General features: G+C 38.7%; 2 protein-coding genes across 8 annotated transcripts; one reads left to right on the forward strand and one right to left on the reverse strand.

Annotated features, from left to right (window-relative positions):
* Positions 1-9,405: 9,405 nt before the first annotated feature.
* Positions 9,406-157,986, reverse strand: arnt2 (aryl-hydrocarbon receptor nuclear translocator 2). Of its 7 annotated transcripts, none has more exons than XM_036586036.1 (20): positions 157,714-157,986; positions 140,388-140,496; positions 132,955-133,002; positions 131,143-131,187; positions 123,713-123,926; positions 120,308-120,521; positions 103,968-104,070; positions 98,507-98,572; positions 85,007-85,092; positions 73,990-74,066; positions 70,016-70,150; positions 68,071-68,145; positions 61,391-61,542; positions 40,020-40,095; positions 34,222-34,345; positions 31,518-31,617; positions 27,929-28,070; positions 23,141-23,306; positions 12,705-12,850; positions 9,406-9,888 (listed from the first exon to the last, which is right to left on the reverse strand). In XM_036586036.1, exons 1-20 carry the CDS (start codon positions 157,742-157,744, stop codon positions 9,790-9,792), a joined length of 2,208 nt encoding a protein of 735 aa, XP_036441929.1. In that variant the 5' UTR covers positions 157,745-157,986; the 3' UTR covers positions 9,406-9,789. The 7 variants fall into 7 exon arrangements, with proteins under 7 accessions (XP_036441929.1, XP_036441928.1, XP_036441927.1 ...); XM_036586035.1 differs by having other exon boundaries at positions 23,141-23,309; XM_036586034.1 differs by having other exon boundaries at positions 34,222-34,348.
* A 14,687-nt stretch (positions 157,987-172,673) lies between these two features.
* LOC118819152 (cortexin domain-containing 1) lies at positions 172,674-203,264 on the forward strand. The gene is made up of 3 exons (XM_036586826.1): positions 172,674-172,832; positions 200,929-201,171; positions 202,613-203,264. The coding sequence occupies exon 2, from the start codon at positions 200,983-200,985 to the stop codon at positions 201,160-201,162; it is 180 nt and encodes a 59-aa protein (XP_036442719.1). The 5' UTR covers positions 172,674-172,832; positions 200,929-200,982; the 3' UTR covers positions 201,163-201,171; positions 202,613-203,264.
* The last annotated feature ends 4,398 nt before the right edge of the window (positions 203,265-207,662 follow it).

Here is a 207,662-nt window from a genome sequence, read left to right on the forward strand (position 1 = left end):
TATTTTTTCCATATAGGTTAATAAATTGACCTTGTTTGAGGCAAGTATGTGATGATTTAGGCACATAGTTACACACACACACACACACTCACTTTCTAAGCCGCTTATCCTCCTGGGTCGCGGGGGGCGGAGCCTATCCCAACGATCACTGGATGGAAGGCAGGATACACCCTGGACAGGTCGCCAGTCCATCACAGGGCAGACAGACAGACGTATACATTCACACACACACTCACTGTGGGAGGAAACCCACACAGACACGGGGAGAACATGCAAACTCCATACAGAAAGTGTTCAATTGTCTGGCCAGGAATCAAACCCAGACCCTTCTTGCTGTGAGGCGACATCACTACCCATGGTGTGGAGTTAGCACAATGCTAATTGAAGTACAGAAGCCTGCATTACCTGTTAGCTGCATTAGCCTCATAGCTTCAGTGCAAACCTAAAGAAGCTAACTTTAGATACCAAATATGTTTTGGCTGATCAGTCAGTAATGGGTAACTGTAAATTTGACTTTTCACTGAACAACCACTTTAAAGAACAGTCTGTTTGCAGCACTGCAGAGTTTAGCAAATGTCAGCTGCAACTTCGAGGAGCTTAATTCAAGACCTCATCAACCTGAGGAGGAATGCAGCACCGCCTTATAAATGAAGTTAAGAGTGCGCTCACAAACTTGATTCCATTGACCTTTGGTAACGCACAGCGCAAGTCACTCCTCTCTGATGGAACAGATGAATGAGATTGTTGATACTGCATGAACATGCAATTATTATAGGCTCTGTCGTGTGCTGTGGCTGTGTACAGTAACCACAGCCAGAGAGAAAAAAGAATTGCGTGCCACTGACTGGTTTGCATGCAGGGCCATCATATGGAAAACAGGTTACACAACCGTTTCAAACCAGTAGTCTAGCAAGAAGCTAGTGATTTTTTCTTTGCCCTCACCATCCGAGGCCCAGCTACAAAGAGCATGAAAAAGAACATGAAAAAAAATCCCTGTAAGAAACACATATATATATAAATTTTTTAGTTCTTCCATTGATGAGAATCAGCCAATGTGGACGTGAGGAGGCTGAAGCTGAGCAAGCAGAACACCCATTACGCTCTCACAACCTGCAGAAAATGTCTCTGGCCCAGCAGGAACCTGAGACAAAGCCCAGGAGCTTAAACGCTATTTGTGAGGAATTCAGATTCACCTGAATTCAGGGGGAAAACGTGCATAATGTTAGCAGTGCTATGAGCTCAGGCAGGTGTGTTAGGCCAACAGGGAAATGAAATACTTATGCACTTCTTTCTTTCTGTGCAGAACAACTCTCAGCACATCTTTTTACATGGCCTTGCCTCATCTCTTTGAGGCAACAGTTCGACCAAATATCAAATTTGAAGATTTAACAACGTTTCCCCCTCTTACCCCAAATGAAGTCCATCAGCCAAGACATGTCTGCTTTCTGAAGTTTGTTTCTTTAGTTTTGTGCTGGAGCTACAATAGCTAAGTAATGCTTATAGCTGCTAGAGTAACACTTTATTTGAAGGCGACCTACATAAGGAAGTCATATCACATGCATAAGCCCTGCATAACGTATTTATAAAGCAACACCTTAGCATTCATTAACAGTTTATTACAGTAATCGCAAGATACCATCAATTGAAGTGAATGGCATTGTGTTGACATAAGAGTTTTGTACTTTAACTCATGTATAACTCTGAAGGTTGTCTACATAACACATTCACTTATAACATCTTACATAAACACTTCAGAACATGTTCATGAATGTTTAAATCAACATTCATAAAGCATACATATTTTGCATGATATTAATATTACTACTATGTCATTTTCCTGAGATACTTTTTTCAAAATAAAAGTCCTTTATTTTGAAAAATGTATCAGTAAAATGACATAGTAGTCCATATTAATATCCCGTAAAATGTATGTTTTGTGAATGTTGATTTAAACATTCATGAACATGTTATGAAGTGTTTATGTAAGATGTTATAAACATGTTATGTAGACACTTTTCAAGGAAAGTGTTACGGATATAAAAGTCTTATCTAGATCTTCTAAGTTCTTTTACTTTAGAACAATGCTTCATAATATTGTTATAAATGAAACAACTTCCATCATTCAAGGACCCTTATGTCAATACAATGTCATTTACTTCATAGAACATCTTATGTCGGTAACACTTTCTTTGAAGGGTGTCTACATAACACATTCATATCACCTTACATAAACACTTCATAACATGTTCATGAATGCTTAAATCAACATTCATAAACTATACATGTTTTACATGATATTAATATGGACTACTATGTCATTTTACCGAAAGATGTTTTTCAAAATAAAAGTCCTCATTTTATTTATTATTTTCAGTGAAACTCCTCGTTTCTGGACTGTCAGCATAAAATCACCTGGCTTTATCCCTTTGGACAGAAAGTGTTTTGACACTTTTTGCCTAGACTTTCAACTCTCAAGCATTTGTATTTTGCAATATGCTATTCTTTCTGCTTTTTACACTAATTATTCATATATAAAATGTACTGTTCATTCAACACTCTATACATTATTGTGGAAAATGTTACCTAAACTAAGTTTAACTTTCTTGGGGTAAATGCTAACACTGTTATCCCAGTTACTTTGGAGGTTTTATTTTTAGTGATGTTCTTCCTCACTTACGGTTTTGGAGAAGGCACAAGTATAACTGTGCATTAGTTATCCTGTGTAACTGAGGTTAAATGTGACAAGCACTGTTATCACAAGGAATGATTCCTTTTTTGGCATTACGTCAAAGTACAATCGAGTGGTGCCTCTTTGACTTTCCTCACTCAGGGTGCTGATAATTTTGTAAGAAATGTCCTTTATAAATTTGCCTTGCTTTGCCTTCACCATAAAAGTGATGGAAGTCACTTTATCCTCACTAAAGTGCATGTTACATGAATGGGTGGATCTTGAATGGAATGGATAAGTATTATAGACCTGTCCCACCACCACACAGAGTTTGAGACTTTAAGATGATTGACTGTTCATAGCATATTTATGAGTAATTCACTGTCCATATAGTAAAGTGACATGCAGGACAACATTCATAAGTGATTCATAGCATTTTAAGAAGCTGTTAATATACCATATAGTAAAGTGACATGCAAAGCAGCATTCGTAAATGATTCGTAACATTTTTAAGAGATGTTTACAGACCATGTGTATAAATAGTGATAGTGATTTACAATTAAATATCTACAATTATGTTCCCTACCTTTGCAGCAAGACCCAATGACTGTGAAAAGGAGTCAATAAACACCACAAGTAGGAAGGTCCTTTTTTTATTGGCAAGACCTCTGTTCAGAACAGGCACTTAAACATGCTGCTCAAACTCAAATCAGGAAACTACAAACTCTTCTGAACATGGAACTGCAAAATAGGCAAAAATAAAATAATCCGCCTTTACAGTAAAATAAAGCTCTGCTGATCGTTAAACACTGGAGTTAATACAGCCTATATCTGCTAATTTACCGTTTAACCCTGCAGGCCTGCAGGCTTCTGGTCACAGCAGGACAGTCAACAGTCTTGCCCAGCTAACTAGTAAGTTAGCTAACAAAAAAGCGAAGGGAAAAATTAAGACAAACATCGGTAATTTGGATACGAATGGACTTATATGAATTCATTATCACTCCAGTTGGTTTCCCGATATATTTAATCTGTAACGAGAAACTATCAAATACTGAAAAGTCGCGAGGCTGAAATCAGCTTCTCGTTCGCCAGCTTGTTTTTCGAATTTACCCGTTCCACCTTAAATGCTGCAGCAGTTACATTCTGGCACCTCAGGCGCCATTTAAGGTGGAACGGGTAAATTCGAACAAGAAGCTGGCGAACGAGAAGCGACTTCAGCCTCGTAAAAAACGAACTTTGAGAGACATTTTACAAGAATTACTTTACTTTTTACAAGATTATTTCACTTTTCGGCAAAGTTTCGTGGTAGAGATGCGAGACACGCGGCTATAGCTGAGCTAAAGGTTAAAGCAGAGCAAAGTAAGTCTTTCGTTTATATACTTTTAGCCCATACTACCACATTAGCACATACTGAGACATATTACAGCCAGGATAGTAAAATGATTTTTGCTGACACTTCGCCGACCCCTGGACCACGTCACTAGTCAAACGGTAGCGAGAGTGGACCTTGCATTTGGGACTAGCTTGTTTAACGTATCACTCCGCATCGCACTGCTGTGCGTCATAAGTAATGCTCGTTTAGGCCCACTAACTACTTCAACTCTACAGGCACGGCCACAAAACAGTAAGCTAAGTTAAATCGGCATCAGTTATTTAAGTTAGAAAAAAAGAATGTTGTTATCAAGAGCCGCATAAGGTCTATTAATCTTTGGGGTTCAAATGAATCATGTAACTTAGCTAATTAGGTGACGTTAACATTAGCCTGATGCATTTTAATAGCTAATGTAAGGTAGCGTTAGCCTGCTAGCTAGTTAGCAAAGTTTCTTGGCTACAGTTACTGATTATAAGCAAAGTAGCTAATTTAACTGCTATATTGCTAGTTATATATCATACCTCTGCTATGGCAGTCTGTCTAGCCCACTAACATAACGTTCATGCGCTTCCAGTCTAAATAGGCTTATCCTGTACGTGTAGAGCTCCACACATCTGACTGCTCCTGTTTGATCTTTGTATAGCCAGAACAGGACAGACAGCCAGCAGCAGTGCCAGTATCATGATATCTTCAGACTCTTGCAGTAACTTGTGCCGTTTTGTTTATTTTCTTCATATTTTTGTTTTGTTTTTTAGAGAATTTAGAAATAATTTCAGTCTAAGAAGAGCAAGAAGAGCAACGTGAAGGCAATACCCCTTAAGTAATGGCCACATGAGATGGTGTGTTTTATTTTTCGTTTTAGAAAACAGTTGAAGATTTTATTGAACACATCTGTATTTTGCAGTTCCATGTTCAGAAGAGTTTGTAGTTTCCTGATTTGAGTTTGAGCAGCATGTTTAAGTGCCTGTTCTGAACAGAGGTCTTGCCAATAAAAAAAGGACCTTCCTACTTGTGGTGTTTATTGACTCCTTTTCACAGTCATTGGGTCTTGCTGCAAAGGTAGGGAACATAATTGTAGATATTTAATTGTAAATCACTATCACTATTTATACACATGGTCTGTAAACATCTCTTAAAAATGTTACGAATCATTTACGAATGCTGCTTTGCATGTCACTTTACTATATGGTATATTAACAGCTTCTTAAAATGCTATGAATCACTTATGAATGTTGTCCTGCATGTCACTTTACTATATGGACAGTGAATTACTCATAAATATGCTATGAACAGTCAATCAAGTCTCAAACTCTCTGTGGTGGTGGGACAGGTCTATAATACTTATCCAATCCATTCAAGATCCATCCATTCATGTAACATGCACTTTAGTGAGGACAACGTGACTTCCATCACTTTTATGGTGAAGGCAAAGCAAGGCAAATTTATAAAGGACATTTCTTACAAAATTATCAGCACACTGAGTGAGGAAAGTCAAAGAGGCACCACTCGATTGTACTTTGACGTAATGCCAAAAAAGGAATCATTCCTTGTGATAACAGTGCTTGTCACATTTAACCTCAGTTACACAGGATAACTAATGCACAGTTATACTTGTGCCTTCTCCTAAACCGTAAGTGAGGAAAAACCTCACTAAAAATAAAACCTCCAAAGTAATTGGGATAACAGTGTTAGCATTTACCCCAAGAAAGTTAAACTTAGTTTAGGTAACATTTTCCACAATAATGTATAGAGTGTTGAATGAACAGTACATTTTATATATGAATAATTAGTGTAAAAAGCAGAAAGAATAGCATATTGCAAAATACAAATGCTTGAGAAAAAAAAAAGTTGAAAGTCTAGGCAAAAAGTGTCAAAACACATTCTATCCAAAGGGATAAAGGGATTTTCACTGAAAATAATAAATAAAATGAGGACTTTTATTATGAAAAACATCTTTCGGTAAAATGACGTAGTCCATATTAATATCATGTAAAACATGTATAGTTTATTAATGTTGATTTAAGCATTCATCAACATGTTATGAAGTGTTTATGTAAGGTGATATGAATGTGTTATGTAGACACCCTTCAAAGAAAGTGTTACCCTTATGTCTTCATGTGGTTACTAGCATAAGCTGGTCATAAATACTCAAATATTGCTCAAAAAATATGTTATTTAGTGCTTATGAATGTGTTATGTAGTGCCTATGTAGGTAGCCTTCAAGTGAAGTGTTTCTGCTGCTAGTTTAGCACTGTGCAAACTGCATGCTCAAAATAGGACAAATTCTGGAGACCTAGTCAGACTTCATGAAGGCTGTGGCCGCTGTCAGTTGGGCCACACACTTTTGTCCATTTTTATACATAACTATATGTCATATAGCATCAGAACCACAGTGTTACTCTCACAACAAAACCTCCGACCTCCAAAATGGTAGCTTTACAGGAGAAGGAAAAAACTTCTTTGATTCTTAATGCAGGGTCAATGGAAAAAGATTTTCTTATTGTCCTTGTTTTCTATCAGCAGTCCATGGTTGCTTGGCAAAAGCACACACTTAAAACAGGGTTCTTTAATAAAGGCAATGGTTCTATCTAGAACCATGAGTTCTATATAGAAACATTTCATGCTTATATTGTTCTTTGCATTGTGAAATGGTTCTTCAGACTGATGGATGATGTGTTGTGTATGGCTCTATATAGAAGCCTTTTGAAAAGAGTTCTATATATCACCAAAAAGCGTTCTTGTATTGTTATGATGTTAAGATTGTAATAACAGAAGAACCCTGTTTGGTGCTATATATGTCCAAGTGTTTATGGACATCTTACACAAGCAGAAACTCAACAGTCTGTTTAACCCTATTACCTCTTGATCTGTGGGTGCTGTTATATTGGAGTGGCATTACAGATTAGCAACTCTGAGGAAGTGGAGCTCTTTAGAAACTCAGACTTTCCGAGTGGGAATTCTGAGTTTGAGGAATGTCCAAGTGGATTTTTTCCTACTTGGAACTCGGAAATTTCCCTGTTCCCACTCAGTCATGAACGTAGCAATAGAACACCAGTTACTTGTGATAGAATCTCAGTAAAGCAAGGCCTCAAGAGGCTTATTGCTTTATTAGCCAATGCTTTACGCACCCCTGGCAGAAAAAAATCACATGGAAATAAACACAAGGTTTTTAGACATCTCACAATATTTTTCACTCACCTATGTGGGGAAAAACGTGAGAAAAAACGTGAGAAAAACGCGACCACGTGAAAATGTGCAATCATGTGACAAGAAGCCTGATCATGTGGAATTTCAAGGCATGACATCACACGATGTTCCTAGACAGCTCACATGTGGAAAAATATATGGCAGTTTTGTGAGGGATGCAGCTCTTTCATGTGCTTTGTTGTCACACATTCTGATATCAAGCAGCGCAGCACACTGAATGACTGAATAAACCAAAAAAACAGTGTTTTTCAGAAATCTTCAAAACCACAAAATATATCTCTATCCTGATTGAATCAGATGTGCCAAAAACTCAGATCTGAGCTGCCGGTTTAAACAAAGCCTATATTAAAACCTCCTGACAACAAGAAACCACCGTGATTGGTCAAACAGTCGTGGTGTAGAGAAGCGGAGCAGACCCTCCCACAGCCCTCCTCACTGCTTCCTTCTTCTTATTCCACCTCCATCATGCTGTTATTGTAAATCTCTGGGGAGACAGGACCCCGTCATTCGTTTAGCGCGAGAGCGAGAGGAAACATGTCATTTTGTCTTTGATCCATTGGTCGGGGTCGCTTACTCGCTGTTATTAAATAAAGGATCTAAGAAAAAGACTCTGATAAAAGAGGAAAAACGAAACGAACACATTTGATTGAAAGCCACATATTCAATGAGAGTTTATTGTCACAAGCACAATTCTGTCGCCATAAAGTTACACAAAAATAATGGAACACATTTACACAATTTATACAGGTCTAAACTCATTGTACAATTAACAGGCTAACTAAATACCGAGAGTTAAATACGTACTCACATTGCACACGATGGTATTAAACCTACACGAGAACGCATGTAGCGGTGTTTGTGAAAAGAAAAGATCATGATCCGACATAAAAATCACATTATTTACATAAAAACATCCATGATTTAGCAAAAAAGGGTCTTCTTTTTTCATCCGTTTCAAGTCTTTCCCATCAGTCCTTCATGTCGATACACAGTTTAATCGTGTAAAAGATCTAGACCGTAAAAGTCCATGTCGTTAGTCGAAAAAGTAAGTCACAAAGAATTGCTGCAGCCACGAAGACTACGATACGTACACTGCGATGCTCTACACATTTTCCTGCTGCGAGGCTGGTGACCGTAGCTTTTTATGAAGAGCACTTGAAGCCTGAATGTTCAGCGACTTTTGTTTAAATCAAGGAAAAGGAAAGGGAAATAAAAAAAGCCTCTAAATGTAACACTTTGTTTATATATCCACCTACGACTAGTATTAGTTCAGCTAATATCATGGACATCACTACATAGACTATATTCTCCACAGTAAGCGTAATGCTGCATCGTGTTATGCTGGTGCAATGTTCAGTTTTCTCGGCACGTTCTGTCAGACAGATGCCATTTGGCAATGTAAAATGGTGTACGAGGGAAGAAAAAAACACTGAATGATAAAAAAAGTCTCTTCTTGTTATGGAAAAGACGCTGAAAATACTTATCTTACATGATAACATGTCAAAACCAGAACACCTGCGTCATTTCATATCATATGCTCTCAAAGGATACTTACCCATCTGTGCAAAACCAGTCTTGACAAGAGGACTGTTTGGATATGTGTGCACAGCACTGTGCAGAAGTCAGGGGCCATCCTTCATTTCTTAAATTTACAGTCAAAACAAGCTGTTAAGTACAAGTTCAGGACAGCAGATTAGATAGAAAATACTCCATTTGCGTAAGGAAGGGGAAAGTCCAAAGAAAAATTAAAAGACTAAAAGCCACAGAGAAATGGGGCTCCTAACAACCACCTGGAAGACCTGGTAGACACCAAAATTGTCCCCGTCAGATAAACAGCACTGAAAACATCCACAGATGTTTCTGTCTATCCTTCTACTGTGAGACGACAACTCAGCGCTATGAATCTGAAAGGATGTGTAGCTGTCAAGAAGCCTCACTGAGAAAAGGAGACGGACACATCAAACAAAGAAGCTGAACAATGGACTGACCACCCCAGTGTCCAGACCTCAACATCACTGAATGTGTTTGATTACTTCAGAAAATGATCAACCAACTTCTAAGACTGAACTTTGGAGGTGTGTCTGCAGATTTCTTTGAGAAACTGAAAGTGAGTCACCTGAAAAGAATGGAAGCTGGAATAAAGGTGAAGAGTGGACACAATAAATACTGAAAAATCTGATATTATATTTAGTTGTTGAGGCTTCTGTGTAATTTTCTGTTAAATATGCATTTTTTTATTTTCCCTAATGCTGAAAAATGAACTTGTACTTGACTGGAAATTAAGCAAATGAGCAGGGGTCTCAGCCTTTTGCACTGTATGTATGGGTGTGTATCAGATAGACAGTCAAATGGTCCAGAACGTGGACTGTGTGTGCAATGGCATCCAAACATCGTAACAACTTGTGCAGTAACATTTTCTCATTTATGCAAAACTGTTCATGTGCGTGAGTGCGACTGATGATGATGATGATGATAATGATGACGATACTGCAGTCATGGAAAGAGAAAAAAAAAACAACCCTGAAAAAAGTTCAATCCACAGTTACTCGGAAAATGGAGGGAACATGCCCAGGTCAGCAAAATCTTCTATGTTGTAGTTGGCCGCTCCCTGGGTGGGGTCACCAGCCATGGGCAGCATATCCTGCAACAAAATGAGAAGATTTTTAAACAAGGTCACTTAAAGGGGGAATTCTGTTTTAATTTTCTATATAATTAAATTGTTAAGATGTAAACAGAGTCATTCGGAGTGGTTTGGTGTGAAATGCTCTGTTCTAGAGAAACTTGCCGAGTCAGAATTGTTCACAGTGGTGGTGATAGGAACCAGACATCTGAAGAGTTTAATGCTTATAAAAGAACTTTCCTCACAGAAAGTTATTACTTGAAACCTTTGTTTCCCAGTGCTGTTCCTGAAGTACCCATTGCTCATTTCAGTGTTTTCATGCTCCCAGCACACCTGATCCAACTACTCAGCTCATTAACAATCCCTTACTGAGCTGAAGTGGGTGTGCTAGAGCAGGGAAAACAGACTGAAATATGAAAGACAGGGGTACTGCAAGGCTAGGTGGTAATGAATTCTCTAAATGGTTATGAATACGCTGTGTGAAGTCTGAGACTTTGTTTTACAATAGTTTTAAATAAAAGTTTTGGCCTTAAATGTATTTTAAAATCTCTTCATGGTGGAGAGAAATGTTGTAATGCAAAATAGACCCCAAATATAGCATTTTTTCCACTTTTACCACTATTTTACATTTACAATTATCATCAAGATTCCATATAAAACTCAGAAGACACGTGTAGGTTCACTAGATAGTAAATAAATTGTCTATATTTGTGTTGTTGTCATGGTGTCCCCTGGTTCCTATCACCACCACTGTAAAGACATGAGTCAGTAAGTTTCTCTACAATAAACCACTTATATCAAACCACTCTGAATAATGCAGAGATTTGAAAAATTGGTGGAATTCCACTTTAAAACTGCTTACAATTTTAACCCTTATAAGTCGTAGCGAATAACAAGCCATGTTGCAGTTTTATATATATCGTTTATCACTCGTGGCTCATTGAGACAAGTGTGGAAAGTGCAGATTCTAAACTTTCAATCCATACCACATTAGTGTTTGTAGGCAGAAGAGGAGATATTTTAACAGAAAAAAGTCAAAAGTGAGGATTCAGACCAGTTTATAAAGAATGTAAATTGAATGCATTTATTATGTTTGCATATTATTTTGTGTTTTCCATATCATTGTAAAAAAATGTTCCTTCTCATGCACAAAACATTGTAGATGTAGACTAACCTAGTTTTATTTATTTACGATATATGAGTAATATTTCCTATTATACAATTAGTAATAAGAACCATATTTAGCAACTGAAGTAAATGCAAAATATTTTTATAGTGCAAAACAGTTAAAAACATAACTGTACGATATGTAGTTAAACCTGTATCTGTACATGTTAGCACGCAGCAGCTTCTCTGGCTCGCCAAAATGGTGTTGAATGTTTTTTTCACTTTTGAATTTCACAAGTCATTTGTCTCATCTATGTGTCCTGTTCACTTGAACTTACATCTCCGGGTGCTGGAGTGTATCAAATATAACAGTCATTCACACCATCAGCAGCAGTTAAGCCGCAGATTTCTCAGCTTTGTTAAAGTAAAAGACTGCGAGACTCCGCCGCTGCGGGATGACAACTGGCCGACAGAGGTGCACCGCAGGCAGGGCTAGTGGACACACAGACCTGGGAAGCGGGCTGATACGCTAAAGGCTAAACCAAGAAAGGCAGAGACCGGCAGTTCCTTCCAGGCTGCTTTGTGGTATCAGTATCCCCATCACAACACGATACTGCGTTTAAGTGCCAGTATCGAGGCGGTATTGGTATCGATGCAACCCTACATAAGAGTAAAACCTGTTACATATGTTACATGTGCTACAATGAGAAAACCACACCAGGGCATTCAGGGTTTACATTATGTGAGCAATGAAGTAGAAAATAAATGGTCAGAATGGGCTTCACCTTGAAAAGCCTCAGAGTGGTTGGACAGGCTTTGGAGTATGTTTAGGTAATGTAGCAGTGTATGATGTACTGGATAGTGAAGGACAGTAAATTTAGGAGCTAATAGTGGTCCAAGTGGAGGTCCTCTGTGTGGGAGGTCGCTGAAGCAAAAACAAGTTCTGTTTATCTGATCTTTCCTTTCCTTCTGTCCCTCATGTGTTTGAGATGAAGCTCCAAAAACAACACAACTCATTTTTAACATCCTGCACTTACAGCTGAACTGAACTGGACAGTTGGCTGATTGAACCCACATGTATTTAACACTAAAATAATCCTGAGATGCTGTTTTTGTACATTTTTTGGACAAAATATCCTAAAGCACTGAAAAACAAGGCTAACCTACAAGACAAACAAAATGCCGCTGACTCCATGTTTCAGTTTTTAAAAATCATTTGTTTTTGGTTCCTGAGGTTAAGATTAGATTTACGGTTAGGCTTAGAAAAGTCTTATTAATTATGCATATATAGATACTTACATGCATATAATACACATGGGGCATATTATTATTACATATAGGTACTTACACATATAATACATATGGGGTACATCATAATTACATATTTATACATATATATGGGGCATATTGGGAATATTATTATCATAAATATATAGTTACAAATCTATAATACATAAGGGCCATATTATTATTACATCTGTGTTTACTTTATATGTGTTATTAAATATAGATGTCTACATGCATTTAATATATATGGACCATATTATTATTACATAAAGGTACTTAAATGATTTGCACATCATTGTATTCTGTTTTTATTTACATTTTGCACAGCGCCCCAACTTGTTTGAACAGGGCTGTATACGGGACATAGGTGTGTCCCTACATCCTGATAAGGTATAAAATGTGTGTGTGTGTGTGTGTGTGTGTGTGTGCATGTATGTTATTACCTGGAACACCTCGGACTGGCTGGGCTGAGTGTGTGTATGCTGTTCTCCAGTTTGCTGGCTGTGATGCTGGCTCTGCCACTGGGACCACACTTCAGACGGACGACCCTGGAACTGACCACCACTCTGACTGCCCTCACCCGACACATCTGCAGAACACACACACAAGATCCAGGGTCAGATGCATCCAAAACCACATTTACACAGAAACTTTGTGAAAACGCTTTCCTTGATTTTGCTGTAACTGCTATTTAATCATCTTCTACCCCGTCCATCAGCGGAAAGGGACCACCGTAGGACCATCACTGACCAGAAATGATCTGGATGGAGGTCTATTGTCAGCACAGCCGTGACTCTAACATGGTAACGTGTGAGGTGCTGGTACGAGCATATTCAGCACAGCGGTCATTGAAGTGGTGAAAAACTGTGCAGTAACAGAAAAGCTACAGTCTGTAAGCCTACAAACCTATATGGGAGGAGCTTCTGATAAAGTGGCCAGTGAATGTAGGCACAACTGAATGTATTCTGCCCATGTGTTATTTATGAAACCAGCACACAAACCTAAATGGGCAGTTTATGAGCTGTCTGCTTGGACAAAATGCAAAATGCACTCTCTTCTTCATCCATATGCATTTGAGGGAGGGTCGCGCAAAAAGTGGAGATATTACACATGCAGTGGATGACATATTCTGCTGGGCACAAGCTTCAATCATGAGCTGAAAGACTGTTTATCATTAGAATAACACTGTTAAAACTCTCATGATCAGATGTACAGTGCTCAAAAGTAGATTTGGGACAATTCTAGCGTCTTAGCTGAGCAATAGAACTACTAAGCAATAGCAAGCTAGAAAACATTTACTTCAAAATAACCACTGGGGCACTAATCCATGGCTACAGTATAAACCAGAGATCTCATTACCGTTCTGAAAGACAGAGGAAGTTAGAAAAGTAAAATATGAATACTGAGTTGAATTAATCTGACAAAGAAACATTGCCTCTTGGTGATAAAATGTCTGTGAGAAAGATTACAGATGACAAAATCAAGAGAGAAACATGCAGCTGTGGACAGAGACTGGACATGTTTCAGACCTGCTACGCTCTGACCATCCAAAACAGAACACCCAACAAGCCTGGCTGAGCATCAGTTGTGGAAACTGCACTCCGTGCCCAGAAGACTTCAAGCTGTCATCCAAAAGAAGAGGTATACAGCAAAATGCTGATTTAAACAAAACACTAACCTACATAAACCAAAAGTCACGTTTTAGTACTTTTACTTACCTTAGTTCAGTTTTCAGTTTATTACTGGGGCCATTTTTTTTTTGCTAAGTTTTTGCTAAGTTTTGCTAAGTAAATGTAGTTGTTATGCAGTCCTGTTTTTGATATAACGGTGGAAATATGAAGAGGCCAGGCTCCTCATAAACCGGATCTGATACCACCAGCAGTAGGAAGGCAAAGCCAAACAGAAGCTTCCTCTGAGTCATGTGAAGCAAAGCCACCGCAACCTTACGAACTGCTGCTAATGCAACGTCAACAGCACTTGGAAGAAGACAATAACCACCAATTCTGTTACGTCAGCTAACAGACGCATGTGCTGGCTAGTACTGCGCTGAGTGATGGGGGAGAGGGAGGGCCATCCAGAGAAAGTGAGGCCAATTGTGCCCTCTTGCACATTGGGCCACAGATGGCTGCAGCATTACCAGGGATCGAACTCATGATCTCCCGATGACAAGGTCAATGCTCAGATGACTGTAGCACTCAGGGCCCCCCATCGATCACAATTTTGACTGTCAGTTAATATTTTGTCAAAAATAGACGAGATGGGGGGTGAGGTCACGGGACGCAAGCCTCAGAAACACACTGGGCCCTCAGGGCTGAGACTGAATTCAAGTGTTTCCAGTAGCCTATCCGCTTAATTTCATGGGAAATATGTAAATCGCGAGAGTTCCTTTCCTCTGTACTCGTCAACACTGAAGATGTTTTTCCTCGAGCTGACAGAATCGTTTATGCGTGCACATCATTTTCAGCCTCATGTTCGGGCGCCCGAGGCTGCAGAGAGCGCGCGAGAGAGAGTGACTGATGGATGCCAGGCTTGGGTGGGGTTGGTGTTTGTGAGCCTGCAGGCCACTTCCCATGTTCTGCATTGATGAGGGAGTGATGTAAGGTCTCCTTCTTCATTTCCTTACTGCAGTAGCTGAGGGTTCCCCGCTAAGAGACATGATGGGCTTCTATTATCTCTCTCTCTCTCTCTCTCTCTCTCTCTCTCTATACATAGTTCTCTCTCACCCTCACTCATTCACGCTCTATTTGTTTTTCTCTTTCTCTCTTTCTCTGCTTTCCTTTTTTCTCTTTGTCTATCTGCATTTGTTTTACCCTTTTCTCTCTCTCTGCTTTTCTTCTCTCTCTCTTTCAGTTTCTCTCTCTCTCTCCACATATTCATCATCACTCATGTTCAGTCCCTCTCTCAATTTCTTTTTTCTTTTCTGTCACCCTCAGTCGCTTTCTCTGTTTCTCTCTTCCCTTGCCTTCCCTCACTCTTTCGATCTCTCTCTCTCTTTTGCTCTAGCACTCACTCTGTCTCACTCTTTTTTTCCCCACATGCTGTTTTTCTCTCTCACCTTTACTTGCTGTTTTTTTTGGATTTCTCTCTCAATTTATCTCACCTTTCTCTCTCTCTCTCATCTCACCTTTTAGTCTTTCTCTCTCTCTCTCTCTCTCTCTCTCTCACTCTCTCTCAATTTATCTCACCTTTTTGTCTCTCTCTCGCAATTTATCTCTCTGTTTCTCTATTTTCCTTCCTCCTCTCTCTTTCACCCTCACCCACTCTCTCGTTTTGTCTTTCTCTCTCTCTCACGCTCTCTCTCTCTCTCTCTCTGAATATGCTGATGCACCTCTTTGTAAATCTCTCCCTCATTTTTCCTTTTTGTCTTTTCAGTGGCTCGCTCTCCTGACTCACTCTTCCCTCCTCCATCTGCTTCAATCATCTATCTTCATCCTTCATTTCCGCTCGCAGGGATGAGCGTGAGAGAGAGCAAGAGATAGAGAGAGAGAGAGAGAGAGGGAGAGCAAGAGAGAGAGAGAAAATCACCTATACTGCCACTTTGTCTGTCCGCTCAGTCAAACAGCAGGTTTCTCAGAGTGTCTGAAAGTGCAGATGGCCTTCTGAAAGAGTGTTCGTCCACACACAGTGAGAGTTCATCAGAATACACACACACACACACACACACACACACACACACACATACACACACGCACGTACACACACACACACACACGCACACGTTTTGAAAAGATCAGTACTTTCACTACTATGGAGACACTCAACACTCACCGTCTTAATGCTGTGATCATCTGATCACAGGATGACTCACTCTGATAATGATTCTTTCGGAAATGACTCAGAACCATGAAATTTCACTACAAATCGATTTGATTCAGCTCTATTCTTTTTCAATGCACAAATGTGACTGGAGGAACTATTTACACAACAGACAACACACCAAACTGCATAGGCCGGAGGTCATTTATTCAAAAAAGGGTGTAAATCTCTGATCTCACAATGATTAAATTCAATTATGATTCAATTTATTGTGAAAACTCAAACTGAACTGTGATTCAAATAGTCTTTTGGTAATGTTTGGTACAAAATGTTTGCTAACATTGTTATTATTATTATTATTATTAGTAGTAGTAGTAGTAGCAGCAGTAGTAGTAGTAGTAATAAAGTTATTATTTAAATATACTCAATTAACAAATGTGACTGCAGGAACTGTTTACATGGTGGAATATACACAATAAAAACAACTTTGTTTTTTATTTATCACTTTTACATTTGAAAATACCCCAAGAATTTGATTTCAACCAAAACAATTAGAATAAATCCTTAACTTCAATAACTTCATTAGGGTAGGGGCATACATCTTGATGATGATTCTTTAGGAAAAGATTGAACGGGGAACTTTTATCACGAGTCTTTTGATAATATTTCGTACAAATGTATTGTTATTGTTGTTAAATTTCTAATATCATTTGTTATTAATTTATTATTTAAAAATACCCTGAATGCACAAATGTGACTGGAGGAACTGTTTACATGATGGTGAAATACGGACAAAGAACAGCCTTTAAATACTAAAATTAAATTTTGGAGAATTTTGTTTTGGTTCAAAAATACTTCAGTGAATGCTGTAATGGACTCTAACATCCCATAATCAATGCAGTTCAATCACCACCTTCACATCCTTCACATCCATCATGATGCTCTGACGCATGTAAACGGCCCTGTACACTCTCGTACAAAACAAATGAAATACTTAATGGTAATGTTAGAACGTGGGAAGGCGAGTCGGCACCAAACTCACCGGAGGGCAAAAAATAAGCAAATTTCGAGCAAAGCAAATGAACATCTCAGCTGAGCTGAACAAAAGCGCCTGCTTTAATCCCATCACTGAGAGAGGAGACGCTCTACATTTCTATTTCAGCTCTGCTTCACTCACACGTTCAGTTCCGATTCACTGCGAGCAGGGCGAGAGCAAATGTTCCATTTCGCTTTATGACAAACACATTAAAAGAAAATTATCCGGACATGGCTGGCAAAAATGGGCTCATTTTCAAGCAGGCCTTCAGGGGGCTTTCGCAGAGGCAGATATGCAGCACACTCCAAATCTAAGTGGAATGTTAATACCAGCCTTTTTGAAAGTAAATTACTTATTAAACAGACATGCTAATCATAGGCTGGAGGTGGACGGCTTTCTGCCACAGGCAACAGTGAAAGTTGAGAGGAAAACACACACAAAAAAAAGCAGAACAGCCATCTAAACTTGATGCTGCAGCTTCGCTAGTAACCTCACTCTAGGATGGGCAATATGATGGCATTAGGGCTGGACAATATGACAATATATTCTGTTATCATGACAAATATGGTTTTCTGAACATATTGTGGATATTGTCCATACTTGTAGAACACTGATAAACTGTTTCATTATAAAAAGACCAATATTAGCCCTGTTTAACTGGGTTTAGTGTAACACAGTAGGCAAAACCCTGAAGAAAAATCTTAGTACTCCTGCTTTTTTTCAAAATTATTTTTTTTCCTCTGTTCCAACAGATTAGATGTATGAAAAAATCAATATTATGACATATCATATGTCATATACATTTCTTCAAGTATCGCAATATTATATTTTTGACATATCGCCCACCTCTAGAGAACATGTTTTTGTTATTGTGATGAATTGCATCACAATATGGTTTTGAGTATATCATGAATATGGCCAGTACTTCCCGAACACTAAATAACTGCATGGATCATAAACAATATAGATTTAGACCATATTATAAAGGCTGTGGAGTGAATGCAGAAAACTGCATAGTAATAGGTAGCTGATTGGATGCCAGCCCTTTATGACATCATCATATTTTACTAACTTATTTTTCTAGTTGTTTAACTGATTGTAAAATAAACCAAATCACATTCACAAAATTTGCTCCCCTTACCCTGATCAGCCTTGACATGTTAGATGTCTGAAATTTACTTTAGTTTTGCACTGGAGCTCAGAGGCTAACGTGGCTAACAAATAATGGAAGTCTATTATATAAACCGAGTGTTTTCCCATTCCACCTTAAATCGATAATGGGAAAATTTCACCAAGAAGCTGAAGCACCTGAATATAGCATAAAAGCTATAAATGCTGCACAATTTAAGGTTGGAAAATTCTAACAGGAAGCTGGTGAAAAAGAAGCTTTATTGAAAGTTGAAAGGCATGAAAAGGGATGAGGAGGCTGCTCTGTTTCTGCTTGAAAGGTGGGCAACATTAACTTATTTTTGCTATTTCACAAGACCAATAGGTCAGTATTGTTCTGTACTATTTGCTAATGTTTGTGAGAGCAACTAGTTAGCTTCATAGCAGCTATTATAGGGACAGTTTTCTAACTCACAACCTAGCTAATATTAGCTACATTTCTTGCTGTGTTGTTGCTCGCTGTAATGTTATATCATGGTATTTGTCCGTACAAAGTTTGCAAAGGGTTTTATGGCCACAAAGATCTAAAACACAAGTTTGCCACCCCAGTGTCATTCACCATGGCAATGTGTGTCCATGAATTTAGGGGTGGAGCTTCTGAAGGAGCACTAATGGGAGGGGTGTGATTTTGCTGTTGTTGGGTTCAAATATTAACAATCGTTCTCCAGAATCGTATATGGCACCTTTAAAAATTTAGAGCTTAAATATTTACAATTCATTAAAATGTAAACAGTCATAGTGGTTTGGTGCGAAATGCTCTATTCTAGTGACACTTATTGAGTCAGAATTGTTCACAGTGGTGGTGATAGGAACCAGATGTCCACCTCTAAAAGATCCCTCACAGAAAGTTATTATACTGCCTGAGGTTTTGAGAAGGGTTTGGCCTGAAACATACTTTTTAAAATACATTAAGTGTGAAAACAGTCTAAATATATACACACATACAGAATATACACATTAGTATACACCTGTGTTGCACCTATCCATTATACAGTGCTTGTACAGTGCTAAAAGTTATGTAATAAAAGCTACGACTGTATATATCATAGCTTTTATTTCATAATTCATATTACTGTAGAAAAACTGTTTACTGGAGTGGTGCAACACTGGTGTATACTAATGTCCACATTGTGTATATGTGTATATATTTAGAGTCTAATGTGTGTGTGTGTATATATATATATATATATATATATATATATATATATAGTACTACAAGGGAGCTATGCACCTAAGATTTTCACTCACCTTTGCACCTGTGTAAATGTGATGTAACAATAAATATGATTTGATTTAATTTGAAAAGGTACATTACCCAAAGAAAACTCATTTTTTCAGATTGATCACTATTTTACCATCAACATTACATATAAAACTCAGAAGACACGTGTAGGTTCACTGGTGGTTTCGACAGTAAATAAAACGGCTATATTTGTGTTGTGGTCATGGCGATCCTTGGTTCCTATCACCACCACTGTAAGGAAATCTGTCTATTCAATCAACTATTTCACACCAAACCACTCGGAATGACACCTCAACAATTACATTATGCAAACTTGTGAAAAATCTGTGGAATTCCTTTTAAAATTGAAGAAAGCCTTTTTAAAATGTGACACTACTGTTTTGTTTATTGCAACTCGCTCACAAACCTCAGGAACACTAAGTGATACAAGTAACGTCTTCAAGTGTCATTTTTTGCCAAACGGGACCTATTCTTAGCTTAATTAATGCTTCTCCATAACAACATTCTCAGCCCTGCCACTTGTAAGCTGTTCACTATGTTGTGGCTCTGGGCAAGGAATTTGGAAAAGCTGCATAATTGCATCTGAATTGTGCTTGGCCGCTACGCTGCATCATGGTGGGGAAATTCCTCTGCCTTTGCAGCGTGTGAAAACGTATGGGAACCAGATTTCCTCACAGTTACAGAGGCCCTGCACACAACGCACTTATTAGAACTTACTGCAGGCTGTCAAACATCATATACAGCAGCAGGACATCATAAGAGCCAACTTCAAGACTGAATGTGCGCACATATGCATATTTATAGATCTGCTATTAGTGGATTAAACAGCCTCTGTTTCACTGCTATCTCTTTTGGTGTTTTTGATGGAGTGTTTTTAGTATATCTGCAGATGTGTGTATATTTATAGATGGTCTATTTGCTTTGTGTGCATTAAACAGGATCATGTTCAGCTATTCATATATGGTCGTTTTTTTTAAATCTTCACTTCACTTGAGGGGAAAAGATCTCATGCACGTCATAAAGAGTCTTTATATTTAGAACGTGTTCCGGTTTATGTTTCAGCATCATTGCGCTGCAATCTGGAGTTGTTAAGGGAACATCGTATAAAATATGTGCACGAATTCTTTAATTATTATTAATATACTTGCATCATTCCACTTCAAATGACTTTGACTCAATATATGCAGGTGCATGAGAACTGATTGCCAGATATGCTGAAAAATTAGAAAAGTACATGCAAAGTGAATGTGAAGCTTAATGGTTGCTATGGTATTTCAGGTGGTTGCTAAGGTGATGAGACCAGTTGCTATGGTATTCCAGGTGGTTGCTAAGGTGTGGATAAGGGGTTGTTACAGTATCCCAGGTGGTTGCTATGGTGTTTGTAGGTGGTTTCTAAGGCATCTTAAGTAGTTGCTAGGATGTTGGTAGGTGGTTAGTAGAGTGGTATCCCAGGTGGTTGCTTTGGTGTTGGTAGGTGGTTGCTATGGCATCCCAGGCAGTTGCTAGGGTGTTGGTAGAGTGGTATCCCAGGTGGTTGCTATGGTGTTGGTAGGTGGTGTGTAGGGTGGTATCCCAGGTGGTTGCTATGGTGTTGGTAGGTGGTTGCTATGGTATCCCAGGTGGACGCTAGGGTGTTGCTAGGTCATTGCCATGGTATTATTCAATCAGTTATTACAATGTTCAATGAAGTACGCATTAATTTTCTGTCCAAATCCAAAAAAGCTTAGTGTGCAGTTTGTATCGTCTGTGTTCCACTATGGTATAAATAAGTTTTCCAGACACATTTGTGTATTCAGCACATTTTTAAAAAATTACAGTGAACCTTAATTTCATTAAGCATTTAGTGCCTATTTTAAACAAATTATTAAAATCTCCATCTCACTATGTTCACAGATCTGTTCTAGAGAAACTTACCACCTCAGAATTGTTCACAGCGGTGGTGATAGGAACCAGACATCTGGCCACTAAAAGCTACCTTACACAAAATAAATATGAATATGCTGCCCGATGTGTGAGATGTTGTTTTCAATTGTTTTGTGAGGTTTTGGCATAAAATATATTTCTAAAATCCATTAGCCTTTGTGAGGCAAAATAGTTCCCAAACATTTTTTTCTCATTTTTAACTATTTTACCATGATCAACATTCCATATAAAAACTCAGAAGACACGACTAGGTTCACTGGTTGTTTTGGATAGTAAATAAAATGGCTACATTTGTGTTGTAGTCAAGGTGACCCCTGGTTCCTATCACCACCACTGTAACGAAATCAGAGTCTGTAAGTTTCTCCACAATGAACTATTTCACATCTGACCCCTCTGAATGACTTTGTTCACATCTCAATATTTCGATTAGATGGACATTTTGAAAATTGGGTTGATTTCCCCTTTAAAGATTCAGAAGCTTTAAGACTTTAAAGCACAGAACCTAAATTTCACGCATTGCTCAGATGATACGGAAAGTGTGTTCACAGCTCGGGCTCGTAAATCAGTGTGTGTGTGACAGACAGTTTGATTAGTGCTGAGAAACACCTGAGCAGACTCGTGAGAGATTTCATCTCCCAGCAGCACCGTAATCCTTAATCCTCTTCTCCACACATCTGCTAACCCCACACTCAGCACAAAGCACCGGACCATATGTGGACAAACTATTGCTTTAAGAATCCTGTGTTAAACTCTATGAAGGCCCTACATGGTAAGATGACAAAAAAACTGAAAATGCGCTCCTCAGGTTGAGTTTATTTATTGTTTCTGCCTGTGTAACATGCCAACAACAGCTGAAAAAATATTTCAAGCATCACTTACAATTTCAGCCAAAAAGAAAATTTCTCCCTCACATTTTTTTCCATTACCATATGAAAAAACATTACTGACTAACACTTCACATGCTACACCAGCTTTGACCACAAGGGGCAGCTTTTCTTTTCCCTTATCCTTCGGGCACCAGATGAAAAAAATTACTTAGCATTGTAATGCTAAATGTTAGCCAGTTAGCTCCCTAGCCTTTTTTTCATGACGGATGGGGGGGGGCCCTGCTGGTCAAATCTGGTGTAACAGGCTAAGCTTTAGCTTAAAGAAGCTCTTTTACTCTAAAATCTTGTTGCATTACTCTAATAACATTTTGTTTTACCCAATACCAACCATAATGCATCTATATTGGCATGATGAACAGATGAAATGGAACTGTGTGCAGGTAGAGAAAAACCTAGGACTATTTGGGGAAAATATCTAATTATGATTGTTCTGACAAATATTAGGTATTGTGATTTAATTATTATTGTTTTCTATAAATTGAGCTCCAGGCCTTTTTTCCGCCAAGAAGAACAACACACTACATTTTTTCAGCTTGAACGCTGAACCTGGTGTGCCAGACTGACAGTTCAAGAGCTCTGTGTTATCAGGTGAAATTTCCTTATTTAAAACTTTAAGACAATGTTGAATAACACTGAGTGAGATCTTATTAAAATTGCAGCTCTTGCTTGAATTTGCACTCTTTCAAGTTGCGATTTTGATATTAAAACAGTTAATCGTTCAGCCCTAGAACATCCGAAAGCTACTGACTTTCATTGCTGCATTTAGCTGATTAATTCTCATTAATGCAGATCCAATAAGCAGTAAGATAGTATTAGTGTTAAACTGTCCACAGAGTAATTCCAAATCAGATAAAGGCAGGGTCTTACCGAAAGCAGTGCTGCGATTGGCCAGGTTGGAGTAGGCGTTCCCACTTGGAGAGGAGGTGGCGGGGCTGGACAGAGGGCTGTATGAGGACGGGTCAGCCTGGTAACTGTGACTGGAGCCGATGCCGAAGGGGGACGACTGGGCTTTACTGGACTGGGCCGGGAGCTGCTGCTGTGGGTCAAAAGATATGGATATAAGCGTTTATCATTGAATTCAGGTGTTCATTCAGTGACATTGCCATGGGTGTATAAAATCAAGCACCTAGCCATGCAGTCTGCCTTTACAAACATTTGTGAAAGAATGTGTTGTTCTAAAGAGCTCTCAGAATTTGAGCATGGTGCTGTAAAAAGATGCCACCATTGCAACAAGTCAGTTTGTGGAATTTCTTCCCTCCTAGATATTCCACCATCAGCTGTGAGTGGTATTATTGAAAAGTGGAAGCATTTAGGAACCACAACAACTCAGCCATGAAGTGTCAGACCAAGTAAAGTTACAGAGCGGGTCACCGAGTGCTGAGGAGCATAGTGCATAAAAGTCACCAACACTCTGCTGACTCAGTAACTGCAGAGTTCCAAACCTTCTCTGGCATCAACATGGTTTCCAAGTGTCGTATATAGTGGTGCAAAGCTCACCGCCACTGGACTCTGGAGCAGTGAAAACGTATTCTGTGATGAATCGCGCTTCTCTATCTGGCAGTCTGATTGATGAGTCTGGGTTTGACGAATGCCAGGAGAACATTACTTGCCTGACTGCATTGTGCCAGCTTTCAAGTTTGGTGGAGGAAGGATAATGCTATGGGGTTGTTTTTCAGAGGTTGGCCTAGGACCCTTAGTTCCAGTAAAGAGAAATCCTAATGCTTCAGCAAACCAAGAAATTGTGTGCTTCCACCTTTGTGGGAACAGTTTGGGGAAGATCTTTTTCTGTTCCAGCATGACTGAGCCCCAGTGCACAAAGCAAGGTCCATAAACGCATGGCTGGGTGAGTCTGGTGTGGAAGAACTTGACTGGCCTGCACAGAGCTCTGACCTCAACCCTATCGAACACCTCTGGGACGAACTAGAATGGAGATTGCGAGCCAGGACCCCTCATTCAGCGTCAGTGTCTGACCTCACAAATTCTGGATAAATGGGCAAAAATTCCCACAGACACTCTCCAAAATCTTGTACAAAGCTTCCCAGAAGAGTGGAAGCTGTTCTAACAGCAAAAGGGGACCAACTATATGTTAATGCCAATGGATTTAGAATGGGATGACATAAAAGCTTCTGTAGGTGTAATGTATAGGTGTCTCAATACTTTTGTCCATCTAGTGTATTTAACTGTAAAGGCTGAAACAAATAATAAAAACCAACACAAACTAAAATATTTTGTAGTAATCACATCAAAAAAGCAATCAATTTCTTGCCTTCAGTGACCTGTGGTTAGGAATACAGTAATCAGCTAATTAACGGCTAGAGGCTATGCAGCAACGATCTACCAGAAGTTTCCAACTGTTCTGTTATTTTCCATAAACGGGACCTGACGTAACACATGGTGCAAATACTGCTCACAACACCAGAGCGCAGGTAAACACTGCGTGACTAACAGGGGACTAAAGCATGTGGATGGAATCTGTCAGCATCACTCGGCAGGTCAGCCCAGTATAATACATTAGGTTCAAGAACAAAAATGTGAAACAGGATCTCCACACAGCTGAGTTCATTCAAGGCACACAGGCCCTCAAAGCCAGCACACTCACCACACGCAAGCTTCTCTAACCCCGGCAACCCGCTCAAACAGTCCAATCAGCTGTCGCCTGCTGCCCACGCGTGTCTGGATCCAATACCGCCGGCACGCAGGGCAATTAACATAACGCTCCGTTAGACACTGATTAGACTAACGGAGGCGGAGTGTGGAAGCGCAGTGGGACCAGCGGCACCTCATATTTACACTACAGTGTACAATCACTGAATTATTTATTCATTTTTGTTATTTAATACACCCTAACTTATTTAACTTATTTGTTTATTTAAATATTTTTAAAACAGAACCCAACAGGTATTTTCAGATGCTTTTTTTCAACATTTTAAGTATTTTAAGTGAACAAAATGTTGACGGAGGAAGGAGACACTGTAAAACACTTAGTGGACGATTTATTAGACACTCAACAAGAAACAGTAGTGTTGAAAATCTCTCACTGACGCTCAGTGCAGACAATCAGAGCTTTATTTTTATTGGGCAGGTAACAACATACCTGATATTGCCTTCTTTTGCTTCCCTTTTTTTTGTTTTTTTGGATTTTTTCCCAATTTTCTCCCCAATTTAGTTATATCCAATTCCAAGGACTCCCCCTAATCACACGACACCACTAGTGCTAGGAGGGCGAAGGCTAGCACAGGCTTCCTCCGAGTCCTGTGAAGCGCAACTGCGTCTTTTTAAAATGATGCTAACACAACGTCATTGGACAGCTGAACGCGCTTGGAGGAAAGCGCCAAATGACAGACGCCTGCACTGACTGGCAGTGTGCTGAGTGATGGGGGAGACAGGGGACCATCCTACCCACCCAGAGAGCAAGGCCAGTTGTGCTCTCTTGGACTCCCAGCCATGGACGGTATGATGAGCCTTTGCTTCCATTCTTCACTAAACAAAACCTTACATTAAGTGCATGTAAATAATGTAATATATAATCCGATAACTGCAGAAAATCAGATTTTGTCAGTAAGCCGATCAACATGATCTTGAGTAATCAGATAATGTGAAACTCCAGGTCTACATGAATCACGCAGTAATTAGATTTCTGCTTTGCAACCAGCCAATAAACTCACAGAAGAAGACGTGACGTAAACGTAACGGAAAACTTGAACTTCACGCTGCGGCTTAAAAAAAAACACGCCACTTTATCTGAAAATATGAACACACATCATCTAGAAGATGAAGAATATTTAAATCCTTTAATTTCATGTTTGGTTTTAGTGTCACTCCAAAAGTGTTTTGCTGCGTCTCGTGGTAAAGCTGCTTGCTTATTTCCGGTACCGTCGTCTGTTCTCACGCATGCGCAGACTGAGAAATCCGAAAGAAATCAGAGTAAGAGTTTACATGCACTGAGAAATCTGATTACTGAGCTAAAATCCAGCTCTCTTTATCAGATTTCTTAATCATATTTCTAGATCGGAGTATGGTGTTTACATGACCATTTGAATAATCAGATAACTGCAGAAATCCAGAAAGATTACTGATTGACACTTATTGTTTTTATATTATTTATTTATTATTTTTTTTTTTTTACATAATTTGAAAATACCAGCTAACCATCAGATAAATGGACCAGTAGAAATTGTCCAAAATTATTTAAAACACACTGTATGTCCAAAATTATTCAGACACCCCTTCTAATGTGTGACTTCAGTTCTGGTGTAATTTAGCCAATCTCACTACTTGTAGATAATCATCTGTAGCATGTCATCCAAAATGTCAGGCAAAGCTGTGTGTGACCGATCCACTTTGCACAGTTTGTAGGTCTTACCCCACAGAATGCCTCTAGGTTGGAACTAACTGTGGTATAATGCAGAATTTTGCAGCCCCCTTCTGCCCCATCTATTAATAGAAAAGGACCACCAAGAGACCACTGCTGACCGGATATTTGCATGATGCTAAGAAACTGACACATGCTTTTGTTTTCTCACGACTTGAGGACTGTAACTTGCTGTTAACTGGGTTGCCTTAGCAGGTGATTGATAAGCTGCAGCTCGTTCAGAACACCGCAGCCAGAGTGTTAACAGGAACATGCAAGAGAGAACACATCACACATCATTTTCACACCGGCTTCCAGGAGAGATTTTAAAAGGCCTGCATTCTACGTCCTTCTTTTATTATTTCCCTTGAGGTCCACTTAAAACATTTGTCTCATTTTTACATGACCAATTTCCAACTGATGTATGTAAATGAGCTCTGCTCTGACTGGCTGTCCTTTATCGGTCATCATTTAAAACAGCAGTCCAGGCTAAAACACTGCTTAGAACGTCAGTGTGGATGAGTGGTGCTAAACTGTTGTAGGCTGAACTGGTGGATATATGTAAGTAAAGAGTTGGTTCTCGTGACATCACAGAAACAAATTTAAAACAGGCTGTTTTACCATATACTGACTGTATGGACTGGGTAGCGAATGGGAGGTTTTGAAACTTTAACAATGCTTACATAATTTTACCTCAAACTTTATTTAAAAAAATGAGGGATTTTTTTCCATGATATGGACACTTTGAAGCACTGCTTCTGAATTTAAATGCACCCAAAACATGGACTGATCTACCAGTTGACATTAGACAGTCTACATCTGTACATCACTTTAAGAAGCAAATAAAGACACATTTTCACAAACTTTTTACCTTTTTTGTTTTACCTTATTTGTGTTACGACTATTATTGCTAATTTTCTTTTATTATAGCTATTTTTTTATTATTGATTAATTAATTTATTTATTTATTTTTATTATTATCTATTTTTGATTACCTTTTTACCTTCAATTATTGTTGATTTCTTGTGTTTTTATTATTAATTTTATTCATGTTTTTATTTTACCATATGCTTGCTAGTTTAAACTGCGTTATATATACGAAGGGTGCTTTACAAATAAACTTATTATTATTATTTTTCTTAGCAGTAGTATTTGGGGTGGTGGTCCATTCTCAGCACAGCTTGTTACTGTGTGTAGTGCTAGCATGAGTGTCAGTGTTGTTTGAATCTGCTTGAAAAGGGGGGTTTTGAGTAAATTAGAGAACTGGCTGAACATTCGCGTCACCCAGAGGGAAAGGTTCTCACCTGGCCAGAGAAGGGCGGCCTGCTGCCTGTCCAGGACACCTGGCCCGGGTTGAGCTGTCGAGAGATTTGGGCCAGGTTCTGACCCGCTGAGCCGGCCGAGGACTGGATATCATTCACCCCAGGAACATGGATGACCGATGAGCTGAAAACAAACACATTCAGAATCAGAAACTTTCTATCTGCCAAGTACAAAACATACTAGGAATGGTCAACATTAAGTCCATAAAAATATATAAAATATCAGATGAACTCTCAGAGCCTTCGAGACCTTCAGAGAAGGCCTAACGATTTCTGAGAACTAAAGATGTCTGTAATATTTAAGAACATTTTACAATATTATTTTTACTCAATACAATCATTATGCTTTTCTAAACTCTGCAGGCAATAATATTTTCATTGTTGTTTGGTTGGAAACAAGGGTTAAATTCTTGATTTATCAAGATATTTTCTCTGTGGTGTCTTGACACATACAGCCACGAGAGCTCTCCCATTGATTAGGACTTCATGAGCTGAAATTAAGGCCTTATATGCCAGATTAACAAGCACAATAATTACGAACTGACAGAGGAATCAACCAATCAGGTTTTTTTCAATGGGTGGGACCCATTTAGTGAGGAAAAATACATCTAGATACATCACTGACTGAATGAATCATAGCCTAACCAGGTTTCAGTTGGTTGTTAGGAATGAAAACAGTATAAGCAGCAGCTCTATGACACACTGCTTTACTGAAACAGTGACTGTAAAACTGATATAAGGTCAAATTGATGTTAATGTCTGTTAAAAGCTTTAAATAAAACATACACGTCTTATTAGCAGCTACCAATGTCTGTGTTCAATTTAAAACAGTCAAACAAATGTGCACCATCGTTAGCTCAGCGCTGACATATCATCAGAAATTCCATGAGGGTGCTAGCAGAAATCAGCATTATCAAGCAGTTGTTTTTCTCTTGTTTATGAAATTTATGGCCAAACATTAAAATATGATACACAGGGTGAGCCAAAAGACAGGAAGCACATAATTATCTCAGACACTTAACTGACCTCATCATCATTAGGTATTACTCCAGTTAAAACAGGTAGCATAAATGTCCCACCAATTTAAAACATGCTAAGAAAGTGCCTTCAAGTTGTTTCTGACTCCTGGTGACCATATGGATGGTGGTTTTCCAGAATATCCTGTCATCTGTTTGGGTCTTCAGGCTTCTGAATGGCTGGTGTCGGTCCATCTTGTAGCTGGTCATCCTCTTTCTCTTCTACCTTCAACTCTTCCAAGCATAATGATCTTTTCCAATGAACTGGTTCTTCTCAGAACATGTCCAAGATCAAAGAGCTTTAGTTAGCTGGGCTACGTCAGAGGAGAGGCTTGATTTGCTTGAGGGTCTTTGATTTGTTTTCTTTGTAAGATACTTAATTGACCTCATTATTATCATTAGTTATTAGATCAGTGGTGGAACATATATGTCCCACTGGTCTAAATGGTACATAGTAAAGATCCTATTAGTCTAAATTAGACTTTTATAGTGTTTTAATATCTACAAAGTGTTTATAAAATACATCATATAAAATACAGTAAAAAGTAACATACAAGTAACATAAAAGATGTTGTGTGCTATTTATTTCCTGTTATATTTTTAGTATTGAAGCGCACAGTGAAGTGTACATAAAAGATTCAAGTCCATTCATTACATGGTGTGTGTTTAGACAGAATCTACACAGTGAAAGCCCCGGTGAACCCTACACGCAGTGGTGGTTTGGGGTCCGTATGAACTCTGCAGGGGTGAATTTATCTATGGGGATTTTTTGCCGTGCATCTGTTTCTTTGTGGAGGCTCAACACAAGGAATTCTTCATGTGGTTAGTTTAATGTAGGGATTAATTATAGAAGCTGTATGTAGTGAATGGAATGCGCTAGAATAATAAAATGTATAATCCGCACATTTACAGCCAAGACAGAACAAACAACTGGAGCGCACACGAGTTTGAACGGACAAAGAATTCGGTCTGGAAAGTGTTAGAGCAGACAGGACATTCCACATGCACTCACACACACTCACACACACATACACACGTTTGTTTTCATGCAATGTGAGGACATGGGTTATACATACTACCCATGAGTATTACATGCATGCAAGTATGAAATAATAATGGCCCATATGTTTTAAATACACATATCTGATATATGCATGTGTGTGTGTGTGCGTATATATATATAAGGAACACATATGGGATTGTTAAAGTATTTTATACTTTAAATTCTTCAAGGTAGCCACCTGACAGCTTTGCACACTTTTGGCATTCTCTCAGTCATCTTCATGAGTTAATCACCTGCAATGGTTTTCAATCAACAGGTGTGCCTTGTTGTATGGCGGTAGGGTTGGTACACAGTTCTATACAGTAAATAGCCCTATATGACTACTTTTCTAATCCATATTAAGGCAAGAACCTCTCAGCTAAGTAAACAGAAACGACAGTCCATCATTACTTTAAGACATGAAGGTCAGTCAATCCAGAAAACTGCAAGAACTTTGAATGTATCCTCAAGTGCAGTCACGAAACCATCAAATGCTATCAGGAAACTGGCTCTCATGAGGACTGCCCCAGGAAAGGAAGACCAAGAGTTACCTCTGCTGCAGAGGATAAGTTCATTAGAGTTACCAGCCTCAGAAACCGCAAATTAACAGCACCTCAGATTAAAGTGCACATAAATGCTTCACAGAGTTCAAGCAGCAGACACAGCTCAACATCAGCTGTTCAGAGAAGACTGTGTGAATCAGGCCTTTATGGTCGAATTGCTGCAAAGAAGCCACTACTGAGGAAAAACAACAAGAAGAATAGACTTGCTTGGGCCAAGAAACACAAGGAGTGGACCTTAGACCAGTGAAAATCTGATAAGTCAAAATTTGCAATTTTTGTTTCCACCCACCATGTTTTTGTGAGATGCAGAAAAGGTGAGCAAATGGTTTCTACATGTATGGTTCCCACCGTGAAGTATGGCGGAGGAGGTGTGATGGTGTGGGCGTGCTTTGCTGGTGATACTGTTGGTGATTTATTCAAAATTCAAGGCACACTTAATGGCTACCAGAGCATTCTGCCATCCCATCTGGTTTGCACTTGCACTTTGGACCATCATTTGTTTTTCAAAAGGACACTGACCCCAAACAAACCTCTAGGCTAAGTAGGGGCTATTTGACCAAGAAGGAGAGTGATGGAGTGCTGCGTCAGATGACCTGGTCTCCACCATCACCCCACCTAACTGAGATGGTTTGGGATGAGTTGGATCAAAAAATGAAGGAAAAGCAGCCAAAAAGTGCTCAGCACTTCTGGGAACTCCTTCAAGACTGCTGGAAAACCATTCCAGATGACCACCTCATAACGCCAATTGAGAGAATGGCAAGAGTGTGCAAAGCAGTCATCAAAGCAACTTTGAGGAATTTATAGTAAATTTATATATATATATATATATATATATATATATATATATATATATATATGAGCAATGGTTATAATATGGAATATGTGTCCATGCATATGCATGTAGCAATTTTTCTAATAATTTTTTACAGAGTCAGGAAAAACATGCCCACCTGAAACTCTTGCCTGAATGCCCGGGTTGGAAAGGACTGCCTTGGGAATACAGCTGCTGACCTCCAGCCGTGGAGGAGGGCACCATCATCTTCTTATCAGCTACACGAACACAGGAACAGAGTGAAGATATGAACCTACAACCTCACGCCTTACAATACACACCTTAAATGCCAGCTTATCAGCACTACAGAAAGGAACACCGATCATGGCTCATAAGCGAGCTAATGCATCACAGCCCAAGCAGCACAATCAAATCCAATCTGTATCAGCAGCACAGATATATCATAAAGCACCGAGCGGACAGAGCCGGGTAGCAGTGGAACAGAGCACAGGGATAAAAGATAAACCAGGGCTCATTTTAAAGGGGAAGTAATAAGACCACTGAGGCTTTTGTTGCAGACTGACTGGTGTTTATCAGTATCAGCAGAGACTGAGTTTGCCACGTAAGAGCGAGAACCAAATCTCAGCAGAAGAAACACAGTGGGGAAAAGATTTATAGTGATAATTTGGTACATAGTATAAGCTTCTATAGGCAGCTGCATTAGCCTTGTAGCTGCAGTGCAAAGCTAAAGAAGAAAACTTCAGGCACCATGTCTTGGTTGATGGACTATGTTTGAGGTAAGGGGATGAACACTGTAAATTCTTACACTACATGACTTTTACCCCGATTTTAGCCCTGACTCTCAGTCTGGCTGAGTCTGTGCTGGTCAGCCCTAGTCTTCAGATTTTTGGGTCAGTAGGAGTCGACAGTTGGGGAATAGAGTCGTGTGTGAGGGGTGCAGACTCAGACTTTTGGCCTCCCGATCGCGTTTCAGACCAGTTGGAGTTTATCAAACGTTTAATTTTTTCGACCCGACTCTGAGCTTAATCTAGTGTAAACTGGTCAATGACTCAATCTGAATAGATTCCTGCAACAGCAAATAAAAACTGAGAGCACGGAAGAAGAAAATGTAGTAAGTAAACAAAGAAAAATGGAGAAAAGTCTTTCACGTGTGGAACGAAGTTTTTCAATGAGCTGAGTTTAAGGAATGAGCACAATCGAGTTTATGTACATTTAAAACTCTAAAAAATACCAAACTGATCACATTTTTAAAGCCATGAGCCTCATTTAAACATGTTTACCTGCTGCTTCTTTACCATGTCAGTGCAAACGGCAGAGAAAACAGCAGCAGCAGCTCCACGTTTGTTTATTTGCGTCTCCTAGTAACGGGGGGGTTCAGCAACAGCTTAAATGTCGACTAGTGTGTGATCCCTAATCGTTTAGTGTGTGATCCCAAATATTTTAGTCACCTATAAAATCTGCAAAAAACAGTCTGAAAGTGTGAGATACCCAGTCTTTTTATAATCTGTTAGAACTTTAAAAGTCATGCAGTGAACCCAAGGCTTTAGTTGAACCATCCCTTTAAAACTACTGCAGAAAGTTTGATTACACTGTAGGCTGCATACTTTCCAGCTACATTATATAAGAGCTGAGTGTTGCTGCCAAGTCACCTTGCTGTTCCTGATGGTACAGGATGCTACAATGAGCTCTGAGGCCATCGCTAGAGTCACTGTAAAACCCATTTAAAGTCTACAAAGCCTTATTGACAGCTGTGAACACAGGCTGGGGAGTTTTCGGAGTCAGAGAGAGAATCATCACTGAGATTTTACTGCTCAGAGGGGACAGGAGGAGAGTGCCAAATCTTCCAGAAAGCATCTTCCGTAACTGCTGAAATACAATCTAGGGGATCATTTGTAATATAGAAATGGTGGATAATATGGCAACAATATAAAATTGCTTGAAGACATTTTCATTTTCATGATACAAAATATGCATCACAATATTTGTTTCTTTTTCTGAGGTTGGATGACTTAAATTGGACAAGCTACCATCAGAACCACACTGCTGCATTTATAAAAATGGCCATAAAATTCATGAGCACAAATTATGTTATACATTTAACGCATCTGCTGCAATAAAACACTTAGGAAGAAATACAGGAACAACAGGAGGAACAAATAACCAATAAAGAAATGAATAAAATAAGATAATGGGCTCTGTTTTTCTTCCACAATCCAAAAATGTGCAGTCAGGCATTGGACACATTAACTTATGCTCACTTTGAAAATCAGTAGAACATGTCACTTAACTGGGGATGCCAAAATTTTGCATACAAATGTATATGTGCATTTTACCCATACATCATCCACCCTCATGTGCTGGTGAAAAACTGAGGGTCATTAAAAGTAGCTACTGATATCTGCTGCTTTGGTCCTAGATGGACAAGTGAGATGAAATCATGGGAGAAAAAATCTGTATGTGTTGTATGTGAACAGATCAGAGAATATCTATAAATGATATAAATACAGTTAAAGTTACCTTAGTTTGCTTAGTAGATGAGCCAGTGTGGACTGGGTTTTTATGCATGCTGATCGTGCTGTTCAGTATGTTTTGTTTTAAGAACATTAATTTAAGTGATATTACTGTATTGTCAAATCAGTTAGTTTAGACAAGAATTCAGTATAAAACCTTTGATTTTCTGTCAGCTGTTGTCACACAAAAGACATTTTCAATGTTGTACTGATAGAAATGACCGTGTGTTCACACAGTGATGTCAAGAGACAGACGAATATTAACATATTAAAAACATAGCGTCATATTTCCCACCCCCGACACTTCTGCAATGTGGATCAGTGTTGGTGGAAGGTGAGTCTGTTACGTACTGCTGGAGATGCCTGTGTACATGTCACTGAAGCGCGGGTCTCTCTCCTGAGAGAAAAGCGTCTCCGTTTTGTCGATGGTCTTGCTGGCCTCGTGGACGCCGGCCGGCACGCTGCCCACTGGCACCTGCTGTTACACACAGGACAAGCACAAACACCAACAACAGCCGGTTTAAAGCAGCATATTCTGTCCATTTTTAGCCCTTACATATTTTTGGGTCAAATTTGCCCCCACACTGACAGTAAAACCACCCTCAATTTTGACCCACATGAATTACACGTTCACCAAAGAGGATCAAACAGTGAAACAGTACAATTCTGAACCCTCAAATCTTATTTTTTTCCAGGAAAACTCAGAAGTAGATACTTTTTTAGAGAAAACAGTTTTTGTAATGTTTTACATCACTCGCTTACTGCCATTTTCCCTTTCTCTGACAAACATCCACCCTCCCAAAACACTACAGGCCTACATAACCCAAGACCGACAATAACAAGTACAACTGTATTCATACGTTTCATGAACACACTTTAACTTGAAAAACCTGTAACTACACACTTAAAAAGGTTTTTCCTGGGTTCTTTAAAGAAAATGGTTCTATAAAGGACCATGAACACTCAAAGAACCCTTTGCATGCTTAAATGATTCTTTGCATTGTGAAATGGTTCTTCAGATTGATGTAGAATGTGCTGTAGATGGTTCTAAATAGCACCAAAAAGGGCCCTGCTATTGTTACAATGTGAGTCTTGTTACAATAGAAGAACCCTTTTTTGGTGCTATATAGAACCATTTTCTTTACTAAAGACCCCTTGAAGAACCATCTTTTTAAGAATGTACAGCAGGTGCATAAAATAATGGCAACACTACATGAAATACAAAATAGAAACATCTACCATAAAAGTGAACTTTGTAGGTTTGCAGACTGTAGCCCATTTGTTGTTGCACAAGTTCTCAGCCCACCCACCTCATTTATTGACAGGGAACACTACAGTACCACCGCTGTTGTCCGGATATTATTTGGGTGGTGGTCCATTCTCGGCACAGCAGTGACACGGACATGGTAGTGTGTGTGCTGCTGGGGTTTTTACACATGTCACTGCTAGGCTGATAACAGTCCACAAACCAAAAACATCCAGCCAACAGTGGCACTGTGGTAAGAAACTGACCACCACTGAAGGTTCAGCTGATGAAACTGTGCATGAAAAGAGATCAGCTATTGTCAAAAATAACTCAGTCCATATGAACAGTATGTAAAGATCACAGATAACAGTATGTCATAAAATGTCAGAAAACAAAGAAGCAAGTCTTTTATTTAACTCCTTAAATGGCCAGCACCCACCAGCAGGCCCAGGTTTTATCACATACTTCTATAACCTAAGAACAGCTCAACCAGTTTGCATTGAAGTCCCTGTAGTTACTAAATAATAAACCTTGGTATGTAATAAGCCTGAGGTTTTAAGGGGTTAACTCAACACGGTTTGAGGCAAGTATGATTTAGGCACAATGCTGATTGGTGGTGTTTAAGCTTATTCACTTTAGCCTAGCGTCAGGGCAAAGTTAGCTTTACATGGTGAAACTTTTATAGAACTTAAGTTGCTTAAAACTTTGAAACTAAATTGCAATCGAGTTGCATAATGTTAAGCATCCTGCAACTCATTTGAAACTCAGCTGCAACAGTTGGAAGCGTCTCAACTTTGTGAAGCACATTTTCATCAACAGCCCATCAAAACGTTGATATTGAGGATATTTTGGAATCCAAAGAGCAGACCTACACTATATTGCCAAAAGTATTCGCTCGTCTGCCTTCTCACGCATATGAACTTGAGTGACATCCCATTCTTAATCCATAGGGTTTAATATGATGTCGGCCCATCCTTTGCAGCTATAACAGCTTCAACTCTTCTGGGAAGGCTTTCCACAAGGTTTAGGAGAGTGTTTATGGGAATTTTTGACCATTCTTCCAGAAGCACATTTGTGAGGTCAGACACTGATGTTGGACGAGAAGGCCTGGCTCGCAGTCTCCGCTCTAATTCACCCAAAGGTGTTCTATCGGGTTAAGGTCAGGACTCTGTGCAGGCCAATCAAGTTCTTCCACACCAAACTCACTCATCCATGTCTTTATGGACCTTGCTTTGTGCACTGGTGCGCAGTCATGTTGGAACAGGAAGGGGCCATCCCCAAACTGTTCCCACAAAGTTGGGAGCATGAAATTGTCCAAAATCTCTTGGTCTGCTGAAGCATTAAGAGTTCCTTTCACTGGAACTAAGGGGCCGAGCCCAACTCCTGAAAAACAACCCCACACCATAATCCCCCCTCCACCAAACTTTATACTTGGCACAATGCAGTCAGACAAGTACCGTTCTCCTGGCAACCGCCAAACCCAGACTCGTCCATCGGACTGCCAGAAGGAGAAGTGTGATTCGTCATTCTAGAGAACACGTCTCCACTGCTCTAGAGTCCAGTGGCAGCGCTTTACACCACTGCATTCGACGCTTTGCATTGCGCTTGGTAATGTAAGGCTTGGATGCAGCTGCTCGGCCATGGAAACCCATTCCATTAAGCTCTCTACACTGTTCTTGAGCTAATCTGAAGGCCACGTGAAGTTTGGAGGTCTGTAGCGACTGACTCTGCAGAAAGTTGGAGACCTCTGCGCACTATGAGCCTCAGCATCCGCTGACCCCGCTCTGTCATTTTATGTGGCCTACCACTTTGTGGCTGAGTTGCTGTCATTCCTAATTGCTTCCACTTTGTTATAATATCACTGACAGTCGACTGTGGAATATTTAGTAGCGAGGAAATTTCATGACTAGACTGTTGCACAGGTGGCATCCTATCACGGTACCACGCTGGAATTCACTGAGCTCCTGAGAGCGACCCATTCTTACACAAATGTTTGTAGAAGCAGTCTGTATGCCTAGGTGCTTGGTTTTATACACCAGTGGCCATGGAAGTGATTGGAACACCTGAATTCAATGATTTGGATGGGTGAGTGAATACTTTTGGCAATATAGCGTAGGTGCACCTGTAGTGCTTTTAGGACATGATGAGTGAGACATTAAGTACAGGTGTAATGCCCAATTAAACATTCATTTTTAAAAGCTTAGCTTATGCAGAACAGATTTAAAAGTCATGTCTATACTAAAGAACACTAGACAGACAGATAAAAGACAATAAAGTAACATGACAACTAGTAAAATCGTACAGAGATGCTGCAACTATGTAAATAACACCTCAAGGATGGTGTATCAGAAAAAAAATGAGCTGCTAATTTAGCTGGCAAGTGTAATAATCGAATGTATTGCGTGCAACTTTTCAATTGTGCAACTGGCAAGTTGCATGAAAATTATGTTGCATGCAACTCACAACATGCATGAAAGGTTTACTGTGCCAAGGCAGCCCAAGACTATACAGGCAAACATCCGAAACTTCACTAAACATGTCTTGGCTGGAGTGAGGGGATGCTTTTAGATTCCTTTTGGAACTATCTCTTTAAAGGCCTTATTCATCTGAATTAGGAACAGATGCTGAACATTCAGTTTAGTAAACACTGCAACTGCTAACAGACCATCCACCTGGTACGTGTTGCCTATCTAAAGCAGACTCACCAAGCTATGCAACAACAACCCTAATTTAACAGCAATGAAGTAATTATAAATATGTATTACCACTAAGGAGTGAGAAAAAGTATGCAACGAAGAGAGGAAGAAGTGGATAGGTGCCGGGGGCTGCGTTCCACATGAGAGCAGATTACCACCACACACGGCTATGCCTGACTTCACGGCACAGCTATGCCCTAATTCCAGTACATGGAGCCAGAGAGAGCTAGCTGAGATACAGCCTGAGGGTGTGTTTCAAATTAGACTGCATCCTCCATAGCGTGTGCAGGTTATGCAACTTTAGAGGGATACTCTGAACATGCAGAAAAGCAAATCCTGCAAGTGGGTGGCTTGTGCTGAGAGGGCTGCAAACTAAAATAGTTCTCTATATTATGGAATGGCTTTCATATTGTAACACAGTACTGTTTTATTAGGGGTTAAATTAGGCCAGAGCAAATAGAGCTGAGCTCTAGTACTATAATTTGATGGAAATGAAGATAAAAGGTATATGATTTGCATTTTATATCCTAAAACAGTGAGTGTTACAAAAGCTTTTAATTGCCTATTTGAGTTATTAAACTGTGCTGGTCTGGTTGCACCATTTGACCTATTTGGTTGAGCCACCTGACTTTTCAGACTAATTTCAAATGAAACAGGCATCTACTTAGACACCCAAAGTAACTTTTTTCCTTGAACGTGAGTTTATACTTAAACATTATTATAACAATTACACATTTTCATAGTTCTCCTGAGGTCAGACCACCTGGCATGGTAAAATGAACTGTTAACTAATCATGACTCAAAATTTGTGAAAAGGCTACTGTCCGTGGCATTGTACCATGAAGGTCATTTAGGGTCTTCTTTGTGATGCAATACCTTGGCCCCTCTTTTGTTAAACTATGTTAAAATAAAAGTTTGTTTCTGGTTGTGCTGCCTGACATTTGAGGAAGTAAGAGCTTGCAGAGAAAAATTTTGCAGTGAGAGTAGAACTTTTTAAGCTGTTTTTACAACGTGGTTTTTATTTTAAAGTTTCCAAACATAAAATCATGCCAAATTATTTTATTTTGAATTTTATGTAACTTAATTACCTTTTTTTAAATGTTTACTTTATCAACATACATGGTTGGACAGTTGCACCACCTGACATTCTTAGAATTTTGAAGGCAAAAAGAAACTAAAATGAATTTTACATGGATGCGCTGAAAAATTGCTTCGAATATTGCTAAATAATCTGATATTTGTCATGTATTTATTACATTTTTTTTGGGAAAATAATGGACAGAAAAATTGCACATTATGTCAATCACCCAAATCCAGACTTCCAATACAGACTTCATGAAATCCATTGCAAATTATATCCAGGGTAAGAATCCAGTGTAAAATTTAACCACATTTTCAAGTACGCCTTGTGAAAATGAAATGATGTTTCTAGCTTTAAACTGGTATTAGCATTAGTAGAAATTGCATGTGCCAAACTGAGATAAACTGGATCAGGACATCTTTATAACTGTATTTTTGATGATATGGGCTACCACAGTGGTCACCCACCCTGGTCCTGGAGATCTACCTTCCTGTAGATCCACATTCTGCCACACTTTCTCTGGCTAATTAACCTCTTTAGATGTCAAAGATTGGCTGGATCAAATGCATTACCATTAGGTAAGTGGAGGGGGGTCTTAGATGCTGTAGGAAAAGATGCTGTAGTAAAGTAGATCTTCAGTAACAGGGCTGGTAACCACTGGGCTACTGGTTTGAATAATCAGCTGTTCTGGAACTAGTAGCAATGCAAATTATAGCAGACAGTAGGGCAATATAAGACTGTGATATGCAAATGAACCCTCTAACCAATCACAATATTTTTACTGGGTGATGTGAGCACCCTGACCAATCACAGCTTCAGCAGAGTTTCGGTGGGAGTTTTGATGAATCATCAATGATATTCTTGCAGTCCAGCAAAGCTGAATTATTTTAGTGGAAATAATACAAGCAGATCTTTTATCATCACAATATTGGTTGACCAGTGTGTTTTGATACAGTGCCAGACATATCACGCACAACATGATCACAACACTACTATTTTAGCCATATCATGCAGTGGAAAGGGAATACTAGTCTTCTATATTATATAGCAATTCAGAATATACAGAAGTGAAATATGCATGAACTTGGTATGTTTATAGATTGTGTGTATGTGTGTGTAGACACACCTGTGACAGATCATATGCTGTCAGTCCGTCCCTCTGATGAACCTCCAATTCGGCTTGCTGCTGCTGCTGGAGCTGCCTGCAGGAAACCCACAAGACAAACAGAAAAAACTTCAACAGAGCACTATTAACTAACAAAAAAAAGCTGCTCTACAACAGAAGTCAGCAGGATTGTCAGAGCTTTCAATGCACTCAGCATGATTAATATACATATTTGTATCATCTTGATGATGTGAGTTTCTGTGACTAACACACTGGTATGGGTTGCAATGACAGAATAGATCAAATAACATTAAATACAAACAGCAAGAGAGTGGTGGGAGTGTAGTCCAATGAGCTATGTCTAATCTTAGAGCAGTGGTGTGCTCCTGTAAGTGGTGTGCTCACACCTAGTGATTTAACCACTCTGCTATAAAGCCAATTATAACAAAAACTATGTTGTCCTTAACTATTCCGTAATAATACTTTAACCATGATGATAATTCTCAATTCCAGTGTTGTATGTAAAATAAGAGAGGCAGAAAAGGTTACTGTTCCAATAAGCTGCATCATCATAAGGCCTATATAGAACAGAACAACACTGATTACTGTGCAAAAGGCACCTAAGACCATTATTTAGAATGATTTTTCTAGGAAATAAGTGTGTTTTTGCTTGCAAAATTATCATATATCCTTAGAATGCAAATGAACATAAATACAGCAAAAAGTATCAAGATTTTTTTCTTTCAATACAGTAGTTGATACATTGTGAGCTAGTTTAACCCCTTACATGGCCTTCCGGGCCCAAAGTTTTATTACACACTTCTATAACTGAAGAATAGCTCAACCAGTTTGCACTGAAGTCCTTGTAGTTACTGAGTTATAAGCATGTAATAAGCACTCTTCATTTAGCTTAATAAAGTACTGATTAGCCAAACCAGGTCTTAAATGAAACAAATCATTTTCAAGGAATATTTTGGTGTAACACCGCTGCTGTCAAGTTTACAGCTGTCCATTATTTTGCCTCAGAATTTTTTCCTTCCCTGTGGCTGACTGGATATCGTTCATGAACTCTTACGAATAATCGAATATCAAAATCATTTGCAATGCACATCCACTGTCGATATTGTGCAGCCCTGCTCACAAGCACATCAGTAGCAGCCTCCAAGAGGCACCAAAACCTCCAGACTGAGGTGCTAAGACTCTTTTCGGACTAATTCTGAGCACCATCGCAGGAAGAAGAGTGAGTGGTCGAACACTCCACATGAGGAGAGACACTATCTCTAACCATCACTGACCCCACAAGCGTGTTATCCTCCAATCCTCAGCCTGCACGGCCACATGATGAGCCAGGGGCCGAATCGGCTCAGATGGGATTCTGCACAATTCCCTGCTAACAGAACTTATTGGATTTCCATTCAGCAAACTTGACCCGATCAAGACACCCACTCTTGCTCATCAAAGCTCACAGTGTAGAGCCAGAACTGTGACATCCAAACAGTACCACACCGTGCTGGTGCCAAAGCTGTCAAAAGCAAGATTTCACCATGTGCAAAAACATTACCTGCTCTTTGGACTTAGCACTGACAATAACAGAAGCATGTTGTAGTTGAATATTAATTCAAATGAAGTCATATAGATGCAGTGTTTCATGTAAACACCATATGTTACAAGGTCAAAACCCTTAGAAGCTGCAGTTGTTGCTAAAAGCATGTGTGAAAGGATGTTGATCATTTCTGACTTATTAAAGCAAGTGGAGAAATATGCAGGAGAGGAGACATTTTAATATGATCTGACTTTGAAGAATTATCGTTGTGTGTGCAGTCTTGTTTTGCAGAAGCAAAAACATTCCTTACATTTTTTGCCATACTTTTGTTTTCACTTTTTGACACTGAAATAAGCCTTCAGGAGTGCAGATCTGAACCAATAAAGATTGTAATCGAATGTAAATGTAACGTAGCAACATTCACTAATAATGATAAATGGTACTTTAGACTTGATAATTCTGTCATAAACCAATTCACAGCACTGAACACCGGGAAATAACTTCTATCAGGGCTGCAGCTGTAGAATCATAGCAATGGCGCACAATCAGCTGGGCTTCGGGTTGGAACTGTGGACCAAAATGTGTTAACTGCATTTAAAAAAACTACCTTTAATAATTTATATCATTAAATTTCAGTGCTCATTGAAATAACTAGTTACAATTAAATGCTACCTGAACACACTAGTGAACTGACCTGATAAAAGATTAAAACTGTATTATTACTATTTTTAAGTAAGCACTTTAAAAATAAAGATGGTTCTTGTGCAATGCCACAGAAGGACCACTTTTGGTTCCCTAAAGAACCTTTTGATAGTGGTTCTTTAGAAAACCAATCAGAAGAACCTTTTCAAAGCTTAAAAATTTTGTAGTAATGCAAAAGTAATGGAAATGTTCAAGAAAGGAATCGGTAACCTTTACATCACGTGAAGGTTCTTTAAACCTTTAAAAAGTTCTTCAGCCTCAGGAATATTTTTTCAAACAAAGTTATTTACAGCAATAAAAGTGGTTCTTCTAAGGCAGGGATGCCAAATCTTGGTCTTGGAGATCCACCAACGTTAAGATTGTAATAGGCTTATAAGCTAGCAGGGGAAAAGAGAGTGGAAGGAAAAACCAGTCTCTTGGGGTTAACTTTTAGCCATTAGCCTAGCATGAAGGCCAGCAGCTTCAGGCAATGCCATGGTCTCAGCTTACAAGTCAAGAGGTTCCGCAGCTGCTCAGCTAAAAGTGATTGTGTGAACAGCTTGTAATCTTTACTAAATTCCAGCAGCTTCTGACGCTCATAGTTAAAAGCTTGAGGGTACGAGATGCACACATGAGAGAAAAGACTTTCAGAAAACAGCATTCAGGTCCATTTCTATGAGGCTGAAATCAGCTTTTTATTAGCCAGCTTCTTTTTCAAATTTCTCGTTCGACCTTAAATTTTGCATATTTAAGGTGGAACAGGAAAATTGAAACAAGAAGCTGGCTAATAAAAAAACTGATGTCAGCTTCGCACCTTTTTTGCCAGCCTCAGAGACGTTGTGGGCTTAATGTGTTAGGGTTATAAAAAATATTGACATTGGTCTATATATTGTTCATTTCTGTTATTTTCCCAAAAAAAAAAACAATGAGATTCACTTCAGTTGTTAAAAATTGTTCTTATTAAAAGTGAAGGAACATCCATAATAATAAATCACGGTCAATCATTGTTAAGCATCCAAAATGGTTTGTATTAGGAAAAAAAGGCATAAATACACTATAAAGTGATATATACCAAAACCGTCAATAAACAGTTCATTATAATGTGATATAACTTTTTGCCTATACCACCCACTACTACCTTGAGGCTGATGCAAAAACTCAGTTTCTAGCATTCTATATACTCTTTTCCATTAATAACGTGATTTCTGAATGCTGTTGTTGCTTTTATCTGTATGTGATGATCGACATACAGATGGAGACTGAGACTGATGTTTGAGATTTTTCATCAATTTGTGTGACAAACTACCTTTCTGAACAAAATCTGTGTGAATAGAAATAAAAGCCACATATCAGTCATGTTTTATCATTTCTCTGATTAAACAAAACAGCAAGCACTTATTGATCCAAATATTATTCTGATAAGCTGACATACTCGCTCCATTAAAAAAAGACATTGCATCCAACAACAAGGGAAGGTTTTATACAGTGATATAAAAACACGGCAGCTCTCAGTTCCAGTTATGTATGCAGAAATTGATAAATTATTTTACTTTTGCCAACAGTGATGTGGATCCAGCATACACTGACTTAAAAGAGTGGGTTCTTAATTTTGGAGCTGGTACCGATCCGTCAGGGCCGTGTGGTTGAGAGTATGTACGTGTAGTTGTTTACTGAACAACAGGAGCTCAACAGATTCTAAGTCTTTCCACACGAGCAAAAAAGAGATGGTAAGGATCCAAGAGAAGAATGCAGATCATATTGAGGCTGTTAGCCACAAGTGATTTATGATGTCTAGAGTTATTGTTGTCGTTTTACTATATATTTGGTTCACATTACATTATAATTTAAATCCATTGTTATGTAATTCATTATGTAACTGCTGGTCTGAGACACACAAATTTGTAGTTATTTTGAGTTATTACTGTGCTTTTGCTACCCTTTTGTAATTACTACATAGTTGTAAATGTATTATATTTACATTCTGTAGCTTTACATTCTGTATTGACAGGTTTGAGTCAACACTTCCGTTTTTTGTTTGTTCTGATGTAAAAAGAAAAAAAATGCATTGCATTACTTAAAGTACATTTACAACAAGCCCAAGTCTGCACTTTGAACTTTTGTCACAGCACTTTATGCACAGCAACAAATGCAAATCATCATTATAAATCTATTTACAAACACAAACATGGTGTGTACTGAACTTTTCACACAATTTCTCCATGAGAAAAATGAATTCCTATTAAAACTACTGCATGCTTTCATCATCACCAGCAATAACTCTGAACTCACAGGGTTAATATAGTTAACTACCTCTCTAAATGAGGTTTATGCTCTTGATTAAGGGTCATAAATTACCAGGCATTCACTTGTTCCCACACTAATTTACCCCATAAGAGTGCACAGCTACTTTTAGTCCTCCACATCTGTTAGCTGTAAGGCTGAGTGATAATTATGTAACAGCAAACAATACAATGGCAGGATTCTTACTGACATCAGCCACATTCATCAGCTCAGTCACACGCATACAAGCTTCCCACGCTGACACCTGTCCCATCCTACTGCACGTCACAGTTTTCGTGCCTCGTGCTTACTCACTTCCCTCTTTTATTTATTTAATCATTCTTGATTAGTGCTGTAACCGCTACTTGCCGGACATATCTGGCCCAAAACAGACAATCACAAAACTGATTTCTCGCTCACTGAGGTTAGCAGTGACACACTCCATTTTCCATTTATTTACATGCATGTACTTAAAGGTCCCATATTCCACATTTTTGCCTGCTGCACCATTTAAGGTGGAGCGGGAAAATCTGAAGAAGAAGCTATCGAACGAGAAGCTGACATCAGCCTCATAAAAAATCAAATGTTGAGAGATGTTTTACAAGACACTATTTCACTTTTGGAAAAGTTGCCTGCCAGAGATGCGAGAAAAGTGGCTATAGCTGAGCTAAAGCTCAAAGAAAAGCAAAGTCTGAGTTTTTGTTTATATTATATTTGTCTACACTAGCACATTAGCACATACTGAGACACACTTACAGCCAAGATGGTAAATTGGACATAAAATGTTGTGGCTCTCAAGGTGACTTGATTTTTGCTATAAGGACAAAACGGCTCTTCTTAACATTTGGATTGCTGACCGCTGGGTTAGATGAATAAAAGCAATAATTCCCATCATTTCCATCAAAAAAAATTTAAAGCTTCTGAATGTACTCTTACTTTAAGACTGGTGTATGTAAATAAGCTCTGTTCTAATTGGCTGGCCTGTATTGTGCCTCATTCAAAGAGCTTTCCAACCTGAAACACCCCTTACAACTTCAACATGAAGCCTAACGGAGCCTAACTGCTGTAGCAAGCGGCTGTAACATTACAATACAGCACTAAAATGGCTGTATTAAAAAATATCAAAAAATCTGTTGGAGTCGGCGACCGCCACTGTTTTTTATTCATTTTTAATAAACACTTTGCTTTGTTTCTTAAATTATAAATTCAGTAAATAAACTGTAATTGTGGGTAACACTTTATTTGGATAGTCCACTTCAGATGCTTTGTAATTTACTTTCAAGTTACATTCAACTAAATATCCACTAACTTGACCATAATTGTCTGTAAACCTGTTCTAATCCTAACCCTGACCTTAACCTCAACCCCAAATCTAAACCCAACCCTAACCCTGTTCCAAATCCTAACCCAAACCCAACAGTTTCAACAGATAGTTTGTTAACAACTTGAACATCTGTAGATAATCTATAGGAGACTATTAGGATAGTCCACTATAGTGAGACCTAATTGTGTGTTACATTGCGCAGAAGTGTGCTCGCTGTAGTACAGGGGTGCCCAATACGTCGATCACAATTGACCAGACGATCGCACAGTGCATGTTAGTAGATCGCTCCTCATTCAAACAGGCTAAAAAAGTCGTCCAGACTAACTTACACAGACCAACTGACACCATTCAGTGCAAATCATCAGAATTAGGTGACTGTGATTTTTCAGCCGTTTGCCCTGTAATGCTGAATAACAATATAGGCCACTGAAGTTTTTTAAAAAGATTCAAAGCTTTTAAAAAAGAATGAGGCCAGCTTTTTTTAAAGGTAGATCAGGATGACCTGTCCACTGGAAAAGTAGATCTCAAGCCACAAAAGTATGGGCACCCCTGCTGTAGAAGATAACTTGTTTGCTATCTTACTTTTCACTTATAAAATCAACAAAAATGGTTCTTTAAGGATTCTTAAAAAAAATATGGGTTAAGTTAAAGACCTTTTTAGCCTTACTACATTATCTTTTTGCTTGGAGTGATAGGCTAATAGCACCTGTGTCATTGTTTCATTAGGTTAACTGGACAAAGAGTTCAGGATTCTGCTTTGAGGATCAGAGCCAGATCAGCAGTGAGGAAAGCATTCGTCCCGGTTTTCTCCACAACTCCAGCTGTCTAAAAAGGATAAATCACTCACACGTGGCCTGACCGCGCCGAGTTTGACTCAAACAGCTGGCGGTAGCCGCAGCAACGGAGGTGGCTCAAAGGGAAGAGAGTTCATCTGAGGTGAATCTGGTTTGGAGTGCGACTCCCGGTATGAGACAAAACAGAAGCAGTAATATTCATCTGTGCTGAGTTTGGGGTTTATACCCCAGTCAGAAGGCCCTGTGAACCATTAAGAGTCTATTAACCCTCAGAGGTTCAGAGTTATTACTGTCATTTTGCTGTACATTCATACTACACAATTAAATAAATATCATTTACGTAGTTCTGTGATAATCACATTTTGATTCAATTTACATTCTCTTTTGAAAGGTTCAAGGTTCATGTTTTGATGACAAAAGCAAGGGAGAAATGTAAAGAATGCAAAATAAAGCAAATTCAAATCATAGAATCTACTTGAAAAACACACCACTGATGTAGACAACACCAGGAACATCAGCACCGTTAGTCCTGAACAAAGCTGTTGCAGAGAACACTGGACAGTGCTGTGGAAGAACTGTGGATAAATCAACCAGCAGTAAATTAACAAAAGCTTGGTGGAGCTCCAGTTCTCCTCAAGTGCATCCACTGTAGCAAGAATCCACAAGTGGTATGAACCAGAGCGAGAGGCTACAATCAAACATTGGGAACACTGACTGCATATATGATATACAGTATTGTGCAAAGTTTTAGGCACCAAAGCACATTGTTTAAAAAATGCATTTTGGAAAGAAGTGTTTTTCACCATATATACCAACAAAATACAGGCAAATAAGCATAAATGCAGTATAATACAGTCTTGCATAATTTTTCAATATGGGCGGTCTACCAACTCTAAAGAAAAACAGTGATTGTATGAAGTAAACATGTCCCTGGTTGTGCTTATGCTGAACATTTCCATTTCAAACTAGTGACAGATGAACATGCATGGAGACTCTGTACCAGTCTGACACTCTGGATCAAACTACAAGTGCAAGACTAAAGTCTTTAAATCAGACAAGTGATGAACTGAAAAACTGAAGTGCTTCCAAAACGCCAAAATGTCAAGTGGTGGTTCAAAATTGCCCCCTGGTCACCATGTACATCAACAGAATAAATGCAAATAAGCATAAAAAATAACAAGTTCTTGTTTTCAAAATCAGTACTGGATCTTGAAGAACAAAGTTTCTCAGGTGCTTAAAATTTTTGAACAGCACTGCATGCAATATAGATACATATCTACACTCACTCGTTGGAACATGCAGCCGCTGCTGCTCTCACTGGACGTTGGTGATGAAAATTGGACACTGTGTTCACTCACATGGAAATCACAATTTTCATGTTCATGTTCTGCATTCACACAATAAAACCAACGTTACTGAATTAGGTAAATACATTCTAATGATGCTTACTTTCTCAGTATCATCTCAGCATTACCTCAATTTTATCAACTCTAATTGCCACTCTCCCTGTCTCTGAACAAGACACAGCTGGTTATAATTAAAATGATGGAAAGTTCTAAAAAAAGTTCCAAAATCTCTATGATTAAAATGTAAATCTTAAATGGCTGTTTCTGGATGGAAATTGTGAATGGTCTGTTCAGGAGAGGTTCTCTTCTTCAGTATGGAGATCTTTATCCATCAGTTTCATATAAGTGAGAGTAGATATTAGATTTCTTGTCAGGTTTGTGATGCTTCCTGCACTCACACTGCTCAAATCAATAATCAGAGTCATGCAGTCAGCTGTCTCGGGTACAGCTGTATGAAAAAATCAAATTACAATTACAATTGATTTTCTGAGTAAAACATGTAAACTGACCAGGGCGCCCAAACTTTCACATGCAAAACTTTTGTAGCTTGTACACATGCAAATTAAGAACAGGTACAGATAATCTATATAGAACCCATATGTCAAACACTAGGCCTGAGTGCCAGATCAGGCCTACGACACAATCATATCCAGCCTGCAAAATTATTTTAATTTTCTACTAAACCCTTGAAAGTTTTATCACACACTTCTATAACCAAAGAACAGCTCAGCCAGCGCTGTCCCTACAGTTACTGAATAACAAGCCTTAGTATGTAAAAAGCCTGGGATTTTACAGGGTTAATGCTAGCCTGTTTCACAATGCCCTGCACTACAATCCCCATGATGCACTGCAACGTAACATGCGCTCCCACCCGCCCCTCCCAACAATAATCTATGGGACTGAGGTTACACCTCAATTCTACCACACCAGTCATATCACCAAACACACTAGCTGCATTTCAGCTATAAAGACTTATAAAGCTCAGAAATTGATCCCAAGAATGAATGAACTTGCAGCAAAGAGATGCCAGGTGTCTGGATCAAACACATAAGCAGGTTTAAATGCTCCTGGGGATTTTTTTTTAATATTTCAAGTGTTTATGTTGTAATATTTCAAGGCTTGCTACAAGGTTTTGCTGTTGACAGTTTATCATACTTTCAATAAACATCCAGTTCAGGTTAAAGCAAAGTGCTGTTTAAAAATGAAATAAAAACATAGGCCTACTGTGGCCCATGGATTTGTTCAGACTCTTTAACAAAGGTCCTTATATTGGTTGAGTTTGACGCTGTCGATGCAGAAGCAATTTAGGTCTTAAATGCACTGCATGCAATTAATATTGTTTGCTTAGAGAAATGTCACGTCTCCGCCCCCTCTGGGGAGACTCAACTTGGACTCTCCCAGACTCCGCCCACTGTCCTCCTCTCCCACACGCCTGCAGCTTATTGTAAGGATGCTAAGACTGCTACAGATACCCCTGTGTTTTCTCTCAGTGTGTCCCAATTCAGGGGATGCACGTGAGCCTATGCAGTCTTCAAAGGACATGCCTTCATAGACCGTGTCCTTTGAAGGCTGCATAGACTCGTAAAGGCTAAAGCGAAATGAGGCTCTCTGCCCTACGGCTGATTTCCTGTTTGTGTCACAGCACTGCTGTTCCCGCCCTTACCGCTGCGTCACGAAAGGCCGCTCCTGTCAAGGTCTTTTAAATTTATTTAAAGAGCTACAAACTTTGATTTTATTTATTTATTTATTTTTCATTTATTAGAGCTGACGATGCTTCACCACTGATGAGATTCTGCTTTTTTTAACATTTGTATCATTTGCTATTCGACTCAGTTTAAACCCAATACCTACATTTAAAAGTGTCTCCTCAGCTGCCGTTCGCTCCTCTGCTGATGCTGCCATGTTCTTGAATCCTCGCCGGCACGCAATCAACCTCGGGATATGTTGGCTGGCGAAGGATCCACCCGTTGGATCCTTCGTTGCCATGGAAAAGAAGGACACATTTCTCGGCCGCATATTAAGGAGCCTTCCAAATGGGACAGACTAGTTGTGCCGCTGTGACGCAATCAGCCTTCAGATGCAGCCTCCAAAGGATGCAGCCCCTGAACTGGGACACAGCTATTGCGTTTTTGAGAAGTCTCTGTGTTCAATACCTGAATTCTGAGCCTGTTTCTTGTGTTTGGTTTTCACTGGTTTTAACCCCTGCTACTCTCTTTGTTTTGTCTGATTATAGATCTACATCTTTTCCTGCCTGTCTGTGTGTTGACCCCTGCCTGCTACGACAATGAGTGTCAGAAAGCCCCTAATAAAGTCACTTTGCACTTCCAACCTGCCTCAGCCTACATTACACGAAACATAACGCAAATAATGTAATTCTCATTAAGTCAGTAACTGTAATGCAAAGTTTATCTTCCATCCTCCATGCATTTTTAATTAATACATTTTTTTAAGCCATGAAAAGACAAACAAAATATCATGGCAAAGGTAGAGATGAGCTCTCCCTCTGCCTCGAGGTTGAAAGTATTTGTTGTGATCTGCTCTGTGAGATCTCCTCAGCTCTAATGTCCTGCTGATGAAAGGTGAGGGTGATATTGGTTTATCTAGCAGGAGAAGAATACAGCACTGTATTCAGACTCAGAGTATCCCTTACAAATAGGAAGAGAAGAGAGGTGTGATCCTCACTGCTGTCCCCGTCTCACCTCCAGAACATTCTGCAAGCTCATTTCTTAAAGGTCTTCAGGGAAAGTTTAAGAAAAATGGTATTTCAACACGGACTTGCATAATTTTTCAATATGGGCGGTCTACTGACTCTAAAGAAAAACAGTGGTTTTGTGAAGTAAACCTGTAGCTGGTTGTGCTTATGCTGAACATTTCTTTTTCAAACCAGTGACAGACAAACATATACAAAACGCATGGAAACCCTCTGTGCCAGTCTGACACTCTGGATCAAACTACAAGTGCAATTAGTATTGGACCCAGGATCTTTAAATAAGGCAAGTGAAATATTCAAACCAGTGGAAAACTGAAGAGCTTCCAAAACCCCAAAATGTCAAGTGGTGACATACATGAACCCAAACATAAACCTCTTACACATCAACAATATATACAATATATATATGTATTATTATATAATATATATATTATATGTATGCAAGTCTGCATATATATATATATATATGTGTATACAAAAATATAAATTATATATTATATATCTCAATAGCAATATACAAGATGTTTGTAATAATATGTCGGATGTGTATACACTATATATCTTAACCTCATTATCCAAAAGAAATGCTTTGCTCCTTCAGTTTTAAACAAATGCAACACAGAGCTCTCTCTCTCTCTCTCTCTCTCTCTCTCACACACACACACACACACACACACACACACACACACACTTGCATGTACCAGAAGGAAGTGAAGTAGAACACTGAGAGCACGCTGGGTCACCTGGACCAGCACTTGAATTACATGGACAGCACCCAACATTCTGAACCGCACATGAACCTCAGGAGGAGAAACAGAGGAAGAAAAAAGAAAAAGAGAGAGAGGGAGTGAGCAAAAACAATCCACACATCCAAGTTTCCACAGGAAACTTTCCCTGCGTCCACTCCCGAGCAACTCACTGTGATCTCTGCATATGAATAATGACCACGAGAACACAGCATCACTTTCATCTCAGCACGGGAGAATAACAGCCCATAATAATGCACTGCCTGTGTGTGTGTGTAAATTTGTGTGGGAATGGACAGCAGCTCTAAAGGTAGAGGATAATGAGTGACAGGGTGCTGGACAGAAAACATCATAAGGTGCGACTGTGTACTATATGGCAGAGAGAGTATTAGGTTGCTATGGAAACGTACAGGAGCAATAAAGTAGAGAGAGACGGAGAAAGAGAGAGAGAGAGAGAGAGAGAGAGAGAGAGAGAGAGAGAGAGAGCAGGAAAGACAGGGAGAGAGACAGAGAGGAGGAGAGAGAGGGAGCGAGAGAGAGAAACAGAAAGACAGAGAGAGACAGAGAGAGTGAGGAAATGAGAAAAAGTAAGAGTAGGAGAGAGAGAGAGAGAGAGAGAGAGAGAGAGGGAGACGAAAAAGAAAAAGAAAGCGGGAGCGAGAGGGAGTGAGAGAGGGATAGAAGGGAGAGAGTGAAAGAGAGAGAGAGAGAGGAAGACGAAAAGGGTAAGAGGAAAAGAAAGGGAGAGAGAGAGAAAGAGAGAGAGAGATAGACAGAGACAGAGGAAGAGGAAGAGAGAGAAAAAGGAATAGAAAGAGGAAGAGGAAGAGAGAGAGAGAGAGAGAGAGAGAGAGAGAGAGCATATACAGCATATACAGATATTAGGTCTTCATTTAAACTGTGTTGACAGATAAAGGTGATTTCATTTAACGTGACATTCAGAATTAACATTTTCTCATCCTTTATATAACTGAAAAAAACAATGATGTCATTTTCTTATGTGCAAAAGTAAGTACACCCCCACAATTATCACTACTCCAAATGTGTCAAATTGAAACCAGGCGCACCTGATTAGGTGCTAATGATCAGAACACCATTAGAGAACATATTCAAGGAACCTGTCTTATTTAGACCTCAGATATCTGCTCTGGTTCGCTCTTTGTTACTGGAGTGTGTGGTATCTTTGTGGCTAGACCAAAGAGCTCTCTGAGACCTTCAGAAAGAATGTTAGAGATGCCTAGGATTCTGAGAAGGGGTTTAAGAAGTGTCTCCAAAATATTGGAAATCAATCATTCCATTATCACTATCATCTTCAAGTGGTGAAGATTCAAAACCACTACCAACATGTCCAGGTCAGGCCGCCCTCGGCAAATTTAACCCAGGACCAGCGCACAGTGACACCCTCCACCCCCAATTAAAAATACATCATTTGTTTATTAATTAGTATAATTACAATTACAATGATAATAATATTGTAACATTGTAATTATAATAATCAATATGCTTATTATGTGTGTTAATTCTTATGTTATTTCATTTTCATTGTTGTTTTCATTGTTCATTGCCACTGTTCTGATGCTTTAGCAATACTGTACACAGTCATGCTAATAAAGCTATTCTGAATTGAACTGAATTGAGAAAGAGAGATAGTGAAAGAGAGAGAGAGAGACAGAGAGCGAGAGCAGGACAGTGTGCTGATGATGACTGATGGTGTGCGGGTCTTGGTGCCATGCTGAGAGTGAGTAAGCGGGTCACAGCGTGACGCAGCAGTGTCAGTGAGGCGGACGCTCAGCCTGGACCGCAGCTCCATCTCTCTCTCAGTCTGACACCACCTCACTGTTGTTTAGCACACTGTTGCTTTTATGCTGCACACACAGTGTGTAACCCGTCAGCAAATGTCTATTTCCCTCCTCTGCCTCAGCAACACCCACAGCCATAGCCTCATCCACCCCGTTACCTCAACACCATCCACCCCGGCTGCACTCGCCTCCTTCTGAGCAGATCAAAGTGAAGTATAAAGCTTTTCTACACTCCCCTCTTACCAATGAAAAATCCTTCCATGTAATATAAAGTAGGACAAATGTCAAACGTGATTATATTTGCAGAGCAAATTTAAGCCCCAATAAAACACAATGAACAGACTAGCTTTGAAAACATTATGCCGATCACATGCATGCTGCAAATTCCAAGCAACAGATATGCAATCGCACTGTCTGGTTGGCGCCTGCTATCTAGACATTTGTCTCCGCGCTGCCAGCTACAAGACTGCGAAGATCATCTGTCTTATTTCGTCTGCCGGCGTCTGACTGGGACTGCACACTGCAGTGATTAATGACAGCGAATAATAATAATCAGCACTATTACTGTCTATTCCTCAGCCTGTGCTGCTCTTAAAGGAGCAGTTCAGCAAATTTACACAACTTTCCTTGCCACTTAGCCCAACACACACTCAATCAGACATGACATGTTTGGCATCTGAGGTTTTATATGCCAAACAGCGTCAAATTGTTAAAAGGAGTCCACCAGGCTTTGAAAATTTCTGCATAATTAAATGGTTGAGATGTAAACAGAGCTGTTTATTGTGACACGCTCTGTTCCTTGCCGAGACAGTCACTCACAGTGGTGGTGACAGGAATTAGACATCTGAGTTTAATGCCTCTAATAGCTTCCTCAAAGAAAGAAGTTACTGTTTACATCTCAACTATGCATTATGATTTAGAAAGAAATTTTGAAAATTTGGTGGAATTCCCCTTTAAGCAATCTCAAACAGACTTGCTTGCATGGTTTCTTACACTTTATGATATATTATTAACTATACACCCATTTGGGAGTCCAAAACCACAAAAGCAAGCCTATTTGAAATTAATAAAAGGGGAATTCCACCAAAATATACAAAATTTCAAACCTGAAAAATCACACAGTAGTAGTCATAAGTAGAAGCCTGAATTTTGTCTGCACTTCTGTTCATGTTTTAAGTGTGTCTTACAGTGTCAGAAACCACATAAGAAAGTCTTTTACAGATTACCAAACACTAGAGGCAAGCGTGTGAGGATTTAGGTGTGCAGTTAGCACAATGCTAATTGGTGTACATATATTAGCCATATTAGGCCTGAAGCTCCAAAGCAAAAGAATCAAACTTCAGACATAAACACATCTTGGATGCATTGAGGGGTAAGCTTTTCCACTCCCTGGCTGTCTGCCAGTGTAACAGTGCTGACAGGGAAGCACTAGGCCTGTGGCTCAGGGCCAAACTCCCACAGAGGATAAACTTTTTATTTAGTGAATATTTTCAACCCTGACTGTCAGCCCGTAACGCCAGCCTTCATGTTTCCCCATCAGCAGACAGTAAACACGAGGCAGTTGAGCGCAAATAGCATAAAACACTATGTATTTTTTCCCCTTGACTGCAGCCAGGAATAATACTGTTAGTGTCAGTTAACCTGAATGACTCATCACAACATGGACAGTGTTACAGGAATGAGAGCAAACAAGCAAATAGAAAATGCATTTGCGAGACCCTAAACCTGCGTAACCCAAGAGTAAATTACAGCATTTTACAAGGCTGTTAAATCAGATGTCTTCACCACAGAACAACACGGTAGACTTTCTAGGCTTGTGTCTATTCAGGGAATGTTTACAGGAATGACAAAGCCAACGCCAGTGCTTCGGGAGATCTACAACCTCAGGGTGATGAAGCACATGGGCAAAATAACAGCTGTCCCCTCTCATCCTGGACATCACCTCCTCTATCCACTTTCCACTGTTAAAGATTCAGGGCCATCAAAACCAGCACAGCCAGACATGCTAACAGCTTTTTCCCCAGAGCTGTAGCTCATTAACCACAGTGGACACCATCAAACCTCCTTGCTGTGTTCAATAACTCCTCTGTAACAAAATGCTTATTTGCACAGCTGTACAGATGTAATTTTTTGCAAATTTTGCATATAATTCAGCAATGTTCTGTATATAATAGTTTTTTATACTATGGCCCAATCCCATTTCACCCCTGCCCTTACCACTTAGTGAAATGTTAGACACACTCCAAATGGAATGTTAAGAGGAAAAAAAGAAAAATGGCAAAGATGGCTGCGAAACCCACAAATGTGAGTATTTTCTCTGTTAAAAAATTTGATAACCATTGTATTATTAGTAGTAGCTAATGTCTCAGTAGCTAGCTAACTTTTCCCATTCCACCTTAAATGGTGCAGAACTTATATTCTGGCACTTCAGGCGTCAGAACTGCTGCACCATTCAAGGTGGAATGGGAAAATTTTAACAAGAAGCTGGCGAATAGCTGACATCAGCTTCATATCGCTGAAGAATTAGGGGTGGGGGGTGATAATAAATAATTGCACCCACCTTTGAAGGGATATGATGCCCTAAATGTAACTAAAGCCCAGCAGTGAGGCTGCTGAACTTTACCCTCCTCTGCTATCACTGCAGACTGGCAGGGTCGCCTACAGAGCAGCACTAGTAGCCTGTTAATGAAGTAACGTTCTTCTTTATTTGAGGGTCCCATTTTGTAGGGGAAGATTTCAACCACTACCCCTTGTAACACAGTCCCAAGGGGCAAGATAACACTCAAACACAAGGGGTAGGGGTAAAGAAAAGAAATGGGATTGGGCCTATATGTGTACTCAGACCTGCGTACTCACACTTCTCTTTAGCTCCTCTCCATGGCACTTTATTATCTTTTATTCTTTATTCTTTATTTTATTTATTGCATATTTATTTTATTTTTCCCTTAGTTAAATATTTGTTAACAGTCTGCAAACTTGTCTAATCTGTTACACATCATATATGTGTGTTACATGTCATATATGTGTGAGACACCATCAAATACATAAATGAATGAATACATAAGTTCCCCCTTTACTCCAAGTGTAGTTGATCACGTTCAGTATCTGAAGTTTGTTGCTTTAATTTTGGCAGCAAAGCAAATGTAACTATATTGTAGAGTTAAACAGTGTCAGAAACTACATAAGCGAGTCTGTTAGAGATTACTTACCAACTCCACACGGTTTGAGGTGAGTGTGTAATGACTTAGGCATACAGTTACCGCTAATGCTAACTGGTGGGGTATAAGCTTCCATTACTTGTCAGCTGCATTAGCCTCGTCACTCCAGTGTAAACCTAAATAAGTAAACTTCAGACATCAAACATGCCTCGGCTGAGTGACTCCATTTTGAGTAAGGAGGGAAACTGTAAATTTGATTTCTCACCAACCTATCGCTTTAAGTAGGTGGGTGGTATAGTGTGGTGTATCTGAGGGAATGACAGTCATGCTCTCATTCCGCAGACCTCAGTGTGGGTTCGGAAGTTTGGGATTGCTGCTGAGATTCTGGGATAACACTGGAGCGCTCTCACCCTGTGATATTCATAGACACTCACACTGACACACACACACACACAAACACAAACACAGTGGAATACACAACCCAGCAGCAAGTGCTCAACAGGAATGTCATCACACAGTCCACTTCACTCCAAGGTCAATCAAACCACACAGACACAAACAAACTACACTAGATACACAACCCCACACTCACAGTCAGCCTTTAAAGAAAGTCATGTGTTCTGCTGATTTAAGTAGCCAAAACACACGTAGAGAAAGTAGCTAAAATAAAAAGTCCCACATGTATTATGAGAATAAAACCTAACTTCACAGAAAAAAGATGTTCCTAACTTGGAATGGAAGATAAATGAAAAACGATTTTATTCCCATTAACTTTGGACCATTTCTGTTTATCGTGAGACAAAAGGTAAATGGAGTTTTCAAATTATGCAAAAGTATAAATAAAACAAAATGAAGAAGGTTTAACCACGACAGTGACAATATGTAAATATTTCCATGTAATAATAATGTCCCATATGTATTATACAAACGTAGTAATATCCCTATACATTATGAATGCAAGAAACTATACGTAACACCCCATGCATATTATACATGTATCTATATGTAATAATATGTTCCATATGTATTATATATGTAAGCATCTATATGCAATCTGTTCCTATATATTTTACATGTAACTATATGTAATATGTCCCTTTATATTTTACATGTATGTATCTTTATGCAATAATGTGTTCCATATGTATTATATATGTAAGCATCTATATGCAATATGTGCCTATATATTATACATGTAACTATATGTAATATGTCCCCTTTGTACAAGTAAGCATATATGTAACAATGGCCCATGTGCACATGTAAGTATCTATGTGTAATATGCTCTATATGTAACTGTACCTATATGTAATAATGTCCCACATGTACTATATATGCAAGTAACTACATGTAAAAAGAATTTTCAAGTCAATCATAAACCGAACCCAAAGTTAACCATAAACCGAACCCTAATCTTAACTTCAGCAACCAAAAAGAAATAATGTTGCTCTTTCAGTTGCATAAAAAATTTAAACATGATGTTTTTACCAAGTCAGGAGCATTCTGTTGGCCCTGCAAGTTAGAATTGTTTCTCTCTGGTCAGAACATCTCGTTTCTCATGAGGGACAGTCCTGCTATGAAAAACTGTTCTTACAGCACAGAACAGAACAGTTTAAGTAAAAGCTGAAAAGGACACAAACTCTTATTTCACACTGACAGACACAAACTCATTACAGCCAAGAGTCTGCATCAGGACACAGAAATCTCTCCACGTTCTAAAAAGTGGGGAAGTTTATTTTGGACCTGCTGTTGGTGTTCATGAAGCCTCAGAGGAAACACTGTGGGACTATTAGAGAGGGTCGGACTTTAAAGAGCCGCTCGCAGGGTCATTTCTGCTGACCGCATCACTGTCAGTAACACAGGGGCAAAGTGGCTGAGAAAAGATGGGACACCCCTGGCTGGGTCACAATTACTCATACTGCTTCCTTTTCGCCTAAACACTAAGGGTACTGCAGAGAGCCTCCAGCGGTGCTGATGAGTTCTTCTTAAGTGCATTTACAACAACATGTTCAACAGTAGTTTGATTTAAGCTAAAGCATAGTTCCAGCTAAAGAAGCAATGATACCGGAATTGTGGCCGATGCCGATACCCAATATTTTTCATGCACACACCTGCCGAAGTGGGACAAGATGTACCTGCATTACAGAAAAATGTGACATTTACACTTAAAGGGTTACAAATATGGTAAAATGTGTAAAAAGCAGATATTTTAGCACAGTAGCTGAGCATCCATTAAACATTCTGCTCTTATAGAGTGCAATAAATACATAATCAACTAAGATTATTTAAGCAATATCAATTTGTTTCTGATATCATTGTGCATCCCTAATTTTTACAGCCCTAATGGTCACTGCTGGCTGGATTACATTCACTCCATGTATCCAATTTCTCCGGCACTACCTCATTACTGCTGGGCCTCTATTTCCTCTCAACCGACCTCCTCCCACTGAGAGAATAACAAGAAAGAAAAGGAAGTACACACCTCCTCAAGACCCTCACACACAGATAGACGAGAGAGAGAGAGAGTGAAAGAATATACAAATATTTCACAGCACAAACAGGCACAAAAACTCGCAATAATTCAAGCATACTGCACATATATAACACAAACTGCCAAAAAATTTGAGACAGTAAATGAATTGTAAACAGAAACAGAAAGTGTTTTTGTTAATCCCCTTTAACCTGCATTTAAGTGCAAAAACAGCATAATTTGTGGTTTACGTTATTAACTTTATTGATTTTGTAAATACATGCTTATGCTGAAATTGATGCCTACAACACATTCCAAAAAAGTTAGGAGAGGGGGCAATTTAAGACTTTTAAATTTTTCAAAAACCAAGTGATGAAGTCATGCTTGAATATAAAAGGACCATCTAAAAAAGGCCTAGTCCTTTATGAGCAAAAATGGGTCAAAGCTAATCAGTTTAAGACACGTTCCTCAAAGAGCCACTGAAAGGATTTTAGGTATATCACTCTCTACGAGGCATAGTATCACTAGAAATTAAAGAATCATGCAATCAAATAAGCAATCAAAACTGAACGCCAGTGACCTTCGATCCCTCAGATGAGCCTGCTTTAAAAACCAACCTGCTTCTGTGATGCTTCTGAAATGCACTGATGTGCAGTGGAAACGTGCACTGTGCTCTGATGAGTCAACCTTTTAGACTGTTTATGGAAATAATATACGCTGTGTCCTCCGAGGCATCATTAAGATTAGTGTCAATATGACAAAATTCCATTTTCAAAACTGGATTAACTGAAGTGCTGTTAAAAGGAGAGGTGATATAACATGGTAGTAAACATATACCTGTCTATATGTTTTTGGGATGTTAGGCATCAAATTTGGAGCATTTGTAGATACACTCTCAGGAATTCCAGGGAGCACATGCGCACACACCCCTATAGCTAAAATGAACCATGGGTTATATAAAGTGTTCTCTGGGGAAGGCAGTGAGTGAGTGTAGTGGGGAAGTGGGTCACAAGAACACTCTGAATGGGACACATCCACTCTACTGCTGTATATTTTTTTGCAGTAAAGATCTGGGGCTATACATGTTTTTATCGCCCATGTGGGAAGCATATCACAAAGGCCTGTGATAACAGAGCAGCCAAAATTTATAAAAGAAATAAAAGTCCAGCTCAATTTACAAAAATTCTCTAAAAACAATGTCTAACTACTCAAACCAAACTGAGTGATTAATCTCAAATAGACTTGCTTATCTGGTTTCTGACACTGTATGACACACTGTTATCTTAAAGGGAAACCATCAGGGCCTTTAAGGCCTTGAGAGAATTGATTCATCATGCTTTTTGTGCTGATGCTGTAGTTATCTAATTTCAGAAGGGTTAAAATCTTTAAAAAGTCCAAAAGTCTTCTCCATGGTATCTAGGTAGATGTAGTTAAGTGAGCTCTTCAATTGGTTAGGACATCAAGAGCTGAACTGAAGGCCTTACACATTAGATTAACTGTCAACATCATTAGGAAGGGAATCAACCAAACAGCCAGCCAGCCCACTGATAAAATTAGATTTTTTGGCACCACTAATCAGTTGTCATCATGTGATTCATTGTATTTCACATGCCATTGCAATATCCAACAGCTTTACTGCAGATCACATTTTTGTCCATATCATGCAGCTACTGCCGCACCCATCCAGAGAGGCTCCAGAGGGACCAAAACAAACACGGTCTGCCCCGAATGGCCCGGCTAGAGGGGAAATGAGGGAGAGCATTTATCCCACTCTTTCCTCTCAGCTAGCAACACCTCAGCCAAGCTCAGATAAATATTATTGAACATTATGCAGCCACTTCCACTCTGAGGCCTCAGCTCCTGCATGCAGAGCGCACTGGGCTGCTGTTTTCTCCAGCTACAGTCCACTGGCGTTAATTACAGTGAGCTTCCAGAAATAACGGTCATGCAGGATGAAGATGTTTGTAGAAAGTCACAGCGTGAAACGGCTGCATTATTTAGATCAGAAGATACAGTTTCAAAACAAGGAAACATGGAGGGAAGACATTAGAGCAAATCTGCAGGGTAATCAAGAGTACTCCACACAGGAGAGAGAGAGTGAAGAGAGAGAGAGAGAGAGAGAGAGAGAGAGAGAGAGAGAGAGAGAGAGAGAGAGAGAGAAACAGAAAGAGAGGAAGAGAGAGACAGAATGAGATAAAGTGAGAGAGAATATGAGAAAGAGAAAAGAGCTTGCAAGATAGAATGAGACAGAATGCAGAATGAGGGACAGAGAGAGAGCAATATTGAAGAGAGCGAGAGAGTGGGGAGCCTGTGAGAGAATTAGATTAAAAGAATGACAGAGGACAGAGACAGACTGAAGAGAAAGAATATGACAGAAAACGAGATCGAGAAAAGAGTGCATGAGATAGAATGAGACAGAATGAGAGTGAGAGAGAAAGACAGAGAGACGAAGAGATAGAGAGAGAGAGAGAGAGAGAGAGAGAGGGAGAGAGAGAGCAGAAGAGTGAATTTGTAGAGGAAAAAGAAAGCAGTTTTGCGTACTTGACGTTGGTGTTGGTGCAGATGATGTACTCGATCTCGTCTGAGTACGGGTTCTGGAAGGTAAAGCTGCTGGTTCTGATCAACATCCATTCTCGGTTCTTCATCCGGAAGCGATACATCACTGACAGCACCTGACCCTTCAGCTTCACCACCTGAGGACCCACACAACATACAGCAGTTAACGCTTAGATATCTAGAACCATTATGTCACTTTTCCACATAATTACTTATTTCATGATTACACTGCTAGTTACATAATGGGTTATATTTGGCTGATCTACATTCTGTATCCACAGGTTTGGATCTTTAACCGCGAACATCTGAATCCTTCTGGCACGTTACAGCATGTGCTAATGTGCTGATATAGGCTAACAAATCTAATATAAACGAAAACACAGACTTACTTTGCTCGGCTTTAAGCTTTGGCTCAGCTATAGCCGCTTTTCTCACATCTCCGGCAGGAAACTTTTCCTCAAAAGTGGAACAGTTTCTTGTAAAACGTCTCTCAATGTTTAATTTTTTTACGAGGTTGAAGTCAGCTTCTCATTCACGAGCCTCTTGTTTGAATTTTCCCGTTTAGCCTTAAATGGTGCAGCAGTTACATTCTGGCTCTCAGGCATCATTTAAGGTGTAACGGGAAAATTCGAACAAGAAGCTGGCGAATTTGTCTCCAAATTATCAATGTTCGTCTTAAATCTCTCTCTTTGCCTTTTTGTTCGCTACTGGCTAGGCAAGACTGTTGTCTATGTTGCTATGGTGACCAGCAATATGCACACCAAGCTTCAGGGTTAAAGGGTGAATTAGCAGTTCTACATTAACCCCAGAGTTTAAGACTGTTTATTATTAAAACTGTCAGCAGAGGTTTATTTTCCTGCAAAGGAGGATTATTTTATTTTTACCTAAATATCTGACTCTGCTGTGGAGCTGCAACAGGGCAGCCCCATGTTGCCTAGGGAAACAGAACCTTTACACTACTATATTGGATGTGTAAATAAAGTAACTGATAAACAAAATAAAGACAAACAAAAATTCTGTACAATGTGTGTTTAATTACCACACATTTCACCTTATAGCTCTGGGCAAATAAACAACTGCTTATATAGCTTATAGCAAGAAATGGCCCTGAATGTAATGACCACAATCTGGCTTCATCTCACTCTTACGTAAAATCTGTTTTTATTTCCTTGCTCTATATTGTGTGACCCTCTTCGGTGACCCTACAATAAACTAAAATAACTAGCCCAGCTAACCGAGCCAAGAGCCTGCATTTAAGTTTACAGACTATTTAACATCTGCATTCTTTCCATACTGAAACCTCAACTGTCAATCAAATGGCTTATGTTTCCCATCTGAGCCCCCAAAATCGCTTAAAATAAAAAGAGGATGGAAGTGATTTTCCATCCACAGAAGAACGAGGGAGAAAGAGAGAACCAGCTTCTCTTCATCAAAACAAAGCTCGTCTATATCTCAATGAATGGCTTCCTTACACAAACTGAACAGGGCACCACACCTCGGGGGAAAAAGGGCCTGTGAAAATGTGGAAAAAGCGCAGTGTTCACCATCCATAGACAGGAGAGAGGGAAATTAAGTGTTATTCCTGGCGAAAAAGAGGACATCTTTTTTTTTGTCATGGGGAGTTCTTTTCCCAGGAAAGGATGCAGGAATGGGCATGATTATTCCAACATATAGATTTCAATTTACTGGACCGATATGACAAATGTCACAAATACTGCTAATAAGTTAATAAATAAAAATCCATATCCAATGCAAATGAGGCATGATGAGTTTCATGGGTGCGTGCCCAGTGGCCCGAGCCACTAGGGGGCCCCGGTGAGCAATCATGCCAAAATCTAAACAGCTATCTTGACTCACGGTGGGAACTTTAGTAGCGACACAGCCAAAAAATGAACTAATCTCAACCTTGTCTTTGCGTTACGGTTGATCATAATCCTAACGCTCTCCATGTCATTCCTGAACATCCACTTCATTTCCTCCACCAATCACTGCTTAGCAATCATTCACCACCTGTCATTACTGCCGTTTTTTATCAGCTAGCGTATCCCTGAACATACTTCGAATATGAAGCTCCGGATATGCAATCTGATCTGTAAAAGCGACCTGAAACCCCAATGAAGTAGAGGATGTCCATTTCCGAAGCCAAACAAACGAAATATGTGAAGGGGTTTGCGAATAGACATCCTCAAGGAAGGAATAAAACAACACCAAAAAAGGAAAAAATGTATTTCGGCTGAAAGGAAATTAGAGCTGTGGTTTAGGTAACGGCACAAAAATGTGTCATCACACAGACACACACACATCATCTAAACAGCTTATCGTTCAGGGTCACGGTGGGATGCTGGAGCCTATCCCAGCTGTCATTGGGCGGAAGGCAAGATACACCCTGGACAGGCTGCCAGTCCATCGCAGGGCTCATCACACAGAATGTATTTCAAAACAAGTTTTATTATTCAAAAACAGCTGAGAGAAATTGGGAGGGGTGCTCAATCCTGGTCCTGAAGATCTACCACCCTGCAACTCCAACCCTAATCTAAAGTACCTGATCCAGGTAACGAAGGCCACAAGTATTTGGATCCAAACCAGAATTGGGCGTCCCTGGAGTATGCTAACAGAGCTAGTAGAGTAGAGCTAAAGAGCTAATGAGCTAAAATTACAGCTAACATGGGATGCTGATGGAGACTCATGGTCTTCTACAGGTGTTTTTCTCCTTTTTAGTGGTCAATATCTAATGAGCCAACTGTTTTTTTCAGGGGCATCTGAATGTGCTGGATCTGACTTCTCCAGAATGGAAGATCTCCAGGAACAGAACTGGGCACGCTAACAGAGCCCCAGATGTGCTAATTAACTAAAATTACAGCTAACATGGGATGCTGATGGAGACTCTTGGTCTTCTACAGGTGTTTTTCTCCTTTTTGTTGGACAATATCCAAAGTGCCAACTGTTTTTGGACCTGATGTTAACATCAGTCTAGTCTATTTAGCAAAAAACGCCGTCACATGTCTGCTTCAGTCAACAACATGTCCTTGGAAGCACGCCTGTGTTACCTCAAGTTTCGCAAAAGCAAAGTATAACCCGACACACCAACTCTCAAAAACAGGTAAAACTTTCACATGCTATTCAAACATTAAATTGGTATGTCGCTGAACTGTTGGTCTGCATATTTACTCTGTTTTCCCGCGAGAGAACACAACGAATAGAGGAACAGTGATTTCATTATTTGAATACTGGCACCTCAAATGTTACCTAACCAAGGACTTAAGTACCTGTGCACACCCCTAACAAATGCTGCTGGTCAAAAAACTTTGATATTGGAACAGCAAAAACTGGTAAAATGTGCATCCCTAAAGGCTGGCCATATCCGAGAGAAAGAAGCAGCCTCGCTTCCCTCCAAAAACAGATCAAACAGAATTGGAAGAGCGCTCTTGAAAATTAAGGGAACATTGAAGTTTTGATGGAGTTCAAGGTCCTCGATCTTTATCTCTGTAATCCTTTCTTTTTCTGCTGAGAATGAAAGAGTGGCTCCCTTAATAACCTTTCTGTAACAGGGCCAATCAGCGAGGAGCTGCTGAGGGCTTCCAGTGGAGATCTTCAAATGATTTATGGCCGTCCTGTCGAAAGAGGATGACATCTACTGTAAGAGATGCTGGGACTTGGCGTCAAACTCCGAGCCAAGAAAAACATGTCATCTCATCTTCATTAATTGTCTGCTCATGTGTTAGTTGGTGTCATGCAGCAGGTACAGGGACTGGAGCAGGTGTACGTGCCTAGCGAAGGCAAGTGTGCATGTGTAGTCTCACGTTTCGAAGCGGTTCACTCATCACAAGGCATTTCTGGACATCAGCCATAAAGGTCTTTATCAGTAGTCAACAGGCAAGCACCGGGGAGGATAAAAAAGATAGAACGGCTGCACAAATCTCTCTGTATCTTACTCGTGGATGCCTTGCTAAGCAAGGGGCTTGAGCATGTATAGGACAGGGCATGTTCCTATTATACTAGAGGGCAGAAAACTGCCCTGATCAAATCGTGAAAATCGCAGTCGCCTCACCATGACGGAGGATGAATGCAAATATGAGATCTGAACATCAAATCTGTGAGCAGGGATCAGTGCAAATCCGAGAGGAGAAGCGGAAAAACTAGAGAGAGACATCCCCTACACAGTAAGACAGAAAGAGAGAGGCAAAAAGGAGAAGCCAAAGAATTAATAAAGATAGAGGGACTAAAGCAAAATTGACAGAAAAAAACAGAAGTGTGACAAAGCTTGAAGGTTTAATTAGCACCTAGAGAGAGAGAAAGGAAGAGAGATAACAAGGGAGATATAAAAAAGAAAGAAGAACCGGGAGTTTCTTTGTTTTCAATCACGATCAGACCGGGCTTCCATAACGACAAAGCGGCGTTTCGCACTCGCCACATGCTGATCCCCCAAAGTTAGCTGGCCATGAGCCTCTCACACTTATTGATCTGCATCTCACTGCTGCTGTTCACTCCCTCTTTCAGACACTAATGAGCTTCAGCTACACAGACGACAGTGCAGAAGCCAAGTCCACTGCTACCTGATGTACTCCAGCGGAGAGAGATCAGATGCAAGGGGAGGAGGGATGGGGGCTGCGGCTTTCATGGTTTTTGAGAACAACTCAACTGACAGTGGATATCTAAATACTGGTATCAGTAGAAATGCACTGAACCCATCGAGGCCTGTGCCAGTAAGAGAGTCCTCTTATTCAGGTAGCTGTGTGGAAAATAACCACAGTGAACGGTTAAATCAAGTATGGAAAGCTGCTTTGCTTTGATTTGATTTTAGGTTATTTTACATGCAGAGCAAAACCATCTAGAGGGGAAAAGTTCCTTAACAAACTTTAAGTTGGCTTGACAAAGACAGCTCTGCTATCCCAGGTGGTTGCTAAGGTGTTGTTAGACCGTTGCTATAATATCCTAGGTGCATGCTAGGTGTTTGCTATGGTATTCCAAGTAATTGCTAAGGTGTTGCTGGGCTGTTGCTATGGTATTCCAGGTGGTTGCTAAGGTTGCAAAGGTGTTGTTATGGTATCCCAGGTGGTTGCAAAGGTGTTGCTAGGCTGCTGCTACGGTATTCCAGGTGGTTGCTAAGGTGTCGTGAAGGTTTTGTTATGGCATCCCAGGTGGTTGCTAAGGTATCACTAAGCCATTGCTATGGTTTCCCAGGTGATTGTTAAGGTGCTGCTAGGCCATTGCTATGGTATTCCAGGTAGTTGCTGAGGTGTTGGTATGCCATTGCTATGGTATTCCAGGTGGTTGCTAAGGTGTTGGTATGCCTTTGCTATGGTATTCCAGGTGGTTGCTAAGGTGTTGCGAAGGTGTTGTTATGGTATCCCTCATGCGTGTTAAGGTGTCATTAGGCTATTGCTATGGTATCCCAGGTGATTGCTAAGGTGTTGCTAGGCCATTGCTTTAGTGTCCCAGGTGGTTGCTAAGATGATGCTAGACTGTTGTTACGATATCCTAGGTGCCACGGACGGGTGTGGCATCACCAGGGATCAAACTCAGGATGACAGCACTGACAGCAGTTGTGCCATTCTTGTTGTCAAGTGTCAGTAATCTGTTCAACGTGTTTACATGCATTTGAGTAATCAGATAATGGGCAAACTCTGGGTCTAGATGAGTCAGGCAGTAATCAGATTTCTGCTTTGCAACCAGCCGGTAAAGGCAAAGGAAAGGTGTGACATGAATGTCATGTAAAACTTAAACTTCATGCCGAGGCTTTTTTTTAAATATCGCACCACTTTACTTGAGTATATAAATGTACATCATCTAGAAGATGAATATTTAAAAGCATGCATTTGGTTTCATCGTTGCTTTAAAAGTGTCTTGTTGTCATCTTGTGGGTGTTCTGTTAAACGCTGCTTGCTTATTTCTGGTACCGCAGTCTGTTTCCGCACATGCACAGAAAAATACGAAAGAAATCAGAGTAAGAGTTTACATGCTTTGAGAAATCTGACCAGTGAGCTAAAATCCAGCTCTCTTATTCGTATTTCTTAATCAGATTTCTAGACCTTACTCTAATCTAAGAAATTGAAGTATAAGCATTTGAATAATCACATAACTGCAGAAATCTGATTATGATCACATTATTAAGTTCACTTAACTGCATTCACTGAGAGGAACCGAGACTCAAAAGTAAAAAAGGTCTCCAAACACACTGGTATTGTAGGTATTTGTAGCAAGGGTGCTATGATGCAAAATCTGATGCTGTATTAAGAAATTTCAGACTGTGTGAGCAGTTTTGCAATAGCCAGCAACACCATGAAAAGGTTTTGTGGCCTTTTAAGAAGAACACACAGTCTGACTCCATTCTTCCGTAGTTGCCCTGACACTTTTCTGCCTGTGGTCATTTCCACAACACTGAGTGAAAGTGTGCAAGATCAGTAAAAAGCAACAGCAAACGCACCCTACATTTGTGTACTTATATACAGTGTGATTCATGCTTCCAAAATTACAGACTGTGCATCGTGAGATGATGCTGATATGGAGGTTTATGTCAGTTTCCTCCCTTTCAATGATGACTCAAGTACGAACAGCTCCCCTTGTGGAGAATTTTCCATCTGCTAAATGTGAGTGTGAGTTAAAAGCCACGCTAATGAGATGTTTCACATCTGAGGAAGTGTGTGAGTGGGAAGCTCCTTCTGTACCTGCTGGAAGCTTTCTCTCAGGTGGCTCTGATCCTCAGGATGGCAGAACTCCAGAATGTCTTTACCAAGCAGGTCCTACAGGAAACCACACAAGCCGTAAATCATACAGTAAACCATATGGAGAGACTGGCAGGGGACTGAATGTCTTCAGGCAGTTAGGAGCAGCATAATGCAGGTGGTGGACAGTAATACAATAGAAACAAGTAAGACAAGCACAGCATTTGAAAACAAACACATTACTGAGATGCTGGTTTTCCAGATATAACCACTAAATATACACAATAATTTTTGCAGGAAACTGACTGTATTCAGCTTAAACGTGTTTTAACTTTTCGTAAAAAGAAGAAAATGAATTGGATAAAAAGTTTTACACAGAATGAAATATTTGCAGCTTTCTGTAGTTAAACCTGAGACATCAATATGAAAAGTATAAACATAAGCACAAAGTTTTATCCAAAGGTTTGAACATCCTTGGTCAAATGACAACTTTTGTTGAACTTCTAAATGAAAATGAATGAACACATCCTCTACAGAGAACATACTATCTAATGCATAATATCTGCTATGTTTACATATTAAAAAAAATACAACAAAATATTGAATGTGCTATAACTTTTGCACAGGCCACGGTTTATGTTTTATTTATGTTAAATTCAGTAAATAAACAGTGATTGTGAATTAAAATGTGCAGAGGTGTGTTCACTGTGGAGGACATCTTTTTCCCTCAGAAAATCAACAAGATGTCATTTGACCAGGCCAAACTTTTGCACTCAACTGTAAAAGTAAGTATAATTCTTAATATAACATATTCAAAAAGCGTGCCTGTACATTTTTTAGACATATACTAGGTTTATAACAACTGTTTATTTGGACATCTTAGAGGCTTTGAGCACTGTTATCAAAGCTTTTTCTTGGAGGCTAACTGTTAATATATCAGCTATTAGCCTGAGAAAAATATTAAAGTCATCTGCAAGTAAAAGTAGACTCTGGCACAAGAATAATGCAATATCCTGAAGGTCAGAGCGGATCTGATGCCCAAAAGATCAAGATGACATTTGCTACAGTTTTTAACCAGAGTGCATTTCATTAAAACTGTTTGACAGAAAGTAATACAAAACGCCTGAGCCACGATACAGTTCATTAACTGATGAACTAGATTTTGAAAGGAAGTCAAAACATTTCCTAAATTAGAGCACACTCTAGGCAATGGAGCTCTGTGTTCCAATCAAGCGCACGGCCAGGAGGTTATCAGCCTCTGCCTGGAAATTTACAAATTTACCAGCCAATAATGAAAGCTTATACATCAGCATTTAGCATTGAGCATCCTGTAAGACACGCTGTTATTTATGAAAATGGGTAAAAGGACGGCCAAAATTCAGGCTTCATGACAGCTGGTAGCCATACGACATACTTTTTTGTACTTGTTTGTAGAGTCATATGCAAACATTTTGGTGACCCTGGTTACTGTTCATTTATTTTTTGGGGTAAAAATAAAACATAATACTGTAGATTAAAATGTGCAGAAGTGTGTTCTCTGTCAAGGATGTGTTCACTTACTTACACTCAGAAAATCAACAACACATGTAATGTGATAAGGGGTGTGTAAACTTTTGCATACGTCTGAAGATAATTGTGTTATACGGTGTCAATAACCACATTAGTAAGTCTATCACAGATTACATAACAACTCAACATGGTTTGTGGCATCAGTTTGCACAATGCTAACTGGTGGGGCATAAGCTTGTATTACTTGTTAGCTGCATTAGCCTCAGATTCAGTGTTAAAACTGAAGAAGGAAAAGATACCAAAAATGTCTTGGCGGATCGACTACATCTGCAGTAAGGAGGGTTATTATTCTTTCAATTTTTGTTATTATTCTACGTTACATAACTACCGCTTTAAGGCTTCATGTGCTTTGTGCAGTGCAGTAATGAGGTCAGCCCACCTGGGGTTGGTAGCCAATCACGTTGATGCAGCGGGGGTCCACAAAGGTGATGATGCCGTCCGAGTTGTGGCGGGACAGGAATTCTGTCGGAACGGAGAGCCCGTTCATGTCCATTGAAACTGGAGAGCTGGTCACCTGAGAGAGAGACCAAAAATGCTTCTTAACTTCACATGGTTTTAAAAAAAATTTCAATATATCACTGTTGTTGGTATAAAACCCTGTATCTCCATTCATATCTCTCCATATTTTTCAGTTTTTGACATAATTTGAATGTGCCTGTTACCCTTTACATTATGTTAATATTTCATGATGAATGGCCCAAAAAATGGCCCAGAATTACATGGAAAAAATTCTGGTTCCACTGACTTACTTTAAAAGTAAAGTATGTTTTTTTCTTCTACTGTAAAGTTACCAATTTGGAAATACGAGGTTTTGCTCTGATAACAGCGATATAAAGGGCCTGAATTTGGGTTCGCAATTCAATTCTATCAAAACAGATATTAGTAATTATCAAATAATTAGCAGCCACATGTTAAAATGTAAAGCCTAATAAACGAGGTTTATAATAATAATAAGCTTGCAGTTTCAGAGATCGACTACTGAGGTTCTTTTCTTCAAATAAAGAATAAGAGAACATTAAAAAAAAAATTGTATGTGATTTTCACAAATTTTCACAATTCATGTCATGAAATATTATATAATATTATATTTTCCTTTTTCGGATAATTTACATTAACTAGAACACGTGCATACACAGCAACACATGCTATAATGTAATAAATAACAACAATTGACAAACTTTACGCAAATGAGCCGAACACATTGCTGGTAAAATAATGGAAATTATTTGTGTGTTAGCTTAAACAGCACATGCTACTAAAATTTTGAAAACATATGAACAAAACATCAAATAAAAATACAAACTACACCCAAAAACAAAATCACAGTCTTCACTATGCACAGATTATTAGTTTTAAATAACTGTTAGCAGTTGCAATTAAACAATCCCAAAATCTAGGAACAATGCAGCCCCCTCAGCACCCCCACTTGTCAATACCACCAAAAATACTGTTTCCAGTGTGAATCTGAATATGAGAAACCTATGCGTCATTTACACTGACTGGGGTTAATCATAACTGGTCCAGTGGAAATGGCTGAAGCTAAAGAGATGAAGGGGTGAAAGGAGACGGTCCAGTCCATGTTCATTCATTAGCTTAATTTGTGAGGACGGATTCTCTCTCTCATACACAGAGACAGAGGCATGTGACCCCAACAGTCCATCATGTCTTTTTTGCCATCTTGCATGCTTTTCTGAGGTCTTGCACAACTTCCACCACACCACCCGCCTTGCACCGTCCTTCAAAAGGGGACACCTAATCTTGCTCTGATTAGGCTGACATGTAGCTTTTCAAAATATTTTAACAAAAGTCCCTGTTTTCTTTGTCAGTTTGCAAAAACATGACATATTAAAGGCTACTCAATACAGGCAAATGGATTCTAAATCAGATTCATTCATAAATCTGTTTTTGACTTGCAAACAAAAGCATTGATGTTTATTGTTTCGTTGGAAACCATCTGCTTCATCTCTAGTATACCTTTTCTTAATTATCTGGGAATTTTCCAGTGCTGAACCAAATGCACTTTGACAAATATTGGAAAGCACCATCCAGGGATAAAATGTAAGTGCTTTTTTTGGGGGGAGAGGAAAATATGAATCAGATGTAATGACAACCGGGTCATTTCTGTGGCAGTCTGTGTGCAGGTCAGTGTGGGACAATCTTTCAGTTTCTAATCTTGTTTTCAGCCTCTTTCTGCAGGCCCCCTAGTGGCCATTTCGGTAGCAGACTGGACATGGACTCAATATATTTTTGATTAATATAATGAAATAACATATTGTGCCTGTAACTCCATTATCATATGAATTAGGACACAAAAACAGCCGTGCTGAGATAAAGCAGCAGCTTACTTTATGTCAAACAATCCTGAACAGCTGACGCAATAAAACAATTTTAGAAATGTTGACTTGCTCACCTACAAAAAATCCAGTTCAGTTCTGGTTTTGTAAATCATACAAATTTCCAGGGAAAAAAAATGTAAGAATCTGAGGATGTGAACCAAAGAGGTGACCGTGGCTGAATAACGTGCCCTTTTTACGGTGAGCTCGAACACATTCTGGGTGATGAGCCCAGCTGTCAGTCAAGGAAGCTTCATGATGGCTCCTGTGATGCCGGTGAAGATGAAACTGAAAACTCCGGGAGCGACTGGCGTTCGTTGGCAGTCATGATTATTTACCTCTGGATGAGCCACGTGAAGCAACATGAAGCACTGCTCTTTTGTGCATGCAGGTCAGACTAGTGTCACATATGGGTCACATTTAAAACATATTTTGAACAGCCAAACAAATGAAATGAATTTGGCTAGAAAATCAGATTTGGGCCACTTTTACCTGCTGTGTGAACATAGCCTCAGTTCAATTGAAGGAGCTTCAAAATAGGTGTAAATGGCATTTTATGGCAACAGTGAAAAGGATCAGGCTGATATCTAGCTTTTTAAAATGTAAATTGAAATGATCATGTTTTCTTTGTTGGTTTGTTTATTTAGCTTATTCAAGCCTAAGCAGTTTTATGTAGAGGAGAATAATATCACACATGTAAATATTAGTGACAGTGCTAGCTTGGGAAGAGCCTCTCATTTTCTCCCCTTGCTGTGACGTCAGCACTTAAACCTTTCAGGTGATTAAACCACCTTTGGACTAAGGGTGGGCAATATGATGATATTTTATCATTATCATGAAATATGATGTCACAGTATGCTTTCCTGAGCATATTGTATATATTGTCAGTACTTAAAGGACATTGACTAACTATATGTTTCATTACAAAGTAAGCATAATTAGGCCTGTTGGATTTAGTGCAGAGCAGTTTGTAAAACACAGAATAAAAATCATTGCAGTTTAAGGTTTATTATTATTAATGTAACAATGATTATTGTTATTATTAGTATTATTATTATAGCACTTTTATATGCAGCACTACATATTCTATTTGGTCTATTTTGTATTCTGTTCCAACTTAAAAGTGAAATATTTTGATGCATATCTGATGTGTATCTTTAAGTATCGAGATATTTCTGTCATATCGCCCACCCCTACTTGGACCAAAAGTTTAATATGTGCTTTTAAAAGTAGTTTGAAAAAGAAAAGCATCAAATTATTCTTTAGGCAAAACCAGCTCCTTACACCAAGGAAGATGCTTTGATGAATGTGAAGCTGAGTGCTGAAGCTAAATATACCCAAAGCATTAGAACAGAGCTGCTTTATGATCACTAACCTCTAAACCACTAGACCACTAAACCTAAAGTATTTTCTTAACCCCTTAAAGGTCCAAGGGCTGCCGGTGGGTCTGGACTTCCACTCCTCACTCCAGAATAACTCAGGCAGTTCACAACGACTTCCACATAGTTACTGAATAATAATCCCTAGGATGCAATAAGTCTGAGAATTTACGGGATTAATTCATTAAAAACGAACAGCCATATGGGAAAAGTATTAGGAAATGTTTTCTGCTAACAAAATTTTGCAGACATTTTGCAGATATATCTTATATTTAACTGAAAAGTAACAGCAAATTAGAAAAGAGGGGAAGGTGACTCTTAGGGCAGCAACTACTAAATATTCTTGAATAAATGAATAATCTATGATGAAAATAAAAGATGTTTCACTTTCATAACCACATAAGAAAAAAAATCTCTTTGTTGTATTATGATTATTATTATCATCATCATTCAGCCTGATAAACAAATGATCGTTCCCCCACAGAAGTGCATAGGTTTATAAATGTGATAAATGGTCAGTTATACAAATGACTTTTCCTTTTATTTAATATTTTAGTCATCAAATTTATCAAACACTATCGAATATTTGTTGCAGCCCTAGTGTCCCTTCGCTGATCAGTGTACACTGTGTCTGTACATACCTGCAGTCGCCCAATTGCCACCAGGCAGTATTTGCTGGTTTGACCGGCTTCTGTGTCCTCTTCAGGAATCGTCATGCCTGAAAAACAAACCATTTCAGAAACATTATCTCACGAACGCCTCATTTACGCCCTTCACACACTAGATACGCTGTCTCAGGTAGAAGATCCGGGTAATGATAAGCATATGGCGAGTTTTCATGCTGCTGTACGAAATTTCTCAATCGCACGCTTGCTCAAGCATTGTCTTGCCAAAATTGCCATTACTGCAGATGCTTAGCACAAAACAAGCAAATGGATTCTAAATCAGTTTCACTCCAGAATCTGTTTCTGACTTTCAATGAAAAGGATCAATGGTCGTTGTTTCGGCGAAAACCATCTGCTGCATCTCCGACCTACGTTTTCTTAATTATCCAGGAATTTTACATAACAGACCACACTTCTATGAAAACCTGGACAATGCAATAAGTGCATAAGTACATATCTGTCAACATGTTGATATATGTGTGTATATATATATATATATATATATATATATATATATATGTACATATATTCATATATCAGCATACAGTAGAACAAAATATGAACATATAGTTGCTGTCAGAACAAAATATCTCCATATTTGTCGTTTTCATGATGAATGGACCAAAAGAAACAACCCAAAAGTACTTGGAAAAAAGTCTGGTTCCATTGACTTACATTAAAAGTAGAGTATGTTTTTCCTTCTCCTGTAAAGTTATCATTTTGGAGATATGAGGTTTTGTTCCGATGGCAGCAATATACTTGTAGAGAATTACAAATGCAGTTCAATGAATAAAATATAGTTATTTTATTTTTATTTTAGTGCTCACTGCATAAACTTCCTGCTCTTCTGGAGTACAATAAATATATAATTAAATAGCATTTTTTTCAAACAGATATCTGACAATGTCAATATGATTTCCATACCCATATGTATATCAGTATTCCAATGTGTGCATTAAGCTCGGATGATAATGAATAAATTAGGCAAACAATTATTAAGAATTAATAATAAGAATAAGAACATTATCACCTGTTCCTACTTTCAATTGTTTTTGTGATGTCAAATTTGGTTCCTAAGCACCACATATGAGCATTATATAGTCTTCTCACATAGCCTGGATTTTCCAAATAATCATTACCAAAGGATTACCAACTGTGCCACCTGCAATTATTACTTAAAGCTACACTAAGTTTTGGAGACCTCTCTGGTGGAAATGTGTAATTGCGTACAACATGGAACAACATTTTGTAACATGGGTTGTGCTTCTGACTCCCTCTCCAAATGGATGAATGTGATGATTGAAAGAGAATTTAAAAAGAAATCAGTTAAAACTTGGCGAATGACACGTCTTGTGAGGATGTGAGTGAATTATTTACTACTGTCATCACATCCTCATCAATATAAAGTTGATCTTGCACTTGAGACCTAACCATCGAGCGGGACCTTCTGTTTGAGCCTGTGTGTGTGTGATGTTAATATGTAGAAGATGGTGTGAAAAACTCAATGCCTCTGACTTTTAAATGATTATTTCAGGGTTTACAAGGTGACTCACAGTAGCACACACTCACTATATTTTAGCCTGTTTATATTCTCCTCACTTAGTTATGATTCTTTCAGTTTTAGCAAATAAATCTTACATAGTGCAGCTTTAATAATTTATAATAGTAACTATAGTCTGCATGGACTGTTAACATCCAGTGGTTCTCCAGTTGGAAAAGAAAATAGCAGTGCATTGACACCTTTCTTCTGGACAAGCTCATCCATTTTACATCAGAGCAGAACAGATACGCAGAGCAGATATGCAGATGCATGTTCCTCAGCATTTTTAGCAGACTAAAACGCCTCCAGCCATCACCTTTTTTTTTTTTTATCATAAGCACACATTTTACTAAAGAAGAGGCACTGATTTGCTAAAAGAGGTACTGGATGGGAACTACAAAAATACTTCCTCGAGGACAGGTTTGGAAATGGTTAAACGAACACTTTATGTTTATTAATGCTATCTGTATATAATCTAATTATCTATTTAATCTAATTATTGTTTTTCTAAGCAAACACTGTAAAAAAGTATTTTCACAGTCAAAGTGTAAAGTACTATAAAGTTAATGGTCAATATCCATTTTTGTAATGTATGTAAATAAACCATATATACTGAATTTTAACACTGCTGTTGTTAATTTACAGAAATAGAATGTAAATTCACAAAAACAAATGATCACCTTTATTTATTTATAGCCATTTTTCCTTATTTTAACAGCTGTTACTATTATTATGATGGTAAAATACTGTTTGTTAGAATTACAGTATCTCTAAAAATGAAAGAAAAAAATAATAAAATAAAAAAAATAATAAACAATTTAAAGCATTTCTAAGAAATTAAATGACTATAATTTTACAGATTTTTACCATCATTGAGAAAACATACTTTTACTATTAATTTATGGGTTTTGTCTGGCAGCCCTTTTTTCCGTTTTGTTTCACTTTTTTTGTAAGACAGTGAAGACTTACTGCCTCATTATGTAGCTTTTAAAATAAAACTTTCTCAGGTGTGTAAAACTTTCGCACAGTACTGTACAGGTGGAGTTCATTAGTTGATGTTCAATTTTTATCGCCTTTAATTAAGCGCTATTCTATTGTATTCATTTTTGGGTTAACCATAGATTAGAATGACTGTACAAAGGTGAAGCTTATAAAATACACTGTGGCACATGGAAGGACGACTTATTTACATTATTGCGACATCCAATATACTTGTTTACCATCCTAAGGCTATTGTGCACTCCTCCTAAACACTTATATTGCTGCACTGACGCTCACACACAGTTTTGGCAAAACTTGGGCACTTTCTGCAAAAAGACACAGATGATGACAGCTTTATGACACCAAAACAAACATGATGTAAAAGCTGTAATGGCTGGATGTTTTTTAAACATAGAACCTCATTAAGAAAGGCCTGTAGCACAGCATTTCTCAATATCTGCATTACTGCTATGAGAAGTACATCTTGTCAGCTTCAGAAAGCTTGGCAGCATGTTTTTAAAGACAGGAGGGAAACTCCTTTGTGTGAAAACTTCAGCGCGTCACGAAGTTACTGTAAGTCATAAGATGCTGCTGTGCATGTAAATAGGACTATAAATGAACTTGATCTGTAAACTCTTGGTTCAGTTCAGTTTCTAATACTAAGAATGTAGTTGTGCTGCTGCGTGAATGTAAGACCATCTACTGAAACAGAATCAGGGTACTGTCTGTTCCAGTGTGCGTCCATGTCAAAGCGGCAGAATCACAGGATGTAATTTTTAATCTTGTTTTAATTAGACTGATAGATCTGAGGTGAAACACAGTCCCTGTTCCAAAGGGCATGATTATAACACACTCGGTAATGAGCGGTCGATGAACTGCACAGAAGAACCCTCCAGACACTGTGTCAATCTACACATCTCACCTCCCCAGCTCAGACCAGCACTGAGTTTGATGATGAGACTGTTAAGAACCTTTAGTGGCATTTTTGCTGTACTACAGGGGTGTAATGATACTCATTTTTCAGGAGACGTTTTGTATTGTGCAGTTTGCACCATGATATGATTTTCAGAGGCACCTCATGGACCCAGCCTGTAACTAACTACCTGACTAACTGACCAAATGACTAACTGACTTACTAACTAACCAAATGACTAACTGTCTAACTGACGAATGACTGACTGACCGAATGACTAACTAACCAACTGACTGACTGACTTACTCACTGACCGACAGGCTGACTGCCTGACTGACTTACTAACTAAATGACTCACTAATTGACCACCCAACTAACTAACCAAAATCATTAATTAACTGAATGACTCACTGGCTCACTTACTGACTGAATAACTGACTGACTAACAAACTAACTATTGACTGACTGACTCCCTAACTGACTAACTAACTGGCCGGCTGATTAAACTAAATAACTAAGTAACTGACTCACTGACTAACTGACTCACTGACTGACTGATTGCCTAACTACCTATCTCACTGACTGGCTAAGTAACTGACTTACTTACTGACTAACTAACTGATTGACTGACTGACTGACTCATTTACTAACTAACTAACTGACTCACTGACTGAATAACTGACTCACTTACTGATTGACTGACAGACTCAGTAACTGACTGACTTACTAACTAACTAGTTGCTCTGCTTACTGACTGGCTCACTAACTAAGTAGCTGACTTGTTTACTGACTGACTCACTCACTCATGTTTAGCAGGCTGAAGATTCTCCACAAGGGGGAGCTATTAGCTATCAAGCAGCTTATAATGCTTCAGAGGTACTGAAGAGCGGTGCTTTGCATCAAAGACACTCCTGTGCTGTATTATGTTGAGGTATCATGTCATGGTGCAAAAAGTACAAAAGTATGTTTTTTTTTTTTACATTCTTTAGTCTAACTGCTACAAAATTTCATTCTTAAAGTTACACGAAACCTACATACGCTTTTCATGGCAACAGACATAAACCTACATAAACTATTAAAAGGCTTATTTTAATAAATGTTGGTTGTCATAAAGGCTCTTTAGATGTTCATGTCATATCCTCATCTCAGAAAGTGTTATGATGCTTGTTGGAAGAAGTCTTTACAAATGCTTATGTAGGTTTATGTCAGCTGTCATGAAAAGCCTATGTAGGTGTATAGTCTTACCATAGTGTTACCATGAATTTGAATCCTGCCAAGGTGTAAATAGTTACACTAATAGTTACACTAATATTATTGAATGTTTTAGTGGAGTAGTAATTAGAGTGTATGTTGTACTGCATGCCTTGTATTAGAAAAATGCCAGCCTATCAATATGCATATTGAGACACTAAACTACCTTTAGTGAATTAACAAATTTATTTGATAGTTAGTTACTAAATAATATAAACTTTTGTTTTACTTTATTTTGTATCATCAGGTCCGAGTCTACATTTCTGCTTTTTCTGTTCATTTTGATTTTAAATAATGACAAAAACATGACAAAAATGTAAAGGATGAGATTCTGCTTATTTTTGAGAAATAACTGATTCAATATTAGGTTTTTCTTATCGCTGGCCATAATAGAGTTCTAAGAGCTGAAAAAGACTAGGCAGTGCAAAAGAATGTTATGGCAGATTGAAAGAGAATTTCTGGGCTAAACATGATGGTAAAGATGTTTCAAAAACAGTGTTGTAATGTTAAAATGACTGGAGTAAAGAAAGAAAAAAACATCAAAAACAAAGTATTGGCAAATGCAAGACTCGTCAGTATGACCAGAGGCGCTCGACAAGCTGCAGCTGGCCGCATGATACTTGCAAAACATTTGGCATAGTGGACAGACAGATGACACACATAAAAACACTTGCCGATTTGTGCGCTGTCCAATGTGAGAAAGCGTCCGTTTTCTTGTTTTGGTGGCTATACATAAAGACGCCAGAACCGCCCGGTCAAATAACAGCCATAAAGAGAAACATCAAATGTGTATTTATTCCTAGTTGGCCTCAGATGTTTTGCAGGGTTGAATAGCAATGAGCTTCAGCACCATCTGCACCGGACCAACTGTCTCCACAGCTCAATGAGGCCTAACCTGGGCTTAAGTGTATCTCAATGGGCTTACGGTGAGTTTTAAGCTACAGTTACTGTGACGTACAGCAAGTCTATCGCTAATCATTAGTGATCATTAGTCACTTCTCAAATTATCCTGACTGACATTCAAAGATTTCAAACTTCCAATGTCCAAACTGTCTCTGGAGCCAAACCATCACCAGGTGGAAATCGAGCATGATGTGCTACTTACGCAGCCCTTTACCGTTAACCTTTAGAAGCAGAGAGCTATGCTATTTAGAGTTTTGCTATTCCCTTCAAATGAACTACCCAGTTGATTTACATTTTATATCGAAAGGTTCGAGTCTGCACTGACTTTTTTTTAATGTCAAACAATGAAAAAAAGTAAAAAGTAAAAACATAAACAATGTTTTTTTTTTCTTTTATCTGTAAAACATGTCTGTACACAACAATAACCTTTCACCAAATTTAAATCATAATAAATTATACAACAGGGAGTCACAATTATTGTTGAGATAGAGGGGTGGGGCGAAATGTTTTTCAGAGGCACACTCCAAAGGGAGTGTCATAAAAAAAAAGAAAAAACGGCAAGATGGCTGCGCAAGCGACCAAAGAAACCCACAAATGTGAGTATTTTACACATTAAAAATTACGATAATCATCATATTATACTAGTTTAATGTAATTTCAATGTATTTTGGTCCTTTTCTTCATAACAAGCATAAAATCGCTAGTAGTATGCTGATGTCTTGGTAGCTAGCTAGCTAAATTTGAAGAAGCTGGTGAATAGCTGACTTCGGCTTCATATGACTGAAGAATTAGCGATAACAAATCCCCCCTTGAAAGCATATGATTCCCTAAATGTAACTAAAGCCCAGCAGTGAGGTTGATGAACTTCACCCTCCTCTGCTATCACTGCAGACTGGCAGGGTCACCTACAGAGCAGTGCTAGTAGTCTGTTAAAGAAGTAATGTTCTTTTTTATTTGAGGGTTGTTCCATTTTGTAGGGATACGATTTCAACCACTGCTGAGTTACAAGGGGCAAGGTAAAAATTTGAAATGAGATTGAGCCTTTGACTGGGCTGGGAGCTGGAACACTTTTCCTGTGGTAGCGAAGTTTGAATGGGCTGAAAGCTGGGACACTTTTTACCACAGTACTCGGGTTTGACTGGGCCGTGAGCTATGACACTTTTCATGGAAGTATCAGAGTTTGACTGGACCATGAGCCACGACACTTTTCATTGCAGTAGCCAAGACCTGGGCACTTTGCACTGAGACAGTGGAGTCTGGCTAGGCCGTGAGCCTGGCACTTTGCACCATGAGAGCAGAGTCTGAGTAGGCCATGAGCTGGGCGCTCTGCACCCTGACAGCGGTATCTGACTAGGCCGTGAGCAGGTCACTTTGTACCACGACAGGGGAATCTGACTGGGCCATGAGCTAGAACACCTTTTATTGTGGTACAGAGATTGACTGGGCTGTAAGTGTGGTGGTTGAGTTTGACTGGGCTGCGACCTTGACACTTTGCACCGTGACAGCGAAGTCTGACTGGGCCATAAGCCGGGGGCTGTGAACTGTGACAGTAGAATCTGACTGGGCCATAAGCTGAGTCTGAGGGGGCTTTGAGCTAGGCATCATTCATGAAGGCTGGAGTTCCTCTCCCTGCCAGCTTAGGAACTGTGTGTGTGTGTGTGTTCTGATTGGTCTGTCAAGGCATGTTTGGTGTCTTAAGTTGGCTTCATTAGTTTTGCACTAGAGCTATGATCCTAAAGTAGCTTTTAAGAAGTGGAAGCTTACACTCAAACATTTATCCATGTAAAAATTGCAGGTCTAAATCATAACAGTGTTACTGTATGGGCTTCCAATGAGTTTAACACAGTATGTCATTGAAAAACTACTGTTAGTGTATTTAGCAAAGAGCAATCATTAGTCACTAAACTACACTGTAAACTATTTTGACCAGCAAGCACTAATTTTGAAACTCCGACGCCTGAGCCATGTCTGGACTCAAATTCCTCCTACAAAATTAAACTGGAAACTGAGTGTCCATCTAAACTGCCTCATACCATTAAGAAAGGAGGTCAAGATTGGGGACAGATCAGGAAAAATGTGTCCACCCCTCAGAACATTTAGTTCCAGCAGTCATCATAAGGTTATGACAGTGTGTCGGAAGAATGTGCTATTTTTAGGTTCAATCATAGACAGGAAAAGTAACATGTGTGATCAATCTAAAGAAGCACACACATGCACGTGGCTGACCCAGCACAGACACAAAACAGTGGACTTCATTACACTGACTTGGAGCTGACTTTAGTTGCTCAATTCTCAATTCTCTACACAGCCCCCCTCCCTCCACACACCTGCTGCAGTGCTGATGGGAATTCCAGGCCAGTGCGGGCCCTAAAACATCTCAATGAACTCTGAGATATGGGAGTCATCCGAGGCTATGACCTGCCCTACTGCCCCAGCCATTCCAACTAAATTTAATGGTAAATTCTTTATTCACATGACACATGAGCGAGATCACTTGTCCATTAACAGAAATGCACACAAAGGGCCTGACGTACGCCTGATGCTGCCGCAATACGTGCTTGTGCATCTGAAATTAACGTCCAGCTTACTAAGGCTAAAACTGAAACTCATGCAAAAAGCAATGCATAAAAGTCTATTAGCATATGGTTAATAATTAGGGAAAACAACTAATTGTGATTTATCAGACCAATTTTGTGACTGTGATTTAAATTCTGACCAGTTTTATATACGTTTTTCTGCCTTGAGGTTTGAATGCTGAATGTCGCGTTGTGCTGGTTAGTTGTGGATGTAATGTCACAGGCCATATTTGCTTGTGATTGGTCTAGCTCATCTACAAGCTCTATGTTATTAGCTTAAACTCCCTCACTTAAGATTTGGACAACGTTGTTGATAATGTTAGCTATAATAATAGTTGCAGATCTTGTGTTATGAAAATTGCACTCTTACAAAATGCAATTTCGATATAAAAATCATTCTATACGGGTGCAATTAGTCTGAAACTCATTAGACTCAAAAAAACATTTTGGAGGTCTCAAGTGGTGCAATCGTCTAATCATTAGGCTACTAATGTCAAGAGTTCGATCCTCGGTGATGCCACAGCCACCCATGGAGAGAGATTTATTTAATTAGAAATTGAACTACTTGTTTATTGGAATGTTTTTGAGATGTTTACTACATGCTATAGCTGCGCTATGAACTACCTGCTACCCGGTGCCAAAGATGGTAGGCAGCGCAGCACGGCACATCTCTTCTGGTGTGCCTTTAGCTGGCTGCAGTAGAATTTCTATGCTTGCACTAAACATATTACAACCTCTGACCAAAATATAAGATGCTGGGTCTACATCACCCTCTGGTGGAGTACAGTGTTCATACTCATAAATGTAGAGCACATGGTTATTCAATATGGGATCCTAAGTGATTAGAGAGAAGTAGGAGTGGGCATTATACAGTATACTGGTTGAAATTGTACAATGAGTTTTAACCGCTATACCAGTATGCCACAAATATCTGCAGATAATGTGACATATAAGCAATGCAAAATACTCTGATATTATCCCATTTAGCTGAGTGGCCAAAGTCATGGATGTTTCAGTCAAGTTTTAAATAAAAATGAAAACACAGCAGATCCTCAGTCACCTTCTGAAGTATACTCCATTGTACCTGAAGTAGTCCACTTTATTTTCTAAGCAGAACACATAAAGGAATTGCCGGTCGTCTTTAGGGGTGAGCTTTAGCATGGAACAGAGCCACCAGAGCGACCGCATCACTTCTGAAGTTGGCGTCTTAAACGAATTTCCTGTTCCATCTTAAAGGCGCAGCAGTTACATGCAGATACCTGTATAAGACCCAGAATATTACTTCTGCTCCACTTAAGGTGGGAAGAAAAATTCAAAGAAAAAGCTGGCAAATAAGAAGACGTAGAAATTACAGCACAAAACAACATTTAGCACCTTTGAAGCCAGTCCTCTGGCACTAGGGGAAGGAGTACTAACATACGCTTTTTTACTATATTGCACAATAAAAATATTTACTTTGGTTGGTAAAAATGGTTCTTCTTAAAGAGTGAAGCAACATCCCATTATGTTTAAGCATGATCATGCCGGAAATAGCCATTTTTAGATGGTAAATAGTGGCCATGAAGGGATGCACATGGACAGCAACAATGCTTAAAGAGGCCTTCAAGCTATCATCGATTGGAATTAACAAGCCCAAAGTGTGCCAAGAAAACACTCCCCACACCATTACACCACCTCCACCAGCCTGGACTGTTGACACAAGGCAGGCTGGGTCCATGGATATATGCTGCGTGCCTCAAGACTAATCTGACCAGGTTACATTTTTCCAGTCTTCAACTGTCCAGTTTTAGTGAGTCTGTGCCCACTGCAGCCTCAGCTTTCTGTTCTTGGCTGACAGAAGTGAAACCCAACATGGTCTGCTGTTGTAGCCCATCCGCCTCGAGGTTAAATGTGTTGAGCATTCCCAGATGCTTTTCTGCTCACCACAAGTGTACACAGTGTTTATCTGCCTTTCTGTCAGTTTGAACCCGTCTGGTCATTCTCATCAACAAGGCATTTCCATCTGCAGAACTGCTTCTCACTGGATTTTCCTCTATTGCACCATTTTGAGTAAACTCCCAGGAGATCAGCAGTTATAGAAATATTCAAACCAGCTTGTCTGGCACCAACAATCATACCAAGGTCAAAATCACTGAGATCACATTTTTTCCCAGTTCTAATGGTTGATGTGAACATTAACTGAAGCTGCTGAATCTGCATGGTTTTATGCAAAGTTTTTTATGCAATACTGCCACATGACTGGCTGATTAGATAATTGCATGAATGCGTAGGTGTACATTTTGTTCTAATAAAGTGCTCAGTAAGCGTACATACCAAAATCAAAAAACCTGAATTAATCTGTGATATACTTTTTTTTGGGTATACCAGCAATTACTAGAGGTAACCTCATTTGCACATCAAAATGTACTTATTTTCTCTTCATTTACATTCATGTAACTTTCATATTCACTTTCATATTCAAATATTCAAACATTCTGACTAATACTTAGTTGAAAATGCAGCCACTGCTTCTCTCAGTGGAAGCTGGTGATGAAATTGGCAACTGTGTTTAATCCGAGGAAATCAGGTGTTTGTCATGCTCAGGTTGGTACTGAAATATTGGAAGTAATAAACACATTCTGATAAGCTTATTTTGTCCACTCATGTAGCTATAACAAAATGCATTGCTTTTATTTATTGAACAAAATCATTCTTCAGGGTCAAATTTGTGGAAATATATGTGATTAATCACAATTAATTCCGCAAAATAATGTGATTAATCATGATTATTTTAATCGTTTCACAGGCTTCAGTATACTGATAACTGGGAGGCGGAGCTGCTGTAAATACCTGCTGGTGGCCAAGCCTTGATGTAGCCAGTGCAGTGCACCACCGCATACTGCGCTTCTCCTTCTTTAGACGGACCCAGACCATTCCTAAAGGAGCAAAACACACACACAAACACATGTTAGACACCTTTTAGGTCACAGAAGGATTACCCTTTCCCAAAATCCATTTTGAAATCGAGTGTGCGCTTCAAACAGCCTCAGAAGAGAGAAACGCGTCTTCAGACGTTTTCCCCCTAAAGCATTTTATCTTTCAGAGAAACACCGTTCCACAGCAAGCTCTCAATCCATCCTCCCCGCTTCATTCCACAGCCCGATACGAGTGAAAACAGACAGCGAGTCATCTGTCAAGCCAATACATCATATTTATGTAAATGCAGAAAAGTGGAAAAAAGTGCTCCAACTCATCCACTGGGCCACAAAAACTCACAGAAACGGTGGATTAAAGTTATAATGTTTGGTGCCGGTTGTGAAGTTGTAATATTTGGGGGAGGGGGAGAGTATAAGTCTGCATTAGAAGCGTTTAAAGCTGTTTAAAGCACGACACGATGTTTCAAATTCCTCACCGTGAAGCTGCGGAAGCTCCGTCTCAAGCAATTTAAAGTGACAGTTCAGTGAAAAATCCAATTGACAGTTCTCACCTTACGTCATCAGTCGATCAGTCAGGACATGTTTGGTGTCTGAAGTTTGCTTCTTTAGTTTTGCAGTAGAGCTACAAAGCTAATGTAGCTAGAATGAAGCTTAAGGACACCGATTAGCATTGTGTTAACTGAATGACTAAATCATCACACATACTATATGGACAATATGGACACATATAGTATTAGGACACACCTCAATCATTGCATTCAGGTGTTTCATTCAGTCCCATTGCCACAGGTGTATAAAATCAAGCACCTAGCCATGCAGTCTGCTTTTACAAACACTTGTGAAAGAATGGGTCACTGAATTCAAGCATGGTACTGTAATAGGATGCCACTGTTGCAACAAATCAGTTCACGAAATTTCTTTCCTCCTAGATATTCCACGATCAACTGTGAGTGATATTATTGAAAAGTGGAAGCGTTTAGGAATGACAGCAACTCAGACCACGTAAAGTTACAGAGCAGGTCGCCGACTGCTGAGGAGTATAGTGTTTAAAAGTTGCCAACAGTCTGCTGACTCAATAACTGCAGAGTTCAAACCTCCTCTGGCATCAAAATCAGTACAAAAACTGTGTGCTGGGAGCTTCATGGCATGGGTTTCCCTTACTGAGCAGCTGCATGGAAGCCTTCCATCACCAAGCAGAATGCCAAGCGTCAGATAGAGTGTTGTAAAGCTCACCACCACTGGACTCTGGAGCAGTGGACACATGTTCTATGGAGTGATGAATCACACTTCTTTATTTTATGTCTGGTGGAGGAGGGATAATGCTATGGGGTTGTTTTTCAGGGGTTGGCCTAGACCCCTTAGTTCCAGTGAAGGGAAATGGTGACACTTCAACATAAGACATTTTGGACAGTTGTATGCTTCCAACTTTGTAGGAACAGTTTGGGGAAGAACCTTTTCTGTTCCAGCATGACTGAGCCCCAGTGCACAAAGCAGGGTCCATAAAGGCCTGGCTGGGTGAGTTTGGTGTGGAAGAACTTGACTGGCCCTCACAGAACCCTGACTTCAACCCCATCAAACACCTTTGGGATGAACTGGAATGGAGATTGTGAGCCAGGCCCTCTCGTCCAATATCAGATCAGAGTCTGACCTCACAAATGCTCTTCTGGATGAATGGGCAAAAATTCCCACAGACACTCTCCAAAATCTTGTAGAAACTTTCCAGAAGAGTGGAAGCTGTTATAGCTGCAAAGAGGACCAACTCCATATTTATGCCTATGGATTTAGAATGGGATGTCATGAAAGCTCCTGCAGGTGTAATGTGTAGGTGTCCCATTATGTTTGTCCACATAGTGTATGTTAAACAACATCATGTTGTTCAGTAATGTCTAACAGGCTTGCTTTTGTGGTTTCTGAATGGCAATAAGATTCAGGCGTAAAGGTCACTATGCAGTGAAATGTGATTTGTCAGCATTTTGAAGCTTTAGTGGAATGACCAATATAACATTTCCTTCCCTTGATCTATATCTGTTCCTTGAAGTAGACCATGCGTTTCATTGCCTTCCTCATTTCTCATCGTGCCGTGCGTTCCAGTAGAAACCATCCGTAAGTTTTGTCTATGTTTGCAGATATCAGTGTGTCATACAGTGTCAGAAACCACATAAGCAACTCTGTCAGAGATTACTGTTTGAGGCAAATATTTGATGACTCAGGCAAGCAATACTGATTTTTTAGATTATTTTTCTTTGTATTTACCCTGTATTTCTGTATTTTCATATTTGATATATATTCTTATTTACATACAGTACATTTAGTATTACTGGTTAAATACGTTGGCATCTTCACCAGATCTTTCACTGTCATGAAATTTTAGCAGAAGTTTAACTACCACATAAATAATAACTTTTGGTTTGTTTTATGCCTCTAATAAAGTATATGTTTCATTTACTTTGCACACTGTACAAGCATAAGATATGTATGTGCATACAAACAATCATTCAGAGCAGCAGTTCTCAACTTTCTTTTACTCTAAGGCCCTCTCTCTATATTGCTGCCGTCGGAAGAAAACCTTGTATCTCCAAAATGTTAACTTTACAGGAGAAGGAAAAAACCTACTTTACTTTTAATGTAAGTCAATGGAATCAGACTTTTTTCCAAGTAATTTTGGGCTGTTTCTTTTGGTCCATTCTTCATGAAATTTACAAACAATGTAAAGAGCAACAGGTATTTTCAAACTGTGTCAAAAACTGAAAAATGACAAAAATGGAGATACAAGGTTTTCTTCCGACAGCAGCGATATAGTGGTCACTGCCACTCCTGCCTCTAACTTGGTCATTAATTTCATTCAATGGACGAGCCATGTCTTACCAGAACCTTGTCCATTTTGCTGGCTTTCTCTGCAACTAGCCATAATGCTGCAGTTTGGTCAAGCTGGTCAACCAGCTTGGTCATGCTATTTATAGTGGTTGACCAGCTTGGTCAAGGCTATCATGCTGGTCAACCAGCTTGATTATGCTGGGCATGCTTGTTGACCAGCTTGGTCAAGTTAAATATGCTGGTCTATAAGCTTGGAAAGCTAAATATGCTGGTCAACCAGCCTGGTCAAGCTAGAAATGCTGATCAACCAACTTGATCAAGCTAGAAATGCTTGTCGACCAACTTGGTCAAGCTAGTCATGCTGGTTGACCAGTTTGGTTATGCTGGTCATGCTGGTCTAAAAGCTTGGTAAAGCTAGTCATGCTGGTCAACCAGCTTGGTTATGCTGGTCATGCTAGTCTAAAAGCTTGGTTATGCTGATCACGCTGGTCAAACAGCTTGGTTATGCTGGTCAACCAGCCTGGTTAAGCTAGTCATGCTTGTTGACCAGCTTGGTTATGCTTGTCATCGTGGTCTAAAAGCTTGGTCAAGCTAGTTATGCTGGTTGACCAGCTTGGTTATGCTGGTCTAAAAGCTTGGTCAAGCTAATCATGCTGGTCTATAAGCTTGGCCAAGCTGTAAATGCTGGGCGACCAGCTTGGTCAAGCTAAAAACGCTGGTTGACCAACTTGGTCAAGCTAGTCATGCCAGTCTACCAGCTTGGTCAAGCTAAAAATGCTGGTTGACCAACTTGGTCAAGCTAGTCATGCCGGTCTAAAAGCTTGGTCAAGCTAGTCATGCTTGTTGACCAGCTTGGTTTTGCTGGTCTACTAGCTCGGTCAAGCTAAAAATGCTGTTTGACCACCTTAGTTACGCAGGTCATGCCAGTCTAAAAGCTTGGTCAAGCTAGTCATGCTGGTCGACCAGCTTGGTTGACTAGCTTGGTTATGCTGGTCATGCTGGTCTACAGGCTTGGTCAAGCTAATCATGCTGGTCTATAATCTTGTTCAAGCTAGAAATACTAACTGACCTGCCTAGTTAAGCTCCTCATGCTAGTCAACCAACTTGATTATGCTGGTCATGCTGGTTGACCAGCTTGGTCAAGCTAGAAATTCTGGTTGACTAACTCGGTCAAGCTGTACACCTTCAGCAGGAAGGTAACTCATTAACGGAATCGTAATTTTTTGGCACTTTCAATTACATTTTAGTGACATCTACCATTATTAAACAAAATATGGTAGAATTACTTATTAGGGATATTTCTGAAAATGTTTCTGCAGCCCCCACAGCGCCCACAGTGTGAGAACTGCTAGCATATAGATACATGGAATCATGTGGAGTAAATCAAGCAAAACTTACATGCCTCAGGGTCTGAATAGATACAAAGAAACACAACTCACTGCCCTCTAAACGTCTAATAGCACCAAATTAAATGACGTGACAGTGAATCCTATTTCTGCTTCCTTTTTATACATGATTTTGTCTAGGATGCAGCCGATTCACATTAGGCTTGTTGCAACACACTATAATTGTGAAAACTAATAAGTGCAATCATCTCAAATAACTGTGATCAAGTAATTGTGTTATAACTGTGACAGGCCTACCTCTTAGCTGCAGTGCAAAACTAACTTCAGACACCAAACAGGACTATATTTGGGTTAAAAGAGGTGGAAACTGTGTAAATTAGATATTTTTTGCTGCACTATCGCTTTAATTTGTTTCTCACAGCATAACATCCATTATTTATCAATTATTCATTATTCAATTATTCATATTTTCATAGCAGGTCTGCTGATATATATCTAAACTGACATAACATCCATACAAGCAAAATTCAATTTACATTTCATTTAGGCTCTAAAAGCATCCTGATAATAGCTTTAAGCTACAGCATGGTCAGTGGAGCCCCACTATTAAAAAGCTTTTCCTGGTTCAGGCCTCGTGTTAATTTGTGTGAAGAAAACCAGCTGACAAGGAACATCTGACCCAGATGAAGCTGCATTCCTGAGTAGACATGGTCTTCAAAAAACAGTCCAGTTTGTGTGACATATGGGGCGGTTGAACATGAGAGGTTAAAAGGGCAAATTCAGAGAAGACAAAAACGAAACCCCTGCTGCTCAGTTCTCAGCAACATCTTTCCAGGAAAGCACTTATAGAAAAGCAGAAATGAGCCAAACAATCCATTTAAAGGAGCATTTCAGCGTTTCTCAACGTAATCCTCTATCTGCTGCATCGATAGCATGCGGGCTCGTACCACAAACCATCATTTTGATGCTTTTCCCGGTACTCAGATAAGCGCAGAAAACCCTTGATGCAAAACATACTTATAACAGAGGGCACAGGGCTGATGCTGCATTCCATCAGCGAAACGCACAATGTGAGTTTCTGTAGAACACTTCATAGATTCTTCACACAGTATCTGAAAATTAAGCTGCAAATATGTATAATTGGTTCTCTCAGAGATGGACTAGTCTTTCAGAGGGAGGAACTTGCAGTAATTCATTACCAGTGTAGTGGTGCAGGTGGAGTTTCCACCAGCTCCTGCCTGATCACCATGGATACTACAAAGAAAAAGTGATTATAATTACTTTTTATTGTGCTGGTCAAGTGCTTTAAAGCTGGATAAGACCTCCTAAGAACAAGTTTTGTTAGAGTGTAATATATGTAGCTTTGAATTAACATTTCAAAAAGCCATAACATTAAAACCACCTCCTTGTTTCTACACTCATTACCCATTTAAACAGCTCCACTGACCATATAGGAGCACTTTGTAGTTCTACAGTTACAGACTGTAGTCCATCTGTTTCTCTGCATACTTTGTTAGCCCCCTTTCACCTTGTTTTCTTTGTCCACTCACTGTCCACTCTATTAGATACTCCTTCCTTGTTGGTCCACCTTGTAGATGTAAAGTCAGAGACGACAGCCCATCTGCTGCTGCACAGTTTGTGATGGTCACAGGATGCTGTTAGCTGGACAGTTTTGGTTCTCAGTCCAGTAGTGACACTGAGGTGTTTGAAGACACCAGCAGCACTGCTGTGTCTGATCCACTCACACCAGCGCAACACACACTAACACGCCACCATCATGTCAGTGTCACTGCAGTACTGAGAATGATCCACCACCCAAATAATACCTGGTGGTCGTGGCCATTGAGGAACAAGTAACAAAGTATGCAGAAAAACAGATGGACTACAGTCTGTAACTGTAGAACTACATAGTGCTCCTATATGGTCAGTGGAGCTGATAAAATGGACAATAAGTGTAGATACAAGAAGGTGGCTTTAATGTTATGAGCAGTCAATATGATGTGGTAGCCAATAGAATCTATGTACTGTCATAAACAGATTTTTTTATATGAATAGTTTGAACACCCCTGTTATATTACATGTTGTGTTGATTTTCTAAGAAAAAATAAGTTCAACAGCTCAACAAGACTCTTAACACTCTGACTATTCTGTATACAAGTGTATGTAAAAGTTTGGGCATCTAAACTTATGGTTGATTGCCAGAATTTAACATGCTGGGGGAAATAAATAATAAAATGTGGCCTAATGCAAAAGTTATGGCACATTTTATACTGTATAAAATATGTTTAATTCAGCAAATAAATATCAATTGTGCACTAAAATGTGCAGAAAATGTCATATTCAAGTGTGTTCCCTGTACAGCCCATGTGTCAAACACAAGGCCCACCACACAATCCTATTCGGCCTGCAAAAGTATTTTAATTTTCTATTAATATTAGCTCGTTTCACAATGTGCCAGCATGCACTGCAAGGTAATGTGCTCCAACTCTCTTACCCCAACAACAGTCTATAAGACCTCAATTCTACACAGTTCTGCGAATGCATTTCAAAAAAAAATTTAAAATGCATTTCAGCTGCAGTTCAACCAATACAAACACTTAACCTTAGCTCAGCAGCTCAGAAACTGAGCCCAATTCTTAATGAACTTGCAGCAAAGAAAGGATGTCAGGTGTCTAGTTCAAGCAGATAGTTAGATTTAAAAGACAGTGCACCTAAAGACATTTACGTTTTGAATATTTCAAGTGTCCATGTAATATTTCAAGGTCTACTACAAGTGTCTGTATTTTACTGTTGGAGTTCTTGCATATTTTAAATAAACAATGGACAGTTGAGGTTACAGCACAACATTTATTAAAAATTAAAAAAATATATATTATTTTTTTTTTTTTTCTCTGTCCCACAAATTTGATGAGATTTTTAATGTTGCCCTTTTACTGGTTGAGCTAACTTATTTTCCATATGACTAAGTATACTAATGGCCTTTAAATGTAAACTATATCTGACCCATCTAGTTTACATTTCATCCCACTATAAGAAATGCCGAAGAGAAAATATTGTATACTGGAATGAAAAAACAATGGAACACAGTGTCACTGATGCAAAGAATCATTTTTTCCTTGTGTCTGTGGTCATTTCCATGACCTAAACCTTCACTTTAGCCACACTTAAGTGGTGCTTCACATGTAAACAAGACAAGCATGGTTTAACAATCACTTAGTTGATGCCTTATTTGAATACCTGAATAAGTAAACAGTGAGGAGTTTAGACATCCATATATTCTAATAACCTCCATCCTGTTGCTGTTAACCATCTACCACTATAGTGTGAAGGTACTGAACTCATTACCCACCATGTTCAAGGTATACAACTGTCACTGGGGCAGTACCCCTCTTGTCACTGCGGTGCTATCCTCAAAGTTACATCTCAGTACCTTTAATCAGGGAACATAATTATATCATAATCCATTGAAATGATATTTTCTAAGCTGTACTGACTCCACACACCCCGTCTCATCTCCAGGCTTTTTATTTTATTGTTCTGTTTTAAAACATCAGGTCATGAAAAGGTACAAATATGTTGTACTGTTGTACCTTTGAGGGCACATTTACATTGTTTGTAACTTGAAGAACGAGTACAGTACATTGATTTAGAAGAGTTTAAAATTCTATGTCATTACTGTCAGAACTAAACCTCTAACCTGCAAAATGCTAACTTTCACAGGGAAGAAAAAACACAGTTATAAGCATAGAATAATAAATTTAAAACCAATATATAAGCATTTACTAACAGCTTAGGCCAGTAATTACAAGATAGTATAACATGTTTTATGAAGTAAATGACGCTGTATCGACACCAAGGCCTGCGGGGATGGCCAGTCACTCCATTTATAACACTGTTATGAAGGATGGTTTCAAAGTATTGGAGCAGAGGTCTAGTTAAGAACCCATTTCTCCTTAGTTACTGTTGCCAACCAACCATATAATCAAAGATGTACATGGCAGTTCTGTGAAGATTTGCTCATTATATCAGACAGAAATAGAACAACTGAATGTCAGGATCAAGGCCGTTACGCACCAAACATGATTTATTCAGACGACAGTAAATTAATTGCATTTTTTCGGACAAGACTTTATAGTATTCGCCCTCTGTTCGGTTTTTATAAACTTTTGCCAGCGACACGAATGAACTGACCAATCACGGTCGCCTCTGCTGACAAACAAGACGACAGAGCAGGTGTGTTCCAGCAAACAGACCTTTTTCACAAAGGATCAGAATCTCCGAAAGCAGCTCAAACTGGACTCAAACTGGACAACAGACAGTAGCACAGCGTCACCATCTGCTGATTCTGCTTGGAGCAAAGAATCAAATCTTTTTTGCACTTAAAGGGAACCCTGTCTGTTAAGACATCTAGACCCCAAAATGGCGTACATGTCCAACACTGTTGTAATATATTGTATAAACCAATCAAAATACTTTATTTATTGATAAAAATCGACAAAATCCTTTTACTAGTTCATACCTATAAATGGTGGTTCTTCAAGGGTTCTTTAGTAAAGAAAATGGTTCTATAGAACCATAAATACTCAAAGAACCCTTTGAATTATGAAAAAGTTCTTCAGATTGATGGAGAATGTGCTGTAAACAGTTCTATGCAGCACCAAAAGGGTTCCGCTACTGCAGCAAGCCTGACATTGTAACAACATAAGAACGCTTTTTGGTGCTAAACAGAACCCCTTTCAAGAAGGTTCTAGATATATATAGAACCATCTACAGCACATTCTCCATCAATCTGAAGAACCATTTCACAATGCCAAGAACCCTTTAATTATGCAAAGGGTTCTCTGAGTGTTCATGGTTCTATACAGAATTATTTATTTACTGAAGAACCCTTGAAGAACCACCATTTTTATGCTGCACCATAGGATTCTTATATTGTTAAGATGTAGGTGTGTTGCAATAGCAGAACGCTTTTTGGTGCTATATAGAACCTTTTTCAAAAAGGTTCTACATAGAACAACCTGCAGCACATTCTCCATCAATGTGAAGAACTGTTTCATGATGCCAAGAACCCTTTGATCATACAAAGGGTTCATTGTATGAATAGTTCTATACAGAACCATTTCCTTTACTAAAGAACCCTTGAAGAACAAACATTTTTAAGCGTGTAAGCTGCCATTTTTGTTGCCTCATCAAATGGTTGCTCTCTCTCTCGTCCACTGCAAGGAACAGTGAGCTGAATCTCTCATTGCACTTGACTGTATCATTCAGCCATTCCAACTTTAACTAGAGCGTGACGTTCCTCAAGAGAAGAGCGTGTTTAGAGTTGTGATGAAATAAAATCACATCCCAATATTATGCATTTTCAAGACATTTTTCACAATTCACTCTGTGTGTAACAGCTTTGAATCTACACAAAACACAGAATGAAATAAAAAAAGAATATCAGTGATGCTATGATTAAGGAACATACTGTGTTTTTCATATTCTTGTGGTCATCAAGCTTCTGTATGTCTTGCCTGTGGTCACAGAGGGTGGAAATCACATCCAAGACCAGATAAACTAAAAAAAATATTAGCACTGGGTGTGGTAATGTAATTATGCTTATTTCAATTATGACCTTAATCAGATTAGGATAATCAGGCCAGTCATTTACACAACTGCATGATCATTATCATCATAATCAGATTAATATCAGTCAGCGTGGGTTATTATAACAGTGCAAATGTGTTAGCTTTGGCTGCAAAACAATTTTCATCTGAAGTCCATGGTGTGGGAAAGAGGTATAATACACTGAAAAAGTGCTGCATTGGATTTCTACATGAATAAAATATATCAGAACTATATAAACTATACTATATATAAATAAAACAATGTCCTTCAGTTGACTCGCTTTTGGCAATAATCATGTTAAAGTAGCATATTTCATTAACATGAAAATATTGTACGGATTTGCATCATTTGCACTGTAAAGAAACACAGATATACGGTTGTATGCAAAAGTTTGGGCGCCCCAGCTCAAATAGCATACTTCCCAAATGCAAAGAAGTTTCTCTCCAGAGAACAGACATTTTAATGCATAATTACTGTTTGTTTGCTGAATTTAATATATTGGGGAAAAAAACATAATCTGTGGCCTGTGCAAAAGTTATAGCACCTGTTATATCTTGTATTTTATAATTTTCTGTCAAACTCAGCCAATTGTGCACTAAAATTTGCATGAAAATTCCACATTTAAAGGTGTCATAGAATGGAAAACCGTATTTACATTGGCACTGTTGTATAAGGAGAGTTCAGTACATGGAACTCACACACCGTGAACCTCAAACACTGGTGTCTCCTCCTTCAAATATAAGTCATGCATTTGTAAAAGAGGATGGTAAAATGGGCCAACTCCAAAATCAAAGTCTTATGTAACAGTCTTGACTCATAAATATTTACTCCCCCAAAATTTACATACACATGCCCATGTTGTAGCCCAGCAGGAAACAATGGCAAAGGAGCAACAGCAATAAAAATGGCAAACTAAATGCAGAAATTGTATCATTCCAGGCTGTGAAGGGATATCAGCACTTTTTATCCCCTTCCCAAAATACCGAACTGCCAAAAGGATGATGTTAATCTATAAATGAGGCTGAAGTTGGCTTCCTGTTCGCCAGCTTCTACACTGAATGTTCCATTCCACCTTAAATGCTACAGCTTATTCAAGTGCCAGAGTGTAAATGCGGCACCATTTAAGGTGGAACGGAAAATCTGCGAAACAAGCTGGCGAATAGGAAGCGAACTTCAGCTCCCACATCTTTAACAGGATACCGGACAGCTTTAATACAGAGTTGTTAGTTTGCATGTTTCACGCTGGGCAGTCTCTCAGAGCTTGGACAATATCAAGCAGCTTCACTCAGCGTTTGGCATTGAAGAGACTGAAAAGACTGAAGAGATTAGAGGGGCAGTTCCACCTTTACTAGCATCACAACCCCGACAGCAGCCTGTAAGCAGCCATGCTGTGTGATTTTATCCACTTTTTGACGGTTGAAGCAGATTATCTTAAACTAGAGGTTCTCAGTGAGATAACAGCTTTGATTTACTTTGTGTTGCTGTCAAGATTGAAAGCAAGTAGCTACCACAGGTAACATTAGTTACTAGCAAGCTGTAAGTAACTAGCATAGTTAAGTAAACAGCATGACAACCAAGCTAATTTACACAAATGTTTATTTTATTTTCCTGCCTGTGTCCATTTCGACATGTTGCAGATTATTCATGAGCACCCCAAAAAAGGGAAAACAGCTTGTTTCATTCTAGGGCCAAATCATAGGGCTGTAAATGGGTGCGTAAAACCACATCAGGGCATTTTTTACCCTGACCAAAGTCACCTTCTATGTAGACATCAGAGAACAATTTACAATACTGAATAAATGCACTCTATGGCATCTTTAAGTGCCACACTTTTTCACTTAGAAAACCAACAAAACGTGCCATTTGTCTGGGGACATTCAAACTTTTGCATGCAGCTGTGTATGTATAAAGATATAAATGAAAGCAGGTTCTGAGTCTGTGTGAAGTAGTGACAGCACATACTGTTCCAAACCTCCTGCTGACTTTCTGCTTCATGCAATATGTGGTCAGTATGCTCAACTGAAACACATAATTTATGAGAATCCATAAGCGAGGTCCACCTGGCTCCTCTATTTCAAAGAGAAGCAGCATGTCTGATCAGGACTGATTAAAACATAGACCTGCATACATATTTAATGCAAAACATGCATTCTTTTCAAATTATTAGGCAACATAAGCAGGCCTGCCACAATTATTACGTAATGGCCTGATTGCAACAGCAGACTGCAATTATTTTCCACAGTTGTTAGCGCTCATAAACATATGTCTACATCAGAGAGAGAGATTGATGTGGCATGTAAACATTGTTAAAGATTTAAAATGTACCATTCACTCCTCAGTCCATATATGGAAACCAAGCAGCCCATTTAGAATTCCCTGTTTTTGTAATGTCACGAAAACCATCACTTATATGTATATCTGCATATTCAGTTTACAGCAGTTTAGCCCCGCCGATTCACGCTGAAGTTATATGGAATGTTGTTTCAGTCTGGACTGCTTTCTGAATGAAGGTAGAATACAGGGCAGCCAATCAGAACAGAGATTATCTGCACACAATCAGTCGTTTGCAAAAGTTTGGGCGCCCCTGGTCAAATTATATGTTTTGTTGAGTTTTTTTAAGTGAAATTAAGTTTCCCTCCAGAGAACACGCATATATACATGCCCATTATAATGCACAGTTACTGTTTATTTGCTGAATTTAACATATTGGGGGGGGGGCAAAATCTGTGGCCTGTGCAAAAGTTATGGCGCATTTTAATCTTAAATCTTGTGTTTTATAATGTTCAGCAATATGTTAAAATCATCAAATAAATAGAAACCATGCACTAAAATTTGCATAAAAATTCCATCATTAAAGGTGCCATAGAACAGAATGAATTCACATTAGCACAGTTGAATAAGGAGAGTTCAGCACATGGAACTGACACACATCCTCTACAGAGAACACACTTCTACACATTGTAACATTGCACAATTGATGTTTATTTGCTGACCTTAATATACTGGGGGAAAAAAACATAAAATATGGCCTGTGCAAAAGTTATGGCACCTTATATATTTTTTTTTTCCAATATGCAAACAGAAATTGTGCACTACAATTTGCAGAAAAATGGCACATGTAAGTTCCCTGTAGAGGATGTGTTAACTTATTGTCTCTTAGAAAGTCTTAAAGACACAATTCAAAGGGATAAAGAGAAATGGGAAAAATTAATTATGGCTATTTTTGACACACAAATGTTTTAAGTGGAGCTCAGGGGAAAAATATTGGGCCTTGAATTGCAATACAGACGAGTTTTTTCCCTGTTTGCTGTGTGCATCCTGACCAATCGTAGCCCTGGAGGGGAGGTTTTTGGTGTTTTGATTAAACAAGGCTTCATATAATCCAGCATAAAAAGTTGTTGTTCTTTTTAACATGCTCTTAAAACATCACAAGGTGCATAAGACGGTAACAATAGGTAGCAAAATGACAGCAGTTTTTGAGTTTTGTCCATGTTATGTGGCCCTAATCAAAAGCCAAGCATTTTACTTACATAAACATACACATGCATACAATTACAATTATCATCACACTTTAACATGTGAGAATGACGAACAGAGGCAAAGAAACAGAAAGCAAGAAACACAGGAGGTGTGCAGATTCTTACCTGTATCTCTTCCTCATGTTGGCCAGGCGGTTGAGTGAGATGTGATCCAGCGGAGCACTGCCGCACCTAAAGACAACAGAAAACATCAACATCATCGATTTTAACTCAAATATCAAAACCCAAACAAACATCCTACGTTCATCTCCTCTTCACTCGCTCGATCCACACCACAAACATCCCCAGCGCCGAGGGACTGATGTGATTGATTACAGCTTAAAATCAGTTTCAACTGTGATGGAGTATATCAGAAACTTGGCTTCTAAAACTCGACCCCAGTGTCAGCACATTAGAGAGCTCAGCCCACTATCAAATGTGAAATTAATGGCTTTAAGTGTCACAGTGAAGTCATCCAAATGGACTCCAGCAATACTAGCAATCACCAAAATGTCATATCCACTCAGCAGTGGTGCAAAAGCGAGATAGCAATGTCAATAAGTGTTACAGCGGACCTACTCTTAACTGTTAAACGACCGATGTCATGGAAACGTTTATCATTTTTTGGATAAAATAGTGTGACGTAGTACGTAAGCATTGTTACAGTTTCAAATTTTACCATTCGCTCCTCAGTCCATATGGCTCATATATGGAAACTAAGCAGCTTGTTTGGAATTCACTGAATTCGCTGTGAATTGTTTCTGCTCCTCTATGGAATGTCCTTGAGCCACACATTTAGACTGATATGACCATAGACTACAGATTAAAAGAGATACAACACAGAAAAAGTGCTAAAAGAAAGAAAACGACTTACTTTTAGTAAGCTTTACTTTTGTGCTTCTTAAAGCTGCAAATGGCTCATTTTCTTACATTTCAATAGCCCAACGTGACTGGCAGTCACAACAGATGCAATTTATTGGTGATTAACTATACTATCAATAATTGGCCAAAGCCTATCTGATACTTGGTACTGGGTTTGTTGCATCTCTAAATAGAAGTCTATTGATTTTCGTTAATTTTTACATTTTTTTACACTATATGGCCAAAAGTAGGTGGACACCTGACCATCACACCTGTAAGAGCTTGTTGTCCCATTCCAAACCCATGGGAATTAATATAGAGTTGCCACCTTTTGCATCTATAACAGCTTCCACTCTTGTGGCAAGCTTTCCACAAGATTTTTGGATTTTGTCTGTGGGAGTTTGTGGCCATTCAGTCAAAAGAGCATTTGATGTTGAATGAGAGGGCCTGGCTCGCAATTGACATTCCATTTTCATCCCAAAGGTGTTCAGTGGGGTTGAGGTCAGGGCTCTGTGCAGGTCACTGGAGCTCCTCTACACCAAACTTATCAAACCATGTCTTTATGGAGCTCGCTTTGTGCACAGGTGCATGGTCATGCTGGAACAGAAAAGGGTCTTCCTCAAACTGCTGCCACAAAGAGGGAGGCAAATAATTGTCTAAAATGTATTTATATGCTGTAGCATTAACATCACCCTTCACTGGAGCTAAGAGTCCTGAAAAACAGCCCCAGCCCATTATCCTTCCTCCACCAAACTTTACTGTTGGTGCTCTGGCAATGTTTTCCTGGCATCCACCAAACCCAGATTCATCCATCAGATTGCCAACCAGAGAAATCTGATTAATCACTCCAGAGAACACATTTCCACTGCTGAGTCTAACAGTGGTGTACTTTACACCACTCCAGCCGACGCTTGGCATTGCGCATAGTAATCTTAGGCTTGTGTGCAGCTGCTCAGCCATGGAAACCAATTTAATGAAGCTTCAACGCACAGTTCTTGTGCTGATGTTGTTTCCAGAGGCAGCTGTTGCAACAGAGGATAGGGGATTTGTATTCACTAAGCACTAGGGGTGGGATAAAATACGGTGATATTCGGGGCCCACTTCGACCTTTACAGCATTGTAGGAACCCAGAGGAGGACGTAAAAGGTATAACCAGTATTACTAAGTCTATCGCTGGGTTTATTTGCAGGAACTTTTACATATATAGTGTAGTTGAAAATGAAGGTGTTCTACCTTTAGACATTTCAACCCCAGAACTGTTCTGCTTTCTAGCAGTTTATGGCTATTTTACATTGGAATGATGACACACACAGTCAGTGTTTGTGTGTTAAAGAAGTATGAAGCTAAGCTATGCGTTTTGTTGCACATTGTTTCATGATGGTTGTCAAGTTCTGTGAAAATGACACCAAATAAATACCTAATCTCTGCTATTTTCTGATTTCGGAGTATTTTATTTTCTTCGGTTACACAGGTATCGTGTTGCATCATAGAGGACTGTCTTGCAATATAGTGTGTCACAGAATCCCAGTATCGTGATGTCATCATGATCATGGGCAACGTATCATGATAATATCGTATCGTGAGATGCCCTGGGATTTCCACCCCTACTTAGCACGCGGTGGCCCTGCTGATGTTTATACACCTGTTAGCAATGAGTGTGGCTAAAACTCATGTCCACATACTTTAGGCCACATAGTGTACATTTGCCTTGTAGGTCCAGAGCAAAACTAAAGAAATAAACTCTGGATACCAACTACATTCAGGATAAATAAGGAAAAACTGTCAAAATTTGATTTTCAGTTAACTGCTCCATCAAGATGGTACAGAGCAAAGTGTTTGAACCCGAGAAGAGGTACACATGAGGTTAATTGAAGCCGCAGGGGCGTAATTTCCCCCCACCAGAATCACTTCCATTGCATTTGGCGAGGCAGTTACTTTTTCCCCCATGAGCGAAGCCAGAGAGGTTGCTCAGCGCTCAGTAATGCGAGGCATGCGTGTTTTTTGGTACACAACATGAGGACAAACAGAAAAAAATGCCTCCATCCGTCTTTTTCCCTGAAGCCTAGTCACGATGTCCAAAAGCATTAAGGTAAAGCATTACATAATCGATTCTGTTTCTTTAATAACTCTGTAGTCTAGTGAGCGATGAGGATGTTTTGAAAGATTCGACTTGCCTCGGGTGTGTGTTTCTTGTCAGAGCACATAGTCACACACACACACACATACGCACACACACACACATGCTGTCAACCTTCGACACACTGTTTCGATTTTGCTAAAGCGGCCACAAATAGAAAACTTCAAAGGCATGCACATTTCTGGCTGACATTGCTGACTGTGATTAGTTCATGCTGAAGAGCACAAAATACTAAAAACAAAGCACACAGAGCCTAAACATACACACAATGTCAAATTTCAATCACAGGACATCACGACGCAGAGCGTTTGTTGTTTATAACCGACACGTCGCACTCTAAACAAATTCAGGACACGCGTCTTTCATCGGTAAAAATAGAGAGGCAGCGATTTCTCAAAGGATTCGCAGGATCAAAAAATACCTATTCACTAATTTGTGGGTAGCAGAGGAATTTCACTCCTGATTTTTACCATCTGAACAGAAGAAACAACAAAAACAACTTATTTTGGGTTGGAGGACAAAGAGAGACGGATAACCTCATGGCTGAGACATGCAGATAAACTCCTCGTCTACTTCCAGGCAGACATGAAGGTTCATACAGAGTTTAAGGGTAGAAAATATGGTCACATTTTATTTGTTTAGTCCACTTTTGATGCTTTGTAGACACTTAATTTACTTTCAAGTTACATTCAACTAAATTGTCCCCTTAGAATTATAAGGTTCTGTCTGTGCTCTGACCAGTTTTGAGATATGGAGCTTCAAAGATTTTGCATTCCAAATAGCAAAGTTGATATGTGGAACACGTCTGTGTCATACATGAAAATGACAGACACCCTAAATGTATTCTAAACGTACAAAATCAAAATGCTCAAAAAAAATGGTTTTTTTGGAACAGGCCAAACGCAGATAGAACCTTCTAATCCTAAGAACTTACTTTCTGCTTGGAATTATGAGGTTCTATCTGGCAAAACGTGAAAGGGAGCAATGATTCTCAAGGAATACAAACAGTTTATACTCGTAATTTATTTTAAAACATAAAATGAGTGTTGTAATAGAGTGTCTATAGAATGTATCTGAAAGTTACATTTTGATTGATATATTAAGCATAAAAGTCAGTGCTAAATGTTTTGTCTAGTGCAGAGGTCACTGTTAGGTAGGAACCATTAGTTTAAGTTTCCTTTAGGTCAGACAGTGACCAACTACTGTAATAAACTGTCCCAGCAAGTAAGGGTAGCAGGTCTGTATAAAGGCAGTGTGAGGTTTTGTTTTTTATCAGAAATGTGACTCTAATGGGCCAAAATGTCTTATATTGGGAGAAAGAATAAAAAGAAAAGATGGATGAATGAATGAAATTAATGTTTATGTTGTAATTAAGAGCCTGTCAAATCAAATTGTTCCCTATTTAGTTTCCTTTAAGGCTTAACATTTATCAAATTTAAGACAATAAGACTTTTTAAAGAAATGTAAGGAGAGTTAGAGTTTCAGCAACATGTTTTCCTGTTATATAAAGTTTTATAAACTTTTTCCGCAGTCACTGAGCAGAGCAGCGAAATGACAAAGAAGCTTGATTGGTCCTCTTGTGTGTATTCGAAGTGCTGATTGGCTCACAGATAGGACCTTATAGAACCAAATTAGAATTTGACTTTAGAGATAAAACATTTTTGTTTTTTAGACAGAGTCCAAAAATGCACACAACTTAAAAAAACACCTCACATAAATGTTAAGAAGTTGTTACAGAATAAGAATATGTAAATAAGTCAATTTTGACAAATATGTCAGACAGAACCTTATAATTCCAAGGAGACAAAATATCTATTAAATCTACCAGAATTTTCTTTAAACCTGGCTCTAATCCTAACCCTAACCTTAACCTCAACCCAAAACCTAAACCCAACCCTCACCCTGGTCCAAATCCAGAACGCTTACAAATCAGAAATCACTTCCCAAAAGCTTTATTGTTAAAAGTATGCTGCATAGCCACCTTAAGGTCTGTACAGAGAACAGCACGTCATGCTTGCAGAAAGAAGCATACTGAAGTACACCAATAGTAAACTTGAAGTATAAAGAGAAAAAAGTATATCATTTATTTAATGTATTCAATGGAAATCATTTTTTTCTGTATTTGTCAAAAAATATAATTCGACAGGACCACATTTTAAATTATAATTTAGTTTGCTGTACAGAAAATCACACATCATCTAAACCGCTTATCATTCTGGGTCGCAGCGGGGTGCTGGAGCCTATCCCAGCTGTCATTGGGTGGAAGGCTATGCAGAAAACACTTGTATGAATGTATTTCTTAATATACTACAGCACACCTATGCACATTTAACATCATCAACATCAGTTTTTATTTATTTATCATCGATTATTTATGAATTACACTCGGTTGATCCACTACATTTGGAAAATTTGTGTTAAGGTGACTTTTTTCCTGAAATGCTGAGCTGATAAGATGATTCAGGTGTGTTAGTGCAGACAAAACATGTAACTAGACTTCCAGTGACCTTTACTTGTGGGCAGAGAGCTGAACCAGCAACCTTCTGAACCAGACATGAAAAATCCCAGTCTGGAAGTGCTGTACTGTACCTCATTCTGCAGATGAAGGAGCGTCTGGAGCCCATACACATCCTCATAGAGGACTGCTGTCCCTCCTTCTTCACCGTCCCTGTCTTCAGGTCCAAGATCCGGCCTGTAAACACATACAAAGAAACAACAGTCAGGAAACAGCATGATGGACTGGGGTCAGCAAAATGACTACATCACTGTTATCACGTCACAGTATATTTTTCTGAGCAAATGATGGGTATGGGCAGTGTCCACTGGACAATTGCATGAATCATAAAATAATACAGGATTTAGACCAAATAATAAAGAGCCTGTAAACAGCAACAACCAGCATACAGTAACTGCATAAACTGCTGATTGTATCACAGCCAGTTATACCAATACATTATTTTCCATCCTGTTCCATCTACACAGGTAATATTCTCTCAATACTAAGTAAGGGTGCATGGTATGACTATGGGAATTCCATAGATTTTTCCAGTCAGTACTGTTCACAGTGGTGGTAACAGAAACCAGACATCAAGTGTTTAATATCTGTAAAAGCTCCCTCACAGAAGGTTCTTACATGAAATGCCTAACAATATGTTCCCTGATGTCTGAATCATTACTTTAGAATAGTTTTGAGAAGATTAAAGTGTATTTTTAAAACATTTTTATGGTGGAGTGGTACTTGAGGACACTATAAGAAAAACTAGTCCTGAAGGAAAACTTTTTTTTCAACATTAACACAATTTTATTAATTTTGCATATAAAGAAACGAAAGACGTGTGTAGGTTTACTGGTGGTTTTGGATTGTAAATAAAAAGGCTATATTTGTGTTGTAGTCATGACAACCCCTGGTTCCTATCACCACCACTGTAAAGAAATCTGAGTCTGTAAGTTTGTCTACAATGAACCACTTCACATCAAATCACTCAGAATGACTTTGATTACATCTTAACCATTGAATTATGCAGTAATGTTGAAAAATCAGGGGAATTTCCCTTTAAGTCAAGTCCTGGACTACAGAGCGTTCTGAATAGAGATTCTCCACTGAAAGGAAAAAGAAGCCCAGGACTAGGTTTAATCACTGTCTGGGAACCTGATCCAATATATATCACCATATTTAGTTTTTCTGAGGTTTGATAAGTCATTTGCATTGTAGTGGTTGGTATAGTGTAGGGGGTAACACCTCTGCCTTCTACACTGTAGACTGGGGTTCAATCCCTGTCTGGGTAAGCACCCTACACTATACCAATAAGAGTCCTTGGGCAAGACTCCTAACACTACCTTTGTCTACCTGTGTAAAATGATCAAATTGTAAGTTGTTCTGGATAAGAGTGTCTGCTGAAACGCCGTAAATGTTAATGTACTGAACGATTCACATACCACACTGCACCAAATTCAATTAAGTAGGACTTATTTGCACAATTTATAATGAAACGTAGTTCTTCAACACTCTTGAAGTACTACAAATACCCACAATGCACTCAGGAAGGTGTATTGTGATGTAAATTATCATGAAACAATAAAATATTGTCATATTGCACACTCCTACACACTTAAAAATGATGGTTCTTCAGGAGTTCTTTAGTAAAGAAAATGGTTCTATATAGAACTATAAACTCTCAAAGAATCCTTTGCATGATTAACAGGTTCTTTGCATCATGAAAGGGTTCTCTGAATCGTGAAAGAGTTCTTCAGATTGACGGAGCATGTGCTGTAGATGGTTCTATACAAAACCTTTTTGAAAAGGGTTCTATACAGAACCTTTTTGAAAAGGGTTCTATACAGCACCAAAAAGGGTTAATCTCTTGTTATGATGTCAAGCCTATAACAATAGAAGAACCCTTTTTGGTGCTAAACAGAACCTTTTTCAAAAAGGTCTTATATAGAACCATGTAAACGACATTCTCCATCAATCTGAAGAACGCTTTAAAAACCCTTGAATCATGCAAAGGGTTCTTTGAGTGTTCATGGTTCTATATATATATATATAACCATTTTCTTTAATAAAGAACCCTTAAAGGACCATCTTTTTCAGTGTGTAGTATTAACCTGAGAAAAACAATATATTGTGATACATATTGTGTATCATGACACTGTATCATTATATGTTTTGCCGTAATGTCACCCTTATAATGCCATAACTCTTGGTCTTAGGCTTCTGAGGCTTGTGGTTCTTCACTAGGTTTTTGTATAGTTCAATACCTCCCTTATTAAATCTGCTTCCCGGACTGCTAAGAGGACGAGAACACACTGAGATCCAAAGCAGCCTAACATGTTCCTTGGCCAGTACAGCAGTCAAGGGGTGATTCATCTCCTTTTGTTTCTCAGTGATACAGACACAGGACACTACAGGACAGCAGTAAGCTATGATCTAAGCTCAAAGTCATGTCCATAAACAAATTATCTAAAAAGGTCTTAATAAGAGTTTGTGGTAAAAAGAGAAGACTCTAAAAATGATCTGCTGACAGCTGTTAGAGCCCCCCGCGGGGTGCCTTAGACTCCCTTACAGTCTTTGCATACTGAAGCGCTGACGCCGACGTCTCTGGAAGCACTTGAGCCATTATCCTTCTCCACAAAAATAATGACATTGTGATGACCCCTTACAGAGTTGAAGACTGGTAGAGGAAGATGAATCAGCACTAGTATGTTCATTAAAGTGCGTCTCTATGAACGTCAAATAGCTCTATAAAGGAGCAATCGTCACCACTGCTGAGTAAGAATACAACACAGTGCCAGTAAAAGAAGGTATGTGGGGTAGTACACTCTTAAAATAGGAGCCAAAAGTGTTCTTTGGAGCGATGCCATAGAAGAATCATTTTTGGTTCCCTGAAGAACAAATGCCAATCCAGGCATTTTAATGGATTGAGTATTGGCTAAAATAAGCCTGATCAACTGACGTCTTTGCATTTGTGGTATGTTATAGAGACATTATCTACAACTTGCAGTGAGGACTGTGAGTACTGCTTAAAAAAAGCACTTTAGATGTCTGCGATGATGAGCTACTTAACTATGGAAAATGAATCTCTTGCATCCTGGCAATTTGGCTGCCTTATCACTTATCATGTAAAACCTGAGCATGCAAGTCTGACGTTTCCTACGAGCAACATGCACAATGTTTTTCACTCGCGAGTCACGACTGGTTAAAAAATGAAAGTATTTCAGTGGCGATCTGCTTTACCAGCAACAGAGCTGCGCAGAGCTTCTGGTGGTTTAAAACCAACACACCATACACCACGTATATATACACACACATATATATATATATATCTGTTTATCTTACTTTATCTGTGCTTACTTTGTTAGCCCCCTTTTACCCTGTTCTTCAGTGGTCAGGACCCCCATGGACCCTCAGAGAGCAGGTACTTGGGTGGTGGATCATTCTCAGCGCTGCAGTTACACTGATGTGGTTGTGGTGTGTTAGTGTGTGTTGCGCTGGTCTGAATGCATTTACAAAAATGCTTATTTAAAGAGGCACTGGAAGATTTTTCATGGAACCAGAAGTTAATCTTGAAAGTCATCGCTGCAAAAAATATTTAATATTTGTAATAAGCAAACCTCTTCACAACTTCAGACTTTGAAAGAAGAAATTTTGAAGAATTTTTATACAGAGAGATTTAGGTGCATCTCTAATTCTTGGCTTAACTGCAACCGCGACAAGGGTCAGATGAGGACGATGAGGTAGCAGTTTGCAAGAGCAAGTTGGTAGTTTTATTGCAATTCATACCGAGAACAGAGGAATCACAGACAACAGAACAAAAAGAAAGACTAAACTAAGCACTCAGAAAGAAAGCTAGAAATTACACAGACAACACTCACAGAACTAACAGGCAGAAAAGAACAAAGCAGACGGACATCTGAAAGACAAGAAAAAACAAAGGCTAGAGAGCAAACAATGCCAAGTATGGAACAAGACAAAGATAATGGGGCACACAGATACTGGGAAGCATAACCGGGAAACACCTGAGAACAATTACTGGGTGAAGTTACAAACAAGACACAGGTGAACAGAATAACGAGGGGAAAAGGAGACAAGGCTGGGGCGGAGAAGAACAGGGAGGAAACTGACTGAGAGTACTGCGATACGTACTGATAATCAGTCTTTTTCTTTAGAACAACTAATATAGTTATATGCAAAAGTTTTGGCGCCCCTGATCAAATGATGTTTTGCAGATTTCTAAATTAAAATAGGTTAATATGTAACTCTAGAACACACTCCTGCACATTTTAATGCACATCTACTGTTCATCTGCTGAATTTAACATGTTTAACAATTGTTAATTTACAGAAATAAAATGCAAATTCACAAACACAAATGCTTATCTTTATTTCACAGATATTTACAAACATTGTAATGTTGTTGTTGTTTTTATGCTGGTAAAATACTGTATCAGAATAAATAGTTGAACTAGTGAAAAAGCTGATTTACAGTAAAAGGCAAAATATCTTGAAATTAAATGACTGTAATTTTACTGATTTTTACCATTTTTGAGAAAACATACTTTTACTGTTAATTAACAGCTTTTGCTGCAAGATTTTTTACCAGATTTCTTTTTTTTTACAGTGTACTTTACAACTTCACATGTTTCAACTAAATATTAGAAAGCAGGACCGGGCAATATGACTGTAATTATTATTATCATGATAACAGCCACAGTGTATGCTTCCATCACATCATGTCACATATTGGAAATAAATAAGACATTAAACATGACCTGTGCAAAAGTTACAGAACAAATTATTATTTCTTTAAAAATTTCTTTTAAAATTGCCATATTTAAGTTTCCTGTAGCAAATGTGTTATTTTTACTTAACAAACCATGTAATCTCACCACATGACTGTATGTATGAAATGAAGCCTCACTAGAAACTCCTTGTTTAAATCAGTGAGGTTTTACTTCACACATATTGTTTATCATGATGCAAAATGCTGTCTAGTACCTGCTGCCATATGTAATATTTATGACAGGTAAATGAAGAGGACACGACAGCGGTCAGTCCCAATTCATCTCTGGCAAAGCAATGATTCAAGAGGAAAACATCCTTTCAGTCCAACTTCATTTTCCACCAAAGGCGGCAAAACTATTAAGATTAAAGAGGAATTTTCCAAAATGTGCGGCGCAAGATGTTTGGGACCCCACATGAACGCTGCAAACTCCAATAACTTTGACCTCTTCACTTCAGAAATGCTGAACTGTACTTGACCTTAACAGCTTATCACAGTCAGGAGGGAACTTGCTGTGGTTTTGAGCTGATTTCAAATGACACACAAATATGAGCTTATCACAGAATAGCCTTAATGGAGAACGCTCTGGAGAGAACCCCCGTCCAGGTTCCACAGAAATGTAAGGACGTGTTATCCGAGGAGATGGGACCGCATGCAGAGGCTCAAAATTCCAGAAAATTTCATAAAAAGAGGGGCAGCAAGGCAAGGGTCAAATGGTTCACCATAAACGAAAGCAGGCAGCTCAGATTTGACACAGTCTTAAGTGAATTTCTCTAAATGAATGAGACGACAGCGAGCATAAACAAACTGCTATTGTGCAACACCTCCCGTTCATCTCAGTGGAGTGACCTCATGAGAAACCACAAGTGCTAGACGGCCTTTCTGATGCATAAACTGTAAACGGCAGCAAAGAAAAAAAAAGAATGAAAACATTAAACACTATGAGGGAAGTTACGGTAAATCTCGTCGTTCTTTCCTTTTGTTTGGAGTGGGATGAGTAAGCAGCGGCCGTGTTTATAGTATTCTAACGCGGTGGCTTGTTGTTTTAGGGTCCGGCCTGCGTCAAAATGGCCGGAGCCCACCGCTCCCAGGGAAGCCGCGCTGCAGGTGGGGTTTGCTTTGGAGCGAGCTCCCCCTGCTCTCCTGCTAAGAGAGATCCTGGCAACAGAGGGAGGAAAAAAGAGAAGAGCGAGAGAACAAAAAACCACATGAACGAGGCAGGGCACTGGCTGAACCAGCACAACCTCCTATTGGACGTCAGTCACTGCGTTCCCTGACCGCTTCAGCTCCTCTACATATCAGATCTGATCGTTTGAATGGCCTGGCAGATCAAGGCAACATCATTTTCAGGCCAAAGGTGCAAACCTCAGGATTAAAGATGACCACAAACAAAACTTTTAGTGATCCCACATGCAACTACCTGTTAACCCCTTTAACTCTGGGCTTAGTATTCAGATACCTTACAAACTTCTAATTTAGTAACTACTATAAATTATTACTAATTTATTACAACTACTAAACAAATAAATACATTTCTAAAGTCTGGAATCACTATTTTCTACAATTTAACGCCAATTTTTCTTACAGATACATGTATAAAAGGATTTTATTATGATGCTACCAAAAACTGTCAATGTACTGTCAAATTTCTTGGTCAATAACCATTTAAAAAAACAAAATGCATGTAAATAAAACATAAATATACTGTATTTTAACTGTTCTTAATTTACAGAAATGGAATGCAAATTCAAAAACACAAATGTTATCTTTATTTCACAAACATATGCATGTATTTTATTGGCTGTTATTATTATGATGGTAAAGTAGTATATGTCAGAATAACTAGTTGAACTAGTGAAAGAGCTGAATCACAGTAAAAGGCAGAATTTCTTAGAAATTTAATGACTGTAATTTTCCAGATTTTTACCATCATAGAAAAAACACACTTTTACTGTTAATTAACGACTTTTGCTGCCAGATGTTTTACTGAAATTCTTTTTTTTTTTACAATGTACAACTTCTCGTGTTTCAACTAATTAATAGAAAGTAGGAACGGGCAATATGACTAATTATTGTCATCATGATAACAGCCACCGTGTATGCTTCTGTCACATGATGTCACAGTATGCTTCTCTGAATGTATCATGGACCAGCTGCATGTTTGATTGGGAAGAGAGCATAATCATTCCTGTTTAACTGCAGAACAGTATATAAAATGTTCAAAGAGGAGCTATTATGTTTTTCCGGTTGTTCCCTTTTCTATTAGTGTGTTATGTAGCTTTTTGTGCATGTAAATAGTCTGCAAAGTCACAAAGCTTAAAGTTGACAGCAATGGGAGAAACTCTCTCCCACAGAAACCACTTTTCTCAGCTGCCTCGTTGGAATTCCAGCCCTTTTCCTTTGTTACAAGATGATGCAATCTTGTAACACAGTCCTTACTGCCCGCCTACCGGCAAGCTCGGGACATCCTCTCACAGCGCACAGCAGCTACTAGAGGAGGAAGAGTTCATTCAGAACTGACAGCATTGTAAAAATAGCCACAGCGGTGTTTACAGCTGCTCAGATGAAAAGGGTCTGTCTGCAGACTACAAGACAGGGGCAGAACGGCGGTTGACCAATCAGAACAGAATGGGTGAGCTGATCAATCAGAACACACTGGGCTCATCAGGAGGCAAGGCTTAAAGACACAGGAGCTCTAACAGAGCATTTCAGACCGAGGGTGAATAGAGATGTACAGCATGAGGAAAATGTGTTTTTGGAACACTGCAGCAAGTAAATCTATTCTAGTAGACCCCAAAAATTTAATTATGAACACTGAAAATGAGCATAATAGGCCTCTTTAATACAGACCATTGGATTTGTAGCTTTTAATTGTATTTGTTTTTAATGTGACACTACTTGGTCTGATCCTGAACATATCAGATGTCAAAAATAAATATTGTATCATGAAAAAGACTTTAAATAGACAATTACAGTATATTATTTCACATTTAACCCTATGGAACCCAGTGTCTCACCAGCCATCCATTCTGAAAATTTAGCGACAGCTTTTGTAACTCATTTAAACCTGCTGCCAGATTAGTGCACGTCCACTTGTGTAGAATCTAAGTGTGTGTTTGTTTTGGTGTTACCAATCTGAAGAACCCTTACATGATGCAAAGAACCCTTTAATCAAGCAAAGTGTTTTTTTGAGTGTTCGTGATTCTATATAGAACCATTTTCTTTACTAAAGAACCCTTGAAGAACCTGATTTGGCTAATTTTCAACTAGACGTTTCAAGTATTTAGCCCTTTTGTTTCCATTAAATACAAGCAAGATTCTTCTGAATTAAAATGAACTAAACATTATATATGTATCATTTAGTCCTCAGAAATTATTAAACCTTCTCTGAAGGCCTAGAAGGCCTTGAGGGTTCCCCACAGGGGAAATTTTCTTTCAAAGATGCTCAACTTATCTCACTGCCAGCTGGTGCTGCCTGAAAATATTAAACGCCAAATTAGTATTAGGATCAGTATTAATTAGTAAAAGTACTAAATTAAATTATTATCCTATTTTTGAATGTAAGGGATTTTGAATATAGGCTTACATTCAGGCCCTTAGAGTTTATGACGTTTAACTTTCTTCTAGCAGAGGCTTTGCAGTCCCTGACCAGTTCTGCTTCTCCAATTACTGGCTCTCTGATTGTTTAATCAGCCTGACGTGGCCAGGCCTGCCAGACCGGCCACAGTGACGGTATAGGGACAGCACGTCCAAGTAAAAACCCAGAGGTCTCGGAGAACAAAGAGGAGCCCCTGCCACTCGAGGCAGCAGCCGGACCATCTACTCCACTCATTAGCGTCTCTGATAGCAGAAACCGTAGCCTCCTCTCCACCAGCCGCGAACCCTTCCCCAGCATGTAAGGGACATTTTTATGTACAAATGGGCACCCCGGTCTCGACTGACACACAAGCATCCATTGTCTTCCTGCGTCTTAGTCCTGCAGTTCTGTGTGCAAGTGGATCATTATTATTCAAGAAAAGGACAAAAAAAGCCAGCAAATATCCCAGAGCCTAAACAACAGCCAAGCTAAATATTTAGGCGGTAGTCAGTTTCTAGACGAGTGGACCGGATGAAAGGACGTGGGAATAATAGTGTCCTTCAAGGGAAAAAAGCTAAACAAAAAACAAAAAAGAAATTAACAAAACACAACAAATTTATCTTCATTAGCAAGGCAGTGTTTTGGAAGAAGCGAAACAAGACTGACTCCACATTACAAAGAATTAAGTCATGTTTAAAGAGGAGTATGGGAAATCAGCTTTGTTTCCTCGCATACACTCCTTCCATAAGAATGTTAAAGGGGCACTCTTGCCAAAATGAAAAATGTACCCATTGCTACATCTATTGTTAACACGCCTCCTCGCATCCTACAGTGATCAAACAATAGTCTTGAGAGTGATACCTTATGGTTTAAACACTAATTTAAACCCCCTTCTAATGATGTATCTTGAAGGCTGGAGGCTTTTGAAAAACTACAACTGCTTTGGGGTGGATTTTTGGAGGCAGGTTGTTTTTTGTTGGCTAATGAATGCAGGAGATAGCTAATGCTGCTGCCAGGAAGCTGAATATCACATCTGTATTTATTAGTCTCTAGCTCATTATCACAACGGGAGAGGTTCCCAGTTTTGTATGATGTATTTGCCTAATGCATGCTGGGTATTGTAGTGAGAGATCATTGATGGATGAAAACACAAAAAGGATACAGAATATGCTCAAACTGATGAGGCTGAGGGACACAATGCTACACTACAGAGTATAGCACAACAAATTAAATGCTAGTTTTGGGCCAGAAAGCCTCTTTAAGAACTTAACAGAAGGCTCAAAAACAGAGCATGACTGAAGTAAAAGAAGTGGCATAAAAGATTATGGTCAGCATAAATATACACTACACAGACTACAGTTCATCTGCAGTTTTTCAGCCCCCCTTTATCCCATTCATCATTGGTCAGTTTCTGACCACAGGACAACTGTTGTCCAGATATTATGTGGGCAGTGGACCATTCTCAGCACAATGACATGGTAGTGTGTGTGGTTCTGGTATAAGTGTGTTATAGATAGTGATGTGACAGCTAGGTTGAGAGTGGACCACCACCCAAAAATATCCGGCCAAGAGCAGCTCTGAGGTCAGAAACTGACCACTGATGAAGGACTAGAGCCGAGGTCACTAATAGGCGGACCGCAGTCCGAGTCCGGACCCAGACTCTGTCCTGTGCAGACCTGGACCTATAACCGATAAACTGTGGAGAATTATTTAATTTCGACGGGATGGTCCTATTTTATTCGGCGTAGCTTTTCTAGCCTTTACGGTACAGCTTTAGCGGCACAGGAAACTGACAGACCAATCGCATGCGTTGTAAATATCACACGTGACGCTACTTAGCCAATCAGATCTGTTCATTATGATGAGCACTGAGACTCAAGTGAGTGACGCACACACAGGGGAGTGACGAGGTGAGAGACAGCAGTCGGAGGAGAGAGTGAGTCAGAGGGAAGTTATTTTACATGGCGTGCTCTAAAAAGTACGGAGCCCTACAGAGCCCCGTAGTACGGGGTACAGTTTTGCTAACCGAGAGTACAGTTTACAAATCTGTGGGCACAGTTTATAAACTGAGAGTACAGATTACTAAACTGCAGGGACAGATTTTCCTCCTCACAATTTTTTTTCGTTAGTGACCCCTACAGAGCTCCGTAAAAAAGAGAAAAGTGACTGAAAATAAATAATAAATAAATGTTGTTGGAATATTACTGAATTGTACTTTATCTGATTTGAAATTCAATTGCTGACAACATAAGATGTTGATATAACTACTAGGCTACTTCAGTATGCAGTATATGGCACTGAATCATGATGCAAGTTAGGCATTATGATGTTCCGGACCTTCGCTTGAGGAAATTTTCTCGAACTGGACCTTACTGAATTTTAATTAAATACCCCTGGACTAGAGGATGGGTAGCATAAACTGTGCTACTGTGTGACCGAGGAGCTACAGTGTCCAACTGGTGCAGCTACAAGGGATGTCTGGTATTATCTCACTACAATACCCAGCATGCATTTATTTTTCATAAAATCTGCATAATTAAATAGTTAAGATGTAGACAAAGTCATTCAGAGTGTTTTAGTGCAAAATCTTTAATTCTACAGCAACTTAGTAAGTCAGAATTGTTCACAGCAGTAGTGACAGGAATCAGAAGGCCTCTAAAAGCTCCCTCACAGAAAGTTATTACATTAAATGGTTATGAATATTCAGCCTGATGTTTCACAGTAGTTTTGGCCTAAAACATATTTTAATCAATTTATTCTAATTAGTTCATGGTGAAGGGATACATTAAAGGTGTTCTAAGGCAAAATAGTCCCCAAAGAATACTTTTTTTTTCAGTTTTACTATTATTTTACCATCATCAACATTACACATAAAAGCCTCAGAAGACTTGTGTCGTTGGTGGTTTTGGATAGTAAATAAAATGCCTATATTTTGACAATGTAGTCATGGACGTGGTTGTAGGCTAACTGACTTCGCTGACTAATCGCTGCAGCCCCAGAAGACAGTACAGTAACCAGCCTGAAGCCTGGAGGTGTTTGAGGTACGAACTTGACGTGAAGAACGTTGTAAGATGGAGTGGTGCGGTCTGATGGATGACAACCGAGACTCCAGTGATCACTCCAGCATCATTTCTCACTCTGGAGAGAAGTTAACGTTAGCTAGCAGGCGGGCCAAAATCACTCTTAATCAATTATGCATGCGAAGCCAATACATAACATTCACCCACCGAAGGCACATTAGCAAAGAAGAAGAAAAAAAAAAACATCCTTTGGCTGCTTCATTTAATCATTGAAAAATATGAGGTTATCAAAACCTCATCAAGAACACTTCAATATTTTATCTGGACCTACTACAGGAACAGCAAGCCTTAAAAATGGAACAAGAGAGGTCATTTCTTTTCTTCTTAGACCTGAAAGGATTCCTCAAAGTCCATCACTGCTGATCTAAAACGCTTCAACGAGGACTTCTGTGAAATATCTCTGTCTGCTTCCGATGACTGATGCTGTGCGCCAGGAAACAAGAAACCAGAAACAGAGTCATAAGTTACGGCGCTCAAAATGATCTCTGATTAGCCGCAATGCATCAGGAGGACACTGACTGAGCGTCTGCGCCCAAGTCTTATTTTAATTTACACCTTAATTACGGAGATCCAGACACAACTGGGCCACCAAAAATAATCACCATCAAATATAATCAACTGTGACTTCCATTTGGCAGAGGAGTGAGATTTTCGGAAAACGTGAATGGACGCAGCAGCCCGGTCAGTGAAAAACAAAACAAAAAGTAACGGCAGCCAAAAAGCCGCGTCAACTTTTTGTTCCTGGACAAGTCGTTTAATTGAATTTCACACTGAGTGCCCGGCTCGAATCTCAGCAACAAATGAAATTAATCAGCCTTCACGTCATCTCTGATGTTCAAGGATATATCGTAAGGATTATGCATTCTGGATTACGCAGCTCTTCCCAGATCTTCTCTCCTGCCAATGTTAGGGAAACTGTGATGAAATGACTTTACAGAGCCAAAACGCTTCACCAGTAAACAGAGCAGTCACGCCCGCTCGAAAGGAGGAATTTAACCCCTCGAATTTCGTACATCTGTTGTTTTCAGAAATCAAACCTTATTTAGGTTCCAGTGCTGATTTGTGGAAGAACACAGCACCCTTTCTGAGTAGTTACCGTACTCGTTTGCTTCCATATATAAGCTACAGAAGATGAGGTCTCCCAGTAGCCCCACCCCCTACTGTGTATAGCAACATGGTTCTTTCTATGTTAAACAATATAGAAGCAAAACTAGCTTTAGGACAGTCTGGCCACTTCCTGTTTCTCCCATTAAATACACAAAAAGCCCTTTTCATTTTCGACTGTATTTGATTCATGTTATTTAAAGGGACTCTATCATTCTGCTTTTTAAAATAAGAGATTCATGTAGTATGTAAATAAAGTTTCACTGTATGCGTCCATACATGAAAACTAAGATGCAAAACAAGCCTGTTTTGAATACACTGCTACAATGTTATCTTAACAAGTGAAATCATCTTTCATTTCCTACTTTGACATAATTGTATGAATATTAAAACATTAGAAAACTTATTTCTAGATGTTTTTTACTTGTTTAAAGTAATTCAAGTAAATTTAAGTAAAATTAACTCACTATATTAGCAGATAATTTTGCTGGCTTCAAGCAATTTCACTTAATAAAATCACTTAAAACAAGCAAAAATATCTAGAATTAAGTTAAATAATCTTAAACTAAACTTACAACAATATTTACAACAAGATATTTAGACTAGATTTAATATCATTTTATTTACCAATAAACCATTTTTTGCAGTGTATGTCCCCAAATCACATGATTTACATACATTTACCTATTCACCCTACAGTAGTTTAGCTCCGCCCACTCATGCTGAAGTTATAAGGAGTGTTTCAGCCTGGACTAATTTTTGAATAAGGCCCCTTACAGGGTAGCCAATCAGAACAGAGCTCAAAAATATAAAAGCATCAGATTTTTTTAAGTCTTATCTCTTCCATGGTAGATTTGATCTATTGATCAGAGGCTTCGGTCAGTCATGCCAGGTTGGGGGCACACTGACCTTAAAGCTATAAAGGGGGATAAACACTAAGAAGTTCTGAATTTCATATTAATATTTCAAAGCTTCTTTTTTTCACTCAATTTTTTATGACAATATTAGGATTTGTAAGAAAAAACATCATATCGAATTTGAAAATAATGCAAAATATAATACAGACTAAGAAATAATAGTCCTGAAGGCAGAGTAACAAAATCAAATAAATAAATAAATAAATAAATAGGCCAAAAAAATCAGACAATTGGGCTGTAAAGAACGACTCAGAATTGACCATAAACATTCATGATCTGTACACCATAAATTTTAAGTGCTGTCTTCTTCACCAGATCTTCCAGAAAAAGTGATAAACTTGTGATAAAAAGTGATTAACTGCAATCTATATTACTCCAGATGTTTTATTATTGTGTTTTATCTGAGCTAATCAGATGGCACATGTTATGGACATAAAGTCGTGAAACTGTGTCCTCTCAGGACAACTGGGAGCATGATGCACCTGCCAGTAAGAGACCAAAAATGCAAACACGGCCAGTAATGAACGGGAGCTACTAGAGCTGGTGAGCGTGGCCTCATTTGCATAATGCAAATGTGTACTTCATTTCATCGTTAACTACATTTGCATAACCTCATTAGAGTAAAGAGGGGAATGCACTGCCGTGGAGGAGCAGCACTGCTGCGGGTGTCTTCAGGTATGAAGGGAGCAGGACGGAGGCTGAAAGAGGGATTCTGCAGGTTTATACTGCCCTCTAGCGGACATCAAGTCAATTCCTGAAGCGCCGCTCATATGAATGCTGAAGCAGTCAGCAGGATTTAAGCACACAGGCACTGAGGTGTGTCAGAACGTCTGGCTGCTTATATCCTTCAGTCACATTTCATATTCTCAGGCAATAAACAACAGAGAAATAAACCGGGGTTCCTTTCGGGATACTTGAACAGCAGGTAACATATTGCAGTTCATTCCTGACCATAAAGCTAAACGTATAAAGGCAGCTCAAAGCATGGGCTATGATATGATTTTATCATTATTTACTGATTTATGGATTGTAAAATTTCTCTACTGAGTTCAATCATCCATCACTTTAATCATAAAACTCTCATTTCTCCAGTTAATCAGTTTGCCCAATCCAAGTCTGTCTGTAACAGAATTCTGCATTAATGTCAGTATGACTGAACACTGAAGAGGGCCAGTTAGCATTAGCACAGAGTTGCCTCTTTTACATATATCCACCTATTTAGCCTACAGCAGTCGAACTCTGCTTATTTGGGTTGAAGTCAAATGTTTGATCTCTGAGTGCTTTCTGAATGAGCGGAGCCAATCAGAACAGAGCTCATTTACATATATCAGTCTTAATGTCACAATAACAAAAACAGCCTGTTTAATTTTAAGAGATAAGGAGAGGCTGAAAAATGGTCAAGTAAAACGAATTATGACAAATGTTATACTCAGTCTCTCAGATTGAAAGTGACCATCTGAAGCTTGGTCACTTTCAACCTGAGAGAGTGACTATGATTAAAACTCACTGCACTTTAAAAATGTATCTTAACCCCTTAAAATCTTAGGCTTATTACACACTAAGCCTTATTATTTAGTAACAACAGGGCCAATGCAAAGTGGCTGAGCTATTCTTATGTTATAGAAGTTTGGGTGCCACTTTAAAATAAGATAAAGTGTTCATGAAATGCTGAAAATTTAACAGTTTAGTAGTAGTTATTAATTAGGTCATAAAGACCTTAAAATCATTAATAAGTAGTTATAACATATAAATAAAAAGGGCAACAGTGACCTGTTTGCCTAATAGTGAACCCCATTTTATTTATACTGTTAAACCTCACATTTTGATGTTTACTGATCTTATTTTGGCTTCTCTATCAGTCAGCATTAAACCTGTCAACTTCATCACTTATTTGTCAGATATAACAGCTCACTTTTGCCCTTTTACTAATGTGTTATAACTGTTTACTGATGCTATTTAAGGTGTTTATGGCCTAACTAATAACCATTAACAAACTAATATTAAACCCTTCATAAATGCTTTATAAGGGTAGTCTTATTCTAAAGTGGTACCAAAGCGTGTAATAAAACTTTGGGCAGTTCATCACGACAAAATCTTGTATCTCCAAATGACAACTTGAATGGAAGTTAATGGAACAAGATTTTTCCTCCAAGCAGTTTTGGAGCACTTCTACTCTTCCATCATGAAATTTTAACACAATTTTGTTCATATAACTCCAATCTACATAAGGTTATGTATTAGTTAATTTGACATAAATATCTTTATATAACAGTTCTATATTTTTTTCTGAGATATTAAGACTTTTTTCTTCCTAATCTGAGCCCATTTTTCTATTAGTTTGTATTATCTTTGCCAGGTTTTGTGTTTTTTTTGTTTTTTATTTTGTATTTTGTTTGTATCTCTACTTACCTGTTTCACTCTGCCTGTACAGTACTTGTTTAAAAATGTATCATATATCATAATAACCTTATGTATTATGCATAATATTATGCACTACACTATATACTTACGCATTATATATGATACTAAAGGGCCCATATTCTACGTTTCTTTCCTTTTTTCCCTGAGATCCACTTATAACATTTGTCATAATTCATTTTACAAGAACATTTTCCTGCCTCTCTTTATCTCCTAGAATTAAACAGGCTGTTTTTATTACTGTGCCGTTAAGACTGACATATGTAAATGAGCTCTGTTCTGATTGGCTCCGCTCATTTTAAAAGCACAGAGCTGAAACACTCCTTATAACTTCACCACAAATGGCCAGAATTAAACTGCTGTAGTCTGGATATATGTAAATCATTACTTATATACCTATTAGTTACTGTTATTGGTCATTTTAAATAGTTATTTGTAGTAAATAGTTTCTTTTTTATGACTATTATTATTTTTACTATGACTCTTTTTAGTTGTGTGAAATATCCCATATAGATCATGGCGATTTGAAGTGGACATTTAACGGCGACTCTCACCAGTCATCGAGTTTTCAGAGGTGCTGAGCTGCTCTCTGAGTTTGTCCACGTCGTCTGGGTGGACCTGCTCGTACAGGGTGCTGCCGAACCACTCCGACTGAGGATGGTTCAGGACGGGCGTCACCGAGTCTGAAACATAGATCACCCGCCCCGTCTCCGCCGCCACCACAAACAGGAAACCGTCGGCTGCCTCCAGGATCAGGTGCTTCAGTTCCTGCAATAAAATATAAATGACATTACAGCAGCCGTCAGATTCAGTTAGCATACTAATGCTAAAACTGATCCGTCTGATAATTACTGTTCTGCTCAGTAATAATGGTGCTGCAGTATCCTATCCTGTCCACGTCAACCTCTCCGGCATGTTCTATTATCATCTTTGGCACCTTGATGTGTTTAAAATGATTTGAGACCGCCGCGTCTGCACTCAACAACTCGCCCAATTTTATAACCCGCCAGATCTTTCTTGTTGCATTAGAAATCACATGGTGAAATGTCAATTTAAAAATATCTTTCATTAAATGTAGCATCATGATCAGACTACTAAAATCAGATATAAGTTTGGGCGCCTCTGGTCACATGATATTTTGTTGATTGTGAAAATCTCCACAGAGGACACACATTTTAATGCACAATTACTGTTTATTTACTGAACTGAACATATCGGGAAACAAGTAAAACATAAAATACGGCCTGTACAAAGGTTACAGCATATTTTTCCTTATATTTATATTTACTGTTTTTTTCTGTTATTTTTAAATATGTTAAAATTTTCAGAAAAAAAGGAATATTTAAGTTTGTACCCTGCAGAGGATGTGTTTACTCATTTACACTTACTTGAAATCAATGAAAATTGCCTGAGGGTGCAGGCAAACATTCGCATACGAATGCATATGTCTAAATATGACTAATATGACAAATAGGAATTTCTACAGCTTTAGCTGCGGAGTTCCTAGCATTTGAATAAAAAAAAAAAGAACAAGAACAACATTAAACTGAATCCACCTTAACATGTATATATATATATATATATATACACATAAAACCTCGTATCTCCAAAATAACAACATACTTTACTTTTAATGTAAGTCAATGGAACCAGATGTTTTTCCAAGTACTTTTGGGTTGTTTCTTTCGGTCCATTCATCTTGAAATCTACACACAATATAATGGGCAGCAGGCATTTTTTAATTATGTCAAAAACTGAAAAACGACAAAAATGGATATATGAGGTTTTCTTCCGACAACAGCAATATATATTTATATGCGACCTGTATATATACAGTTTCAGAATTAGTCACTCGAGGACCCCGAAGGGTACGCGTACCACCGCTTGGGAACTACTGTTTTATGGGGAAAACAAATGCCATCTTTAAAAATTGCTGCTGTTGATCTCTGTGGTAAACCAAAAAGTTCCCAACCTGATATGCTATGTCCTGCCAAATATCACTGGAGCCTCTGGGTTACGAGGCAATTTAGCTGTAATGTGCTACATACATGCTCCTCTGCCCTGAAATGATGTCACATGAAATTAAGTCTATTATTACCCTTCAACACTGTATACCAACACCAGCTACTCAAACTGTAGCCTAAAACTGCCAAAGCTTCTAAACCACCACATTTGGCAAAGCCTGCTGTTTTTTTGGGGGGGTATTCTTGTGAGGTTAAAGTCTTAGGATGTCAATTCGATGTACAGCAGCAAAGCAGCAATGTTTATATTTCAGTTCCAGTAAGGATCCAGTAACATTTGGAGGGAAAATGTACACACCAGGAGCGGATAGCTACCACACATGCAGCAGAGTTGACTGGAAGTGAACCCCAGACCACCAATTTCAGAAGGACCAAAGATCGAGTCTCTGGACTGCTCCCAGGCTCAAAAACAGTTTTCACACATGACCAAACATATCAGACTCACAGAGCGATCGGCCCTGGGTCCAGAAAAAAACACTCTAGTGTGAAAACGCCCTCAGACCCAGAGTTCCTAATATGGGCAGGGAGTTGACTACATGACTTCAGAGTGTAAATCAAAAATACAGTACAGACTCAGCAGATACAGTGGTGCTTGAAAGTTTGTGAACCCTTCTAAATTTTCTACATGAATTTGATTAGTCCTGCAAATCGACTTGGTGGAATTTTAGCCTACAAAAAGCTTAAACTCTTACGTTGGTGGGTTTCCCCATATGAACTGCTTGCTTCAGGTCCTTCCACAACATTTCTATAGGATTATGGTCAACACTTTGACTTGGCCCTTCCAAAACATTAACTTTATTCTTCTTTAACCATTCTTTGGTAAAACGACTTGTGTGCTTAGGGTTGTTGTCTTGCTGCATGACCCATGATCTCTTGGTTTTTTTGACATTTTCCTTCAGAATTTGCTGGTATAATTCAGAGTTCATTGTTCCATCAATGATGGCAAGCAGTCCTGGCCCATATGCAGCAAAACAGGCCCAAACCATGATACTACCACCACTGTGTTTCACAGATGAGATAAGGTTTTTGTGCTGGAATGCAGTGTTTTCCTTTTTCCAAACGTAATGCTTCTCATTTAAACCAAAAAGATCTACTTTGGTCTCATCCGTCCACAAAACATTGTTCCAATAGCCTTCTGGCTTGTCCATGTGATCTTTAGCAAACTCCAGATGGGCAGCAATGCTGCTTTCTCCTTGCAACCCTGCCATGCATGCCATTGTTGTTCAGTGTTCTCCTGATGGTGCAATCATAAACATTAACATGTGTTGTGAAGATCAGAGTCTGATAGATCCCCGTTCTTTAAATAAAACAGGGTGGTCTGTCACACCTGATTGCCATCCCATTGATTGAAAACACTTGACTCCAATTTCACCTTCAAATTATCTGCTAATCCTAAAGGTTCACATACTTTTGCCACTCATAGATATGAAATATTGGATCATTTTCCTCAACAAATAAATGACCAAGTCTAATATTTTTGTCTCATTTGTTTAATTTGGTTCTCCTTTATCTACTATTAAGACTTGTGTGAAAATATGATTAAGTTTTAGGTCAAATTTAAGCTGAAATATAGAGGATTGTAAAGCGTTCACAAACTTTCAAGCACCACTGTAAGACATGAGGTTCAAATGCAGTATTTTTCTAAGAACAAAGCTGTTTTTTAAACACGCTTTCTGATACATTACCATGCTGATTACTGAGTCTGGAATGCGACTTTGCTCAGCAACAGCTTCCATTCGTCAGAGCAGCGAAAAAACGATTTTTAAACGTAAATGGACACAGTACAAAACAAACAGAAGTCTGCCAAAAAACCATGTTGATTTTAGTCGTGGGTGACTGTTTTAACTAAACTGCACAGTGAGTGCCTGGCGTGGGTCTATTAGTCATCCTCCTGCTGACTAACTCTGTCCTGGCAGAGCTCTGCGGTGTCCCGCGCACCTGCTCGGTGAGGAAGGAGGGTTTGTAGGCTCCGTCCGTCGACGTGTTCCCCGTCCCCCTCATGGACTTCATGTGGGAGACAGCCATGCGCAGGATGGTCAGCTTGTCGGGTTTCCTGGCCAGCGCGCTGCAAGTGGGCACCATGTCTGACAGCTCTGTGATGTACTGCGTCATTTTATTGCGTCTGCGCCGCTCAATCTCGCTGTGGTTCTCTCTAAACAGAGAAATAGAAAGAAGGGCTTTTAAAAGCATGTAATAACATATTAATAAAGAGCAGCTAAGGGAGTAAGTAATTCTACAAAGACTGAAGATGACTGGAAATGCATCACTGAATCTCAGGCTTTAGCAAGAATCGGTTCAATTTGATTATTTTGCAATGATTCAGAATTATTTTTAAAACTAAACTGAATACACAAATGTAGCTATTTACAAAGTAGTGACATATAGACAATACAAATAATACACCAAGCTTTTTAGGGGAATTAAACTAGCCTGAAATGATTACTTTGGCCCAACAGATAAACACATACTACAGTGAATATCATTAAAATCAATTATGAATGATTATAATATTCCAAACTCTATTGAGTTGCATCATTACCTTCAGATCAGAGCATTTTGACTCACTTAAAGCTATAAACCATTGCACTGTGTATGAAAACAGTGCTGGTGATGCATCTACTCCTGAGCTCGCACAAATATATCATATTTGATATGGAAAATAATATGCAGACAAATAAATATGGATTTATCTAAGACGCACCAAACGACTCTTCATCACATTTCTCTGAGGATACAAAATCACACTGATTAAGCACAAAGGAACAATCACATTCACTTTACATCTAGTTAACTATGTACCATATCTTTCAATTCTATTATTATTAAACGGAAATTCCACTAATTCTTCACATTTTATGCATAAATAAATCTTTACCATGTAAACAAAGTCATTCAGAGCGGTTTGGTGTGAAATACTCTTATAACTTACAGAGTCAGGATTGTTCACAGTGGTGGTGATAGGAACCAGACGTCCACCTCTAAAAGCTCCCTGACAGAAAGTTATTACATGAAATGGTTAGTTATTTGCTGCCTGATGTCTGACATACTGTTTTATGATCGTGTGTGATAATGTTTGGGTATAAAATGTATTTTTAATCCATTTATTTTAATCCATTTATGGCAGAGAAGTACATGCAGGGTGTTGAGAGGAAAAATAGCACCCAAAGAAACGTATTTTTTCCAGATTTATTGCTATTTTTACCATCATCAAAATTACATATAAACACTCAGAAGACACGTGTAGGTTCACTGGTGGTTTTGATAGTAAATAAAATGGTTATATCTGTGTTGTAGTTATGGCGACCCCTGGTTCCTATCACCACCACTGTAAAGAGAACCATTTCACACCAAACTTTTCTGAATGACCAGTGAATTGAAAAATCAGTAAAATTTCCCTTTACGTGACCTAAGTACTCACACCCTAATTAAATAATACAGTATGGCCCCAAAGAGGTCATTTCCAAACACTTCAGTTTCAACCTTTTCTTTCCATCTTCTCCATTCAGACTCTTTGAGAGCAAAGAGTCATTCTGAATCACTCGAAGTTAAATAATTAAGTGAGCTCCAATGGAGAAGACTGAACGACATTATAAATCCTGAGTGTCAGGGCTGTTGTAATAGTCGTCATAGCACTATAGCTCAAAGCGACAGGCCTATTTCACATGATCGCATCAGTGGGAGATAATTAAAGACTGCATTAAGGGCCGCAGCCACACACGGACTCACACTCAGACAGGTATGCAGAAAAAAAAATTTATAAAAATATCTGTGAGAAAACTGAACAAAAATGAAAATTGTGATGAATTGTGATGAAAACACAAGTGATGAGACCTGAATAAATAAGATTCGATAAGAGCAGAGATAATCCACTTTTACTGTCATCCATCGGATTTATTCATTATTCCTTGATTAACTGCATTATTTGCTGCAGTAATACGCCGATTATAACTCACTGCACTCTGATGCAGACCAACTAAAGCTCTCAGCTGCTTTATTCTGGACTTTTCTCTGCTGTAGACTTTTGAGGTCGAGTCTCAGACACACGGAACTCCAGCAGAGACCCAGTCACTGGAAAGGGCCGTGAGATATCTGGGATAAACGTGAACAAGCTCAAGCCACAAAGAGATGAGGCAAGTCTTGGCACAAGGCGCAGGGCTTTTATCTTGACAAATAGAACGGGGCTTCTTCCAGGTATTAAAACAACGCAATCTGGCTGTTCCCTCCCTTTCTCTCAATCTTGGCACAAGGGGTGGGGCCTGTCTTGACATCAAAATACAAGAGGCGGGGCTTTTACCTTAACAACGACAGGGGCTTGTTTCACTTACAGAATCTGGCTGCTCCCTCTCTCTCCCTCTCTATTTGTCTTGGTGCAAAGGGGCGGGACTTGACACAAGGGGTGGGTCTTTATCTTGACAAATAGGGTGGGGCTTGTTCCATTTATTGAAACAATGCAATCTGGCCACTCCCCCTTGCTCTTGGTCTCAGGCTAGGCAAAAGGGGTGGGACCTGTTGACACAATAGAACGGGGCTTGCTTCGTTTCCGGAAAGATGCAATCTGGGCACTCCTTCTCTGTCTCTCTGGCTGTCTTGGCACAAGGGGTGGAGCTTATCTAGGCACAATGGGTGGGGCTTAGTCCATTTTTGGAAATGGTGCAATTTGGGCACTCTGTCTGTCTTGGTACAAGGGGTGGCTCTTTATCTTGCCACTCCTTCCCTCAATATCTATATATCTATATCTCTTGTCTTGGCACGGGGGGGCGGGGCTTGTTTTGGCACAAAGGGTCTGGCTTGTTCTGTTCCATTTACTGAAACAATGCAATCTGGCCACTCCCTCTTTACCTCTCTCTCTCTCACTCTCTCTCTTTCTCTCTCATTATAACTAAAAGGGCATGGACATTTGCCTTGACAAGTAGGCCAGAGCTTGCTCCATTCACAGAAACAATGCAGTCTGGACACTCCTCCTCTGTCTCTCTAGCCTTCTTGGCACAAGGGGTGGGGCTTATCTTGGCACAATGGGCGGGGCTTTTTCCATTTATGGAAAGGATGCAATCTGACCACTCTGTCTGTCTGTCTTGGTACAAGGGGTGGGGCTCGTCATGGCACAAAGCAATACAAAGAACTGTATGATAAAAGACTAATGTCAAAGTACCAAATCCTCAAATCAGTAAGCATCATTGATAAGAGCAAAAACCACCAATAAAATTCAGTAATCGTTTCTAGATCCCTCGGCAAGAAAGCGCTGCAGTTTATCAGTGCGTGTGGAAATCAGATTAACACACCGCTGTGAGTTCACCATGAATTATAAACGGCAAGACTGAATAATAAACGACGAATAAGACAAACGAACAAAAGTGTGTTTTTTGCCCAAATCTAATCAAAGCATCTCTACGTTTATCACTCACTTATCAGTTTGTGAATCTATCTGTGATTCACATGAAGTAGATAAAGTCAGTGTAAACAGGAAATCAAACCCCCTTTCCTTTCTGCACTGTGATCTATTTCTGAGTTGAACGCAGTATCAGGGAGGGTCTCTGAGCTCGCTGAGCACTCACTCTCCATGATAGGTGGGGGTGGGAGAGCGAGGTGAAACATGATGTTATTGGTTTATATTATTTTTCCGGCTTGCTGATGCACAGTGAAGTAATTAAAGTCAGAAGATGCTTCAGAGGCTGCAAAAGTCATCACATATTGATAGAAGATTACAGGAAAAACAAGAATGCTGTCTTTTAAACAGTGGTGGACGGAGTAGACAAATCATGTACTTGAGTTAAAGTAGAGGTACCCAAGGTAAAATATTCCTCCAGTAAAAGTAGAAGTCCTCCCTTCAGACCTCCACTTGAGTAAAAGTACAAAAGTATTTGCCTTCAAATGTACTTCAAAAGTATCGAAAGTAAAAGTACTGAAAGATTAATTATGACTCAGATGTCCTATTATCATTTTTGTAACAAGACTCTTACTTCATTAAGTCATTTTAGGTGAAAATACTCTAGTGTCACATTTGGTAAATCAATCTTTTAATAGAATGTCAGTAATTAGTCTGTAGACTAATTAGAACCAAGTGGCTGTAAAATAACTTTTTGCAAACAAGCAAAGTTTCAGTTTAAGATTTATTTGCAACTTAGTTACAAGTTTAAGTTTAATAAAAACTTTAAACAAAGGTTCACAAATGAGTTTTTCTTTACTATATTGCATCTGTAGGTCTCTGTTCATAAACATTAACTAGCCAAAACAAATTTACTATAAAATGAAATAATGTTTGTATAAATTCTGAAAAAAGACACGTCAGTCACAACTGCATATGTGTACATATTTCTATATTGTGGTCTATTTACACAAAGTTAGTTCTATTATTTATGTTGGAATAGACACTGGCAAAATTTTACACTGCTGCACTGATGTTGAACCGTATGTTTGCACAGGGTTGGTATGTCCAACAGGTCAAAACAAGCTCAAAACAAAGTGTGCGCTGTACATTACGTTTTTATAAAAATATAAGCCAAAAGGAACGACAGATTTTGCATACTGTAGTGGAGTAAAAAGTAGGATATTTGACTTTGAAATGTAGTGGAGTGAAAGTAAAAAATTGCCCAAAATGGAAATACTTCAGTAAAGTACAGATACATGAAAAAACTACTTAAGTACAGTAACGAATTACATTTACTTTGTTACTGTCCACCACTGCTTTTAAATCTGGGGTTCTCAACCATTTCTACCCCAAGGCCCACCTGTTTATAAACACAAAGAACAGCGGAAACTATAATCAACTTTTTAAGTACAATTTTCTTTTTCTTTTCTTAAGTGCTGAAACTGAAAGAGAATAAGGGCCTAAAAAAGATCAGATCAACCATTTTGGCTCAATCACAGGTCCCAAAAATTGCAGTTATGTTTAAAATATATTTGCAGAGATGTTAAAAAAGGGGAAAAAGCAAAAAGAATATAAATGTATGAGGTGGATGTGGACTGTGATTTGGAGCTGCAGTACATCACGTTTTTAAAGAAAATAATCCAAAGCCTTTGGTCTCGAGATTTCTCTTTTCTCCTTGTGATTCATTTAAAATACCTAAACCTCACTCCACACACCAGGCTTTTGGATTAGTGTCGTCACAATCAACAATAAAAACAAACCTTATTTTATTTGGCAACACTTTACTTGAAGAGTGTCTGTATAACACATTCACATCAGCTTACATAAACACTTCATAACATGTTAATGAATGTTTGAATCAACATTTATAAAGTATACATGTTTTACAATGTATTCATATGGACTACCATGCCATTTTATTGAGAAACATTTTTCAAAATAAAAATCTTCATCTTTTTTATTTTGAAAAAGTATAAGATTTTCAGTTAATTGGAAGGAACACCCTCCAGCTGCCGCTCCAATCCATCAGCTTGGGCTACAAGCAGGAAAAGACTGGGCTCATTCTCGAGTTGAGAGAGTCCACTGACCAAACTGTAAGGAATGCGAAAGCCAAGGTTCTGACAGGTCGGAGGTGGAACGCCCAAACCAAGGTCGACCAATGCAGGCAAGGCTCAGCTTCCTCATCCGCTCAACCTACGACACGCTTTCCTGTCCTCGGAACCTTCACCAGTGGTTTGGGAGGGAGGAATGCTGCACACTCTGCAATACCCCTAATGCAAGCCTCCAGCACATCTTGACAGGCTGTAAGATCGCGCTCTCCCAGGGACGCTACAGATGGCGCCACAACCAGGTAGCTCCGTTTCCCAGTCGAGATCACTGCTACATCTCTCCACCCTGACATAGCGGTATGGTCCACCAAGGCAAAGTCCGTGCTCCTCATTGAGCTCACAATACCAGCGGAGGAGGGGATGGAGGCTGCCTACGAACGCAAGAAGGCCAAGTACAAGTACTGGCTGCTGAGCGCCGGGAGGCTGGCTGGAAGACTACCATCTATCCAGTGGAGGTTGGACGCCGAGGCTATGTGGGGCTGTCAACCATACGCCTTTTGAGGGACGCAGGAGTGACTAGAGGGAACCTAAAGAAGGCAACCAAAGAGCTAGTGGAGGTGGCTGAGGGGGGCAGCTTTTGGCTCTGGCTGAGGAGGAGAGACAAGTGCTGGGGAAAGAACAACTAACCCCAACAACAGCCGCGGAGGGTAACACCTATCAGCTCTAGGGGGTGACAGGGAGACGTCCCTGTCACTGCTCCGCCACCAGGAGACGTTCCAGGATTAAAGGAGTGAAACGTTAAAGAAGGGTGGTTCCTGGTTGATGACCCTGCAGCTGACCCGTGGGCACCGGAGGAGGTGCGACTGGCAGCAATGCCGAGCAGGTGTTCCATCTTCCTGTACATTTACTTCATCTTTTTTATTTTGAAAAAGTATATGATTTTCAGTTAAATGCCTCGTTTCTGGACAGCCTAAATAAAAATTACCTCACGCTTTTCATCTATACTTCACCTATACAGTATGAACAGTCTAAGACTCATAAATATGCTCAGGAACAATCATTCGCCTGAATCTTAGTGTGGTGGTGTGCCTAAGTGTCAAGGCACTTAATGACCAAAAAAGCAAGGTCATTTTTATTTTGACTGTCCAGAAATGAGGCGTTTTACTGAAAAATAGTTAAAAAAAAAAATGAGAACTTTCTTTCTGAAAAATGTCTTTCAGTAAAATGGCGTAGTAGTCCATATTATTATCATGTAAAACATGTATACTTTATGAGTGTTGATTTAAACATTCATGAACATGTTATGAAGCATGTAGACACCCTTTAACTAAAGTGTTACCCTTTATTTCTGCTTCTTCGTCATCAGTTTACCAGTTTGAGGTTAACCACTCACTGCACTTATGCTCGGTCACAAATACGATCCATGAGCCAAAATCAAACACATATCTTTACTATTAGATGCAGTGATGCGGAACCGAGATCAAATGAGGGTCTGTAAAGAGTGAGACGTTTAAACAGGCAGATTATGCTTATGGCACAGTGCCAACGTGCTACTACAAGAGCACTGTCCTTTTATTTGTATGTATGTAGCAAACAGTTTCTTTTAGTTTCTTAATTATTAAGTTAATTTTTTTTTCCACTTATGTTTTTGCGATAAAGTACTGTTGCCGGCCGACTACGAACTACTGCCTCCCCAGAGTTGATGTGATGACTTTTGCTTAAAATGACATGAATTAACAAAATAAAAAGGTCCAATAGGATTTCACCAAAATTTTATCAAAGTGTATCTATGTGAGTAAACTGTTGGTTTATATCAAATCACATGTGTTTTCATCACTTTGATGTTTCCTCCCCCAATGGAGGAGCTGGTGGGCTGTGGTGGGTCGGTAGAGGGGCCAGTGTCTGGCCAGGTTGAGTTCTAGCAGTCCTGTAGGACCAGCATGTGATCGCCCTACCTGGCATAGCGCTCCTTATCAGCGGGAATTTGATCATCGTCATACCTGAACACAGAGAGGGAGATGCAGAGAGAGAGAGAGAGAGACAGAGAGAGAGAGAGAGAGAGAGAGAGAGAGATGGATGAGAAAGTGAAGCAATACGATTTTGAACAACATAAAAGATCTCCAGTGCTATTATAAAAATACTGATCTATTTAATATCAAAAGACTTATATGTAAACATGTGGAACAAAAGGATGGATTGGAAATGGATCAATGATACAAAACAGAAAAGAGAACATATAGATTTAAAGTGACTGTATCCCTATTTTGTTATTATGTATGAACTATTTAGTATGTGTGTATATATATATATATATATATATATATATATACACACACACACAGCGGCCACTTCATTAAAACCACCTCCTTTTTTCTACACTCACTGTCCATTTTATCAGCTCCACTGACCATATAGGAGCACTTTGTAGTTCTACAATTACAGACTGTAGTCCAGTATACTCTGCATACTTTGTTACCCTGTACTTTAATAGTCAGGACCCCCACAGGACCCCCACAGAGCAGGTATTATTTGGGCAGTGGATCATTCTCAGCACTACAGTAACACTGATATGTTGTGCTGGTACGAGTGGATCAGACACAGCAGTGCTGCTGGAGTTTTGGAGTCTGTAATTGTAGAACTACAAAGTGCACCTATATATTTAGTGGAGCTGATAAAATGGACCATGAGGATAGAAACAAGGAGGTGAACGTAATGAAATGGACGCTGTGTGTACATCCAGGCATATGCAAATGTTTAAAGAACGTTTTGTTAAGTTTATAAGTTAATTTTCAAATTTAAAGATGACATTTTTCGGCAAATTTGCTGATTTTAACATGTTGGATATAAAATATATGTGCGGTGACTTTTACACATACATGTTTTCTATTATATTTTCCAATATGTTTCAATATGTAATATGTTAAATTCAGCAAATCAGTAGTATTTGTGTAAATGTAATTTGATCATGGGTGCCCAAACTTTTGCTCACTGCTGTGTATGTGTATATACTGTTTTAATAATAATTTTACTAATAAAAAAAGTTTCATTTGCTATACTTTCACTATCCTAAATATTTACTCTTTTCAGTTGCTTGTTTTTTTGTGTAATGCTTGGCTACACTGTAAATGAGGGTCTCTCTCTACCCTGAGTGGTCTTAATTTCCCACTTGAAGTACAGTTTATACTCTTTAAAACTCAACTTTTCAAATTTAATCTAAAAAGGTTTTTCTACAGATATCAGGCTTGTTATACACTCTGAGCAAACTGAGATCCTGCAGTATTAATGAAGACTACACAGCTGTGTCTGACTTCTACTGTAAGGGGAGATACAATGTTGGTGTGATTTCTTGTCTGGCCAGCAGAGGGCACTGTCTCCACTCCGGCGCTAGAGCCAGGGCCGTGAGCTGTGGTCAGCGGAGGAAATAATGGATACACGTCCTTTAAAGAGAACATGGACTGAAAGGAAACCACAGGTTGAGGAAAACAAACAAACAAACGTGAGAAAATGTCCTGAAATGGCAAACGCTGTGGAGACACGCTCAAACAGTGCTGGAGAAAATCTAATCAAACTGCTCAAAAAGTGCAAATGTGAAACAATAAGGACAAGACTTATGATTTATGGTCTGAATGTGATGCTGCTGCTGGATATTCTTAAATAAACATGTTCTTTTCACAGAAGATTTGTTCTATGTAAACACAAAGGAACTAATCAAACAATTCTGGAAAGAACAAAATTTTGAAAATATGATGGTTCATGAAAATTCTAACCTTGAAAATTTGCTCGGTCCTTCTCCGTCTTCATCATCAAAGTCCATCCTGCAGAGGAATGATTATAATATTTATATAATTATCAGACACAACACAAAGCAGTCTTATATTTACAACATATGTCAAAAAGTTTGCAGACACAGCGTTTCTTCTGAAATGAAGGTACTCTTCTGGGAAGGCTTTACACCAGATGTTGGAACATTGCTGTGAGGATCTGATTGAGCATTAGTGAGGTCAGGTACTGATGTTGGAAGGTCAGTTCTGGTTCACTCCATCTCATCCCAAAGGTAGTGGATGGAGCTCCACGTCTAAAGAATTTAATGCCTGATGTCTGAGACATTGTTTTACGATAGTTTTGAGAAGGTTTTGGTTATAAAATGTATTTTTAAAACAGGTTCATAATGGAGAGACACATAGGGTGTTGTAAGAAAAATAAATAAATAAAATAAATAAAACTTTTTCCCAGGTTTATCATTATTTTATCATAACCAACATTACATATACAAGCTCAAAAGACACGTGTAGGTTAACTGGTGGTTTTGGATAGTAAATAAAATGGCTATATTTGTGTTCTAGTCATGTCGACGTCTGGTTCCTATCACCACCACTGTAAAGAAATCAGAACCATTTCACACCAAACCACTATGAATGACTGTTTACCTCTTGACAATGAAATTACAGAGAAATTTTATAAAATAGGTGGAATTTCCCTTTAACTGGTCATTTTTGTAACTGAAATGAAGCAGAGCAAAAAAAAACCCTTTGCTACTTTATAGGAACATTTCACCATTTTTTCAAAATTCCTCCATAATTCAGTTGTTGAGATTTAAACAAAGTCATTCACAATTCTGACTCGGTTTCTCTAGATTAGAATGACTTTGTTTACACCTTAACCACTGATTTATGCATGAATTTTGTAAGATCTGTGGTATTGCCCTTCAAACTACCAAGTACACTTTTTGGGTTTAGCTAAAAAAATACTTTATCAGACTGTAACACTTTTCCTTCTCTTTTTGTGGTGACAAAAATGAGTCAACAATATCTGCACATCAAACCTGTTGGGCTGCAGACCGACACCGTCCATCACCGTGGTCAACAGGTCTGAGTGATTTATGCATGAGGAGAGGGAGGAATGGTTCAGATGCCTCCTTCAGAAGAAGGTGGTACAGATCACCACACTGTGGCAGTGATAAGTCTGCTGATTTTATCAGGTCTAATCCACACACAACACAACACATACAAATACACACAGCCTCTCGCTGAATCGCCTCCAGAGCCAGGTGATGCCAAAGCTTCCTCTTCTGCCAGGACTATGGTTTAACCATAAATACCCCAAACAATTCAATGCTGAGAACGTGCTCACAAGCCTGCCAATTCTCACGCACTGGTCGTGAGACTCACGCAATTCCATCTAATCTCACGCTCTCATGCCACACTCAACATTTCTCACACATTTTTATAAACCTGAATTTCTCATGATGTTTCTACTACTGTTTAGTTTTCACTGATTAAAAACACACTGAATCGGCAACGGTGGTTTACCTGAATACCAGAGACAGAGATCACACAAGCAAGTCCGTGTGTGAACTGAACGCACTCGTGAGTCAGACTTGGTCAATAAACTGAACACGACAAATAACAAGAGCTATGCTCATGACTACACACAGCAACACAGTCTAACAAAAGGACTGCGGTTCTTTCTTACACATGCTAAACAGCAAGCTAAACTACATTCTGGGAGTCAGCTTTAGCCCGTAGCATGGTACTGCTACATGAAAATGAAAGAAAAAGAAATTTACCTAGTTTCCTTTTTACATTTCTACATTTACATTTTATTTACATTTACATTTTATATACTTTTTACCCCAAGTGTAGCTGATTAGCCAAGACATGTTTGGTGTTTGAAGTTTGCTTCTTTAGTTTTACAGTGGAGCTAGGAGGCTAATGCTGCTAAGCACTGTAACAGAAGCTTATGTGTAATTAGCATGGTGCTAACTGCATGCCTTTAGCATCATACACTTTTCTCAAACCATGTAAAGATGTTCAGTAATCTCTAATAGAGTTGCTATCTATAAACATGGACAAAACCGCCACATAGCTAAAAACAGTATTAGCAGCCACCTTGAAGTCTGTATCAACAACAGCAAGCTTTCATTACTTGTTAGCAACAAGTTAGCTTACCTGCGACAAATTAGCTTACTTCTGAGCTAATCTATAAGCTAATTTTATTTGCTAGCTGCATTAGCTCTATTAGCCTTGTAGCTTCAGTGCGAAACCACAGAACTTTGGACATCAAGCGTTATGGCTGATTGGCTACATGTTCCTGTAGAAACTCAGGAAAAATCAGATATTGGCAAGTGAAATCAGTTTAAAACTAGCTTATATATATATTATTTCTGATTTTGAGATCACTGTAAGAACATTATAAGCGCATTCAATTTATTTCTAGGTGTTTTGATTTGTTTCAAGTAATTTTAGCTAGTAAAAGTGTCTCAATCCACTAGCAGAAAATTTTGCTTGTTTTAAGCATTATTTCTGGAGTCTTGAAACAAGCAACGATATCTGCCAATAAAATAATACTATTTCCCTAGATAGAATTACTTTACACAAATACAAAACCTAGAAATAAGTTCAATAATCTTAGAATATTCATATGGCAATCTTGTAGTGAGACATATGAGATGTATTGACTAGATTTAAGATGATTTCACTTGCCAAGACATCATGTATTGTAGTGAAAACTTGATTTTTCCCGAAAATATTGATGTGAAATTAGATTTTTCACTAAAATATTGCTAAAAAACACAAATTTTCTTTGCTTTTTTGAAATAAATGAGTATGTAAGGTGTGGGAAAACCTCAGTTTCAAAATGCACCATACTTCACAGTCCATTCAGTGTATATTTGGAAAACTAAGCTGCAAACACAGCCTGTGTTGAATTCAATGTTTTTTGTGATGTGATCTGCCTGTATAGCCTAGAGAAGTTAAGCTCTACCCACTCATATTGAAGTTTAACGAGTGTTTTAAACTGGGATGCTGTTTGAATGAGGCAACCAATCAGAACAGAGCTCATTTACATATAGCAGTCTTAAAGGCACAGTAACAAAACCAGTCTGCTTAATTGTAAGGAAAAAAGAGAGACTGGAAAATGATCATTGTAACAGTTTTTGGTACATAATTAAACACGAATGTCATAAGTGAATCTCAGTGAGAAAAAAATGAATGCAAGAAGTAGTTTATGGGCTCTTTAAGAGGTCATAGAGACATTTTCTCTCAGAGACACACAGTGAGGTACGTAATGACGCTCGTAGACCTTTATTCTGTGTGGGGATTATGTTATGCTGGAGGACGGAGAGAGACAGGGATGAGTTGCTGAAGAGCAGTGAGTGGGCAGCTGAAGTGTGCTATCCATGGTAACGGATGGTATGAGTTTATGACGTGCCTATGAATAACGCAATAGCCGTTAAAAAGCAGCAGTTCAGAGTGAATAGGACGTTCTGAGAGAAATTCACCTCAGGTTGGTACACCATGTGTCGAGGCACAACACAAAGATTTCAAATGTGTTCTCACCGCAGCCGTTCTCACCGTATCGGTCAGTGCGCATGGAAACACCAGAAAGGGGAACTCCACCAATCTTTCAAAATGGCTCTGTGTATCATAAGTGGCAATTATCGTGGTCCAAGGACCAGTTGATGTGTGATGCCAATAGAATACCAAGGAGTTTTTAAAATTACCTTTGTTTATAATATATATTGGGTCTTACAAGGAAATGTCTGCCAAATTTTGTACACACTGACCTTCTGATAAATAAATACAATTTAAAATACCTTGAAAATACACAATTCTTGGACTTGTATTAATGTAATTGTTGATCAAATACTTCCACATCAGTCACCCCTGTATTTTAGTCTTAAAATGCATAAGAATTTTCACGCTGAAATCACAAAGATTTCAGACTCTGCCACAGGGAGTTAGTTTTTGAACTTTTTTTTTTACCCAAAATTTTTCGTGTCTGTCCGTGTCTATTTTGTGTTTATTGTTATTTTGTGCTGCAGAGCTGTAAAGAATGAATGGATGATAAATTAAGTCATTAATTATTCCTTTACTGAAAAAAGATTGTTTACTAATTTCCTTTCTGCATAGTTAAATGGTTAAGATGTAAACAAAGTCATTCAGAGTGGTTTGATGTGAAATGCTACATTTTAGTGAAACTTACCAAGTCAGAGTTGTTCACAGTGGTGGTGATAGGAACCAGACACCCACCTCTAAAAGCTCACTCAGCTGTGAATGCACTGCTCGATGCCTGAGACATTGTTTAATGGTAGGTTTGAAAAGTGTTTTGATAAAATATAGATTTCATTTCATACTTACAGAGGAGAGGTACATTCATGATGTTGTGAGGCAAAATACAGCAAAAAGAAAACATGTTTTCAGATTTATCCCTATTTTACCTTTATCAGCTTACATATAAAAACTCAGAAATGATTTATCATGAAAAGATGATAGTTTTGAGAAAGTTTTGGTCTAAATCCTAATTTTTAAAATCCATTCATGGAGAAGAGGTGCACATTGGGCCTGTGCAAAACATCATTCTAGACACAGCAATAACTTTTAAATTACGATGCAATTAAATTACAAATGTGTATGTATTGAAAGTTTCCATCTAAACTTTTTTATTTGTTTCAATGAGCTACAAGTGAGAAATATCATCAAATCATGCCATGCTTTTATAACTGCAATAAGTAATAAACTGGAATAATTTGTGAGAAATACACTGCACACTGACACTGACACTTTTGCAAAACATACAATCAAAACATTACAATCAGCCCAGTGGAGCGAGTGTAAGCAACTGCCACCATCTGGAAGCACTGCTATCAATTTCATTTCCATATTTTATCTTTTTCCCAGCAGTCAGACCAAGAGAAAGAAACAAATAGTCAAGCAACACTAAAGACTGTACGGCATATGAAGCACATGGACTACTATATAATGGGTCTCTGGAAACAAACTTATTACCTGAAGGCCCGAATAAAATCGCTCTTTCAAATGATCTCATCTTAAAGTTTAAACGACTTCAGTAAAGAGAAGCTCTTTACGATGTCTTTTAAGGGACTGATCTGCCCTAATCTCATTTAAAAGTATCTGATGAAGACCCACTTCAGTTCACGCCGGCACAGCACATGCGTCACTGTCTGAAACGGAAGATGTTAGAGGTGCATTCTGGCTGGCACTACACTGCAGGTCTGATCTCAGAAGAAAAATCAAAGGAAACAAAGAGAATTATAAATCAGGGCCTTGGTATTGCTGCTGCAGTGTATAGAATCTGAGGACCTGCTGGGCAAAGATCAGCTCAGCTTCACATCTCTTGAAATGGAGTGGACCTCTGGTTCTGGATCAGCAGCCCACTGTACAGCAATTCCTCACTTAAAGGAACAGCTCATCGAAAAATATCATTTACACTATTTTTCTACTTTACCATGAACATACAAACATACAAGATATGTTTGGTGTTATGAAGTTTTTTAGCTTTAAACGGAAGCTATGAAGCTAATAGAGGTCAATAAATGTAGGTGAATTTTAGTGGAAAATAAGGCCTTTTGTTTAAATAAGAAAGTCCCTCATCAGGGACGGCTCTAATGCATCCATAGCCTGTATTAACCACTTAAATAGTGGGCCCAATTTTTTTTTACGCACTTCTAAAACCTAAGAATAGCTCAGCAACGTGCATTGAAGTCCATGTAGTTACTGAATAATAAGCCTAGCATGTAATAAGCCTGGGATTTTAAGGGGTTAAAGAATTTTAAAAATGTACCCCATTTTCCCTCTGACCACAAATGTAGTCGATCAGCCATGGTATGTTTAGTGACTGAAGTTAACCTGTTTCAAGTTTTGGAGTTAGCAGGTGAATGTAACACAACTTTTAAATGGTTATTTCAGGCTTTACAGGGGGACTTGCAGCAGCGCATAGTCACCATATTTTAGCCTGTCTTTATTCTCCTCACTCAGTAATGCTACGTCTTTAAGTTTGAACTAAAAAATTACATAGTGCAGCTTTAAACCTCAATTCAGTGCTTTTAAGTCTGCCAGTCTGTCTGTGAGTAAAACACTGCACTCATCAGTTCAGATGACAGATGTTTTAGCTAAATCTGGAGCAGTTTAGATTTACAGTCTGTCTAACAAGCAGCAGTTGTTCACTTGATTCAATTAAAGTTGTTAAATAAAGTGGAAGAGCACTTGTTTATTGTCCACTGTACACTAAAGCCTAGGGCTCATAATGTCTACAAATATGGCCATTTTACTATCCAAAACCAGTGAACCTACATGTGTCTTCTGAGTTTATGTATGTAATGTTGATGATGGTAAAATAGTGATAAATCTAAAAAAAAATAGTTTTCTTTGAGGATAACTTTTCCCCACAACACCCTGAGTGTACCTCTCAACTGTGAATATGTTTTAAAACCTTATCAAAACTACCATCAAATAACGTCTCAAACATCAGGGAGCATAATTGTAATCATTTCATATACAAACGCTTTTAGAGGTGTTAAGCTCTTCAGACGTCTGGTTCCTATCGCCACCACTGTGAACAACTCTAACTCAGTTAAGGTTCAGTAGAACAGAGCATTTCACATCAAACTAGTCTGAATGACTCTGTTTACATCTTAACCATGTAATTGTGCAGTAAGTTTGGAAATTGGTGAACAATCCTCTTTCAATTAAGAAATAATAATTCATGAATTAATTCATCAATCATTCACTCTTTACAGCTTTTTATGTCTGCTCTTGTCTACACAAAGTAGATCAGAGCAGACATGAAAACCCATGAGCAGTGAGGTGACAAAAAGGCAGCATCATTTCTAGGAGAAAATATTTTAGTGATTAGAAAATTCTTATGCATTCTGAGACAGGGGTAACTGCTGTGGACTTATTGGTTCAACAACTATGTAAAAAGTGCAAAAATGTTGTGTTTTAAGGTATTTGAATTGTACTTTTTTATCAAAAAGTCTATGTGTGCGAAATTTGGCCGACATTTCCTTTTGAGACCCAATATCTATGATAAATGAAGGTCATTTTAAAAACTAATTTGTGTTCTATTGGCACCACAAGGCAAAGAGTCCTTGGACCCCAATAATTGCCACGTGATAGAGAGAGTCATTTGGCTCTCATTTCAGGTAGAAATTTCATATTTAATGAACACATCCATAATTATAAAATTTCAAGGCACAACACAATTTTATCATTATCAACAAGCTTGAAAAAACATTATTATTATAATATAATTTAAAAAAAAAGAATTTTATTTTGGCCACAAAAGGGCACATATCTATGGTCATATCATTATAATAACCCTCTACAATGAAAAATTCCATTCTAATAAATAATATTTAATCTAATATTTATATATTTTGTCAGACAGAAATGTCACTCACCCGGCTGATCTCCTCTTGCCCCCTCGTCCTGGCATGGTGCCCGCCATCCTGACCTGACCCGCCACAGCACCCGCCATGGCCACTGGCCCAGGCAGATCTGTGCCCATTTCTGAAAAACAACAAAACACACTCAGCAATAAACAACAACAGCTGTCTGTGTGCTCAGTCACGCATACTGAGAGATACAACATTCATACACGCACACAAACTGACAGATGTGTGTGTTACAGCACTCTCACACGGCAACCCGCTAATGCACCCCTGCAACACTGAAATCAGCCAAACAAACGCAGTCAAACAAAGCTATTCCACAGTAACGTGTAGGCAGTGTTTCCCACATAGCTTTCTAAAAGGGCAGCGTATGAGCAGATACTCCACAATACAACACCAACCATACAGGCAGAAGAAGAACACACAATTGAAATCGGACGGGTTTTGCTCCAAATACGCAACTGTTCAGAGCAATTTATTTTTGAAATTCAATCTGATCTGTGTTGCTCTTTTATGAGTAAACAACATAACGCAGGTAAGTGCACTCAGACTGTGTGTGAATGCGGCTGCTGCAGCTGAACCCTAATGTAGTAGCAGAATTGTACAGCATTCATTGTGCTGAAAAGTCAGTCACCTCTTACTTTCAAAGTAATACCTTATTTAACACATACAGGCTAATAAAAATGGGCACAAAAAATCCACAATTTGGCTGCAAAGAAATCAGAATCAAACTGTTCATAAAAAAGCATAATCAGTCCATCTTTACATAAAAATAATAACTAGTAGTGATGCAACAAAATAAAAATGCTTGACCAAAACCAAAGACTCAGTCAGCAGAAAACCTGCCATTTATTTATTATTGATAATTGCTGAAGAAAACCATGAGAACTAGATTTAATGTAATTTTAAACGGCTAAACATATTAAATAAAAAAAAGTGGTAGCAAACAACTTGTTTTTTTTTTTTATATGTAAAGTATGTGGACGTGGAATTCGCACCTAGCAGTCTGAGGTTTCTCCAGCAGGGGGCGGTGTTAGCTCACAAGTTGATTTAGTGTTCATCATTTAGCATAGAAACAGTTTCAAAAAACTTTCAAAAATTTCACTTAATCTTAAAAAGTATGCAAGTTAAACAGCGTAAGGAATGCAGCTGCATTTGACCTTGTTTGAGTTTTACAGTTGACCTGCTGACCGGCATAGGACTATTTCTCATCTTCATTATCATTCAAATCATTTCTCATCTTCATTATCATTCAAATCATTTCTCATTTTAATTATCATTCAAATAATTTCTCTTTTTTATTAACATTCACATTATCTTTTATTTTCATTACCATTCAAGTTATTTTTCATTTTCATTACCATTAAACTTATTTGGTAAGTATTAGATTTTGACATTTGACATGTAGGTCAGTTTAAAATTTTGCTTTTTTCCACAAAAATGTTCAATCTTTTTTCCTTTTTCTGACAAAATCCAAAAGTCAACTACTTTTGGTGGCTGAAATTTGTATTAGTAGGAGAAGGAGGAGGAGGCGTGTTATTATTATTAGTAGTAGTAGTAGTAATTAGTAAAAGAGCAACATATCACTATTGTAATAAAACCTTATCTCTCCAAAACGGTAACTTTATAGCACAAGGAAAAAGGCACACAATTTTACTTTTTTCAATGAAACAGCTTGATATAATATGTAATTTTAACACTGTTAAAGTTCCAAAGTGTACTGCTCACCCTCTCCTCCACCCACCCTTACAGTCCATATATGAAAACAAAGCAGCAGAAACAGCCCATTTTGAATCCACTGTTTTTTGCGACATCACAGAAAACAAGTATTTACATATCCATCTATTCATCTTACAGTTTGGCTCCGCCTATTCAAACTGAAGTTATCAGGAGTGTTTCAGCCTGAAGAGCTTTCTGAATTAAGCACAATAAAGGACAGCCAATCAGAACAGAGTCATTTACATGTATCTAATAATTTATATATAGTCTTACATGCACAGTAAAAAACAGCCTGTTTACTTCTCAGGAATGAAGAAAGGTTAAAAATTGGTCACGCAAACATGAACCGAAATCATGTTTTCTTCTGACCGATACTCTGGTTACTGTTCACCAGCCAGACATGATCTCTTGAAAAATGAGGTCTGAATTCTGAATGAGACGCCCCTCGCTATCTAAACCCGCGCACCGCAGACATTTCTGATTAAATATTAGCACTGTGTCTGTCTGATTTATACACTTACTGACCCTCTGGGGAGATTACTGGGGGTCGAGCAGTTCTCACTGCCCTCAGCCGCTGATCTCAGATCTCTCACATTTAAGGACGAAATTTGAAACATGTTTTCTCTCCTCATTATCACAACTGGCTATTTAATTAGTCAGTTTAATTGGCTAGACATGACCACACCCTCTAACATGACCAACAACATCATCTCAGAGCCTTTGATGTCAACTTGTTAAATGTTGGAAATATTGGATTTTTGCTGAAGCTTAGTTTTTATTTAGAATAAAGAGTGTTTAACAATAAAACATGTAACTGCTGTCATATAAAACCCTTTATGACTTAATTTAATTTCATAAAAAAATCACCTGAATCCACAATTCAAAATCAGACCATCAGTGAGGTGCATAAACTTTAATCTTAATCCAAATTTAAACACACTATTTAATGTTAATCTAAAAAGTAGGCCAAAAAACAAAATACATCAGTCCTGAATGTCACAAAATGCTAATACAAAAATGCAGACTGCTGGTCACCATAGCAACATAGACAACAATCTCACCTACCTAGTAGCTAATGAAAAGGCAAAAAGAAAGATTTAAGATGAACATCGATAATTTGGAGACAAATTTACTTATTTGCATTTATAATCACTCCAGCTGGTTTCCTGATACATTTAATCTGCAATAAGAAACTGTCACTAAAAAGTCGCAAAGCTGAAATCAGCTTCTCATTCACCAGCTTCTTGTTCGAATCCCGTTCACCAAATTCGAACAAGAAGCCAGCGAATGAGAAGCTGATTTCAGCCTCTCAAAAAGTTGAATGTCGAGAGACATTTAACAAGAAACTATTCTACTTATGGAAAAGTTTCCTGCCGGAGATGCGAGAAAAGCAGCTATGGCTAAGCTAAAGCTTAAAACAAAGCAAAGTAAGTGTGGATTTTTGTTTATATTTTTTAGCCTTTACTAGAACATCAGCACATACTGAGACATATTTACAGCCATGATGGTAAAATGGACAAAAATAGACCCTGTTTTAGGTCAAAATGTTCAGCCTTTTTTTCCCTTTCAGCTCGAAAGATAGAAAGTACTGATTTTCACCATTTTCAGCCATACCCAACCCTAATCGGGACATCCCCATCTGAGATTTCTAAGTATTAATAGGCGAAAAATGGCTGATATCACCAGCATAACATTGTGAAGCTGCCTGGAAGCTTTGATTTGGGGGAAAATATCTAATCTAATCACTGAACATATGCCTGACTGCCAGTTAGATGTGGCTGCGATGAGGGCATTTGGTTGCTTCTAATTTCTGATTGGTCTAATTCGTCTACAGGCAATTCACAACTCCACGTTATTAGGCTGAATTTCCCCACTTAAAACTTCAACCAACATTGCTGATAATGCAGGCTGTCATTAAAACTGTAGCTCTTGCAATTTAAAATTCTACTCTCTCAAACTGCAATTTCAATTTCAGCCCAACCCTCACATACGGCCCCCTATTGACCCATTAACACCCCCCATTAGGCCCCCACCCCAATTCTTCCTGTTAACAACAAGGTCTGACCCCGAACCCCCAACCCCTATACACCGTCAGGAGCCTGGAGCATCTTGTCTAACCTGTTTTCTGAGGGAGAAACACTGAGAGGCCAACAGCAACACGTACGCAGGCCGCGCAAAAGGAGCTCACACTCCACCGCCTCTAGTCAACTGCAACAGATAAGCCCAACAAAACCCTCTAAAACACAACCCCCCACCCTCCAAATACACTCAAAACGCTGTTAATATTTGATGCGGTGCGCGCTGCACCTCTCCTCGGCTACAGGAGAGAGAGCTGGCGTGCAGACCAGCCTTATCCATTCATTTATGAGGCACAAGCATACGTCTTTATACAAACTTCACTTCAAACATAAACTACAAGAGGATTCCCGTGGCTCTGACAGGAGAGCCGATGGTCCAGAACAGGCCGGGGGGGCAACGATCACACCAGGCAACCGTCCACAGCATACATAAATAAACAAGCTAGGTGTCTGAGCTGATCAAGTCACGTTTAAATGGATCACAGGGCTGTAAAAATGAAAAATAAGCTTATGCACAGAAGGGATGCACGGATTTCTGGATGATAGAATGTATTATAATTTACTATAATAAAGTACGCACTAAAACTTTGGCTGAAATGAAATGCTCAGGCTACTTTCCAATCCAAAAATATTGTTTTTAATATCTATATTTCATTCCTGGATTCGTGTATTTAGTGTATTTTTGATCAGAATCATGAATCACAATATCAATTTATGTCTTTTTATACAATTATAACTTAGACAATGTTAGACAAAGTCAAGTTATTTTTTGGTCAAGTTGTTCTGCAACCATATTGGTTGTAATTAAAGAAATATACTGATAAACTTTTGTACAGCAATTCAATTTGATCTCATCGGCCCCAGCAAATATCTGCAGCCCCAGCATTTCGACTGCATTGTTTTCAGCTGCTTTTCATGAAAAACCTTTAAACTAAAATGTGACCGCACAATTAGAAATTAGTTCAAAGCAGACAAAAAATTATGTACTATGCTCACATTAGAGCAACCTGAAACACAACAAGAGTGTATTCGAGACACAGACATATCAAAAAGGTAAAAAAATGTATTCAAAATCACATTTTTTTTAACGTTTGATTTGTATAATTAATAATCCTACCGAGTCATGCACCGTGAGACAGTCAGCTACATGACTGAATGAGAGATTCAGGAAATAGCCAATGAGAAAGCTAGGAGAGCATAACACCTACTTTATGCCTCATAATGCAATGTGCGGACCCTCATGACAAAAAGACAAGAAATTCTGGTAACACTTTACTTAAAGGGTGTCTATATAAAACATTCATAACATCTTACATAAACACTTCATAGCATGTTCATGAATGTTTAAATTCATAAATCAATATTCATAAAGCATACATCTTTACATACAATTAAAAATACATCAAAAGTAGAAATGCTGACAAGTGTCAAAGCACTTGACGACCAAAGGGATAAAACGAGGTCATTTTTGTTTTGTCCAGAAATGAGGCGTTTTACTAAAAAATTATAGTATTTTATATATAATTTTATTTTGAAAAATGTATCTCAAAAATGACATAGCAGTCCATATTAATATCATGTAAAAAAAACACGTACTTTATAAATGTTGATTTAAATATTCATTAACATGTTATGAAGTGTTTATGTAAGACATTATGAATGTGTTATGTAGACACCTTTTAAGTAAAGTTTGGCTTGAGCAAAATTGGACTGGTTTTACTAACTTTACTGTACTTTACATGTGCAGCTTGAATATGTTTAAATAATTTTTATCTATTATTTATTACAAATATAAGTTTGCATGTTCTCCCCGTGTCTGCGTGGGTTTACTCCGGGTTCTCCGTTTTCCTCCCAAAGTCCAAAGACATGCAGTCAGGCCAAATGGACATGCGAAATTGGCCCTGTGTGAACGTGTGAGTGAATGTACATGTCTGTCTTTCTGCCTCGTGATGGACTGGCAACCTATCCAGGGTGTTTCCTGCCTTCCACCCATTGACCACTGGGCTAGGCTCCAGCTGCCCCCGCGACACAGAAGTATAAGCGACTTGGAAAATGTGTGTGTGTGTGTGTGTGTGTGTGTGTGTGTGTGTATTACAAACATAAGATCGGACTTGATACCAGCAGATCCACATTGGCCCTTATTCATCAAAGTTGTGCATGACCAGAAAATGAACGCATGAGAATTTCACCAACAGTTTTGTTACTCATCAATTTCATCTTTTGTGTTAATTTGAGAGTAATAGTTGAAGAACGTGAAACCTGATAATGCGATTAACTAACCAAAACTATTTTGAACATCATCTATATTACTAACAAAAAGGATAAAAGAGAAAATAACAATAATTCTAATAATGTGTGCTCATGGTAATCCAGCACAAAAGTAGATGTACTTCTTTTACATACACATTGGTGTAAATAAACACTGCAACCACTCCATGTTCCATTTAAAGGTTTAACACACTGCGCTTTTGCTTTATGCTACTGACTTCGCCCACAAAATAAACAACACAAACACAGCTAGTGCAGTGTGGTCATATTTTTAACACTATAAAGTTTGGTCAGTAGGGTGAGCAGTGCACTCACTGCTCGATCTCAAACTCCGCCTACAAGCACTGCCATTGGCTCATGCGCCTGCTTCTATTGTGGCTATTTGTAATGGTTCAATTAGTTGATCAATCGAATGGTAACAAATATGACAAAGCAATTAAGGAAACAGTTGCATGTAACAGCCATAATCTGGACAACCCCCAAACAGCAGCAGCTCAGAAGAGGCTCAGCATCTGCTCTGCTTCCTCCACGTACTTTTCAGTCACCCGATACGCTCCACGCCTCATAACCATACTGAGAGCCCTCGGGTCAAACTCATTAATCCATCCGGAGGGACTGAGAGGTGCGGATGGCTTTCCTTTTCTCCTTTTTCTGTCACCACTCCTGTCACGCCTCTGCGGCTGCCCTTCCACTTCCCCTGGCCTTCTTAACGACCCAAGGTCTTTTCCTATTCATCGCCGCGCCCGAAACCAAACGCCCCACGCGCTGCTGGGACCTGTCCTGCTCCCTCAGGCCTGCTGCTCTCATGTCTGAGCCTTTTTTTTTGTTTTTTTACAGTCGCCAGTGACAAATCTGTGTCACTGTGTATTCTGCATGAAAAGCAAAGCCTGCTGGGAGAGCTGGACCACATGAGAAAATTCCTAGAACATAACACACACCTCTATCTGCTGCAGCTTCATTCATCCCCCACAACTGACTCCTTTGCTTCTGTGCATTGTTTTTAATGACTTACAGATTTTCCACAAGGGGGTGCTATTAGCACTCTAGCTGTTCTTGTGTGCATGAAAGAGAGGAAACCTGCTTGACTAGAGATACACTTCACACTTCAGTTGCGTTTTGTCTGAATGCTCACTCAGAAACGACTGCAGTGCATCCAGCAATAAAGGCAGCATGGAGCTTCATTTATGCAGTGATAGGAAACACGGTAGTGAACAGAAAGCTTCAGTTCCTCAAGCTGATCATTTTACTGACCAGTGTGGACATGCATGCGCATCAACTACTCTGAGGGCAAATTTTAATCAGTTAAAGGAGTCAAACTCAAATATGAAAAACAGATTGTCAATATGCAAAGTTTAAAAGGATTAATAGAATCTAAATATACTTGCACTTGTTACAGCCATATCTCACATACCCTATACTGCTGTGGATGCCCTGTACATTTAGTCTACATTCTGAGTCTATGTATTTTGTAGCAATGGACTGTTTCTTTGTATTCATTTCTTTATTAATTGTATCCACATATAAGCGCCAATTTCACTAAGACAAATTCTTCATACATGGCCAGTAAAGCAATTCTGAAAACCCTAAAAAAGATTCAATTCATTGTCTAACTAAAAAGCAGTAGGCTAAGACTACTGGACCAGAATCAAATGACTGGTCAGAAGCTAGCCCTGGATTGGTCCGACAGCCATTAATGATCCACAATGCCAGCCCTGGAGCAGGTTTTGTAAGTTGCTGTGGTGATGTGGCTGGCTAAAACGTAATCCCCCATCGTGAGACAGAAAATCAAAGGTTAGATTGAGCTTGTAGTGAGTCGGCTAGGCTAGAAATCCGGCTTTAAGAGACAGAGTCCTGATATCTCTCATCCGCTTTACAAAGAAGCTGCTCAAACACAGACTGTTAGCACACTGGTGCTAATCAATACTATCTATAATCTCAGTAACAAAAGAGGCAACATTTAAACCAGTCTTATCACATTCACCGCAGAACAGAAAACACAAACACTAAAAGAGCCAAGGGGCTTGTCTGACTTCCAGACTCAAAATACAACGACAACAGGGCTGGGATGATAATCAAGTTTTATAAAAGTAAACATGAATTCCACAAATTTCTCACATGTTCTGCACAATTAATAAATTGCAAACAAAGTGAGCGGCCTGATGTTAAATGCTCTGTTCTAGAGTCAGAACTGTTCACTGTGGTGGTGACAGGAATCAGACATCTGAAGAGTTTAAAGGGCCCATATCCTACATATTTCATGGATATTATTTTTTCAGCATGAGTGTGGTTTTATTTACAGTCATAATTCATGCTGCATGGCTGTTTTCCAACCTTTCTTCATCCATTAGAACTGAACATGCTATATTTTGCTACCTTTGAGACTGATATATGTAAATTAGCTATGCAAATCTGATGGGCTGCCCTGTATTGTACCTCATTCAAAAAGCAGGGTCAGTTAAAACACTCCTTATAGCTTCAGTGTGAATGGGCAAGTAGGCTGTAGACTAAATAAACTGATATATGTAAATGTGCTGATTATCGTGACATCACACAAACAGTGAATTCAAAACAGGCTGTTTTTGCAGCTTAGTTTCCATATGTGTGGACATTAACCCCCTGGATGAGCGAGTAATTTTCTCTACAGCGAGCCATTTCACATCAAACCACTCTGAATGACATTGTTTACACCTCAACCACTAAATTATGTACATATTTTGGAAAATTGGTCGAAGTCCCCTTTGAAACTAATGTCGTCATTCATAGCAGAGCTTATGGTTGCTCCTGTTGTTTGTTCTCATATTTTAATGCTGGAAGCTCTGAGCTGATTATCGATAAAATGGTCCCAATATAGTCGACATTAATCTCTGACTGAATGTAAAAGTGATCTATAATTAAATTGCGCTCATACAGTGCTGTTTTTTTCTGAGTGAAATGTCTGAGACTGTGCACTGCAAGGTAGCAGAAGATTGCAGAAGCCAGCCGAGCGCAAGCTTCGCTGACTTTTAAACAAAGTGTCCTTCAGTTCCACTCCTGACAGCTGACTCTTCCCAGAATGCTCTCGCGCATTCTAAATCGTGCTTGGCAGCTCGGCGCCTCGACCAGGTGCTAATAACGCTCGCATTCTTTATTCATCTTACCCCATTTGCATTTCCAATGAGGCAGTGGGGGAAGAAAACTGTCCAGTGGGGAAAACAGCGTCAGCGGAGGCGAAAAACAGCCACTGCGTGCATCACTAACACTGTTGTGTTTTCAGCGAGGCAGGAAAGAAGGGGAAAATGTCTCGCCACTGTTTTTTCCTGATATCCAATCAGCTCTTGTGCTGTTTGTCTTATGAGGTAACGCTGTGGCTTTGTAAAAGTGTTTGGCAACTTTGCTCACTGAGCTGTATGACATTTTTCAGTAATATCACACTGCTGAAAACAAAAACGGTAAGGCTGATTCATTTCCTGATTGACATTTTCCCTCTCGTTACTGGCCAGCCTGCTCTATTTACCCTCTGGATTAGGGGTAGGCGATATGGCAAACATATATCACGATACTTTATGACATTTTCATGATACGATATGCATCACGATATTTTGTTTTTAATTAAATAGATTTAATAAGTTGGAACAGACAAATTACAACCTTTAGTGCAATTAGTGCACTAACAATTAGTGCCCCATCTAACAATATAACAATATAATAATAACAATAATAATAACGCTACTACTAATAATAACAATAAACCTACAACTGCAATGATTTGATTACAAACTGCACTGCACTAATCCAATTGAACAGGCCTAAATCCACTCACCTTGTAATGAAACATAGTCGATCATATGCCCAGAAAAGCATATTGTGACATAATTTGTCACAATAACAATAAAATATCATTATATTGCTCATCCCTACTCTGGATAGACAAGACATTTTCTCTTTCCATTATGCCTATATTATGTAAAACTGATTAGGTCTTCAAAACAGGGCTGTTACTTCATGATACAATATGTATTGTCGTGTTTATATCACAAAATGAAACATTTTGCAACATTTCCTTTGGGATCAATAAAGTATCTATCTGTCTGTCTGTATGTCTGTCTGTCTATCTATCCATCTATCTATCTATTTTCCATACACAACTAAAAAAGAAATGGTAGAATAACTTTCATATTTATTTATTTTATGTTTTAGTCATTTCCATTTTTTATTTTTTTTTTTGTAATTCCCACTGTTGTCTCAAAAAGTTGAGCTTTACATCTTCATTTTCAGTCTGATCTTGTGTTTCTGTATAAACTGAGGCTCTGATGAGATTTTCTAACATGGCTCAGTCTCTCCTAACTGCCTAGTGATGCACATCATTGGATATGAACATCCCTCTCGAGCGAGTTATTTGTTTCGGCCTTTCAGAATCGGCACCTAGCAGCTGTTTGTGTCCTGTAGCTGCTGAGAGGCTGAAGTTGGCCTCCTATTTGCCAGCTTCTTATTAAAATTATCCGTTCCATCTTAAATAAAGCGGAAGTAACATAACTACAGCTCCATTTAAAGAGGAACACAAGATCGAAATAAGAAGCTAGCTAACTTTAACCATCCAAGATTGGCTAACCAAAACATTTTTTTTTTCTCAATTTCAAAAGCTGCGCACAGTTTTCTCTGTTTGTGGTCATCACTTTTAGGAAAATCACGCATTGTGTTAAACAGAACCTTAGAACTCATTCCTGTTATCACACATTTTATAATGTGAAACTGAACTGTATTGAATTCACAGTGCATAAAGTCTCAAGACCCCCTTATAGAAAATAATGAATAATAACTTGTCTTTAAGACAATCTACAGAATCCACCAGGGCTGTGTTCAAAATATCAATATGGCACTATAAAACAGAAAAACTCTTGGCAATCCATGAATTCATCTGGTCATGAGACAGGAATGCAGTACACTCTCAGAAAAAAAGATTCTAAACTGTGACTGGCACAGTCCCCCTCTTGTCGCTGGGGTGGTTTCCTCAAGGGTATGTCTCAGTACCTTTAGTCAGGGAATATAATTGTACCAAAATACATTGAAATTATATTTTCTAAGTTGTACTGACTCCACACACCCCGTCTCGTTTCCAGGCTTTTATTTATTGTTCTGTTTTGAAACATTAGGTTATGAAAAGATACAAATATGTACTTTTCACCTGGAAAAAACTTATTTAAGGTGCACAATTGGACCTTAAAACCACTGTTGTACCTTTGAGGGAACATTTACATGGTTTGTACCTTGATGAATGAAAAATGTCCCTGCACAGAACCTTTATTTCTAACAGTGTAGGATATCGGAATCATATCATTATCGAAAGATATTTGACTAAAACAATATTGCCACTGGAAAGATGTTTAGATATGGCGGATGTTTCACACCGATATCTGATGACACATTTATTGTAACATATAAGAACAGAAGGTTTAGGTGACACTGAGCCACAGTACAAAAATATCTGCTTTTTATTCATTTTTCTGAATTTTAACCCTCTACAAATAAAGGTTACATTTCTCTGTAATGATAATCCAGGCAGACTTAGTCCAAATTAATCCAAATGGATCAGTATCGGCTGATATTTAACAAGAAAAATATCGAACATTCACATCAGCCTTTAATTACATGAAAACATAAGTTAACACGTCCTCTTCAGAGAACTCATTTCTGCACAATGTACAATTACTGTTTATTTTACAGTTATAAATTCAATTGGCTGAATTTAACATATTAGGAATAAAAAATCATAAAATGTGGTCTGTGCAAATGTTACACCACATTTTAGAATTTATTTTCTTTTTCCAATACGTCAGCAAACAAGAAATCAGTATGAAAATGCCATATTTCAGGTTTTTAGAAGATCACTTATTTGTTCACTTCAACAAAACATGTAATTTGACTGCACAAACATTTGCACACGACTGTACACATTTTTATGTAAATAATGTCCCATGAGTCATACTTTCTTAAACCCCTCGGGTACAAATACACATTTCCAAACATTTTGCCTGGTCTGTTATTATTAATAATACGATCTCATAAGCACATGTTTGGCTCTGGACCTGTTTGAGCTACATTTACACAATAATTACAGTATTCTAAGGATTTTGCACTGCTGTTATTGTTAATAACATGAGCTACACGTCTTCTAAGCACAGTTTGTTTTGGGTCTGTTTGAGCTCTTTCTTGTTTGGTTTCTGCCGATGGCATCAAAAAAACAAGACATACTTGTGAGAAGTGGTCAGCAGATCACATATATAAGCTAAGATGTGTCATATCTCATAACACTGCACTGTTAACAAGAGAATTTACTGCAGGGGAGACAATACAATGATGTTTTATCATATTGTGACAAATTATGGTACAATATGCTTTTCTGAGCATAATGTGGATATCAGTACTTAAAGAACACTGAATAACTGCCTCTGTCATTACAAAGAGAGCACTCACTCATTATCTAATCTTATTATTGCTCCTGTTTATTTGAATTTAGAATTTTTACAGTGTGTGAAACGCGGATTAACAGTTCATATTTTTGATAGTACTGTGATATTTTTGCCATAGCACCCACCTGTATAATACCCCACTTTGTAAACTGTATCATAGTTGCGTTTTTGCAAGTGTCATAATTTCAAATATGACATGAATCACAGCGGTCACTGTCTAACTCAGTGATGATGCAAAAGAAAATGAGTTTTCATTTGGTTATTACATGGTTATAAAAAATTTACGATCCAAAAACACTTGAAAGCATCCGTTCTTCAAAAACGACTGCATCACACAAAGACTCCATTAGAGCAACTGATCAATCAGAGTTCGACGGTAAGAATTCCCAACACTGCAGTGGCACTCTGAGCATTTGCAATGTCTATTTCTGGTGTCCAGTCATGAGAGTAGGTTGATGGTCACTGTAGAGCAAAGTAATGATTGCTTTTAGGACCATCTGGTCTGTTTTACTCTGATTTATGTATGATTCTTCCAAATAGAAATTCAGATTAAGTCTTAACAGCATTAAGATGTTACTAAAGGGAAATTTCACCAAATTTACAAAATTTCTGCATAAAATGTTAAGATTTAAACAATGTCATTCAGAGTTGTTTGACATGAAATGCTCCATTCTAGACAAATTTACAAAGGTATAATTGTTCACAGTGGTCTTGATAGGAACCAGACGTTTCAAAAAATGACATGAAATGTTTATGAATATGCTGATCCTGATGCTTCATTGATTTATGAGATTTTAGAAGATTTTGGGTGTTGCGAGGCAAAATAGTCCCCAAAGAAAACTTATTTTTCAGATTTACTACTATTTTACCGTATACAAGCTCAGAAGACACGTGTAGGTTCACTGGTGGTTTTGATAGTAAATAAAATGGCTATATTTGTGTTGTAGACATGGTGATGACCTCGGGTTCCTATCACCACTACTGTAAAGAAATCTGAGTCTCTACAATCAACCATTACAAATCAAACTCCTCTGAATGAGTCTGTTAGTATCTCAACCACTGATCTGCACAGAAATTAGAACACTTTGGTGGAATTCCCCTTTAAGAACCGGTTCAATCCATGCGTTCATGGTTAAAAGGCTGGTTTGTTGAGCTTAAACTGCTACAATACATTTAAGTCAAATGGTACGTTGGAGCTTCATTTCACAGCCTGTGTGGTGTTTGCTCAGAGAGTAACATCACCACCGGACCACTCGGTTCGACCAAAATAGAACCACACAGACGCCTCCATGATCGTGACTACCGTGGCATATGCTAACAGCCTGGATAAGTCAGAGTCAGAGTGTGCATTCACACATGTTTGAAAAATGAATAAAATAAGCTGAATTTTCATGCATTATGCTCCATTAAACGTTTCCGAGAAAAAGGCCCTTCTTAGGTTTCTTCACAGACAATCACGGAATAACCGCACCTCGGTAGAGGGGGTTTCCACACCAGCGTGTGTCCCTGTGCAAACCCTGAGGAGCTCCTTTATTAGAGTTGGACAATATGGACAGAAAAGTAGTATTGTGACTACACTGCTACATATCGACAATGCAATATGTTTTGCAACATGGTGATAAACTGGCCTGCTTTATATGATTATGACCAAATACGTCATGTTTGCTGGACCACATGAGAGTCTTGATGTATCAAAGCACTCACAGAAACTCATCTGGGACGTCCCAGTTCTGCTAAAATAATTTATTGATTTGTTTTACAGCCTTCAGTAAAGATTACGGCCCGTTCCACAGAAAACTTCATCACATAATCTCCTGCAACTATTTGACACGACCACAATTATTTCAGCAGATCATTTCCTATAGATTTCACAATCAAACTGTGTCACAACAAAAAGAACAAGAAAAAAAATCAGACATATGAGTGCAATGGACTTTCACATGTGTGTATATCTTCATTAAAAATGTTGTCAAGTCTAAATGCTTATTAATGTAATTTCAACAAAAGATCAATTAAAAACAAAACTTTCACATGTTGCTTCTGTTTTTTTCACAGTTAAAATGACAATTTGTTCCACTTCATATTTCAATTCATACTTTTTAAAAGCATTTTATGTAGTTTTAATCTCGGTGATTAAAAAAAATAATTTGTGCAACTTTTATAGCACCAGTGCTACATGCTCAAATTATTTTATTCATACAGCTCTGGAGTGCTACAACATGTTTGCATGTCTGTTTCTATGCTTGCAAAGTAGCTATCGCTAGTTTTGTTAGCATGCATGCTTGCAGAAAAAGTGTTATCCCTGATGTTTTCAAGCTGTTAAAAGATATCATCTAGTATTCTCTGCTGATATCGGCACAATAGCAATAGCTAACAACTAGTTGTGGGCAACACGGCGGTATTTTATCGTTATCGTGATTTTATGTTATTATGGACTTTATGGAATTTATGTTAAAATACACTTTTTTAAGCATTCAGACACTTTCACTACAAAAATAGCATAGTTAGGCCTATTTAATTGCATTTAGTTCAGTGCATGTTTGTAAAACATTAAATAAAATAATTAGTCATAATTTATTGTAGTTTTTTTACTAGTATTTATAGTTTGTGTGGCACTACAGGTTCTATTTTGTCTGTTCCAGCTCATTAAATCTTAGAAAACCATGTCATATTGTGTATTGTGTCGTATCGTACATATCGTGAAAATGTATCATGCTATAATATTTTTGCATCAACCACCCCTAATTTTTGCCCTTCCTTTTCTTTGGTGCTTTCAATTCTCAAATTGCTTCTTGAGGTTTATGAAAACTTTATGAAGCATTTTATGAAAGACGTTATATAAATTCATTCTAAGTTCATTACTATTATTATTATTAATAAAATAAGGCACATGTTAGCCAGTCCTTATTTTTGCTGTCCTGAAATGAGACATTAGGGTTGGGCAATATGACAATATATATAGTTATTGTGATATATCAGTCACAATACAATACAGTATGCTTTTCTGAACACATCGTGGATATGGTCAGTACTTGTAGAACACTGACCAACTGCCTGTTTCATTATAAACAGAGCAAAATCAGGCCTGTTTACCTGGATTTAGTGCAACACAGTATCCCAAATGCTAAATAAAATAATTGTATTCAAAGTTTTATATGGTATTTTGTAAAAATGTAGGTTCTTTTTTCTCTGTTCCAGCTGATCAGACGTCTGAAAAAATGAATATCGTGACATTTTGTGTATCGAGAAAAGTATTGCAGTATCACATTTTTGCCATATCGCCCACCTCTACGATACACAACTGTATCGTATCAAATTATACAATGAATTCAGATGCAGCTCCGCATGTGCCTCTGTCAACACCTCAAAGCGAACAACAAAACCTTCCTGGATTTGAATGCACAATCTCGAGCCACATTCCTGTGGTACTCTGTTACACTGCCAGCGCCACCTCAGCTTCCAGGAATGGATTGGACAGCATCTGCCAGACTAAAGAACCCAGAGATACTCTGGGCTTGTTTCATGGACAAGGATTACACCTAATCTTGCACCGAACCACACTGAAATCCCTAACAAGTTTAGGCTTTAGGGTTGGGAACCTGATCCGTTCCAGAAACTTAGAACCCCACCAACCACAAACACAAGCGTGATTTCTCAACCTTCTGCAGACTCAAACGTGCATCCTCGACGGCCTCCAATCGAGGGCGAGGACGCACAAGGCTAGGCCTGAGTAATACATTATCAACAATGGTCTCTTAAGTTTTAAATGAGGAAATGTAACCTGATAACACGGAGCCGTAGATGAGTTAGAAGCAATGTACAACCTCCAAAAGTGTAACTTTACAGGAGAAGGAAAAAACATACTTCACTTATAATGTAAGTCAATGGAAGCAGATGTTTTTCCAAGTCATTTTGGGCTGTTTTTTTGGTCCATTCATTATGAAATTTACACCCTATATAAAGGGCAATGGGTACTTTCAAATTCTGTCAAAAACTGAAAAATGACAAAAATGAAGATACAAGGTTTTGTTCCGACAGTAGCGATATGTATGTATATGTGACATCACAACCACGACCAACTTAGCAGTCTAAGGTACTCAATGTTCAAGCTTCATTCAAGTGTATCTTCTGGTCATCTTGGCTAAAAAACAGGCCTGGAAACTTAAAAGAAAAAATAAACTACACATTTGTATCACAATGCTGGTCAGAAAAACTGCAACTGGATGTTTTGTGGTTGAGCCCTAGATGAGGCCTTGCTGTAACATCCAGCTCACTGCAGATTTCCTCCATGGCTTAAAAGCTGAGATCAACAGGCACGATCTGAGCCATGCAAGCCAACCAGAAAGCAGCTCCAAAGCTCGAGTCAAAGGAGCCACCAGCAATGGAGCCCAGTGGAGAGCCTGGTGAGATGGGAGCAGAGCAAAGCAATGGAAAGCAAAAGCAGAGCAGATCACGTAGTGCCTTGTGGCAAATCCATTCAGCATCTCATTTGCATCGGAGAAAGGAGAGAGCTCGAGTTGGAGCAGCTCGCTGCGCAGCCTTATGGGCATCATGTGCATAAAGTCCATAAAGGCTGCAGCCTTTATGGACTTTATGCACATGATGCCCATAAGGCTGCTCCTCTGCGTCAACGTTTTGCCAAATCTTTAAAGCCTAAGCACCGTGAGGAAGAGGAGGAGGGGGGTGGAGGAGGGGGGATGCTCACCCCCGGTCCCCCTAGTCAGCACCGTTTCTTTTGTTGAGGGAGAGAAAACGTCCCCTTGTGCCGGACAGCCACTTCTAACCACATAATCGATCATTTCTGATCGCCGATATTTCACTTACCCGAGGGGTTGACGGCGGCTGGTGTTGCCATGCTCTCCTTTTTCTGCCCTCGAATGGAAAAAACAACAACAACAACAACAAAAAACAAAAACACCACCGAACGCTAATGACGCACGCAGCGGTCAGTTCAAAGCCAGACGCTCCAGCCGCCCATTCGCTCGCGCCGCGCTACGGTAACCGAGTCCTGCAGAGGTGCAGAGGAGCGGATGTTTATTTGCGGGCTCCGTTCGGCTCGTCCTGCCGCCTGGTAGCCGCTTCTGCTCGTAAGCCTCAACGAGCGCAAGATGTCTGAAAGGCGGCGGAAACAACGCGAGACTTCAGGCTGAATTCATTACTGCAGCCCCAAACCAAAGCAGAGAGGGCGAGAGTCAGTCAGCCCGGACCCAGTGACGTGCACGCTGGCATGTCTTTGCATTCTGACCCACATTCGGACCAAATCAGGGGCGAATTAGTGACTCGGTTTTGATTGAATAAGTCTAAAATAGCATGGAGAAAATGTGAAAGCAAAATGTGCAATAAAATTTGAGGTTGTGTGGAAAAATATGCACAATAAATTTCAAAAATTTTAATTCGTGTTTTTTTAGTTCTATAGATAAAATATATGCAATAAAATTTCTAAAAAACTACAGGTTTAAAAATTTGTACTGACATTTTTTTTAAAACTGTACGTTTTTAAAGTTCTATAGATTAAAGAAATATGAAATAAAATTTCTAAAATCTACTTAAAGGTGCAAGAAATGAATATGATTATTTGCAATGTGCAATAAAATTGCAAATTTTGCAGGTAAGATTTCTAAAACTGCTTCTAAAAACGTTCAAAAAACATTCTGCAACTAAATATCAGATTCAGTTTCTTTAATTGTGCAACAAAATCTAAGATTCTACATTTATAAATGGTGAAATACATTTTGAAATAGTATTTGCTTTTTTTAATGTTTGATAAAATAACCGAGTTGATTTTTTTAAAAGTTCTGTAGATTAAAGAAATGTGCAATAACATTTCTAAACCTACAGATTTAAAAAAGAGTAAATTGTCATTTCGAAGTCATATATACTTTTTAATACATCTTTTAAAGTGTCTACAAATACACATAAAACACATACAAAAATATGGAATAAAATTTTGAAATTTACCGGTTTAAAGGAATTTACTGTACATTTTTAAATCTATATATTTTAGAAATTTTATTGAAAATTGAGTGTTGTTATTTTTTTAAGTTCTACAGATTAAAAAAGTGCAATAAAGTGACTAAAATCTGCAAGTTTAAAAAAATGTACATTACAATTTCGAAGTAATTTTTTTAAATATGCTACCTTTACAAAATATCTACAGATACACATAAACACATAAAATTTCAGATTTTCAAGATGCTTTTTTAAATATGCAAAAATATACAGATACAGATAATAAGTGTGCAATACATTTCTAAAAACAGTACAACAAGTAAAATGTTTATTTAACTGTTTGCTTAAATGTGCAAAAAATGTATATATATATATATATATATATATATATATATATATATATATATATATATAGTGCAATAAGATTGCATATTCTACAGATGAAATTTCTAAAACATTCTAAAAAAAACATTCAAAAATTATTCTGCAATAAAATTTCACATTTTTTTTTCAGTTTCTTTAATTGAGCAACAAAATCTAAGATTCTGAATTTTTAAATGGTGAAGTACATTTTGAAATAGTATTTGTTTTTTTTTAATGTATGATAAAATGCCAAAATGTTTTTTAATGTAAGACGTCCAATTGTACATTTTTAACCCCAAGCAGAAAAGTTTATAAATTGGTACAATAAAATCTCAACTGTCAAATAAAGTAAACTGATTATGTCCTGAATAAATAGGATAAAGTCACACAATATACAGAGTATATGGCAATTTTATCATGTTGAAAGTGTGAACTGTTTGCAATATATGATGTCAGTGAATAACACTGTAACCAACCTACACTAGAAAAGTGCAGAGCTTTAAACGTCACTTTAGGCTCTTCAGTGACTTCGATCCTCTTTCATAAGACAGAATTTGGCCCTCATGTATAGAATGTGACAGGTATTAGAAGGCCAAGGACATCTGATCCAAGACTATTTAAGCTCTTTTTCCACAGGGCTTTCCTCATTAATCTGTTCCTGTAAACCAGTCAAATGTATTCCATGAATAGACCCTTATTGAGGTCATTATTCTAAAGAATCTGCAGGCTTTGGGTCTGTTTTCAGTTCCTTGCAGCAAGTTTAACAGAGCATCTGCATAATTTCTTTTCTTGCCACATCACAGAAAAGGGGAAAAGAGGTTCTGCTGATGAAAAAGCTCAGACCATTGAATTCAAATGGCATAAATGTTTGTCTGACCAAACTATCTACCACAACTGTTCAGGAAAGAGCAAACGCTGTATACTTATTACAGTTTACAGCGTTTTTCCAGACTTGTGGTCAGCTCCGTTTAAATTAAAACAACACAGGGAAATTCACAGGCTGCAGCTTTCCTCTACACTCCCAGCTGAACTTAACAGTGTTTTAACTGAGATTTTAATGTTATTTTATGGTGTAAGTGGCATTTTTTGCATTTTGCCTGGCAGTGAAAATCATAACTGACCCACTTGATTGTTGTATGACCACTATGTTATTTCATATCCAAGTTGTGTATCTGCTCTGGTATCTTGCTATGGTATTCCAAGTGGTCGCTAGTTGGTTTCAATTACATTCTGGACGTTGCTAGATTGTTGCTAAGCAGTTGCTATGGTATTGTATGTGGTTACTAAAGTATTGCTGATGGTTGCTATGGTATCTTAGGTGGTTGCTAGGGTGTTGCTAAGTATTTCATATGTTACTACCATGGTTGCTATGGTATTGGAAGTAGTCTATGGTGTTGTCAAGTGGTTGTTATAGTATCTCTGCTGGAAGCTAGGGGGTTTCTATGGTGTGAAATGTGGTTGCTAGGCTATTGGAAGGTGGTTACTATGGTGTAACTCATGGTTCCAAGGTGGTTGCTATTGTATCCCAGATGGTTCCAAGGGTGTTGCAAAGTATTTCATATGTTATACAGATGGGTGCTTTGGTGTTGGAGGTTGTCTGTAGTGTTGTTAGGTGGTTGCTATGGTATCTCTACTGGATGCTAGGGGGTTTCTATGGTGTGAAATGTGGTTGCTAGGCTATTGGAAGGTGGTTACTATGGTATAACTCATGGTTCCAAGGTGGTTGCTATGGTATCCCAGGTGATTACAAGAGTTTTGCTAAGTATTTCATATGTTGCTACAGGTGGTTGCTATGGCATTGGAGGTGACCACTATGGTATTGGAGGTTGTCTGTGGTGTTGTTAGGTGGTTGCTATGGTATCTCTACTGGATGCTAGGGGGTTTCTATGGTGTGAAATGTGGTTGCCAGGCTATTGGAAAGTGAGTACTATGGTATAACTCATGGTTCCAAGGTGGTTGCTATGTTATCCCAGGTGGTTGCTAGGGTGTTGCTAAGTATTTCATATGTTGTTACAGGTGGTTGCCATGGTATTGGAGGTCACTGCTATGGTATTGGATGTGGTCTATGGTGTTGTTAGGCGGTTGCTATGGTATCTCTACTGCATGCTTGGGGTTTCTATGTGAAATGTGGTTGCCAGGCTATTGAAAGGTGGTTACTATGGTATAACTCATTGTTTCAAGGTGGTGGCTATGGTATCCCAGGCGGTTGCTAGGGTTTTGCTAGTGTACTTTTATCGTGGTGACATAAGAAGGGTGTACAAATGACTAGTGGTATATAAAAAGATTCCACCATTCATTTCCTTTATAGTTTACTGACTTTGAATGGTTGCTACACATAAGCCGTATGTTCCATCAAATAGCTGTACCCAAACACACTCAGATGGAACATTCTGGAGTTGGTTCTGTGTTGATACTTCAAAAACTGAGACTAATTATTGAGAAACAACACTAACCAGTGCACCGTAACTGTATAAACTGCATTGTAACATACAGCTGTTTGGAGGGTAGCTCTTTATGACATCATCTTTTATGTTTACCAGTTTACTTCTGTTCCTTTAAGAATAGTAAACAAAAAAAAGTTATCCTATTTTAAACATGGCACTGCTGCATTTTGTTCACAAATTTCAGAAACTAAATTTTTATCATGAAGATTTACTTCTGCCACATCGTCCACCTTCAGAATAAACATGTTCTGTATTTAGACCTCCTGTGTCCAGCCCTGCTGTTTCATTGCATGCAATAAAATCCACAATGTTGAGTTAATTCCTACGTAGCTAATTCGAACAAGCTTAATGGGATGTAACTCCGGAGGAGAAACTTTGTCTGTATTGCAGAGTTAATTTAACACCAGTGGTTTTAGTGCGTATAGCTGGGCCTTGCTGCAGTGTTAATGGCACACATTAGTTCCTTTGGTTTAGCCTAGCGGGATGAGGTAGTAGCCTTTATTAGCTCTTATACAGTCGGTGTTTTGAAAGCTGTAGCACACCACAGCTCCTGCCCCATTAGATTATACGCACCCCATTAGTCCAAAAGCCACTCTTCGCAGAACGCGGCTAATACACCCACTTAATAAAGATGATAAGACGCACAAGACCAGTATTTATTTAGCTTCCGGACTGCTAATGCAGTAATGTTACTTTTGAGCTGATTTATGGAAGACTGCAAAAGCTGTTTGCACCTGAAGACAGAGTGAAGTAATTTGTGTACACTGCTGATGAGCCAGCATAAAGGGCGTTTGAATCATCAGGCCTACACTGGAACACATTCATTTGTTTTAGGCAGCTACTCTGGGACTGGTGAGGTAATGCAGTCGCACTTCCACACCCTCATGGATCAAAGTGATTCCAAGAAATGCTTGACAGGAAAATGCCACATGCTGCTAACAATGATTGAAAGCCAGTCAGGGCATGTTAGCATTATGCAAATACATTCGAGCTACTTGGTTTGTGCTAATCTCTGTTAATTGTTAGCCATGTTAGCACTCAGGGGGAAGTACTTCATTAACACATCAATTTCCTTTGCAAACGAGCTCAAGCTGGTTCTCAAAAATCTGCATTAGCTGTAAAACCATATAGGCCAAAGATGTACTTTTTGATTTGCCATAATATCCAAATGCAATTATATCAAGTAATTACCTAACACAGTTAGACATTTTCATTCAATTTACATTCTGTATCAACAGATTTGACTATTCCAACTTTTCTCTTTGTTCTAATATAAAAAAAAATGACAAACATATGATAAAAAAGTAAAGAATGGTTGTTTTTTTCCCTTAGAACAATCCTGTACACATAACAATAACTTTTCATTAAATTTAAATTATCATAAAATATCTCCTCTTCTACAAATACCAATGTGGTATGGATTTAAGGTTTAGAATCTTCATGTTTCGACACAATTTTCAGCTTGTTTCAATAAGCTACAGATGAAAAATAGTTGCTATAAATTTACAGCATGCTTTTGTTATTGTAAGTCTCAAGCGTGACTTCTTGTCACCAAATATTTGTCATCGAAATGCTAACTGCCAATTGGGACAAGATAGCATCACAAACAGAGACTCATGCTAGTCGGTTTCCTGCTAATGTTAGCAATGTTAGCGTTTTGGGTAAAGTATTCATTTAGAACAAGCAATTGCAAATGAGCTCTTGCTAGCTTGTCCCCAGTCTTCATTCATTGTTTAAAATCATTCATTTTTGGATAGGCATTCTTTTAACTTGATACCAAAACTCAGAATATTGCTAATAATGAGTGAAATTTAGCGGCATGAAAATTAGCACCAAATTACAATCACACACACATGCTCATAATAATTTCTTCCCATTAATCTTGTTCGACTGTTAGCCATGTTAGCATTTCTTTTTTGGAAGAAGCATTAATTTTACACATCCATTCCCTTTGTAAATGAGGTCGTGCTAGCTAGTCACTAAACATCTATACTCATTGTTTAAAAATCTCCATTCATTTTTGAAATGAAGTATTATTTTTACTTGACACCAACAGGCTAAATTGCTAATAATGAAAGGAAGCTAGCAGGAGCAAGTTAGCATTATGCAAACAAGCTCATACTAGTTGCTTCACATTCATTTTCAATCATTGTGAACTGCACTATGTGGCCTAAAGTATGTGGACACCTGACCATCACACCTATATGAGCGTGTTGGTCATCCCATTCTAAAACCATGGGCTTTAATATGGAGTTGGTCACTTTCCACTCTTCTGTGAAGCTTTCCACAAGAATTTGGAGTGTGTCTGTGGGAATTTGTGCCCGTTCTGTCAAAAGAGCATTTGTGAGGTTAGACACTGATGTTGGACGAGAAGGCCTGGCTCACATTCGATGTTCCAGTTCATCCCAAAGGTGTTCAGAGGGGTTGAGGTCAGGGCTCTGTGTAGGTCACTGGAGTTCCTCCACCCCAAACTTGTCAAACTCGTTATGGAGCTCGCTTTGTGCTGGAACAGGAAAGTCTCTTCCCCAAACTGTTTCTACAAAGTTGGAAGCATATGATCATCTAAAATGTCTTAGTGTGCTGTAGCATTAATACCTTTCACTAGAACAAAGAGGCCTGAAAAACAGCCCCAGCCCATTATCCCTCCTCCACCAAACTTTACTGCTGGCAGTATTCAGCCACCTCCCAGCATTCGCAAAACCTAGATTCATCCATCAGGCTGCCAGATAGTGAAATGAGATTCATCACTCCAGAGAACACGTTTCCACTGCTCCAGAATCCAGTGGTGGCAAGCTTTATACCGTTCCAGCTGAAACTTGGCATTGCACATGGTGATCTTAGACAAGTGTCATGTTTAAAGTCACTGAGCAGTTGTCTGTCAGTGTTTGTGGAGATTGCATGGCTATGTGCTTGATTTTATATACCTATTAGCAATGGCCATGGCTGAAACACCTGAACTCAAAAAAAAATGTCATCTTGTCAAGTGAAATAATCTTATATCTAGTCGATTTATCTAGTTTCCATTTTTGAGATGGTTGTGCATTTATTGTAAGATTGTCTAGCTTATTTCTAGACAATTTTCATTTCTAAGAAATTTTATTAAGTAAAAGTATTTCACTGTATTGGCAGATAATTTTGCTGGTTTCAAGCACATTTCTTAAAACAAGCAAAATTACTTGCCAATATTTATTTAATTACTTAAAACAAATAAAGATGGCTAGAAATAAGGTTAATAATCTTAAATTAAGCCATTTTTTTGCATCTTTTGCACTTTCCTTTGGCCAAATAGTGTAACAATTCCTTTAACCCTTTTCACATGAGCTCAGGCCCACTGGTCCTCATCATTCATTGTTAAATAAAACGTCCATTCAATTTTGAGAGAAGTATTCCTTTTCGCCAAGTTCTTAGAATAGAGCCAAACGTCCCACTAAATGCAATTATCACTTTTCTGGAGTGAAGCTTTCAGCTCTGAGGCTTTCTCATCCACTGTTGAACTTAATGCTGCTCTGCACTTTAATTCTGCCCTGATTTCACCTAACATTTCAACAATACATCAACACCTGGACTTTAGACCATCCTGTCCTACATAGAGTGCAGTAGTGTGGGGATTTTAGATGAGACAGAATGCTGTTTCATTTGAACTGTTCTGATTAAATCCCAGCAGACGGAACGGTTCAAAGGACTTCAAAGCTTCGGGTGTTTTAGCACCCTCAGAGATTTACATGTTAATGTCAGAGAGATTACTGTGGGTAAGGTACAGCAGCAGTCAGTCTACAGTTGAACCAATGGACCACATAGTATCGTCTTGAAATCGTTTAAAAGCATCATATTGAAGCCATGCATTTCATATACATGAGCCATTAAATTAGTGTTTCATGGGAAGTTGGAAATTCATGCAAATGTTACAGGAGTTTTCTTTTCTCCTGTTGCTTCCACTTTCTGAGAAGGAATGTCGGGGGTTGGTGGGTGGGGGGGCCTGTTTTCACAGGGAATTTTTACGCTTTGAGTAATGCCAGATACTCTACTGTGCTCAGCATATGATGCTCCAGATTCTCAGATTTCTACACGTTTCCATTTCCATCTGTTCAAAAACGTCTCAGTGGGAGAAGCATTACATGAGTCCTTCGCGTGAGGAAAACTAGAAACAACATAATGTAATATGTCTCTTTTTGGTCAGCATATACATTCAAATTACTGAGCAAACATTGCGTGTCTAACATGCAAAATATAGAAGACTGGAGGGTGAATTTACCCACAGCCTGCGCAAATGAAAGAGTCATTCTTCTGTTCAGGTTCGTTCCAATTAAGCACTTGACCTCAAAGTGCAGAAAGTTATTTATGGGCGTTTCTTTCTTATTTCACTCCAACTTTAACCCCTAAAATGGTCAGGAGCTGCCACTTTGATTACATGCACCTCTAACCTGAAAATACTTTAGCCAGTTTGTATTGTAGTTCATATTAAATAAAAAAGGCTCATGTTTTTGAATGGGTTCAATAGGCATTGTTTGTGAAATCAATAAAAAGCTATTATGCATATAGAGAAATCATATTTAGGATTTATTTGTCATAGTGGAGTAAAAAGTAAAAAAATAATCGCTGTCATGGCTGTGAAATTTTACAGTAGATACGATACACACACACTAGCTTGCTGTTTTTCACAAGTCACAATGCATTTAAGGGGTCCTACATCAGTCCTACTACAGCTATGAGGGGGTCTGGCCTTCTAGCTACAGACAGAAGCCACCCAGAACTCCATCCCAAGTTCTCAGAGTTCTCCCCCTCCCTCAATCAGTCTCCCCTCATACTACCACTCCGTATGTTTGGAGTCTACATTTTACTTCAGTACTGGAGCTACGAAGCTAACATTGCTAACAAACGCTAGACGTCAATAGTCACCCAAATCTTTTCTGTGAATACAGCTTTGAGGATGTATTTACAGCAAAGATTTGGGAGACTATTGACTTCTGGTGTTTGTTAGCAATGTTAGCCTTATAGCTCCAGCACTAAGCTAAAGAAGCAAAAGACGTCTAGGCTGACTACATTTTTCGTTTTTACAGATTTCTTACCAAACTATTCCTGTAAAATATCATCTTAGTGTTTGAATGAGTGCAACAATTGTATGATATGTTATGATTTTCATCGTAGTTGCATTTACAGACATTTTTACATTTTTAACAGGGATTATTCAGACTGTTTACTTTTAAGGCACTGCACTTTCCGTGAGGTCTACAAGGCAAGAATGATAGAGGATCTTTCTTTCTTTCTGTCTGCTATTTTTCTACTGTTCTGAAATGAGCTCTGAGGGTAGTCATGGTTGAGCAGATGCACAAATGAATCCCTATTGTATTTCTAAACTACTCCTTGTTCTTTGGTCCAAAACAGTGTCAGCAAAGAAATTGTTGTGCAATACCAAGGAGAAATGACTGCGTGTGTGTGAGTACCAGGTTTATGCTACATTGTGGGGACGAAAACCTGTTTATACACTCACGTTGTGGGGAGGTCTTCCTTGTGGGGGCCACAGGTCGGTTCTCACAGCATAAATCATTGCATTTTTATGATAAAGACATGTTTTAGGGTTAGGGTTAGGTATGGGGTTAGGCTAGTAGCAGTTATGGTTAAGGTTTGGGTAAGTCTCAAGGAAATGAATAGAAGTCTATGTAATGTCCCCACACTTCACAGAAACGTGTGTGTATGTGTGTGTGTGTGCATGTGTGTGTGTGTGTGTGTGTGTGTGTGTGTGTGTGTGTGTGTGTGTGTCCGTGCGTGCAGCTATGTGGAGCTGAGAGATTTGTATGAGCCAGCATGTTTGTACTGTGAACACTTTCAAAAAATAACATGTCAGTAAATCACTACCATAGACAGGAACATCTACTCTAGTGATTGTTATTTAAATATATTAACATTGTCTTTTTTATTTAATAACTGCTGTGAATTATTCTGTAAGTACTAAGAAACTATAGTTATAGGTCTGTAGTTATGTGCCGGGGATGAGTTATTTGAGGAATCTAGTGTGTAAAAGGTTAAAATGTCGAGCATTTGATTGACAACCGAGATGTTTTGCAGTTTACAACTCCCAGTAGGGACAGCAATGCTGTGGCTGCAGTGTGTGTAGTTTTACTGTCTGACAGTGATAATTGTGGAGTGATTTTAATCCAGTATGAATCTGCAGTGTGTGTGGTTTTTACAGTCTGTTAGTAATAATTGTGGAGTGATTTTAATCCAGTATGAATCTACAGTATGTGTGTAGTTTTATAGTCTGACATTAATAATTGTGGAGTGATTTTAATCCAGTATGAATCTGCAGTATGTATGTAGTTTTTTACAGTCTGACAGTAATAATTGTGGAGTAATTTTAATCTAGTGTGAATCTGCCGTGTGTGTCATTTTAACAGTCGGACAGCAATAAATGTGGAGTGAATGGTTTCCTGTAATTTGCTCCCTCAGGAGTCCTGTTCACACCCACATCACACTGATGGTATAACAGGACTTGCTAATAGACATGAATACATGGAGTGCTGTTATTTTTATTGAGTCTGTCCTGTGAATATTCAGGCTATCACCTTCAATCCAGACTATTTGTGGGAAATTGAAGAAATTGCACAAATACTTCATCCCAAACTCTTTCAGAGTTTAAGAATGTGACTATTCAGAGAGATTTTGACGGTGGTGTGAGAGAGGGAGGACGGCAGTGAAGGAGAAAAAATGTGAGTTTCGCTCCGGCAGTGTTTGCAGACACCTCTCTTGTTTGTCCTTGTTAGACGGTGTATTTACGGGGCAACTCAGTGACAGGTGGCAGACAGCACAGCACCTGTACCAACAGCAACTATAGCTGAGGCGAACACAGAGGGGAAGGTGAGACTGTCCAGCAGCCTCTGCTAAATGTCCAGCCCCATTAGCATCACCTGCATTCTGGGTGTACTCCAACACCTCTCCTTAACACTACAAATCCCATATGTGTCTCCAGGATGGTAACTTCATAGAAGAAGACCAAACTTTCTTAACTTTTAATGTAAGTTTTACCAGAAAGACAAGTGGGGGCCAGTGAATCATGACTGACGTAGCTTTTATATTGACAAAAACACACACACACACACACACACACACACGCACACACACACACACACACACACATATGTATATATATATATATATATATATATATATATATACATTTTTCGCTAATACAAAAAATGTTGCTGTATATAAAAATGTATGTGATGTTTTATAATATATGTTCTAATTATTGTTCTAAATACGTTAAAATGTTCCATTTTAATATTTGAATATATACACACATATGGCAATATATTGACACATATACAACAAGATTACATGTATGTAACACTGTATGTTTTTTAAAAATGAACATATATGTCAAAAATATATGTAAATATGCCATTAATGTGATATACATTTTGAAAAAATAAACAGAAATATATTTTCTTTGTGTATGAATTAATGTAGCAAGATTTTATTCCAGCATTTATATTGGAGCATTTATGTTAGTTCATTCATCATAAAATATAAGAGAAGTTTAATATGTTTTCCTAGAATCATAGATTCAAGATAAGAACAATTTAGGAACCACATAAAACAACTAAGCCTCTGAACCATAACTGCCTTGTGCTTAAAACACCAATGTACCATTCACCACCAGCGTATTTCAGTGACTATGACATGCCGGTCTGATCTGGTGCTCTCATATATAAGTTAAACTATCTTAGACTCCCTTGACCCACTTCAGTTTGCTTGCTGCCTTAGGGCAGCTAATGGTGCCATTTTTCTGGATGTATATACTGTCCCAGAATACCTATATTAGGATGCTATTTCTGGATAATGACTTAGCATTTAATGCTGTTGCTCCTGTCCTAAATCTCAGGAGGGTCATCTGCAACAGCATATTATGGCCTCAGGTGGTGAAACTTCTCAACCAAAGTGACCCCACACTGCAGATAACTGCTGCAATCTCACTGCGAACATTTAAATGTCCATTCTTAACATATTAATCTGGGGTAAGAGTGGGAATTCCAAGAAATCTGAACAAAAACAAATGAGAAAAACAAAAACATTGTTTTAAATTCCATAACATTAATATTCAAAAATGCTAAATTGATGACTAATTAATGACTAAATTTAATATATTTATATACTGTATGTATTTAGTTTTTTTAAAGGTTGCATGAAAACTGTATTACTATAGATATACAGAAGCATAATGTGCGTTTACAATAGTTACTGTGATTCTAAAGCTGTAAAATTACAGTAGATCTACTGTAAAAGGGCTTACAGTACAGCACAGTACATTTATTGTATTCTACTGGCAACTCAACTTTAACTAAACTAAACTAAGTGTAATATAATGTTAACAAGGCCAAATAACATTTTTTTTTCCAGATTTATCACTGTTTTTCCATCATCAACATTCTGTATAAAAGCTCAGAAGGATCACTGGGGGTTTTGGATAGTAAATAAAATGGCTATATTTGTGTTGTAATCATGGCAACTCCTGGTTCCTATCATCACCACTGTAAAGAAATCAGAGTCTCTACAATCAACCATTTCACACCAAACCACCCTATATGACTGTTTATATCTCAAACACTGAATTCTACCAAAGGTTTGAAAAACTGGTGGAGTTTCCCTTTGATGGCAGGGCAGGCTGAGTAATCAGCGGCTTCGGGTTCCTCAGACTCCAGACCTCCAGCAAACTGCCCACCAATGATCACCAAACTACAGTCATTCTGTAAGAAGGTACAGCAGCATTTAGAGTAATGTGGCCTGAGGACGACCATCTTTCACCACAGCGTTTTGCAAAGTGTCCTCACTAGAAGATTCACCGTGTGGTAAAGTGTATGACAGAGCTGCTCCACAAAAGCCTGTGGAGTAGAGTTACCATAAATCAATGAGATTCACACTATTCGCTGTCACAGTAAAGCCCAGTCCACGACTCCATCACTCCGGCTGCAGACTCTTCTCTCCTCTGCACTCAGACTTTCACACAGGATACAGAGCGGGAGTTACACAGCAGGTGAGCTGCGGCTTCAGTTCTTTACAATTCACATCATAAACAGGTCACTGTACGGCCTCTTCACAGATTTCCACAACTTTGTTTACTGTGCATTTATTGCTTCATTTTTCTCTAATTAGTTTGTTATTGCTACATATTACTGGAAAGATTTATTGCTTATTAATTGAAATATTCTAAATGCATATTGATGTCTAAATATGAGGGCTTTATTAAGGCACAGTCTGGTCATTTAACATTTTTGTATATGTATATATATATATATATTCAGTCCCATTGCTACCACAGTAAAGCACGCCACCACTGGACTCTGAAGCAGTGGAAACGTATTCTATGGCATGATGAATCATACTTTTCTATCTGTCAGTCTGATGGACGAGTCTGAGTTTGGCGAATGCCAGGAGAACATTACCTGCCTGACTACACTGGGCCAACTGTAAAGCTTGGTGGAGGAGGGATGATGCTATGGGGCTGTTTTTCAGGGGTTGGCCTAGGACCCACTTAGTTCCAGTGAAGGGAAATCTTAATGCTTCAGCATTAGAAGACTTTTGGGACAATTGTATGCCTTCAACTTTGTGGGAACAGTTGGGGGAAGAACCTTTTCTGTTCCAGCATGACTGAGCACCAGTGCACAAAGCAAGGTCCATAAAGGCATGGCTGGGTGAGTTTGGTCTAGAAGAACTTGACTGGCCTGCACAGAGCCCTGACCTCAACCCTATCAAACACCTTTGAGATGAACTAGAATGGAGATTGTGAGCCAGACCCTCTCGTCCAACATCAGTGTCTGACCTTACAACTGCTCTTCTGTATGAATGGTCAAAAATTCCCACAGACACACACACAAATATATATCCAGATCTCTCCTCAAGGAAGTCCAGTATTTACAGTTACATTAAATCAGGTGAGACAAATTCATGTGATGGCTGGAGTGCAGCAAGAAGTCAGGAACTAGATTCTTCTATTGTACATATTAGTAATTTACTGAATTTATGTTTGACTGAATATATCGCTGTTGCCGGAAGAAAACCTCGTATCTCGGGGTAAAAGGGTAAAAGGTATTTTCAAATTATGTCAAATACTAAAAAACATCAAAAATGGAGATACGAGGTTTTCTTCCGACAGCAGCGATATTCTAATGTTAGGTAGCATTCATTTAATAGAAAATTACACATATTATATCAATTCTTCAGTATTTATTGTGTTCACTCTTTACTTTTCTTACAGCTTCCATTCTTTTCAGGAGACTCGCTTTCAGTTTCTCAAAGACGTCTGCAGACACACCTCCAAAGTTTGTAGAAGCTGGTTGATCATTTTGTAAAGTAATCAAACACATTCAGTGATGCTGAGGTCTGGACACTGGGGTGGTCAGTCCATTGTTCAGCTTCTTTGTTTGATGTGTCTGTCTCCTTTTCTCAGTGAGGTTCTTCTTGACAGCTACACATCCTTTCAGACCCACAGCGCTGAGTTGTCTTCTCACAGTGGAAGGATGGACAGAAACACCTGTAGATGTTTTCAGATCTGAAGCAGCTTGATTTTCTCCTCTCTCTCAAAGATGAAAGCTTTAGGTGCTGTTTATCTGATTGGGGCAGTTTTGGTGTCTACCAGGTCTTCCAGGTGGTTGTTAGGAGCCCCACTTTCTCTGTAGCTGTTAATCAGTTTTTGAGTTCCAGTTTTGAAAACTCCTGTTTTTTGTTTATTTTGCTTCAACTTTCTCCTTCCTGAAGTGAGTGGAGTATTTTATATCCAATCTCATCAGAATTATCTCCTGAAAAATGAATAGCTTGAATATAATGGCTGTTTTGACTGGAAATTAATGAAGGATAGTCTCTGACTTTTAGACAGAACTGTACATACACAGGTATCAATAAATATGGAAAATCTATATCAGTGCATGTCTCTGTTCGTGTCTTTACACGTGGCTGAATTGGGTCTCACGCGTTTTCCTATTGGTCCATTAACACACATGTGTGTAGACTTTCTGAAACCTCCCTCCCCTCTCCTATATTCTCTCTCTCTCTCTCTCTCTCTCTCTCTCTCTGGCCGATGCAGTAGTGCTGAGAGCTGGATGCTGCAGCAGCTGAACAGTCCTGATCAAGCCGCCGTGCAGCGAGCGAGCGCCCGCCCGGGACTCACACTTTCTGCTCCACAGGATGTGAGATCAGGTAGGACGCTCCATTCCTCTCCTCATTCCTCATCACCCCGGCAACCCATCAGCTGCCCCGTAGCTGTCTGTATAATGAATGAAAGGTGGGGATCCAGCTGTGGATAATTTTCCTCTACATGTTGGGTCATGCATGCCTTTACCCTTTAAACTCTACACATTTTATCCTCTCAGGTCACTGAATTTAATGATATATAATAGCATAAAACACTATGATCATCAAATAATTTCACATTTTTATTATTTTTCACAACCGTTTATGCTCAACATCTTTGTAAAAAGTCTCTCTGTGAAGCATGCACCAGGACAACACATGCTTGCAGAGTTATGATCTCAACAATAAACAGTAGAGCTGATAGTGATAATTGCATATTTGTTCAAATTAAAGGTGTTTTTTGTGTTATAAACATTTTTAGATATTACAAATAGATTAATTAAAAACATCTGTGGAGAATTAGTTCAGTGTGTGTTTAGTGCTTTTAAAACATATTTAGCATATTTTAATAATGTTACAACAGCAATAACTTTGGTCACTGAAGTCATAAGAGGAAAATGTTGTACCATTTCATTGTTATTACTAGGTAATTACTATGAAATAGTCAGTAATTACTATGTACTGTCAACAAGAAGATAGATAGCCAGTACCGTTCACTTAGATCACTTAGTTTACTGAGATAGATTGAACAAAGTGAGATTTGTTTCAAAGCAAAAACACATTTTAGCACAACACTTTGTGTGAAGAAAACCTGGAAAAGAACTCTTACCAGACTAAGGCTACTATAAAACAAAGAGTTGGAAATTAAATATAGTTTTTTTAAACAAAAATGGTTATGTGCATGTACATATACTGTATTTTAACCCTGCTGTTATTAATTTACAGAAATGGAATTTAGGCTCACAAAAGCAAGTAATCACCTTTATTTCACAGACATTTGTGTTTATTGTAATGGATGTTGCTGTTATTATGTCAGAATAATTAGTACTGTATGTCAGAATAACTAATTGAACAAATGAAAGTGTTGAATTACAGCAAAAGGCAGACTTTCACAGAAATTAAATAACTGTAATTTTACAGATTTTTACCATCATTGAGAAAACATAATTTTACTGTAAACAAACAGGTTTTGTCTGGAGCCCCTGCTGACAGACTTGTATCATTTTTTGCAGTGTATTTTTTGCATCTACAGGTTCCTTAGAGGTTAAGGGGTTAAATTAAGCATATTTCTCTCATTTTGCATCATAAATGACTATGTGATGGTTTGTGTGGTGAGACGAGATGCTTTTTAATGACTTTCATGTTTAGCTGCTTTCAAACCAGATCGAAGCTCTTAAAATTTTGCACAACTGCTCGTAGAAAGTGGAAAAAGTTCAAGTGTGTTTGGCTCATAATTAAAAGCTACCACATACAGTTATTAATAGTTACAAAAACGCCAATAATGCAGCGACACATCCAACCTTTCTTTAAGATTTGAACCAGATCCATAGCTGTTCTGTTTTGCAGTGGTCAGTCATTGTACATTCTGTTATGGCTGCTTCCCTCAGGCTAGTACTGACATTTTTTGATGTTTTTGATTTTATTAATAATCTATAAGCCCCAGTGATTTATTGTATGTGTAGTATACTGTATATATTATGTCACTGCAGGAGCTGAGGGTTGATTTATTATTAATATGAATGACTCGTAGGCACAAATTTATGACTGTGGATAATAAAAAATGGGCTCCAGTTGAGCAAATAACAATATAACTGTGAATTGCGGCTTATTTCATTAAGTTCGCTGATTATTCTGGACTGTAAGTTACGCCTTACGCTTCAGAATGAAAGACGGCGAGACGCGTGTGGCTACAGAGTGTTAAGTTATGGGCATCCTCCTGTGGAAGAAATGGAGCTTTTGATTTATTTCAGTAGATTAAGGCTTGAATTGGGAGACATATTTTAATACTGGATTTCACTGGGGATGGTGGTTTTCATCACTGCCCTCCAGAATATTATACAACTACAAACTATAACTCATTCAGTCCCAGCTTTCCTTCACTGTACAGTTAAATTACTCAGTAAACTAAAAAAAAGGAAGCAAAAAAAGAAGAGAAGGAGAAAAGATGAGAGGAGCAAAGAACAGAAGAGGTTAGAGGAGGAGCTAAGAAGAGAAGAGAAGAAAAGAATAGGAGAAAAGCTGAGAGGTGCAAGGAACAGAAGAGGTAAGAGGACAGAAGAAGAGAAGGTAAATGGAGAGAGGAAAAGAGTAGAAGAGAAGAGAAGAGAAGAGAAGAGAAGAGAAGAGAAAGAGGAGGAAAAAAGGAGAAGGAGAAAAGATGAGACAAGCAAAGAACAGATGAGGTGAGAAGACAGGAGAAGAGGAGGTAAATGCAAAAAGAAAAAGAAAGACAGCAGAAGAGAAGAGAGGAGGAAGGGATAGAAGAGTAGAAGAGAGGAAAATAAAAGATCAGAACAGAAAAGAAGAAAAGAAAAGGAGGAACGGAAAGGAAAAAGATATGAGGAGAAGAGAAGAGAAGAGAAGAGAAGAGAAGAGAAGAGAAGAGAAGAGAAGAGAAATGGAGAAACAAGATAATAAATGGTAGAATATTTGGTTTGGCATTCAATTTGTACTGTAAAGCAATAAAACTCATCAGTCTGCTTCAGGTCACAGTCTATGGAACAGAAAGTGGGGACAAGCTGAAGTGCAGAGTCTGTGAGTGATCAGCATCTGTGTTTATTTGTCTGTGACTGTCCAGCTGATGTCCAGTGTCTACGGGAGTTGGCCTGCAAATGAAGCAATTTGTCAGTGTTCAGTTTACTCTGGGGAAGATGAAGCTGTTCTGATGCTGGACTTCAGGTCAGATAATTTGTAGGGAAACAAATGACATAAATACAATGCTAGAGACAGACGAGACGGACTGAGAGCAAAATGCACTATGAAATATTACATAGAGCACTAAATACTGACTAAACATGTAACTAAATACCTTATACCGTAATGTATAGTAATCTGAGTCGAGTCTCAGGTTTCTAAATGTGAGTCTGAGTCAAATCTTAGGTTCTTGAGGTGAATCTGAGTCAAGTCTTGGGTTTTTAAGGTGCGAGTCCATGTTGAGACTCGAGTTTCTGAGGTGTGAGACTGAGTTGTCTTAAGTTTCTGAGGTGAGTCTGAGTCAAGTCTTGAGTTTCTGGGGTGAGTCTGAGTCAAGTCTTGAGGTTCTGAGGTGCAAATCTGAACTGAGTCTTGGGTTTCTGAGGTGTGAGTCCATGTCAAGTCTCGAGTTTTTGAGATGTGAGTCTGAGTCAAGTCTCGACTTTCTAAAGTGCGAGTCCAAGTTAAGACTCATGTTTCTGAGGTGTGAGACTGAGAGTCTGAGTCGAGTTTCAAGTTTCTGAGGTGTGAGAATGCGTCTGAGTTGAGTCTCAGGTTTCTGAAGTGCGAGTCTGAGTCAAGTCTCAAGTTTCTGAGGTGAGTCTGAGTTGAGTCTCATGTTTCTGAGATGCGAGTCTGAGTCGAATCTCGAGTTTCTGAGGTGTGAGTCTGAGTCGAGTCTCGAGTTTCTGAGGTGAGTCTGAGTCGAGTCTCGAGTTTCTGAGGTGCAAGTCTGAATCGAGTTTCGAGTCTTTGAGATGCAAGTCGTGTCTTGAGTATCTGAGATGTGAGTCCAAGTCGAGTCTCAAGTCTCTAAGGAGCGTGTCCGAGTTGATTAGAGTTTTGAGTTTCTGAGATGTGAGCCCAAGTCGAGTGCAATCTCAAGTCTCTCAGGGGTGACTCTGAGTCGTGTCGAGTCTCAAGTCCAAGTTCAGTCAAGTCTCAAGTCTCTGAAATTTCATGAGTCTTAAGTTTCGAGTTGTGAGTCACTTAAGGGCAAATTAAGGGTTTAAGGCAATTTCTTACTTTGAAATGTTTTTGAGAGGCCCCACTTACAACAAGTTTCAGTAAACGACTTTAGAGGATGATACTGGCCTCCTGATGACCAAAACTTACTCAGTGGACCAATTTATACTCCGTCTGTCTCTAAAAACGAATTTAAAGAGATTTAGTCCAGCACTCTGCCCATCAGTCTGACTCTGGACAAGTTAATTCAGTCATTTATATTCTGAGGGCTCTCTCTCCGGTGACAAACGTCTCTGACTGCAGCAGCTGATATGGGAGAAATGAATGGGACAAAATCGAATTACATTCAAGGAATTTGTTCCAATTTTTGTTCAAATAAACACATTTTCTCTGTTATTGTTACAAATCATCAAAAATGTTGAATGTGTAGTAATATGTGAAGTTGTTTTCATTCAAATTTGAGGAGGTTGGGAAAGGAAAAAGAAAAGAAACCTACAGATGGCTGAATTTTATTGTTTTGTGTCACATATTGAATGGTAGAAATATTGTAAACCATGTAGTGACCTCTTCTCTTCTCTTCTCTTCTCTTCTCTTCTTTTCTCTTCTACTTTCTTCTTCCTCTGCTGTTTTTGTGACCCTCTCTGTCAGTGAACTCTATCAGTGAGAGAGTTAAAGGGTAATTTATGATTACAGTGGATGAAAGCTGGGCTTTATTGGGTGGTACATTTGCAGTCAAACGGCAAAAGAATTCTAAAATCATTCTAGGTGGAAAGAGAAAGATATATATATATATATATATATATATATATATATATATATATATATATATATATATATATATATTTAGAGAGAGAGAGAGAGAGAGAGAGAGAAAAGGTAACGGAAAAAGATAGAGAAAGGAAGGGAAACAGAACAGAAAGAAAGAGAGAGAGAGACACAGAGACGGAGAGAGATGCAGAGAGACAGGGAGAGAGAGAGATACAGAGAGACTGGGAGAGAGAGATACAGAGAGACAGAGAAAGATGCAGAGAGAGAGGGAAAAAGTGATACAGAGAGACGGAGAGAGATGCAGAGAGACAGGGAGAGAGAGAGATACAGAGAGACTGGGAGAGAGAGATACAGAGAGACAGAGAAAGATGCAGAGAGAGAGGGAACAAGTGATACAGAGAGACAGAGAGAGATGCAGAGAGACAGGGAGAGAGAGAGATACAGAGAGACTGGGAGAGAGAGATACAGAGAGACAGAGAAAGATGCAGAGAGAGAGGGAACAAAAGATACAGACAGACAGGGAGAGATGCAGAGAGACATGGAGAGTGAGAGATACAGAGAGACTGGGAGAGAGAGATACAGAGAGACAGAGAAAGATGTAGAGAGAGAGAGGGAACAAGGGATACAGAGAGACGGAGAGAGAGGAAAAAAGGTGACAAGAAGAGAGAAAGAGAGAGAGGGGAACAGAAAGAAAGAGAGAGAGAGACAGAGAGATACATAGAGAGAAAGACAGAACAGTGAGAGAGACAGAAGACCGAAAGACATAGATAGATAGATAGATAGATAGATAGATAGAGACAGACAGAGAGAGAGACAGAGAGAGTGAGAGAGAGATACACAAAGAGAGAGAGACAGAGAGAGAGATACAAAGAAAGAGAGATACACAGATAGAGAGACAGAGAGAGAAAGACAGAAAGAGTGAGACAGAGAGATACAGAGAGAGAGAGAGAGAGATACAGAGAGAGAAAGACAGAGAGAGTGGGACAGACACAGAGGCAGAGAGAGAGAGGGAGAGAGAGGGAGGGGGCTACAGGCAGAGATAGAAGAGCAGATCAGTACTGAGATCAATGGGCTATTTAGAGATGATTAGGGGCGTCAGTACTGCCCGCTGGCAGGGCTACTCTGAGGGCCGGCTATAGGTAGTGGAGAATATGACACTAATGAAAGTCTTTTTGGCCAGAGGCCTGGTCCGCTCTTGCCATCCGCTCTGAATCGCACCTATGGCCAATGCAGTATTAAATACTGCTCTATAGGTCAGTGAGGAGTCGGCAGTAACAGGAGGAACAGGCTGGTAATGGAGTTCTGGAGCTCATGATGAAGTGAAAAATGCTCAGATGATTTCTGTCTGGAAAGGATTTCAAAGAGATTCAACACTGATATATCAAAGACTCTCCATCTCTGAGGAAGCAGCAGCACTGTGTGTGTGTGCGTGTGTCTGTGTGTGTGTGTGTGTGCGTGTGTGTGTGTGTGTGTGTGTGTGTGTGTGTGTGTGTGTGTTAGTTTTCTGTACATTTTCAGGACAATGGGTGGTGGATCATTCTTAGCACTGCAGTGACCCTGACGTGGTAGTGGTGTGTTAGTGTGTGTTGCGCTGGTGCAGGTGGATCAGACACAGCAGGGCTACTTGGAGCAGTGTATCTACTCACTGTCTGCTTTATTAGACACTCCTGCCTTGTTGATCCACCTTGTAGATGTAAAGTCAGAGACAGTAGCTCATTTGCTGCTGCAAAGTTTGAGTTGGTCATCCTCTAGTCCAGGGATCAGCAACACGCAGCTCTTTTACTGCCTTGTTTTAGGTAAAAATAAAATAATCCTCCTGGGCAGTAAAATAAACTCTGCTGATCGTTCTAATTAAGTTTTAACAACAAATGGTCTTAAGCACTGGAGTTATGGTTTAACTGCTAATTCACACTTTTACCCTGAAGGTTGACGCGCAGACTGCTGGTCACCATAGCAATGCAGACAACAGTCTCGCCTAGCTAGTAACTAATGAAAAGGAAAAGAGAAAGAATTAAAACGAACAACAGTAATTCAGAGACAAATGGAGTTATTTGCTTTCCATCTGGTTTTCCGATACGTTTAATCTGCAATGAGAAACTGTCAAACACTAAAAAGTCACGAAGCTGAGGTTTCTCATTTGCCAGCTTTTTGTTTGAATTTTTCTGTTCCACCTTAAATGGTGTAGCAGTTACATTTCGGTGCCTCAAGCACCATTTAAGGTGGAATGAGAAAATTCAAACAAGAAGCTGGTGAATGAGAATCTTCTGCCTCGTAAAAAGTTGAACGTTGAGAGACATTTTACCAGAAACTGTTCTACTTTTGCAGAAAAGTTTCCTGCCAGAGGTGCGAGAAAAGTGGCTATAGCTGAGCTAAAGCTTATAGCAGAGCAAAGTCTGGATTCTCATTTATATTAAATTTTTTTCCTGTACTAGCACATTAGCACATACTGAGGCATATTTACAGTCAAGATGGTAAAATGGACATACAGTGTTGTGGCTCCAAAGGTGGTTTGATTTTTGCTAGGACAAAATGGCTTTTTTTAACATTTGGCTTGCTGACCCCTGCTCTAGTCCTTAATTAGTGTTCAGTTTCTGGCCACAGGACGCTGTTGGCTGGATGTTTTTGGTTCTCATAAGAGAATGATCTACCACCCAAACAATATCCATTCAGTGGTTGCGTGGGGGTCCTGACCATGTCTGAGCAGTAAAAGTGTATCTCCAATCTGTAACCATAGAACTAAGTGCACCTATATGGAGTTGATAAAATGGACAATGAGTGTAGACACATGGTGGACTTAATAAAGGTCAAAAGGAAATTCTACCAATGTATGCATAATTCAATCACTGAGCTGTAAACAGCGATTCAAAGTGGTTTGGTGTGAAATGGTTCAGATTTCTTTACAGTGGTGGTGATAGGAACCAGGGGTTGCCATGACTACAACACGAATATAGCCATTTTATTTACTATGGAATGTTGACAATGGTAAAATAGTGGTATATCTGAAAAAAAGAAGTTTTCTTTGGGGACTACTTTGCCTTATAACACCTTATGTATCTGCCCACCATGTATGGATTTTAAAAAGTAGCCCAAGTGTGATAAACTATCACAGAACAGTGTCTCAGGCATCAGGCAGTGCATTCATGACCATTTCATTTACTAACTTTCTGTGAGGGAGCTTTTAAAGGTGGATGTCAGGTTCCTATCACCACCACTGTGAACAATTCTGACTTGGTAAGTTTCTCTGGAACAAAGCATTTCACGCCAAACCACTCTGAGAGACTCATGGAGACTATTGACTTACATAGAAATTCAGAAAAATAGGTTTCTCCTGCAATAAAAAGGAACAGTAGAAACAGACCTTAAACATAAAGGATGCATTTATTCAGTATTCTAAATTGTTGTCTGATGTCTACATAGAAGGTATGTGTCTTTGTTCTGGGTGAAAAAACTCAATCAGGAATGTAGAGGTTCTTGCTAATATGCAGCTCACTTCATTTTTATTATTTTGCTTCAGCCAAACATCAAATTTCCACAATCTTTCCCTCGTACCCCAAATGTAGTCAATCAGCCAAGACATGTTTGGTCTCAGAAAGTTTGCTTCTGTAGTTTTGAGCTATGAGGCCAATCTAGCAAACAAGGAATGAAAGCTTATATTCACAAATTAGCATCACACTAACTGCAAAGCTAAATCATCACACACCCGTTTCAAACTGTGTGGAGCTGTTCAGTAATCGCTAGTAGACAAACTCAGACACCGTATAGACAAAAACAGTGAGAATACAGAGATATACTGTAAGAGAAACAGAGAGAGAGAGAGAAAGAGAAAGAAACAGAGTATAAATAGAGAGACAACAAGTGAAAGAGAGAGCGAGAAAAAGAGGGAGATTAAAAAAGAGGCAGCGAAAAAAGGTGAAAGAGAAAGAGAGCAAGACAGTGAAAGAGATATAATGAGAGAGAGAGAGGGAGAGAGAGAGAGGGAGAGAAAGAGGGAGAGAGACTGCCCCCTGCAGTGAAATGCAAACAAAACAAACAAAAGGGGTCCAGTCTGGTGGTCCCACTTTTGAAAGATCTCTGGTCTCTGTGTGTACTGAAGTGGTCTCAGCAGATGCTCTCTCTTCAGACCCCTACAGTGACAGATGGGCTGTGATCAATGACATCATCAGCCGGGCTCTCACTTCTTGGAATAGCCACACTACTGTGGAACTGATGGATAACGATCCTCGAGCTGAAGAAGAGAGAACCTCACCTAGACAGAGACTTTCATTTCATTTCCTTCATTCTTTATGTTTTATTCTTGAAGGTTTCTTTTACAGGCAGCTGTTTCTACCAACCAGTTTCTCAGTTTTCAGACAGCATCAATTGAATCAATTTAGCCTAACTGACCATGTCGTGTTCAAAGGCAAAAACAGTGACATGTCTTTTAAACAGTGAGTGCGTTTACATCTGATAACTTAGTCTGATAACTGCAGAAAATCTGATTTTGTCAGTAATCAGATCAGGGCATTTACATGCACTTGAGTAATCAGATAATGGGGAAACTCTGGGTCTGTATGAGTCAGGCAGTAATCAGATTTCTGCTTTGCAACCAGCCAACAAACTCACAGAAGATGTGACGAAAACATAATGTAAGACTCAAACTTCATTTTTTTTTTTAAACATCACACCACTTTACCTGAAAATGAACATACATCATCTAGAAGATGAAGAATATTTCAATCCTTCATTTCGTCAAGCATGTCTGTTTCACAAATGCGCAGACTGAGAAATCCGAAAGAAATCAGAGTAAGAGTTTACATGCACTGAGAAATCTGATGACTGAGCTAAAATCCAGCTCTCTTTATTTCTTAATTGGATTTCTCGACCTTACTCAGATCTAAGAAATCAGAGTGTGCTGTTCGAATGATCATTTGAATAATCAGATATCTGCAGAAATCTGATTATGATCAGGTTATTGAGTGCATTTATATATATATATATATATATATATATATATATATATATATATATATATATATATATATGTTGACCATGATTGGTTATTTCTTTCTGAACAAATTACTGAAAATATTGTTGGATTTCTCCTAGTACTGTTTGTGCAACGGGCTTTACAGAGTAACACAGAAGTAATGAGATTACTGTTTTGAGAGAAATCATTTTTAACTTGCATGGTTAACTCTCTGGGTTCTGAGGGCATTTTCTTGATTTTTGCATATAGTCTTAAATACGCCTTTAAAGGCACTTGCACACAACATGATACACACATATTATATTTCAAAATGTTCAGAGCGATCTCAGCTTCTTTTGACCTAGAGCACTGTGTAAAGAGGTAATTAAACCCAAAAGCTGAAAAAATGAAATTCAGCTTTAGAAATTCTTAATATTGCTTGTGAAAACCTACCTTTACTCACATGGACGAATTATTTTGGTGCTTGAAATGGGGTTACCAAAGTCTTAGGTCCACAAAAGTAGTGGAACGCATGAATGAAATAGTAGATAAATGTTCCCCTCATCACTACTTTCCAATACCACGGCAGCAACTTTAGCATCTGCAAACTTTTTACACACTACTCACGTCTGTGTCAGAGTAGACTGAACAAACAATGAAGTGTTTTCGACATGATGGGTCAGTTCTTAGTGATTTTCTGAGTGTCCATTGGTCAGTTTCACACAAAATACAGACGGACACACAAATTCACCAGTTACAGGCAAGAAGTATATGACATGTGAATCCACCAGTTATAAACAGTGAGAGGCAGATAATGTGTGTCTCAGCCCCTCTTCATAGGCTCATAACTCTGGTTCTAAGTCACACACGATCTTGTGATAAGATGGGATGGAAAGGGCGACTCTACAGATTCAGGCACTGTTTGAACCGTATTTCTGCGCTATATTATCACAAAGATATTAATAGAAATTTAATGTGCTGGCACTTTTGTTGGCCCCAGAGAGTTAACTTTAATCACTGAATTGCATTGTGTTTGTTATCTTAAAAATATTGGTTATATGAAATAAGTCTGATTCTGATAAGCCATCTCACTGGATGAATTTGAGAGGAAAGGCTCACAAGGTGCCAAGTGCAGGCAGATTCATCAACCAGTCATCAATAAACACAGGCGAAAGAAAAAAGAGATCCAGGTAGGAGATTCTGTTAAACAGGGGTGTCCAGTCTTATCCACGAAGGGCCGGTGAGACTGCAGGTTTTCACTTCAGCAAAGCAGGAGGTAACCTGATAAAATGTTTAAAGACTAAGAGCAACTGAACAAACAAGTGGAGTCAGGTGTGCTCCTGCTTTTTTGGAATAAAAACCTGCAGCCACACCAGACTCATGTGCCATCATTCAGCGTTAACGTGGAAGCAGCACCTAACCTGAAGTTAGTGTCAATAAATGGTGCAACAACAACACTTTTTCACCTTCATCTCACTTCAATAATGCACAGCTGAGAGCTGCTCAGAGCAGACTGTCTTGGTGATGAAGTCTTGTTCGTGCTCGTTAGTTGGTTTGTTGTTCATGAACATGTGGTTCATTCCAGTGCTGAAAAAAAGAAGAACACAGAAGGCATGGAGTTCATAGAATCAACCCCTTAAAATCACAGGCTTATTACATACTAAGGCTTATTATTAATTAACTACAGGGGCTTCAATGCAACCGAATGGAGCTTTTCCTAAGTTATAGAAGCGTGTAATAAAACTTTTGCTTGGTAAGGGGTTAAGCTGGTTTATGCTGGTCTAGTACTGGTCTGGTGCTGGTTTTGCTGCTTACCCAGCATGGTCATGCATACCGGCATCTAAGTTGTGAAATATATGGGGGTCTGGGGACTTTTGGGCCCACTGAATATTTCTGATATCGATATCCGATACTCTGATACTTACTATGTTGTTATGTTGTCCATTAATAGAAAATAGACACTGAAATACAAATTTACTGAAAGCACATAGTTTAGCTGCTTCACCTGCAATGAGCGAACTTCTGTCTTATATTCTTAACTAACAGGAGCTCCAGTACTGCCCCAGGGTGGCGCTGTTGCAAATTGGTTCAGCCATTTGGTCTTTTATAGCCTAGAAACTGTAACTTTGCACTATACCGCAGCATTTTTTAAATCTGAAAAGTTGCCCAGTTTCCTAAGAGTTTGGTGGAAAGAGTGACTGTTCCTCATTTCTCAAACTGAAGACAGAAGAGGAGATATGGAAGATGTCAGTTAATGTGAGGAAGAGCTCTTTACCAAACTGTATAAGAGCATTTCCAAAAGAACTGTTAATTTTGCCATTGCAGTTAGCATCAGCACTGCTGGCAAGTGAGTTAGCAGCCAGCCAACACTGGAGTAGCCAGTCAACATGGGACCCCAAATACAGAGGTATTTCACACATTGCCAGCATACAAAACGCAATATATGCTGGTTTCGTGGTGACCAGGCATGCTAGTTGATGCAGGGTCATGTAACGCAGGAGTGTTAGCTTGCTTGTAGCATGTATTAGCAATATTCGCATTTCAACTGCTTAATGATCTTGTAACTCGGAGGATCCAGTGACACTCAGGGAGGAAGTATATGTAAGAGTTTGTTCACCACAGGACACAACAGCAGTGATTTTTTTAAAAATGCCATTTATTTTTCCCATGGAAAGAAACTGCTTAGGCCTGGAGTTTCGTATGTTAGAAATGACAGAGCGACTTGTGACATAAGAGGTCTATTGCTTTGTCTTAATTTACAAAAAAAAAAATCTGCTCTTCAATGCGAGTCAGCTCCCAACATTCACTGAAAAGAGTAGTCTCTCAAAGAGTGGATTCTCTGGTGAAGGAGAGTGTCTGTCACTTTCCAGTCAGATCTCAATTGAGTCTAAGCATCACACACACACACACACACACTCTCCCATTCCTCCACACACACACTGCACACCGCAGCACATTGTTATCTCGTCTGCCAGCTCGACCCATCCTGAACACTGCCGCCTGTGATTGGGCCGTTAATCACAGCAGGCAATTATGAAAATAGTGGAAGTGTCATACAATATTAGAGCTTAAATGATAACAGGCAGGAAAAGCATTTATCTCCCTCAGCAGAGAAACGCTCCTGTACGAAGGAAGCAGCCAGAGAGGTGGCCGACCAGACCTGGACCAACAAAGGTGGTAGAATTCATCATTGCCTTAAAGAGCCAATATCACTGAAAAGCTCATTGTCTTGGCTTTTTGTGAAATTAAAGATTTTTGTTTAACATAGTATGCAATACTGTAAAGCTTTAAAACATTCCTCAGTCCATAAATGGAAAATAAGCTAAAAAGAGCTTGTTTTGAATTCACTGCTTTTGTGATGTCACAAAAATAACATGCTTCTTCAGCCTGCAGCAGTTTAGCACCACCAGTTTGTGTCAATTCATGCAATCTATGCCAAAAAACCCTGCCTGTTTTGAGTTCTTTGTTTTTATGATGTCACAAAAAACAACACATTTACAAATAAGAAGATCACAGTTTTGTAGTTTCCTTCTCAAACACACCAAATAATCCTGGCAATTAACAAATGAGCCAAATAGGGTGTGTTTGAGCAGGGGAATCATCTAACTGTGCTGGACAGCAGCACTCCAGGACTGGAGTTGTGCCTCCCTGCTTTAGAGAATGTTTCAACTTATTTTTACTTATGAAACCTGTTGCCCTTGACATTGTGTGTAAATATTTAATGATGTATAGACCAAAAGAAATGTTTCACAGTTACTTGGAAAAGAAGTCTGATTACACTTACATTAAAAGTAAAGTTTGTTTTTTCCTTCTCCTGTAAACCCACAGCAAGAAGGGCCTGGGTTCGATTCCCCAGCCGGGCAACCAGGGTCCTTTCTGTGGGGAGTTTGCTGTTCTCCCTGTGTCTGCGTGAGTTTCCTCCCACAGTTCAAAGACATGCAGTCAGGTGAATTGGAGACGCTAAAGAGGCCCTAGGTGTGAATGTGTATGACTCTGATTGACTGGCGACCTGTCCAGAGTGTTTCCTGCCTTCTGTCCAATGATACAGCTTAGAAAATATGTATGTGTGTGTGTGTGTGTGTGTGTGTGTATGTGTGTGTGTGTGTGTATGTGTGTGTGTATGTGTGTGAAGTTAAATTTTATTGATCTGTTATCTTTTTCCAAGGTTTTGTTCCAACAGCAACAATATACTGCTAATGCCAACTGTCATAATATTCTCCTATCTGTTTAAATGATTCCTACATTGACAGAACTTCTTTTTTCCATTTGACATATTTTTTGTAATTGTTATAATTATATAACTGGCCTGGGATTATTTCACCAGTCGATGACTTTCCTTATGCTAACTAATGCTGATATGGCTACAACACTAGATGTCATGTTAAATGGTAAATACCAAATTTATGCTAAAACCTATGAATATGACATTTTAACTGAAGATCTAAAAAATATTTTGTAACAAACACATGAAGTTACTGAATTCTTTTCATGCTTGTTGTATGCTGTGGCACACAGAACTGTATGCTGTTCTATACCCCATGAAAGCTTCTAGGAGGTCAGTATTGTACTGTATTGCGGTGTCTGCCACGGGTTCTGCTGTCCAGGGGGAGCTCAAGCACTACTTTGCATGCTACACCCCTTCCTGTTAAAAAGACATTTGTTGTGGTAGTTGTTGTTTAATTGGTTGAAATGTGTTTATGTGTTGTGCTGCTGGGGGTTAATTAGTGTAGCTGTAGTGTTCACTGCCAGCGCGTGTTGAATGGCTGTTGGTGACCTTCCTCTCTATGTGATCTTTTCTGCTTTTTTCAACAAAAGAGCTTTTCCACCAGCAGAAAAATGGCATTCCTTGGTTCTTGTCCTGCGCCAACGGTACAGTATATTACTTTCTAGGTCCACATTCACTAAATGCAAAATCTGTTTTTGAGAAGAATCAATGCCATATTATCCAGCAGCTTCTGATGCAGATACATTTCAGGAGCAGTATAAATATAGTTGGAATTTAAATGATGCTCAGTTCAGACTGCAGCTAACCAGTTCTGCTCCTCAACTCCATGAATCATATAGTCATAATCGCTTATTAATAATTATGGAAGTCCAGAGAGGCCTTGAGCTGTTGCTGTAATTTTCTGGAATGTTATCTTGAGATCACAAGACAATTAATTTGTTATCTCAAGATAACTACTTTGTTATTTTAAGACAGCAAGACAACTAACTCAGTATTTTAAGATAACATCTTTGTTGTCTTGAGATAACAAGATAATTAACTTGTTATTTCAAGATAAAAACTTTATTATCTCAAGATAGCAATAATAAGATATTTAACCCTTTATTTCAGGATAACTCATTATTTCAGGATACCAACTTTTGTTATCTCAAGATAACAATACAATTTACTTGTTATCTCAAGATAACAACTTTGTTGGTTTGAGATCACAAGATAATTCACTCGTTATTTCAGAATAACAAATTTGTTTTCTTGAGATAACAAGATAAGTAGCTCGTTTGTTGTCTTAAGATAACAAGATAATTAACCCATTATCTCATGATAATGATCCAGAAAATTATAACTACCTTATGGCCTCTCTGGACTTCCATAAATAACATATTGTTTTACCGGTGTATTTTCTGCTATGGAACACAACATGATAAAGATGATTTGAATTCACTATATGTCCAAAAGTTAGTAGACACCTGCTCATCCAACATTTCTTCAGAAATTAAGGGTATTAATGGGGATGCAGTAAAAGCCTCTACTCTTCTGGGAAGGCTTTACACTAGATGTTGAAACATTACTGTGAGGATTTGATTAAGCATGAGTGAGGTCAGGTACTGATGTTGGATGGTCAGTTCTGGATCACTCCAACTCATCCCAAAGGTGCTGGATGGAGCACCATCACTCCAGAGAACTCAGGTCCACCACTCCACAGTCCAATATCGGGGGGCTTTATACCCCCCTGACACTTGGCATTGGGCATGGAGACCTTAGGCTCCTGTGCAGAGTGTCCTATTCTGTTGGTCAGTGCTTTGCTATGAATATTATACCTCAGAGTCGGTATGTAACTTGGCTGAGTTTGTGCTCATTCAGATGCAGGCGGTGTTCTTTTCTGTAAGCAGCCCAGCAGGATATTTAGACAAAAACATGATCAAGGACGTCCTTGTTCTTCTTGTGTCTTCATTCTGATTTGCAGCCTGATGTACCTGCTTTAAGGAACATCATTAGAATGGATTTACCGTGGGATCGCTGAGGGGAAACGTTATTGAGTTTTTCCATCAGGAGAAAGTGTGATGTGCCTACAGAGAGTTCAGACTTTCCTTCCAGTAGTGCTCCTCCTGCACAGAGCGGTGTTTCGTCTTTTCGCTGCGTGAGTAAGATGCTATCTGGGTGCAGAGTGAAGAGGGCACAGTGTAGGGTTCACTCAGAGATGAAAGGTTTACTCCCCCCCATCTTCACTTCACAGAGTCAGCAGTAATTCTCCATTAAATTGCAAATGCCATCTCCACGGCTACTGTTGCTACGAGCACATGTGCTAGTGATCGTTTAGCGGCGTTAAACTCTGACCTCAACAATTCTACTCAGTCATGATTGGAAAGGATTTGGTGCTTTAAGATGCTTTATGAAATCTCAGATTTCACCATACATTCTCAGAAAAAAAGGTAGTAAACTGTCACTGGAGCAGTACCCCCTCTTGTCACTGGGGTGGGACCCTCAAGGGTACATCTCAGTACCTTTAGTCAGGGAACATAATTGTACCATAATCCACTGAAATGAATTACAACTTAGTTCTCTAAGTTTTATTGACTCCACACACCCCGTCTCGTCTGCAGGCTTTTTATTTTATTGATCTGTTTTAAAACATTAGGTTACAAAAAGGTACAAAAATACATAATTTTCATCTGGGAAAGCTTATTTAAGGGACACAAACAGGCCTTAAAACCTCAATTGTACCTTTGAGATACATTTACATGGTTTGTACCTTGATGAATGAACAATGTACCTACACAGAACCTTTATTTCCAACAGTGTAATTTGGTTCAATTTGAATGTTTTGATTTGGTTTTTTAACATATAACATTTATATTATTAACATTTATTAATATAAAAAAACACTATACAACAGAAAAAATAAATATCTGAAAATAATACGGATATATTACTGTTGCTAAAAATGTGTGCACACAGTGTTGAAAATTATTCATTATAAATGGATTATTAAAGCAGTATCAATACATAGCCTTGAGTTGCTTTTATAAAGCCTACATACAACATGACAAAATATGCAAATGTTCAAAAAATCCCTTTATTTATTATTAATAATAACAATAACTGAAACAGCAATAAATTTTAATAAAATTTCTTCGCTGGTTGTCAAGCAACATAACAACCGAAAATGAGTCCATTAACAGCATAATGATTTTATATCTTACAGCATTAATGAAGAATTCAACTGAAAACTAAACTGGCTTTACAAGATGCTTGAGAACTGACAAAATGTGGATGCATGTCAACTTAACCCCTTAAAATCTCAGGCTTATTACATGCTCAGGCTTATTAATCAGTAACTATGTGGTCTACAATGGAAACTGGCTAAGCTATTCTAAGGTTATAGACGTTTTCAGTAAAACTTTGGAATTACTGGTGGGTCCTGAACTCCTGTCAACTTAAAGGATTAAAGCCATGTTTACTTTAATCAAACCAGAAAATCATTGGTAACACTTTACTTGAACCCTGCTACGTAACACTGACATAACCATGTCATGACCATGTCATAAACATTTCATAACTATGTCATGACATTTTGCTCAGTACTATGAAAGTGACATTATACCACTTCCAGTAATTATAATTCCAGATGCCATGATGTTTTATTACTAAATAAAATTCATGAGAACTCATGTAGCATGTTTACATGTTTAAATGCCAATGAGTACATTCACATGCCCCTAATAATCCGATAACTGCAGAAAATCTGATTTTGTCAGTAATCTGATCATTGCGTTTATATGCACTTGAATAATCAGATAATGGGAAACTCCAGGTCTACATGAGTCAGGCAGTAATCAAATTTCTGCTTTGCAACCAGCCAATAAACTCACAGAAGAAGACGTGATGTAAACGTAATATAAAACTCAAACGTCATGCCACATCGCAACACTTAATCTGATAATATGAACATACATCTAGATGATGATGAATTTGAGAAAATATATCCTAGCTAACTTACAGATTTTACCATCATTCTGCAACATTATCTATCACAAGACGTATCAAAATGAGCTTTAGCAAATATGGTAATGTACATGAGGTTTTGCTTACCTTAGAGCCAGTATAAGTCTGTCTGTTAATAGTGTTGACATTGAGCTGTAAGCACCGTCATCCATTTCACATTTCTTAGTCTAATGATTGTAATTTACTGTCGTCGCCGTTCTCACTGCAGGTTTGTTATGAGGATTTTTGAGACATTTTTCTTTTACTTGATGGAGAAGGCAGTGCTTAGAGACATTTGTGACTGGCTGAGAGGCATGTCAATCATAATTGTTCAAACCATCAATACCAAACTTGATGCAGTTGCCAGTATGAATCTATGCATTTCTACATGCCTACAAATAGCAACCAGCTAACCCCCCCAGATGGGATAGGACGGCAGCAAAGGGCACATGAGCTAAATGCAGGTGAGGTAAATCCTAGAAACCGCTGACCACGAAGAACGTCCTGCTCCCTGAGGTGGACTATCAAAGAGGTCTTTCATAGAGGAACCGTTGCATTATTGAAGCTGATTTATTCATTATTGGCCCCGTGGGCACAAGCTTTGAACGTGTCAGCCCATCATGGTGGCAGAGGCTGTGGGTAGTCAAGGGAAAGAAGGACACAACTGCCAAGTGAAGTTTTTGTTCAAGGGGAAAGGGTTGCTAGGATCCCCCAAGGTATAAAATGAAAGGATGACCCAGTAGTTAAGGACAAGGCACAGCAGACAGTCAAGTTAGGCACACTTGTATGGCTAATGAAGGCATATGTGCACAGAAAGGAGATACAAGCCTGGCAAGATTGAAGATGACAGTGTGTCTATTGACAACTAGCCAAACCCTTAGACTTTGACTCTGCACATTATGGTGATTCTTCATAGTTGATATAATGAGTGAGAAATCAATTCATTTTGCCTGATTAATGAGACGACAGCAAATGATTTACAGTCAGATTAGCGTGCTTTAATAATATAGTCAAATATTTATTTTCACTTTTACACTTCTGTGCCTCAGATATTGATGTCTGTTGTCAAAAAAGTGAAAAATCATTTAGTCAAATGAACATAATAAATGGAGGCAGAGCTCTGGACACGTGTATTATGAGAGCAGGAGGAACATTTAGTTTCACACAGAATCAGTAATGTGTACTGAGCTCACAGCAGTGGCACTGATACAGTACTAGTCAAATGTTTACGTAAGGGGGTTTACTTATACACACTCATAGAATGGAAGAAAACCTTGTATCTCTAAAATGGTAACTTTACAGGAGAAGGAAAAAACCTACTGTACTTTTAATGTAACTTTTTTTCCAAGACATTTTGGGTAATTTCTTTTAGTCCATTCATCATGAATTTTACATACAACATGAAGGGCAACATGTATTTTCAAATTATGTCAAAAACTGAAAACGACAAAAATGGAGTTACAAGGTTTTGTTCTGACAGCAGCGATATCCACGAATGTATTTAGCATGTTGATTTTTGTCTACTTTTATAATGCTATCATTTAATTTTAGGCAGGATTAACCTAAAAATGTCAGGTGTTGCAACCACACATAACTACCAAATATTATGTTTTAATGTTTTTAGAACTACTGAAAAACTAGTCTTTGTACTTGGACACTCTTTGTCCTTGAACTCAAGGGTAGACATTTTTATTTTTGTCCAAATAAATACATATAACATAACAACACACATGTTTTTTTCTGGGGTCACTCCACCTGACTTTGTAAACTGAAGCAGCCTAACCATGACTAATTTTTTTTTCAATATTTATAAAAGGCCTACTGATCTTGGCATGACCATGAAGGTCACTTGACATCTTCTTTATAATGCAACATAAAGCATGCTAGAATAAAAGTCCTTGTCAGTTGTGTCAGAATTTACAGATGTTTTTTCTGATGTTTTCAAGATATCAACACCATTTCAACTCCAGAATGTTTGGTCTGATGAGGAATGATGTGATTGTGTGCTTGTATACAGCTTTTTGATCGGATGTAAGGTTTTCATACATTTATTGTCAAATGATGAATTTTTGTTTTCCCATAAGGATGAAACAGGTGCAAAAGTTTGTGCACCCAGCTTATGTCAACTTACACTTATACAAGTCAATTAATAACACCCTATTAACCATGTGGGGAACCATAGCAATCACTTAACAACACCCTAGCAACCACTTGGGATACTATAGTAATCATCTAGCAGCACCCTAGCAACCACGTGGGATACCATAGCAGCCACCTAGAACCACACTAGCAAACCCCTGGGATACCATAGCAATTACCTAGCAGCACCCTAGCAACCACCTGGGATACTATAGCAGTCACCAAGCAGCACCCTAGCAACCACCTGGGATTCCATAGCAATCACCTAACAACACCCTAGCAACCACCTGAGATACCATAGCAATCACCTAGCACCACCCTATTAACCATGTGGGGAACCACAGCAATCTCTTAGCAACACCCTAGCAACCACCTGGGATACCATAGCAATCTCTTAGCAACACCCTAGCAACCACCTGGGATTCCATAGCAATCACCCAGCAGCACCCTAGCAAGCACCTGGGATACCATAGCAATCACCTAGCAACACCCTAGCAACTACCTGGGATGCCATAGCAATCTCTTAGCAACACCCTAGCAACCACCTGGGATACCATAGTAATCTCCTAGCAGCACCCTAGCAACCACCTGGAATACCATAGCAATCAGCTAGCAACACCCTAGCAACTACCTGGGATACCATAGTAATCTCCTAGCAGCACCCTAGCAACTACCTGGAATGCCATAGCAATCTCCTAGCAACACCCTAGCAACTACCTGGGATACCATGGCAATCACCTAGCAACACCCAAGCAACCACCAGGGATACCATAGCAATCACTGATCAACACCTTTGCAACCACCTAAAATATCATCGTAAATGTTCCATAGTACATTCGCAACCATCTGGGAACTGCTTAACCTGCTCAATCACTCTGCATTTTCTTTAGGAAATTCACTTTTCTAGTTATGTTTTATGTAGCTTTTTTATGTTTTATATAGCTTTTCTCCAATCAGACCCCTAGAAGAAGAAAGGGGTATGTGAAATAATAGACCTGAATCAGACTGAAGTGAGGGTTATGAAAAGCCCACTCAGACCGACCCCTCTGCACAAATGGAACTGAAGTAATAAATACACTCTTTATTAGCTTTGTGGAGTTGCCATATGGCTCTCTAACAGGCTGCAGGCAGGGCGGTTGATCAAATAAAGCTGAGTTATGTATCAAGAGGTTGAAAATAAGAGCTTGGCTCCTACAGCACAGTAAAATGAATGAGTACAGATTGAAAACTGGGAATTTTAAGACCTGCTGGAGTGATTTGAGCAGGCAGACCTCAGCAGCTAGGAGAACCGGACTGATTTGCAGTTCCCTCATGGTTCCTATGTTGACCGATCGCTTGCCATTTAATTAGAAGACTTATTGAAATCTCAGAGCACACAAGGCTGCGAATTCATAAAGACATTCCGATTCCAAATGGCCAGTGTTTATGAATTCGTCATGTACTCCGTTCACGGTCAGCCGTGCTTCTCCGTGAGGGTTTGAGACCAAAGCTCTGTGTGCAGATCGTGACCTGGCAAGAGCGAGAAACTACTAAACACACACGCACACATGGCATGAGTTCTTACTTTCATTTCTTATTACTCTAAACATGGAGTTCTATTGACGGTGCACTTATTTAAACCTAAAATGTAAGTATATTGCAAAAAACAATATGTTGGCAAGTGAAAGCATCTTAAATCTAGTCAATCGATCTAATATGTCTAATTATGAGATTGTTGTACAAATATTATAGGATTATTCAACCATTTTGTACTTGTTTTAAAATGGCTTATTCTACATAATAACATAATTTCACTTGTTTTGAAAAAACACCAAGAAATAATGCTTAAAACAAGCAAAATGGTCTGCAAACAACACTTTCTTTAGATGAAATGACTTAAAACAAACATCTCAGTTGAATTATCTCATAATAGTCTTATAATTATAATAATCTTATAATGATTTTTTTGCAGTGTAGCCTGGTTTCCAGTTAATTAAACATCAAATACACTGCAAAAAAATTATATTATTGTCTTAAATTCAGTCAATAGTTATAAAGATTATATAACTTACTTGTAGAATTGTTTACTTGTTTTAAGCAATTTGATCTAATTAAATTGTCTTATTCTTTTGGCAGTTGTTGTTTTAAGTCTTAAACCACAACCAACATTATCTGCCAATAGAATGAGACACAAGTAAAAAAAATCTAGAAATAAGTTCAATAATCTTATTTTATTAAACAATTTTATAACATGAAATACTGGATATATCGACTAGATTTAAGATGTTTTCAATTGCTAACGTGATTTTTTTTTTAGACTGTAAGTTATCAAAATAATAGTCTGTTTTACATGCTGTTAGCAATAAAATCACATTTTTTATCCAATTTTCTCCCACAATTTGCTCATGTCCAATTCCACTCGCTAACTAGCTCACCAAGATGCTACCAATCTGGGAGAGGAAAGGTTACCCAAGCTTCCTCTGAGACACATGAAGATCTACCCTATCTTTTCTAACTGCCACTAAAGCAATATCATTGGGGAGCTCAACACGCTTGGTGGAGAACACTGTTAACTGCTAAAAATGATGTCAGTGCTGGCTATAATAACACTGAGTGATTGAAGGAGAAAAAGAACCATCCTACCCACCCAGAGAGAATGAGGATAACTATACTCTCTTGGACTCCTGGACCTGCCAGGGATTAAACTCACAATCTCCTGATGACAAGGCCAGCACTCCTGATGGCTGAACCACTCAAAATCACAAGTTTAAGGCAGCCAAACTACTGTTTTACGTAAAAATACCAAACCTTTTTTTACAATGTTAGCTTGTGTGTTTTTATACAGGGATGTTTCTTGCTACAAGTAGCATTATCATTAACTTCAGGCCCCCGTGCCAGCAGGGGGCACTGTAAGTAAGTTTTTTCTTTTCTTTTAAAAAATTTAGCATAGTGAGTTCATCATCATTTTCTTGCTACCAATATTAGGCCTACTGTAGTTAGTGGCTCACTAGCTAGCATCCACACTGTGTAACCAAAAGTAGGAGGACATCTGACCATCAGAACTGTACGTGTGTCCATTGGTGGCATGCTTTACACCACTCCAGTTAAAGCTTGGCATTGCGTATGGTGATCTTAGGCCTGTTTGCAGCTGCTCAGCCACGGAAACCCATTTCATGAAGCTTGTGACATACAGTTCTTGTGCTGATGTTGCTTCCAGAGGCAGTTTGAAACTGTGTAGTGAGTGATGCAACAGAGGACAGGCGACATTTGTGCTACACACTTCAGCACATTGTGGCCCTGCTCTGTGAGTTTGCATGGTCTACCGCTTTGTGGCTGAACTGCTGTTGCTTCTAGATGATCCAATTTCACAACAATAGCACTTACAGTTGACCAGGGCAGAGGTAGCAGGGCAGAAATTTCCCGGACTGTCTTTTGGGAAAGGTGGCATCTGATTACACTGCCAAGTTTAAAGTCACTGAGCTCTCCAGTACAACTCATTTTGAAACACCTAAACTCAGTAATTAAGAAGTGTCCATATACGTTTGGCCATAGTGTGTGTCAAATAGTAAAAAAAAACACAGTGAGTTCATGGTTCAATTTCTTGCTTCCACTATTAAGGCCTATCATAGTTCAAATAAAATAACAAGTCACTAACTAGTTAGTATCTTTGATGAGGTGTTGGCTAACTCTGATTCATTTGCTAATGGTTGGTCATGTTATAGACTACAGCAAATACTTCTTTATTTGATTAGATCTTTCCTCAGCTAACTTGTTTCAGTGTTGGACAAAATTTCTTTCCCGCATGGATAGCATTACTGTTGAGGTGTGTAGGAACCCCCCGAGTAGAATACCACTCAGGCCCCCAAAATGTTCAGAAAGAGCCTAATGTTCTAAATGTCCTAAGATATATTAGTGCATGTAGACTTGTTTACTTTTCTGTCAGTGGAGGCCTTTCATAATCCATCGGCACTCTGGGTAATGTATTTTTAAGCCTTGAATTTGAAGTGCTGTGATGTGGACAACGTTATTGGCAGTTTGAGGTCATGGTGAGTCAAGATGCCTCAAAGTTCTTCTATATTTAATCCCAGGTTGAGCTTTCTCCAGAAGATCTTCCATTTCATCATCAAGGTGAATAGAAAACAGGCAGCAAACAGTTTATATGCTTCTTATAAAGGCAACCAGAGCATCAGCTAGAGGTTTTATTTTGCAACTAATGCTGACATTTCTGCATATGCATGAGAGACTGAGTGGAGTGGAGTAGAATCTTCAGTTATTTACATGTTGGGAATGTTTACCATTTTCACAAAATGAAGATAAAAGATATAATGCACTTTGAGGAACTGTAATTTAATAGAACTCTGCAAGATAACAATGATGCTGTGTATGAACTAGGGGTGTATTATGTAAAGTTCCTGTGATGATATCAGTGATCAAAGTTATCATAGTCCTTAGTACAACCCCATTTCCAAAACAGTTGAGACGCTGTGCAGAATGTAAATTGAACCACAGTTATTATATTGCTAGATTTTAATTGAACCTCTCATGTTTCCGTGTAACATCACAAAAATCACCTAGTAGTTAAATAAATATGAAATTATCACCACTGTTTACTTATCAGATTATAAACGGAATTATACCTTGGTGCTTTACAGGGAGACGGTATCAGTAGAGCTATTTACTTCCAGTTTTTAAAATGATGCTAATCAAACGTGATTATCAGAATGATTCAAATGTGAAACTATGACTAACAGTGGCTTTTATTAGCTGAAGTTAATGCAGCCATACTTCCACAAAGCTGATGTTAGCTTCCTATTTGCCAGCTTCCTATTCGAAATTGCCATTCTACCTTAAATAGTGCAGTAGTTACATTATCCAGAATGCAACAGAATGTAACTGCTGCACCATTTAAGGTGGAACGGCAAATTGGACTAAGAAGCTAACCTCAGCCTTATCATAAGTTACAGCCGCATTTTGCTCTTTCATTCAAATACTGCTTTTAAGTGCTGAGTTTTTTTGATGTCTATAAAGTTATTTCCACCTGTTCCCAGTTTGTTTAAACACTAAAGTTTTCATTCCAAGAGTTGGAATGGGCAGCCACTGTTGTTCTCACTGGACAGCGATGAAAAGTGGGTCCAAATGTGAACGAATAAGACAAATGCGATTAATATCGGTTGACACACGAAGTGGTTCACTGTGCTTCTATTTCACATTAATAGCACTTACAGTTGGCTGGGGCAGATCTAGCAGGGCAGAAATTTCACAAACTGACTTGCAGCAAAGCTGGAATCTTATGACAGTGCCACATTTAAAGTTACTGAGCTCTTCAGTATGATCCATTCTACTGCCAGTGTTTTTGTATGGAGATTGCACAGCTTGATTTTGTATACCTGCTAGCAATGGGTGTGGCTGAAACACCTAAATTCAATAAATAGGAGGTGTGTCCACATACTTTTGACTATAGAGTGTACATAAAATGCCAGAAAACTTGAGGAAATTCATTATTAAGTAAGTAATGCGACTGACTTTAATTGAATTAAAAACAACTCCATCTTCACTGTTGTATATCGCTGTTGTCGGAAGAAAACCTTCCGAAATTGTAACTTTACAGGACAAGGAGAAGGAAAAAACCTACTTTAAAAAACCTACTTTGAAAAACTTACTTTACTTTTAATGTAAGTCAATGGAACCAGAATTTTTTTCCAAGTCCTTTTGGGCCATTACCTGTGGTCAATTCATCATGAAATTTACAGATAATACAAAGGGCAATATGCATTTTCAAATTATGTCAAAATCTGAAAACCAACAAAAATGGAGATACAAAGTTTCCTTCCGACAACAGCGATATGATAGGAGAAACTGATTCTGCATGTTTGTGAAGAAGCATTTTGTTGCTTTATTTCTACAGTCTTTTATTATGAGCTACAATATCTGTAACATTTCCAGCACCAATGCTACCTCCTTAAAAAGTTTAGGTACAGCCCTGAGTATTACAAATACAGTAATTCTCTGTGGTCAGATGAGCTATGTGCAGACTCATCCCACAGTGGACATAAATGCACTGTACATACTTAACATGAAAAAAAGTGTGCAACCTGTTAACACAGTGACTATGTTCAAAGATGTACATTCAAAGTTCATTTTGAAAGTTGGCCTACATCACTTCACCTCTGTTGAATGTTTCTGGCTTGAGTCATGCTGTAAGTGATCTGTCCTCTTTAATAACACTGGCCCCGGACTGTGCTGCCCTCAGTGAGAGAGCAATGTGCGCCCATTGTGTCCGTTCCAGGTTCTGGCTCTGATCCTTTGCTTGTTTTTCTCTGCCAAGTCTGAGACAAGTTCCAGCCAAGCATGGCCCACTGGTCTCAGTAGACCTGCTGTGGAGTGGTTTTAAGTTTGTACTAATTCAAAGAGGATAAATTGCATTGTGCAGAACTATTTAAAGTATTAATCAAATTTTCAGAATCTCCACCTTCAGACATGTTTGTTGTCTGAGGTTTGCTCAGGGATTGGCCTACCCAAATTGATCACAGGCCCACAGATAGAATATTTATTTAGACTTATTCATCTTAATATTTTTATGATAATGAAATTTGATTTGCTTCCTGTGAGTGCTGTCACTGTTTTATGGCCAATCAAATCATTATGATCTGTGCCAAGCTCCACTTTATATCTTAGCTTTCTTTGCTAGAAAACACCTAAAAAAGCCTTCACAGTTCTGGAACAAGATTCTTTGGACAGATGAAACCAAGATTAACTTGCACCAGAATGATGGGAAGAGAACAGAATGGAGAAGGAAAAGAAGGGCTCATGAGCCGAAACATACCACATCATCTGTAAAACATGGTGGAGGTAGTATTATGGCATGTATGGCTGCCAACAGAACTGGGTCACTGGTGTTTATTGATAATGTAACTGCTGACAGAGGATGAATTCTGTAGTGTACAGAGCTATACTTTCTGCTTAGATTCGGTCATGTGCTGCAAACCTGATAGCACGGCACTTCACAGTACAGATGGACAATGACCCAAAACATACTGTAAAAGCAACCCAAGAGCTTCTTAAGGCAAAGAAATTGAATGTTCATAAATGGTTTATATATAAATATATATATATATATATATATGAACCAATTTTGTCATTTTTCACTTTTTGACATAATTTGAAAATAATTGTTGCTCTTAACATTGTCTGTAACTTTTGTGATGAATGGACTAAAAGAAACGACCGAAAATGACTTGGAAAGATGTCTGGTTCCATTGACGTATATATATATGTATATATATATATATATATATATATATATATATATATATATATATATATATATATATGCCATTTTCTACCCATTGTGAATGGTCTGTGAATTGGGTACTTACGATGGTTGTTTACTAGAAAAGCTAAAATGTGTCAAAATGTCAAAGCAAATGTCTAATTCGATGCATCAAGCTATTAAAAAAGGTAATACACAAGTGGTCCATAAGGACCTTATTTTGTTTCAGTAGTTATTATAGTTTTTTATTTAGTGAGAAAATGGAAAGTCAAACATTTGTTTTAATAAAATATACATAGTTAAGGTAAAGAGTCACTCAAAGCAAAAGGACTTTAATCTAAAATCCAGTCAAGTCTGAACCAGTTCAGTAGAATGATCCATAACCATTCTTCATGCTGTGGTATTATAGACCAGGATGATTAGTTTCAGGTTTTGAAGTTTGTTGTGTTGGTTTGATTTACTGATTTGAATTGATTTAGGTTTGCTGTGTTGTTCTGTATTTCTGTATTGTTTGAGATACTTAGTTTGAAGCAAGTTTGCTGTGATGGCATGCTGCATAGTGCTAATTGCTAATTAGCTATGAGCTTCCATTATTTGTTAGCTACATTAGCCTTGTAGCTTCAGTGCAAAACTGAAGAAGAAAACTTCAGACACCAAACATGTCCTGGTTGATAGACTGATTGACTTTTGCCTGAACTAGACCTTCAAGCGCACTAGAACCATAAAACATTGGAATGTTTCATTGATGCTGAGCGAGTGTAGCCTGACCTGCACATGATCTTGAAGAAACAGACTCATAAACAGAAGCTATTGATGATATTGACTGATCCTGACAATGATGGCCTTGGGAACGTAAACTGATAAAAGACTAGTTTTGGATAGCACTGTTGGTAATTTGCACATAGGACATTATGAAGGAGATATGAGATACACCTCTCTATCTCTCTCTCTCTCTCTCTCTCTCTCTCTCTTTCAGATAAGCGATCAGGATGGTAGCAGTGGTCCGGATCGATGTGGATAGACCGAAGCGATGGAGGAGACTACGCCAGACCCAGCCTTTGTGGACGTGGATCAGGGCCTGACTCTGGCATGCATCGCCTTCCTCTGCCTGCTGCTGGTGGCCATGATCATCCGCTGTGCCAAAGTCATCATGGACCCCTACAGCGCCATCCCCACCTCCACCTGGGAGGAGCAACACCTGGACGACTAGCAGGCACAGGTACACACATTTCTCCTGCAGATCTGGGACTTTTGTAGCCATCAGTTACAAACACACACACATTGTCAGTGAAAGGTTTTGTGTTATTGTGAAAAACAGGGATTTATGCCAGACTGTGTGGAACTCTAAATAGAGTTATAACTCAAAGTCCCATGGCAATTACAGTCAGGTCCATAAGCATTTGGACAGTGACCATTTTTGTGGTCATTTTGCCTCGGTACGCCACCACAATGGATTTGAAATGAAGCATTCAAGGTGTGATTGACGTGTAGACCTTCAGCTTTAATTCAAGTAGTTTTACAAGAATATTGCATTAACTGTTTAGGAATTACAGCCATTTTTAAATAGTCCCTCCATTTTCACATGCTCAAAAGTATTTGGTAGCTGTTCGCTGTTCACAGGAACTCTCAATATGCAATCCAATGAGATGTCGATGCAAGTGAAAGGGGCAATCATTACGCTGAAAGAACAACACAAACCTATCAGATAGATAGCACAAACGTCTGGGGTTGCCAAATCAATGGTACATTCTTAAAAAGAAGGAGTGCACTAGCAAGCTCAGCGACACCAAAAGACAACTAAAGTAGATGATCCCAGAATTCTTTCTGTAGTGAAGAAAAACCCCTTCAAAACATCTAGTCAAGTCAAAGACATTCTAGAGGAGCTTGGTGTATTATTGTCAAAGTCTACAATCAAAGTATGCCTTCATGAATCCAAATACAGAGGGTTTACCTCAAGATGCAAACCACTGGTGACTCTCAAGAACAGAAAGGCCAGATTAGACTTTGCTAGAAAACATATAAAAAAAGCCTACCCAGTTCTGGAGCAAGATTCCTTGGACAGATAAAACCAAGATCAACTTGGACGAGAATCACAGTGAGAGAAGAGTGTGGAGAAGGAAAGGAAGGGCTCATGATCTGAAACATACCACATCATCTGTCAAACATGGTGGAGGCAGTATTATTACATAGGCATGTATGGTCACTGGTGTTTATTAAGAAATCAGAGTAAGAGTTTACATGCACTGAGAAATCTGATTACTGAGCTAAAATCCAGTTCTATCGTATTTCTTAACCAGATTTCTAGACATTACTCCGATCTAAGAAATCAGATTTGCTGTTTACACGACTATTTGAATGATCAGTTTACTGCAGAAATCTGATTATGCACTCAATGGATTATTGAGTGCATGTAAACACTCACTGCTGTATGAAACCGCATCAGCAGTAATGTGAGACTAAAAACAGCACAGTTTAGATTGTGAACAACTAATTTTAGCTAGCTAGCTAATCTAAATGTTAGCTAAGTTTTTTTGTATGTGCATGTTGGGGGCTAGCAGGAGGGAGGGGTGAGCTCCAACTTCATAGTATCACCTACATCAAAACTACAACCACTTTTATGTTTAGTTAAAACAATACAGATCCGTCTCTCTGTCTTCTAGATGCACTTTCTCCAGGATGAAGGGCCAAGGAACATCAACTGAAAGCACACCAACTAGGGACTCTCACAACTCTGAAACTACCTACAGCCTCCAAGCTGGGTCCGTGTCCAGCTGAGCCGAGGCCCAGGCCAGCCAGAACAATCCAATACCACACAGCCCACGCAAGTGGGCCCGAGCTGTTCCCAGAGCAGCTATCAATGAGAGGAAAAGCCCACAGTTCACCTCCCGCACACTTAAACAATACCAAGTGCAATGAGGAAGAGTGAGCTCTACTGTATGCCTGCGTGAGTTGTCATTTATCTTTCGAGGGCACCTTTTGGTTTTGTACATTTTTCTAATAATCATGATGGATGGACTGTGCAACTATCGAGTATGCTGTGCACTGGACCATCGCCTAGCTTGGAGGCATGCTGACAAAGGCAGCCTCATAAGAGGAACTCGGCACAGAAATAGCGGTAATTCATGTCTGTTTACAATGACGAGACAATAGTGGCTCTGTTAGAATGAATGCAATTCAGCATATACAATGGAGGGTGCTTTCTAGGACTACAAACGCCAGAGCAGGACTCTTAGCTGAGCTTCAATGACAAAGGTAAATTCAACTTCCCTTTACTTTTAAAGGAATAGTTTGGCATAAAAAGTGCAGTTTTTTGGCCTGAATGTAGTTGATTAAACAGGACATACTTAATGTCTGAAGTTTGATTTTTTGGCTTTGCATTGGAGCTATGAGGCTAATGTACCTAAGGTGGGTCCTTGAAATGAAAGTTTGGACCCAGCCAATTAGGACTGTGCTAACAGCAAGTCTAAATCATCACTTATTTCCCTGTCTGTTAATTCTAGTTATTTCTAGTAGACTTATTTGTGTGGTTTCCGATCCTGTATGACTTACTTATCTTTTAAAATGGACAAAAGTTTAAGAGAGCAGGGCACAAATTAACAAATATTATTATTAACTAAATCATTTCAAAAGTATTCAAGCAACATTGTTATAAAAACTCTGCTATAAAATGTAAACTTTGTTTTGAGCACCTACTGCAGTGAGCACAAATTTTACAACTTAACCCCATAGGCAGGGTTACATGTAACAGACTGAGGCACTAGCTGTAACAGTCATTAAAACGTTGGATAAATCAATACAGTTACAGTTAATTTAACACAATTCTACATTGAAGGAAAGTAGAATTTATATAGACGGATTCTGAATTTCATTGGTTATTAGGGGTCCTGTTGTAACACTGTTAAAACTAACCCCCCCCCGTGTGGAGGCCGCACTTTATCTCTCACTGTGAGTGAGTGAGTGAGTGAGTAAGTGAGTGAGTCAGTGCTTAAAAACAATGCTGTGTGTAAAGCCACCAAGAAGGAGATTAAAATAATATAGAAATTAATTCTGTGACTCACAGAACTCAGTAATCAGAAAAAACTTTTCATTCAGAGCAAACCTGGAAAAATGTCTTTCTGATTGTTGTGTAGTATCATGAGTGCTATATAGAACCATTTCATGCTTAAATGGTTCTTTGTATGGTGAAATTGTTCTTCAGATTGATGGAGGATGTGTTATATACGGTTCCATATAGAACCTTTCTGAAAGTGGTTCTGTATAGCAACAAAAAGGGTTGTTCTATTATTACAAGCTTGACACTGTAACAATAGCAGAACCCTTTTTTTATTATATAGAATCTTATACATGTTTCTATACATACATATTTAAATAGAACCATTGCCTTTACTAAAGAACCCATGAAGAACCATCTTTTTTAAGTGTGTACTCCAAGTGTGTGTTATATATGGTTCCATATAGAATCTTTTTGAAAATGGTTCTGTATAGCACCAAAAAGGGTTGTTCTATTGTTATAAGCTTGACATTGTAACAATAGAAGAACCCTCTTTTGCTTTAAAAGACCATATAAAACACATTCTCCATCAATATGAAGAACCATTTCACCATGCAAAGAACATTTAAGCATGCAAATGGTTCTTTGAGTGTTCATGGTTATATATAGAAGCATTGTCTTTACTAGAGAACCCTTGAAGAACCATCTTTTGAGAGTGTACATTTTAATCCCGCTTAGTTTGTGCCCTGCTCTCATCTACATCACACAGCTAAACTCAGATTACTTGTTAGCTACATTAGCTTCGTAGCTCCAGTGCAAAACTAAAGAAGTGAACTTCAGACACTGAACTCTTTGCTGGTTGACTACATTTAAAGAGGAGAACTGTGCACATTTGATTTTTTGCAAAACTGTTCCTTCGCTCTCTTTTCATCAGCTCGAACAATCAGCCACTTTCTCGGTCCTCTGTTGTCCTTGAGCCATGTGCCAGTTAGCTTATGTACCTGCAGAGAATTATAATCATAACTGCATGTTATCAAGTGCCTCAGCTGAAATCACAAAGATCGGCTTGAATCGCTTCTTTTCTCGCCAGTTTTTACAAATGAGAAGTAGCACACAGTCAAGAACAAAGCAGCAGATCCAACAAAAAAGTCTTGTCAGATTGAACGCTGTGCTACATTTTGCCTGTGTGTTCTTATGCATAATAAAGACGTTGATGAATTTAAGGCTTGCTCTTTGTTTTAAGTCTTAATTGGAAGCAAAATGTCTTAATCAGATTTTGTCATCAGCTTCACAGTCACTGTGTCAGAAGTATTCAACTAAAACTTGCGACGGTTCCAGTTACATCACATTTTTTGCTTACAGAGGTCCAGATAACCAGTTACCTTCAAATGCTCAACCATTAACGATTAGTCCAGCTAACTAATAAATAAAATAAAACACACCAAATATATTGTGACAAGCTGTTTTATTTTTTAAGGACTTTTAAAATTTTAAGCATTTTAAAATGGTATGGCCACTGGCTGTAGTTTGTTAAAAAAAAAACAACAAAAAAACAAAAAAAACAAATGTAAAACAATTTTCTTTGAATAATAAACAATATTTTTTGTCCACAGAAAAAAAACCTTTAGAACAGCATTTTTTGGGTACTATTGGGTAATGGATGAGCGCTCTGGTTCACATTCTATCTGTCTGTCTGTCTACCTATCTATCTGTCTGTCTGTCTGTCTGTCTGTCTGTCTGCCCAGTATTAACTGTGGTTATTATCCAATACCTTGTTTGACTAATCAATATTCATTACATTAAATCAGATGTGCTAGTGATTGAATAAAATAAATACATGCAAGGTCTGTAGACGTCAAGCAGAAATGTGTAATCTGTAAGCAAAATTGTTTTTCAGTCTACATTTTGAAAAACAACTTTTTTACTGCATTACTTTTTGTTTTTACTGCAAATTTTTAGCACTTTCTCTTCCAAAACAAACTTAAATATGACATTTTTGGCAAATTTTAGTGCACAAATAACAACATTTGTAATTTGAAAAGAGTGCCCAAACTTTTCAATACATTTCTATATGATACCACAATTTGCAACTTTTATGTGACTAACAGGATGATGGCAAGCGGGCACTGCAATTTAGAAAGCAACAACATACAGTAAAAACTGTTTTTCCTTCCTTTCCAGAGGACTGTATGTTTTTCGTCATCCATCATCTCTTTCTGTCTTCTTTTTTTCTGCCTTTCTCCATCTCTCCACTTCCCCCGTTTGGCCTAGCTCTATGAAGGGCTCTTGGCTTCAAAAGGGCTGTTCTCTTGCAGGTAGCAGGCAGCCCCTTGATATCTCTCATCAAGGTGCAAAAATCCCCGTCCCTACAGCAAAAAAAGGCTCCAAAGCAAAGAGGCAGATTAATCCACTCAGCTCCAGAGAAGGTTAGGGGTGGGGGGCTGTGACATTTCGCACTCATATGGAGCTTTGGTGGATGTATAGGCACAGGGCTAATTAAAGCATCTGGCTTCTTGATATGCGGGTGAGCAGCAGGGCCTCGCCCATTTACTGCTAACCTAGCAGTCTAAGCTAATCAAGGCTCGGTCTGGCGTAGCCCAGCACTCCACCGAGAATTCACACCCTGCATTAAACAGAGAAGCCAGTTTTTCGCTCATTTGACAAACACAGGACAGAAAAAATAGCTCCTGATCAGCCCAGTGTCATTAGGAGTGAAAAAAAACACACCTGGCAAGTCTAGCCTGAGAGTTAGTGCAGCGATTAGCTGAATATGTGCGTAATTAGTTGTAATTGTAGGGGGTCCTGTCAAAGTGTCTGGTTATGACACTAAAAACAGCTGGTAAGTTCCTGAAAAAACTCTCTCTGATGACTCCAGTGTCATTATATTCAGGGACTAATGTATTAGCTAATGGAAAATAGTGCTAAAAAGTGTATTGCTTAGTATAAAGTTTTGGCCAAATGCGTGTACGTTATGTATTCTTTGGCTTGCGTTGACAGGGTTTGTGTAATGACTTACAGTCCTTTCTGAAAGTGGAGTGACTTGAGGCTTTAACCCTTCCTGATGAATCGTAAACCTAAAGTTCCTTACATGAAAGTATTTAGCGGTTGGCGCTATTAGCCCGACACTTGAGGCCCACGTATAGATGGTCTAATTTTTGCCAGCTGCTTTCCTATCAATGAGTGTATTTGTTTCCTCCTCTGTGGAATGATTAATCAACTTAAGTTCAATTCGTTTAAACGGCACCCGTCATTTTCTTGGCAAGGCCGTTGATGGTTCACTTAGCCCTAGCTAGAGTTTGTTTGGATTATAAATTGTGTTTGGAAGGCATGTTGGAGAACATATGCAGATGTGGAGTTTTTGTATTTCTCCAGAAAGCAATATTCGCAGTCAGCAATGACCATATGTACAAGCAGACTTGCCCTCTTTTGGGAAAGAATGAAGAATGAGCTACAGTGGGTGAATTGCAATTATTTCTCCAAAGAAGGGGATCGACAGAACACACCACAAACCAGAGGTGCCGTTCAATATCACTAAATAATTCAAGCCCTTTTTTAATAGAATTATTTATCAAGCATAGCCCAAAATGTTCTACTATGGATGTTTTCTAAAGACAAGAGTTCCTTTAAAATGCTGTTGTAAACACACCTACTCTGCTGTGCTGTATGATGCATCTTGAAGGTGGGAGGAGCTTTTGAAAAACTAAGCACTTGAGATGGAT

The sequence above is a fragment of the Colossoma macropomum genome, unplaced genomic scaffold (genome assembly GCF_904425465.1).
Source record: "Colossoma macropomum unplaced genomic scaffold, Colossoma_macropomum, whole genome shotgun sequence".
In the NCBI taxonomy this organism is placed as follows: Eukaryota; Metazoa; Chordata; class Actinopteri; order Characiformes; family Serrasalmidae; genus Colossoma; species Colossoma macropomum.

Excerpts from the sequence above, each read along its gene's own strand:
- arnt2 (XM_036586033.1), bottom strand. The coding sequence starts at position 157,744 with ATGGCAACACCAGCCGCCGTCAACCCCTCGG. Across the intron at positions 131,188-132,954 it reads GGACCGAGCAAATTTTCAAG|GTATGACGATGATCAAATTC; the intron begins GTTAGAATTTTC and ends CTCTGTGTTCAG. Across the intron at positions 120,522-123,712 it reads CCTCCTTCCTCACCGAGCAG|GAACTGAAGCACCTGATCCT; the intron begins GTGCGCGGGACA and ends ATTTTATTGCAG.
- LOC118819152 (XM_036586826.1), top strand. The coding sequence starts at position 200,983 with ATGGAGGAGACTACGCCAGACCCAGCCTTTGTGGACGTGGATCAGGGC.